This window comes from Spermophilus citellus (genome assembly GCF_964194105.1).
Source record: "Spermophilus citellus genome assembly, chromosome: 4".
Lineage (NCBI taxonomy): Eukaryota > Metazoa > Chordata > Mammalia > Rodentia > Sciuridae > Spermophilus > Spermophilus citellus.
Window position 1 is genome coordinate 224,422,612 of NC_138185.1, and position 286,636 is coordinate 224,709,247.

General features: G+C 46.3%; 3 protein-coding genes and 2 long non-coding RNA genes across 17 annotated transcripts in view; 2 read left to right on the top strand and 3 right to left on the bottom strand.

The window, feature by feature from the left end:
- The first annotated feature begins 22,609 nt into the window (after positions 1 to 22,609).
- On the top strand, positions 22,610 to 169,694 carry PPP2R5C (protein phosphatase 2 regulatory subunit B'gamma). 11 transcript variants are annotated; one of them, XM_081293415.1, is made up of 17 exons: positions 22,610 to 22,876; positions 23,508 to 23,573; positions 42,907 to 43,072; positions 110,819 to 111,018; positions 133,421 to 133,531; positions 134,648 to 134,740; positions 134,822 to 134,952; positions 140,790 to 140,849; positions 142,656 to 142,764; positions 143,698 to 143,751; positions 149,454 to 149,624; positions 151,883 to 152,010; positions 154,667 to 154,768; positions 156,507 to 156,579; positions 161,048 to 161,164; positions 164,589 to 164,644; positions 166,945 to 167,082. In XM_081293415.1, exons 1-16 carry the CDS (start codon positions 22,850 to 22,852, stop codon positions 164,634 to 164,636), a joined length of 1,656 nt encoding a protein of 551 aa, XP_081149541.1. In that variant the 5' UTR covers positions 22,610 to 22,849; the 3' UTR covers positions 164,637 to 164,644; positions 166,945 to 167,082. The 11 variants fall into 11 exon arrangements, 10 of the variants coding, with proteins under 10 accessions (XP_081149541.1, XP_081149542.1, XP_081149537.1 ...); XM_081293416.1 differs by having other exon boundaries at positions 42,910 to 43,072; XM_081293411.1 differs by lacking the exon at positions 164,589 to 164,644 and having other exon boundaries at positions 166,945 to 169,694.
- Positions 63,584 to 66,643, bottom strand: LOC308648606. 2 transcript variants are annotated; one of them, XR_014021881.1, is made up of 2 exons: positions 66,543 to 66,643; positions 63,584 to 64,654 (listed from the first exon to the last, which is right to left on the bottom strand). It is a non-coding gene; the product is annotated as an uncharacterized lncRNA (long non-coding RNA). The 2 variants fall into 2 exon arrangements; XR_014021882.1 differs by lacking the exon at positions 66,543 to 66,643 and adding an exon at positions 65,978 to 66,077.
- Positions 169,695 to 202,943: 33,249 nt separating the features above from the next.
- LOC308648608 lies at positions 202,944 to 204,595 on the bottom strand. Its single transcript, XR_014021883.1, has 2 exons — positions 204,402 to 204,595; positions 202,944 to 203,246 (listed from the first exon to the last, which is right to left on the bottom strand). It is a non-coding gene; the product is annotated as an uncharacterized lncRNA (long non-coding RNA).
- Positions 204,596 to 204,721: 126 nt separating this feature from the next.
- Positions 204,722 to 270,180, top strand: DYNC1H1 (dynein cytoplasmic 1 heavy chain 1). Of its 2 annotated transcripts, none has more exons than XM_081293423.1 (78): positions 204,722 to 205,167; positions 214,697 to 214,784; positions 217,736 to 217,909; positions 218,130 to 218,385; positions 218,716 to 218,902; positions 220,348 to 220,619; positions 220,717 to 220,944; positions 221,843 to 222,919; positions 223,636 to 223,815; positions 225,007 to 225,156; positions 227,326 to 227,472; positions 228,482 to 228,622; positions 228,986 to 229,162; positions 229,257 to 229,367; positions 229,446 to 229,565; positions 230,172 to 230,411; positions 232,302 to 232,457; positions 232,607 to 232,720; positions 232,964 to 233,074; positions 233,151 to 233,360; positions 233,519 to 233,665; positions 233,868 to 234,034; positions 234,129 to 234,302; positions 234,833 to 234,998; positions 235,083 to 235,271; positions 235,505 to 235,699; positions 236,301 to 236,583; positions 237,000 to 237,100; positions 238,108 to 238,267; positions 239,285 to 239,528; positions 239,702 to 239,885; positions 240,031 to 240,243; positions 240,905 to 241,143; positions 241,340 to 241,496; positions 242,507 to 242,734; positions 243,162 to 243,392; positions 243,591 to 243,731; positions 244,145 to 244,378; positions 244,466 to 244,672; positions 244,756 to 244,877; positions 245,341 to 245,506; positions 247,172 to 247,335; positions 248,181 to 248,310; positions 250,392 to 250,525; positions 251,337 to 251,451; positions 251,548 to 251,709; positions 251,792 to 252,006; positions 252,106 to 252,310; positions 253,927 to 254,100; positions 254,203 to 254,322; positions 254,495 to 254,615; positions 256,222 to 256,417; positions 256,919 to 257,036; positions 257,119 to 257,334; positions 257,919 to 258,131; positions 258,254 to 258,381; positions 260,342 to 260,495; positions 261,077 to 261,223; positions 261,308 to 261,458; positions 261,613 to 261,866; positions 261,953 to 262,087; positions 262,324 to 262,418; positions 262,519 to 262,693; positions 263,077 to 263,152; positions 263,542 to 263,702; positions 263,942 to 264,053; positions 264,139 to 264,199; positions 264,288 to 264,411; positions 264,513 to 264,626; positions 265,404 to 265,574; positions 265,755 to 265,972; positions 266,067 to 266,170; positions 267,931 to 268,142; positions 268,431 to 268,584; positions 269,021 to 269,163; positions 269,290 to 269,458; positions 269,607 to 269,734; positions 269,851 to 270,180. In XM_081293423.1, the coding sequence occupies exons 1-78, from the start codon at positions 204,912 to 204,914 to the stop codon at positions 269,977 to 269,979; spliced, it is 13,941 nt and encodes a 4,646-aa protein (XP_081149549.1). In that variant the 5' UTR covers positions 204,722 to 204,911; the 3' UTR covers positions 269,980 to 270,180. The 2 variants fall into 2 exon arrangements, with proteins under 2 accessions (XP_081149549.1, XP_081149550.1); XM_081293424.1 differs by having other exon boundaries at positions 263,080 to 263,152.
- Positions 270,181 to 271,984: 1,804 nt separating this feature from the next.
- LOC308648315 (uncharacterized protein) overlaps positions 271,985 to 286,636 on the bottom strand; it is a gene marked incomplete at its 3' end in the record, with an annotated part of 17,701 nt that continues 3,049 nt past the window's right edge. Inside the window, exons 2-4 of the mRNA XM_081292941.1 lie at positions 275,544 to 275,673; positions 274,887 to 274,937; positions 271,985 to 272,515 (exon numbers count right to left, since the gene is read on the bottom strand). Of these exons, the coding sequence (XP_081149067.1) occupies positions 271,985 to 272,515; positions 274,887 to 274,937; positions 275,544 to 275,654 (693 nt within the window). The 5' untranslated portion in view covers positions 275,655 to 275,673. The remainder of the gene's footprint in view (positions 272,516 to 274,886; positions 274,938 to 275,543; positions 275,674 to 286,636) is intronic.

Here is a 286,636-nt window from a genome sequence, read left to right on the forward strand (position 1 = left end):
CTCCTTGCCTCTCAGGGTTATCTCCAGGTGGCCAATGCCCTTTGCTTCCCCAAACCCTCCAGCTTTGAAGCTCACACCATGGAAAGATAGATACCCTTCCCTGTGTCACTCCCCTGCAGACCCTAGCCTGCTGCCCTTGTTCCTACAAGAACAAGGCTGGCTTATTGTCACTCTGGCTGAGCCAGTCCCATCCTGATTCTTGGTGGTTCAAATCTCCACAAAGAGGACCTCTTTGTTCCTTGACCTTCTTCCACCAGTGAGCTTGTCTTCCACCCCATCTCGGCCACTTCCCTCCCAAGGTCATTCTCTAGCCCTGTGCTACCCAATGCAGTGGCCCCAAGCCGCCTGAAATATGGCTGTTCAAAAATGAGCTTCACTGTCAGGGTTTCAAACATGACAGTTTTCAAAGACGTCATTCGGGGAAAATGTACTTCTGTAATTTTTGATGTTGACTACATGCTGGGATAATGACATCTGGGACATATTTAGGCTTACATAAAATATATTCTTTAAATTAATTTTGCCTGCTGCTTCTTACTCTTTTAATGTAGCTCCTAGAAAATTTTTAAGTTATGCATGTGGGATTCGGAACGCGTGCCTCCCGTGCGGTTTCTATGAAGAGCTCCTCTCTAGGCCTTTGCAGTATCCACCATCCACCCATAGCCTGGGTTCAAGCCCACCATGTTCTGACCACCAGCTCCTGTCCTTCCAGTCCACTGCCCCAGTCCCCCAGACTAAAAACTCTTGAAGCCACTGGGATCTATAAGCCATTAATTAGTCCTTCCACTTTTTTTTTTTTTTTTTTTTTTGTACCAGGGATTGAACTCAGGGCATTTAACCACTGAGTCACTTCCCCAGCCCTATTTTGTATTTTATTTAGAGACAGGGTTTCACTGAGCTGCTTAACAGCCTTGCTTATGCTGAGGCTGGCTTTGAACTCGCCATCCTCCTGCCTCAGCCTCCCAAGTCACTAGAATTACAGGCATGTGCCACCAAAACAAAGACAACTTCAGACAAATGAATCTTAAAGAATTCATCACCAGCAGTCCTGCACACAGGAAATGTTAAAGGACATCCATAATGCAGAAAGAAAATGGTACCAGGTAGAAATATGGATCTATACAATAAAGAACACAGAAAATGGTGACTTCATGGTTACTAGTTATCTTAAAATTTTTCCTTAAATTTCTTTAAAATATAATGTACTCTTTAAACAAACTAAAAATAATGTGTGGTGAGGTTTTATGACATATATAAAATAAAATATATCATAGTGGAATATATGAAAAGAGAGGTTGTACCATGGAGGTATATTATTGTATGGTTCTTTAAAATTTTTTATTTGTTCTTTTTAGTTATACAGGACACTGGAGAGTGGTTTTACATATCACACATACGTGGACTATAAGTTGCCATTTTTGTGGTTGCATATTATAGGATTCTTATATGTGAAGTGATATAACGTCATGAAGGTAGACTAAGTTAAATATGCATATCATAACCCTAAGCAGCCACTAAAATAACAAAGATTTATAGCTTGAAATCAACAAAGGAATAAAATGGAATTGTAAAAGTTACTCAATAAAACAGAAAGCAGAAAGGAGAAAAAAAATAAAGAATAAATGGGACAGATTAAAAATAGCAACATGATAGTCTTAAATGTAACCATATTGATAATCACATGAAATGGCTCTAAACACCCCAATTTAAAGGTAGAGATTCTCAGATTGAGGTTTTTATGGTTTTTTTAAAGCAGCATTCAACCATGTACTACCTACAAGAATTGCAATTTAAATATAAAGCTATTGACCAACTAAAAGTAAAAGAAAATGACATAGTATACTAAAACAAATCAAAAGAAAGATGGTGTGGTTCTATTAATACAACACAAAATAGCCAGATGTGGTGGTGCATACCTATAACCCCAGTGACTTAGGAGGTTGAGGCAGGAGGATGGCAAGTTTGAGACCAGCCTTAGCTATTTAGCAAAAGTCTCAGCAACTTAGTGAGACCCTGTCTCAAATTTAAAAAATAAAAAGCACTTGGGATATAGCTCAGTGCCAAACCACTCGTAAATTCAGCCCCTAGTACCAATAAAACAAAACTATATATAAATATTTATATCAATATATTTCTATGTACATATATATAGTTATTTTCATATGTAGTTATCTCACCCAAAATCAATTTCAAATTAAAAAAAAATGTTTCAGGGAGAATGAAGATAGTTCCCCAATGATAAAAATGTTGATTCATCAAAAGGACTTAACAATCCTAAACACTTTTGCACTTAAAGTCAGAACTTCAAAATACATGAAGGAAGAATTATTAGAATTGCAAAAAGAAATAGATAAATTCACAGTTATAATCAGAGATTTCAGAAGGTTTTTTTTTCCCAATAGTTTATAGGACAAGTTGACAGAAAACCAGTAAGGATACAGCAAAAGTTGAACACCATCAATCAACTTGAGCTAACTGACATCTATCGACATTCATCCCACAACATCCAAATATACCTTCTTTTCAAGTGCACATGGAACATTTATTAAGATAGATAATATTCTGGGCCAGAAAACAAGTATCAATAAGTTTAAAGGATTCATAGAATTCAAACTAAGTGTTTCAGCTAAAAACAGCAGAGAACCCAATGAAGCCAAAGCTGGATCTCTGAGATCAGTCAGATGGAAGCAGGAAGAAGCCACAAGTCACCAAAACCAGGAGTGGAAGACATAACATCACACAGACAACACGTCCCAAAGGGTGATAAGGTGATATTCTGAGCAGCTTTGTGACTACACTGTAGACAGTTGAGATAAAAAACAGAAGTGCCTTGCTTGATGCGAACAATCCAAATTTTCTCAAGAAAAGAAATAGATAACCCCAATAGGTTTACCTATTATTTACTTATTATCTACCTATTATCTTTATTAATTAAATAAACATTTATAGCTTAAAAATTCCACTCAGATAAAACTCCAGCCCCAGATGTCTTCACAGTATGAATCCTAATTGACAAAAAAAAAAAAAGCTCCTTCCAGAAAATTGAAAAAAAAAAAAAGTGAACATTTCCCAATTTACATGAGACCAGGATGACCCTCATACTAAAACCAGGAACGATACTACAAAAAGAAAAGAAGGAAGAGAGGGAGGGAGGGTAGAAGAAAGACAACCACAGACCAAGTCTCCTTGTGCACAGGCACAGAATGCCAAACAAAATTATGGCAAATAGAACCAGCGACGCATGCAAAAGGCTACCACGCATGGCCAATTCAGGTCTGTGCTGGAATACAAGGTTGAGTTACTGACACACTGATACAGGGATGAGTTTCAAAATAATAACACGGAGTGAAAGACAGACAAGAACACATATCACATGACTACCTCTACACAAACTTTTAGAAATCCTGTATTACACACAGTAATAGAAAGCCGGTCAGTGTTTGCCTGGGGTAAAGGGGACGTGGAGGAGTATGGGTGGACTCCAAAAGACCTGGAAGAACCCCACACATGAGAAGGGGCTTGTTCTTCCCTTGTCAAAAACCTGCTTTCCTATCTGCTGGGCTCTTCTTCTCCTTCTTCTGCAGTACTGGGATTGAACACAGGTGCTACTGAGCTACATCCCCCGCAGTTTTTATTTTGAGTCACAGCCTCATTAAGTTGCTGAGTCTGGCCTTGAACTTGCAATTCTCTTGCCTCAGCCTCTGGAGTTGCTGGGATTACAGGCGTGTGCCACTGCACCTGGCTTCAGTTGTGCTCTTGAATGACCAAGCTGGACGCTGAGAGCCCTGAGGCGTGCCTGCTGTCCCCAAGCTCAGAGTGGGGAAGGAGAGTGGGAGGGGTACTTGGGGCCCACTGTAGTTTGGTTTAGGTCAGAGTTACTTATTTCAAAGAGGGCCAAACCTGAGTTGTCCTTGGGCATACTGTGCATTATTCTGCAGTTTCTGGTGATTTTCAACTTCCTCCCAGAGATAGCAACTGTGCAGGTACCTGGGAGTATGGGTGAAACTACAAAAAAAAAAAAAAAAAGAAAGAAAGAAAGAAACTAGTGCTTGATGCTTTTAGCAATCTCTCAGATCAGGGGTTTGCAAACTTTGGTGTCTGCATCAAAGTATGAGGAAGCCTTGCTAAAAACGCAGGTGTCTAGTCCCACCACAGCCTACAGAATAAAAGCTCTTTAGAAGGTTCTAGCTCCTCCCCCCACCCAAGAGATTCAAACACTCACAGGTGTTCGCAGAACTCTCACTTGGGACCTGAATGACCCAAACTCTGAGCACAGAGTTGTCCCTGATCACACGTGGGAATAACGTCCCTTCACTCTCTCCTACATGGTAGCTGAGAGGAGGAGTGGAGGGCGACACCAGGAAGACTGGAGCTGCTGGAGGCATTTGAAGCACGAGTTGTGGGCTGGAGCCGTGGAAGGAGCAACGTGGGCTTCCCAGAATCCTTGGTGCAGGGCACAGCAGGGCTGGTGACAGAGCCCTGGGAGCCAGAGCCAGCTGCTGAGAAAGGGCCACCTGTCAATAGCAGAACCTTCATGCTTCCCTGCCTCCATCTCTTAAATCCTTCCAGGTATGGAAGGAGGTGACTAGAGGCTGGAATGAACAGTCTTTGCCCCCTCTGAAAGCTCATCACCAGCAAGGGAAGAGCAGGGAGGAGGACTTAGAGGAGCCACAAGCCACCCTGCTTAGAGTGTGCTGAGAGGAAGTCCTGCCCCGGCCCGGCCCGGAGGTGAGTCATCCACTGTGTCCTCATCAGCGAGACTGTCCTCATCAGACCAGAAGACTGTCACGTAGCAGAAATACCTTGGACTTTGCCCCCAGCAGTCGTGGGTTCAAACTCCAGCTTTATCATTTACAAGTCCTTGGGAGCTACACCCACACTGCACAGCCCCTCCCAAAGCTTCAGCCTCATTTAATATTCATAATTTTGCATTCTTTCTTCCAGGGGCATCCCAAATATAAAATCTTTAAGCCCTACAGGCTCTGAATCACCCACTTGATGGGCAGGATCTCCCCTACACGAGGATACTAATCACCACTAGGGACCAAGAAGACGGAGAGCAACGTGTCACACACCCAGAAGGCATCCAGGCCGGGTGCCTGATGTTACTACCCAAACACCATCACATTGACCACAAGGACATGCGTCCCTGAATTTTTTCCTAAAGCTTGGGACTTGGGATAAAAGCCCACTGCAGAGCTTCCTGTGCCAGTGTATCTTAACAGCTCCTGCAAACAAAGCATTTCAATATTTAGACACTGCACTTTTCTGATTGGTGCTGGGATCAAAATAACGAAAATTCAGTCCAGAAAGGCAGGAGAGAAACCATCAGGTTTATTATTTCACAGGCTGCTCTTCCCAGGTAATCACGCCTAATAATATCTGCTTAATTAATGAACAGCATTGTCTGTGAGGCCCTAGCTCCAAGGATGTTCTGCATCTCTTAGCAGCCTCCACCCACCCATCTCAGACAGCCTGGCTGATAGTTAAGTGGGGCAGATGAAATTGTGCATCCAGTAGGCAATATCACGTGCACACACTGAAGCATGCCATGTGCAGACGGCCAGGCAGCATCGCCCGTGCCCATGCGGTCAGCTCATGTCCTACAGGCCCACTTATGTGCTGTTCCAGCCACTTGTTGCTGTCTTATGAATCATCCCCAAACGAAGTGGCTTCAACAGCAAGAAGCCCTTTACGATGGCATGCTCCATCCGGGCGCTCCTGCAGCTGCAGCCGGCTGGGCTGGGGTCCTCTGAAGGCCTGCTCACTGGCACAGCTGTGGGGGATCCGCTGGGCCCTCAGCAGGTGACTGTGCTTCCTGCCAGCAGGGAGGCTGGGCCCTGAGCCCCAAAGTGCAGAGAGGGGCTGGCAGAAGCTGCGTCACCAATTACGGCCTGACCTCAGCAGTTACATAGGCTACGTCAGCCATGGTCCTGGGCCTGCCCGTTCCAAGGTCAGGGAGCACAAATCCCAACTCTTGACATCATAAGAAGAGCAAGTGGGATGGGAAACCTCGCTCAGCCACCCTGGGAATGGTGACCCGTCATACACACTTAAGCACGAAGAGTAAAGAGTGAACCATGCTTCTCTAGCATTCAGCCTCTAAGGAGGCCTGGAGGATGTGCTCTGAATCTAGTTGCCATCACTGTCCACATGATGAATTTACGATTAGTGAGGAGTGCGGTCCCTTGAATAATGAAAATCCATGACTCTCAGTTTCCCTGCTCACATCAATCTCTCCACTTCTCCATAAGAGTGGTTCCACTCTATTTTCTGGGAGGATCCATCTCCTGAGTGGCTCTTGCGACTCCCAAGGCCAAGCAGGGGCCTCTCTCTCTCTCTCTCTCTCTCTCTCTCTCTCTATATATATATATATATATATTAGTATAGTATATCTGTATTTATATGTATACATATGTATATATGTGAATATAATATCACACACACACACACACACACACACACACACACACACACACAAGAAGGCCTTCCCAGACATGTGGGTTCCATTTCGCCCCTCTCCCTTTTGGCTTGGGGACAGACCACCGTGAGTCCCCCACTCCAGTGACCCTGCAGGCAGTGGCCTTGGGCGGTTGGAAAGTCATGTCTGCACATGCAGAGAAGTAGTGTCAAAGGAAGGAGGAGAGCTCACTCGCCTTCAAAGCCACTCTGGACAGGAGCTGCGCCAAATGCAGAGAGCAGCAAAGGCTCTCTCTGGGTGACAAATTCAAGAGGCACAGCCCAGAATGACGCTGAATGTCTCACAACCAGACTGGGTTACATGCCAAGGCCATTTGCTCCCATGGGAAACTCACGGAGCTCATTTTAAAAGCTGGTTCTGTTTGGCAGCTGGGCTGTGTTAGAGTTAATGTGTGCGTCACTGGGGGCCTCAGCACCGAGGGGCCACTCCTAGATTCTGAAAGAGCTCTGTACTAAGCTCCGGTTGAGGAACTGGCCAGACACAGCTGGCCCTCAGGTTCCCAGTGGGGTGCACAAGTTTCTCCCTGTAGGGAGACAGGCCACATGGGTAAGAGGGCTAAGAGAGCCCCAGAACGGTTCCCTGGCCCCAGAGTGAGCCAGATGGTGGAGAAGGAAGCCCAAGGAGAGCTAGTTAGCCAGGGGAAAGGAGGGGTGGGAGGAGCTTTGGGAATCCCAGGAGAGTCGCAGAGTTGCCTGAGCCCTTCAAGAGCTCCAGGCCAAGCCCAGGGGTGGAGTTCATCCTGAAGGGAGATAACAGGACCAGATTTGGGGTTTTACTGTGTGGTTCTGGCTGCTGGGTGCAATGGGATTGGAGGGAAAGGGCTGGACTCTGAGGTAGGCTGATGGGCACTTTGGAAGCTGCAGATTCTGAGTTTGAGAAGCCCCGCAAACACCAGATCCAACTTGTTTAAAATGCACTCACAATCTACACTTGAAATATAATTCGTCTGTGCTAGAAGACATATTTGGAAGATTTTTAAATATTTTACTTTTGAAATTCTTTGACCGTGAATTGATTCTCATGCAGTCATTCATCAACTCTTACTGTGTATACCAGCAGACTCCCTCCTCACCTCCACAAGACTGGGGCAAAAGGACAGATTGAGGCCCATCCCACACCTACACAGGTCTCACATGTGTGGCTGCTGAAATTCCAGCCTTCACATCAAGCTCCCTGTACCCTGCCTCTTAAACAGCCTGGGGACTAGAAGGCCAGCTGTCTGTGCTTGGGAGAAATGGAGAGCTCTGCATGGTCCAGGGGAAAAGCCTGGGGTTTGGGAGTAAGGAATTTCAGGATCCCAAGTATGGGAGGGTGCCAATGTCTCGGCTTGGCACAGAATCACGAGCCACCACACAGCTTTGTAGATTCAAACAGCAATTCTTTATTCCCGAACTCACACCGGCCTCCACACACGTTCTGGGGCAATCCCAGTTCTGCTGCCACCCAATTCACCTACTCCACGAGGCTTTTTTCCCAAAATACTCTCTGAATCTCACAAGAACTCAAAGGGAGCTCAGGCAGCAATAATCTTCAACCTCCAACTTCCCTAAAATCCCTGTCTTAAACTGGGAACGCCCTAAACCCAAGGACCGGGATACTATACTTCCTCAAACTGCAGGATACACCCTAATCCTGGATCCACCCTCGTCCTTGAGTAGGGTCACCTTTCTCAAACACACATGCAATGTCAACAGCGAAATTCCAAGGCAAGTCTATTTAACATGGGGTACGCTGGCAAGGAAATTTCGATGCGTCATTCCTACTTGGCAATGGCCCTCAGCAGGAGGGAGGGGGCTTTAGGTGAGGCCCTTGTTCCTCCCAGGTAAATGGGCTTGCTGGAGATGGTGGGCCAGGTGGAGCCTGGTCAGAGACCCCGGGGTCCATCCTTATGGCTGCACTTTGTCTTCGGGAAGCCTTGGGAAGCCGGAAGCCCCAGTGCTGCCATGGCTCTCAAGAAGCTTTGTGGTCTTGCTCCCTGTAACCACTGAAATTGGCATGACCCCAACTTGCCTCTTTGTGTTTTTCTGGCCCCTGAGACACTGGTCCTTGCCTAGTAAGTGTGGTGGCCTGGCTGGGACACCAAGGGGGCTGCTGCTGTCTCTGTGAGGGGTGGGAGGTGGGGGCCCAGCAGCCCCGAGGCTTTGCCAAATGCTGCTGGGAACCCTGTGTGTGCCACACGGTCTGCTCTCCTCCGGGCTCCAGCCTCTGCAAGAAGATGTGGTCTGCTGTGGGGAGAGCCCAGCCCTGCTCCGGCGTGGCCGGCTGCTCCTGGCTGGTAGCCCATCTGGAGCCAGGGACGCAGCCTGTCCGCCACTCAGCCTGCCTCGCCTTCCTAGAGGGAAGTGATTCATTCCCTGCTCAGGCTGGGGTCCTCTTTCCCTCTGATTTCCTCACCTCTGGGAAACCTCTCCCAGCAGCACGGATGCACGACTTTGAACTTCTCTAAGACTCCAGCGCTGGAGCTCAGAGCGTGACCTACTTTCTCAATATGCGGCTCCCTCGCCCTCCGGATCCTAGTCACTCCCTCCCCCACTTTCCCTTTCCCTTGAACTGCCCAGGTCTTCTCTTCCCCCTCCAAATCACACCTTTAGAACCTTATTCGAAGGAGTTCATCCTTGAAAGAGGCCATCCCAACAATCTCGATCTCAGCGCATCAGGAAGCTCCTGAAGAGCTGCTCGCGGCAGCTCTGGCTCCCTCCAGGCACGGCTTTGACCCCCGACCCCTCCACCCGCCTTCCCAGCACTTGCTGCCCCTTGGCTGGTCCCCAGGCGGAGGCTCCTGGGACAGAGGGGAAAGCAGAAGATCCCGATGTCAAACTAGATACACTTTCAGCTCTCTAGGACCCCAGGCCATAAGGTGACCTCTCCTGTCGTGATAGAATTAATTGTGTCCCCCTCAAAAAACACACTGAAGTCTCAACATCTAGTGCCTTAGAAAGAGACTCCATTTGGTTATGGGTCTTTATCTATAAGGTCTTTATTAAGGAAAGGTAAGGTCATTAGGATAGATCCTAACACCGCACAGTTGGTGGGCCTATGAGGAGGGAGTGTGAACCCAAAACAGGCACAGAGGGAAGAGGTGTAAAGAGACAGGGAGAAGGCGGCCATTCACAGGCCAAAGAGGGACCTGGAATAGATGGTCCCCTCACTGCCTTCCAAAGGAACGGACCCTGCCAGTGTGGCACACACCTATAGTCCCAAGTACTCAGGAGGCTGAGGCAAGAGGATCACAAACTGGAAGCCAGCTTCATCACCTTAGCAAGACCCTGACTCAAAATTAAATGTAAACCAGGGCTCGGAACTGGGGTGCAGCTCAGAGGTAGAGTATCCCTGCGTTCAAACCTCAGCACCAACAAAGAAGGAGGAGGAGGGAGAAGAAGAATCCAGCCCTGCCCAGGTTTTGACCTCAGACTTCCAGTGTCTATAACTTCAAGATAAAAAATTGGTCATTGTCACACACATCTGTGGGGCTTTGTGACAGCAGCAGCCTGGGGGCAAACTCACCTGCCTGTTGAATTCCCACAGTGAGACAGACACGTAGAGCTGCTGTGTAAGGGGGAAGACCACTGAGTCCGTGTCCCATGAGCTGTCATTGAGCATGGACAGTGTGCCCAGGGCCACAGCTGGGTGTTGGCACAACCAACTCTGATAAAGCCTTTCACCCGTTTCCTCTACAGGAGTCTTTTGCCGGGCCTCTGTAGAGGTGGGGTCTGCCTGAGTGGGTGACGGGTCCTCACAGCTCCCTGTGAATCATTAAGCACATGGCATGTGCTTCATGAATGCCTAAAGAATTGGCTTCCTATGGATTTGAAATAATTGCAAGGTTTTCTGTGTGTAAGTCTGCGCGTGGGTGTGGGTGCTGGATATTTTACAGTCTACAGCAACATCCAGAAAAACAAACCACAGCTTGGGATCAAAATTGCCTCATCTTGCACCATGACAGGCCTGCCCTGTTGTGTAGGGCACAGGACAATGAGCCCGAAGTGACGGCATGCTGCCTGCCTTCACAGCCCCATCCTGTCTTGCAGGGTGTGAATGGTGGCTCTGGAGAGTGTCTGGGGTGAGGCCACGGTTTTCCGCATGCAGCTGCCTGTGGATTCATTTAAGCATCTGTGTCTGTCACTTCAAACTGGTCTTTCGGAAGCTCTGTACTATTCAAGGGTGTGTGGAGGGAAGACAGGAGGAAGGAAGGCAGACAGATATCTGGGGCAAAATCAGTGTGGACATCACGTGATACCTGGCAGAAGGGTCCTCAGCACAAGACAAGGAGGCCAAATGCATCCATCCCGGTGCTGTCTTTCTCTGACAATGATTATAGGAGCCAAGTGCCTCAGGGTGCTATGGCACCCTGGGGCCATCACATCACTTTTCTTTGCTCCTCTGGGGTCCAGAGAACTCAGCATGACTTAGCACCTGGCCACAGCACCCTGACCTGGGAGAAATGAATGAGGGCCTGCTTTCAAGATGTGTTCAGAACACATTTCCCGAGTGCCCAGGTCCTATGGGAACCCAGGCAGACCTAATGTGTGGCATGGCCTGTCAGTTCAGCCCCACAGTCATTTATTGAGTGACTACTGCATACCAGGCACAGTGCTGGGTCAGGGGTGGAGACACAAGATGAAGCTTTCATGATTCTGGCCCCCAAGGGATCATAGATCAACGGAGAAAAGGTACATAAGAGTCACTTATTTTCTCTTTCATTCTCATAGCAGAGGCACGGTGACTTCACATATGTGGCAAATGCCCTGAGGAGTCTGGGCAAGGACCCAGCACAGCTCCCTGTGCTGGGCTAACAGAATGGGTGAAAGACCAGGGGACGGGCTGGTAAGCAGCCCATGAGGATGCAGGAGAGGGCAAAGACTGCCTCCTAGAGGTGCTCAGACAGTGTCCTTGGAACTAAGAGGGGAGAGACTACAACAGGGACACTGGGAGAGGCGTCTGACTTGGGGTGGGATTTGAGCTGAGTTTGGAAATCAGCTGATGTGAGGACCTCAGGGAAGCCATGTCCACCTGCCAAAAGACCAAGAGGAGGCTGGGAAGAGGCAGAAGACAGGCCTGACAGCCAGAAGGTGGCAGTCCTCCGTTGACTGTTCTCGCAACACAGAGGGCTGCCAGGAGGTGACTTTCAAGAGCTCAGCAGAGAGAGACAGAGGGAGGCAGGCAGGGGACATGGAAGGTGACTGTGCCTCTGCTCCAGGGCACCAGGGTGAAGACAACCTCCCCAGCAGGAGCACCCAGAGAAGCCCCACAGGAGCAGGCCGGGTGCCACAACTAATAGCATGGTCTTTGGAGAAGTCAATCACAAAACTGTAGGTTAGTGTGATCACAATTGAGTCAACGAGGAAAATACCTAAGCATAGAAAAAAAAAAAAAAAAAAAGAAGGACACAAAACACGAACCACGATTGTCTTCAGGCGGTGGGGATTATGGTATTTTAAAACTTTTCCTTCTCTTGTCCAGTGGGCTTGCTAAGACCCCTGCAGTGGGTACTTGACTTGTGGAGTGAGCCGAGTGTTGCAGAAAGGAGACTGATGGTACAAGAAGCCATTCCTGGTCGTGTCAGAACCGATTCTAACAGCAATTTGTGAACATGGTATCACCAGGCTGGTTGGTGTCACAGCAATAGCACAGTGAGCCCCAGAGTGACAAAAGTGTGACATTATCAAATACTTTTTTTCTGTACAATCGAGGTGATCCTCTTTGTTCTGAAATCGTGCTGGAGTACATTGATTGACTTTTATTCCAGGAATAAATTCCCCTTGGTCCTGGGGTGGAATCCTTGGAGTAGCTGTTGAATTCTGCTTGTCAGTATTTTGTTGAGCATTGTTGCACTGACATTTATCAGAGATATTGGTGTGCAGGTTTTTTTGTGTGTCTAAGTTTAGTAGCACGCTATTACTGTTTGGATCTAAGATTATTCCCCAAAGGCTCATGTTTAAAGAATGGTCCCCAGTGCAGTGATGTTCAGAGGCGGGACTATTCGGAAGTGACTGGATCATGAGATTTCTGACCTTGTCAGTGGATTGTCACTGATGTGTTCATAATTTGATGGCATTACTGGGAAGAGGTGGGAACTGTGGCAGTGGGGCATGGTCGGAGGAATTGGATCACTGGCCATATTCCCTGGAAGGGTGTATCCTGTCCCCTGCCCCTTCCCCCCTCTCCTCTTTGCTTCCCAGCGGCCATCAGATGAGCAGATCTCCTCTGTCACACCTTCCTGCTATGATGTTCTGCCTCACCTCAGGCCCAGAGCAATGGAGATGGCAGACCATGGAATGAAACCTCTGAAACCTTGAACCCCAATAAATCTTTCCTCCTCTAAGTTGTTTTTCTCAGGTATTTTGTCTCAGTGACCAAAAGCTGCCTAACACCTATACTAACCTTAAAGAATGAGTTTGTAAGTGTTTCTTACTATTCAATTTCTTGGAAGATTTTTGAGGAGCACTGGTGTGAATTTTTCTTTAAACACTTCATAGAACTCCCCAGTGCAGCAATTCAACACTGATTCCATGACACTGCCTTTAGAAGGAATTTTATGATTTTTACATCCCCCAAAAACTTCTGTCAGAGGAATAATTCATCACTTTGGGAGGTGACTTTTTATAGTAATGTGATTTTTCTCAGAAGATTATTAGAACATCTTGTTGAAATAGTGAGTTTTGATTACTTCACTGCCATAATTTCTATTTCTTAAGTATCATAATTTGTTTTCTTCTTAAACAACCCCCATCCCCCTAAAAAAAAATCAAGTAAAATCAGTCAGTAGCCTTGACCTTACCCAACGTGGCACACATGACCTTTGGCTTTTCGGGTTATCCAATCCACACTCAGAAAATAAAGATTTGCTACCATTCCAGGTACATACTAGAATGTGCCAAAGGCTGTGGATGAGCTCTAATTCACAGAACATGAATTTACAACTGACGACAGATGGTTCCTTTGCATGGCAAGTTCTTAGGAAGGGCTGTCCACAGGCCTTGGCAGCCCTGATTTCACGGCAAGAACAGAGAGTGCAAGGCGTCCTGCATGGATATGGCTTTGGCCACGTGCTGCCCAAGCTGTCTTGAGCAGCCTTGCGGAGCTGATTTTCTGTGGTTTCTCAGAGCAGTGCTAGCCTGGGAATAAAGCCATTAGCTCTGGCCCAGTGACAGTTAGCATCCTTGGGGTGTCCCTTCATGTGAACTTGTGGACTAGTGACAAGAACACCGACTTTGAAGTTAAAGCCACTGTCCTTCATCCAACCACCCATATATTCATTTATCCATTTATTCTTTTCACTAAGTCCCCAGAAGTGCACTTGTTCACTTAGTTGCCTTGGGGCTCAGCTTCCTCATCAGTTCAATGGTGATAAGAGTACCCCCCAAGGGCTTTGTAAGATGAAGTTCCCGGCAAGCGTGCAGTTGGGGTTGGTTTCGTGGACCTGTGACGTGTGCAGTCGATCAGGGCATCGTGCATAGGAGGGCCCTCTCTTTGCTTACTGCTCAAGTATTACCATCCTGAAATTCTTCAGTTTCTTGAGCGAGGGGTGCTGGGTACACTTTTCCTGTTGGGCCCTTCCTTCCATCACCTAGCACGTGAAAGCTGCCTTGGTGCTGGAGGGAGTCCTCATGACAATAGTCTCTGGACCGCCTGGTAGCTGCTCATACTTTCCCCCACCTCTTTCCTCTGGGCTTTCTGAATCCTGAGAAGCTCCTGGGAGGCACCCAAGGAGGGCATCTTCAGCATGTACCTTAACTGCCACGGTCTACAACCTCAGTCTGAGCCATGACGTGCATATGCAGGTGTTGGATGTCAGCAGGGGCCCTCTCTGTATTGCTCTACTTCCCAGTTTCAGGGCAATGTAGCCTCTCTGCCTTGGGCTCTATACCAGTCCTTTTTTTTTTTTTTTTTTTTTTGCTATAACAAAGTACCTGAGGCAGGGTACATTATTTTTTTAAAAAAAGATGTTCATTTACTCTACAGTTTTGAAGACTGAAAGTCCAAGATCATGTGGCCCCATCGATCTAGCCTCTGGTGGGGGCCTCCATGGCAGATGGCATCACAGTGGTAGAGGTGCCTGTGAGGGTGATCACACAGTGAGGCAGGAAGCCTGAAGTGGAGAGTGGCCAGTCTTGCTCTTTTATAACAATTTGCTCTAATGAGAGGTGAGTCAGGGTCCTGTGAGAGCTACCCTCTTGAGGGTGCTCCAGTACCCTAATTACCTTTCACTAAGCCCCACCACTTAAAGGTTCCACCACCACCCAGCACTGGGATGAAAATAAACATTTCCGCCAGTTGTGTTCTGTGGGCCACAGGCAGGAGCCCCCGGGAGCACATGATCCAACTACAGATTACATGAAAGCTGGGCCTCCTGCGCACAGACAAGATGGAAGCACTCGTAGCCAACACTCAGACCTCTGTAAGTCTTGGAGGATACATGGCAACGCCTCTGGGCAGAGCATTGGAAAAGCACTGTGGATAGCAGTGCACAGCGACTGAGGGGCGTGTATACATGTGTGCATCCAAGGCTCACATCAAAACAAGACAGAAACATGAAAGCCAGGTACTGTTTAACCCATCAAAGCCATATGTGAACATCTCTTCTATTTTTTCTTTATATTTATTTAGAAATGAGTTTCGAAATTTACAAATATAAAAATAGTATGAAGAACATCCTTATACCCCATTCTCAGATTGACCTATGAACATTTACCTGGTTGGCTTGACCTCTTTCTATCATCTTTGTTTGTTTGTTATTTTGTGGTGCTGGGGATGGAATCCCAGGGCTTCACACATGCTGGGCAGGCACTCTACCATGGAGCCACATCCCCAGCGGGGCAGCCCATTTCCCTCCCAGGACCTGAGTTTTCATTCCCTGAGATTGGGGCTGCTCTCACACAGACTCAGTCCATAAATTTGTATCACCTTAATGCTTTAATCTATTGCCCTCCTTCCCCTTTCATCAGTTGACCTAATATCAGCTTTTATGACATGTTTTTGCCCTCCAGTACAGGACCCAACCTAATCTCAGGCATCGCATTAAATGTTGACATCTCCTTAACCTCTTCCACCTGGAGCATCCTCACAGCCTCTCTGTGTCTCTTGTGATATTGACATTTTTAAGGAGTACAGCCCTCCCCCTCTAAGGAGAACTCCTCATTTTTATATTTCCTTTGATTCACTTATGTTTATCCATTCCTCCCTTTTTATTTTAGTGTGTGTGTGTGGGGGGGGGCACTAGGCATTGATTCCAGGGATGCTCTACCACTGAGCTGAGCTATTCCCCTAGTCCTTTATTTTTTCTTTGGGGGACAAATTCTTGCTAATTTACTAAGGCTGGCCTCAAACTTGCCATCCTCTTGTCTCAGACTTATGAGGCTCTAAGCAACTTAATGAGACCCTGACTCTAAATAAAATATTAAAAATGGCTGGGATATGGCTCAGTGGTTAAGTTCCCTTGGGTTTAATCCCCAGTTCCATGCTCCCCACCCCTAACAAAAACCATAAAAATCTTGGAAGGAAGCCTAGAGGAACAGCTTCAGGACATTGGATTTGGCAATGATCTTTTGGATATGACAGCAAAGCAAAGACAACAGAGGTAAAAATATAAGTAGTGCTACATCAAAATTGGAAACTTCTGTGCATCAAAGGACACAACTGACTGAAAGGCAACCCAGGGGATGGGAGGAAATACATGAAAATCATATAAGTAATAAGGAATTAATGTCCAGAATACATAAAGAATTCTTACACCTCAACAACACCCAAATAACCCAATTTTAAAATGGGCAAAGCACATGAATAGATGTTTCTCCAAAGAGTCTACGGTACAATATCTGACATGTTCAGCATCACTAATCATTGGGGAAATGCGAATCAAAACCACAAGGAGGTGCCATCCTCACACCTATTAGGATGGCTGTGATTAAAGAAAGAAGAAGAAAGGGAGGGAAAAGAAAAACAAGTGTTGGAGAGGATGTGGAGAGATTGGAATGTATATGCATTGTCAGTGGTAACATAAAATGGTGCAGCATCTATGAAAAACAGGAGGGTATTTCTTCAAACAAATAAAACTAGAATTCCACATCTGGATGCATATATACAAAAGAATTGAAAGGACCTCAATTCTTGTTCATAGCAGCATTACTCACAACAACCAGGAGATGGCAGCACCATCCATGGAGAGAGAATTAGAAAAAACAATTGTGGTGTATACATACAATGCAACATCATTGCACTTTAAAATATGAGGGAAATGCTGGCAGATGCTGTAGCATGGGTCAACCTCAGGACAAAGGCAGCCACAAAAGGATGGACATTGTACAATTCTATTGCCTGAAGTCCTTTGAACGACCCTTCAGAGACAGAATGGTGGTTCTCGAGGGACCAGGGCGGAGGGCTGCAGAGTTGTTTACTGGGGATAGACTTCAGTTTGGGAAGATTAAAAAAAAAAAAAAGTTCTGGAGATGGATGGTGGTGGTGACAGCACAACAGCGTGACCAGCGTGAGATTACTTGGTGCTACTCAAGCGTGCACTGAACAATGGTCAAGGTGATGCACGTTATGTGGTATGGGTTTTGCACGACAAGCAGGTGCAAGGGCTGTCTTGCTCCTCTTGTCACAGCCTGGATGCCAGTGCCCGCAGAAGTCCATCTTTCCAGGTCTCACGGTGGACCTGGAAGATACTCCCCTGGCTGGGGCACCAGCTGCTCTCATCTGTCCGAGGCACGTTCAAGGTTTCTCTTCCTCCACACAAAAGGCCGCACAGAAGACAATTGTGCAGGGTGTGATGTACAGAGCTCCATTGGGTGGAGAATGTCTTCTCACAGGACGTCGGAGGGCACAGTCTGGCTTTGGCCACTGTCCTCTGAGACACCGTGGGCCAGTGAGGGGCGGGCAAGTTGCCACCCACACTCTCCCTGAGTCTAGCCAGCTTTCTTCCCTTCAGTGCTGCTGACTTTGGGGACTGGAGGGTCCCTGCAGTAGGGGCCACTCTGCACCTTGTGGATGTTGTGTAAAATCCCTGCCTCTACCCACTAGATGCTGATAGCACTCCCCACCCACCCAGTGGGGACAACCAATGCCCTGTCCCCCGGGGGAGGGAGGAAGACTATCCCGTGTGAGTACTTTCCTTTTCAGTGTTTGAGACTCACAGTCCACATAAACCACATCTGCTAATTCCAAGGGTCCCATTTCACCACAGCCAGGTTGCTCTCCACCTGAAGTACCCTGGAGAGCCACGGCCTCTCTCAGCCCTGCTCCCAGCCCTGGAGCCCATGCCCAGGACACACCTCACTGGGCTCCCTGACCCTCTGGCTCCCTCCAGTCCATGGGCCTGACCCTTGCCTGTCTCCAAACACACTCCACTTTTTAAATTATTTCCAATTAACCCGCATTGATGGTGCCATCTGTTTCCTGCCTGTCAAAACCAACAACCCCAAACTTAGGACAAGAACTAAAATCCGAGGCTTGAACACACTGTGGCTCTTTATCAAAGCTTCTCCTCGCAGCACACTGGCACCGCCCACATTGGAGTGTGCCTGCCTCTCCCTGAAACCTCAGGATCTGGGTCTCTAATGCTCTTAAGGTATTCTGTCTCCACCTCGGGTTATTTCCGTACCTTCTTATCTCCTCTGCTGGACTTAGGGATTTGTGAGGAAAGAAGAAAGGGATTGTATTTCACCCTATTTATCTAAAAATGAATTATTTGTGTGTTGTTGCCCATTTTGCTTCAATTCTTGGAGATAAAATTTTATTAGTTTCTAGAACATTTCACGAAACTTACAATTTTTAGAAGTTTATGGATTCTCCCATTTGGTGTTCACAGGGTTAGTAAGTAGCCTGCATGTGTTACCACAAGGCCAGAGGGTATCTATACCCAGCCACGGGGCTGACTGGTCCTTGGTGTCCACAGAAGCTCCTCAGGAGCCAAGCAGAAGACTTGCTTAGCCTAACAGAGCTCTCTGGGTACCCTTGGGCCTTAAAGGTATGGCTTTTGGGTTTTCCTTGGAGTCCTCAGAACCCAAAGGCACCTCATGTCAAATCACTGTGCTCTTGTTGGCAACTGGATTTACTGAGAGCTTGATAGGTGCCTGGAACTGGGATCCACAGTCTGTATGTGTGGATAATTAATTTAAAAGTAATCCCACTTGTATCTACTCCCCACCCCTCTGCCCCAAATCTGCAAGCAACTTTGTAGTGGAAGGAGTTGGGTGTGTGAATTCATAGATCCAAACTCAATAAAAAAATGATTATGAATGACATTTCAGTGGAAATGAAGTGAGCACAGGGCAGGGTTGAACTTCTAGTTTGGTCCTTGCTTAGCATCTGGATGGCCATCTTAAGTGATAGCCACCATCTTAAGAAAAAGTTTTGCTTTCCGCCCAAGGACGTTTCTGATGTTTCTGAGAAAGGCTCACTACTCCCTCATACCAACCCCACCCTTATCCACCCACATTAGGACCCACTGGGCTCTAATCCCTGAAAAGTCCGGAACTCAGGCCTGTATTGCCTCTCTCCATCTATGGAGACACAGCCTTTATTTGTCAGCTCTGACAAATAAATTCTTGTATGTATCTCTGCCTGGTCTCCGTCTTTCATTTCTCACTCGCCTGACTCCTTGTTTTCCTTTTAGCCTTAGAGAAGTAACTGTTCAATCAGACAGTCCCTGGCTTGGAAGGGTAAGGAGGGTCTGGATACTGGGGCTGGTGACGTGGACAAGGATGGGGGAGACAATAGCACAAAGAAAGGTGGCGTAAGGTTACAGAACATGTCTCAGACGTGGGGCCAAACCACAATAAGCAGTAGACTCAGTTTCCCCCAAAGCTGAGTACATGGGTAACAAAGACAAGAACACTGCCCCTAGGAAGCTCAGACAGAAATCTAAGCATGTCCCAGGCATGTTGGCCCTGGCCTGTAATCCCAGCAACTCAGGGGCTGAGGCAGGAGGACAAGTTAAAGGACAGCCTCAGCAACTTAGTGATAGTCTGTCTAAAAAATAAAAAGGGCTAGGGAGGCAGCTCAGTGGTAAAGCACACGGAGTTCAATCCCCAGTACAAAACAAAACAAAACACACACACACTCACACACATACACACACACACACACAGAAATCCAAGTATGCGAGATTGCTTTGACATCCAGAGCACCTGGCTGGGCAGCAATGACATGAAGGAAGCCCCACAAGAAGTGATTTCCTGGGGCAGAAAGGTTACCGCTGCAGCAGGTGAGGCAACACAGCTTCACACCACCTTAGAGGCAGCAAACCTGCAGCAGGTCAGGTTCAGGACCAGCACCTGAACAGACAAGATAGCAGGATGGGAGGCCAGCAGCAGCTGAGTGTGGGCAGGGGTCGACCCTCCTCCTGCTCTGCACTGCCCCTGCTCCCCGGTGTGCGCAGGACTCTGCAGGTCCTTGCCTGACAGGGGGGTCACCTGGGAACCTCTCTGACCCTCCAGAGGGATGTTGGGGGTATAAGTGAAACCATCCACCATTTATCCCCTCCTGTAGTAGCTGGTCATGGAGAAAGTACACCCAGGTTACCTGGCTCCTCCTTGAAGTGTCCCCGAAAGGTGGGGGCCTGAAGAAAAGGAGTTTTGTGTGATATGGGATATGCCTTTATGAACATAGAAAAGTGGGGCTGACCTGGAAGAGGTGCCACTCAGGCACACTCACACCCTTACACATACATGTGCACACACGCGCACGCACACACATTCACACTGTCACCGTATCCCCTGGTGATAGCCTATTCTGAACCCGTCTTTTGAGAGTAGGAGCTACATCTATCATTGGTGTTCCTGTGAAGGCCACAATATGCAGTACACTGCACAATACCCAGGATCCTCTGTGAGTGGCCAAAAACTCTCAGTTAATATTGGTCATGGAATTGCACCCTCTAATGTGGGCCCATGAAAACCAGTTCAGTGTGCCACTGTCACGTGTGTCAGGTGACAGTGTTGAGTCAGATTTCTCCAGTTACTATGGTTTCAAGGTCATTGGGTGTAACTAGGCAGCTTTTCTATTATTGCTATGCTTTCCCTGGAACTCAAAATTGACCTGACAAATACCCAACTTGACAAGCAGCTAGACCTCTCTGCTTTGTTTCCAACTGCCACTTGGACCCTCAATATTTTGCACACATAATTCAAACTCAACATGTCCCAAACCCAAATCACCATGTTCTCTCACAGCTTGCTCTCTATTTGCATCCCCTCATCACTGTTATGCAAATGGAAAACACAGCTCTACTCTTTTATCTGTCACCCTACCTCTACTGCCTCAGCCACATCCTGGGCATCTGTGAGCCTGCCTCCTGTCACTGCAGAGGATGAGCCTCACACCTGGACAGTTCCTGCCTCCTGTGGGCTCTTTGCCTCCTGACTTTGCCGACTCTAAGCTCCTTCTCATACTCCCACCACAGATGCCTCCTAAAGTGCAATTGTGAGCACACCACACATCACTCTCCAATTTAATTATTTAGGAGATCAGCAACCCTACATTGCATTCAGAAACAAATCCAATGCTTTGGCAAGCCGAATCAAGTCTCAATCCAGAGCCTTTGTACATACATCTCCTCTCTGGCCACAAGAAAACATCTTGGGCAGTATTCCTTCATGCTTCCAAGTTCGGCCACCCTCACCCCAGTCCTTGAAGACTTGACATATGTCAAGACTTCTGAGAGGGTTTTCTTGTTTCCATCCAAGCATGTGAATTGCCAGAGAACAAGAATAGTGTAGAACCTCTTGCATTGTGCTTTACACATGGTGGATATCCAAAAACTGTTAAATCCATGAATGATGTGCAAAACTGGATCAGAGGCTGTGATACAAGGATGTTAGTGGCACAGACTTATCTTGGAGAACCCCTCAAGCCTCCTTAGAGTTCAGCAGTCAAAACCCAATAATTTTAGTTACTCCTATTGATATGAATTTATGATAGTGTTTTATTTTCAAAATGTCATTAAATTAACTACAGACAATGTTCTACCCTCTCACGTTTTTAGCTATTTATTTTGGGGAACCTATTAAAAAGCAGTTTCTTTTCCAGAGATAGCTGTTTGGGACTGTTCTGCTTAGCTGCAGACAGTCCTCTGCGAGTACAGAGGCACCTGCAGGCAACAATTAATCTCAGAACCCCCCACAACAGCCCTCATTTTAGATATTTTCCTTTTTTTTCTTCTTTTCACTTTTCTGTTGTAGGGCAACAGAGAACATCCAAAAATGCTTTGCTTGGCAACTTTCAGGAACAAAACGGGGGCTGAGAGGATTTGTAAGTGCCCAGTCAAGATGCTGTTCCTTAATGTTCAAAGCCCCCAATGCCTTTCACGCTTGAAATCCGTTCACTCCCAATCTTCCTACCTAATGCATTTCCGAAATCTGGGATATCTATCAACACCTCCGAATTGCTTGGGGTCTCCAACTGGACTGCGGAAGAAGTGTAGTAAAAAGTTAAATTTTTTTCCCTTGGAAAATTCATCTCCGCGGGTCTATTAGTGAGGCAAGAGAAATTAAGTGGCTCCTGGTCATCGTGCAGAAATTTTCTCGCGCGCCTTAAAATAGAACCACCGCAAAAATAAATAAATAAATAACCCCCCTTGGAACAGCACCGCCCAGTTTGCAGGCGGAGCCGGAGAGGGAAGGGTGGGTGGGGCTGGTCAGGTGGGCGGGGCCTGGAGAGGCCCTGCGAAACCGCCGCTCCCGGATTTCCTCGGTCACCCACGTGTTCCGCGTGGGGACTCCCTCGTTTTGCAAGAGCCGAGGGACGAGCCGGAAGGCCGCCGTTCGCGCCCCTCTGGCTGCAGAAATTATTGTCACACATTTCAAACGCACAATTTCCATGCCTCGCTCGTTCCCGGCTCTCTCGGTCCGGCACCTTCACAGCCGGCAACGGCCCAGTCACCAGTCACCACAGTAGCGGCCGCACCCCCAGTTCCCCAGGCCGGCCCGCCCACCTCAGACCCCGGCCCCCCAGAGCCTGACGCGAGCCGAGCGGTGCGAAGGGGGCGGGGATAGGCCGCGCAGGGGGCGGGACGGCGCGGCAGAGCGTTAGGGCACGTGAGGGCGCAAGGCCCAATGGTAGGGCGCCGTTGAGGGCGGCGGGGCGGAGCTTGAGGCGGCGCCTGGCGGGCCGGGGCGGGCCGGGGGAGGGGCGGAGAGACGCCGCCGCCGCTGCCGCCGCCGCCGCCGCCGCCGCCGCGGCTGCCGCAGCCTCTGAGAGCCTGGAAAAGGGGAAGCGAGAGCGAGCGAACGACTCAGTCCCCGGGCGGCGGCGGCGGCAGTGGCGGCGGCGGCAGCCGGGGCGGCGCGACGGCCGGGGCGGGGGCACTGCTGCGGCGGGGTCAGGCGGCGGCAGGGGCAGGAGCGGCGGCGGCGGCGGCCCGCACTAGCCATGCCGAATAAAACCAAGAAGGAGAAAGTGAGTGGGGCCGGGGCCGCCGGGACGGGCCGCGGCGCTGGGGGTGGGCGGTCGGGGGCGCAGGTGCGGCGGGCCGGTCGCCAGCCTCGCGGCCGCGAGGAACGCCGAGCCGGGCGGCGAGCGGAGCGGACCCGCGACGCCTGCAGAACTGCGTGCGCCGGAGCGACGGCAGGGCTTCGGGCTGGGCTCCGGGGCTCGGCTCGCGCTGCTGGCGCGGCGGCTTGCGCTCTCAGCGGCCTGGGTGCGCTGCCTCAGGTGGAGCTGGAGCGTGTCAGGGTGGCCCCAGAAATCCTCGCTCCCAGGTGCGGGTGGGCACGAAAGGGCTGCGAGGTGGTCCTTTGGAAACGCCAGGAGCACTGGATGGACTTGGGCTTCTCTGTCGCTGCTTAAAGTTTTCAACCCCGAATACTGACGAAGGAAACCAGAGAATCCGAATTTGGGTGGGTGGGGTGTAGTATCGCAGTACTGTATCTTTAAACAGTATGACGTAAATTTCCTGACGGTGTGGATTAAAACCACCAGAACCTCTAGTAAAATTATATAAATCAGTTTTGAAACTGCATGTAGTTTATCTGATGCTTAACAGTCTAAAGATTGAGAAAATTAATTGCTTTTGTTTGATGTTTCCCAGGAACCACCAAAACCAGGGAAGAGTGGGAAAAGTTCAAAAGAAGGACAAGACACAGTAGAATCAGAGGTAATGGTCTTCAGATATTCACTTGAGTTTTTCATGAACAGCTTTTAATTTAAAATATGAAAACTGGGGGTGAGCCTCCTGCTGTGGCACACACTTATAATCCCTGATCCAGGGGCTGGGGTGGGGGACTGAGGCAAGATTGCAAGTCAAGGCCAGCCTCCATAAATTAGTGTACCCTGTCTCAAAAAAAAAAAAAAAATTAAGGGGTGGGAATGTAGCTCAGTAGGACCCTTGGGTTCAATTTGAAGTATTACCCCACCCCCCCAAAAAAAACCCCAAGCATAATAAAACCCAGGGTCTTCAACAAAAGTTGTTTATCTGTGGAACTGGTATTTTTTAGTTCATTTTCCACCTCAGCCCTAGCAGCCCTCCTGTGAAAGGGGTGCCTTTGACTGGAATTCCTTTTAGCCTTGGAGATCCCCCCCCACCCCGCCCTCCACCTTTGCAAGCTGCCAGGTGGCTTTCTGAGGGGCTTCTGTCACCCTTGTTCTTCTTGGTGCAATCTGCTCCTGGTATTCTGGGAAAGCTTCCTTTTTCTGTTGTTGGCTGGTTGCTTAGCCTTTTTCAACCCAGTAGCAGTGGTATTTTTGATATACCTAGTTTGGGTATTTTTGTACTCTTGTATTTCTCCTCTCCTCCCTCCTCCACCTTTTTTGGTGAGTTGACTTTTTTTTTTTTTTTTTTTTTTTTTTTTTTTTGGCTTATAGTCTTTGGTCCCATTTAAGAGTTGGAACCCTTATGTCTACCTGCTGAAGTCTGTGTTCCTTGACATGGTTGCGCCTTGAGAGGATTTTCAGAGTCACCACTTTCCTTTGCCTTTTCTTCCTTGTGACTAATTGTCAGGAACTAGAACACCTAGGGCCAAGGGTCCAAGAGACACATAGGCCCAGACAGAGCTGGTAGGTCCTTTTGAATGCATTCATAGTGTCAGTTCTCCAGGCCTGGATCATGGAGGTCCCTGGTCTTAGCGTAGATGACATTAACTTTGTGAGCATCAGACCCTTTCCTATAAACTAAATTAGTAGTTAAGTTCTGCCTGGGAAGTACAGTAGACTTTTTTTTAGCCCCAGGTTATCTTTTCTCTGTCATTTGGTATATTCTAAGCCTCCCTCCTCAGCAGCAGGTGGTTCATTCTAGCAAATCTGTTGCCCTGCCTAGAGCAAATAGTAGAACTGGAAAATGTTCCTTAAGTACCAATAGTTCAGATTATTTGTGCCAGTCTTTCCCTAGCCTTTCTTTACAGCAATCAAGTTTTACTGTGGCCTGCTTGGATTTGACTTGCTTACTTCCTGTGCCACCCTTATGAGAGTGTAGATCACATAGTTGCTCTGCAGGGGTGCATGTAGCATGCTTTCTTTTTCAGTGTGTTGCTTTCATTAAAACTGCTAAGACTTCCTACTGTTCCCCAAACCTTTCTTGCTAATATACCTGTCTTCCCTTGCTGTTAGGATCACAAAGAAATATCAATCTGCACATTTATTTTATTCCCATTTTAGTGGAAAGAACTTGGCTATAAAAATGAATAATGTTAACTTTGAACCTGAAAAATCCATCAGTAATTCAAAGATGCCAAAACTGCTGCTGTGTGTGTTTGTGAGATGAACTGGGTTCTTAGGCTGTCAGTTGAGTAGACTAGAGTGGCCTGCAGTGTCTGAGTGTGATGCCCCACTTGTCTTTTTGTATTTTTTCTAGTGCTACTGTCTAGGAGCTGGAGCCACAGAGTTGAAATTACCACTGAAAAACACTGAAATATTGGGTCCTTCACTACTTCCTCATAAGGAGACCAGAGGCAGCATGGCACATTAAGCATGACACTGTGTCGTTATCTTGCAGGAGTACAAACTGAGGCTCTTCAGTTCATGTGAACTTTGAGTTGACTCTGTTTGATTGTTGCTTCCCCCCCTCAGCTCACTGCTTCACTTCTAGTTCCACCCACTTACCAAATATGATTGACTCACGCAGGTGAATTGAACCATTTCTGCACACATTTCTCCTCTTATGTCTCTCAGTGTTACTCTGGATTTGAATATTTTAACCAGAACAATTTAAATAGATTTGATATTCCCATGTTGCTTTTCAAGCCTTTCTGATATCACATCACCTTCACAAGCACTCCTGGAGGCACACACAAGAGTCCCATTCCAGGGCAGACCAGCCAGGTTTGGGAAATATTTCCAGCAGAGAAAATATTCCAAGATCTTGGCCTGTGGCTGACTTAATATGCTACCTCTAGTGTGTAATGCGTCCTTGTGCTTTGGAATCCTGGAATCCTGGCTGGCTGTCTTCTAGCCTCACAGCAGATCAGGTAGCACCTGGCTTATGTTGTGGAACGCCTTTTGGTTAGAACAAGAGAACATTAGATGGCATGGGTGTTTCATAAGATGAAGTGTGGGGGAGAGAATAGAGTAGGACAGTGACAGTATTTCAGCCTGGGGGTTAGAAAATAAAAAAACAAAAATGCCATAAGTGACACTGCTTAACTTTTGTGACCCAGTTGAGTAGGTTGTGCTTTTCTTCAGAAATTCCTCTGACAAGATGTACAGCAGGATATATCTTTCAGGGTGACAAAACATTAAAGGTCATACTGGCTTCTGAGCAACTTTTGCTCATTGTAGAAATTTCTACTTAAGTGACATTGGTATATCCCCCTCCCCGCCCATCTTTCAAATAGAATGTTTAAATTTGACTTGTTACTTATCCACAATTTCTGGAAATAAAAGTTTCTGTCTTGCACTTGCTCTTGGTTTATTTTATAGCACACCTTTAAGGAATGGGGCCACAACTGTGTTCCTTGGTCACTTGAAGTTGGAAAATGTTGTGGATGTAGACAGAGGGAACATGTTTTTGAGCAGCTGATCTCAGGAACATTTGCCTCAAGAAAAGCATGACTAGGCACATTTTATGAACATTTCGAATCTTCAGAAATTGCTCTGAGATCCTCAAGTTCATTTTATAGGGTCAGACCAGAGGATGTTGTTGCTGCATTGTTTTGTTTTTTCATTTGTGTACTGGGTCCAGAGTTGCATTTTCAGAAGTGTTAATGCTTTCTCTGAAGTACTTTGCTTTCTGCTCACTAAAGGTGGTTTGGTACTGTCCCCTGGTCATGTGTTTTGCTTGTCTGAACAGTCCTTTCCAACCAGGAAGCTTATTTGGACACTTACCTTTAGGAATGACTTCTTTCTCTGTATAATTTGTGCTTTTTACATTCCATTGCCACCACACCCTGGCTTTCCAGCGATAGGGAGTCAGACTTGCCTGAAGTTATATGGTTCTAGGTAGTAATTTTAATTTTATAAATTAAAATTGAAATTTTAAAATTTGTTAACTAATAATATACCCATTACATGTTATGTATCTTTTCAAAATGCTTTTTGACTTTCCCTTCATTGCTTCTGTAGCAGGAGTTTTCTCTTGAGTTGTGGGATGAGGGCCGTAAGAGTCATTTGGGGAAAGTGGTATGGTGGTGTAGCTGCCTCCAGGGAGATTCCCCTCCATGAAAAACCAAAGCCACCATCTGTAGACTGGGTCCTGAGCTTCAGGCTTCCACTGGGGTCTCCTGTACCTCATTTTCCATCACTCTTTCCAGCATTTTTCCATACAACTCTCAACTGAAATCCGGAGAGGACCAAAAGAAGTCCTCTTAGTACTTGAAAAATCCCTTTTGAGAGTCCTATGTAATAATTATGTAGGAATGGAATTCCCCACTCCTAATTGTCATGCCTAGGTTCGATCTTCCCAGCCTCCCACCATTCTTGCCCAGAGCCCAGGTATGTAGGAAGGTAGAGGCTATGCAGTGGATCATCAGTGCAAGTGTAGAGCTTGGGAGTTAGGAGGTTCTGCCCTGAGCTTGCTGCCCTTGGGACCTCTACTGTGAGCCCTGGCTTCTGCTCTTGTCCATGTATAAGCTGCACAGCTGGTAGACACCCAGTGCCCTGTGGGACCACCACAGCTCCAGACCAAGGGTCTCAGTGTCTACACTGGACATGTGGGACCATCCTGGGGTTCTGTGTTTTGTTGAAGGTTCACAGTCTCCTGGCTTACCCACTAGGTGACAGTAACAGGCAAAAATGCATCTAGGCATTGCTGTCTCCAGGAGGACAGTCCCCCTGCTGAGCTGCTGCAGGAGAAAACCCTTCCTTCACACAGTGTGTGCGTTTGCCTGCAAAGCAGGACTGGCACACTCACCTGGTTATGCTGGCTCCTGGAGAATAGCAGTGTCCAAGCAGAGGGAGAGCATTCCTTACACTCTTCAATTGTTGAAAACCCCACAGAGTTTTTGTTTAGATGGGTTATATCTGTCTATTGATATTTTTCAAATTAGAAATTAGAACAAGGTTTTTAAATGTTAATTCATCTAATGATAACTCCCATTACACATTAACAAATGTAACATTTGTATGAAAAACAACTTGAAAAAATTCAGAAGAGTCATTGCTCTGGTTTTGCAAATCTACGTTGATATCACATATGTAGCCTGTGAAAAGTTCTATATCATGGTGGCTCAAAGGATGAGACAGGTCCTAGTGTTATGAAAACAATTTTGACCTCTTGGACTCTGGAAAATGCCTAAGGGGACCACACTGAGAGAGCTTCAGACCATGCTTTGAGGACCTCTGTTTTAGAATACTTTTTCCATCTTCTATTCCTGAACGCTTTATCTTTTTAGCTCCAACTTGAACTCATCTATTCTGAAACTTAAGGGATGCTTTTTTTGTTTTTATGTGGTGGGGATGTAGCTCAGTGGCAAGTGCTTGCCTGGCATGTGCTAAAGCCCAGGGTTCACTCCCCGGTACTACCAAAAAGGGGGCTGAGTTCCTATCTTGGACCATGTTTTTTTTTTGTCTTCTAAACTTGGGTAGTAATTATTTGCTGCATTAATTGTAATTCATGTTGGCTTCAACCACCTTTATTTACCCATAACTTGCCTCCTCAACTAGAGGAAACCCCATGGACAGTTTTAAATTGATTCCTCTTTATACTTGCCATGTATACTAGGCTATGGAGTTAAGAAAAATTTGGTTGGTGGATTTTAAAAGTGTTCAGGAAAAAGGAGAACTTCAAATCAATTAGGTTGCTGATTTTTCTGATGCTTATAAATTGGCAAAAAAATCTTTTGTTTAATGGGATATTGTGTATATATGCACACAACCTAGAGGGACACATCCAACTAAGCTTCTTGTGACTGGATGACTTTGTTCTTTGCTTGTGTTTTTTTTTTTTCCCCTGTAATGTACAATTTACTTTTAAAAAATAAAAATTATTTAAAAAACCTGAAAAAAAAATCTTTTGTTTAAAAGGTTTTTTTTCTTGGGCCGGGGTTGTGGCTCAGTGGTAGGACACACTGGGTTCGATCCCTGGCACCATGTAAAAATAAAAACAGATAAAATAAAGATATTGTATCCATCTACAACTAAAAAAAAAATTTAAAAAGGTTTATTTCTTTATTACCTTTTTGATAGCCTAAGGGAATTTCACTGCAGACTGTTCATTTATTGTTATTTGTTTTAAATAAGCAACACTGGGGCTGAGGATGTGGCTCAGTGGTAGAGCACTTGCCCGGCATGTGTGAGGCACTGGGTTCGATCCTCAGCACCAAATGTAAATAAATACATAAATAAATAAATGAAAGAAAAGATCCATTGATAACTAAAAATATTAACAAATAAGTAAAGAACATTATACTAATGCAGAAAATTGTGATACTTAAAACTTTTTGTAATGTCTTGTGACAGTTTTAAGAAAGAGTATTTTTTTTTTTTTTTTTAATATTTATTTTTTAGTTTTCGGCGGACACAACATCTTTGTTGGTATGTGGTGCTGAGGATCGAACCCGGGCCGCACGCATGCCAGGCGAGCGCGCTACCGCTTGAGCCACATCCCCAGCCCAAGAAAGAGTATTTTTAGTTTGCTTTTACATACTTTGTAGAAAAAGAGTAGTCTTATAAGATCTTGCTAATATGGTCTCATAAGCTATTTAATTTAAAACATTTCAAAAGAGGATATCCATTGAAATATGTTTCCTAATTTAAATTTATTTGGGGATTGTTCCTCAGTGGAATGTATTTTTAGTATGTTTTGTGAGGTGGATAGAGTGAGATATGGCTTTGTTTTGAGCATCTCTGGCCCTGCGCAGGTCTGTATTGAGGATCTGTGAGGATCAAAACAATACACACAGTCCTGACCTGCTAAGAACTGAAGTTGACTGTTGCATTATTTGTGACATGTGACACCTGTTGCCTCTGGACGTAAGTGTACTTGGGAGTAAGTTGACCCCCACCCCCATTCAGTGAGACTGTCATCACTGAATGGATGGGACAGGATGGCACCCATCCCATGGAAGTAGCCCACTGGAGCTTTGGGTAAGAACCTCAGGTGCTTGAAAGCACCTAAGCAGACACAGGCTCTGTGCTGAGCTGTGGCATTCAGAGAGCGCTTTGTGTGGTGGGTCAGGCTGCAGACACAACCACTGAACACTCCTCTTCCCCTCAGCAGCCTAGGAGGAGATCATGGAGAGGAGGGTAGGAAGCAGTCTTCAGTTGTCTTGGTGGTGAGGAAGCTAAGAGTTCCTGTATTCAGGCAGCTGCTGAGCCCTGCCTTGCAGCAATGGGGACGTTTCCACCTGCCCTTGTGGAGTTGCTGGCGGCCAGCCAACCACCAGCATGGATCCTGGCAGTGTCTTCCTAAGGCAAGGGGAGTTTGTCTGCAAGAACTCAGTCATGAGAAGAGTCTCCAGTGTTTCCTTGAATGTTGGGAACCTGCCCAAGTCAGGCTTGGCACCACGCTGTGTTTAATCTCCATGAATTTTTCTATCAGGGAGTTGTGATAAGCCAAGACTTCCCTGTACCCTTCTTGATCAGGTTTCAGATGTGTTGTAGTGAAGTGGTGCCTCCTGGTCCAAATAGGGTTGTCGTTTTTGTTTTATCCACTTGGGGGAGGCAGAGAACAAGCATAGAATTTAAACTTCAGGGGGAAAATGCTTTAATTTGAGGACACCTAGTATTTTTCTTCATCTTCTGCATGTTGAGGGCGTGCATACACGTTTTAAGATGAGGTTTATGGTCACTGCCTTAAAAAGAGTGGGTTTTAGACACCTGGAGCCTGCAGGTATTAGTTAGTACTGATCAAATGTTGGGTTTTTGCCCAGCAAAAGTTTATATCTAAGTAATGTCAAAGTACCTCAAAGCTTTGAAGGTGTTAGAATGCTCCAGAAAAGTATTAGACATTCTTTTTAGCAATTTTATTTAAATCTAAACTAGTGAAAATGAAATTAAAAGTTTAGTTACTTAGGGCACTAGGCACATGTTAGCCACACGTGGCTAGTGGCTGTTTTGATAGCCCACAAATATAGAACATTTCCAGCTTTCCAGAAAGTTATCTGGGACAGAGCTGCCTTGGGACCCTAACAAGTTCTCCAAAACCAATTCTAACATGAGCATCTTTAATTTATCTATTGTTAGCATTATTTGTAATATTAAATACCAAATTTCAGGTTAAATTTAAAGCAAAAGAAGACAAATAAATTGGCAGAAGAGGAGGAAGTAGATAAAATTCAGGAAAGGAGGAAGGCAAGGAGTAAAGGGGGCACCTTGATGAGGAAGGGAGCTGCATCTGCCTTTCGGTTCATGACAGCCTGCCCAGAGCCACACATGAGGAAGACTTTAAGTCAGGTTCCAGGGAGCCCAGGAGGCCTCACTTTCTTCCAGTTATTCTTAAAGACAGTTTCTCTTATGTATTTGTTTTTGGGTCAGATATCACACATGGCTAATAATAGCACAGTACAGAAGTATGTGGCTCCTCCTGCCCCTGCCCTGGTGCTTCAGGTGGTCCGGGTGTCTCACCAAGGAGGCCACATTCCTAGTGGGGCCCGAATGTCCAGGGTCTCTTTGGAGTATTTTGTTTAGCTCAGGGAAAGCAGCACCATGGCTGGGGGCAGCTCTGGGTCAGACACCTGTTGCTCCCTCAGGGTTCTCTCCTGGTATGTTTTCTTTCCTTTGTCTTGGCCATTCTCTAACTTTGCCTCCCTCCAGTGACCCAGAAGGTACTTCTGGGGTTCAGCCCCCAAGACAACACATCCCTGCATGATGGAGTCACCCCCAGTGAGGCACAAAAACTGAGTACTGTGAAGCAGGAATGTTCTGAGTGTGCTTATTACATTGGGCCTAAGCAGTGGCCCTTGGGCTCTCATCACCTCAGTTATAGCTAAATCTGTCCTCATGAGTCTTCAGGCCCCCTGATAGGTAGGGCCACCCTTGGCAACCTGTGTGCGGAGAGCAGAGGCTGCTCAGGTAGGTAGAATGGTCTTCACATGAGCACAGTGTTAAAGGTTGGAGTGGAATCTTAAGGACCCCGTGGCGCAAAGAACATTCTAGCCCAGGGCAGCAGCTAGTGCAAACGTCCTAAGGTAGAGTGAGCTTGGCATGTCCACTGGAAAATCTGTGTGGCTGAAGAGAAAGTGATGGGAAGGGTGTGGGAGGATGGAGGAGAGGTGGGTTCAGCAGACTGGAGCAGGATCTTGCAAGCAATACTAGAAGGGTTTTGGGGTTTTGTGCTGAAGGTGATGGGCAGCCATCACCTTGGAACAGGGAGGTAGAATGCTGTGATTTCAGTATGTACAGATGTCTTGCAGGCTGCTCTGTGGGGCAGCTGCAGAAGTAGAACAGGGCCACAAGCTTGAGGACTGAGTGGTTCTTCCTTCATAGGAGAGTGAGGTACTGGCACAATAGCCAAAGGCTCTGGACTTGGTGGACTTGTCAGCTGACCACTTGTTTTAGAGATTTTGGCGGGAGCTGGCTCTCAGGCTTTTGACCCTCAAGGGCCAGAATGTGGAGACTTTTCCCTGAGGAGCCAGCTCCAATACTGGCAGCCTCAGTTTTCCTAGTCAGTTTGCTTCTGTGGAGACTAATTTTTTCCAGTTCCGAGTTCTGTAAAGATGCTGCAGGAGAAGAAGATGCTATGGGAAGATTAGTATCAGATGGAAAGTGAGTCTCCTGCTCTGTACTCCTCCTCTGCTCTGCCAGGTTTCCACATCCTAGACTCTGGGGGTGCCTGGAGTCAGATCAGTCTCCCCTGGGTGACTTCCAGGTCAAAGCCACACCTGTGGAGTTAATTTATCTTGTTGCACCAGTGTCCCTGGAGGTCATAGCTCTCTTGAGCCTTCCTTATCACTAGGAATGAGGCTCAGAGTTGTGTTGATACTTGTAAGCTCTTTGAAGACCTTAATCAAGGACAGTGCTCCTGTTCTTTCTCTCCTTCTGCCTTTCAGCTAGGAATTGATGGCATAGAAAAAACTTTTCTGTGAAGAGCCAGAGAGTGAAAATTCTAAGCTCTGTGAGCCTGTAACATCAGTCTCTGAGCAACTACTCAGCTCTGCTGTTGTTTCGAGGAAGCAGCTTTAGACAGTGGTAAACAAATAAGTGCCATGTTCTAATAAAACTTATTTTCAGATGTAGCCCAGGGGCTACAAATTACAGGAACGCAGGTAAGGGTCATCATTGACAAAGTGTCTGGCAAGAGAGTGGTCTTACTGTCACCCTGAGAGTCTGTCCTAGGACCCTTCTCTGAAATCAGCGCTAGTTACTTCAGTGAAAGAAGTATCTTTTGAATTTGGCTTCATTTGCCACCTAGAAGCTGTTGAGAGACCAGTGATTGCATCCTGCCCCCATTGAACAATAAACACCTTACAACTTGTTGTGAATTTTTGAATTTTGAGTTTGAATGAAGGGAATGAGCTGCTTGTGTAGTGTAGTGATCCCTTATATGGTAAAATGTCTGGTAGTGAGGCTTTGTCATAAAGCCAGTTGCCTGATGTGCTGTTTGAATGAATAATTTCAAGGTGTAGAAACTAGCAAACACCTGTGTAATCTGCTGCCTAGATATTATTATTATTTTTTTTTTACTCCAACTTATATGAGACTGTAGACATCTGGCTACAGAGGAGCTTGTGGGGAGTCCAGTGACCTCCGGGTACCTAAACATTCAGGCATGATATGTTTCATGTTAGAAGCTTTTCCTGAGAGTGAGGGAATCCTCTAACATCTTGTTCCTGTCCTCAGGTAGCCTTGCCCCATGGCTGTCGGAAACACTTGGGGAGTAAGCCTTGTACTCCTGACACAAGCAGTGTGCAACGGGGACCACAGAGCAATGAGCTAACTCCTCGGGCTGCCTGAGCCCAAACATAGATAGGGTCATGGGTCTGCCTGGGTAGTACCTCGCCCTACCTCACCACAGGACCAGCTGCTCCACTTTCCCTTTTCTCAAGACCCCTCCCCATTCATGTGACTCCTGCAGCCCTAGGGCCCAGGTGCTTAGTCAGGAGGCCCTGAGAAGGGCAGAGGGTGGAGGCTTCCATTTTATGGTGTAGCTTTCATTGATGTGGCCGCTGAGGACCTCAAATACATCTCAGCATCCCAAAGTTGCCCTTGGTATCCCAGCAATGCAGCTACTTTGCAGACAGGTGGGGACTGGGGTACTCACTGCAGTGGCTTCAAGTGAAGGGAGAAGGTCAGCCATTTTGACCTGTGTGATAAATAATACGGCATTGAGCAGTGGTGCACGCCTGTAATCCCAGCTCCTCGTGAGGCTGAGGCAGGAGGATTGTGGGTTCACAGCCAGCCTCAGCAACAGCAAAGTGATAAGCAACTCAGTGAGACCCTGTCTCTAAATAAAATAGGGCTCGGGATGTGGCTCAGTGGTCGAGTATCCTGGGTTCAATCCCCGGCACCAAAAATAAATAAATAATACTGCATTGATCAATGATTTTCCAACATTGAGCCAAAGGAAAGGAGCTGAAGTGAATCCTGAGGCTTCTCTCACCCCATGAGTAACAGGTAAAAGCAGAACTACCCATCACTTACATTCCAGCAAAGTGGTAGTAAAGAGAGAATCAGATATTTTTTAGAATTAGCCCAGTCAGGTAGCACAACAGTGTCATACTTCTTGACAAAAATTAATTTTAAGATGGATGCCTAGTTTTTATTTTATGAGGAACTCCTAACCTATAGAAGGTCTTATTGTCACCTTGAGAGTCTGTTCTGGGACCCTTCTCTGAAATCAGTGCTGGTTACTTCAGTGAAAGAATCATCTTCTGTATATTTCATCTGCCATCTGGAAGCTGTTGGGAGGCCAGTGATGGGACCCTGCCTCATGAGCGACCTGCTGTTGCTCACTTAGTGTTCAGGGGAACAGTGGCCCTCCCACCCCCAGGCACCTTGCTGGCACTTATGGCACCCTTGCTGTTTGTGACAGCAGGGCTGCAAGAATCCAGAACATGCAAACCCATGCCCATTAAGCAGTCTCTCTTCCTCCCCTGCCCTCAGTCCCTGGTGGCCACCAATCTCTCAGTGGCTTTACGTGCTCTCTATTTCTTACCAACGGATCATGCACTGTGTGGCCTTCCATGTCTAGCTTCTTCCACTCAGCACTGTGTCCAGGCTTAGTCCTGTTGGGCCCTGTATCAGGGTTTCATTCCTCCTCGTGGCTGAATCCTATTCCGTGGTAAGGACAGATAGATTTTATTTTATCTGCTGATGAATGCGTGGTTTGTACCTCTCACCTCCTGTGAACCCTGCTACTGTGAGCATTGTGTACACACTTTTGTTTGAGCACCTGTTTTTAGTTCTTTGGGGTATATACCTGTAAGTGGATTGCTGGGTCACATGATAATTCTGTGTTTGACTTATTGAAGCCCCCAAACTGTTTTCCACCTGTCTTACAGGAAAAAGTGTGACAAACACCCAAAGCCACCAGCAATGCACAGGGTTCCAGTTTCTCCACAGATTGCTACAATTATTATTTTTCACTTTTAAAAAACAGTCATGCTGCTATGAAGTAAGGTGCTGGTGTAATTTCCCCGTGGAAAGGTCCTGGCTCATGTCTAACCCACTGACTTGTGTGTCACATCACACTATTTTGATTAAAATATTCCACTTATGTATGATATATGAAAATGCATTCTACTGTGATGTATAACTAGTTAGAACAAAAAAAATCTATCCTTAAAAATTTATCTTTTAAAAGTTCTTAATCAACATACAAAAACAGACTTTGGGAGGACAAGCAATTTGGCATCGTTGGAACCCACATGTGTGCTGTAGTTGGGACAGCCAACTGGGGGACAGATCTAGAGGTAAGAGTCAGGGGGCAGTGTAGTAGTCAGCCAGCCCCACAGCTGGCACCTGAGTACTGCAGAGGAAACCGACGAGACATGGTTCCTGCTCTCTGAAAGTTGGACAGGTCTTGTAGAGGCAGACTGTGACTTGAGGCACGGCATCAGTTCAGGGCAGCACCTTGAGAATGTCAAGGACAACGTGGCTGAGTCTGACTCCTGTGAGGAAGTGGGGGATGTTGAACAGAAGTGGCACTTGAGCCAGGACCGAGGGTTGAGCGTTTCAGAAGCTTTCAGAGAGATGGAAATGTTGGAAGGGGAGGAGGACATTTCATGTAGAAGGACCAGGTGTTGAAACAGGATGTGTTGGAGAACATTCTCGACCCTGAGCTGAGCGTAGCCTGGCATGCCTGAAACAAAGATTCAGCAGGGGACTCTGGTAGCAGAATATGAATAGGGTTGCGGCAAAGGCTGGGCTCTTCCATTGCACTGGTCTAGTCTAGAGGTGAGGGCTTGAACCCGAGAGAGGAGTAAAGGTTTCTCGTATACACAGAAGTGGAGGGAAAAGTGTGACAAACACCCAGGTCCTTGTCACCCATCTTCGTGAGGAGGCCAGTGATACAGCTGGTCCCCCTGCGCTTGCCGCCCATTCCCCTCCTCTGACTGCTGAGGCCCATCTCATCCTGGTCATACCACATCCTTCAACCAGGCCTCTTTATCCTGAACATGCCTTGGCTATGAGTGTGCTCACGGGGGCCAGCGTGACATTTCAGTACGTGCAGCAGGGCCTTGGTCACATTCAGCCTCTCTTTACCCCCTCTAGTGATCCCTCTTCTACATTCAGGCCAGCTTTATTTAACTTCCACAATGAGAGAACATGTGGTATTTGTCTTTCTATATCTGGCTTTTTTCCCAATGTCCTTGTTTCATTCCATGTTGTTGCAAACGATAGGGTTTTATTATTTATGTCTGAATAATATTCCATTGTGTATATGTCATATTTTCTATATCTGTTCATACGCTTAGGTACCTAGGCTGATTCTGTATCTTAAATTATTGTAAATAGTGCCACAATAGTCGTGGGCATGCAGGTATTTCTCTGGTATGCTGATTTCATTTCCTTTGACTTTATACTCAGAAGCGGGATTGCTGGATCCTACAATAGTTCTGTTTTTAGTTTATTGGGGAACCGCTATCCTATCCTCGGTAACAGTGGCACTATTTCCATTCCTACTAAGTGTGTTCCCTTTTCTCCACATCCTCACCAGCAGTGGTGGTGGTGGTGGTGGTGGCGGCGGTGGTGGCAGGGTTCTTACTAGGGTGAGGTGATATCTCATTGTAATATTTTTATGTATTTGTTGGCCATTTGTATTTATTCTTTTGAGAAGAGTCTATTAAGTCGGTGACCCATTTTTTATTGGATTTCTTGCTCTTTGTTGTTTTTTTACTGTCTTACACATTCTGGATGTTGACCCTCTGTCAATGGATACTTGCAAATATTTCCTCCCATCTATAGGTTGGCTCTTCTCTTTGTTTAATGTTTCCCTTGCTATGTAGAACTTTTTAGTTTTATATAATCCCATTTGTCTCTTTTTGCTTTTATTTCGTGTGCTTTTTGCACTCTTAAAACACAATCATCAGACCTAAAAAAAATACTAAAAAGTTAATGATGAATATTGGAATCACCGCTGCCCCTGCTGCCTTCCTCGATCAGCTGTGTATATTATCAGCTGTTATGTGTCCTACATTTCTCTTTTTAGATCCCTGCTTAGATTTTTTTTTCTTTTCTCAAAGTTTAGTTGTTAAATCAAATTGTTCACACATGTTTGAAGGATGTAATTGTCAACCAAGGGTGATTTCGCCCCCCAGGGCACATTTGGCAGCATCTGGAGACGTTCTTGGTTGTTACAATTTGGGCAGGGGCTGCTTGCTTCTTGTGGGCAGGGGCCAGGACAATGTAAACCTCATACAGTGCAGACTGCAGCCCAAATAACGAAGGATTTCCTGGCCAGATGTTAGCAGCTGCAGTGGAGAGCCTGCCACCGCTCCCCACGCCACGCTCTGCAGAGTGTACCCCTGTGCTGGTCAGCATCTTCCCTTTTCCATTCCATAAAGGCTTGATCAGATTCTGGCTGGAAAACACTTCTTAAATGGCATGTCACAGGATATCATATAGTCTCTGGCTTATAAGTGATGGTAGTTGGGTCAGTCCGTTATCAAATTGCAGAAGGGGAGAATTTTGAGGCTGCAGAGCAGAATTGTTCTCCAGTGTGTGGCGTCAGTGGCAGGTGATGAGGCAGTGCTGGGCTCACCCTGGGACGCAAAGTCCATTGATGGAGCAGGGTCCAAGTGTGGTGACACCATGCACTGTGTGCCGCTGGTGATCACCCCACACTCTGCATCTCATTTTCCTTGTCTGTGAAATAAGGACACTGCAGGGCATGGGAGTGCCTGCAGATTGTGTGCTATTCTGGAAGAGCTGCTCCCAGGAGTCTGCCCTGGCCCCACTTCCCTCCAGGTTATGGCATCACCAAACAGGGCCACAACAGTGTCACTCCCAGGGTCCAGCACAGACGTGCACTGGACAGATATTTGCATGGTAAATAGGAGGACTCTATGTGCATAGTGCTCCCTTGGGGCACTGGCCCTTGCTAGTGTGTTGACCTGATGGGCTGCTTGCTCATAGCTACTCACTTCTCCGGGCACCTTGCCCTTTGTCCTCCACCAGGTGATCCCCTCTGACCTTTTCACTCACTCAGTCTCCTCCCTCCACCTCTTTACAGTGACTGTAGGCAGATGGCTTCATATGGTTCTTTTTTCCCTCTCTCCCTCTGCCCCTCCCTATACAAAATCATCAGACTGGCAGGTGTCTGTACCTCATAGCATCCTTTTCCTCTCCTGCCCTGTTATTCCTGCAGACCCAGGTCCAGGCCTTCCCTGCATAGCCCTTCTCTCAGCTGCAACTCCTTCCTGGGGCCCCATCCCCCCTAGCATCCAGGTACGCCAGCCTTTCTCACCCTAAATTCTTGGAGGCTTTCTCCCCAACCCTCTGCTTCTTCCAGTGCCCTAACTCCTCTTTTCTTTCCAACCAGTTCTTTCAGAAATATTGCTAATCCTCATGGATTCTGCCTTGTCCTCAGTTCTAGTTGCTTCTCCCAGCCCCACTCCAGGAAACTGACCTCGGTCTGCCACAGTCTCTGTGCTGCTGAATCTGGTAGGCGCTTGGCCATTTCAAGGCATTGAAATCCATCCATCCTGAAAGGCTCTCTCTGCCTTCTTCAGGAGACCACGCCCCAGGGTTCTTCCTGCCTTGCAGCTGGACATGAACTCCTCAGCCCTAGGCTGTCTCTTGCCTCTTTTCTCCCTTTGTCATCCTCTGTCTGGGGTGTTCATGCCCAAGACTTCAGGAACCAGTTAGGGACTGTTGACTTCCAAATTTACATCTCCAGCCCAGAGGAGATTTCCTGAGTGCTCACTGGGTGGCAGGTAGCACTGCCCTGGACACTGGGACATGGATGCAAGGGAGGCAGAAGAGATCTTGCTGTCTCTGGAGCAGGGTAGGACAGCCAGCAACCAAGAAAGTAAGCAAAGAGAAATCCTGCTTTTGATTTGTTAATGAGGAAAATAAAATATAATTGGTTCTGGAAGAAGTAGGGAGAAGTACCTTGGCTCCTCACGTATGAGAGCCGGAGTTGCCACAAGGGACTTGAGACTGCACACGCACACTTGAGCTTATTACTTCCCATCTTAGCGGCTTGCCCCATTGTTCACCTGCTAGTAGGGTCTCCCCTGGTTCCCTCTTCTCATTTCACCTAGACACTCTGTCCTCCAGCATTCTTGATTTTACCCTAATATCTCTGACTGTTCCATGTGCCACATTTCCACGGGTTTACATTAAAAGGCAAAGCCTTCCCACAGTTCATTTGCCCACACCCTCTCCTACAGTCTGTATAGAGCTTGGGGCCTTTTAGAAAGCAAGATTTGCTCCTACGTTGCCCTGCCAGACTTTCCTACCTGAGCTGGTGGGTCTGTCTGCTGCTTTGGGAAGCTCCTGCACCTCTGAGGCCTATGTGTGCTTGTCTTTCTCTCTTAGCTTTGGCTTGCCACCATGCTGAGCCTTTGGGGGACCCCCAGAGCTCCTTTCCTTGGGGGATCATCTTTGGCTTGGTGGGTCCCCAAGTCCTCCAAAGAACTGACAGACAGGCCCTGCCCTCCTGGACTCATGGACCTGGTCAGGGAGAAAGGTGTCTATCTCATTGCTGACAGAGGAGAGTAAAAGTACCACATGCTGGGGCTGATGGGTCCACCGTGTGACCCGACACAGGAGCTGACAGTGCCATGTGGGCCCCATGAAGAATGAGTCTAAACATGGTGGAGGGTGGGGCCTGAAGGAACCAGAGTAGTCACTTGGCAAGAGGACAGAAACATGGTGTAGGACATGGCTGGGCAGAGGAAGGTAATTTCTCTGAGGCCAGAAGACCTGGGAGCTGCCACAGTGGGTTAAGCTTAGAGTATGGGAGCAGATTTTCTTTTCCGGAAGTTCACTCTGTTGCCTCCTGAGAGAAGGCTCTGGAGGGGGCTGGGTGGGGAGAGTATGGTAGGGTTCACGGGAGAGGAGCCAGTGGGATGGAGTCTGGGTGATTTTTTATTTCCACAGACGTTAGAAACCTTATCTCAACCTGTTCCCTGTGAGGAGCTTCATTTCCTATGGATTTGTTTTGCTCCTGATTTATAAGTTAGCCAGATCACCAGGTTGTAGTCTTACAAGAGTGGCCACATGAGATGCCCAGTTTATTATCCTGTTGGGGTAGAAGCAGCTATGGAACTGTGTTTATCTATTTTCTACCTATTGTTTATCAAGGTCATTATGTGTATAGCACTGGATTGGGCATTATGGAAAAATAAAAATAAAATTTATGATCTCTTGGAACACATATATGTAGCTTGCCATTTAAAACAAGGACAGGTCCTGGAAGTATCTCTGTGACTTTGGAGTAAATGCTAGAGATTTTTCTAGGGGCATTCCAAGAAAGTTGAGCAGTTAAGTTTTACCTAGGGGAATTCCGAGGAGGACGTGAGTTATAGGTGCTGTTTTTAAGAATGGTATATGTATTCTTTCATAATCTGACAGAAAGAATGATAGATGGTGTATTAGTTGGCCTTCATCACTATAATGAAATGCAAGATATAGGATCTTTACAAAGAAAAAGAGGTTTAATTTGCTCTCAGACTTGGAGACTCAAAGGCATAGAACCTGCATCAGCTCGGTTCTGGTGAGGACCAAAGGGCAGATGTTAATGGTGGGAGTGTATCCGGGCCAGCAGTCCCATTTCAGATCCAGAGCAGAGAAAGATTAGTGTCCCACAGTCACTCCTAAGGACACACTCCCAGTGATGCATGGGCCTCCCAGTAGGCCCTGCCTTTTAAAGATCCACAGCACCTCCTAGCAACACCATCTTGGAGACCAAGTTCCCATGATATGAACCTTTGAGGGGAACATAAACTATATTCACACCATAGCAGATGTCAAGATCAAAGCCAAGAAAGTACATTTTGACCAGGAAACAGGCTGTGTGAGAGAAGGTAACCTAGGCCTGAACTCCCAGTTCAGAATTCTGTCTGCTGTTTTTTGGGCAGTCTGATCTTGGAAAACTCTTTTCAATTTTTCTTAGGTAAATTATTGAAAAATAAAGCAGCTCTTACTGCTTAGTGAAATTTTTTTTTCAAAAATAAGAACAGATTCGGGGTTGGGGTTGTGATTCAGCGATAGAGTGCTCGCCTAGCATGTGTGAGACCCTGGGTTTGATCCTGTGCACCACATAAAAGTAAATTAATAAAAATTAGGTATTATGTCCAACTATAACAAAAAAATAAAATGTTTTTTAAAATGAGAACAGGTTTGTTCAGGGCTCAGTTACATTCCTGCTCCCTTAGGCCCTGTACAGCTGGGGAGTGGGTTGGGTGGTTGTTGGCTCTAGGTCAGAGCCTCATGGCCTTTGCAAAGTGCATCTGGGCAGAAATGAGCTCCACTGCTTTGGGCAGACAGATGGGGCACAGCGGATACGTTGTGTCAATCCTACAGGCAACAAACTGCTGGGTGATGGTGGCAACAAACTATCCCAGCTGTCATTGCCCAGAGAGCCCTCGTGATGGGGACCCAAGGCCCAGATGATCTCCACGGGGTCACAGTGGAGAGCACATCCTTTTAGGCCTTTGTGGATGACAAGGTCCCTGGTGGCTCTGCTGCATGTTCCCTCTGACTCTCCTCTACTCTGCCCCAGTATTTCACTGGTATGTTACAGGCCAGCCTTGTGAGTGGGATGGCTCTTATAGTTGTGATGCCATCTGGAGATAATTGGAGAGTAGGAGCCTAGAGATAGGCACACAGGAGAAAAGCCAGGAGGAAGAAAAGTTCTAGGTTCCAAGGGAGCGCCTTTCTGCAGTCTAGTGAGGGGGCCAGCAGGGAAACCTATTCTCTTAGGAGGTGCTAGACTGAGTTCACTTCCTGTTGCTTCTGTTACACATGGCCATGAACAAAATGGCTTATGGGAGCACAAAACTTAGCATCTTACAGTTTTGGAGATCCAAAGTCTGAAAGGGGGATGGGCATGGCTCTGCTGCTTCTGAAGACTTCAGAGGAAGACCTGCCTTCTGGACCTTTCCGGGTTCTAGAGGCCGCCTGTATAGGGGCTTGTGGTCCCTCTTTGGTCTTCAGCTGTCTCTGACTCTGACTTCTGCTTCCACCTTCCATTGCCCTTCCAACCCTCTGCCTCCTCTTGTCTGAACCACCTGCCTCCCTTCTGGAGCCTGAAATGGTGGTGCAGGCCTGTGATCCCAGCTACTCAGGAGGCTGGGGCAGGAGGATTTCAAATTCTTTGTGAGACCCTGTCTCAAAATAGAAAGTTTAGAAAACAGCTGGGGGTGTAGCTCAGTGGTAGAGTACCCATGGGTTCCATGCCCAGTACTGTTTAAAAAAAAAAGAGACACAAAGAGAAAGAAAAGGAGGAAGGAAGGAGAGAGAGTAAGGAGTGAGGTATCTTGTGAGCCTCTGAAGTCCAGCCTTACTGGAGGTGGGATGTGAGCCTTGCCCTCCAGCAGCTCCAGGGAATCGCCTGCAGCAGAGCAGAGAACATTGTCCCAGAGCAAGACTTGAGGGTTTTTTATTTTTTCTATATTTCCGTTTGTCCCATAAGCACAGCTGTTTTACATGTTCTGTTTTTATTTGGAAAGCAGATTTCCAGCAGGAAGAACAGCCTTGTGGCTGTCCAGTCTTCAACATCTTCTAAAATAAAGGTACCAGCCCCTCAGCCCATTGTGAAAAAAGACAAGCGGCAGAATTCTTCACGGTTTAGTGCCAGCAATAATAGAGAACTGCAAAAACTACCATCTTTAAAAGGTAATTTTTACTTGTCTTTTAAAAATTAAATGTTTCAATACTTGGGGAAGAAATAATGTTTTGATAATTGCTGCTTCTTATTCCTTCACTGTGTTTGTATTTCTCGGCATCATCTTCTCACTTGAGTTTTTTACTTAAATGGAATGCCATTAATTTATTTACTCAACTAACATTTTAAGTTTCAGAGCTGTTAAGATACCAATCCAATAACTAATGTATTATAAGTATTCTACACTAAGAGGAAAAGTTTCACATCTTTTCATAGCAGTTTCAAGTAGGCTAGCCAATTTTTCTTGCAAATTATTCCCTTTTATTAGTCTTTGAACTGTAGCAGTTCAGAAAGGAGTTTCTACAAGTAGAGTAGTTGTAAAAGTTACAGTAGAACCTCTTCATTCTTCTAGTATTAAAGAAATGAAGAAGTAGCTGTGGTACTCCATGGACTTGCTTTGTTATGAATCATTTGGAGATCACCTCCAACCAGGACTCCTCATGGGATCAGTCAGGGGAAATTGCAATTCACTTGAAATTTTCCCCCAAATGGCGCAGCTGCCTCTGTCCATTTGAAAGTGCAGTTCCTAAAAGTTTCTTTCAGATTTTGAGGTTGAGATTTTGAAAATCTTATCAAGGAAATGGGGTAAGGACCCTAAAGAAAAAATGTGAACCTCTGAAAACCTTTATATTTGCCAATATAAAAGCTGGTACATTTAATTAAAAAAAACACTGGGTGTTTTTCGTATCTTAAATTCTATTATCTATTACTGGACCTTTTACAGTTAATCTTCATTGGGCTGGAAGGTTGTCTCCTTTATAACTGTATTCCTAGCACCTTCACACCATGGGGCAGAGCAGGAGCTCCATGCAAATGTTCAGGGATTGAGGGGAAATGGGTACATGGACAGGTAAGCACATGAGTGGGTGGGTGATTGGATGGATAGTTGGAGGGATGGAAGTGGGTAGGTGGTTGGATGGATAGATGGAGGGATGGAAGATTTATGCATGAATTTCCTGTCATTTGCTTGCTAGAAATCCAGGTTCTCCACTCACTGCATTCTGCAGAGCCTGTATTTGGCTTATTCACTTTAGCTTTGTGATTTGATAATAAGGTCACTACATCATTTTTGATGATTCTTCCCCCTCCCAAACAGTCATGCCTTTCTGGTGCTACTTGTTCCCATTCAGCTGGACACTTAGGGAAGCAGGCCTGTTCTAGATCCTGGGGGTGCAGCATTAAACAAAATGAAACCCCTGCTCTCTGGCACTCAACAGTGGTGACTTAGCAAAAAGAAGGGATGTGTGCATGATACTCCTCCCTTCAATGCTCTCAGAAGGCCCAGGGTCAGAATGACTTGGATGTCTGGGATGAAAAGGCTGGGCATAGCTATTACTGACCCTTCAAGCACCAAGCCCTGCCCCAGTCCTATCCCAGCTGGCACACTGGGTCTGTGCTGTGCCCCTTTCACACACAGATCAGAGCCTGGGCAGGCACCAGTGTAGGCTTGAGTGTTCTTCTGGTCTTCCTTCACATCTTCCAGGGAGTCTGTGTACATGCCTCTTTTTCCAGCCATCACTCTGCCTCTCTCTGCTGCTTTCAACCCCCATTTCTTTCTTTTCTGATTATACCTGTCACACAGTATTCTTCCACTGACACCTAAATTTTCATTGTTGTGCAAAAGTGTAAACACTACATGGTCTATCCATGTCTAGGAGCATTTCACACTGATCAAGACCTCACAGGAAGCCAAGCATGGTGGCACACGCCTGTAATCCCAGCAGCTCAGAAGGCTGAGACAGGAGGATCACAAGTTCAAAGCCAGCCTCAGCAAAGTGAGGTACTAAGCAACTCAGTTGAATGCTGTCTCTAAATAAAATACAAAATAGAGCTGGGGATGTGGCTCAGTGGTTGAGTGCTCCTGAGTTCAATCCCCAGTACCCGCCCCCCCCAAAAAAAAAAAAAACTCACTGAGCTTGTTTGATAATTCTTTCTCTGGTATTCTAGAACATCAGTAATTCTGTCTGGTTCAGAAAACATCAGAATTTATTGGCATTATCTTAAAGTTCTCTATTAATTTGGATAAGAATGATATTTTTTATAACTTTCTCCTTCTGGAAGAAGACCCATTTTTGTGGGTCTTGTTTTCTGCTATGTTTTGGGCTTCTTATAAGCCTTCACCTTTTCATTAAATTTATTTTTAAATACTTTGTAATTTTTGTCACTCTTGTGACTGGATTTATTTTTGTCGTTTTGATTTATTTTGATTCTCGTTAAATTCCTAAAAACAATTGGTTTTTAAATGTTTTCTTTTGCCATCACCATACCAAATTTTCTTATTAATTTAAGTAAGTCTTTACTAGAATCTGCTTGTATAGCTCTTAGAGCCCTGTCAAAGGTAACTAATCAGGTCTTTTATCTCTGTTCCCTTCCCCTCCCTGCCCCAGTACTGGGAATTTCATGCAGGGCCTTTCACATGCTAAGCAAGTGCTCTACCATTAAACTACATCCCCAGTCTTCTATTTTGTTTTGTTTTGAGAGTATCTCACTCAGTTACCCAGGCTGGCTGCAAAGTTACAATCCTCTTGCCCTAGCCTCCCAAATAGCTGGGATCACAGTGTGTCAGCACTCCTTGCTCTCTTCTAGCATTTATACCAGTACAGGTGAGCACGAGTGGGTGGGTGGTTGGATGTATTCTAATTTTATCTTAACACTGACCAGGACCAGTTAAGCCCAGGCAGTAGGAGATAGCAGGCATCCTGTTTCTCCCATTTTGATGAATAGCTTCAGGATTGCCGCATACAATTTGAAAGTGGCTCTTGGTTCTGAGAAATGATCTTCACTGGGTGGCTGGTGTCCGGGATGTGCACCAGCATGGCCCTGGCTGGCTGTGCAAGCCAGGTGGTGCTGTTCCAGTGCACGTGCTATTACGGAACCAGATTAAATGCTGTGTGATTTTTTTTCTCTGCAAGATGTTAATGCAATATTATGATTGCTGTGTTGATAGATCTTTCTGGTTTTGCATGATCTTTGTTGGAATAAATCTCAATAATATGCTTCAGCATATTATTGTTTTCATATATTGCCTGATTCCATTTACTTAATTTTCTTAATCTTTGATTTTATAATAAATGCTGGAGAAGATATAAAGAAAAATAACATTTTCACACTTTTGGTGGGATTGCAAATTAGTTCAACCACAATGGAAATCAGTATGGAGGTTCCTGAAAAGAGTAGACGTGGAACCACCATATGACCCAGCTATACTACTCCTCGGTATTTATCCTGAAGAATTAAGTTGTCACACTACAGTGGTACATGCATTACCCATGTTTAAAGCAGCACCATTCACAGTAGCCAAAGTATGGAAGCAGCCCAGGTGTCCATCAGCAAATGATTGGATAAAGAAAATGTGATGTATAAACACAATGGAGTTTTATTCAGCCATAAAGAAAAATGAAATTATGTAAATTTCAGGAAAATGGATGGAACTTGAGAACATTATGTTGAGTGAAATAAGCCAAACTCAGAAGGTCAGGGGTGGCAAGTTTTCTCTCGTGGAAGCTAAAGAGGGAAGAACGATTGAGGGGAGGGGATTTCATGACAATCCAAGAGAGATGAATAGAATAAAGTGATGGGGGAGGGAGTAAGTGCAGGGGAGTGATAATTGGCCCAATTATATATATTTTTTCTCTCATATTGTTTTATGAGTTCCTTGAATTTTTACAACACTACTTTGGGAAAATGTCAACCTGGTGAAGGCAAAATAGCCAAATTTTTGTTTTAAGAGTTGGTTAATCCATGTTAAATCTAATTGTAGTGACTCTGTCACTGTCAAAGAGGTGATAAAACCGCTAACAGTTACAGCATATAGATGTAAGAAATAACACAGGTTTGAGTGACTATGCTACAGTGTTGGGACAATTAAAGTGGAAACAACTTGGGAATAAGAGATACTGGGTGTGTGTTTTCCTTTGAGAATAAAGTCCTAGCAGAATTCACAAGAGATGTAAATCTTGAGTTTATAAATTTGTAGGATTGACAGCACACTACTTCAGTAGAATAGTGTGTGCAGTTTCTTAAAGCTTTGATGAAGAAGTTTATTTACTGAATTGTTTCCTTGCTTTAAAAAATATATATATATATGTATATGTATGTTTTTGTGTGTGTGTGTGCATGTATGTATGTATGTATAATGTGGTGCTGAGGATCAAACCCAGTGTCTCATGTGTACTAAGGGAGCGCTTTACCACTGAACCACAAGCCCAGCCCCTCCCTTGACTTTCAAACACAAAATTGAGGAGAAACAAAAAGACAACAAAAGTTGATAGAGATGCTCCAGTTTAAGGATCAAGAATTCAAAAGACAAGGAGTTGGGACACCTTAGATGTATATTTTCAGTTACAAGTAGTTATTTTATTCAAGTAGTTATTTCCCTTGCTTATAGAATACTTGAAAAAGTATTGCAGCATACTTGAAAAAAGTAAACTTAAAACTTTGTTTATTACAGTAATCTGCAAAAATAAGATGTATTTCCATTAAGCGATTAGTCATGTGATGAAGGTCCAATAGATCTATTACTTTGGATGTTCAGGCATTAAAAATACTTTTTAGCATAATTATATATTGTTATATTGTGTGCACATATAGTGTACCATTAGTACACATATAGTGCACCAATAAAAAAATGGGAAAAAAAGAATATTTACTGCTTGAAGCTAACATGTAGTGTTCTTCCTTTTTGGTACAGTCATAGCTTATCGAATTTAGGTGCATTGATGCTGGCACTCTGATCTTTCCTGAAGGTGGTCCACAGATGGTTTCTACCCAGCTCCTCATACCGCCATCTCATGGCAAAGATCGATGCATCGACTTCAGAAATAATAAAATTGTCTTCATGAAATAAAGTTAGAAGGTTGCTATAGGACCCAGCTGGGCTGAGTGCTTTTCTCTGTAATAATCCGTAGCTTCCTTTTATAGTGGGTCACATGAGAACTAGTACATGGTACTGCTTAACAAATCCTTTTGTGGTCCTGGGGATAGAGTCTAGGGCTTCATGCCTGCTGGACTAGAGCTCTATCACTGAGCTATATCCCCACCTCTTTATTATTCCATTTTGAGACAGGGTCTCTAATTTGAAGAGGCTGGCCTCAAACTTGGGATCCTCCTTCCTCAGCCTTCCATCCATACCCAGCTTAATGAATATTTTAATCTCTTCCACCTCTGTGGTTATTATTTCACTTTAGGAGTTCATTTATCCTTTTGACTATTTTGTTTGTGTTCAGTGTCATTCATCTCTACTTTTATCTTTAATTATTATCCTTCTTATTTATTAAGTCAAATTCACTTATCTTTAGCTGGTTTTTAATAATAAAGGAATTTAAAGCCATATATTCCTCTGAGAATAACTTTAGCTCTATCTCATGATTTTTCTTTAACTTTTCAAGTCACAGATTTTATTAGAATTTTATTGAGGCATAATTTGCGTACCTATTGTGAATGGGAAAGTTGTCTTACTCCATGGGTAGCGTTGTGCATCCATTACTGCACTCCAGTTCTAGAACATTTCCATCTTACCTCATGTGCTCATTTGCCATCAGCACCCACTCCCAGCCCCCGCTGCAGGTGACCATTTCTATGCTTTCTGTCTCTAGATTTGAGATTGTACAAGATGTGGTCTTTTTCTTGTAAAGTTATGTGTTAGTAACCTTCTGACTTCTCTCTTCTAGTTTTCTTGATATAAATTAATACCTCTACTATGCTCTGGAAGACTAGAACTTATTCCTCAAACCTGATTTTATTTTGGCATCCATTTTCTAGCCTCTCATCGTCCCCCAACCCTTATCCTTCTCAGCCTCTAGTAACTACAATTCTATTCTCAGTTTTTCTGAATCAGCAGTTTTAGCTTCCACATATTAGTGACAACATAATGCATTTGTTTTTTTTGACTGATTTATTTCACATAATGCATTTGTTTTTCTGACTGATGTGTTCATTGTATTAGTACAATGTCTTCAAATTACATTCATGTTGCCATATATTACAGGATTTTATTCTATTTATAGCTCAGTAATATTCCATTGTATATATATACTCCACATTTTCTTTATCCATTCATTCTTGATAGATATTTTGGTTGACTCTACATCTTTGCTATTGCAAACATTGCCACAATAAACATAGGAGTGTGGAGGTCTCTTCAACATACTGATTTCATTTCCTTTGCATATACCCAGAAGTGGGATTTCTGGATCATTTTGGTAGATCTATTTTTAGTTTATTAAGGATTCTCCATAATAGTTGTACTAATTTACATTCCCATCAAAAGTGAGTAAGAGCCCCTGTTACTCCACATCCTCATCAGCAGTTGTTATTTCTTGTGTTTTGATAATAGCAATTCTAATTGGAATGAAAAGATACCTCATAGTTTGAATTCATATCTCCTGGTTATTAGGGATATTGAGCATTTTTCACTTACACATTGTGTTTGGATATTTTCTTTTGAGAAATGCCTATTCAGATCATCTGCCCAGTTTAAAATTAAATTATTATGAGTAATTTCTTGCTGTTGAGTTCTTTATATATTTTGGGTATTCTTCTTGTCAGAAGAATAATTTGCAGATAATTTCTCCCCTTCTGTAAGTTGTCTCCTTGGATCGTTTCCTTTGTTGAACAGAAGCTTCTTAGTATGATATAATCCCGTTTGTCTATTTTTGTTTTTATTGCTTATCCTTTGGTGGTCTTATCCAAAACATGTTTGCCCATACCAATGTCTTGAAGTGTTTTCCCTGTTTTTTTTTTTTTTTTTAAGTTTCAGATAATTTTAGATAATGGGATTTCTTTCTTGATTTATTTTTCAATAGGTTTGTTGTTATTGTTATTATGTAGAAAAAATCTGATATTTTTATATTGAGTCCTGAAACTTTACTGAATTTTTAAAATCAAAATAATTTTTAAAATCATTTAGGTCTTTGATCCATTTTGAGTTTTTTTTTAAATATATATTGTGAGAGATAAGGGTCTACTTTCATTATCCTTTGGGGGAGGATAATAGTTTCTTGGTGGAGTCTTTAGGTTTCTGCATGCATCCATCTGTCCCAGCACCCTTTATTGAACACACTGTTCTTTCTCCATTGTATTTCAGCACCTCTGTCAAAAATCAATGGCTGTAGATGTGTGGATTTATTTTCTGTTCCCTTTATCTAGGTGTAGTTTTTATACTATTTACCATGCTGTTTGGGTCATTATAGTTTTGTGTAGTTTATTTTGAAGTCATGTATCATAATGCCTCCAGCTTAATTCTTTTTACTCCAAGGTTGCTTTGTGTATTTGGGGTCTTTCGTGATTCCATATAGACTTTATGAACTGTTTTTCTATTTCTGTGAAGAATGTCACTGGTACTTTGATAGGAATTACATTGACTTTGTAAATTAAATTACACGGGCTATCTTTCCACTTATGTGTGTCCTCTTCAGTTTTTTTTTTTTTCCATCAGTGTTGTATAATTTTCATTGTAGAGATCTTTTACTTACCTGTTTATTTTATTCATAAATATTTTAATTTTTGTGTCTATTGTGAATGGGATTTCTTTCTTGATTTATTTTTCAATAGGTTTGTTGTTAATGTGTAGAAAAAAGTCTGATAGTTTTATATTGATTTTGTGTCCTGAAATTTTACTGAATTTTTAAAATCAATTTTAATAGTTTCTTGGTGGAGTCTTTAGGTTTCTTTCCATATAAGATCATGTTGTCTGCAAGCGGAGATAATTTGATTTTTTTCCTTTCCAATTTGGATGTCCTTCTTTCTTTTCTTGCTTAATTGCTCTGCCTAGGATTTCTAGTATTATATTGAATAAGAGTGATAAAAGTGGACATGCTTGTCTTGTTCAGGATCTTAGAGGAAATGCTTTCAGCTTTTCCCTATTCAATATATACAGCCTTTATTTTATCAAGGCATATTTCTTCTATACCTAATATATAGAGTTTTTTTTCTTCTCATGAAAGAATGTTAATTTCATCAAATGCTTTTTTGTGAGTGTATTGAGGCGATCATATGGGTTTTATCCTTTATTCTCATCAAGAGAACCAAAAATGCGTGGACGAGTCTTGCCTCCCTAGGATAAATCCTACTTGGTCATGGTATATAATCTTTTTGATGTGTTAATAGATTCAGTTCACTAATATTTTGTTGAGAAATTCTGCATCTTTTTTCATCAGGGATATTAGCCTATATTTTTCTTTTTTTCAGTTATGGCCTTGTCAGATTTTTTTTCCTTATCAGATTTTGGCATCAAGGTAATGAATTTGGAAGGGTTTTTTCCTTTTAAATTTTTTTGGAATGGTTTGAGAAGAATTGATGTTAGTTCTTTAAAAGTTTGATAAAATTCATCAGCAAAGGCTTTTCTTTGTTTAGAGATTTTTTAATTCCAGATTCATTCCTGTTATTTATTATTGGTGCATTTAGGTTTTTGTTTCTTCATGGTTCAGTTTTAATAGGTCATATGGGTTCAGAAATGTATCTTTTTCTTCAGTTTTCCAATTTGTTGGCCTGCAGTTTTTTATAATAGTTCCCAATTATGTGTTTGTGGTTTTATTTCTGAAATATCAGATGTAGTGTCTCCTTTTTCATCTCTGATTCTATTTGTTTGACTCGTCTTTTTTCTGAGTCTAGGTAAAGGTGTGTTGATTTTGTTTCTTTTCAAACTTTCAGTTTTTTGTCTTAACTGATTTTTTTGGTTCTTTTTTTGGTCTCAGTTTTGTTTGTTACTTCTCTGATTTTATTATTTATATTCTTCTACTAATTTTCGGTTTGATTTGTTCTTGCTTTTCTAGTTTCTTGAGCTACATCATTAGGTTGTTTATTTGAATTTGTTTTAATGGAGGCACTTATTGCTCTAAACTTCCCTTTTAGTACTGTGTTTGCGTATCCTGTAGGTTTGGGTATGTTGTGCTCCCATTTTCATTTTTGTCAAGAAATTTTTTTTATTTCCATTTTGATTTCCTGCTAGGTCCATTACTTGTTCAGGAGCATGTTGTTTAATTTCCACGCATTTGTGCGATATCTAAAATTCCTCTGATTGATTTCTAGTTTTACTCCATTGTAGCCAGAGAAGACACATGATATATAGTTTTGAGTGTTTTTTGAAATTGTTAGGACTTAGTTTGGGAGTGACATATGGTCTGTCCTAGAGAATAAGTACCATGTGTTGATTAAGAAAGATTTGTATTCTGCAGCTGTTGGATGAAATGTTCTGTAAATATCTTTTAGGTCCATTTGCATCCTCCAGTATTTTTGTACTAGAGTCTATCTCTTTCTTCAGATATAATATTTGCTTTGTAAATTTGGTGCTCTGCTGTTGGGGACATAGATATTTGCGATTGTTATATCCTCTTGTTGAGTCGATCCCTTTGGGATCTATGATCCCAAAGTAAGTTTCTTATAGGCAGCATATAGTTGAGTCTTATTTTTTTAATCCATTCAGCCAATCTGTTAACTGTAGGATTTGGTCTTTTTACATTCAGGATTATTATTAATTGTTAATAACATATTCCTTTCATTCTATTAATTTTTGTCTTTATGTTTTGCCTATTATTTGTTCCTATATTCTTCTCTTATTGTTTATCTTTGTGATTTGATAGTTTTCTGTACTGATGTTTGATTCTTTTTCTCTTCTGTATGTCTGCTCTACTGATAAGTTTTCTACTTTTGCATTTATTCATGATCATCTATTTGCTTATACATATAAGAGTCCCTTACATGTTCCTTTTAATGCTGGTTACTGGTAATAAGTTTCCTCCAGTTTTGCTTCTCTGGGAAAGACTTCAGTTCTTTATTTATGAAGGATAGTGTTTTAGGCACGTTTTTAATCACTGTGACCAAAAGACCTGACAAGAACAATTTTAGAGGAGAAAAAGGTTATTTTGGGGCTCTTGGTTTCAGAGGTCTCAGTCCATAGATGGCAGCTCCATTGCTCTGCCTGGGATGAGGCAGATATCATGGCAGAAGTGTGTGGCTGAAGAAAGCAGCAGGGAACATGGCACCAGGAAACAGAGAGAAAGAGACTTCTCTCCCCAAGGAAAAAATATATACCCTAAAGGATGCCCTAATGACCCACCTCCTCCAGCCACACCCTACCTACCTGCAGTTACCACCCAATTTATCGCTACCAGGGGATTAATGCACTGATGAGGTTATAAATCCCAGCCCAGTCACTTCACCTCTAAGTGTTCTTGAAATGTCTGACATGAGCTTTCGGAGTACACCTCACATCTAAACCACAACAGATAGCTTTGCTGGGTGTAGTATTCTTGGTTGGCACAGTACATGATCTTGTATGTCTTGCTTGATAAAGGTTTTGGAGGCTCATCCCTGTTGAGTAGTTTGTTTCTTTTGTTATTATGAATATTGCCACTTTTTGTTTGTCCACTGACCAATTAGTGGGCATGTGGGTTGGTTTTTTTAAGCTAGTATGAATGATACTGCTGTTATAAGTCTTTGCGTAAACATGAATTTTCATTTATTTTGTGTCAGTATCTATGAATTGAATTGCTGGCTTATGTGGTAAGTTTGAAAAATAATATGTGCCATATTATTTTTCAAAGAGGTCCCACCATTGACTCATCGCAGTTCCCATGTGTCCCCTCATTCGCTTGATATAGCCTAGCCACTGGACTGTAGCCTTTCTGCGGGTGTGTGGTGGTTTACATTTGTATTTCCCTAGTGATTGAAAATGGCATCTTTTCATGGGCCTATTGGCTGTTTCTTTATCATTTTTAATGAAATGTATGTTCAAATCCTCTTGTATGTTTTTAAGTTGATTTTCTTATTATTATAACAGTTCTTTATGTATCTTGGATATCAGTCCTTTATTTTATCATAAAGTGCAATAAAAATAAATAATTGCAAAAGTGAAATATAAAATGCTCCCATAATTTTTTTATTATTATAGTCAGCAGACATACAATTACTGCTAAATTGCTACCAAAGTTTCTAAATCATTGTTCTCAATTTCTACCTGATTGAGAATTTTCAGGTTTGTCTTTATGTGTTTGACCCATTTGTTGACCTTTTAACTTCAGAAATACTTTTTCATGTCTGAAAATTCGATTTGGTTCTTTTTAAAATCTGCAGTGTCATTTTTAAGGCTCTTCCTATTCTTTTGTACATTCCGTGCAACTTTACAGTAAGCATCACTATTCACAGCCTGCATCATAAGACCAGTGTCTGCAGTTTCTGTCACATTTTGTGCATAAATGTCTTGTTTGCTTGTGTTCCTGATCATCATCATCATCTCTGGTGTTGTTATATACTGGTCTTGTATTCAAATATTTGAAACCTAGAGTCAGGGTTTTCAACAGGGATTTGTTATCATTTTAGTAGACACCTGGGGACACCTTTGCCAGAGACTTGCCAGTCTAAACCATAACAGTGACTTATTAAGTTAGCCAGGCCAGTTGTTCTGCCCAGGTGTACCCTATAGATGCTGTAAGTGGAAACCTCTCTTGGCTAGACTACGACAGGGTTGATGCCGCATAACTAAGCAGATGGTGTCCTCCTTGTGGGAGACACGTAATCTCTGGTTGCCTAAGAAGTGAGGCTCAACTTCACTAACACATGGGAGCAAGGACAGATTGCTCTCTCCATATACAGATAAATGCTTCCCTTTGCAGTTCAAAACCACAAGTAATAATCTGTGAGGTATATCCTGACATCCAGCCGATGTTTATTCCCCATCAACCACATTAATCTTTTAAAAAGCTGTTGATAAACATTTCCTGGATCTACAATTTTACAAGTTAATTTGGCATTCTTTTGGAAATGATTATTTTTCATACCAACTGGATAGTTAGTTATCCTGAAATATGATTCATGATAGAAAAACAGGATCAGGGCTGGGGATGTGGCTCAAGCGGTAGCACGCTCGCCTGGCCTGCGTGCGGCCCGGGTTCGATCCTTAGCACCACATACCAACAAAGATGTTGTGTCCGCCGAGAACTAAAAAATAAAATATTTAAAAAAAATTTTCTCTCTCTCTCTCTCTCTCTCTCTCTCTCTCTCTCTCTCTCTCTCTCCTATCTCTCTCTCTCTCCTCTCTCTCTCTCTCTCTCTCCTATCTCTCTCTCTCTCCTATCTCTCTCTCTCTCCTATCTCTCTCTCTCTCCTCTCTCTCTCTCTCTCTCCTATCTCTCTCTCTCTCCCCCCCTCTCTCTCTCTCTCTCTCTCTCTCCTCTCTCTCTCTCTTTTTTTAATATTTATTTTTTAGTTCTCGGCGGACACAACATCTTTGTTGGTATGTGGTGCTAAGGATCGAACCCGGGCCGCACGCATGCCAGGCGAGCGCGCTACCGCTTGAGCCACATCCCCAGCCCCCTCTCACTCTCTCTTAAAAAAAAAAAAGAAAGAAAGAAAAGAAAAAAAAACAGGATCAACATAATTCCTTTGAGTTACCGGTTTCCCTGAAATGGTGATAACTTAAGCTTTTTTCTGACTTCTTTTCTGTGAATATTATTGTGGATTCTAATGTATTGTCTTTTATTTCAGTGTTTTAATCTAAAATCATTATTCTTCCTGTGTTCAAATGCATAATTTCGACCTTGGTGTCCTTTAGGCTAACTCCTATGTATTTTTTAGATCATGTATTTTTGATTTCTTGGTTTTCAGCAGTGAGATTTGCTACAGGCTATTTTGCACCTTTCCTGCCCCAAACCTGGAATCAGCCAGTTCTCAATAGCCCTGGTTCCTTTCAGTGAGAAATGCTGTAAGAGACCAGAATCTGGATAGCAAAAGTACTCATTACTATAGGACTGAGATTACTTTTAATTGTTTTCAGTGGAGGGAGCTAGAGTATAATTATTTTTATTTTATTTATTTATTTATTTATTTATTTATTAGAGAGAGAGAGAGAGAGAGAGAGAGAGAGAATGAATTTTAATATTTATTTTTTAGTTTTCAGCGGACACAACATCTTTGTATGTGGTGCTGAGGATCGAACCTGGGCCGCACGCATGACAGGCAAGCGTGCTACCGCTTGAGCCACATCCCCAGCCCGAGTATAATTATTTTTAAATCATGCATTTAATTTGATATCTTTTTTTTTAATTTGATATCTTTAATTCAATTTCATTATTATATAATAGTATTTTCACTTTTTTTCTTGGATTTTCATAGTTTTATCTCTATCTTATACTGAAAATCTTGCTAACGTCATCAATGTAATTTTGGCTATATAGTCTACTAAAACAATCCAACAGTGATTCTACTGTCATTACAGTTGGAACTTCGAATTATCTCATCTCATTGTAGAAAGAGCTGTTGGCATTTTTGTTGGAATCCTATTAAATTATAAAGTGTCCAAGGAATGGTTTGCATCTTAAGGTGTTTGCCTTCTGTTTTAGGACTATGCTGTGTTTATTTTCCAAAGCCACTTTTGTTTCCTTTAGATATTTTATAGTTTCTCTCATGTGGATTTTACACATTTCTTATTAATACCCAGATAGTCCATTATTGCTGCTGTTGGAAATGGAGTTTTCTCTTACATGTGTCTTCTACATAGTAGTCATTATTTCTGAATGTTGGCCCTTACTTTTGCCTCATGCTTCTTTACTGAATTATCATCTTACTCCTTACAATATTTCTTAGTTGATTCTTTTGAACATTCCAGCTATCTAGATCATCTGCATAAAAAGATAGTTTCACCTCTTTGCTTTGATTCTTACACATTGCATGTCTTTCACTTGAGTTGATTGATAATTCCAGTACAGTGGTTCACAGTGGTGGTAAGAGCGGGCATGCTTGTCTTGTTCCTGACATCAGTGGGAATGGCAGGTGTGATTTCTAACCATTGTTTATTATTTCATTGTGTGGGTACCCCAGATTTTCAGCTGTTATAAACAGTGCTCTTATGTAAATCTATTATTGTCCTGTTCTCATCTCTGAACGTTTCCTTAAGCTGGATTCAAAGTAAAGAAGTAGTGGATCAAAGAAGATAGATTTTCAAAAACTTGCCAGACTCTGCACACATACCATCTGGAGAGAGGGCACCATAAGCTTATACTCCCAGAGCCTGTGGGGTGTCTGCACGGTGGTATTTTTCCGGCACTGTGATAAGTCGGAGGCTTTGGTCATTTGCTAAGTGAAAGGCGGTATTTTGAGTTTTAGTTTTTGGTAACATGTTGAATATGGTCTTCAGACCTATTCACTGCAAGATTTCTCTAAATCGATCCCATCATTTGGTATATTTAGTTTGAAAGGTAGAAGTGTTAAATGTTAACTGAAGAGATCAATTTTTTAAAGTGACTTACGGGTACAGTAAACTAAGCATGTTTCTTGAGGACATTCTCCCTGTTTTAGAAACAAAAGGCCAGGAAGAAACCAAAGTTATAATGGAATGATGTGGGCTGTAATTTTCAGTTACCTGGAGACCCTGGCACAGGAGACCCTGAGGTTCTGGCCTTCCGTGAAAGCAGACGTCGAGATGTTGTAGGAGAATGTGCTTGGTTTTCCCAGTTTGGCTTTTGAGTGGCAGTTAACATTTTATGTATTCTGCTCTGCTTTCATCAAAATGCAATATTTCACCTCATTCAGAGCAGTTTCTTTTCAATACAGTTGAAAGTTTTGCCATAACAATGTATGTTTTTACTGCTTAAAAATGAATTATGCATATATTTACAGAGGGCTTAGCCTCTTGCCTCTTAGTTGAAGAAACTAAGAATGGGGTGTGAGAAATTTACCAGACTGCTGACCTGCTCTGGTCAGCCTAGAAAGGGCCAGACAGGAAGACTCTGCTCTGATGAGTACTTTCTTTCATCGTGTCTTTGACATGGTGCCTTCTTTTGGTTACCCACAGTCCCTATGCTTGGTGAGGCAGGTCCCAGATCAGAGCAAATATTTGACCATCTGTGTTGGTCAGAGCTGAAGAGGAGCTGGATGATAACCAGATGCCCCTCGCCCTCCAGGCATCACAGAGTCATGGCAGTCCTTGGTCAGCATCTGGGCAGCAAAGGTACAGCCGGTACTGTGCTTGTAAGTAATTGAGAGCTAGCTGCCTATGTGACAGGACAATCCCTCATCCAGCCCAGACTCATGCTGCAAGTGCTGTCCTCTCCACACCCCTTGAGCCACAAATGCCCCATTGAGTCACTCAGGTGTCAGCCTCAGACCTCTCTGGGTGAAACCCCAGGGTTTTGGTCTCTAACTTCCAGCTGCATTCACACATTTCACATAAGTATTAAGCTTCAGCCTTCCATGCCGCTCCCAGGCTTCCTCCCCAGTACCTGAAATTCAGTTTATCAACACATACACACTTCCTTGGACATTTCTCTCTCTATCCATTCCCTCCAGCTGGAGATCTGGCTCCCTGTTGATGCTCCACCCTCCCCAGAGTCTGTACCCTGCTGCTTCTACTCCCAGTGTCCCCTGAACTGCCTTGGCTCAAGCCTGCCTTATCTTTTTTTTTTCAGTTGTGATGAAATATGCGTAGCATATTATTTATCATTTTAACCATTCATAGTTGTATCTCTGAGGGGCATCAGATACATTTACTGTGCTGTAGATCTGCAACCAAGACTTTTTCATCAGACCCCATAGAAACTGCCCCCATGATACAGGAGTTCCCCTTCCTCCCGACCCCCTGGAAGCCTGCACTCTACTTTCTATCTCTAGAGCTTGACAACTCCAGAGACCTCATGTAAGTGGAGTCTTATCTGTCCTTCTACCTTAATTGACTTAGCACAACCTTCTCCAGACCCTCCTGCTGGGGTTTAACTCTCCTTAATTCCTAGGAGGGCTCGTCCTTCCTGGTGGTGAGTAGGAAGAGCTTCACAGAGCGTGGTATCCTGGGTGAGGAAGAGGAAACTGGGCTACCTCCTCCCCTCCAGTGTTTAGATGGAATCAAAGCAGAACAGCTGTGGCTGTGAATTAAGAGGACTGTCCTGGTACAACATGAAGAAACCGTAAGAGCAGTGGCGCAGCCTGTCCTGTACCTACACCCCCTGCTTGCGGGCATGGGGCTGCCTTCCATGTTGGCATGGGCTGCCTTCCATGTTGCCCTAGCCTGCTGCCCTGGGGAGCACCTGAGGAATAAAAATGTCCATACTCTCTCTGTTGAGTTCTCTGGGATTGGGAAAATGCTGGGGCCTTTGCAGACCTGGGGTTGAACACTATCTGTGTGGCAGCATGTACTAAAGGTTCAGTTCCTTTCTAAGGCTGTGGCATTCCATGTTGCAGACTTACTACATTTTGTTCATCCATCAATCCCTTGAAGGGTGCTTGGGCTCAGGACACTCCGACATGCTACTCCACTCTCCATGTTAGCTGCTGTCAGTGCTGTCACCAAGGGCAGGGGCCGTAGTGCCTGTGTCTGTGGTATCCATGACCACATCTGCCAAGAATCCAGGGAACAGTGCAGCCACACTGCCTGTCCTCTCCCTATCCTTGCAGTTTTCACAGAGACTGCTGTGGCATCACCTCTCAGGGCGGCTAAACCTAGCCTGGACTCACCGCTTCCTTCACATCACTCCACCTCAGGCTTCTTCTTGGAAAACGAGGTTCATCGCCCCATTGACCTACCGTAGGTTTGGCGAGGGTGTGGGCCAATTAAAAAAAAATTGGTATGATAGTCTTGACATAAACGGACTTCATCTACTGCGTGGGGGCTTCCTGTGCTGTCAGAACAAGGAGTGCTGAGAGCTCTTACCTTCCTGCAAGGCTTCCAGCCCAGTGATCGAGCCCAGGCTTCACCCAGGAGCCAGGGTGAGGTCTTCGCAGCTCCTCCACCTAGCTGTGCTGAGCTTCCCTGTGGGTGAGCTCAGCTGTGGCTTTCTAATTACTCACAGGACTTAGATCAACAGGGCAGCCAGTGCCTGTCCCTTTGTCCTTGCTGTTGGCAAGCAGAAGTTCCCTGGCAGCCTTTGAGCACAGCTGAATGTTAGGTACCTTTGATCTGTCTAAGGAAAAGGTCTATTTTAAACTGCAAGTGAAGCCAAATTTTTTAGGTTAGATTTCTTACCCAACAATCTATACTTGTGAGGTTTCCAGTTTTTTGGTTTTGGGGTTTTGTTTAAAAAAATAGTGCTGGCCATCCCAATGCCTCTGCATTATGGCTATAGTGTCACAGATCTCTAGGCTCAAAAAAAATCTGTTAATTACTGTAAAACTTATCTACTAAGATGTGAGCGTATGTAATTTGTCTACAAATGGGCTTGGGGAGATAAAAAGAAAACCTTTGGCTGAATTTAGAAATGAAAATATGAAAGTTTTATTCAGAAATACTACCTAGAAATAAAATCAGTGGGATGTATTTACAGACAGTTTGTTTTTAAACATAGGAGAAAACAGTGATGGAGGAATGAGAAAATAAAAGGTAATTCCTTTTCAGAGCTAAGCTGTCATATTGTGCAGATTTTCCACATTCGGCATTTGCTGGAGGGTGCATTGAGAGCCCAGGTCTTCTTGCCAGTTTCCTAGTGGAAGGTGCACCGTGCTGAGCCAGCCACCAGCCTTGCCTTTTGAGCCCTTCTTGGTGTAGTTGCAGCCAGGAGGGTTATGGGAGCATCGTGGGAGGCCAACCTAACAGGTGGATGGGGCTGGTCAAGGTGACGATTAGAGGTGTCCACTTCTGGCACCAGAGTGGAATAGGGTCTGTTTCAGGGATGTGGAAAGTAACTGTTCAGGAGATGATTCAGTACCCTGACAAGAACCCCCTGGTGCCAGAGACTGTCCAGTGTCTAAGCCAAGAGAGAAAACCTGTGGCTGGAACTCTTGCTGAACCTAGCAGGAAATAAAAGGAAGATTGCCCAAAGGGATTACCTAAGTGGAGGTCCCTTGCGTGGCTCAGTGATATCTGTGCACTGCAACCAGGGGTCTTTCCAAAATGCTGTTGGTGGGCAGTGAGGTTTTTAGAGTGAGGTAATGCACACTGCTTCCTGCATTTGGCCTGTGTTGGCTGGGGCTGCATTTAGTGGCATCCCGCCTGGATCCTATATTCTCTGCTCCTACCCAGCAAGGGAGTCTACTCCCTGTATGATGTGAGCCCTCTTAACAACATGAGGAATCAGGTATATCCCTTTTCAGGTGAAGACAGAACCAGCAGGGTTCTTCAGGGCAGTCTCTTGCCCCATGCTGATCTTTTCTCTCTGTCCAGTCCCTCCCAGGAAGGTGTCAAAACATGTCCTAGAGTGAGTGACATGGCTGTATGATGAGCCCCTCTGGGTTGCATTTGCCAGTACTTGTTTCATCAGGGCAGAGAGCTCCACTCCAGAGACCACTTGAACCTTGACCACTTGGATGAACCCAGACTCCATGCAAAGGTGACAAACTCATGGTGAGAAACTCAGGCAGTTCATAATTGAGTCTCTGAGACAAAGAGTCATCATCCTTATCTGTTATTTAAATTTTTAATGCTTGATTTCAGCAAAGTTTAATGGGTTTTTTTGCACCCATGATCTCATCATTTATCATCACAATAAAATCTTTTGTATCAGACTTCTTGGGTTCCTATTACCATCCTTTCCCTGTTCTTAGCCTGACATTTAAGAGGAAACTTCATTAAGGATTCTTTCTGCTATAACTTAATATATGTCTCCTTTTAAAAATTGTTACTTTTATATCTCATTAAAATAATAATGTAGTTTTCTACAGTGTTAATAAACACAGGGAGTTTCTAAAAGAAAAGGCATCTATAACTCTACCACTCAGTGATGACCATTGTTAATATTTTGAGATTATTTTCTGATTATACTATTTATGAAAAACCATTCTCTGACTTTTTCACTTATATTTCAGTTTTATAAATGTGTAAATATTTTTTAAATATTTTTTAGTTGTAGTTAGATATACAATATCTTTATTTATTTTTTGTGGTGTTACCGATCAAACCCAATGTCTCACTCATGCGAGGCAAGTGCTTTACCACTGAGCTACAGCCCCAGCCCCTGTATAAGTATTTTTGATGGATGTATAAAATTTCACAGAGTATGTGGGGTAATCCTTTTGACCTTAAGGTAGTTTCCATTATTTTGGAACCATGAGTACAATGTAATACTCTCAAAAAGAATAAAATATTTAAGCCAGGCATGGTGGTGCATGCTTGTAATTCCAGTTATTTGGGAAGCTGAGACAGGAGGATTGCAACTTCCAGGCCACCTTGGGCAATTTAGCAAGAGCCTGTCCCAAAATAAAATAAAAAGGAGTAGGGGGTGAGCTCAGTGGTAGAGTGCTCCTGGGTTCAATGTACCAAGTAAAGAAATAAATGAAATACTTATCAAGGAATTGAAAGGCTCATTCTCTCCAAATTACAAATGCTCCTGAAAGAAATTAATGAAACCCATAAATGGAAAGACATCTTGTGTTCATAGACTGGAATACCTAATGTTGTTAAGATGTCAGTGTTTCCCAAAGTGATCTGGAGAGTCAGTTGTAATACCTGTAAGAATCCCAGTGTTGGGCTGTGGCTGGGGCTCAGTGGTAGAGCGCTAGCCTAACGTGTGAGGCACTGGGTTCGATCCTCAATACTGTATAAAAGAGGAGAGAGAGAGGAAGATAGGAAGATGTTGTGTCCATCTACAACTAAAATAAAATTAAGAATCCCAATGTAGTTTTTTCCAGAAGTAGAAAAAGTTGGAGGACTCACCATTCCTCATTTAAAAACTTAAAACAAAGCTACAGTAATCAAAACTAGTGTGGTATTGCCACCAAAACAGACATATAGATCAATGGTATAGAACAGAGCTTGTGCATATGTGGTAAGACTATTCAGTGAGGAAAAGACAGACTCTAACAGATGACACTAGAAACCTGGATATCCACATGAAAAAGTCTGGTGTTAGTTAGACCCTTACCTAACACTGTATACAAAAATGATCTCAGAATGAATCAAATCCTGGATGTTAAGAGCTAAAACTATTAAACTTCATGACATCAGATTTGGCTGTGATTTCCTGAGTATGACACCAGAAGTGGTACACAACAGAAGTAAAAACAGGTAAACTGGACTGCATCCGATTAAAACAGCATTGAAGGACACAGTCAGCCAGGCGAAAGGCAGCCTACAGAACGAGGAGGTTTCTGTAAGTGCTGTATCTGAGAAGCGATTAACGTCCAGACAAACAACTCCTACAACTCAACAGCAACCAAAAAGTCTTGGTTTTAATAATGTGTAATAAACTTAAGCAAACATTTCTCCAGAGAAATACACAAATGGTCAGCTTGCCGGTGCAGAGGAGCTCAGCATGACTTGTAGTTCGGGACTAGAGCTCAGTGCGCACCCTGAGGAGGGTACTGTGCAAAGGCATGAGTGCTCTGAGGATGTGCAGGGGCCCGGATTCGTTCCTGGGTATGCACTGGTGTTGGGTGTGCAGTGGACAGCCACTGGGATAACAGCATGACAGTTCTTCAGAAATAAAAAAAAAAAGGGTATACCATGTGATCCAACAGTCCCTCCTAGCTGTGTCCCCAAAAGAATTGAAACAAGGACATGAATGTAATTAATGCCACTGAACTGTACTCCTAAAAAGCAGTTTGGATGGTAAATTTTATATCATGTGCTTTATTTTAGCATAATTTCAAAAATAGGTATTTTTTTAAAAAATACTATATTTTTTAAATATACATTTTTTAAAAATATGGTACTCATTCATGGTTATTACATTTCTAGAATGAATTCCAAGAAGTAAAACAAAAGTTTACTACTTAAACAAAAAAAATCTTGAAACATATTTCCAAATATTCTCTGAAATCATTATCTGAAGTTGCAGTCAGGTACAATGTTGTACACCCGTAATCCCAGCAACTCAGGATAAACTACCATTAAATGCCATTAATCTGCCATTTTAGGAAAAAATTGACATTAGCATATTTATAGTATTTATATTTCCAAATCAGAAATATACCTTGTTTGTTCAAGTCATTATTTCTTATCTATATTTTGTTTTATCAATAATTTCTTGATCTCAGTCTTTAAAGAACTACTTTATATGCATAAGGTTTTTAAAGAGTGTGGAGGGGAATCACTAATAAAGTTGGGATCCTTTGATCTTAGATCATTAGGAAAAATACATGAAAAAGTGTCTTCCTTTTCTGTCCACGTTGTGCTTCTCGCTGATGCTCCTGGGGTCTCTGGGACAGGCGCATCTCCCCAGACTATCTCACATGAGTGTTGAATCTGGCCGGAGGTCTCGTCCTGTTGAAGGTGCAGACCGCAGCAAGCATGGGCTTCTGATCCTTCCCAAGCCCCTGAGTGCTCTATTCCCCATGAGTTCCCTGGTGTGGCTCCTGGGGAGGGGAGGTACACTGAGTGGAAGTGAGTGCAGCAGTACCTCAGCACTGAGGGCTGGTGGTGGTCCTCTTCTTGAAGCCCTGGGCAGGGGAGAGGTCCTTGGAGACAAGTGGACAGACAGAATCTGAGTTCAGGTCACCTGACTCGAGGCTTGGTCTTTTTATTTAACCGTGTCTGCTGCTCAGGTAGCATTGTTGCCAGGGCAGGCGTGAGGCCAGCAGTGTGCACTCATAGGGAGACAGCCTTGGGGTGGTGTCTGCTCTTGGGGCTCAGGCCCACTGGAAGCTGTTGGACCTGCCATGGAGTCCTGCAGTTCTCAGCCCTGGGGAGAAGGGGTGGATAGGATTCTGGTCACTGCTTTTCTGACCATCACACAGCTGTTGGCACGGTTGCATCTACCCTCTTACTGCGGGGAAGACCAGGAAAGCACCTCCAAATGGGTGCAGCGGTGCCCTCATCTGCTGAGGTGTGTGGCATCCAGGCCCACAGGTGTCATGGCCACCCAGCAGCAGCACGTTTCTTTTGCTGCAAATTGTGTTTTGGAGTTACGGGGCTTTTTGGTTCTTATTCACAGGTGGAGCCAAATGGGTGAGGTGGGGATTGTGTGGGAAATGATACAAAGGAAAACTTTCTTGTTTGTACAAAGAAGTGAGGAGATAGCTTCTGCTCTGCTAAAGAGGTTTTTCTTAGGTTTATTTCTTTTCATTTGGCACTGGTGTCTCTCTGTGGGAGTCGCTCCCTGCCACCTCCAAGCACTCCAGGTCAGAGTGACCTTTCTTCTTGGATCAACTTTTTCATTAACTTTGTCTGAAGACAGGAAACCAGGATCTGAATGTTGCTTTTAATAACATCCCATCAAAAGTTAGTGAAATATCAATTTTGAATCTAAACAAAATATCTAAAACCTAAATAAAAGAATCTGATATGTTGACATCTTTAAGCTCCAGAAGAAAGCACCACAGGGGCTGGGATTGTGGCTCAGTGGTAGAGCGTTCGCCTCACATGTGTGAGGCCCTGGGTTTGATCCTCAGCACCACATAAAAATAAATAAATAAAGGTATTGTGTCCAACTACAACTACAAAGTAAATATTAAAAAAAAAAAAAAGAAAGCACACTTTTTATGTCTGTTTTAGCTCCCACAACCATGTGGAATAAGGACTTTAATTTGTAGCACTTTCTAGCTATTGAATACAAAGCAGCCTTCATTTTTCATATAGTTTTTCAATCTATGTTTTTCAGAGGGTGGGGAAACAACTAGGTCTCAGGGAAAACAAGTGTGTGGGGATTATGAATTCATAACTTGCCCACTTGGTGGTAGGGGAAGTTGAACAAGAGTCTGGACTAATGAATTGGAATTATGTAATATTTAAATAGCCATTGGCTTTAAATCACTGGCTGGCTGTAATGATACATAGGATGTACATGTGAAAGTACAACTAGAAAGGAGAAGATGGACGGGGGACATAAAGTGCCCTGAATTTGGGGTACCAGGGAAATGCCAAAATGTAAAGTTCCCACAGAACACCTCCTATGCGCACACCTTTTTTTTTTCTCTCTCTCTCAGAATCATTTGTTTACAGTCTGGCTGGGGATTGTGGCCTCCAGTCTGTCCCCGGAGAGATGGGTTTTCTGCCTGAAAGTTACTGAGAAATGAAGACTGCAGAAAGCCGGAAAATGCCCAGGCTCTCAGTGCACACTGACAGCCAAGCAGAACGCTCTTTCCATTTGCAGGGTTTTTTTGTTTTTTTTTTTTTTTTTTTTTTCAGTGTCATTTTAAGTTGCAGCTTCCAGCCAATCAGCGAGCTCCGTGCCTGCTGACGTCACTAGCCAGCCAGTTCCCTCCAGCTGCAGAGAGCTTCAGTTTGTCTTTTTTTTAAACTAAAATGGAGGCTGGTTTCTTGCCCTAGGAGTACACTGCCTTCCCCGCAGGAGTCTAGATGTTGACATGTAATAAGGCGGGCAGCGGGATGGTGGTGGATGCGGCCAGCTCCAATGGGCCTTTCCAGCCCGTGGCCCTTCTCCACATTCGAGGTGAGTTATTGTGTGTTCCACTGACCGGAACCTTCCGTGGGTAGTTAATAAATGGCTATTGTGCTTCAGATAGGAAAAGCAGGAAGTCCCTTCAGCAGAATTCACTCCACTTTGCTGCAGGCTTCACGGGAGCAGATGGGGTGTGTCACTGCCGTTTGGCATTTTACAAACTACTTACAGAATCTGCCGCTCGAGAGAGGCCTTGCATGCATAGTTCAAAGCTGGTTTTTCTGCTTTCAGCTCGCTCTCCCATCCCCCTTTCGAAGCTGTGCTGATGTCAAAGGATGTGAAGTCACTGCCCGGGGAAGGTATTGGGTGGGGGTAGGAAGGAGAGGCGGGCCGGCCAAGCCGGGCCAAGTTGCTGTCGGTACGCAGAGTTTCTGTTACATTGGTGTTGCTTAATACTGCAAAGGCTTTGCCGGGGACATATCTAAAAATTAAAGATAAATTGCAATCTGAAAATATGCAGAATTCATCAGAAAAGAGCTTCCTTTAGAAGGACTATCATTCTTGCCATAGAGCCTTTTTTAAAGAAATGTGCTCATGCTTTGAAATCTGTTGGGGGTTGTAATTTTTAAGATGTTACCATTTTCATGGAGTAATACAAGCTATTCAGCATGCACATAGGCTGTGTGTTGCCATTTGGTGTTTAAATTTAAGATGGCAACAAGTTTCTAGGGTGTGCAGACATCATTATTTTAATAATCGCAGTTTGCCTTTTTACAGTTGGTACATCTTTGGGGTTCAGATTTAGCTTAAAAACGCAGTTCCTGTTAGTCGTGTTGAATTGTTACCAGGGTAGTACATACTTAGTTGGCATTTTAAGATATTTGTTATGTAAATTTTGCTCGTAACTGGGTGAAAGAGAAAATGGTGTTAAGCCTCACCAGATCACTTTTTAAATATAAGGTCACAGCTTTTCCCTCATACAAAACAGTTTTCACTATCAAAATCTCCTTAAGGACCTGTGCGAAGGAAGGGTGGGTGCAGGATCTCTAGGTGACTAACAATCCCTGTGACTAAAATGCTGGGCAGGATTTTTCAGGTCCTAGGGTGTACCCAGGAAGATAGAAGCACGTGAACACCCAGCCTGTTAGAATGAAATGCATGTTTCTTTTCTCCCCAAACCCTCTTTGACAGAGCTGGTGGAAATCAGCTTTCACTATAACCAAATATTTTAGGGTCAGTTGTGAATTTATTGTTTGGCTGTGCAGCCAGCCAAGAAACAGGATGACTACAGTTAACATTAGGTGTTCTAGCTGCAGAACCCAAGTGGTCAAGAGCAAAATGTAAATTGTTTGGATTTCAGTTTGATCTTAAATACTGAATAGTTAGCAGTTAAAAAGAAAAAAATTTGATTGCATATAAAATTAAGATTTTTCGTTTGTGGGTCTTCTGATTTTTATTAGCTACCTAATGTACTCGTTACCTTTTGAATTATGAATTTATTCTGAAATAGAATCATTTGATTTTATATGTTAAACCACCACTGCTGCTATTGTTAATTCCAAGACCTTGTTTGCTGTTAATTCCAAGATCTCATTTGCCCAGTTTGGATTTTTCCCTGTGGCTGTTCACTGTGTAATTGCAGCAGGGAAACCAGTGAAGTGTATGAACTTGAAAAAGACTTGACTTTTTTACAGAGCAACCTTTAGACTAACTACTAATTCAAATGGTGAGGGTATTTCTATTTTTAAAACTCAAAGAATGCTTGATTTACTCCTAAGAACTTCTTTTTTTTTTTAATTTATTTTTTAGTTTTAGTTGAACCTTTATTTTATTTATTTACTTTTATGTGGTGCTGAGGATCAAACCCAGGGCCTTGCATATGCTAGGCGAGCGCTGTACTGATGAGCCACAACCCCAGCCCCCCTAAGAACTTCTTAGAGCAAGCTTGTTAATACGAGGTTTCAAAAATGTGTTTTATTTATTGAGCTCTTAGATTCTTAGTTGAACCTCCGATTAGCAGCTGCTGTGTGCCAAAAGTGACTAGGATATAGCCCCTGCCCCAGAGGAGCTTATGATTCTGTGGGAGAGACCCAGCCATGGGGAAAGGGCACAGGAGGAACTCCCCATGGGCAGGGTGCTCTGGAGGGAGCAGGGAGCTGGGAAGAAGGCGGCACAGGAGAGGGTTTGGTCTGAGTTATCTGTTTGCTCATCCATCCCATTTAGGGAGGAGGCGGGTAGCTCACTCAGAATGGAAAATAACTTACCCAAGGTCTCATGGCTGGCCCTTAGTGGGCCCAAAATCAAAACCCTGATGGCTTTTTTGTTTGGAATCTTTTTTTTTTTTTTTTTTAAACTTACTTTAAGTAGAAATTCGAGCTGTTTGTAGAACATCTACTGCAGGGTTACAGTGGTGTATTTACCCACTGCCATATCACCTGTTCAGTTCAGCAGCCTCTTTTCACAGGATGGTTTTGCACCCGGTATTTTACCAATACTGTATGTGTGTCAGTATCTATCGTGTGTGCTGGGCAGGGTCCTAACTTGGAATACAAGCAAGCACAATGGCCCAGCTTTCACAGTTTACAGTTCACTGGGGATGGAAGGCAGTTAACAAGTAAGTAAAAATGACCACCCGATGACTTGTAGTTCTTGTTGGTTTACAGTTATTGTATACCAGATAATATGAAGCTTGTGGTCATTGTAGTGAATAAGCATATCCTAGGAGTTCGAGTGTGAAAGGGATATATTTTAACTCAGTGCAAACCTTTCTAAGGAGAGAGAGTGACCCAGAACTTGATGACTGTAAATTTAGCTTGATGACTTAGATCCTGTACTTCCAGCACTGCCCAAGAAAACTGCCTGCAGTGGTGGGAATGTTCTCTGTGCTCTCTGTTGCCTTAGCCACTGGCCACATGTGACTGTTGAGCCAAGAAGCTGGATTTTTAACTTAATTTTAGTTATCTTAAATTTAAAATGTGTCTAGTGGTTACTGAATTGAACCGCACAGTTCTAGACTGGAATTGGCAAACATTTTCGGAAAAGGGCCAGATTGTAGATATTTTTGGCTGTGTGAGCAAACGCAGCCATAGACAGTAAAGGAATAGGCATGTCTGTGGTCCAATAAAGTTTTATTTACAGAAACAGGAGGCAGGCTGGATTCGGCCCCTGGGCTTCAGGCAACTAACCCTGTTCTAGGCTAATCCTTGATTTTTGGTTGCCTGTTTCCTGGAGGTTCCCAGTACTGCCTCTCCTGCCCTTGATGGCCAGGCCAGGTGGAGGTGGGCTGGGATTTGGTGGCCATTTCCTCCTCCCACCCATTCAAGAGCTAGGTTTAAGGCAGTGAGAGCCAGGCCAGAACAAGGTTAGTGGCCAGGGAAACCATGAGAAGCCCGGCATCTCTTCCAGCTGGCCTCTGTCCGGGCCTCCAGGGACTTCTCTCACCTGTCCTAGTCCATGGGGGAGGCTTTGCAAGCCCTGTGGAACCTGGAGAGCAAATCATTCTTTTTGAGTAAGATACTTCTGGAAGTGAACATCTACTCAGGGGAACCTGTGGTTTCTCACAAGTACATGCTGAGTTGCCAGCCCAGTGGTCTTCACCTTTCTCAGAAAGACACACAGGAAGCACGTGAAGAAGCAAAACCCTGGTTTTCATTTCCTGCCACACTGAATCTCATGACTTACTCAGTGTTAACAATAATGATATGCAGGTTGCTGAATTTAGAATACACCTGCATGGCGCCATCAGTAAGCACTGGTGAGCGTGCAACCTGTTTCCCATGTTACCAAAATTAAGAAGGAGAAATATTTGAATGACAAAAACAAAAGACCCTTCAAAAGAAGAGCAAAGCAGTGAGTGATTCTTTCTCTCTGAAGAGTGTCTCAACTCAAGATCCCAACGTCATAGATGCCTAATTACTGTGTAGCTGCAGTTAGTTCTCTGTGAAGTAACTGTTCAGAAACACACCTATACACCTGAACACGGGTGAGCCTGTATACAAAGGTGTTTTTTGTATGTCCCTGGGGTGGAAGGTAACCTTAGTAACAGACAGCCCTCTGGGGGGTGGTTGTGTAAAGTGCACACCTTTTGATAATTAGTCTTGCCCTTGAACTTGGGCATAACATCTACTCATGGGGTTTCTTTATAGTAGAAGCTGCTGCCTAGAACTTCTTCACTGAGATGTGTTAAATCATGTAGAGAAATGAAAAGAGAGAGAGATAAGTTATTAGTCAAGTTTTTCAATCTAGGAAGAGGACAAATGGAAACTCAGACCTGGTTTGAGGCACATCCTGCTTCCAGTTGCTTGTGTCAGATGTGATTGTAACTTGTTCATCCTGTAGCATTTGGCCAATCCCAGCAAGCTTTTGTGAGCACCAGTGTACTCGCTCCTGTGTGCAGGATGAGCGGGACAAATTCAGGTGTGTCTTCTCCCCAGAGTCACCCAGCCTGAGATCCTCAGTAAAGGACTACTGCCCCGGAAGCTGCTACTGGTGATTGTCCTGGAGGGAGGAGAGCATCGATTGAGCACCTTCAGTGTGCCGGGCCAGAGTTCCTTGTGTCTGTTCTCTCCTTGAATCTGCCCAGCACTGTGAGGCATTGTTTATGATTTTTGTTTTCCTGGAAGAAAAAGGAGAGCCCCTTGCCCAGGGCCACACAGAAAGTTGAGAGCCTGGCACAGTCTGAGCTCAGCACAGCTCCCATCCCCCCTCTGCTCCAGGGTAGTTTTCAGTGTGGGGAGGTGGGAAAGTCTCTACCATAGGCACCTCTTGGTTTGCACTGCTCTCCTCAGAGTGCAGTATACCTTGGAGTGTCTGGAGCTTGGCACCTGGGCTTGCAGGTGTCATTCTTGGTGTGTGGAAGCTCCTTCTTCTCCGCCATCCCACTTCACTTCCCACGTCTGCCAGGCATTACTTTCTGGCTGTTTTCTTCTTTAGAAAATCGTGAGCATCCTAAAGACAGTCATTTGGGTTCCAGCTCTCTCATGGGGCACTGAGCATGGTTTTAAGTCATTGTCAGCGCATTGAAAAGAAAAAAGTTATCTCTTTGAATACTCACTAAGACAATAACTATCCAGTGTATTTCTTGGCCAACTACCTGGTCGGTGGGAAGGACCTACCAAGCTCAGGAGATGCTGCCCATTCCTGCCTGGCCTTACTGAGACTAGACCTCCTCTCTTTGGCCCAGGGGAAGGTTGACATATGGAGAACTTTAGCAGGGTAGTTTTCTGTCACTAATATGCTTTTTTTAAAAATTATTTTCTTTTTAATCTTATAAAGACATTGGCTCAAGTGCACAGTTGTGTGGACATCCTACCACAGCAAATTAAGGTCTGATTTTATTTTAGGTCCTTGAACTATTTATAAATCAAAACCCTCTAGTTTAAAAATAAAGACTGAAGTGATAAGACAGTGAAATACAACAAGTAAATCTAGATCAGATCCTTGTAATAAAAAACACAAAATCGAACCTATAGAAGACATTTCGGAACATTTGGGGAGAGCTAAGTACAGAGTGACACTGGCTGCTGTGGGAGTGCTGTGCTTGCCCAGGTGCGTGCAGGTGGTGTGGTTTTTAAGGAGCTCCTCGTTGTTGGGGAATGTGAGGTGTCTTGTTCTCTGTAACAGACTCAGACTGGAAAGAACAATGGGGCAACAGTTGTTGCTTCTAGGGAAGGAGATACACCAATGTTCACTCAGCTTCTAGATGGATCAGTGTTTGAGGGAAATATCTTTAAGAAGGTTCTGCTTAACACAAAAATGTGCAAATCAAATGCAGTAGTTTGGAAGCTGTTTCAGTGAGCAGCAGTCTTGTGTGGTGGAGATTTTGCCCCCCATCACTGACTCATAGCCCCATGGATGGCCTGCCCTGTCATATCAAAGGTGTTTGGGATGTTCACTTTGTTTGCTGTTCACGGGAATTTTTACTGGTCTTAAGAGTAAAGCACACTGGGAGAGAAAACCAAGGTTCCTCTGAAGTTGAGATGCTCATGGTTAGTGGTCAAGGGTAAGAATGAGGTCTGGAGCCTCACCAGAGTCAGATCCCACCCCACACCCTCTTGCCACTGACTAGCTGAGCCATGGTGGGAAAATGAGGCCCTCTCTGTACCTAGAAATTAATACAGCCTACCTCTTTGGAGTCTGTGAGGTTAAGTAAATAAATACGGGTAAGTTGCTTAAAATGGCGTCTGGAGTGTTATAAGACAGTTCAAGTGTTAGTGGTGGCCATGGTGACCCCTTTTGTAGGTCACATGTGGTACTTCAGAGCTCAGCAGTTTAACCACAATCTGTTTTAATTTTCTACAGCTGTATTACCTATATTTGTTCATCTTGAACCTCATCTGTCCATCTATCTGTCTCTCATTTCCGGAGCCTTTTCATCTCTTGCAGTCTAGTTGGCATTTTGCCACTGAAAGCAGTTAGTGTCTTCTATACTCTAGAGGGTGTGAAATCAGCTGCCCAGATGAATCCAGGCGCCACCTCCATGGCCTCTGCCCCAAGTTACTCACTGGTCCCCGTCCATCTTTATGTCCAGAGGAAAGTAATGACTTGGTACGGACACTGTTAACCCCTGGAGAGAGTTCAGCATAAGGAGGTTTATGTTTAAAAGCCAGAAAAGCATCTGTGACTAATCATAAACAGTGTGACTTCAATGTGTCCTTCCCTTTAGTCGCTATAAATGCAGATGTTGCTCTCTGCTACTTTTAGCCACTTCACTTTCCAAAGGCTCGTCATGTTGTGTCAGACCTCATTGCATTAAACTCTGCTGAATTCCTGATTTGTTCCCACCACCATGGGGTCTCAGTGTGTTATTCAGGCCGTCCTTAAACTCCTGGGTACAAGTAGTCTTCCTGCCTCAGCCTCCATAGTGGCTGGAACTGTAGGCATGTACCACAGCACCTGGCTAGTGCTGTTTTTTTTTTTTTTTTTTTTTTTTAATTAGATAGATCTGAGCTATAACCCTTGAAATTTTAGTATAGTGGTGGGGGTGAGGTTGTAGCTCAGTGGTAGAGCACTTGCATAGTATGTGTGAAGCACTGGGTTTGATCCCTGGCACCACATAAAAATAAAAACAAATAAAATGAAGGTATTGTGTCCATCTACAACTAAAAATAATAATTTCTTAACAAAATTAGTATAGTGATATTTCCAATCAAATTTGAGCTATTAACACTGTTGGATTAGGGAGTTTTTGGCCTCTTCTTTGACATATGGCAACTTTTTTATCATACAGCTGAATTTTTGTCTGTTGTATTATTCATAAGCAATGTGTTCTGATCATGGTATTTTAATTTGTAAAATGATGAGATTAGTGATGTGTCACTCTAGGGAGCAAGCCTAATTCTTCTCTACTTTCCCAGCCTTTCATTCTTGGTAGGCTTGAAGGAAGACCTGGGGAAGGGCTGTACCTGTGTGTGTTTGGAGGCACTTTGTGGACATGGACAGCTAGCGATGGAGTTTTTCCAAACTCGTGGCCTGGGTGGTAGGCCAAGAACATTTGATAGCCACTTCCTCGGAACTCAGACTCTGGGGGTGCCCTCAGTCCACACAGAAGAGCACCTCCAGGGTGGCCTATGGATCTTCAGTTGCTGAGCTGCTTTCAGGGGTCTGCAAGGCCAAGGCTATCGTCACAGAGATTCCATACTGCTGGGTTCCAAGGCAGCAGGGGTAAAACGGTTCCTTCATGAGGGCCGTGGTGTCCAAGGGCAGCCATTCTGCCCTGCACACACGGTCAGACCTGAGGCTGTCCAGGGTGGAGCCTGAAATCACCAGTTCAACTCCCAGTGCTAATCTCACTCCTGCTGGGATTGGTGGTATTGCTAGCAAAGGGACTTTCCTACATATGGTGGAAGGTCCAATAACTTAGCACACCACTCTGTTTCCAGCGACTAGGATAAATGAAGCCACATAACACACACAGGAAGAGGGCTGTTCAAAGTGTGAGACACACCACTGGATTTTAACATAATTGAACAATTCAGTATGGTTTCACATACCACATTGTAACTTATCTTTAAAAAGCTATCAATTGTTGAACTTTGGTGTAGGATCAGAGAATATCAAAACTTTTTTAGAAAGGCCATTAAAGTACTCCCTTTTTCAGAAACATCTCTGTATTGGTTTGAGCTTTTTTGATTTCCCATATACTTCAGCCAAAACAATGTATCATGGTACCTTGAATACAGGCTCAGATGGGCAAAGCTACCTGTCTTCTGTTGAGTCAGAGGTGAAAGATGTATACCAAAATGCAAAATAGTGCCATTTTTCTCCCTGATTTTTTAAAATAACTTTCATAAAGATGTTATTTAACATGAAATGGACCTATTGCTATTTTAAATGGGTTAATACGTAAATATTTTTTAAATTCCCTGTCATAGTCAGTATTACTGGCTATAACCTATGTAAGTAAAGCTCTTTTGGGTCCTCACACTTTCTAAGAGTGTAAATAGGCCCTGACACCACAAAAATTGAAAATGCCAGGCCTAGGAACTCTAGCATGAGCTGGAAGTGCCCCCTGACCCTGTGTATGCCAAACCTCTGTGTTTTCTCTCTTCCCTCTCAAAAAAAAAAAAAAAAAATTGGGGCTGGGGCTGAGTGATAGAGCACTTGCCTAGCATGTGTGAGGCACTGGGTTCCATCCTCAGTACTGCATAAAAATAAATGAATGAAATAAAGGTCTATCAACACTAAAAAAATTATTAAAAAAAAAAAAAGTAGGAACAGCAACATGAACCCAGTCACCAGCCAGCCTTGTAAATGTGTCTCTAGGGCCATCCAGGTAACAGCAAGCATCTGGGGCCAGCCAACCTGCAACCTCTCCTGCCTTTAGTTGGTTTCCCTTTCTCTTTTCAAATTTTTAATCAATCAATTACTAAAGTAAACCTAACCTTTTTTTTTTTTCTTAATTACATCTGAAACTAAAATTCTCCCTGATCTGGTGATCCTGCAGATTGTCCCCCACATTCCCCGTATTTCACAATGACTATTTGGAGTTTGCTGTGTGCTATCCCAGAGGTACCTTGTCCCACCCCAGAGCATCTCCGTTTATCTGCATAAGTAACGTATTCATTCACAGATAATACATAGAGAGTGGTTTCTCTTTATTTCTTAAGGGGAAAAAAATTTGACAGAATAATTTTTCTTGTTTGTTGAAAGCTCTCCTCAATGGTCAGCTGTTGCCCTGAACTGTGTTACATCTTATTATCCTGTCTCACATCTTATTATCCTGTCTCGTGCTATGTGTACATATGTGGCATGAACGTTTTGGTGTGGTTTTTGGTGTGGTCTCCTGCGCCTTTGTGTGTTTGGTTTTCAGACTAGGTACGTGTCTAGAAGGGGAGGCAAGTGCCTATGACCATCCTTGGATGTCACCAACACTCACCTCCCACAGCCAGCAAACACAGCACTCTGCTCTGCACTCATTTTACAGGTGTCAAAAATGGCAAGGCCAGAGTAAAACCTTGCCTTGCCTGATTCTAGATTGGAGGCTTCTGCCTCATCAGACTGTCAGAAATGTGGGGTTTTATTCCTCTGTTCTTCAGACCTGGTCCTGAGGAAGCATTTTAATTTAGAGAACATCACTTACCCTTTTAACCCTTGACCTTTACTAGGTGTTGGAAAGTTTGAGGTCTTGCTCATCAGAGACCCTTCCCCACATACACATCCTTTCTAGAATTAGCAGCTCAAATCATACAGGAATCCAGAACTGCTGGATCCTGGTTACAAGCCCAGCAGTGTAATGGGGTCCACGGTTAGGTAGATGCACCTTGCTGAACCACCATGGAACTGTGTTCTCGCCAGAAATGCATTTAATTCCTTATTTTCAAGGAAGTTAAAAGAAAGGAACTTAGATTCACATTTCAGTCTGATATTCCCAAGAATAAGAAACACAAAATGAAAATGAACAGATTTCTCTTATTCGCTCATTAGTTAAAAGAAATGTCCTGCCAGTAGACTATCCAATGGGCATGGGTTTGTTGTTTTTGTTGTTTTAAGAATCTTAACGTTCAGATATCCTTTTTCTTTAAATCACAAATGGCATTTACTAGGCTTGTCATTACTATTAAACAACAGTTAAATTCATACTTTAAGCTAAAGTTAATTTTATGTTCTGAAATTTTTTATTTAGCTTACACTCCTCCCTACTTTCTATATATATATATATATATATATATATATATATATATATATATATATATAGTTGTTGATGTACATTTATTATTTATTTATTTATATGTGGTGCTGAGGATTGAACCTAGTGCCTCACACATGTTAGGCAAGCACTCTGCCACTGAGCCAAAAACCCAGCCCCCTACTTCCTTTCTTAAGAACTCCATTCTTTTATCTCTTTATTTCCTGGATGAGGCCATCTATCAGGTGTTGAAACCAACCCTTTTTTGTAAAGACAGTTTTAGGCTTTGTTATTGTTAAAACACAATATTGGTGATCTGAATCTTGCATTTTACTTCTAAATTTTATGCCTCATTTAATTGTCAGCTTTCAATATTTTTTTGAAATATTTTATGTTTTTTGCATTTTATGTTTGTGTGAGTTGGAATCATTACCACAGATTGTCCTGCCTTACCTACATTGGAAAGTACCTTTTGGTGGGGTGCTTGGGTATGGGCACACATGGGTTTGTGTAAAGCCAGATACCAGCTCGCACAGCTGGGCCTGCAGCTTGTTTGGCTAACCCAAGCCTTTGCGGATTTGAGCCTTTTCACTCTTTGTTTCTTACAAAAAGAGGAGGGCCAGAGTGAAGGTGAGCCACACATGAAGCTCCCTGAGTGATTTTTAACATTCCACTTCACATTTAAATGTGAAAAAAATAAAATAAAATAAAGGGAAGTTTAAGAAGCATGTTCTGGGAAGAGTTCTTTGGCAGGAAACAGGGACTTATCAGCCAAGTTAATAGCCTCAGCTGAGGCGTCCATAGTAACTAGACATGCCGCCTGGGTAAATATTTACCCAGTTATCCCTGCTGCAGAGCCCAGGCAGCTCCAGTGCAGCCACCAGAGCTGTGTCTTTCCTTTTATCAGGACACCAACGTTCATCTCTTCCAGCAATGTATACGGGGTAAAAATGGGAGTTCATAACCCACTTGAATCAAACTGTGAAATATGATATATTAAGAACTATGTAATGTTTTGAACGACCAACAATAAATTTAAAAAAAGAAATCGATGTTAACCTAGAAAAAAAAAAAAAAGAAAAAGAAAAAAAGTTTACTGGGAGCAGTTCCACATGCTTTCGGCAGCTCCCGGATGAGAATAGATAGGCTATTATTGTTTGTCATTAGCACCCAGGAACCTTTTTAATCTTCAAAGCTCCTTACAACTGTTCATTAACCACCGCCCTCTTTCCTGTGAGGTAGTAAACAGGTATTATTAGTCCCACTTTTACAGCTGTGGAAACTAAAGCAGAGAGGTTCCCCAACTTGCCTGAGGACCCAGAGGAGTTGGTGACAGAGACCAAGGATCACTTGGGTTTTCTGACTCAGATTTTGGGCCTGCGCTGCTCTGCATGGGCCTGGGAAGCTGCTCTTGCAGGTTCCTTTATCACAGAGACCCATCTCCGTGGCGCTTTCTGCACTCTGTTTGTACAGTGGTGTAGAGTGCAGTGCCACTGAAACCAGGTTAGTTGATCTTATGGTGTCATCTAGAAAAACAAGAGATGCAGATTCTGGGTCATGAAGGTAAGCCTCTTCCTTGGGGGTTTGTGGCTATGGGTGAAGTTAATTCAACCGGCCTTAAGTTGTCTAGCTGCACCATGACCTGGCATGGAGCTCCTGTTGGAAAGGTACAGGCTCATAACTTACCTAACTCTTGAGTCCACAGCCTCGCACATCCTGGGAGGTTCACCTTCCAGCTGCATTTTAAACAGACCTGGCGAGAGTATTTCAGTGTTGAACGTGAATTTTATACTGGTAAAGATGCTCGATGAGTAGTTTTTAGAATCTGGTAAAAAAAAAATTAGATATACTTTCTCTTGGTAGTGATAGAGTTTGGAGCTCTTGAGTAGAACAGAGAGGTATTCTTTTTTAAATTATTTTTATGTTTAGTTATAGATGGACACAATACCTTTATTTATTTTTATGTGGTCCTGAGAATTGAACCCAGTACCTCACAGGGTAGGCACGTGCTCCACCACTGAGCCAAAACCCCAGCCCCAGAGAAGCTTCCCCCCACCACTGAAAACTGGGTGTTTTGGTTTAGGCATCCAAGGGGCAACAAGTAGCAAAGCAGAAATATTCCTCAATGTATACAATGAGATAATGTTTACATTGTACTAAAAAAGAATCATGTTCCTGGTTTTAGCAAAGCTCTGCAGAATCCTCCTCATCCCCTGCTCTAGGAACCGAGTATGTCCTGTGTTGGTCGTGTAGCAGCCCTGCATTTGTTGTGTCACGTGAGGGTGAAATTCACACTAAAAACTTTTAGTTAACCGAGTTTATTTCAAAGGAAGGAGAGCTTCATGGAACATACCTAGCACAAAAAGTAGAACTGAGTTTTAACCTTTGGCCTAAGGCCTACCAGCTGGACAGCGCTCACCAGGCTAGTGTTTAGATAGCAGCAGTGTGGTGCTTACCCTCTGCGCAAGTGCTGGAGTTGTCAAGAGTGCTGTAGGTGCTTTGAGAGGCACAGAGGGGACAGCCCAGACGTCCTCCTCTGCTCGAGTTTGATAAGCTAATCAGTAGTCGCAGGATATATCTGTGGAGATGGGATCCAGCCTGCTGGAGCATGTGCTGGAGATGGGTTTGGCCAGGGGAAGAGAAAAATCCTGGAAAAGGGTTCAAATGAAGTAACCAGAAAAGCAGCAGCCCTTTATAAACTGATAAAAGGAGAACAGCAGAGAGCCATTAGTGGACGGATGGCAAGACAAAGCAGTGGGGTAGTGTGCCACTGTTGTCATTACACAAGGGGAGGTCGGGCTAAGAACACACGCATTATCTTTCCATGGATGTGGAGGACACTCTCAGCAACACCTGGTGGGTGGTGGTGTAGAATGGTTTGCACCATGGGTGTGTGCATATATGCATGTTTGAATCACACAAACATGTTACCTGTTCAAAAAAAATAAAAGGAAGCAAAAGCCTTATGCGATGGCTGCATCCCAGCGACTCGGGTCTGAAGCAGGAGGATTGCTGGTTTGAGGCCACCCTGGGCAATTTAGCAAAGCCCTAAGAAACCTAGCAAGACACTGTCTCAAGATTTAAAAAAATAAAAAGGGCTAGGGATGTGACTCACTGGCAAAGCACCCCTGGGTTCCATCCCCAGCACCAAAACAAAAGGAAAAGCATAGCATTCAAAGTGGGGGCACATGTCAGTAACTGAGTCAGGCAGCACAGCCTTTCTCAAGTGAATGCTGTGATGGTAGCCTGTGCTGTTGCCCAGGTAGTTCAGTACTGAAAGGCTGCAGTCGTGAGTTTGGATTTAAGACGTGGCTAGAAGTCTACTTTCCCAGTCCTTGTTATAGGGTATGCCCTCTCAGCTTTCCCAACCCTGTGGGAGGACAGGCTCTTGTCTGCAAGGACACCACAGTATAGGAATGCAGGTAAATGGCACTACTCGGTCACCTCTCAGCTTGCTCACCAGGGCCTCATTCAGGTCCTCTCCTGTTCAGCTGATATTTCATTCGTGCATTTCATTCAGTTCAGAATGAACCAGTGTTGCTATTTTAGATGCTGTCACTAGGTGGTCAGCCCTGTTCACTGCTGGTGAACCAACTCTGGCTGGCAAAACCAACTCTGCTGAAAACCAGAACTTTTAGTGTTATCTTTAGCAGGGGTGGTGTCAGAAATTTCTGTTGTAGGAAGGGGAATTTCAGAAGAAAGCTGGGAAGATAGGGCCTTGTGACTTTGATAGGAGGCCTCAGCAGAGAATTTTGAGGACAGAAAAATAAATGAGACCAAAGATGGTTGGAAATGTGGGAGGCCTGAGGGTGTGGCCAGTAGTGGTGCTCATCCCTCCACACAGCCAAGGCCTCTGCTCTGGGTGCCTGTTATGGTTTGGATGTGAGGTGTCCCCCCAAAAGCTCACGTGTCAGGCAGTGCAGGAAAGTTCAGAGAAGAAATGATTGGGTTGTGAGAACCTTAACCCAATCAGTGAATTAATCCTCTGATGGGATTGACTGAGTGGTAACTGGAGGAGGTGGGCGTTGGGGCTGTGGCTTTGGGCTATATATTTGTATCTGGCAAATAGAGACCCCTCTGTCTGCTTCCTGATCACCATGTGAGCTGCTCCACCACGTCCCAAGGAATGGAGCCAGCTTCCTATAGACTAAGACCTCTGAAACTGTGAGCCCTCAAATAAAACTTTCCTCCTCTACAATTGTTCTAGTTGAGTCCTTTGGTCACAGCAGAGAAAAAGCTGACTAAAACAGTGTGGGTCTCTGTCACCTTGTCCTTAGTTCTGTGGGACTTTGTGCTATCTCGATGGTGTCATTTGCAGTACAGACTTCTACTTCGGGCAAGCAGAAACTCTTAACATTCAGCTGAGCCCCAAATTCTTTATCTCACCTCAGAAATGGCTTTTACCAACTTTACACTGAAAAACCAGAAGCTTTGAAGATACACTCACAGATACACTCACAGTCAGCCTGTGCTAGTGTTGGATAGAAGTTCCGCCATCAGAGATGAAGGCAGCCATTTGCTCCCAGGCTATTAGCCTTGAAGCAAGAGAATGAGATGATTTTAAAAAATTAAAATACCTTCTGTGATGTTCAGATAAGTCATTATCCTCGTGACAAGTTCTGAGTACAGCTTTCTTTTTACACTGCTGCTTCCATAGTGCTGTGAGGTGAGAGATAAAGAGGTCACCCAGTTACAGAGTGGAAAGTAAATGTCACCACCAGGGCAGCCTTCATAAGACTGCTGGGCCTTTAGGGGACTGGGGAGATGGAACACGAGACCTGGCAGAGAAAACTGCATGGACAGTGAAGAAACACAGGGAAGCCTAGGGTCATGGTGGGACCATGGATGTGCGGCCATGTTGAGTACTTAGTGAAATGTGTCCACTCAGCAAATGCTTCTGGTGCCCAGTACCTGCTATAGGCGGCTAGGTGAGCATCCATGTACAAGTATAGCAGTGCCACGAGGCACACACCAGAGGAAAGCTGTTCAGGGATTGTGCCAGAGCCCAGAGGAAAAGCAGTTCACTCCGCTTTGGGGGAAAAGGTGTGTGCTGGTCTTAGTTTGTTCATTTTGCTGCTTTGGTTGTATCACTGACGAAGCATGATCCTTCTTGATATGTTGGTAACAATGATATGTTGGTATTGTGTCTTAATGTGTAAGAAAGACATGCCCTCCTTTTTGTGGGACATTACCATGCTTTTTTTGGCTACTTCCAGGGAAGAATTTGATTTGAATCAGCTTCAACTTTAGAACATCTTCAGAAGTGTATTACATGGGGAAAAACTTGTGAGAATCCAGTTAGAGGAACAATTCACCTTTGAATGGAATTATTCAGCAGTTTCAGAAACTGTTTTAAGCCAACAGGCTGATGGGCATGTCACCTTCTTAAGCTTCATATGAATTTGTAGCTGAAAATCCATTGCAGATCAGCTCTTCCTGTGTGATTGATAAGGTGGAACATGCCATCTGATTGTATGCAGTTCCTTAAGTTAGTAAGTAAAAGAGTTCATCTGTTATTTACACTAGCTAATGTTGTTTAATTTGTCCAAAGACATACTTATTTGAGCAGCAATATTATGATGTATATTCGAAAGCAAAATTTAAAAAGGAACCAGTGGGTAGCTTGGGACCTGGGGAGAGATTCTAACACTGGGCTCCTAAATACTACTTCATTTATAAAACCAAAGACTGGCAGGGCCAGTCATCCAGGCTAGAAAGCCCCTCCCTTGCAGTGTGCTGAGGGATGCACTGAAAGGCTAAGAGGACATGGTCGGTCTGAAGGGTGGAAAGAACCACCATGGAGGCTAAAATGATTTTCCTTTTCTCGTTCAAGATGTTAGTTGGAGACTTCAGATGCAGTTTGCCGAACAGCAGTCATCGTCAGCTTAGAAGTTGTGCATTAGGTAACAGGGTTTCTTGTCCTATCCTTCACACCATGGGACAGCCCAGGAGTCCTCTGAGTGTGGTCAGCACACAATGCCACTGGCTATACAGGGGATGGGGGTGGGATTTTAAGTCAGAGTTGCACGTCTGTTTAAGCTAAACACCCAGGTAAATGATGGCATGACCACAAAGATGTGTCAAAAACCTCAAAGGAGCTGGTAAATGGCTGGGGTGTGGGATGCCTGGGACCAGCCACCAGGGGCTCAGGCCTATCTAAAGAGGCCTTCCAGGCTCTTCCCCTTGGCTGCTGCTGCTTGCCTCTCCCTGGGAATCAGATCAAAGGGAGGGTGTTCAAGACATCACTAGAGAAGAGACCCCAGCAGAGGAGCCTGACAGAGGAGCCAGCCTTGGGGCCTTGGGTCAAATCCCAGAAGCACAGCTGGCTCCGTGTGTCCTCAGCTTTCCCTCAGGGGCTCGGTACATTTTCTGTTTGTGTCATCTGAAGCAAGTCACCCGTCCTGTTGAGTGTTGTCCAACTGTAAAGTAGGAACAATAGCAGTATCTCCTTCACAAAAGAGCTGTAGCTGTTCAGTAAGATTGGGGGTGTGACCACTTGCCCAGGTCCAGAACACCCCAAAATCAGTAATACCAGCACTGACACTAGATCCACCTGCTTCCTCCCGTCTCCAGATTTTAGTTAGTAAAAGCCGGTTGTTGGTAGCCTCAGTTTAGGGGAGACCAGCTTTGACATGGCCTAAACATTGCCTCTGGTCAAGTAGTTTTGTCCAGTCCAGTCTGCATGGGAGTGGGGTCCAGGTGCTAACCAACATGGCAGGCTGGGCCTGCTTTTCTGACTGATAGTGGGTCAGCAGGTGCTGAGCACTACTGCTCACCCATCTAGTGCCAGGTTTTCCTTGAGTTACAAGAAGGTGGAGTTTCTTGGCCATCCTGAAAATGAGGAATCTTTCCCAGTTGGTCCTGGCCAGCTTTGTCTTATTTGATCAAAAGTTTTAAGAAGATAGCACTACTAAGGGTCACAAGTTTGGCAAAAGTGTTAGAGGATCACAAAGCTACTGAAAGTGACAGATAATTTTAATTCAGTGGCTTGTCACCACCATGGGTGAACCCATGTGTTAATTCTGCATTTGCTCCTGCTCCCTTCAGTCATCCAGGCTAGAAAGCCCCCTCCCTCGCAGTGTGCTAAGGGATGCACTTCACAGGGCTCCCTGGGAGAGGACAGAGGGTGAGGGGACAGAAGCACCTGTGTGAGTTCCATTTCCCCCAGTAGTCGCCAAGTCAGGTAACTGGTCCAAAACTTTTTTTTTTTTTTTTTCCAGAATTATGAGAGCCACATGATGTGGTGTTTGCAAATACACTATCTGAAGTGTCAAAGTTCTGTTAACATGTTTTTGTCTTCCATTCTCTATTATGGCTCAAAGGTCTTACTTCCCAGCCATCTTTATTGAATCAGAACTTTGAAGGGATCTGCCCTCTGCTTAACCAAACATGGTCCAATCAGGACAGATCATATCCCAAATGAAGTGTTCTCTTGAGAATTTGAGCAGGGGACCTGTCTAGAATAAAAAAAGACCTTGTCTGGCCCTGTGCTCCTGTCCACTGTGTGTGACAGCGGTACTGAGGCTCTGTGTCTGCAGAGAGTGCTCTTCCAAGCTAAACAAAAAGTCTTCTCAAAGCTGGAAAGAAGGGAGGGCTGGGACTGTGGCTCAGCGGTAGTTCACTGCACTTGCCTGGCATGTGTGAGGCACTGGGTTTGATTCTTAGCACCCCATAGAAATAAATAAATAAATAAAGATCTATCAATAACTTAAAAAATGTTTTAAAAAAAAGCTGGTAAGAAGGAGAGAGTGGCATAGACTTCTCCCTTTGTTGGGTGTGAGTGGCTGCAGAGGTTCTTGGGTCACTAGCATTTTCCTCCGTATATTGGGCAGCTATTCCAGCAGAAATGGCTCAAGGAGAAATTCCCTTCCCAGATTCAGTGTTTCACAGGTGAAACCTTAAAGGCACATTGCCACCCCTGGTGTCTGCGTCTCTTAAAAATTTGGGCGCGTTATGTGTGCTTACAGCTCTAGGGCCATGAAGGTGATCCAGGACATTTTCTGCTAAGAATTTACCCATCAAGACATTAATTTGGTCTTATCAGGAACCTCAGGTGGGATTGGAGAAGTAAATCCTTATTATAGGCTGATAGATCAGAAGTCCACCCTCTTAACAGACCACCAATGCTCTCCTGGCCTGGGATGCAGTGAGAGGAGTCTTAGAGATTGTCTCGGCGGTCAGAATACTTGTTGACCTGAGAATGGGTGTCAGGGAACTGCCCAAGGCCTGGAAGCAGCTTGTGTAGTGCTTCCCTTCCTACCAGATGCCAGAGAAGTGGCTCTTACTTCTGGAAGTGTCTTCAGAGCACGTTCACAGTAAGAAGAAGATGCCGCCTATGTCTGTGGGACTTGGGATCTCTGATCCCAGTTCTGCTGATTACCTACCACCTGGAACTGGGAGGCTGGACATTGGACTTCTCCCGACCAAGGGGAGCACAGCCTGCTTGGATGGAACACTTAAGTAGGGAGGTGTAGGCTGTCTGGCAGATGCAGGGAACAGTGACATGGGGTGAGGGATGGCTGAGGAGCAGGCATTGGTGGAAGGCTGGCCGGTGACTCACCAAGGAACCTAAACCTCACAGTGCCTTCCAGTGGGACAGTTTCCTGTTGATGAGCATTCTAGAGGACTGAGTAGAGGGAAGGTCCATGATGTGAGTACTTGAGAGGGCTCCTTGTACTTGCCCCTCCTCAAGTGTGATGCAGGCTAATGGGGAAACAAACCTACCTGTGTCCAAGTTATATTAGGAAACATTGCTTATAATTCACAGCTGGTTTTCATTGGGAGAATTAAATGGCCCTTGGCCATACGTTCAGACACATCACTCTGATTTTTTTTCTCTCTCACACATTTTACTGCATTTGCTCTACTGTTTCTTGCTCCTGGAGGACAGCTTTGCCTTGACAGCACCTGGGAGATGACAGGGGCGCAAGGAGAAAGAGGCTGCAGTTGAGCACTGTGCAGCACCCGTCCCCACAGGGATCTGCAGACTCTGGAGCCACCCTGCCTGGACTCGAGTACCAGCTCTGTCACTGCTGAGCCATGTCACCTTAGCCTCTCTGTGAGTCCATCCTCATTTGTGTAATGGGGAAAATAACATGTTATAAAAATTAATGGGCCTAGAAAAGTTTCAGTGATACCTAGCATGTGGAAAATACTCAATGATGGTGAGCTTCTGTTTTTCCTTAAAAGAATTAAAAATAGTAGGAAACATTAGTAAGATTAAAATATGAAAATTAAGTGAGAAATTTAATGTTTTTAATTATATAAGGAAATTCCTAAGTTTATAAGCAAAAATAAATAAGAAACTTAAGACTTTCCAGAAGCTGAAATGCTTTGTGCAGTTGAGGCTGTAAAGCTGGACAGAGCTATGGACTGAGCGCCAAGGCTAGAAGTCCCTGGCTTCCAGCTGGAGCCACCCAGGAGAAAGAGATCAAATCAGCTTTCAGGCAGCACAGGAACCTAGACCAAGTGCCAGCACCCCCTCCTTTCTCTGCTCTCCCCCTGCGCGCCTTCAGACCAAAATTACCTGTACTGGAACCATACACTCAGTTGCAGCTAATTTCTGTGACATTGTTCAGTCATTATAAATAACTCATTCTGTTATTTTGGAAATTTATATCTCACACCAGGGGATCTGAAGATAGTTCTTCAAGATGTTGTTTCTAACTAAATCAATTTTTTTTAAAGTATGATGTCTCAATTTTAAATATCTGGGGCATTTCATGCATTTTTTCCTAGAATGTGTTGGGCAGATGCAAAAGAAAAACAGGGGTCATGACAGTACTTATTAGGCAAAGTTGAATTCAGGGAAAAAATAATAATAAACGACATAAGATGACCTTGTGATGCTGACACATAGGTTTTTGGGGTGATGGAACTGGCATGAACCTAGGTGGCGTGATTGACGTTGAAATATCTGAAGCCAGAACTATAGAGAATACAAGACAAACTGACGATGGCAGCAGTGGCAGGAAACGGCTGGACTTTAGCCCTGGCGCGTCCTGTGGCAGAGAGAGGTTGTTACTGTGGAGGTTTGATGGCTGAACAGCAAGCATTCACAGGAGTGTGTTTTTAAATCTAAAATATGATAACTTACAAAATACCACTACATTGTGTTTCTGAAAGGTGACGTAAACAGGAACTGTACTCTCCTCGGAGTACAGTAGAGATAGCATCAAATACACAGTTAGCAGTCCCCAGGGCCTAGGGCTAAGGGGTGGTTGCTCACACCCAGCCCTCACTGGCACTGGCTCATTCTTGGTGTTCACATTTTGGTCCTTGGTGTGTCTGTGGGACCACAGACATCTGAAGTGGCCCTTGGTCATACATTCAAACATATCACTCTGATTTTTTTCTCTCACACATTTTACTGCATTTGCTCTACTGTTTCTTGCATATTTATATTTGTATTTATATGTATGATGAACAGAGGTTTCACCAGGCCCTTCCCCACCTTCAGGGCCCTGGCCTTGTTTTTTTTGTTTTTTTTTTTTGTTTGTTTGTTTTGTTTTTGTCTTATTCTCCAAAGAGGCTGTAAAAAGCAAAGGGCTTGTGCTTCTCACCACCTGTTCCAGAAGGGCTGAGGCTTAGTGCAGAAGAAGTCTGCTCAGGTGCAGCACTCATCCCATGTCTTTTCTCTTGGTCTTATAAGTCTTCACTATTTTGCAAGCTTATCAATGCCTTTCAACAGGCTTGGTCTGGTTTGAAGGCTTGCTTGTCGCCATGCAATGGAGTGTTGGCTGTAATGACTCTGTTTTCATCAGAGGCAAAGGCCTTACAAGTATAGAAAGCCCCTCATAGCCCCAGGTGAGAGCCCTCTAATTATGTGATCACAGGTGGCATGGGCTCTGGGGGCTTTTGAGTAATTTTTCATGGCTGTCTACCTGCACCCCTCTCCTACAGATCCCTGTGCCACCCTGACCTGGGCCTTTGGGCTTCACCAGTGCACATTGGGTTGCTGCTCCACTGTCCCATGGCCACACTGATATCCAGTGTCCCCTCTTCCTGGATGCCTGGCTGCCCTGTCTGTCCCCTCCTCTTCAGCGTGGAGTTCCCGGGCCTTGAAGGCACACGCCTTTACAGATGCACTGTCTTCTCAGAGGTTTTAGCAGGGTGCACTGAGCGAGTCTGCTCCCCCCCCCCCCCCCCCCGTCTGTAGTCATAATGGAAGCATTATCTATGATGACTTCGGCTTAAAAAGAACAACAGGAGAAAGCTGGTTCAATGTCTTAACTTGTATGATTTACAGTGAGATTTAGACAACTAAAGGTGATATTGATCTCTATTGGACATTGGACACTAGGACATGGGATGAGAGGAGTAACAGCAAAAGGGCATGTAGTGCTTGGTCCTGGGGCACATTCATATGACTCTGCCTCACCGGGAGACCCCTGTGTAAGTGACATCCAGATGGGAACAGCTGAGTTTTTCTTTCTTGTCATTTGGGTCATTATTTTTTTTTTTTTAATTTTACAGGGAGCCTTTCTTTCTAAAGATAAATTTTTCAAAAATATGTAGTATATGTTTATACATGATATGTTGGCAGTCAGATACACATAAACACCAGCAGTCAGCTCTCTGCAGGGAGGGGGATTTCATTTATAGATTTATAGGTTCCAGCCCTGGGTCTTTACGTGTAGTACTCCCTGGTAAATTCTTCTGGATTTAAGTACAAATGCACGTACATACACACCTACATCATTCTTTCCAGTTTCTGTTTAGGGCCCTGTTGTGTTTTTCTTGTCCTCCTCTAGGATTTTCTGCTAGTGCTTGAGTTCCTGAAAGAACCTGATTTTTTAATTGTAGAGAATGAGGCCCAAACAGGTCAAACAACTGGTCACACTGGATTGACAGCAGTGTCTTCTGCTGCCTGGTCTACTGAGGAGTACTTTGCAGTTTTTCTTTATCTTCTTACCCATGTGAGCTTCCAACACCCCCCCCCAAAAAAAAAAAAAAAACACAAAAACAGAAAGGAAAAACCCAATTCCACCATAATCGTTTTAAACCAGCAAACTTTAAGAATATTTTTCTGTTCAAATCTAGTTATGCCACATCTTGGTAATACTAACACATTCGTGAACTTGCCAGAGAGATTGGCTCCCTTGACCTAGTGGGCACGTCTGTAATAATTTGATCTGGGGTTCATTCAGTCTGTTAGCCAATGTCTAAGTAGCTGTATTGTGCTGCCCTGCTCTTACAACAAGAAGAGCAGGCCCAGTTTCTGGGCTCTGTTTGCAGGACAGGCACACACTTGTCTTGAACAGAACCAGTCGCTGTCCAGTGGGGACTCTGCCTTTTACAAGGTACAAATTAGTTGCTGAGTACAGTGCATTAGTGGCTGGCTTGGAAATGCCTGGAGAGGATGAAAAATGTTGCCTCCCTTATGGACATTTTTAAGGAATTGGAGAACAACAGAATTGAGTGGTAGAATAGAGTAAGTCACTTGGCCTATGACTAACAAAACAGAACAACCTACATTGACCAAGGGCACACCATTTTAGGGATCACACCAAGCACATTAATATTTCTTAATTCACTTCATGTATATGTGACAAAATACATCCTACTGTCATGTATAACTAAAAAATAAAAAAAAATGATGCATCATATATGAAAGCAAAAAACATACATATCTCCTAATTCACAACAACTCCAGGGAGTACACGTATTCCCATTTTCCATTTGAGGAAACTGAGACCCACAGAGAGAAAGGTTGCTGGCCAAGATCACTGAGGTCTTAGAGGAGGAGCTGGGATCCAGACTAGGTACTCCCTCTTTCCGGGTTCCTGACTCCTGTGCTACTGCTACCTCATGTCTAAAGATTTGCCAAATGAAGGATTCAGATTTAGAAACAAAGGGGCAACTGTACCATAGGATGGCCTCAAAGTACTTCAGTTACACATTTTACCTAAAATCTGGACTATAAAGGACAAATCTCAGAAAGTATCATATACAGAAACATGGAACTTAGGAGGCTAGATTGGAAGTTCCACAGAGGTGGCACTGAGGGTCCCCAGATCCATCTGTGGCTTACAGGGTGGGAGGCTTTAGTTTGAGGCACGTGCCAAACTTCTGTCCTCACCTGAGGAGTGGGGCAAGGAAAAGGGCTGTCCTGACTAATGGGTTGTGCGTTTTGTAGTAGAACTGTCTAGTTTTAGAGCAGAGACAGAGGACTGTCCATGGTCCTGGGAGGTAGAGGGCAGTGCCTGGCACTGGAGCAAGCTGAGCTGGGCAGCTTCAGGAGGCTGGCACCACGCTGTCCCCTGGACAGCACAGGCATCTGGGGAGGAGCACACACAGCCTGCTGGGCCTGCCTGTCCTTCCTCACACATTGTGCTAGCCCTTGCCAAGCTCCTGTGAGCAGTTCTGCTGCCCACCCTGTCCCCCTGCAGTGCTGCTGCCAGTCAGCCATAGAGTCCACCCTTCTTGCCAGGCAGAAAAAGCGGCTCTGCCCTGGGGGTGCCCTCATACAGCAGGTTTCCCTGGCCTGACCCTGCTGCGTCAGGAGAGTAGGAGTTGAGAGGAAGTGCATGTCTGGTCCTGAACACAGTCTCCATTTCCCCTGCAGGTGTGGCAAGGGGGTCAGCTTTGTGACTGGGTGTGGCCCTCTGGTGAGGCTTGCCTAGCATGTGTGCGGCCCTGGGTTGCATCCCCAGTGCTGCGAAATAACAAATAAAGGAAGGTTTGATGTCTTTCAGCACATACCTAAGCATTGCCACCGGAATGTCTCTCTTTAACAATAAAAACATCAAATGTTTATTACCACATTGGCAAACTCCTCCAAGGGAAAAATGAGCCCACTGATAGACCCTGGGGACAACATGTAACCTGAACCACATTCACAGTTATATCATCCAGGGAGCATGAGGTCACAGCCCCTTTTATAGAGTGGCAAAATGGTGACTTCAGTCGAAGGCCAAGGCTCCTCAGTGCGCACTCGCCTCCCTTGAGTCCCCATTGAGAAGGATGAAAGGGCAGAGTACTGACAGGTTCCAGGGTGGCCATTTTGCAGATTGGAGCTGCAACTGAAGTCCTCCAGCAGCTCTTGGCTCCAGGCAGAGTGTGCTCATGTGCTGCCATCCGTGGAACCACCCAGATGTGCTGGTGACATACTGCAGGGTGTGGCATTGAGGGCTAAGTGCACCACTGACCACCCCTGCCACCTCACTGTCGAGTCCCCTCCCCTCTGTGGGAGCACAGGGCATGGGAAGAGGTGAGCACTGCAGGGCCACTGCTGATTCTCCCTTTGGGAATTGCCCCTCTAGGCACAAGTCTGTGTCCGGCCCTCCCCCAGGTGACTTGTAGTACCCTCGAGAACAGTGCCATGGCATCCAGTCACACTGTGGGCCCAGACCCCTCAACTTGTGAGGGGCAGTGATGGGAGTTTCCCTGCTGGAGGAAAACTCTTGCTTTTTCTTTGCATGTCTTATTGTATCCAAGCAATTCATTTGAAGTATTTATTACTTGAGACAGTAACATAACAGGTTTAAGCAGTGTGGAAGTATTGCCAGGAGAGTTGGTACATGCCTGTAATCCCAGCTCCTGGGAAACTGAGGCCCAAACATCACAAGTTCAAAGCCAGTCTTGGCAACTGAACAAGGCCCTGTCTCAGAATAACAAAGTGTTGGGGATGTCACTCAGTGGTAGCTCAGGGCTGGGTTCAGTCTCCAGTACTACCAGAAAAGAAAGGAAATGTGGAAGTTTCCATTCACATTATGCTTCAGAATCTGAGTTTGCTTGCTCCTAACGCTGGGCGGTAGCTGCTGCTGGTCACTTGAAGCCACCCCCACACACACAGGAAGAATTTCTGTCCCCCAGGGGATGCCCCTGGTCAGCTTCTCTTAACAGCAGATCAGCTACAGACAGCAGGAGCATGGAATTCATGGGTCGTGAGCACCTGTGGAGTGATCAATATCATTAAGACACTGTTGTCATGTGCCTGTTATTTGTGGACACCAAGCTCGGAGCTGGAGATCTTCAGAAGCTGATGGGCCAGAGTGCAGGATTAATGGTTCTTTCTTGACCACAGTTCTCTCCAAAATCACAGAATGAGATCAAGTTTAGTGTCAGGGATAAGTCAGGTAGTCCCCAGGAATCCTTGTCCAAGTCTCCAAGCAGTGAGTGCAGCATGGGCCACTCTCCACCATCAAAGCTCTGCTGAGCCCTGAAGAACCCTCAGAGATGGAGAGAGCTGCCACGCATCTTCACTGGCTCATAATGTCTCTGATACTGTAGCATCTCAGCAGTGACAAGGTGATGGCCAGGCGAGATGGAGTTATGTTAACACTAATTGTTTTTAGTGAGTTTTCTTTTCTATGCTGATATTCCTGAGGCTAGGAAATTTATAAAGGAAAGAGGCTTGTTTAGCTCAAAGTTTGGGTTGGCCTATTGTTTCCACCTCTGATGGGGACCTTCTTGCTGACAGAGTCCCAGCTTCACTGAGCATCATATGGCAGAGCAGGGAGGGCAAGCCAAGGTCTGCATGTATTCTATCTCCCCCTCTTCTTACAGAGATACCAGGATCCAAACAGAGGGCTCTACCCTGACAACCTTATCTAGTCCTAGTCACCTCCCAAAGGCCCGCTCTGAGCACAACAGTGGATAAGTTTTCATCTTCTTAATACTTCACAGCAGGGATTAAACTCCAACACATGAAGCCTGGGGGGGGGACACACCTAAGCCATGTCCGAACCATAGTAGTGAGTCATTTGCATTTTAGCTATAAGCAGAGACACGCAGTGGGTTTGGGGAGGCAGCTTGCAGGAGGGGCCAGAGCAATTTGGTGCCCATTTCCCTCTGCCTCATTTCCCCAGAAAAACAAATGCACACCATTCCTGACTTCATGGTGCCTGGATTGCTTTGTGATTCTGATTCCCAGATTGTCTTGGTGAGGCTGGAACTGCAGGTGAGAGCCCAGGACTGCAGGTCCTAGTACTCAGACCCTTGAGGTATACTGCATTATATCCTTCAGTGATTCTGCTCCCAGGCCTGGGCCATCAGGTGTGAAGAAGGAGCTCAGAATTCATAACGAGAGTTTGTGTCCAGAAAGAAGCATTCACGCCTGGTCTGAGACACAAAGAAAGGAAATAGAGAACATAGAATAGAATCTGAAAAAACATGTATTTGTTGTCAACATATCCTTCTGACAGCACCACACTGATTTGTCTACTGGTAAACATATTGAAAGTTCTGGAATCTCTGTTCATCAGTCTTTCATTAATCAAATATAATAAAAGCTGTTACTTTTACCAAAACAGTATCTGCCCTTGTTTTTAGGTAAATGATCTACATACATCTTGCTAAAGCTGCTAGTCTCCAAGTACAACAATATTATTTAATATTTAATGAGTAAAGGACAGAGTGAGAGAGATCCACCCCAGGTGTTGAAAATTTGCTAATTAGAGTGTGTAACTTTGTTCCCCCAACTCAGTTCTGAAATGGGGAATGTGGCCTACAGTAGCAAATAATGCTGTGTTGGATTCTGGATCATTCCTCAGAATTGTTTGACCTGTCTTAATCTTTTCCTATTAAAAAAAAAAAAAAAAAGCCAAGTGACCCATATGGCTCACACCTGTTGGATTCCTCTCTTCTGGATCACCTGCACCAAGAGGCAGAGACACATCCTGTATGTGTGTGTGTCCACAGGAGCTTTATCGCTTCAGGAACCTGCAACTTCGAATAACTTCCATGCTCTTTTTCTGCAGAGTCTAGACTAGAAGTTGGCCTGTCTCTTCTGCGCAACTCAAGTCTTCACTACATGTTCACCTAACAGAATTGAAAACTTTCTGAGGAAGCCAGTCTCTCCTGGCGTCCGTCCTATCTCTGACTGACCTTGCTCTACCTCACCTACCCTTCCTCACCCATCTCCTGTTCCTTGGGGTGGGCTTGGCTTCCACCACTGCTCTTCTAAGTGAAATTAATTGCTCTTATGAATTTCATGGGAAAGGGAGTTGGGAGTCAGTGCTGGCCTGTCGTAGGACAGCAGATCAGACCCTTCTCTTGTACAACAGCTGAACACAGGCCCAGAATCAGCAAGAACCTCAAAGGGAGGACCCATATGTCCAAGGCAAGAGCAGTTTAGGTTTGTGGAGGACACAGATTTGGCCCTGGGTGAGCAGCTCTTCCTGCAGGAAGGAGGCTACAGGCAGGGTGAAAGTGTACGACAAGGAGAAGAAGCCATAGAACTGGGGTATATGAAAAGGTAGCAGCTTGGGAGCAGGGGCTTTGGAGCTATAGGTTGTCTCTATCCAAAAGTCTCAAATAGAGTGGCAGTGCAGAAACCACGAGCCCAGCTGCGTTTCCACATGCACACCTGGTTGGCTTAGTAGGCAGGGCTTTTGCTCTACCTGAATCCCACCCATAAGATATGCAGGAAGGACAGTTTCAGGACCATAACGATGGCCTCACTGTGGCTCCTCTTGGAAGACCTCCAAACAAAGTGCAGCTGCGGGTAGACAGAGGGACACTCCTAGGATGGTGACAGCACTGTCTGCCTACCTTTACCAGATTACCTGGTGGTTACTTCAGCCCCCCTTCTGTCAAGTACTAGAGACAACATGAAGAGAGGCAGAGACGTTGGCTGCTTTTGAATGAAATAACATCCATTCAGAAACCTGAGCGGGGCTGGGGTGTAGCTCAGTGGCAGCGCCGTTGGCCAGCATGGACCAGGCCCTGGATATGTGCAGCACTTCAGAAGCACACACCTGAGCCAAAGCACTACCTATATGTGCAGTGAAGCTAGACTACCTTATCTCATCAGACAGTGTTTTGAGAATTATCAGGAAAGAGTGAAAGATGAGACTTTATTTTAGAATATTTGAAAGAGGACACTTGCACTTTGAAATTAAGAAAGATTTATTATAGGGCTGGGAATATAGCTCAGCTGGTAGAGTGCTTGCCTCACATACACAAAGCCCTGGGTTCGATCCCCAGCACCACACGCCAAAAAAAAAGAAAGAAAGAAAAAAACATTTATTGTAAATTTAATTTTGAGAAGATTAATTTAGTTTTGAAATTCCATGTGCTGCTAAGGGTCAAGGTCAAAGTCAGCGATTCACATCACCTTGTACACATTAGTTATGTGTGTTTATTCTGCTCTCACATATTGGAGTTTGGATCTGTAGAGTGATAGGTTATTTTCACCACAGATGACAGCCTGCTACCAGCACCCAGGAAGCAGATTTTGAGCATTGTGACTGAGTACTTCCAGAGGGGTCTTCCTGCTTCTTGCCCCAGGTCCAGGTGCACCACTCATCTGCTCACAGAGCCTCTGGGGTTCAAGTTCATCCCCACATAGAGCCCTGGCTGCGGAGACCTCGGGGTGGGGAAATGCTGTCAAGAGCAGATGGCTTCTCTGGAGCTCTGGATCTTGTCTTAAAGTTCATGTAGACATTGCATTCTACTCTTGATATGTGTGGCATTATTTTGATGTTAATGTTTTAAATTATGGTACCTCTCAGTTTAACTTGTTTCCCTCAGAGCTAACACTTCATTCAGCAAAAATTTGAGGTCCCACTATGGGGATAAAATGGTGAACAGACAAAGCCATCGCTCCATAGAAACCTGTCATTAAGTAAGTGTGCAGCATGATTAGTCTGGGGCATGTGACGCTCACCCAGTATCATCATCAGTCAAGGCAACTGTCTTTCAGGAGCATTGATTTTTTTTCCAGGAGAATAGAATTTGTCCTGTAACTCCAGAGCCCCCCGCCCTGATTCAATAGTGGGCACCCCTAGATGACCTCTCCCACCTAGTATGGATGTCAGCACCTCCATGGCCACTGGTGTTGGCCTCCCTCACCTGCAGCTCCAGTTCTCCCTGGACCTTCCTGCCTCTGAACTGAAAGCAGAATGGCTCTCCTTCTACCCAATCCCCCTGGTGCCTGCCACCTGGCTGTACTATAGCACTTATCATGGCTCACACATTTTCAGTTGTTTTTCTTTTAGAGCCAGGATTTTGCCTTAACTTACCTCCATCAGTGCAAGCACAGTGCCTGGCAAATAGTGTTGGATCAACTTCTAAATCAGTTCCTAAAGACATGCACTGTGTCCTCAAGATCACCGCCTGCTCCACAATGGTTCTCACACCTGTCCATTCACACAGATGCTTTAGGTCCCATAGATAAGCCAAACCACAGTTTTATCTTGTACACTGGGATCCTAAATACTGATGTTTTCTTGAAGAGAGTAAGAGATAATCTTTTAAATTGACTCAGAGATCATTCAGATCCTCATTTTGGTAGGGAAAATTTTTGAACAAAAGAAGGCTGTCTAGAGCCTGGATTCCTCCACACAAGGCTTTGTGTAGAGGAGCATTCGGGTGTGTGGGGACTCCCATGTGGGTGTGCCCCAGTCCCAGGTGGACCTTCAGTTAGTTTAGAATTTGTGAGTGTTGACTCCTCTCAAGCCCTGTTGAAAGCCACCGATTTGCATATGCCCGCTGGCCTGCCTCACCCTGGACCAAGCAGCAGAGGTTGCCTCTGGGAGAAGAGCAGGAGGCCACAGATGGTGTGGAAAGAGGAGTCTCCCACGTCATGGTGGGTTCCTGATGCTTTTGTTTGATCTACATTTATTTATTTATTTTTGCTATGTGCATGCTTTCTTTAGTCTTTTTTATTTGAAATACAAGTCACATGCAAGACCATATGAAGCAAATGTAAAGTGTAGTGAGTGGTTATAAAGCAAATACCCATATGACCACCACCCAGGCCGTGTACCCCAAAAGTCCTGTAGGTCCTTCATAATAAAGTTTTAGGTGTGCTAAATAAGACGAGAGTGAATAGAACCGGTTGGTTGGTGTGTTGCATCTACTGTGCAACAGCATTTTGTAAAATTCATCCATATCATGTCACCCTTGTAGTTTTGGAATGTTGGTAGGCCACAGTGTCTGATCCACCACTAATGGATAGTCTGGGCTAGTGGTGCTGTGGACACGTGTTGTGGTGCCCATGTGCACCTTGTCTTGAGGTCGTGTGCCCCGTGTACAGATGTCTGCTGTACCGCTGGGTAACTCCCAGCTCTGCAGCCCACTAGCATGGTGTGCACTCAGCTCCTCGCACACTGTTGAGTGTGTACTACTCTCTTGAGTGACTGGTGTGTCTCATTGTGGTTTTAATTTGCATTTCTCTAGTCATTGAGAGGGGCGATCCTGTCCCATGTGATTAACCATGTAGATATATTTGTAAGAGCCTGATTAAGACTGTATCTACTTCCCTGTTGATGTTCTGTGGGGTTTTGTTTGTTTGTTTTTAACTGATTGACTGGAAGAGTTCTATATTCTGGATCTGAGTCTAGTGGTTACATGTATTCAAGTAAGTCTATTCTGTGACTCGCCTTTCCATTCTTGATGGTATCTTGAAAGTGTTTGGTTTTAGAATAGTTCACATGATTGGCTTTTGCTTGTTTGTTTTTATACCTTTATTTATTTGTTTACTTTAATGTGGTATTGTGGGTCGAACCCAGTGCCTCACACATGCTAGGCAAGTATTGTACCGCAGAACTACAACCCCAGCCCAGTCCAACTGATTGGTTTTGAATGATTACTGGGTTTTGTGTCTAAAGAAGTCCTTTCTGATTCTGTTTTTTTTTTTGGGGGGGGGGGGACTGGGGATTGAACTCAGGGGCACTCGACCACTGAGCCATATCCCAAGCCCTATTTTGTATTTTATTTAGAGACAGGGTCTCGTTGAGTTGCTTAGCGCCTCAGCCTCCCGAGCTGCTGGGATTACAGTTATGCGCCACCACACCCGGCCCTTTCTGATTGTTCACCTAACCAGATACCTTTCTATATTATTTTTTAAAACAATATGGTTTTGCCTTTCAGATCTAAGTCTGTAACCCTCCAGTTTGTTTTATTTTTGTATATAATAATCCATTTTTTCCTTCTTCCTCCTTCTTCCCCCGTACCCCATTTTCTGGTCCCTGTGTACTACTTGTCCTAGTGCCATATGTTGAAAGAGTGACCTCTAAACTGTGCCACTCTGCATCCTGTGATGTCAGCTGTGATATTAGTGGCCACTTAGGACCCTTGACAAAAGCCCAAGTGGCTCTTCACTGCCTAGCAGTGGTCTCCAGACCCCCTTGATCACATCTGCCCAATCGTAATCTACTGTGTGCTGATTTGTATATGAAATGTTATTACATTAATTTCTTGCTTTTTATAGAAGAAAATATTAGTAGGAACACTGCTGTTTTCTTTCCCTGTCCTGCTAGTCCAGGGCTCACTCTGCCTCAGTGGAGCCAGCTCAGGTCCTTGTGTCTCAGTCTGGTGCTGTGCGATGTAAGAACACTGCCCTTCTGCACACTGGCACCAGAAACATTTGCAAATCTAGAAATGGACGTGCCCATCCTACTTCAAGGGTAGCTTCTGTTGAGCATAACTGTGTATCACTCATGAATGACAGGCTTCCCTTCCATAGATAGGCTTTTATACATTGTTCTTATTCCACCATCTTTCTTTTTTATGTGTTTTTATTTGTTTTTCATAGATATACTTGACAGCAGAATGTATTTGGACATGTTATACATACATAGAATGTAACTCATGCTAATAGGATCTCATTTTTGTGGTTATACATGATGTGGAGTTACACTGGCGTGTATTTATATATGAACGTAGGAAAGTTATGACCAGTTCATTCTACTGTCTTTCCTATTTCCATCCCCTCTCTCTTCCCTTCATTCCCCCTCACCACCATCTTTGTTGACCTCTGTTGTTTCAGAGGCCCTAGTATGTATGTTTTTCTCCTGGGTATTCATTGAAGATCTATCCTGAAAAACTGGGTGGTATCTCAAGTTCATAGGAATAAATTAATGAAAACTGGGGGATGCTGAAATAATCTGGGCAGATGTTAGGTGTTTCTAATAATGTTTGCACTGTTAAGAAATCAGCCGGGTGCAGAAGCACATGCCTGTAATCCCAGCAGCTCTGGAGGCTGAGGCAGGAGGATCACAAGTCTGAGGCCAGACTGGGCAATTTGGTGAGACCCTTTCTCAAAATCAAAAGAGTTGGGAATGTAGCTCAGTGAGAAAGACAACCCCTGGCTTCAAAGCCCAGCATTGGGGAAAAATCAGAATCCATTAAGATGTAAAGCCCATTCCTCCACCACCTCCATCCATTTTTATTCCCCTGTGTTACTGTCCTATTAACACAGCAGAAAATAGACTCTTTTTTTTTTAAGATGTTGATCAAATGCAATTTTTATTTACTAAAATGTATTGGGTTTAAGATTTTAAAAATGAATGGTGAAACACACTTGCTACAGTCTGGCTGGGCACAATTCAGGAGCCACTTGTCAAAAGAAACGAACTTTATTTTTAGAACTACAAACACCAAACAAAACAGCTCCTCGGGGAAAAAAACCCTCCAAGCCCAACTGCCACCACCGGCTTCCACAAGCCTCTCACCCACACACACCTCACCACCTCCCACAATCCTCCTGCTCTTGAGGATGATTGGCTGGGTCGTGTGGGCGGAGCCAAAGAAGTCCCCCAATGAGCAGCTCCGTGGAGGAGCCAATCAGCTAGATGTTGCTGGGGCCGCTGTGAGCCAATCATCAGCTGGCAGTCTGAAGGGCAGGGAAACAGCCCAATGAACATCACCGCAGAGGAGCCAATCAGCTAGATGTTGCTGGGGCCGCTGTGAGCCAATCATCAGCTGGCAGTCTGAAGTTCGCTGGCAGCTGGAAGTTTGCTGGGGTCCCTTTGGCTGTGGCTCTCAACATCTCCCCCTCTCTGTTTAAACAACAAGCATGTGGCTTGGGGACCGTGCCTGCCTTAGGTTGTCCAATACTACATATGGTCCTTACCCGTCTTCGGATGAGCTGACCTCAGGGCGTCAGCCTCCTGTCTTAGGTTGGTACCATTGTAATTGGATCTTACCCGTCATTGACTACCGGTCCAGTACAGCCACACCTGTGGAGAGGTCTTTGTCATGACAAGCAGAAGGGAGGAAGATACACCAAGCCAATTGATGGCTCTTGTTGGAAAAATTGTACCACCGATGACATCATCAGTAAAAATACTCCAACACTACCACAAGTCGCTGCACCAACAGATAGTTCACAATGCATACAAGTGAGTTCACAATGCATACAAGTGACACATAGTTTAGGCAAGTTCTGCAAGCAGTTCAGTGATGGCTATTGCAGAAACTGTAGATTAGTTTTATCTTTGTCTTCACTGGCACTGGGATGAAGATAGGAATTCTGGTAATCATGGCTAAAGAAAAAATTATGTAACATTCCAGAAGGCACTAAAAGAAAACAATTTTCTTAACAATTTACATTGTCTTTACTGGCACTGGGATGAAGATAGGAATTCTGGCAATAACGGCTAAAGAAAAAATTATGTAACATTCCAGAAGGCACTAAAAGAAAACAATTTTCTTAACAATTTACATTATCTTGAAGAGAATTATTAAATATAATGAAAAGGAAAGGTGAAAGTAAACAAACAGATCTGTTAACCTTCTTTTTTGTTTACATATTAAAACAATTCTTAATAGTTATTTACCCAATTTAAATTAAACCATTTAAATCACGTGAATAAAAAAAAATATTTGGATCCATTTTTTCATGAGCGCTCCTCATATATGATATATGGACATACGTACATTCAAACATATAACACAAAACACAAGTGTGCACACATAATATAATACATACAACACATAACATAATAGTAAAGGCCTTATAACTTTTTACAGGTGAAATCTCCATTGCAATGTTTAAAAACTCTATAGTCAAAAAAAAAAAAAAATAGAACTGATCAGCAAAACATTAACCTAGGTCTGTATGAGCTAAAAAACAAAATAGAACTTTCTGATATGGGAAAGGGCAATAATAAAATAGATATTGAAAAAAGCATCCTGGTTCTGTCGCAGATGTAAGGATAGCCAAATTGGAGTTTTGGATATCAGCTGTTATGGATTTGAGCCAAATCATCATCTTTTTGGTCTGTAGAAATCGCTTTAGTTAATCTCTCTGGAATCCAAATCGGCTGCTGTTCTCCCTGTGGAAATACACAAACAGGCCCCCGACTCCAGACAATCACTGGGTCAGGACTTTAGTTAATCTCTCCGGAATCCAAATCGGCTGCTGTTCTTCCTGTGGAAACACACAAACAGACCCCCGACTCCAGACAATTACTGGGTCAGGACCTTTCCATTGTCCTGTTAGAATATCTTTCCAAAGTACCTTGGGCTTATGTACATTTTTTGGACACATATGCCTTTCTGCAGCACTAAGTCCTGATGAATCCAAATTTAAAAAGTTTAGAGTAAAAAGGGTTATTTTAAGTTTATCTTTGGGGAATATATACCCCTTCCCAATTCCGTCTTTTTGCTTTAATAAGTACATTTTAATAGTTTGATGAGCTCTTTCAACTATGCCTTGTCCCTGTGGATTGTATGGGATTCCTGTTATATGAGTAATGCCAAATGATGAGCAAAATTGTTTAAAAGAGGTAGAAGTATAACCAGGGGCATTATCTGTTTTTAACTGTTTTGGAATGCCCACAGTGGCAAAATTTTGTAAGCAATGAGCTATAACATCTTTAGTTTTTTCTCCGGCACGAAGGGAGCCCATCAAAAATCCAGAAGAAGTATCAACTGTAACATGTAAATATTTTAATTTTCCAAATTCTGGCAAGTGTGTGACGTCCATCTGCCAAATATGGTTAGGTATCAATCCTCTAGGATTGACTCCAAGATTAACTTGTGGTAAAAAGGTCACACAATTTTGACATTGTTTTATTATTTGTCTAGCTTGTTCCTTAGTTATTTTAAAACGCTTTTGTAAAGTATTAGCATTGACATGGAACCTTTTATGAAAATTTATAGCTTCTTCTAGTGTAGAGAAAATATGTATGTCATGTATAGTTTTATCTGCTAAATCATTGCCCAAACTAAGGGCTCCAGGCAATCCTGTATGTGCCCTGATATGTCCTATAAAGAATGGATGTTTTCTGTCCCAGATTAAACTTTGTATAGTGGAAAACAAAGAGAAAACAGTAGAAGAAGGGGAAATCCTACCAGCATCTTCAAGGGATACTATAGCATTAACTATATACTGACTATCAGAAAATAAATCAAATACAGAATCTTTAAACATCACAAAAGCTTGTAATACTGCATTAAGCTCTACCTTTTGAGCTGATTGTTTGGGTACTAAAAATGTAAAAGTTTGATCAGGTGTAACTATTGCTGCTGTACCATTATTTGACCCATCAGTGAATATATCTGGAGCATTCATGATAGGTGTTTTTCTTGTCATTTTTGGAAAAATTACAGGATGCAATGACCAAAAAGACAATAAAGGATTAGATGTCAAGTGGTTATCAAATGAAACATTAGATTTGCACATGATTATTGCCCAAGTATTTAACTCATTAGCTAACTCATCAATTTGATTCATAGTATATGGAGTAATAATTTTATTGGGAGAAATTCCAAATACTCCCTTTGCTGTTTTTATTCCTTTGAGTATTAATTGTCCTACAGCCTCAGGATACCTAGTAAGAATAGTGTTAGGAGAATAAGATAAATGTATCCATAATAATGGAACTTCTTGCCAAAATACTCCTGTAGGAATATTTTTTGTTGGTAGTACAATAAATAATAAAGGCAAACTTATATCAATTCTATCCAAATGCATATTTTCCATATATGTTTCAATGATTTTTAATGCCTTTCTTGCTTCAGGCGTTAACATGCGGGGTGAATTTGGATCTGATGGACCTTTTAAGATATCAAATAAAGGTCCCAACTCTCCTGTTGGTATACCTAGATAAGGCCTTATCCAATTTATGTCTCCTAATAACTTTTGAAAGTCATTAAGTGATTTGAGTTGATCTACTCGTATTTGAATTTTTGGTGGACGGACCATGGTTGAGGATAATAGAACTCCTAAATAATTAATTGGAAAATTTAATTGTACTTTATCTATTGCTATCTCTAGATTATAATTTTTTAATAAGTGTGTAAGTGTGGCATAACATTCTAGCAATGTGTTTTTATCTTTATGTGCCAATAACACATCATCCATATAGTGAAATATTTTTAGTTCAGGATTTTGATTTCTAAGTGGCTGGATTGCTTTATTAACATAAATTTGACACATAGCTGGGCTGTTAGCCATCCCTTGAGGGAGTACTTTCCATTCATATCTCTGATCAGGACCTTCATGATTCAGTGCAGGGATAGTAAATGCAAAACGTGGACTATCCTCAGGATGAATTGGAATTGAAAAAAAACAATCTTTAATATCTATAACTAAAACATACCAAGTTTTTGGCAAAGCAGACAATTGAGGAATCCCCGATTGAGCAGGTCCCATAATGACCATTTCATTATTAATGGCTCTTAAATCTTGCAATAATCTCCATTTACCAGATTTCTTTTTGATGACAAAAATGGGAGTATTATGGGGAGATACAGAAGGTTGTATATGTCCTTCCACTAATTGTTGTTTGACCAGATCATGGGCTACTTGTATCTTTTCTTTAGTCAAGGGCCACTGAAGAACCCATACTGGTCTTTCTGATTTCCATGTAATTTTTATTGTCTCAGTGGCCCTTTGTGAAAATCCAACCCATGTCTGTCTGTTCCTTGATCTATTTGTATTGGTGCTACTATACCTTGTTCTTGTTTTTCTAATCTTTTTCCTTTCCTAAAACCTTGTATAGCCATAATAGTGGGTGCATTTTGATTGATATTATTTGTTAATGTCAAACCTAATTGATCTAAGACATCTCGTCCCCATAAATTTACGGGAAGATGATCCAATACATATGGTTGTATAGTTCCTTCACATCCTTCAGGATCCTTCCAATCTAATACCATTGCACTTCTATCGGGATTAGTCGCCACTCCTAGGCCTCAAAGCGTTTGAGTGGCTTGTTGTAATGGCCAATGTTTTGGCCATTCTTGACGAGAGATGATGCTAAGGTCTGCACCTGTATCCAGTAGCCCATTAAATTCATGTCCTTGAATATTTAGTTTTAGCATGGGGCGAGAATCTAAATTTAAAGAAAGCATAGCCCAATCTACACCTGTGGAGCCTAATCCCTTGGAACCTCTTTCTACAGCATGACTGGAAAATTTATCATGTAGGCTTGGTATTATTAGTAACTGTGCTATTCTATCTCCTGGTGAAATTATGGATATACCCTTTGGAGAACTGGCTATAATTTTTATTTCACCTTCATAATCGGGATCAATTACCCCAGGACTTATCAAAAGTCCTTTTAGAGTAGAAGAGCTGCGTCCCAATAATAAGCCTACTGTTCCTTTGGGAAGAGGTCCTTTTACCCCTGTGGGAATGATTTGAACTCCCATCTCTGGAGTTAGTACTGATCGGGGCGGAGGCGCAGATATCCAACCCTGCGCTCCCTCTGGTTTGTCTGATGAGGGATCTGATGGACAATGTGTCCTGGTCACTACCCTGATGGGGTTGCTGGGTTCCTCCAGTGCTCCGTATATTTGTGGTTTGGGGCCCCCTGTCCATTTTTTGGCAGCGGAGCCCGATGCCTTTGTCCACTATATTGTGGATAAACACCTTGTCCTTGTTCGTTTTTTGATAATGGAGTACCCTCTATGGTGGTTTGAGAACAGCATTCATTAGCCCAATGTAATGGAGTACCCTCTATGGTGGTTTGAGAACGGCATTCATTAGCCCAATGTCTCCCTCTGTGGCATCGTGGGCAAATACCCGGTATTCTACTCCTTTGATACCTAGTTTTGTTAAACCCTCCTCCTATGGGGCAATTCCTTTTAAAATGTCCTGTTTGTTGACAATTGTAGCATGTTCTTGGCCTGGTATATAAAGCCTGTTTTACTGCAGCTGCCACAATTTGCCCTTGTTCATTAATGTCTCTGGCATCTAAAGCCTGTTTTACTGCAGCTGCCATGACTTGCTCTTGTTCATTAAAGTCTCTACATAATTTAATATATGTGTTTAAATCTTCCTGTTTCCATGGTCTAATGATATCTCTGCACCAACGATTCGCTTGGTCATAAGCCAGTTGTTTTATTAATGGCATTGCTTGTTCTGTATTCCCAAAAACTCTGGTAGCTGTTTGAATAAGCCTATCTACAAATTCAGCGTAAGGTTCATTAGCTCCTTGTATTATCTTAGATAATTGACCTTGTAAACCTCCATGTCCTTGTAAAGTCTTCCATGCCTTAACTGCATCTACAGCAATTTGTAAATATACACCAGGATCATATGCAATTTTTTGCTGCCGATCCTCATAAGGTCCCTTTCCTAACAACATATCTAGATTTCTCTGACAATAACCAGCTGCTGCATTTCGCCTAGCCGTCTCCTTGCAAAATTCCTCATTGGCAACCTTCCATAACAGGTATTGTCCTCCATTTAGCACAGCTTTACAAATATTAGCCCAATCTGCTGGCGTCATGTTTAAGTTGGTAATGGATTCGACCAAGCTTACAGTGAAGGGTGCTTGAGGACCATAGCATATGGAGGTGGTGCTGTTGATTGGACACTTATGCCCTCTGGTGATAGAATGCTGTTAGTAGCAGTCTCCTGTAGAGGTGGTGCTGTTGGTTGGACACTTACACTCTCTGATAGAAAGGTGTTATTAGGGGCTGGGGATGTGGCTCAAGTGGTAGCGCGCTCACCTGGCATGCGTGCGGCCCAGGTTCGATCCTCAGCACCACATACAAACAAAGATGTCGTGTCCACCAATAACTAAAAAAAAATAAATAAATATTTTTTAAAAAAAAGAAAGGTGTTATTAGCAGTCTCCTGTTGTAACTTTTCCCCTGATGGCTTTTTCTGCTCTAAACTTCCTTCCTCTGTCTCACTAGCTTGAAAGACCTTCTCTTTTACTTGAATCTTTTCCTCTTTTGACTAACTTGAGAGACCTTCTCTTTTACTTGAATCAATATGTCTTCTCCTTCCTCTACCTTTGTCTGAACTGAAGGCTTTGGACTAAGCAAACCAAATACGAACGTCCACAATGGCAATGTGCCAACTGGCAGAGTCCCTGGGTTGTTCTTTTCTATTCTTTTTAAATCTTCACCATGATGGTTCCATTGTGATATATCTAACAACTCTTCCTTAAAAAGCCATGGGCTAGGGGCTGGGGATGTGGCTCAAGCGGTAGCGCGCTCGCCTGGCATGCGTGCGGCCCGGGTTCGATCCTCAGCACCACATACCAACAAAGATGTTGTGTCCGCCAAGAACTAAGAAAAAATAAATAAATATTAAAAATTAAAAAAATAAAAAAAAAAGCCATGGGCTACATTGTTGTATTGTATCAACGTATGCCCTGACTGCTCTTGATTTTACTGGGAAGCCTCCTTCCTCTAACAATTTGCTTAACAGTCTTTCTGTTTGTTTTTTACTAATTTCTGTTCCCGTATTTCTACTATAATACAACCCAACAAGATAACACCAAACAAAACCGAGACAGAATGAAATAAAAAGGGAACAATAAAAATTCATTATAGCCTTTCTATCCTCCTGACATGTGCATCCGTCCTTTCTCCCTATCTGTTCCTCAGACGCAAATAGTTTTTCCTCAGATGTGAGCGGTTTTTCTTCCGTCTCACTCATCTCCAGGGACAGGCAACTTAAAACAAAAATGAAGCAAAACAAAACAGGAAACTTAGAATGGCTACCCATCCTCTCGCCCTGCACTCAGGGGCGAGCAGTTTACTTACCCTCAGTCGCTCCCCGTGCGAGCCACCAAATGCTGCAGTCTGGCTGGGCATAATTCAGGAGCCACTTGTCAAAAGAAACGAACTTTATTTTTAGAACTACAAACACCAAATAAAACAGCTCCTCAGGAAAAAACCCTCAGAGCCCAACTGCCACCACCGGCTTCCCACAAGCCTCTCACCCACACGTACCTCACCACCTCCCACAATCCTCCTGCTCTTGAGGCTGATTGGCTGGGTCGTGTGGGCGGAGCCAAAGAAGTCCCCCAATGAGCAGCTCCGTGGAGGAGCCAATCAGCTAGATGTTGCTGGGGCCGCTGTGAGCCAATCATCAGCTGGCTGTCTGAAGGGCAGGGAAACAGCCCAATGAACATCACCGCAGAGGAGCCAATCAGCTAGATGTTGCTGGGGCCGCTGTGAGCCAATCATCAGCTTTGCAGTCTGAAGGGCAGGGAAACAGCCCAATGAACATCACCGCAGAGGAGCCAATCAGCTAGATGTTGCTGGGGCCTCTGTGAGCCAATCATCAGCTGACAGTCTGAAGTTTGCTGGCAGCTGGAAGTTTGCTGTGGCCCCTTTGGCTGTGGCTCTCAACACACACTCAATACATGGGTTGGAGTTGAATTAAATACACTGCTATAGTTAACAAATAAAATTGAATTGTGTGCGTTATTCCTGAAAAGGGTTGACTTCTGTTTTTCGTAAGTCATCATCTTCTGATAATTTGTCACAAAGACTTTCTCAGTTTTAGCATCAGCACTCAGTTTAGGTAGGAACTTCTCAAAATTTGCCTCTTAAAGGTTTCTTGGTAGCCTCACCGCCCTTTTTTTTCCTGAATCTGTCAAGCTCCTTGTCTATTCTTTGATTTTTAGGAGTTTTATTTGTTTTGCTTTCTTCTCCTAAAATTCTGTTAGTTCTTTGCAAATTGTCTTTTTACCTGCTTTACAATATCTCAGTATTTTGGAACAGGTGGTGGTTCTTGTGATAGTTCAGTGAGTTTAATCTTGATCTGTTCAGGGACTTTGGAAGTGCCAACTAGCTCATGCATCATAAGACAATATAAAATCAGCGAACTCTTACCTCCAAAATTGAAGAATGTGGCGAAACCCTGGCCCATAATGAGACTTTGTTGTTGGTCTCGAATCTTCCTTGACTACGGACTTTGCATATGCTCTTGGACTCTTCAAAGTGTTCAGAGGTCTCGGTAGACAGCGGACTCTGTGGCTCTGGGTCCAAGGTGAGCAGAACTTCATGGTGTATGGAAGAGGAAAGCGGCTCAGAACATGGCAGTCCAGAAGCAAAGAGGGCTAACTTGCATTTTTTTGAAATGTGAAAATATTTGATATGACCTAAGGATGCAGTTTTTTTTTTTTCATTTCCATGCTCAATTAGATTGTTATAGATTTTTTAACATTAATATTTTTTAAATGGCCAAATGGAAGTTGAACAGTTCATGAGATTGTAATGACAAATCTATTTGTAGACCATAAATAAAAATATTACAATAACATCTCAACTGCTGGGATCCTGGGAGAATTAAGATAATTTCTAGAGAGTTGAGACCTACTTGCTTTTTAAAATCATCTTAATAGAAATATTATAGAAAGAAATAGCTTATTCTTCTTTCTTAATCACAGTAGCTTTCTGAATATCATTTTCACTTTTATCATTTAAAAGCAGTTGATGGTTTCCAGGCATTCTGAGGTCTCTGAAACTTACTGATCTCACCCTAGTGATCACAGCATCCTTTGGGTTTCCATTCCCAAATACAAGGCATATCTTATGTGTACCCTTGCCCTGTCACTGAGCAGCACTGGACAAGCTCTTCATCACTCAGCATGTCCCTGTCTCAGATGGGTCTGAGGGTACCATCTCGATACCATCCTTGCCAAGGACTCAGCAAGGAAAACTCCTCAAAGGCAGATCCTGAATGAGGGTGCTGGTGGTCCTTGGGGTGACCGTGGTCTTCTAGGTTCTCTGCACAGTACGGAGAAGATGAGAATGCCAGAGACAGGTTCCAGGTAGACAGGCTGTACCAACAAGTGGGAGCTCACTGAGGGATCCTGGCAAACTGGAATTGAGCACAGGCGTGGAATAGAGAGGACCTCCCAGCAGGGAGGCAGTTCAGAAACTCTGTTCTCACAAAGGCCCTGTGCACTAAAGATGGTCGAACAGTCACTGGAATACCTGGAGTATTTAGGGTCCAGTGTTGGATCTTGGGATTTCTAAAAAGCCAGTGCACTGCCACCCTATGCCTGCTTGTGTGCTGCTCATCTCTGAATGCAGTATAGCAAATAAGGAGGCTGTGACAGGAGGATTGGGCTTGTGGGCTGTCCAGGTCACAGTGTCTGTGTGCCTGTCAGCCAGGCTCATGCTGGGCAGTAAGGGATTCCGAGGACCAAAAGCAGTAGGTTCCATGGCGCTCATGGAGCTTGCAGTCAAGGACGCCACCAGCAAGGTTGCTGTTTAGAGCTGCAGGAGGCAGATGCTCAATGAGGGTGTCTCCTTTGTAACTAGGAAGTAAGGAAAGGCCTATAGAATACACCTAAACAGAAACTGGCCATCAGTAGGACAGGAAACGGCAAGAGAAGCGGAAGGAACCATGGCCTGAGAACAAGCACATTTGCTGAGGAAAACTTGGGGGGGAGGGGGTCATTCAACCTGCTGTGGTAGGGCGGTAGATCTCAGGATCCCAAAGCTTCTGTTCATGTGATGTTATTTTCTTTTTTTTTTTTTGGGAGGTGCTGGGGATTGAACCTATGGCCTTGTGCATGTGAGGCAAGCACTCTACCAACTGAGCTATAGCCCCAGCCTGTTCATGTGATGTTAGATATCAATATTGACCTTACTTTTCAACAAACCAGAGAAAATTTTAACATATATATTTAATAATATGATTCATTTAAAAGAATAAGCCTACCACGTGTTAACAAGTTAATATTTTTATGAAGATGGACATATTTTCCAAAACAAAACAGCTTGAGTGAGAAGAGTGACATTGTTTTCTATTTTTCAAGTGTCTGCTCTGTCTGGCTTGCTGGGAATGACTGGATTTTGCTGCCTGCCCCTGCATCCATTCTTGACTATATGTCACTTTGGTGGAGTGTAGGAAGACGTGGTTGGGAAGAACAGAAGTGTTTTAATGGTCTTTTAAGAAAATATGGCATTTTCTTTGATATTATACTAAAACTTAATAAATGGGCAGTTTCTTAAAGGAAATCTGCAGTGTGGGACCTGAAATCATGTCTGTACATTTATTGCACTAAAATCTAGTGACTTGCCTTGCACTTCAAATGCTTCTTTTGCCCTTGGATGCTTTATTGTCTTACTGTAAAGGTTACGTGACAAAAAGTGTGTATTTATATATAAAAGTTTTAGCACAAGCTCTGGCTCAGGTAAGCACTCACTAAATAATTGTTATTGTTCTCGTTGCTACTCCTATATTGCTGTCACTAACACCCCCGTCACCACGTGTGACGGGTGTGACGGGCCAACTCTAGCATGAGGAATGAAATGTGCTCAGGAGCACTAAGGTGCTTGCTGTTATTGGTTGTCTTACTAGTAGTTTGACAGTCTTCAGATTGATGCAAGTGTTTGTCAGTTAGCCAGAGTGGACAGCCACCTTTGACCTGCCTGTGGAAGTTCAGAGCCAGCAGACACACATGTGCAAGCACCCCTGCCTCTGGTCCTCTGCTCACCTACACCTGCTTTCTGCAGTCGTCACATGGATTAAAGATCCACACCCCTGACAGGCTCACCCTTTTTTTTTTTTTTTTTTTTTTGAGAGAGAGAATTTTTTTAATATTTATTTTTTAGTTTTCGGCGGACACAACATCTTTGTTTGTATGTGGTGCTGAGGATCGAACCCGGGCCGCACGCATGCCAGGCGAGCGCGCTACTGCTTGAGCCACATCCCCAGCCCAGACAGGCTCACCCTTTATGTCTTGTTCTTCACTCCTAGTCCAGTGCAGTGCCAGGCGTGTGATCACTGGCACTTAGAAAGTATTTGTTGAATAAATGCATTTAGAGGGAATTTATTTTGAACCTTACTTTCGACACAGTTTTAAAAAGTGAAAAACAGCTAGGCACAGTGGCGCATATCTGAAATTCCAGCAACTGGGAGACTGAGACAGGAGGATTCAAGTTCAAGGCCAGCCTCAGCCATTTAGCAAGGCTCTAAGCAACGTAGTGAGATCCTGTCTCAAAAGGATGTGGCTTAATGGTTAAAAACTCCTGGTTTCAATCCTTAGTATCAAAAAAAAACTTTTTTTCTTAATTTTTAAAAATGTGAAAAAAATAGCTGGGCATGGTAATGAATGCTTATAATTCCAGCAAGTCTGGAAGCTGAGGCAAGAGGGTCTAAAGTTTGAGGCCAGCCTCCACAACTTAGGGAGACCCTGTCTCAAAATTTAAGATTGTAAAAGGTGCCAGGATGCGGGTTAGTGGTAGATCACTCATGGATTCAATCCCCAGTACCGAAGAGAAAGAAAAATCCTACTTTAACATACAAAACCTGTGATCTGAGCAGTGACTAGCTGGTTGTTTAAGGAATGTTTAACCTCTATTCACCCCACCCTCTCTCCTTCTTCTTGAACCTCTATTAATACAAAATAAGAAGAAACAAGCACTTAGGCATGTCATAGTACCTTTGGGTTAGGCACTCGAGATCAATGTGCTTTTTGCCTTCTTCCTTTCAGATGTTCCTCCTGCGGATCAAGAGAAGCTTTTTACCCAGAAGTTACGTCAGTGTTGTGTCCTCTTCGACTTTGTTTCCGACCCACTGAGTGACCTCAAGTGGAAGGAAGTAAAACGAGCTGCTCTAAGTGAAATGGTAGAATACATCACCCACAATCGGAATGTGATCACAGAGCCCATTTACCCTGAAGTAGTCCATATGGTAAGTAACTGCAGCCTGACCAGTGCGTCCCAGCCCTGAGCTGCAGAAGGACCCTGATGTTCTCAGGACAGGCTGAGATATCTGAGCCCAACACAGCACTACCCAGAAAAAGCCTCCTCCTTTTCCAAGATTTGTGCTTGTCCCAGGAAGGATGAAAGTGTTCTTTGTGCTGCACGCTGGATTGTTGTGATGATAGCAGTGAGAGGACCAGCTGCCTTCTAGCAGGTGTTTTGCATTATTAACTTGTTCAGTCTTCACAATTACCCTGTCGGGTAAAAATACTAGAACTTTTATTCATATTTATTATTTTATCCTCTTTAAATTTTTTGTTTTTTAAAAACATATGTGCTGGGAGCTGTGGTGGATGCCTGTAATCCCAGTGACTCAGGAAGCTGAGACATGAGGATAACAAATTCAAAACTAGCCTCTGCAACTTAGCAAGGCCCCGAGCAACTCAGCAAGACCCCGTCTCTAAAGTATTGAAAAGGGCTAGGGATGTGATTCAGTAGTAAAGCGCCTAGATTCAATCCCTGGTACCGAATAAATAAATATATATATATATAACACTAATATACTAGAGCCCTTATGTTGTTTAGAAGTAAGCACACTGTCCCTCCGTGTTCTAATGCTGCGACAGAGTTAAAGTGTTGATGGGAACCAAGCAGATGTCAGCATGCTGTGTCCAAGCCTGTTGGCTGGGAAGGCCTTCGTCTGTTGGTCCTGAGATCAGGATGGTATCCCAAGTGACTGAGAGAGTCTTGTCCTGCAGTCAGGTCTCTTCTGCAGACCTCCTCCCTGCCTATCTGCAGGTCAGTGGCGGCTCTTATTCCACCCATTGTTACCTCAGCCCTGAGCATTTCACAGGATGGTTGTTTGCGGCTGAAACTCCAGTTTTCTGTTGCATTTTTTTTTCATTGTTATTATTTTATCTGCCTTTGAAATTAGTCCCCCCAGTTATTGGTAAGTTATCATTGCTTAACAGGGAATTTTAAATCCTAGTTTTCATTGAACTCTCTCTCTTAAGTTACTGATTTTTCCCACCAAAGCTATGTATTTCAGAGTGGACTAGACTTGTTGACCTAAAATACTTTTATTTCTCGCTTTAGTACTTTTGTTTTGGAAAAAGAAGATGAAAAGAATGTTCCTTTTTGTAATTGAGTCTTTTGTCAAAAGATGTGATCAGCTTGATTATTTTCAGTTATTTTTTCTGACCGGCACAGCTGTGCATGGCCAGCCTCAAGGCTACAGGGCTGTGTGGCCCTCTGCCTGACTCCTGCTTGGAGACGAGTGACAGGTGTGTGCTGAGCAGAAAGTAAATGCTAAAATGTCCCTTGTGTGGACCAAGGAAATGGTGTGTCTTTTTCAACTCTCACTTTCTTTGGAAGGCTACCCCAGCCCCAGAATTGTACAGAAAAAAACTCTAATATTTTCTCCTACAACTTAACATGATTCTGTTCTTCACTTCACCTTCCTTTTTTGTTTTTTGAGGTTCTGAGGACAAAAACCCAGGCCTCACATGAACTAAGCAGGCCTCTCCCCTGAGCCATCCCCAACCCCATGTCACGTTTTTAATACTTATGGGACTTCTTTTATAATACAGGCTTCATTTTCTCATAGAATTATTGAAAAGTCATTTGTCCCTGCCTCATACGTTGAATATGCTATTTCCCCATTTGAAGTGCTTATTGTTAGTTGTCAAGTTATTTCCTTTTTAAATTAATTTCTTGGTACATATTAAGTTTATAGATACATAAACCACCTGTATGAAAGACTGATCCATTTTTAAGGATTTCTGTAACCAGGAGTCCCTGATGTGCCAGGAAGGAAGAGTCTGCAAAGACTGAAGGGACTCTGGTCTTCCTGGTTGGGTTCACTGCCTGTACTTGAACCAAGCATGCTCCTGACTGCCATTCCTCTGCTCCCCACTGTGATTGTTCCCAGGTAGAGTTCCTCCTGTGTCTTCATTTGCCCTGCCCTGAGCATCAGCTAGCTCTTGGGTGCTGCAGCTGGCTCTCGGAAGCGCCTCTGCAGACCTGTCCTGAGCTCCCCTGGAGGAGTGGATTTCATTGCTCTATGGGTGATGAAATAGAGTTGGGCACAGGTTTCTGCTCTCCCGAAGCTTTCATTTTTCAGTGGAGTCAAGCATAAAATAAGCCAGCAGTGCTGTACTGTATTAGATGATGGTACTTTGCAAGGAGAGTCACCCAGGCCAGGCGGGTGGGCCGCAGTGCTAGAGGTGTGCCTCTGCCCTCTGCCCACATGGGCGGGAAGAAGGTCCAGAGAGAAAATACCTCCAGGCCTGTTGCACTGTCCCCTGAAGAACTGTGCCGTGCGGTTATCTTCTGGAATCACTGAGGGGCAGGGGACACTTCATTCTCCTTTCTGCTCTGATTCAGGGAGATAAGTTCAGAAGAGAACACAGCCTCTTCCCTGGCCCTAGTCCTCAGTTTGGGGATGGAATGGGAGCAGGGACACGCTGGGCTCTCTGACCTGATGCTGCTCTTTCTCATTGCAGACAGCGCTGATGAGATGTGGAATGGAAGAGAACATGGTGGGGGTGGGACTGTACTGTGTAACCACAGAAGTCCGGCCCCCTCCCTCCCCAGGGCCTCCACCCGCAGGCAGAGTCCTCCTGGCCAGGGGAAGCTGGACTCTGGCAGGGTCCTTTCTGCTGAGGAGCCCTGCAGCCCGCGGCTCTGCCTGCTGTGCTAGTCACCTAGGCAGCAGTCAGCCGGCTGGTCTGTGTCTCTGTGATGCTTGTGTATATTTTGGTCATAGTGTTTTTAGAGACGTTAATTTCCACTGACTGAAGAATTGGAAGCTCTGTATATGCTGTACTCCTGTCGATGCCCCTTTTAAATATATTGTCTGCTAGACTAGACTGCTATGTTGCTTTTTTAACACATTTGTTAACATATTATTCACATACCTTAATTCACCTTAAAATATGTACTTCAGTGGCTTTTGGTTTGAATATAAGACTATACAGCCATCATCACATCTAATGTTAGGACATTTCTACCACCTACAGGAATTCTTGTCCTCACTGCTGTCACTCCTTTTCCCCCAGCCCCTGCCCTGAGCACCATGGTCTGCTTTCTGTCTCTATGGGTTGCCTACTCAGGACATTTCACATGCCTGAAATTACCCAGTACAGGATCTTTTATGACAGGTTCCTTTCTCTTAGCCGGGGTTTGGCTCATCCATGTGCTACCATTGTGGCAGGAGCTTATTTCTCTTTTTTTTTTAACGAAATAATTTTACTACCCTATAATATTCCCTTATTCAACACCATTATATCTTACTTATCACTCATCGGTTGGGTCACCTCGGGGTTGACTGCTGTGCACGATGATGCTCTGGACATTTCTGTGCAGGCTTTTGTGTGACAAACAAAAACCATCCATCTGTTATTGTTTTTGTTTTTGTTTTAATTAAATTTTCTAGTTAGTTTGCTTCTTAAGCTGGACATTTTTCTGATAGTCAAAATGTTGGTCAAAAAAACAAGTAACAGTATATTTAAGAAATTCAAAGCAATGAAAGTAAAACTGCTTTAATAATAATGTTTAAGGAGTTAAATTCTAGGGTTGGCCCTTTCAAAATCTGAAAAATGGATCTATGTGCCAGTTTTTACCTATGATTTCAGAGCATTTTGATTCCTTACAGCCTGCAGTAGATCCCAGATTCAGAGCTCTGGAACCTCTCTGTTCTGAATCAGTGGATCAGAGGTTCCTGGCCTGTGGACCCTTGCAGAGGGTCTGTGGAGTCAAAATTATTTCCATAATAATGCTAAGACTTGTTTCACTTTTTCACTGTATTGACATTTGCACCGATGGTCCAGAAGTGATAGTAGGTACAGCTTCTGGCACCTTAGCAAGAAGCCAGGCAGTGGCACTAAGGTGACCTAGCATATTAACAGCCACATACTCAGTTTCACTTGATGGCCTGGCTAAAGCAGGACGATATTAAATATATTACATCCTAGCATTTTAGTCCCCGTCTGCTGAGCTGTGGGGTTTGCGTAAGTACTGGGGCTACAAAGCTTAGTGGAGTTGGGAGGGTAGGGAGGCACCTGTGCGGTGGTGTCCTGAGTGGAACTGCCACATGTTCAGGGAACACCATTTTTGCCTGGAAAATGACTAATAGACAAATGAGTTATTCAGACTTAAATATTTAACAAGCATTTTCTCAAAACATAAACTAAATGAGAATGTCACTTGAAGGACAATAACTGTGTTGTCAATGATAAAATTTGAGCTTTTAAGGGAACTTCGGGCTCCCTGGTGATGCAAATGAATGGGATTTTTTTAATAGATACCACGAAATGAGTCACCACTTAGAAAGTCTTTGTAACTCAGTGAACCAGTATTTTCCAGATGACCAATAAATGACATTATACAATCATTCATGGGCAAGAGAGCCATGGAGAGGGCAACGTCCACCACTGGGCTTGCATGTAGGAGAGAAGAGGCCCCCTCTTGAGATTCGCCATCCATGTAGCAGCACCCCTGTAACAAACCGCCACACTCCCCTTATGTAGTTTCAGAAGCCCACAGTCATCTGGAAGTGCTACCACCTGCTCCTCCCTTCCCAGGTGTCCTGCCTAAATTTCAGTCAGAACAGCCCTCTGAGCAGAGGAGCTCGAGTGATGGTCCTGATCTCACGCTGACAAGATCGGCAGGAATGGAGAACACGCCACTCTCCTCACTAGGGTCATTTATGTTTTGGGAAAAATAGTTTATTTCTCATAAATGTATATTCTGTATATTAAGACATAATAAAGCCGGCGCAGTGGCACGCATCTGTTATCCCAGTGGCTCAGGAGGCTGAGGCAGGAGGATTGCAAGTTCAAAGCCAGCCTCAGCAAAAATGAGGTGCTAAGCAACTCAGTGAGACCCTGTCTCTAAATAAAATACAAAATAGGGCTGGGGATATGGATCTGTGATCAAGTGCCCCTAAGTTGAAGCCTAGTACCCCCAAAAAGAAAAAAGGAAAAAAAAGATAATAGTCATTATTGTTAAATTTCTCTGGTTTAATTTCTAATATAGTAAATATCAATAGATATCTCATAAACAAAAATTCTTTGTGGTCCCCAATAATTTTTAGGAGTTTAAAAGGGTCCTGAGACCAAAAAATTTAAGAGCAGCTCTTCTGAAACAGTACTTTTCAAAGGCTGCAGCCTCAGCACCACCTGAAAGCTTGTCTGAAGTCTATAGATTCCTAGGCCCTACCCTAGCCCTGCAGAATCAGACCTTCTGGGTGGGCTGCACCTGTCTGTGTCTTCACTCATCTTCCAGGTTGATCTTAGCCATGCCAGAAATTTAATAAAAACACCCATCTTTGGATTGTAAAGTTTCTAAGTAATATACACTTGCATTTTTTTCCACTGAATTCAGCATGTTTATTTGGTAGAGTTTCTGAATTGACTTGCACACTGAGACCAGTCTTAGTAGGCACAGGTGAGTATAACTGAAGTTCAGAAAGGGAAATGGTGATCAATGTTTGTATGAGTTGGACGATTAGAGGCACTTCACATCAGATGGGCCTCCCTGGAATTACCCATTCAGTTGACTGTGCAGGATTGCTAGATGGAACACCGCCGCTCACTCGGAAACGTATGTACCGCACAATGCTGGATTCCAACGCAGGTATTCAGTAACAGTCTTGGCTTTTGCAGAGTCTGCCCTTTCTTGTTTAAGGGATAAAACCAGAAAGCAGATAGGCACAAGGGCTGAGTGCTATGAAGGAGCCTGGAGTGGAGCAGAGGAGAGGGTGCCTCTCAGGGCAACCCGCCCAAGCCCAAGACCATTGGAAGAGAGAGATTTGGGGATGGAGCATTTAGTGAGGCCGAAGTCTGCTGTGCCTGGAGCCTTGGGCTGCCCCAAATGATCTGGCAGCACAGTGAAGTACACATTGGGGTATGAAGAGATGCAAAGGAACTGGGTTGGGGCTGAGAGAACATTTCAGTGGACGGGGTGGATTAAACCAGGCAAACAGATGTTAAGGTAGAAATGAGATTAGTGGCAGATTTGGTTTGAGTTATTTAGGGAGAAGGAACAATGACCCAAGTGTGTGGGCCCTGGTGTGAGAGAGGGCAGGTTTGAATCATGGCACACCCCTTCACCACTGTGCATGCTCAAAGGGGACTCTCAGACACAGGGATAGCTCCCACTTGGTCCACAGTGTACCCCAGGCCTCCTGCTCTGTGTGCTGTGTTCTCTTTGGCGTGGCTTCCAGGAAGGACTGGTATGCCTATGTACCTCCTGCCCATCTTTAAACCATTACTGTAGCTGGGGAGGTGGGTTCTGATTGTTACCCACCAAATCACATGGTAGACCTGGGGAGAAAGACGTCCCCAGAGCAGGTGTGTCCATCTCTGTAGCCACTGATGATGTTGCATTGGGCAGGCAGGCTTGAATGGCTGGAGTAAAAAGAGGTTTTGGCAACCATCTGCCTCATAGGAGGAAAGGCAACAGTGTGGAAAACTGGATGGCCCCCAAGATAAAGTTGCCACTCAAGCATCCTTTCCTTTCAGTGGCCTCAGAAATGGCCCAGAAAGCAGCTGACTTCCAAGACTTTTCAGAACTTTCACCAGTGGGTGGCAAAATGCATCCTCCTCCTCAGAGTGGTGTAGGTCTTATTCCTTGATATTACTTTTTTTTTTTTTTTTTTTTTTTGGTTAGGCTGTGCAACTGCCTCATAGAGAGATAGTTAAGTTAGTTTAAATAGTGATTGAAGGATTAAAAGCACATGATCTGAAGTGTGATTTCATGTTTGTAGCATAGAAATGAATGCATAGAAGTAAAATTAAATTTGGGGAGAGAAAGCAAGTCTTGAAATGCTACACACAGCACAGCAGCATCATGCACGCCAGAGATTGATTTATTGATGGCACTTTATAAGTGGGTTATAAAAATGAATTTAGAGGAACACAAACTGTAGCTGCTTTTCGATAGTGTGATCATGTAAGTTTTCCAACCATACTGTATATTTTAAAATTTTTAACAATGATCATGTACCACAGTACATGATCAAAAATCAACAAAGGGGCCTGGCATGGTGGTGCACTCCTGTAATTGCAGCTACTCAGGAGGCTGGGGCAGGAGGATCCCAAGTTCAAAATGAAACAGAGCAACATAGTAGAAAGAACTAGGCAAACAGAGGGACCTCATTTCCAAAAAGAAACAAAATCAGTAAACGTATGTTTTTCATTCTTTGAACAAAACCCAAGAATTAAAATCAGGTAGTTTTTATGAAGTGTAGTGGAAGTGCTGCTAGCATTCATGTTAGGTCCCGGGAGCATGAGCTTGTTCCATTCTAGTCTTTCCACTCTGTGAATGAGTAGAGGCTGACTTGGAAGCTGACGGGTGCCATTGCTGTTCCAAGGGTGTGTTGGCCGGGTCCTTGGGGAGGCTCATTCCGGGCCCCAGGAGGGTTGGCTTGTGCTTCACTTTAGAATCCACGTTGGATATCTTCACCCTCTTTCTCACACCTGATACTTGCAATGGGTTCTGGACAGCCCCCCTTTCTGCCATAAAGCTGATGCTAGTTGGGAAATGGGTGAGAAAAGAGCATCTAATGCTGAGGGGTGTGCAGTTCAGGGAAGTTTCCAGTGGTGTGCATCTTGCTTCAGGAGAGGGTTTAGACCAGCTTCCTCATTTTGCTTGGTCATTTTTTGTTTTGCCAAAGTTAAAATAGCATGGGTTAAAGAAGAGCAGACGTCAATGCTGAGCCAAAGGTACATTTAAAAAATATACTTTCTGAAATTCAGAGAATAATTTTTTTTACTTTAAATAGCAGTGATCCATTTTTAGAGATGTGCTCTTACTGTTTTGAGATTTTTCTTTATTTTGATAGTTTTTAATTACAAAAGGAATGCATGCTTATTTTATAACATATGGAACAAATGTTGTTTTCTCAAAAGTCTGTTAGGAAGTTTGAGGCTTAGGGAGCGAGTTCATTATCTGATTTTAAAAGGGTTTCACAGGTGCACACATGTGCTAAAAGCATCTAGCCCAGCACCTTGAATATGTGCAGTTAGTTGTATGTCAGTTATGTCTCAGTACAGCCTGGCTTTAGCTGCAGAGTTCTTAAGTATTTCTTTAGTCTTGGGACACAGCGATCACTCAGACATTAAGGACATGGTGAATCAGGAAGCTTTGCAAAGGGACTTCTGGCCTAGTGAATCTTTTTTCTACAACTCCTTTTAATTTTTTATTTATATTTATATACAGCAAAAGTCACTAGTTTGTGGAGGTTTGATAAATATTTAGAGTCCCATAACCACCACACAATAGAGATCTATTATGCTGCTGCTTTGTAGTCAGAACCTTACCCCTGACATCACTAATCTGTCCTCCTTAGCTATCAAGTTGTCATTTCCCAGAATGTCGTAGTAGATTCGTGCCTTTGGGTCTATTTTCTCTTGCTTAGCATGACGGGCTCAAGATTCATGCATGTTATTGCACATACCAGGAGTTGATTCATTTTAATTATCATTAGATAGAGGTCGCTGGTTTGTTTATTCATTCCCCAGTTGAGGGACATCTGGGTCATTTCCAGTTAGGGACAGTAAAGCTGCTGTGAATATTCATGTACACATTCTGGACATGGGTTTCCATTCAACCTGGGTAAACACCCAGCAATGGGATCATCAGAGTAGTGTCACGTCTGACTTCCTCAGAAACCGCCATTTGGCCCCTGTCCCAGCAGTGCATGAGCTGAGCCTGCTCACATCCTGCTGTGTCTGCGCTGCCCTAATGACTAGTCATGCTGAGCATGCTTGCCCTGTGTTGTCTTGCTTGGTGAATCTCCTCACACTATTTGCCCTTTTTTAGTTAGGTTATTTTCCTTTTGTTGAGTTTTGAGATTTTTTCTTTTTTTTTAATATTTATTTTTTAGTTGTAGTTGGACACAATACCTTTATTTATTTATTTTTATGTGGTGCTGAGGATCGAACCCAGGGCCTCACACATGCCAGGCAAGCACTCTACCACTGAGCCACAACCCCAGTCCCGAGATTTCTTTATATACTCTGCATATAGATCCTTTGCAGATATATGATTTGCAATTATTTTTTCTCACTCTGTAGCTTTCTTTTTTACTTTTTAAAGGATCTTTTTTTTTAATACCTTTATTTCACTTATTTATTTTTTATGTGTTACTGAGGATGGAACCCAGGGTCTCGCACGTGCAAGGCATGTGCTCTACCACTGAGCCACAACCCCAGCCCCCAGAGCAAAGGTTTTTAATTGAGATGAAATTCACTTTACAATTTTACCAGAGGTGCTTTTGGTGTTATATTAAGGAACCTGTCCTAACCTAAGCTCAGAAGGGCTTTCTCCTATGTTTTCATCATAGTTTTACATTTTACATGTAGGCTTATGATCCATTTTGACTAAGGTCCACCTTTGGATGTTAAAGTGTTCTGTTTGTTGAACAGCATTTGTTGAAAAGACTGACCAAGGGGCTGGAGTTGTAGCTCAGTGGGAGGGCACTTGCGTAGCACATATGAGGCACTGGGTTCAATCTCAAGCACCACATAAAAATAAGTAAATAAAGGTATTTTTAAAAAGTTGAAAAGAAAAGACTGACCCATCTCCATTGAATAGCCTTTCTGTCTTTCTCAAAATCAACCGACCCTATCAGTGAGACTTTCTGCACTCCACTACCTTCTGTTCTTTTTGTCTGTGGATCTCCCTGTTCACCAGTACCTGCTCTCTTCAGTATTGTCACTTTGTGGTAAATCTTGAGATCAGGTTGTGTTAATCCTCTTTGTTTTTTTCCTCAAGTATTTTGGTTATTCTAGTTATTTTCCATTTGTGTTTTAAAATCAGTTTGTCAGCCAAGAATGATGGTGCATGCCTGTAACCCCAGCTACTCTGGAGGCAGAGGCAGGAGGATTGCAAATTCAGTGGTAGCCTCAGCAACTTGGCGAGTCCCTGTCTGGGCAGGGGGAGAAAACATTAAAAGTCTTCATCTACCAGATGCCCTTTCAGGGTTTAGGTGGAATGTCTTTGTGTGGATATGGAGGGAATTGGCATCTTAACAGTATGAGCCTTGAAAGCAAGAGCAGAAGTGTCTCCCATTTTGGTCTTCTTCATTTTGTGTCTCTCAGCTTACAAATTCTTTTCCTGTTTCTTAGGCTCCTCAATCAGCATTTCATTTTTTGGTGCTGTTGTAAATAAGGATGTTCTTTGTTGGTTGGTTGGTTGGTGGCCCTGGGAACCAAACCCATGGCCTGGTGCCTGCTAGACAAGTGCTCTACCAACTGAGCTACAGCCCAGCCTCTGTTTCTTTGTTTTCTATTTGTAAGTCTTGTCCTTTTCTGTCCTGCAGTCCTGTCGAGTCTTGCTTCCTGTGGTTTGGTGCATGCCTTGTAGTGTGTGTTTTCTTGTAGGTTGCTCCCTTACCACCACCCCTGTTGTATCATGTGCCCTGGGAGCTACTCATACAGACCCTCCACCCTGCTTTTCCTTTTGGTCAGTTTGTATCTTTGTGCTCAGAGTGGCTTGTTGTAGATGGTATATAGTTGGTTTTAGCTTTTTTATTCAATCAGATAATCTCTGCCTTTTGATTGGAGTGTTCAGATAACTTACTTTTAATGTGATTATTGATATACTGGGCTTAAATTTACCATCTGGGCTCAGATGTAGCTCAGAGGCAAAGCATGTGGTAAGCATGCATAAGACCCTAGGTTTAATCCTCAGACAATATTAAAAAAAAAAAAAAAGTACCACTGTGCTGTTTTTTCCTGTTTGTCCCATCTCTCCTCCATTCCACTTTCCTTTTTTTCTGCTTTCTTTTGAGTCAGTTCTGTGCTGCTTATGACTGTATTCTATCTCCTCTCAGCTTTTTTTTAATATTTATTTTTTAGTTGTAGTTGGATACAATATTGTTAATTAATTAATTTATTTTTTTAATGTGGTGCTGAGGATCAAACCCAGGGCCTCGCCTAAACTAGGCAAGCATTCTGCCACTGAGCCACAACCCCAGCCCCTCCTCTGTCAGCTTTTTAACTTCAACTCTGTCATTTGATTTTGTTATTCTGATTAGTTATCCGTGACAGTAGAATGCACTTTGACACATCCTACATAGATGGAGTGTAACTTCTCATCCTTCTGGTTGTACCTGGTGTAGAATCACACCAGTCATATATGCACATAGGGTAATAATGTCAGTTTCATTCTTCTATCCTTCCTATCCTCCAACCCTCCCCTCCCTTCACTCTGCTCTGCCTAATCCAAAGTAACTCTGTTCTTCCCTGTCCCCCTGCCTTTTTGTGAATTAGCATCTGCATGTCAGAGAAAACATTTGGCCTTTGGTTTGGGGGGATTGGCTTATTTCACTTAGCACAATATTCTCCAGCTCCATGCATTTACCAGCAAATGCCATCATTTCATTGTTCTTTAAGGATGAGTAATAGTCCATTGTTTAAATGTACTTCATTTTCTTTATCCATTCATTTAGTGAAGGGCACCTAGGTTGGTTTCACAGTTTAGCTATTGTAAGTTGAGCTGCTGTAAATCTCAATGTGGCTGCAATACTATAGTGTGCCAATTTTAAGTCCATTAAGTCTAAACCTAGGAGTGGGATAACTGGGTCAAATGAGGGTTCCATTCCAAGTGTTCTGAGGAATCTCCATACTGATTTCCATAGTGGTTCCACCAATTTGCAGTTTCATCAGCAATGTATGGGTGTACTTTTTTCCCCACATCCTCGCCAACATTTATTTTTGCTTATATTCTTGGTCTTAAGTGTTTATTTAGCTTTTCTAGAATCCATCTTTAATAATATCACAGTCTGCCTTAGGTTACAATGCCATGTAGAGTGTAAGAAAACCTCAACAGTGGTCCTGTTTCTTCCCTCCCAGTCTTTCTGCTGCTGTTGCCACACATTTTACTTCATGTTACAAACCCCATGATCCATTATTAGTTTTGTTCTAAGTGGTTGTCTTTTAAAGAGATTTTATAATTTGTAACATCTTTGCAGACATTTTCCAGTTTCCAGTGATCTCCATTCCACTGTGGAAGTCCAGGTCCAGAGGCCCATCTGCTCTTGGTGTCCTGGTTAAGGGGCTTCCTTGCACGTTTCTGTAGTGTGGGTCTCCTGATGGTGATATGGACTGTTTCAACTTAAATGTGTCTGAAGGTCTTTCTTGGACTTCAGTGCTCATCTGGCTGTCTTGTTTGCATTGTTTGTGATGAGAAATCTGTGGTCATTACATTGTTCCTCTGGGTATAAAATATTTCCCCCTTTGGCTACTTGTAAGATTTTCTCATTCATTGCTCTTTTCAGACCATTTGATGGTGATGTGCTGTGGCATGGTTCCCTTTATCTTGTGTCTAGAGTTTATCTGTAGTTTTCATCAAATTTGAAAAACTGGCCATTAACTTTTTTTTCTTTATTCTTTTTCCCCCTCTTGCTATTATCTTTTCAAAAACATTTTTCTGCTGGGTGTGGTGGCACATGCCTGTAATCCAGTGATTCAAGAGGCTGAGGCAAGAGAATCACAAGTTCAAGACCAGCCTGGGCAACTTAGTGAGACCTTGTCTCAAAATAATATAAAAAGGGCTGGAGGCGTAGCTTGGTGGTAGAGAGGCCCTGGTTCAATTACTAGAACCACATATACAAAAAAATTCTGTCCCCTGCCCTTTATCAGAACCACTTTAGGGACCCCAGTGATGCATGTGTGAGGGTTCTTAGTCATCCCGCAGCTCGCTGGTGCTGTTTCTTTTCTCTTCACAGTGCTGGGGGGTAGACCCAGAGCCTGTGCGTGCTGGCACTCTCTGCCACTGAGCCACACCGATTGTGCGATTCTTTTCATCCCCCATGTTTTATTTGCATAGTTTCCTGTCCTCAAGTTCACTGATCTTTTCTGTAGTGTCCCATCTGTTTTTAATTCCATCTACCACATTTCTCATCTCATATGTCTCACGCATATCGAATAGTTTGATGTGTCTGTTCTTACATCTTCCACATCTAGACGTAACTTTTTCAATACATAGAATTAATATCCTCGGGGGATAGTAGAGGATAGGAAAGGTAGCAGAATACAACAGTCACTAATATGGCAGTATGTAAAAATGTGGATGTGTAACCGATGTGATTCTGCAATCTGTATTTGGGGTAAAAATGGGAGTTCATAACCCACTTGATTCTAATGTTTGAAATATGATATGTCAAGAGCTTTGTAATGTTGTGAACAACCAATAAAAAAAAATTAAAAAAAATTTTAAAAAAAGAATTAATATCCTCACTGCTAATTCTGATACCCATGGCAGTTCTAATTGAGCTCAAGTGACTGGTTTTTTCTGGTTATTGTAAAGCATATCTTCCTGCTTCTTTGGCCTTTTTGTGTGTGGGTGGGGCTAACCGGGGATTGAATTGAGAAGCACTCAAGCACTGAGCCACACCCCCAGCCCTATTTTGTATTTCATTTAGAGACAGGGTCTCACTGAGTTGCTTAGTGCCTCACCATTGCTGAGGCTGGCTTTGAACTCTCAATCCTCCGGTATGTGTGGTCGTGAGATGTCTGACGTTGTGAATTTTGCCTTGTTGAGTGCTGCACACTTAGGTATTTCTGTTAATGTTCGTGAGACTTGTTTGTGAGTATAACTAAGGTACTTCTTTTTGTTCTTGTGTTAGGTAAGATTTGAGCCATATTGATTTGAGGGCTCATTGCTTGCTACTGAGACAAGGGCATTCTGATGATGAATCCAAGGTTCCATGAATTATGAGTTTCTCCAGTCTGCTTGGTGGGAGAAGGGACTATTCCCAGTGCTGGGCTGGTATAATCATCCCTCGGTTTCTGTGGGGGCTGGCTTCAGGACCCCTCAAAGAGGCATGTTCCGTACAAACAAAACATTTTTCCAAATATTTTTCAACCTTGGTTGGTTTAATCCAAGGATTTGAAACATGGATATGGAGGTCCAGGCTGTTCTGGGTTCTCACTAAGCCTTTGGGTGGTTTTTTTCCCCCAACTCTGGTAGTTTCTCATACACATTTGTGGATTGGCTTCTGCTGTTTGACGAGGGACCCCGTAGACCTCTGGGTCAGTGTCTCCTGTGTGAAACCCTACCTTGTGAATCTTAGCCCCTGGCTGCTGTCTCCACCTGGGTTCTGTCTCCAGGCCCTGCAGCCTGCAGATCTGTCAGGACTGTAGCTGAGGTGATTGTAGGGCTCGCTGTTTCTCAGGGATCACTAACCTTCATTACCTGAAATTCAGTGTCTGCAAAACTATTCCATGTAATTTTGCCCAGTTTCTTGGTCATTGCAGGGAGTAGAATAAACCCCATCCCAGTTACTCCATCCTGCTAGAAGCGTAAGTCTCTGCTTCGTTTTTAACATATTCTCAGTAAACAGTTCTGTCCACACAGATGATCCAGCAATAATTGTAAAAAGTGTAGTGAGGATGTAGCTCAGTGGTAGAAAGCTGCCTAGCATGCACAGGGCCCTGGATTCAATCCCTGTGTACTACCAAAAAAATTAAAAATAAAATAAAAATCACAGACTACTTCATCTCTCTTTTTAAAATATATTGATCCAGCTATGTGCATCAACTAGAATTCTGGGTTTGGGGGTCAGGGGATGTAGTGTGAAGTTGGTTGGCTCTACACATGTGGCTGAGAAGTGACAAGCCCTGTAGTTCTCAATGTCCCGAATCACTTTACTTATAGCATGTGGGAGCAGACTATGTTCCTCTGGATTCAATCCCTGTACCCCCCGCCCCCCCAAAAAAAAAAGCCTACACTGAGATTTCATCTCAGACCAGTCAGAATGGCAGTCATCAAGAATACAGATAACAATAAATGCTGGAGAGGATGTGCAGAAGAAGGACCACTTTTTACACTGTTCTTGGGACTGTAAATTAGTACCACCACTATGGAAACCAGTAGTTTCTCAAAACGCTAGGCATGGAACCACCATACAACCCAGCTCTACCACCCCTTGGTATTTATCCTAAAGGATTAAAGTCATCATATTACAGTGTTTTTGTCAGCTTTTTCACCTCTGTGACTAAAAGTTCTGAAGTATTCTAAACCTCCTCACATTTTATTTTTAAAACTTATTTTATGATAAAGCAAATTATTAGAATGTTGATGGCAAAATCTAGGTGGTAGCCATTCACTATACAGTTCTTCCAACATTTTTGGAAATTGGTCATTAAAAAATGTTGGGATGCATTATTTAGAATCTATATAAAACTAACCTTTCTCCCACAGTTATGATAAACTTCCAAAGCCATTGTTATTCTTAAATGACAGTAATTAAACTGGATTACAAATATTATGAATTATTACTTATCATGTATAGATTTTCTATTCTTAAACTTGAAAAACAAAAATTTTAAAGTAAATGGCCAACAAATATGTGAAAAAAATGTTTAACATCATTAGCAATTAGGTAAATGCATATCAAAACTACACTGAAGCTGGGCACAGTGGTACACACCTGTAATCCCAGCAGCTCAGGGGGCTAAGGCAGGAAGATTGCAAGTTCAAATTCAGCCTCAACAACTTAACAAGACCCTAAGCAACTTTGCAAGACCACGTCTCTAAGTAAAATATAAAGGAGGGCTGGAGATGTGGCTCAGTGGTTAAGTTCCCTTGGAGTCTATCCCTGTACCAAAAAAAAAAAAAAAAACTACACTGAGATTTCATCTCAGACCAGTCAGAATGGCAGTCATCAAGAATACAGATAACAATAAATGCTGGAGAGGATGTGCAGAAAAAGGACCACTTTTTACACTGTTCTTGGGACTGTAAATTAGTAGAACCATTATGGAAACCAGTTTAACGGTTCCTCAAAAGGCTAGGCATGGAACCACCATACAACCCAGCTCTACCACCCCTTGGTATTTATCCTAAAGGATTAAAGTCATCATATTACAGTGTTTTGTCAGCTTTTCACCACTGTGACTAAAAGCCCTGACCAGAACAATTGTAGAGAAGGAAAAGTTTATTGAGGGCCCACAGTTTCAGAGGTCTTAGTCCATAGAAAGTGAGGCAGAACATCATGGTGGCCAAGTGTGGCAGAGGGAAGTAGTTCACATGATGATCAGGAAGCAGAGAAAGAAACTGCACTTGCCAAATACAACTATATACCTGGAAGCCATGCCCCCATGCCCCACCTCCTCCTGCCACACCCCACCAGCCTTCAGTATTACTCAGTTAATCTCATCAGGTGATTATTTCACTGATTGGATTTAGGCCCTTGTGACCCAATCATTTGTTTTATGAACCTTCTTGCATTGTTTCACACATGAGGTTTTGGGGGATGCCTCACATGCATACCCATGTTTATAGCAGCACAATTCATAGTAGCCAAACTATGGAACCAGCCTAGGTGTCCATCAACAGATGAATGAATAAAGAAAATGTGGTGTATGTACACAATGGAATTTTATTCATCCATAAAGAAAAATGAAATTATGGCATTTACAGGAAAATGGATGAAACCGGATATCATAATGTCAAGCAAAATAAGACTCAGAAGGTCAGGGTCATATGTTTTCTGTCATAGGCAGAAGCTAGCAAGGAAAAAGGAAGAGAAAGATGGGGGTGGATCTCATGAAAATCAAGGAGAGAGCAGTAAAGGGAAGGGAACAAGCAGTGGAAGGTGGGGAGGGAGTGGGGAGTGATATCAGTCAAATTATATTGTTATGTAACAATATATGTAACAATAAATCCCATCAGTATGTACAACTATAATGCACCAATGGAAAAGGGGGGGGGGGATTTTAAGTAAACTCAAGCCAAAGCTGGGCACACTGATGCACGCCTGTGATCCCAGCTACTTGGGAGGCTGCAGCAGGAGAATTACAAGTTCCAGGCCAGACATCATAGCAAGACCCTATCCCAAAGTAAAATAAAAAGGGCTGGGGATGACATGCTCATGGTCCTGGTTTCTGTCTCTACTATAGCAAACACAAACTCAAGTCAGGTGGGTGGTAAAAGCCTGCAGCCCAGCTACCAGGAGGATCACTTGAGTACACAAGTTTGAGATCGGTCTGGACAACATAATGAGAACCCTGACTCAAAAAAAAATAAAATAAACTACATTCATACACATAATTGTGGCTATCATATTTTCATGCTTATCTGAAGTAAGATCTTGTGCATTCAGTTATAAAATACTTATAAAAATTATTCATTGTTGGGCTGGAGTTGTGGCTCAGTGGTAGGGTGTTTGCCTTCCATGAGTGGGGCACTGGGGTTCCATCCACAGCACCACATAAATAAAATTGTGTTCATGTAAAAATTTAAAAGATATTTTAAAAAACTTATTCATTGTTTCAATAGTTGTAGTTAAATGTCTTTTATTAGTATTGTACAAAGATTCTGTAGGTTTTTGTTTCCGTGCTTTCACATTTTATTTAAGAACATGTAGTTGGAGCATCTAGTCTGAAAACTGAAATCTAAAATATTCCAAAATCTCTAACATTTTGAGCATCAGCATGACAAGTGGAAAATTGCACATCCAACTTTATGTGAGTGGTCACAGTCAAAATGCAGGCATCTAAAAATGTTGTATAAAATTATTGTCAGGCTTCAAAAAAAAAAGCTAAAGTACAAAAAGTAATTAAGTGAAAAGGATTTTTAGGTTTACCTTCAGGCTATATATATATGTAAGGTGCATATGAAAACTAAATTTCCTGTGTATACTTGGATATTATCCCTAAGATATCTCATTATGTAAATATTTCAGAATCCAAAAAAATCCAAAACTCTTCTGATCCCCAGCATTTCAGATAAAGTATATTCAACCTATATTTGAGTAGATGATGAAAATAGCAAGCTATTCAAAATAAAAGTTTTAAATATAGCTTTCTTTCCTTAAATAGTATATTCTGGCATCTTATTTTAGAGGGAAGATTGCATTCTTTGAAAGCATCTGTGGCCATAGAGAAAGTGGCAACAGAACTGTTTTTGTTCTCCTGGAGAATGTGCTGAGTACCTGTGCTGTCGCCGGTGGGGCAGGAAGAGGACACCCCAGAACCCCCTGTTCTCTGGTTACATTTGAGAAAAGTATCAGGAGAAAACATGCGCCTGAGTAGGAGAGCATGCAGTGAGGGACCCACATTTGACTGTTATCACGGTACAGTCGAGGGCTGTCTGATCTGGCAATTTCACAGTTCTCAGGTGTTACTGGGTGTCACAGTTCAAAGATGACTGATGTGTGCTTGTCCCAGAGGATCCAGTTGCTCTCAGAAAGTACTTGAGGACCTCCTAGGTGCCAGCGCTTGAGTCTGAGCAGTATGTGACTTGGGCTTTCATTTCCAAGTTCTGGCACCATGACAGCCAACTAGAAATCACTAGACTGGTGAGGAAAGGGGCCATTTAAGTTCCTTGAGTTCATAAAAAATTCAGCTAAACTTGTTTAAAGGTTGCGTTCAACCAGGGTACTGTGGTGCGCACCTATGATTCCAGCTACTCTGGAGGGTGAGGCAGGAGGATCGAAAGTGCCAGGCCAGCATGGGCAGCTTAGTAAGCCCCTGACTCAGAATAAAAAGTGAAAATGGATGGGATGTTGCTCAATCCCCACACACACACACACACAGAAAAAAAAAAAAAAAAAAAAAAAAAAAACCACCACTTTGCATTCCCCTTGCGAATTGCTTTGTGAGCCCGCTGTTGTGGATGGCAGCTTCTCCCTTTCCTCAGGTCTTCCTGAGGCTCTTATCAGAGGCTCTACTCACTCCACTGAGGCCCTCTGACTTGGGAAGTTATCTCCTAGGCATTGAGAGTATTGGTTTGGGGGGGGGAGGTGTGGTCTTCCTATCTGGTACACTTCCTCATTGCTTTGATAGAAGAGAGTTCTGCTGTCAGCTTTGTGCTTCAGTTTTTGCTGCTGGTTGTGGACCATCCAGCTGTGATGTTTTCTAACAAATGACAGCTTTGTGAGTTTTTCTTGTTGTTATTTAGGGTTTTTTATTTTTTTCTTGTTGTAGTTTGGTTGGTTGGTTGGTTTTGGTACCCGAGATTGAACCTAGGGGTTCTTAGCCATTGAGCCACATCCTCAGCCCTTTTTTGTGTTTTTAGAGACAGGTCTTGCTGAGTTGCTTAGGTCCTCGCTAAGTTGCTGAGGCTGGCTTTGATCCTCCTGCCTCAGCTTCCCAAGCTGCTGGGATCACAAGTGTGTGTACCACCATGCTCTGCCACGGTTTTTTATTTAAAAAGCTAATGTTGGGCTGGGGATGTGGCTCAAGCGGTATAGCACTTACCTGATAGGCGCGGGGCACTAGGTTCAATCCTCAGCACCACATAAAAATAAAATAAAGATGTGTCCACTGAAAACTAAATATATATTCCCTCCCTCTCCCTCCCCCCTCTCTCTCCCTCTCTCTCCCTCTCTCCCTCTCTCTCCCCTCTCTTTCTCAAAAAAAAAAAAAAAAAAAAAAAAGATAATATTGCCAGGCACAGTGGCACACACCAGTAATCCCTGCAGCTTGGGAGGCTGAGGCAGAATGATCTCAAGTTCAAAGCCAGCCTCAGCAAAAAACAAGGCGCTAAGCAACTCGGTGAGACCCTGTCTTTAAATAAAATACAAAGTTTAGGGCTGGGGATGTGGCTCAGTGGTCGAGTGCCTCTGAGTTCAATCCCCCATATCCCCTCTCAAAAAAAAGCTACTGCTAAAGGGACTTATCCCCTTTCCCAGGAATGTATCTCCTAGCAGCCCAACTCTCAGAACCTAATGTTCAGTGTGTGCTTGGAAGAGAGAGGCCACCATTCTCCTAGTGGACTCACCTGTTATAAATTCTTTTCAAGCCGGGTGCAGTGACACACACCTCCCAGCCACTCTGGAGGTTGAGGCAGGAAGATCGCGAGTTCAAGCCAGCCTCAGCAACGTAGCAAGGCAATAAGCAACTCAGTGAGATCCTGTCTCAAAATAAAATACAAAATAGGGCTGGGGATGGGGCTCAGTGGTTGAGTGCCCCTGAGTTCAATCCATGATACCAAAAAAAAAGAAAGGTGGGTAGGAGTTACAAGTAGACTTTTTTTTTTTTCTTACACAAGAGAAATACTTCTAATCAACAGAGTGGCTCTAGGAGGGTCATTGTCAAGGATGCCATGTTATTCTGCCAGAGCTGCCAGAACTGAAGATTACAGGATGCTGGCCTGACCTGTGGGCATCCATTTCTCTCTAAGATCAAGGTGCTGGCAGGGCTCCAGCTTGCAGAGGATGGCTTTATCCTCACGAGGCCTTTCCTCTGAGCAAGTGCAACTGGGTGGGGGAAGTCTGATCTCCCCTAAGATCAGAACCCACCCTTAAGGACACTGCCTGCATGCTCCATCTCCACGAGGGGTTAAGGGCTACAGCCACGAGGGGTTAAGGGCTTCAACGTCTGAAGGAGGGGTGCAAACATTCCATACTGAAAGAGGGCCCACGGGTCACAACAAGGTGTTGTGTTCACCAGGCAAGCACCTATCCAGCACATGGTCAGTGAACATGGCCTGTGGGCCTGGGCTGAGCACTGCAGGGGGCTTCAACTTGAAACTGCAGTTACTACAGCACAACCAGTTCACTAAGAAACCCCAGCTAACTGGCGTTCAGTCAGGATTTCACCCAAGAAAGAGAAAGAGCCGGGGAGAGAGAGAGGGTTTTCAAGCAGCAGGAGGCAAGTGGGTAGAAGGCAGGCAGCTCTGGGCTGGCGAGAGGTGGGATCTCTTCTCCCTTCAGCTTTGATCTTAAAGGCCTTTGACTGGTTGGATGAGGGCCACCCACACCATGGAGGGTCATCTCTATTCAAAGTTCACTGATCATAGATGCAAACCACATTTACAAACACCTCCACAGGACACCCAGTCAGTGTCTTTAATAAACCAAATCCCAGCCTAGCTTGGTTGGCATGAGGTGAACTGTCACACTGGGGAACCTGTGCCTCTTTAACTGTGATCAGTCACATCACACCCTCCTGCCCTGGGTACATCTTGAGCAGAACTTAGCTTTCCAGTCATCTCTAGCTACAGGGCCCCCTTGAGCTTAAAGTTATCTTTTCAGACTTGCCCAATCTCACCTAACCCCATCCCCACGGGCAGCCAGCTCCCTGAGGGACTTGAAGTGGGGGTGGGAGAGGCTGCCCCTCTGCTCCCCCTGAGCCGAGCTGGAAGGCAGTTCCCCATTTGTGCCTTTGCCCTCTGTGGCCTCCACAATGTGGTGGTTCCTCCCTGTGTGGTGCGCCTGGGTCTCCAGGTGGTGCTCAGCCTCTGGGAGGACAGCACCACCCCTTCCCCCACACTCCAGCCTCCCTGCTGCATGAGCCATCTGTCCCATGGTGGTCTCCTTGGCGGCCCCATAGACCACTCTGCCATCTGCTTCTGCCTCTGGCCAGGTGCCATCCTGGTCCCCAGAGGCCTTTGCTCCCAAGTGGGCACCTAGCTGGCCCTGCAGCACCCACTCACTGAAGAGCCAAGTGCCCCTCCTGTTCTGAAGGCAGCCCTTGACCCCTCCCCTACTGTTTGTTTGCTTTGAGGGGAGCCCAGACAGCCGCAGGTTAGGAGGGCTGGAGACTCGTTTCTTGCTCTCCTCTCAGCACTTCCACAGCCCCAGGAGGCACAGAGCTAGAGAGGGGGGTTGGCAATGACCGATGCCATTCTTCGACCCCCTTTACAAGCCCCGGAGGAGACAGTGGCCCCCACAGACCTTGTGGCCTCCTCAGTGTCTATGCTCCTTGTTCTTCCTTGCCTTGTCCCTGGGCTCTGGGAGCAGGGGGCAAGAAAAGCTCTCCCTGCCTTCTGCTGAGGGCCTGTGGGCTGGTGACGAAGAGCATCCTGCCCACCAGTCTCTGGATTCACTGCTGGAGGTCTGGGAGGACTCGCAGGCCTGGGCACACACCTGGCTCACAGAGGGGAACATCGCTGGAGACACACCCAGCAGCAGCCAGAGCTGCTCAGGGTTAAATTCCAAGTTTTTTCCCTTTCTACTGCAATCTTAGGAAAATCACTCCTGTATTTTCACTAAAAGATTTTTTTTTAATTAGTTGTGGGCTTCTGGTCATTTTTTCCTCCTCCATTCCTGTACCACCTGCACCCACTGCAGCTGCCCTTCACGTCAACACCCCGCAGATGACACACAACGAGCACTGGTGCTCTGGCCTTGGTAGCTGATGACTTCACAAGTTGGATATCAGTAACTGTAAAGAGAAGAAGAAATGGGCAGCAGTGAGCGCTCACTGACCTTGACCAGAGGGGACATCTCAGCCTGCTTGCTGGGCTCCCTGTTGGCATCTCCTTGTCCCTGTCCTGCAGCTGGATTTTATCTTTATGTCAGATATTTGATTTGCACGACAGGTCACTCTACCATGAGAAGGAACTATCGTTAAGATTACTAATGTGTTTTAAATGCTCTTGGTAAATATTTTAAACTTCCTGGTTGTAATCATAGACTATGTGGATTTTAGTTTGCAGTTAACATGTTTCGAACATTGCCGCCTTCCTCCAATCCCACGGGAGCAGAATTTGACCCAGAGGAGGACGAACCAACGTTAGAAGCAGCCTGGCCTCATCTGCAGGTGCTGGACTGGGGGGATGGCAGGCCTGAATAGGAGGGTGCCAGCCACATGTGTATGTGTTCCCCCAGCTCAGTAGAGGCCTGCCTTCAGCTGCTGGCCAGTGCACCTTGGGTCTTTAGTGGCACGGACCTTACAAAACTATAGATAAAAGAAAAATGTTTTAGCAGAGAAGTGTGTGTGCACACTTGATACTGACTGTAAAGACATGGAATCACTGATAAGTCTTCTGTGGCAGTGCCCTGTTGGTGGTTAACCATTGAGTTCAAGCCTAGAGGACTTGGGCGGGTATGTTTCCAGCCTTCAGTACCTGGTTTTAACTGTGCCACTGTGTTCCCAGGCTCCTGAGCTGACTGACCCGTTTTTATGATGTATATGTGAAACACAAGATTGTTGAGTTAAGAGGCACCAAGGCCAGCATGAGCAAAGCAGGGTCAGGCGTGAAGATAGGGAGGGCACATCACCCCTAAGGCAGAAGAGAAAGAGCTGGGAAAACGAGGAAGGAACCAGACAGTGGGACACATGGGGAGGGTTCCTTGGAAGCCAGGCCCTCCCCCTCTCAGCACTTGGCTTCCACATGTGCTCCTGACAGGCAGGCCACAGAGTGATGCCCTGTACACTCACCAAGGGGAATCATAGCAGCTGCCATTGAGGGTCTCGTCTTTGTGCCTGTCTTCCCTAGCAGACCCAGAGTTCCTGTCAGCTTGGCTCTGTGCCTCAGCACTGCAGGACACTTACAGGTGACAGGTTGCAGATCCCACCTAGAGTTTGGTCATGACCTGAACTGTGCACCGTGGGCTCTGAGCAGTTACTTAAGCATGGGTGACATAGGCCATGGAAAGCATTCTACTGAAGTGCCATTTAAGGGAAGTCTCAGTTCTCACTAAAAAAAAATAATAACCATCCCTAGTTATTATGTGCAAGGCCACGGCGCATTCCCCAGCACCCCAGCACAGAACAGAGCCCAGTCCTGACTATCCAGCTGTCGTCATTCTGTAGAGATGTGGCTTTTTGTAAAAATCTAATGTTTTCAGGACATTAAAGATTCAGCTAAGCATATTTGCATCTCTTGATGAAATTCCATGATGTTTGACTCACTGTTGTTTTTTTTCCTCCTAGCTTGTTTATGAGTTTTTCTTAAGATTTTTAGAGTCTCCAGATTTCCAGCCTAATATAGCGAAGAAATATATTGATCAGAAATTTGTATTGCAGGTAAGGTCACAGATTAACTGAAATTTCAGGAGCCCTGATCTGCAGAGTGTACATGTCACTGAGTGTCTTTTTTTCTTGAAGCTTTTAGAGCTCTTTGACAGCGAGGATCCTCGGGAGAGAGATTTTCTAAAAACCACCCTTCACAGAATTTATGGAAAATTCTTAGGCCTGAGAGCGTACATCAGAAAACAGATAAATAATATATTTTATAGGTAAGTCTCTGCATGGGTGGCGTTCCTCCTTGTGCATGGTGTGTTCGTTTTCACATTTGATGCCAGCGTCTCCCTGGCCTGGGTGAGTACAGCAAAGGAAGGCTGCAGCAGCGTGGCGCTACAGGCCCAGTGACACAGTGTCAATGGGCCAGGCTGCTCCTCCTTCCTTCCCTCCATTCCCTGACCCTCTCTCTGCATGCTCCAGGCCCTGCTGTATAGGTGGCTTCCCTCCTTTGCTGCATTTCTGCTGAATTGTCCGGTTGTCCAAAAATGTGGATAGATTAACTGTCTGAACCCACTTGTTCCCTCTACCCGTGTGCTACCTCATTCTTTTCCTGTTGGATCTCAGTATGGAAGAGGAATGAGCAGGGAAGTAACTAGCCTTAACCTGGCAACATCTGTGAACACAGACCCAGGAGAGGAAGCACGCTGGGCACAGTGGGCAGAGCAGGACAGCTTTCCAACGCTGCACCCATGCCTGGGCCTGCAGGACCCTGGGGAGCAATCGCAGACAGCCCGCATCGCAGAAGGAGTATTGCAGGGTGCGCCATAACGTCCTCACACAGCCCCGCCTCCCCAGCCCTGTTCACGTTTCTGGCGAGGCCTCGTGGATTCTAATGTCCCTCAAACTGCTAACAAGCTTCTGCTGCTGCCCGCATCCCCCACACGCCCACCCTTCTCTGGATGGTGGGGTGCAGCCTCCTAGTCTTCTGCTCGCGTCCAGCTATCCGTGCCAGGGCCTTGCCACCTTTGTCACCCTCCCGGCTCACCCTCTTCTTCTAGCTCTTGGTTCCCTGAGCTCTCCAGGCTTCCCAAGGATCCTCTTCCCTGGAAACCCACCTGAAAGTGTCTCGGTCCTATCGCATCCTGTGCTTTGTTGTGTCCCCAGACCCAGCACCAGCGTCGTGAGCTGCCTACAGTGGCACAAAATGAATGCCTGATGGAGAACACGGTTCCTGTGGTTCCTCATCTGTCCCTGGAAGGCTTACCAAATAAGCAGTTTATTCTGTAATTTTAGTTGCTCAAGTAACTTGCCTTTCTATGATATCTGACTATAGAAAGTGACAAATCCTAGTGATGATGGGAACACTGTAACAGTGTCCCTTCATGAGATAAGAAAGTGGGGGAGTTCCATGTAGTCTAGCCACAGGGCCAGGCCCTGGTCATTGCCCAAAGAAGGAGCCCAAGATGCCAGCCACAGTAACACGCAGGCCTGGCAGGTCCTCCCTGCGTCACAGTGACTGGGCAAGGGAAGAGGAGGCAGGGGCTGAGACAGGCTCATGGAACAGCAGCCCTCCTTCACCCGTCTCTCCCTTCTGACCTTTGGGCACCCAGTGGTTGGAGATATGAGCCGCTTCTGTGCCCTTGTCTTCACCCTGATGGCATTTTGGCACTGGTGCTCATTGTGTATGTGGCTTTCCTTTGAACTCCTTCCAAGTTCCCCAGGTCCCATTTGTATCATGGAGCCCACGGCTGAACAGAGCCCAGTCCTGACTCTCTGTAATCAGAGAATGACGTCATTCTCCTAAATGTCATGTTCCTGTTTTATGTTTCTTGGTACTGCACTTCCTTTTTAACAAGATCATTACTTGCCTACTGTGGGTATCTATCAGAACAAATACACACTATTTAAATAGCATCGAACAGGTGTGACTTAAATCCCAACCTTTTAATCCTAAAATTAAAGCTTTGCTTCCAGTGGTTCTGTTTCCTCAACACTAGTGGGTTTGCTCAGATAGCAGAACCACAAATGCATTGAGCACCTGCACTGAGCAAAAGGTGGGACTGGCATGCTGCTTGCTGGTGGAGCACCTGCACAGCAAGGCCATGGTGCATTCCCCAGCACCACAGGATCAGTGAGCAAGTAGATCTCAGACCCAAGGGAAACTGGATAGCCAAAATACTTAGCTTATTGAAAAGTTATTACACATAACTTAGTTCTTTTTTCATCAAAGGGTCAGTGCTAGAGTATCGTATTTTTGTGGTTTTTTTCCTCTAATCTTTTCTGTAATTATTTTTGAATATACAGTCAAAAGGGAACATGTTATTTAGATTCTATGATTGGCTTGGTCCTTCATTGTTATTTCAGGTGAGCTTTTGAGAAATGTATTCAGCTTACCTAAGTTCTGTGTCATACAGGTTGAGCATCCCTGATCTAAAATCCAAAACACTCCAAACTCCAGAACTTTTTGAACCGGGTGCAGTGGCACATGCTTATAATCCCAGCAGCTCCAGAGTCTGAGGCAGGAGGATCACAAGTTCAAGACCAGCTTCAGCAATTCACAGCAACTTAGTGAGGCTCTAAGCAAATTAGGAAGACCCAGACTCAAAACATAAAAAGGGCTGGGATGTGGCTCAGAAGTAAAGTGTCCCTGGGTTCAATCCCAGGTACCAAAAAAAAAAAAAAAAAAAAGCCTTTTGAGCATTGACATGATGCCACAGGTGGAAAATTTCACACATGACCTCATATGATAGGTCACAGTCGAAATGCAAGCATGGCATAGCCAAGTGTAGTACTCCACTCCTTAAGTCCCAGCTACTCAGGAGGCTGAAGCAGGAGGATCACTTGAGCCCAGGAGTTCAGGGCAGCACAGTGAGATATTGTCACAAAATTCTTTTTAATCTAAAAAAATAAATGACAAGAATACTAAAACCATTGTATGAACTTACTTTGAGGCTATGTATAAAAGATGTATATGAAATATAAATGAATTTCAGGTTTCAACTTGGGTCCTGTCCTCAAGATTGCTCATTTTATGTATATGTAAATATCATAAAAACTGAAGAAAGTTTGACATCCAAAACTGTTTTAAGTAAGGGATTCTCAACCTATACAACTGCCTCTTGTAAGAAAAGTATTTCAAACCTATTTCATTCAACTTCTTGAAAATATTAATACAACCAAGCACAGTGGCACACGCCTGTAATCCCATCAGCTCAGGAGGCTGAGGCAGGAGGATCATGAGGTCAAAGCCAGCCTCTGCAACTTGAGCCGGGTGCAGTGATGCATGCTCATAATCCCAGCTAGGCCCTAAGCACCATAGTGAGACCCAGTCTCGAAATATAAAAAGGGCTAGAATGTAGCTCAGTGGTTAAGAACCCCTGGATTCAATCTCTGGTACCCCCCCAAAAAAAAAAAGAAAAGAAAATGTTAATATAAAGTTCATGCTCATGACATCCCATTGTAGTCAGTTTGCTTTGGATACCTCTGGGTGCTCTGCGTGGCAGGTGGTGGATCCAAGGTTAGGTGGGCAGGGCAGAGTAGGGGGCTCTTCTCATTTGCTGCACCACCCCACAGCCTAGTAGCCTAAGTCACCATCTGTCATTCCTCACAGTGCTGTCATCTAAACTGGACTCAGCAGGACTGCTCTGCTCCACATGGCATCTGCTAGGGCTGGAATGTCCAAGGTGGCTCCTCACTTGTGTCTGGTGGCTCTGCTGGAGTGGCACGCATGGCAGGGGCTGCTGCACGTCTCTGTCCATGTGGCCTCTCTGGGTGACATGCTTGAGCTGCCACAGTTGCTGCTAGGAGAAAAGATGCAAAAGCTGCCGGTTTCCTAAAGGCTTGTTCCAGACCTGGTGTGAAGTACATCTGCCCTTTGTATTGTGGAGGCGGTCACAAGGACAGCCCAGATTGACAAGAGGGGAAACAGCCACCTCTTCCTCTGAGGCAGGAACACATCACACAGGAGGAGAGGAAGTGGTGCTGTCCATCTTGGAGACCTCTCCACAAGCAAATTCTAGTCTAGATCTTAGGATTCTTTTCTGCTAAAGAATGAGAAACACTTTGCTTGCTCTAAATGGATTTCTATGACTTCTCCCATTCTCCCTCCTCTGGAAAAATAAGGAAGAGAACTAGCTTCATTTTCTCATTATCCTCTTCAAATTGAATTAAGATAATTAGAAATTAAGGATTGTTTAATAAGAATATGGTAATATCAGCAGAGTGTGGTAGCGCACACCTATAATCTCAGCAATTTAGCAAGACACTGTGTCAAAATGACTGAGGATGTAAGGATGTAGCTCAGTGGTAGAGCATCCCTGGGTTCAATCCCTAGCACCTCCCAAAAAAAAAAAAAAAAAAATGTTGTGCTGGTTTAGGAAAGCCAGATGTCTCAGGGTGAGGGCCATTCCCATGTAAATGCATACAGTGGGGGAGATGACCAGAAGCAGCACCCAAGGGGTCCCCTGCTCTGGCTCACCTCTCAGCTGCATGGATGCACTGTCCACAAAACTTCAGCCTCGTGCATTTAAACCATTATAAGTATTTCAAACAAAATAAGTAAAGGGGAGCCTTCGGGTTGAGTTTTAGAAATCATTGCTTTTCCACATGGATGCATGCAGAAAACGGACTGTGGTTTGGTAATGCTGCGTGCTCTCAGGGTAGAAGCTGGAAAGAGGTGGGAGAGGCAGATGTGACCGCAGCACCAACTCCTGAGCACAGGCCAAGATTCTCTGGGCACCCTCCTGCCATGTTTTCAGACCACAGCCAAGTGCATCTTCCTGTTTCTGTGTTTGGCCGCCCAGTCCTGCTGCTTCTGGGGTTAGATCTCTGTCACCAAGTGGCCATGGAGCCTTCCTCGCTGCCTTCCTACCTGTCACCCTGCCTCCCAGACCTATGTTCTTTCCCACTCCACACCCCATGTTTGTGAATCTGTCAGAAACCCTCCTTTGGAGCTCAGATCAGGCCCCGTCCCTCATAATCCTGGCCATCTGGGAGTACAGGAACATTAAGACCCACGTTCAGGCATATTTCATATCTGTTCTTCACCTTAAGGTCAGTAGTCCCTTTGTTTCAAATGAAGACAGTGAAACTTCATTTTTTTTTTTTAATCTTCACAAACTTATGTTTGGCTTAAAGCAGTCTCTGAATGAAAGGTTTCATCTGCTAGGAAAGGACCTTTTCAACACCTTCACTTCAAGCTGATCCTGTGCATGTATTGGTGTAAACCATCGCCAGATGAGCCTAGGTTGGGGGCAGTAGTGGGCCTTCTGCTCCTGTGAGAGTCCCTTGGGTGAGAACTTTTCCTGTTCTCTTTGTATCCCCAGTTCATTTAGCAGATTTAGGCATTAAACAGATTCCAAGATTGGTCCTCGAACTGGGAGCAAAGTAGCTAGAAGTCCTTGTCCCTGCCTGGAGGGAGACAAGCTGGGGAGGCCGGGGCATGTGGTCTAGGAGCTCCGCCAGAGGCTCATGAAGGGAGCACGACAAGCAGAGGCTGCTCAGAGAAGGGACCCCAGGGCTGCAAACTCACTCACATTGGTACTTTGGAAAAATTGCCCTTGAAACGGCTCAGAGGAAGTGCAGGATGTCAGCAGGGAAGTAGACGACGTAGTCCAAGAACCGTTCAGGAAAGAGCATGTTCCTGTTGCAGCGACTGTGCTGAGTAATAGAGGCCATATGAGTGAACAAGACATCCACTGTGTTGAAATGCAACAAAAATTAAGATGGATTAATGAGTGGATAGAAGGACAAACGGGTGTTCGTGTGACAAAACAAAGAGAGCCCCTCATCAGCGGCTAGATCTGGGTGGTTGACATGTAGGTTAGTCCCTCTGAAGTTCTAATTTTTCAAAATAAAATATTGGGAAGAAATTTGAGCAAGAAGAGCCCTTTACATTCAAGACATTGACGTCCCCAGGCTTTGTGAAGCTCTTTGGATTCTTGAAGGGCCACTTGGGCAGGGAGCAGCTGCCCCGGAAAGTTTTCACAGATGCACCAGCCTCTTGCCACCTGGTTCCCTGGCTTCCTTCTGCAAGCTTTGTTTTTTCAGAGGATTTTAGTCTTTCCAGCTGTTGTTTAGATTCTGATTCTAACTGGCAAAATGTTTCTTCTAGATTTATTTATGAAACAGAGCATCACAATGGCATAGCAGAATTGCTGGAAATATTGGGGAGGTAAGTTTCTGTGACTGGCAGCAAAGGATGGTGGGTGGAGTATATGCCAGAATGACCCAGCTCATGGAGCTCAGCTGTCTCCCTCCCTGAGCAAGACAGCTTATCCACTCTTGAGAGAAGAGACGTGGAGCCGGTGAGCTCTTGGGTTAGAGCATGCCAGATGGAGGCTCCATCTAGGCTTTTGGTTGTAGGTCCCGTTTCATACACCTCAGTGTCGATACTGGAACTGCATTTCTGCGGGAGCAATGTAATTACCTGAAGCAGGGTGCAGTGGTGCACGCCTGTAATCCCAGGGGCTCCGGAGGCTGAGGCAGGAAGATCGTGAGTTCAAAGCCAACCACAGCAAAAGCAAGGCGCTAAGCAACTCACTGAATAAAATACAAAATAGGGCTGAGGATGAGGCTCACTGGTCAAGTGCCCCTGAGTTCAGTTACCTGAGGTTTATATTAGATGTTTATTAGAAGATTAACACTTGGGGTATTGCGTATTAATGTACGCAATATCTCAAATTGTTTTGATTTTGTGGATTTTTCATAAATAAAACACACACACACACCTGTAAAGTAATTGCCATTTCAACTTTTCATCATCTTAATCCAGATAAACTTCTCCATTACTGTCATTCTTTTAAAATCCGTAGTCTGTAGATTTTATATTAGGCCTCCAAATCCACTGTTCCAGAGTTCCTCAGGGTTCCAAGGTAAATGGCTTGGGAGTGCTTTTCCACTCTGCCTTTGATGTGCAGGAGCGGCTTGGGGTTCTGAGGAGCCTGCAGTAAAGAAACCTGTTCTCATACTGAATCCAGTGGTCCCCACAGCATTTGAACACAGAATCTCGTCTCACAGACACTGTTGTCTGGTCCTGAGCAAGAGTTCTGAGAAAAACTTTGCTTCTGTGTTGGATGTGGTTTGAAAAAGCTCAGATCCCCATTGGGAGTTCTCTTAGATTAGTGTTCACGTGCTGGACGGGGTCTCTCAAAGCATGGCATAATGTGGTTGAGGATTGTTCCTTCCCAGTTGCACAACCTGGGACAAGTTCCTTCTTTCAAGTGGGAAGGATAATCACGTTCCCAGTCAGGTGCCCCAGAGAGGGCATGTGCTTTGCAGGTGTGAAGGCTGCTGTGCTGCTTTCACTCCTGCCATCTGGTTTTTATCCTTCTGGGGGTTTGCCCAGGGGTTTTCCCATGTGAACAAGCTTAGGGCCCCAGCGGGTACCCACTGCACCCTAAGCTCGTGGATTGTGGAGGAGCATGTTAGAATTGCTCTAACTGCTCTGTAACTCTCAAACATTTATCTGCATTTGCCTAATTATAAGAATAAATAATTAAACCAGTCAATGAGACTAAAACTTGAGTTTGGAGACCTTTGCCCTTTGCTTGCACAAGGGAGCAGCTTTCTAACTGATTTTTGACCAGTCATTGTGCCCACACCTGGATTCTGTGGCCAACACTACAATGAGCTTGGATACTCCAGGGACACCTTCCCAAAAGAGAGATGCAGCCCAAAAGAAGAGCTGGGACCCCTCAGCTGTGCAGACTTTCTTCCCCCAGGACCCCTGTAGTACAGCCAGTTTCCTGCTCCTGAGCCACTCCCTATAAACCCAACTTCATCATTACCTTGTAATCACAAGGATAAAAATGATTATACTTCATCAAATATATTTATTTTATATTCTGCTGATTCATATGAAATATATGAAATACATATTTTGTCTACTAGATTTTCGTGCTAGAAAGAAAAATACAAAATTTGATTGTAATCTGAAATTTGTAAATATTTAAACTTTGAATAAATTCTTTCTTCACAGTATAATTAATGGATTTGCCTTACCACTAAAAGAAGAGCACAAGATTTTCCTGTTGAAGGTGTTGCTACCTTTGCACAAAGTGAAATCTCTGAGTGTCTACCATCCGCAGGTAGGGAGGCAGGCATGAAGACATGCCATCATCAGAACCCAGGGCAGGGATCCAGCCTGTTCCCATCGTGTTTTCTTTCTCATGTCACCACCTTCTATAATAAGGTCCTGGCAGTAATCAAATAAGAAGCAAAGAGAGATTGCCTTTAAAATATTCAGGAAAATCTCTGAAATACAGAATAATACGATTCACTTTTAGCATAGAAAAGGGAGTGGCTGCCTCTGCAAAAGGAGGCGAAGAGGAGTACTAGATGACAGCTGTCTGTCGCAAAGTCTAGTAAGACAAAAAAAAGACTGGATTTCTAAGATACAGATCTGACCAGAGGGTGCTGCAAGATCAGCCAGCAAGTGTTTCCATCTGGTTAGGTGGCTCTGTTGGCCTGGGAGACTGAGTCTCCTCCGCTCTGTGTCCTCAGTGCTGGCGGTTCAGGAGGGCTCCGCCTTGAGCAGCAGGCCACTGCATGTGCATCTTTGGCTATCACCACTGTTAGTTCCACCAGTCAGTTGCTGCTAACTGGGGTATTTTTACATTCAGTTTGTTGTTGTATTAATTGTACAAAAGGAATTAATAGTTCAGAGATTTCAGATGGAACCAGATTTTAATTTGTTCCCAGCTGTTTGATTTCTTGTTCACACTGATCTCCGAAAGGACCGCAAGGAAAGCCCATCGTACTGGGTCATCTTGGTCACCTTGGTGGGTGGGTAGTCTAAAAGGTGTTTTTTTTTTTTTTTTGCTTTCAGATCATTACCAACTAATTGGGAAAGAGCAGGGGTCCTGGGGTCCCTCCCTGAGCATCCCACTCGGAGCCCTTGGGGTGGGTGAACACCCTGAGGCAGCCGCTCAGCCACATCAAGCTGTCTTGTCAGAGAAGGGTGTGAAGGGGGATGTTTCCACACTGCAGCCAGGTGCTCACTCTCTCCCATCCCTTTTCAGCTGGCGTACTGCGTCGTGCAGTTTTTAGAGAAGGACAGCACCCTCACTGAACCAGTAAGTGTGCTCTCTCAGGCCCGACCGCCTTGCCTGCTCTCCTCCCCTCGAAGCACCCCACCTCACCAGCATGTGAATTAATTCACTCTAGTAACCTACAAGTTGGTCTCATTTGAGCTTGACAGGTTTTCAGAGTGCGGTTGTTTTCGATGCAAGGTCCTTTACTGTGATGAGCTTGCCCTGCCTACGCTGTGCTTCACACCTGTGAAAGCAGAGCATGGAGCAGCCACAGCCCCCAGCCGTGCATGCTCAGGCCTTCACATCAGTGCAGACCTACAGCATGTCCCGACTCCAGTTGGAGGTGGCTTAGTGAGAGTGTGAAATGCTTGTTTTATACAAGAGGTTGTATTATCCTGAAGATTCTTTCCAAGTTAGGGTGTAGCTGTTCTATGAGCTTTGAATTACAACTCAAAACTAGATGGATGCCATTCAGTTTTGGATTTCTAATTTTCTTGGCATTTTATCTTCATTAAAAAATAAAAAAGGCTATTGTAGCCAAAATTAACAGAATCAGGCATGTCAAATGATAGTTTCAGGGTTTGAAACAGCTTTGTTAAGATATAATTCACATACCATACAATTCCACCATTTAAAGTGTACAAAGATTTTTGGTATATTACAATACTGATTTTTTTATTGTGGTAAAAAATATACATCTGGAATATAAAATGTTGTCTTTTCAACTACTTGAAGTGTACAGTTCAGTGTCAGCAAGTATTATGCAACCACCACCAGTCTGTTTCCAAAACTTTGCCATGCTACCAAACAGGAACTCTGTCCCTGGTCCATGGTGACTTCCCACCCCTCTCCCAGCACCTGCTCCCTGAATCAGTCTCTCCTGAAGCTGACTGCTCGGGTTTCTCAGGAGAGTGGAGCCTGCTGTACTCCTCCTCTCCCGTGGTGCAGTGCCTCACAGGCTTCACCCATGTTGTAGAACATTGCTCCTTGTTGTGGCCGCATAGTGCCCTATTGTCTGCACAGACCACGCTTTACTCCCCGTCTACCCATCAGTGGACACTGGTGGCCCTTCCTCTGGCTGTTGTGAATGATGCTGCGTGAACAGGGTGTCGACTGTCTGCTCCAGCCCTGCTTTCAGTTCCTCTGGGTGGGCTCCCAGGGTGGGACTGCTGGTTACATGGGGACTGTTTTTCTGAGGCTACCCCATTTTGCACTTGGGGTAGCAGCTGTGGAAAATAGCATGGCAAGGATGCAGGTGCTCCACGTGCTCATCAGTGCTTGTTTTCCTTTTTGTTTTTTGTTTTCTTTTGTTTTTAATTTTTAGTTGTTGATGGATCTTTATTTTATTTGTTGTTTGTGGTGCTAAGAATCGAACCCAGTGCCTCACGCATGCTAAGCAAGCACTCTACCACTGAGCCACATCCCAGCCCCCTTCTTTTTGTTTTTAATTGTCACTCCAGCCATCCTGGTGGATGAGAGGTGGCGCCTGTTGTGACTTTGGTTGGTGCTCCTCTACCAACTAATGGCTTGGGCTGTCTTTTCATATTCCTCAGCCATCTCTGGAGAAATGTCTATTTCAAATGCATTGCACTTTTTTAAAAACCAAGTTGTTATTCCTTATTGAAGAGCCAAAAAAGGAGCATCAGGTGCCAGTTTAAATATTTGAGTCCTCTTTTTTAAAAAGCTTCTGTTAGAATTGAAAAGGTAGATACTACAATTCCTGAGTCCTTAGTCCTATTAGCTATTCTTCATGGTTTCCTTGTGAGATTATAGTTTTTCTAATAAAAATGAGTGAGAAATTCTTCACAAATTCCCAAGTTACACTGACTTTTGGTCACTGCCTCCACGTTATTAAATTCTATATGTAATTCACCCCCAACCCCAGCTCTCCCATGAAATTCAGGAAAAGCTCTCATTCTGCAGATTTCAGAGGCAACAGGCTGCAGTGCTGCATGCCAGACCTGCCAGCAGCCCTCACGGGTGCCCTGTCCTGGCCCTCTTCTCCCCTGGTCTCCAGATACCTCTGCCTCTCCTCTAAATGAGGTTCAGGAAGACCACAAGGAATATGCCAGATCATATCAGACTTCAGAAGAAGCATGGTTAAGATTCTTAGTCAAATTTTCTGTGAGGATGTTATTTTTATCCTCTTCACTGGACTGCAATCATGTTTAGGTAGAGAAGAGAAAAAAGAAAGTGTTATTAATAAAAAAACGTGGGTAGAGCACCTGCCTAGTGTGTGTGTGCCAAGGCTGTGGGTTTGGTCACACAGCACCACCCACTGGTGGGTGGCAGGGGGCTATAGTATTTCCCCCCCTGGTTATGCCCTAATCCCCCATCTATTTGATGCTTTTCCTGAAGAAAGTAACATGCAAAGAAGTTCCACCAGCCCCACCCCATTCTTTTTTTTTTTTAATATTTTTTATTTATTTTTAGTTCTCGGCGGACACAACATCTTTGTTTGTATGTGGTGCTGAGGATCGAACCCTGGCCGCACGCATGCCAGGCGAGCGCGCTACCGCTTGAGCCAGTTCCTCAGCCCCCACCCCATTCTTCTATTCAAACCAAAGGAAAAGAAAGATATAGGAGAGGAAAAAGTACACAAAGTATTGTGATTTTTCTTTGTACACTTTTCTCATACTCTTTTTTTAACTGCTTTGAAAACATTCTTTACCATAGCATACACCTTAGTAGGAAAGATAGGGAAATTCACAGTTCACTCTTTTATATGCTTTTGAAAAGATCTTCAGAATACAGCTAGTAAGTGGTTGTTGAGTGACACATACTCTTATCAAGCAAAGCTTGTCCCTTAGTGTTAATCCATGGGAGTAGGAAGAGATGAAAATGATTTCCATTTTATATCCTTAAAATGTGCTTTTTTTAATTCTAATTTGTTATATGACAGCAGAATGCATTTCAGTTTCTCATACTCTTTAATGGCTAAAGAACTCACCAAATGTCTCACCCCATTTACTACAGCCTGAAACTTCTCCCACTCGTCACCTCCCACAGCACCCTGCCTGCCAGCCGCTGTCGCCTGAAGCCCTGGCCTCTGGAGCTCAGTGTGCAGGCTCCACCCTATCCCCTCCCACCTGGGAGTTGGTGTAAGCTGATGAAGTTTGTAAATGACTTTAATTCCCACTTATTTAGGAAGTAATCAAGCACATGACACATGGCAGAGCGAGAGCTTGACTGCCACAGTCTTGAAGAAGGCAGGAGCCATGTGGCCTCGCTTCTAAGCTGTCATGCTGAGCTCTGGCTCAGCATCAGCACAGACAAGCCACAGACCCAGTCCCTGGCATGTCCACCCAGGACCACTTCATTTCTTAATTCTGCTGCACAGATAATGTAACAGTACTCTCCTGCCTACGTAAAGCAGATTTAATTTTCTATATATTAAAAACATTCAGACCCTCACCTCAATGAATTTCTTCCTTTGAAATTAATGATTTAGGAAAATACAAAGGCCATTGTGTCTGACTTCAGCAGTAGAAACTAACCAGGAATGCAGTCCAGTCGTGGACTCTGAAGGTGTGCCTCCACTTGAGTACCTGGAGCTACCTTTCCAGGCTCAAGAATACTTTTTCGAAGTATGGTCCACTCGAATATTACAATTTTATAAAGGAGATTTGTCCTGTTTGTAACCTATAGTTAATGTTATTTCATTTCACATGGTAGGCCATGCTCACAAGCTTCTGGGCACATTAAACCTATTTATCGTTGTAAGAATAAAGGCTCATTAGAGAGTTTACAGACAAGTATTATGCCTGTTTTCACCCACCTGCCTCTCGGCTAATCGAGTTTTACTACACGGCCTGGAGCTCTTTTGCCTGAGTGCACCAGGACAGGGAGCTTCCTAGGGCTTGAGGCCATGCCCAGAGCCATGCTCACCCTCCAGAGGGCAGGTAGTCCATTGGGTTTCCAAGGAAGCTCAGTGCCCAGAACTGTAGGCAAGTAGCTTTTTGCCCAGGATTAGCAGTCCCTGCGCAGAATACCTCCTCTACAAAATCCCACCATGTTCAGGAGCAGCAGAGATGGCTGAGTACTGGTCACAGGGGTTTCAAGAAGCAGGAGGAATAAGTCCAGTACGTGAACCTGATTGTACAAGTAATACCTTTTCCAGTGAAATAAATAGCTAAATCAGTTGTTTTGTGTAACTCAAAAATTAATATATTTCTCATTATAATATTCCATTGGCAGACATAAAGGCTTATGAAGTGATTTGTAATCAGCGTCTTCGTAACAATAATTCCAGCATGCAGAATAGGTAGTTAATAAATGTCTACTAAACAATTTTGAGCTACAAGTAGAAGGTAAATGATTAAATGATGCACTTTTAGAAATAATTCCTTTAAGACAGTTTTGTTGTTGTGAATTTTTATGTCAGACTTCAAAACTAGGAACACTTTTTTTTTTTTTAGTACTGGGGCTGGGACCAGGGCCTTGTGCATGCCAGGCAAGCACTCTGCCACTAAGCTATAACCTCAATACAAAGAGCACTTTTTTAAATAAAGGCTGGAGTTTCATGAAACATAATATTATAAACAATTACCCAGGAACCCAAATACTAAAAGCATCACACAGAATTATTCTAGGTGTGCACTGTGGGGCACTCCTGTAATCCCAGAAACTCAGGAGGCTAGGGCAGGAGGATCTAGGAGGATTACAAGTTCAAGGCCAACCTGGGCAACTTAGCAAGACCCTATCTGAAAATATAAAACAAAAGAGTCTGGATTGTGGCTCAGTGATAGAGTGCCCCTGGGTTCAATTTCCAGTACCCAGAAAGGAAGGGAGAGAGGGAGAAGAAGTGAGAAGGAAGAAAAGCTTCCCCTGCAGAATCCCTTTCTAGCTGTCTGACTTGAGCAAGGAACAACATCCACAAATCAGGAACCCCTGTGGTCTGATTGGGTGGGGCTACTGCCACATGCTCCTGCTGGCTGAGGGCCCACAGGCAAGCAGTGGAGCCAGTGAGGACCCTGCCCAGGTCTGCCACCGCACCGTGGGTGAGTTGGCATCTGCTTGGTTCACTGCCCTCTTCTTGATGCTTTTTTTTTTTTTTTTTTAATGAGAGAGGAGAGAGAGAGAGAATTTTTAATATTTTTATTTTTTAGTTCTCGGCGAACACAACATCTTTGTTGGTATGTGGTGCTGAGGATCAAACCCGGGCCGCACGCATGCCAGGCGAGCGCGCTACCGCTTGAGCCACATCCCCAGCCCTTCTTGATGCTTTTTAACACAGTTACAAACTGTTCCACATGCATATATGTGTGGTGTGCATAAATACATCAAGTGTTCAGTTAATCTGAGAAGTGGATTGCACATGCCTGGACATGTTGGCAATAGTTTCATATCTGGCCACTTCCACCCCAGAATGCACAGATGAAGGCATATGCTCTGCAAGGTCTCCTCTAGTCTTTGACAGAATTCTCCTAACTGCTAGCAGGTTTTGTTTTTTGTTTTGTGTCTTTTTTTTTTTTTTTTTTTTTTAATTAAAGGAACTGACTTACTGAGATGGTGGTTGATCAGAGAGTGGGTCACATAAATTAAAACTGTGAGTCTGAAGTAAAATTAGGCCTGTTTATCAAATTATAAAATACTACGTGTGAATTACTGAGTCTGATCGTCCCCCCAGAGGCCAACACCACCTCTGTGCTGCTCTGCAGTGGGGGCCCCTGACTAGACAGAGACTCTGCCTGCCCAGGTGTGGCAGCTTAGGGGTGTCACTTCCCATGTCATTTCTTTTATAGGTGGTAATGGCACTTCTCAAATACTGGCCAAAGACCCACAGTCCAAAAGAAGTAATGTTCTTAAATGAATTAGAAGAGATTTTAGATGTCATTGAACCCTCGGAGTTTGTGAAGATCATGGAGCCTCTCTTCCGGCAGTTAGCCAAGTGCGTTTCCAGCCCACACTTCCAGGTATGTAGGTTTGGGAGAAAGATAATTAGATGATTTCAGAATGTTACTTTTGGAAATAAAACATTCCAGTATATAACTGTGGTTTGCTTCTCATATAATTTTAAGGTAAAATTCAAGTTTTTACTTTAATCATACTTCAAAAATAAGGTGGAAAAACTTTATTTCTAAAAACTATATCCTAGAACCTTGTCCTCACCACTAAAAGCATTTTTCTCAATAAGAGCTATGAAAAGCAGCTTCTCTGTGAAAGTGTCATCAAGCTCCAAGCCCCCAGACCACCTGACCTTGTTTCCACAGCTGACTGATCAGTAGTGATAGATGATGTGATGTTCAGAATCTCCAGGTCTGAAATTCTCTTTCCCTGTAAATTTATTTCTGACATCATATGTCTCCCCTTACACTTAAAAAATTAATAATAATGTTTCTAGTCAGGAGTGGAAGTGCACACCTGTAATCCCAACAACTCAGGAGGCTGAGGCAGGAGGATTGCTAGGCAACTCAGTGAGTCCCTGTCTCAAAATAAAGAAGAAGCCGGGCACAGTGGCACACACCTGTAATCTCAGTGGCTCAGGAGGCTGAGGCAGGAGGATCTCGAGTTTGAAGCCAGCCTCAGCAACAGTGAGGTGGTAAGCAACTCAGTGAGACCCTGTCTCTAAATAAAAATACAAAATAGGGCTGGCAATGTGGCTCAGTGGTCGAGTGCCCGCGAGTTCACTCCCCAGTACCAAAAAGAAAGAAAGAAAGAAGAGCAGAGCACTTGCCTAACATGGCAATGGTCCTGGGTTCTATCCCTGGTACTACTATTACTACTAATAATAATAATAAATTGCTGATGTTAAAAACTGAAGAATAATTCAAAATTCAAGCCATTAAGTATCTCAAACTTCTACTTTCAAATTTAGACTTAAAATATTACCACAAATATATTTATGGATGTATGGGTGTTTTTTAAAACTCAAAGTATCCAACTCTTAAATAGGAATGATCCTAGAAGCTACTGATGCTATCCTGATTCCTTTATAAATTAATGCTCTCTGTTCTCATACACCTTTCCCTCCCCTTCATCATATTCACCCCGATTCTGAAAAGCTCACCCACCTGGCTTTCTCTGAGAAATCACCCATGATTCTTGAGCCCTCCACAGGCCTCACCCACCATACCCTCAGCCTCTGCCTGCACCACCACACATGAACTCAGAATCTCTAGGTTTCTGGCGACAGAAATGCCATCTCTGCTTTGCTCTGAGCTTCTGAGGACTGCTGCCAGATCTGCACACTGAGATGTGATGTTGGGAAGTAGTTATGGAGGCGGGTCGACTCTACCTAGGGAAGCACATGCCAAGTCAGGCATGGGCCACGTGTCCTAGTGGCTACCACACACTCTGACTCAGATGGTTCTGCAGAATGTGCATGGGTGTGGCTGTCAACTACAGCCGGACAGCAAGGAGGGCCGAGGTGCACAGCCACAGTCCTAGGTGGAGGGATGCGGGTGCTCATACAGCTTTGTGTGTTGGAAGTTTTTAGTAATGAATATTACTAAATAATAATAATGGGCCCTCCCACAGCTTCCTTCTCACCAGAGTGTGGGCTCTGAAATGCTGCTTTGGGGTCTTAGCTCCCCGTCCCCCTTGCCGGTTCCTCCCCTACTCCTTCCCCCTCACTTTTAGGACCTGTCCTCCCCCAGGGCCTGGCTCACATGTCACCTTCTCCATGCTGAAGTCCCACCCACAACCCACACGCCTGCCCTTCCCTGCTGCCTTTCTCCATGACTCATCATTTCTAGCAAGTCAAATAATCACTGTCCTTTGTCTGCCCCCCTCCAGAACGTAAGCTCTGCAGAGTCAAGCATTTCTGCCTGCCTTCATCCACTGCCGTATATTCAAGCTGAACACATGTCACATACTAGCAACTAATGATGTTGGTGGGTGGATGGAGAGATAGATAGGTGGATGGGTGAATGGATGGATGGATGAGTAGAATGAACTTATTTGCTTTGTATCCTGAGCATCTAACCTAATATCTAGCATAAATTGAATAAATGGAGAGGTGAATAACGATGTTCTTCATTTCTTCATAATAAGAAATTATCTGCTGACCCATTGTTGTGGGCTCTTTAAAGTTACAGTCTGGAATATTTTGAAATAATCAATTCTCTGATGCACTGTAACTCGTTATCCTGTTTATAGGTTAGCAGTGAGGATATTTGCCTCCTGTGCTGGAGCATGAACACCAAGGACACTAACACATCCTGTCTTCCAGGTGGCAGAGCGAGCACTGTATTACTGGAATAATGAATACATTATGAGTTTAATTAGCGACAACGCAGCAAAGATTCTGCCCATCATGTTTCCATCCTTGTACCGCAACTCAAAGACCCATTGGAACAAGTAAGAAAGAATGGGCTCTCTCTCTTTCCTGCATATTTTTAAATGTTTATGTTTTTCTGTTACCGCAATTAGAATGTAAATCCAAATTTTAATATCAGTTTAAAATTATGTTGATTTCTTTGAGGTTTTTAAGTTACACATGTAGAGTGTCTGCATTGGCTTTTGTTTTGCTTCCTTACTCCTACTTCAAGCCAAGACAGAGGACCCTGTGTCTGCACCCTGCTGGTTTCAGTAGCAGCACCTTCCACACATTTCCTGAGTGTCCCCAGGGGAGTTGAAGGTCACCGCAGAGCTTGGGCTCAGTGCTGTGAGAAGCACAGGGGCCAACCTGCTGACAGACCCCCTGGAGCCCCTCTGTGAGACCGGGAGCCATCCTGCTGTGGTCACTGCCTGGAGGGCCAGAGGGAAGAGCAGGCATCTTTAACACACCTGAGGAACTGAGAATATCTACTTCTCTCCTTCATCTTTTCACTTAATGAAGGTGAAGAAATGGAGTCTCCCAGTGACAGCCTTCTGAGACCTTAAAAGGAAACTATCCATGTGGGTGCTGCATTAGGATTAATTCTGAACTTAATATTCGTGTTATTCAAATAAATGTGGTACCAGAGTTTTTCTTTCTCCATCTTTTTTTCTTTGTGTGTTATCATAAATCAGAATTTAAATCAGGGCCAGGCACAGTGGCACACACCTGTAATCCCAGTGACTCAAGTGTACTGCTATAATCCCAGACACTCAGCAGACTGAGGCAAGAGGATCACAAATTCAAGGCCCGCCTGGGCAATGTAGTGAGACCCTATGTCAAAAATTGAAAGGGCCTGGGATACAGACAGTTTCAAGCTGTACACCTGGGTTCAATCCCCAGTACAGGAAGGAAGGAAGGAAGGAAGGAATTTGAAGGAAGGAAGGAAGGAATTTAAAGCAATAAGGGCAGAGCTGTGATAGCTAGATTCCTGCTTGTCCTGTAGACAGGAGAGCCAACTGGAAGGGACCGCACACGATCCTGTAGTCCTAAAGCTGGTCAGCAGCTCCCTGGCTCCAGTGTGGTCTCCTAACCTGCAGTGTCTGCCATGTAGTGCTCCTACTTCCCATGGCCAACCCTCTACAGAGCTCTGTCCTGCCCATTTGAGGCTACAGGCCACATGGCTTCTTTCCCAGAGTAAGCCCAGGGCAGCAGGCTTGCTCTGTGTTTTCTGCCTGACACTCTGGGGCAGCAGGGGCCATCCAGGTGGTGAGCAGAGAGCAGGCAGGTCAGAGCAAGCTCCACCTGGGCAAGGTGAACCTCTAGGTCTTCCCCAGCCACGTTTCCTCAACTGAAAAACAGAGAAAATACTGACACTCACCACATTGTTTTCCTGTTTAAGGTAATGCCTGTATACATTAAGTGCTTTGTTTTGTGGCCCCCTTTGCCTGCTTGAAGACTTCCTAAAGCCAATATACATAAAATGCCTGGTATGAACAGGCCTCCAGTGCATGTGGCCCTAGCTTTGCAGTTGCAGGTTTAGCCAGGTGCAGGCCTCCTGTCATGGGAGTTATAGTGTTGAACCCAGGGGTATTTTCCCCACTTTACCACTCGTCACATCGCCAGCCCTTTTTATTTTTATTTTGAAACAGGACTCACTGAGTCACTGAAGCTAGTCTCAGACTTGAGACCTTCCTGTCTCAGCTTCCCAAGCCTCTGGGGTGGCAGCATCCCTCATCAGTCCAGCAGGATAGTGACTTCCAGTGACCTTTGTTTTGAAGCACTTAGGGTTTTGACTGAGCACAGCGGGTGATGGCAGAGCCCCAGTCTGGCCGTACTCCTGCACATGTGTGCAGCATGACGCCAGAGCATAGCTGGTGGCTCACTCCTGCTTTTGCAAAGAAGGAAGCACTTTCTAAGATAAAGGAGTTTCATTATGAAGATTAAAAAGTGGTTATGGTTTGGCACTCAGTCCTCTTCATTTTGTTTGCTGTTTTATTGCTGCTCACAACTGTGGGTCAGTGGTGCTCTGCTGGGCAGTTTCCTTGCTCTTCTCAGGGCTCTGCATAGATTCAGCGACAGCTGGGCCCCTCCTCCTCCATGTGCATCAGGCCAGAGAGCTAAGCTTTGATCGAGCACTTTTATGGTCTGCTTCCACATTATTTTTGGTTTTCTTTTTGTTATTTGTTGACTTTGAGGTTTCTTTTTGTTTTATTTATTGTTATTTGGGGGCAGGGTTGCAGTGCCTGAAATTAAACCCAAGACCTCATACGTGCTTAGGGAAGTGCTGTACCACTGAGCCACACCCCAGCTCCTGGCATCGTTAAAATTATCCTCAATGAATAAGATTGAAAGGAAACTGACATTTATAGACAATAAGATGTTTACTTCTGTATCATATTGTCTTCATTATATTTGTTGGGGTTTCAATATTTTTAAATCAGTTTCCAAGCAAGATGGCTTTGGCTGCTGTGGCCAGGTGGTGAGCAGAGTGGCCTGTGTGGGGGCTCCTGGACTGAGTAGCTGACCCCAGGGCAGATGGGAGTCAGACCACAGGCCTCCCCTGTTGAGGATTGGGAAGATGGGAGTGGGACTGTTGAAGTCCACAATAGCCTGAGAAGTCTGAAAGAGGAAAGTGGGGAGGGAGAATGACCAAAAGGTCCAGTGTTGCGTCTCACTGTGTAATCTTCTCTGCAGGACGATACATGGCTTGATATACAATGCCCTGAAACTCTTCATGGAAATGAACCAAAAATTGTTTGATGACTGCACACAACAGTTTAAAGCAGAGAAACTGAAGTAAGTTGTTCCTTTTGCAAGTTGCTCTTTCCAAAGTTCTGGAATAATACTGAATAAGCCTCCACCGTTGTTCCATTCTAAAAAAGTCCTTCTTAGCTTTAGATCAGTACTGGTCCTCTCATATGTGGAAAGCAAACTAAAAGTTAGTTAAGGTGAGTTATTTTCAAGGAATACAGGTTAAAAAGTTGGCCGTCTGGGGCTGGGGATGTGGCTCAAGCAGTAGCGCGCTCGCCTGGCATGCGTGCGGTCCGGGTTCGATCCTCAGCACCACAAACAAACAAAGATGTTGTGTCCGACGAAAACTAAAAAATAAATATTAAAAAATTTAAAAAATAAAAAAAAAAGGTTGGCCGTCCTCCCTTCTGTGGTTAGTCAGTCATCTTTGCAGATGAGAGTGTGTATGTGATCAGGAATCTAGCATTTGGGGTGGCTGTCAGGTGTAGTCATTTGTCATGCTTATAAGGCAGGAATTAGAATCGCATCCTGAAGGGTTTATGAGAGAGCAGGAACCCACACTTCAGCATAGCTTTTTCTAATTGTCTCCATAACATGGGCATCCTCAGGAACCTTCTGTCCTTGACAAAGTTAGGGTTCTGCTTTTGTGCCTTTGAGAACTTCAGAGCTCACATCTGCCCAGGGACAGCCTGAGTGACAAGGTGCTCTATCCCTAGGCCAAGCTCAAAATCATGTGGTTGGTTAGTAATTGAAAGTCACTCTTCAGAGTCAAGTGCAGACTGTTGGCAGATTTTATTCTTTGCTTGGCACTTAAAACTGGCTAGGGTAGATAAACTTTGAATTTCTGTAATTCAAATTTCAAAATGTCTGTGTGGCTTATTCATTCTTTAGACAAATGTGTGAGTGTAACATGTACTGCAGACTCTGTTTTAGTTTCTAACAATACGGCCGTGAATACAACAAATGAAATCATTGCTGTGACAGAATTTATATTTTGCGTAAAGAAAGTAAAAGAGAACAAAATACAAAAAAAGTGAAGTATAAGGTATGTGAGATGACAGCAAAATAAAGGCACCAGGCCATAAGGATGCACAGTGACCCTCTTCCAGCCTTCCAGCCTGTGCTCCTCCTTATCTGAGGGCTGAGGTTGCATGCAGGTAGGGAGTTTCTAAGCATCATGGCTTCTCTAGTGGCACATCCTCCCTTCAGGGAATCAGTACTCTGAAAGAGGCCTTCAAGCTCCTCCTAGTACATTTTTCTGCATTTAAAAAAAAAATAGACAAATTCATTGTCTTCCAGAAGGTCTTATGATTCTTAACAGCAAAATCAGACAAGAAGCCAGGTCTCCTGGCTCCCAGGACTATTCCCTGGTGACCCATCAGTACTGGAATGCCGACTCTTGCCAGCTTGCTTCCTTCCAATCTGTGATGGAGTCTGGTTCTCAGTGAATGAGTAAGCTCCTCATTAGAGTAGTCTAGGTCCTCTGAAGAAGCATCTGACCCCAAGAATGCAAATATCACACTTGAATGAGTGAAGAATTTAAATTCTCAGACTTATTAAATTTCTAGCATTTTTCATTGTTTAATCTTCTAAATGTCAGCCAGTTTTTAATTTCATTGTTCACATTGTGTATCTCTTTGAGAAGCACTGTGAGGCGTGTGGACCAAGACCCAAAGTAACAAGAAGAAACAGGGGTGTCACGGCTCTCTCCCTGCTTTCCCTGCTGTGTGTCATCTTCAGTATCAACCATCTCTAATACAAATAATGTTTTACTATTTTTCAGAGAGAAGCTAAAAATGAAAGAGCGAGAAGAAGCATGGGTTAAAATAGAAAATCTAGCCAAAGCGAATCCCCAGGTACTAAAAAAGAGAGTAACATGAAAATGTCAAGGGTGTTGTTTGAATGCCTTATCACATAGGGGCGTGACCGGGCATGGGAATTGGCTCTCACCGACATTGTATGTGGAAGTGTCTGCAATAAAGGAATAATTTTCACCTTCATGACCCTCCTCTTGTACAAGTACTTATTTTTCCCCATAACGTTTTACCACAGAAATGACATTTTTCTACTTTTAAAAGAAGATATCTTATGAAACATACTGTGGTAAAAAGAAAATCAAGATACAGCCTCTACTCCAGGATGTGGTTTGTTTTCTCATATTTCTTATGTGCAATAGCTCAACCATGTTTCCCTTTCTTTTTAATATTAAATTAATTCTAGAAGTAAGAAAATTGAATTGAAATAGATACAGTGGGAAGATGATGTCCTCTTTCCTGAAATAGATTTCTATAAGCTTGGTATTTTGTTGTTAAAAATTAACCAAATTCTGCCTTTTAGCACTAACCTTCCTCTTACCCCAGCCAGGAGCCATGCGCTGGTGTCTTCGGAAGCCCCCAGTCCAGCATCATCTCCTGCAGCATCGGCCCCTGGGTGGGCTCCAGGGCTGCTGTGGTCCTGGAGGTGCTCACAATCATTGCCTTTGGGCTTGGCATGCACTAGTCTAAGTAATTGGCAAGAGGTGGCTGTAAATGGTCCCCCTTGCCCTCTGCTTTTCTGTGTAACAGTGCCACTTAATGAAAATCACTAGGAACTCCTAGGCCATCTCAATTCCTCAAAGAAAATACCTTATTAAACAATGTATTTCTTTGGTGAGGAAGATACATGATCATTATCTAAATTGGGATGTAGGTTTTTAACTCTTGACATTTGATACAGGAATATAAAGTTTGCAGTAGGTATTTTACCTATATAAAAACAAGTTGACCTATATTCCCTTTGATAAAACTGTAATTAAGAGACAGCAAACCATGGGAAACTGAATGACATTCTCAGTCATGTGTCCTTGATTCTACCTAAACCAGTAACCAGCATTTTTCTAAAAGTATCTTATCCACGTTCTTACAGAGAAAAAAGCTCTTTTGAGACTACTGTGAGAAACTTAACTGAGGTAGATAACTGTAGTTATCTGCTGTAGTAAATAGAGTTTATGTTCCAAGTGAAATTCAGTAAGTCTGGGGCAAGTTTAGGTGGTTCAACCCTGCCTGGTGTATGCCCTGGGAGCCTCAATTTGTTCTGAAGGGCCCAGGCTGAAGGAGTGTGGACAGGTGTTCACACCATCCAAATCAGCAGCCTTGAAAAACTTGCAAAATATGTATGAATCAGAGCATCTGGTTGTTTTGTTGTTGTTTGTTTGTTTTGCTTTGCTTTACCTGGAATATAGAAATAACCCATTGAACAAGATGCATAAAACTTTTGTGTTGCAAATGAAGATCCTGTGGCTGCGCCAGCGCCAGTGTGGTGGCCTGTGTGCTCTGCTGAGCTGTGCTGCTTCAGGGGAGGCCTCAGCATTCCCTTCCCCAGTTTGCTCGGGTGGCTTGCTTATTTCCTTGATTCCTGTTCACACTGTGACAATCACTAACAGTGCCGAGTTTGGCCTTAGCACTCTGGTGATCTCCCTGTTCCTCCGTCCTCGCCCCCCATCTCTGTGTGACCCATCATGAGTCCCACGTGCATGCCTTAGCTCCAAGACATTGTCTCCAAGTGGAAAATACTTCATGAGCTAAACATCAGAACTGAAAATGCAGCCTCAGAACTCACTTTTCATCCCCTGAGAGAAAGCCTTCCTAAACTCGGGTCGCTACCTGCCACGCGGCGCGGTAGAGTCTGGTGAATAATACAGTATGTGTCTTATTTCTCTAAGAAAGATGGTTGGGTGTTAGCTCGATTTCCTTCTCGATCTGCCTTGGTGAGAGTTGGTTTGCTGGCTTCACTTTCTGAAGGTAGATCGTGTCATTCACAATCTGCTCGCTCTCCCTGGTGCTCACCTCCATGTTTCACAAACCAGGATCTTGTCCCCTCAGGCAACATGGAGCACCTGGCTGACAGGGCTTTGGAGCTGTTGCACCTCCAGAGTTTTATCCCGTTGTCTTAGCAGTTGTGGTAGCTTCACTAGGGTTTCTTAACGTCACACATGATTTAACTTTTGAAATCCTAAAACACTGAAGACTTCTAATTTAAATGTGCTTCTCCTAAGCCCCAAGAGAGGTCAGTGCCTTCTAACCACTCACGTCCCTGGCTTTGGTGGGAACCATGTATATGAAGAGAGTACTTCTGTGTACTTCAGGTGTGGCCGTGCGAGCGTCTGGGCTGGCGCCTCTGCTCATAGAGGCTCCAGTGGGTCGTGTGTGGAGGCCAGCACTCCCTGTGAGCCACCACACACTGTGGTGTCTGGTGTGCTGCAAGCCTTGTGCAGTGTCCCTGAGCTCCTTTCCATCTGATGCCAGGAGGGCGAGAGCCTGTGCTGAGCACTGGTTGCTGGCACGTTCCACAGAAAGCACTGGCTGTTTTCTCAGAGAAGCCAAATATTGAAAGGTTGGTTTAAAAACAGTCCCTGGCACATCTCATGACTGCTGCAGTGGTTTCTGCTTCTCGGTCTCCCCACCTAATGGTGAACCCCTTGAAGACAAGGTGGGAATTCCCAGGTAGATGGAGCTGAGAGCAGGACACAGCCCTGGTGTCATGGAGGCTGTGGTCCATTAAGGGAGCCAGTTGGACATAGCTTACACACTTTTGAGTGATGTGCCAGAGATAGTTGACATCTTCAAAGAAACCCTGAAAGAAACAAGGCAGGTGTGGACAGGCCACAGCTGCGGGCCCAGGGCACCAGGAGCAATCACAGGGCAAGTAAGGGACCCACTTGCATTGGCACCCATGGCGTATCAGTTATGGGGAGGGGCCAGGTGAAGCTGGGAAAGGAGCAGAAGTTGAACTTCATCCCCCCAAAATTGTACAGAATGTGAAAGGGCCAGGACGGACAGAGTGGCCCAGGCAGAATTGTAGTTTTGGAAGCTTCTCTGGTGACAGCAGGAACAGAGTGCCAGGAGGAAGCAGGCCCAGAGAGGAACTTGGAGGAATGTGTAGAAAGGGTACTCATGGCAGAGCAGGTGACATGAGGGGCAGGGGGCACTGAGCGGACCAGGGACTCACTGGTAGTAGAAGAAAGAATCTGAGCCCAGGGTGTGGCTCTAGCAAGGTAGCCGCCGATTTTCAAAGACTGTTGGAGAGACGTGGACAGCCAAGGGGCCCATACTTGAGAGGACTAGACCATGGATGGACAGGGAGGACTGAAGGCCATGGGGTGTGAGATCCTTAGAAATGGTAAGCGACTGTCATCCAAGGAATAGACAGAGAAGGGGGACCTCTAAGACGGGCCTCAGAGGGAGGAGAGAAGCCAGGAAGGAAGGACTGTGTCACAGAAACTGGGGGGGGGGGGGGGCTCCAGGGGATAACTGTTGGTACTTCGTGCCACAAAGAGCCCCTGTAAGGTGAAGCCAGACGAGGGATGGCATCCAAGAGGCAGCTGGTAGCCCTGGTACCAGCAGCTCCAGGCTAGAGTCTGGGGCCTGGATGGACAGTGGCCTGAGGTCAAGCACACTTCCCTCTGCCTCCTGAGACCATGGACAAGCTACTGTGTCCCTTCCCACCTCAGTCCCTCCAGCATTCATGTCACCCATTGCCTCAGCTCCAGGGAAGCCTGAGCCTGGACCCGCCTGCCGCAGACACAGACTCCCCTCTCCCCTCTCCCTGCCTCACAGGGAGAGTAGATGCCACACGCTAATCAGCCGTGCTTCCACAGCCTCTGGCCAGGAACACCAGACCCACAGGCTGGGTACCACTAGGGGCAGCTGCTAGCAGTTCCACCTGCTCAGCCCCCCCCCCCCCAGAACACAGGAGGGTAGGGGAGGGAGTCGGGGCCTGCAGCTGAGCTGAGGGGCCCCCAGCACTCGGTCCTTACTTCGAGCACCAGCCCTCCTGCAGCTCCATGGCAGGTTGGCAGTGCAAAGGAGGCTGTGTTTGTTTTGGTAGCAAGAAAGACTCTGGGGGAGAAGGTCTAAGCTAAACTTAGGAAAAGCCAACAAAGTGAGTGGAAGGGAGATGGGTTGAGGTCCCCTGCAGTGGTGTGTGCAGGGAGGAGGACTGAGGTCAGCAGACTGTGCAGACAGGAGGTGGGGGAGGTGTCTGCTGGAACAGCCTCTCTGCCCCTCTGTGGTGGCCCTTATGGAATCAGTGACAGAGACTGTAGGCTGGGTGTGGGCTGGCTGTCCATCAGACACCAGAGACCCAAGATGGGTGTAGAAGTGACCTTGGGTCCAGCAGGAGGCCACCCATGGCCAGGACTACAGGAGGTTGAACAGCTTTGTGGTGTGCAGCAGGCACCAGGGCTTAGGGGGAGGGCAGCAGGGAAGACATGTCCCCTGTCAATTGAGACCCTGGAGCACAGAACCCAGCGCCTAACAGAGAGTGACTCCACACTTTGCATTGCAGTACGCAGTGTATAGTCAAGCCAGCACCGTGAGCTTGCCAGTTGCCATGGAGACAGATGGGCCTCTGTTTGAAGATGTGCAGATGCTGAGAAAGACAGTGACCGAGGAGGCTCGTCAGGTAACAGTGCCCTGAGCACTGAGCTCAGCAGGGAAGCGCCCACTGCAGATTTGCTTAAGAAATGAGAGTCATAGCCAGGTGGGTCCAGCCACTCAGGAGGCTAAGGCAGGAGGATCACAAGTTTAAGGCCAACCTGGGCAACTTAACGAGATCCTGTTTCAAAATAAAAAATGAAAAGGGCTGGGATGTGGCCCCTGAGTTCATTCTCCAGTACCAAAAAAAAACAAAGAAAGAAATGTGTGTGATTTTAGTAGGTGACATGATATATATATCAGGGCCTTCTGTTTAAGCCAAACTTAAATTTTGATAATCTCTTTTTTAATACCTTTATTTTTATTTGTTTTTATTTTTATGTGGTGCTGAGGATCGAACCCAGCGCCCCACACATGCTAGGCAAGCACTCTACTGCTGAGCCATAACCTCAGCCCCAAATAGGTCTTAGTGATCAAATTATATTAACTTGAGCAAAACCAAAATCTTTGCAGTAATATCTGGCCACTGCTTTCCCTTTCCCCCTCTGGCTTCTGCTCTGGCCCAGAGATGTTCCCTTTCGGTTCTTCATAACAGGGTACTAACCCCACCCCCACTCAGGACACCAGGCCAGGGCTCTGCCAGGTACACGTCTGGTAATACCCACAGCCCGATGGCTTCTTTCCCACTGTGGGAATAAACATTGTGATCACCTCTAATCCAAAGAGGGCCTCTTACCACTAAGTTGGGAACATACACAGCCTCAAGAGCAGCCCACTGAGCACCTGCTTGGGTCTGAGGAGCCTTGTGCCACTGTGCTCCCTGACATAGTGTCGGCAGGATGTCCTAATGGACTTGAGGACTGCAGCTCCAGTCCCCTTTGACCTGTGAGACAGTTCCTGAAGACAGCCAGCACTAGAAGCTCACAGGTGAAAGGAGTGGCTGGAGTGACCCCTGCTGCACACTGTTCACTGTGCACATGGCTTGTCAGTGCCTGTGTCATTCAAGGCTCAATTAAGTCATCGGTTGCCATTTTGATGTTAGAGTTTGCCAGAAACCAAGCAGCAGGCCCCCAGACACTTATGTGCAGAAGCTTGGAAAGAAATCAGAATGAAATCAGAATGAACCTATTTGGGTTCATTTCCCACAAAACAGGGTGTTTTACAGACAGCCCAGCACCCTATGCTTATCCCCACAGCAGCATGAAGCCCCATGAGACGAGCACTTGAAAGGGGCCCAGGATCAGGTGTAAAGACAGCATCGCTCCAAGGCTCAGTGTGTAAAGGGGGGGTGCGACATCCATTCATGATTTTTTTCTTTTCACTCATGATTTTTATTATTGATCATGTGTTGAAATGATTACATTTTGATATGTTGGGTTAAATAAAATATAATGTTGAGATTAATGGGACCCATCTCTCTGTACTGTGACTACTAAAGGGCTTAAAGGCGCAGGCATGGCTGGAGCTGTGCTTCAGCTGGACAGCTGCAGCCCTGGCTCCCACTAATGGGCTCTGAAAGGAGAGCCTTTTTCTTGCCCAGTTAGACCCTCTACTTAGTTTCAAGTCCAAAATAGGTGAACAAGTACTTCTTTCAGCTCACCAGAGATTGAAAGTACCATTAACACAGTAGGAGCTCCGCGACCGCTCCCTGGACGCAGGAACTAGTTTTGCGTCTGATGCAGGTGTGTTTCGTCCTTCCCTCAGTGATTAATCTCAGCAGTGAGTAGTTTTCATCAAAAATGTGAAAACCCATATATTTGATTCTGTCTGTGGAGTGTACATTTCCCTCCTTGGTCTTTTTTTAATTTGGAAAAAAAATTAAGGAAACCTTTTATATTACCATTTGAGTTTACAGCTGTGAGTTTGCCAAAGGCAGGCCAGCCAGCCTCCTCACCTGCAGACCCTCAGAAGGAAATCATAATGCTGTCTGTGGGGAAACCTGCATGGGAATTTGTAACCTCGTGGGGTTTCTTTGTTTTGTTTTGTTTGATTTTTTGTAATTGCAGATGGACGAAATGCCTTTATTGTATATCTATATGTATTTATTATATATTTTATGTACTGAGGGTCAAACCCAGTACCTTACACATGCAAGGCAAGTGCTCTACCATTGAGCTACAACCCCAGCCCCTCAGGTCATTTTAAAACACTTGGGCCATACAGAATCAAAAGGAAATTGATGATTTAGGAACCGTATTTCACACAAAAAATATTGAGGGTTGAAGGAAGTTTTCTTCTTGGTACATCCTTCAACTTAAGCCAGAATCAAAACTAGAAACAGTCATGAACTTGCCCGAATGTAATGAAGCTAAGACATATTTACAGTTTACGTCCTACTCTATAGTAGACCAAGAGCCTGGTTCAGAACACAGACCAAAATAGCATCTGGAGTGAAAGTGCTCTTGAGAGTGGGCTCTGGTGTCGGCAGGAGCCCGGCTGGCTGCTGGCTCCTGCTGTTCCAGGAGGGCCCCAGGTGATGGGCCAGGCCTGCAATCGAGGCAGTCTAGTCTCAGTGGAGGCCCAGACAGGAGTTTCTGGGAAGTGGCCGCGGCACGTTGGCATCTTTGCTGGCTTTCATGGTCCTCGATACTAGAGGGATAGCTGAGTCTCGTTCCCAGGTCAGAAGACTCAGATGCCCGGGGATAAGTCTGTTCTACCCACATTCTTGTGTTCTCAACTAGAATCCCAGCAGGCTTTTTTTTTTTTTTTCTCCCTTCCCCTTCCTTAAGCAGTTGACAAACTGACTCTAAAATCCCTGTGGGAACGCAGAGGACCCAGAGTAGACAGACTGACTGAAAAAAAAGAGAATGGAGGACCCCCACCACCCAGCGCCCAGCCTTATCATAGCTTTCTGTGTGCGAATTGATTCAGTGAATCCATTAAATTCAGTGGAATCTCATCCTATAGATGAAGGTACTTAGGAAGTGTGGAATCTTAGGTATGATATTTGAAATGATAGAGTCATAATTTGAAAATGTTTGGAACCATCTTCCTGAAATTCTCTGAAGCACTGTTATAGCAAGGAGGAGTCACAAAGGTACAGGAAAGGGCATGTGCACAGTTTGGTGACCAAATTGACATAAGAAGTTACACTGAAAATTAATGGTTGGGTTTTTTAATAGAGTAATTTGAATATTTTCAGTGCCCCTTTGAGTTTATTTTCAGCTATTTTTCCAAAACAATTCCCAGTTTCTTTAAGCTGATTTGAATGCTGGGTTAGGACAGGGAGGGAGGCAAGTGAGGTACGCAGAAGACCATCACACTAAGGGAGACACTCGGTTTGATCTTTGTGGAGAAATTCAATGATGTATTTGCCTGTCAGAGCCATTATCTGTCTTTTCTTTGAGAAACTCATGCAAACCTATACAGAATATCCAAAGAAAACTAGTAAGTTTCTCATGAATGACAATGATACAGAGGCTTAAAATGTTTGCAATTCTCATTTTTGACAGTTGGTCGGGAGGAAATCAATGTCAACCACGCAAGTAAGGAAGGTGTAGAGACTAAGGTAGGCAGTACAGGTATTTGCTGTTAAATATGTAGAGTATGCTTAATAAGGCTTTTAGTCTACAAAAATATTTGACAAACTAACATCGTGTACATGAAGTATTTTCCCTTTTCCATGTCATTCCAGCCTGTGATGGTCAAGACAAAGCTAAAGAAATTTAGTCCCTTAAGAAATTTTGATCTGTCCTACCCTAAATTAAGTAGTAAAGTTTAAACCCATGCCTCTATGAAAGGAAGAAAATTTTCAAAATTGTGTGCACCCAGCCTTTGTATCCACACCACATACCATTTAGTTCTCCTGGCACACCCAGAGCAGAGGCCACGGAGATGCCCCACCAGAGCTTTCCCACCTGCCCCGTCCTCCTGCCCATGCCAGCATGCTTGCCTGCACGTGTCTCCACCAGGACCACCACGTTGCACATCTCATTTCTGCTCACCTCTGTGTCTCTCATTTCCCCCTGGTGGTTTCTAAAGTCATCCTCTGCTTCCTTTGTGGATCTGAAATACATGCGCAGAAAGGCCCAGGTGTGTTCATCAGCTCTTTGTCCTTCCAGAAGCTCTGGGGTCAAGTTGGGTTCTCAGTTTGCCTCACTGGTTCTAGCTGCAAGTGTTTTGACGATTGCCTTTCTCTGTTAAAATGGGTCTTCTCTTTGCCTTTTTTAACAATAGTTACATACCTTACGATTGCCTTCCTCTGTTAAAATGTGTCTTCTCTTAGAAGTCCCTTTTTCAACAATAATTACATACTTTATGTGCGTAAAACTCTTGGTTTTTGCTTTGCTTTATTTTGTGTACAGATCAACATATAATGGGCATTAAATTCAAGGTAGAATTTCACCTTTGAGTTTCTGATGGGTTGAGGCAAACCTGCTTTACAAAGCTAGAGTGTTCTTACAGGTACACTGAGTGGTGACACAGTTCTAGGGGGACATGACCTTCACCATCTCCTGATGTGGCTGTCCTAACACCATCTCACACTAGCCCCAGGGGAAAAAGACAAAAGTCTTACCTTCCCATGATGAATTTAATGTTCAAGTAACATTTTTAGAAGTAATTCTAAAATGATATCACACAAGATTCCTTCTATACCTTGACGCCATTGCTGTTTCATAGATAAATTTGCAGAGAACTCTGTTAGAAGCTACTTGGCTCTGCAGAATGGTGGCCTTTTCCCTTATAACCGTGCAGGCCATCAAATCTCCAAAAGCAAAAAGAGGCATATTCTACACACCAGGCTGAAGGCAGTTTATCTGGGAACTCTGAGAAGTTGTCATTCTTTTTGTTGTGAGATTAACTTTAAACAACTTTTTTCTAGTAGATGCACCACAGAAGTAACTTAGTTGGATACTGTCTTCTTTTTGATGGAAACACTGAACAGAAATAGAAAATAGAAAACTATGTTGGTTAGGGAATGCCTATCCAACATAGTTGCCAACTAACTAGCAGTCTTCCAGCATATGCATTGCATTGGGCTGGTGTAGATGGTTTCTTGTTGTGTTTCAAGACCCAGGTGTTATACAGCAGTGGTCCTCCTTTAGAACTGAATTCTCACAGAAGTAGATGCTTTGATACATGAATGTTCCAAGTCAGGCTCCCTTCCTTTGCAGACAGTTCTAAAACCTTCTGCAAAAATGGCATTCATTTAACTTTTAAAAGAGTAAAACCAACATTTTCTGAACTTCAGAAAGAGAATGGAATACAGAGGAGAGTCTTTTGGTTTTTACCCTTAATATCTGGAACATTTATGTAAATAAATACGGTTTTTCTAAATGCTAGAGGTGCTTTTTTTTTTTTTACCCCATGTCCCATTTAATGCCTATTCTCTTAAAAAATCTTTTTAAATTTGATAGTATATTTCATGTGTGTGTGTTTGTATGTGTGTGTGTGTGTATGTGTGTGTGTGTACGTATACTTTTAGTTGCCAGTGGACCTCTATTTTATTTAATTTCCCTCCAAAGGAAATTTCTCATCTGGAGTCCATCTGTAATGGACGCAGTCATAAAGTGGCTTTGGTAGCACTTTATGAACTAGGCAGGTATTCACTAGGGTGGGTGAGTTCTACAAGCCCCAAGTGCCAGCCCCGCACCATTTCCCCATGCTGCTTGTCAGATTGTTTTCATCAGACGAGATGTTTTTTGTGAATGACCACAAGAAGAACTATGCCCTGTCCCCGCAGCCAAGAGCCTTGGCAATGGGAGGTACACATTGGCCCCATGATTCTTCTTTGAATTCTAACTTGGAAGTGAGCTGCTGCTTGGGTGGCTTAGTTTATAGCCAACTCCATTGCATTTTTGATTGCAGGCACAGAAAGATCTGAAGAAGGACCGTCCTCTTGCACGCCGCAAGTCCGAGCTGCCTCAGGACCCCCACACCAAGAAAGCCTTGGACGCCCACTGCAGAGCTGATGAGCTGGTCTCCCAGGACGGGCGCTAGCCAGGCCAGCAGCCGCCACGCCAGTGCACTTCTGGGTTCTGTAGAAAATCCACTGTCTGTGCCATACCAATCAGTTACTCAAGGCAAAGCTTCCTCCACCCGTTCTGTAGGCAAAGGCGCTCGCCCGCCTCAGCTCAAGATTAGGAGTTCAAACAATGGTGGCTTCTCAGACCTGCTGGCCAGCCGGGCTGATGACGGTGTCCTCACAGCGTCATCCCCACCCCTGCATAGCCTAGGTCAGACTGACAGTCCGAGCTGTAGGAAAGCACCCTGGTCATCATCTTCATGTTCTGCCCACACAGAATCAGGGAGCCTTTAAAATAGGCGCTCCTGTGATGATGTTTTCAAATTAAAGGAATACTTTTAAGAGTATCACCTGTTTTTTGAGACTCTGACCTCTGCAATTGTTTCCACCTGATGGTTAGGCCAGCAGTTTTTGTTTGCTTATTCTCACAGAAATGGCTCTTGCTTTCACGTCCTAACAGCCTACTGGGAGAGTGACACGACAATCCTCCGCCGCGGGCACCTCTGGGCGTTCCTTTTCTTTGGTCAGCGGCATGTACACCCTGTCCTCCTCGTATGTCTACTGAAAGCCATATTCCCAAGCCTGTGGGACAGCACCAGGATTCCAGGGGTGAGCTCAGACAAGAAGTTTATTTCAAAAGAGCTTTCTCGTGTCTACCTTGACTGGAATTGAAACTTTAAAATTATGTGTTCATATTTTTATTTGCAGAATCAGTTTTTCACCTATTTACACATTGTTGCCCTTCAACAAGGCTCTCAAATTAATAGAATCATATTGTCTAGGAGTCCCACATTCTGTAGAGAGTTAGGATGAGACCATTTGAGTTAAGCCCGCTCTTGGCCCAGTGCAGATGGCAGCGCCTTTGTCGTTAAGTAACACAGTGGTCAGTGTGGCCAGCCCACTGCTGTGACTTGGTCCTCAGAGCCCAGAGGAAGCACCAGTCATGGTGGCGCTGGGTGAGCCTCCTCTGGGGAAGAGCGCACATCACCATCCCATAAGGAAAGGACAGTGTCTGAGTTTCCATCAGTCTTCAATGCTGCTGTGTGTTCCCCAGACTTCTTGCATGGAGTACGCTTTTGTCTAGATGGAACAGCACGAGAAGGAGAACCTTTGACTTAGTGCTTTGTCTCTTCTTTGTTTCTCTCAGGGTGGCCAGTATTTTGACTTGTTTATCCTGCTTGAAAGCTACTTGAGATGTGTGCTGCTCTTCTAAACAGTGGCTCTATTTTTTTTGTTGTTTTATTTTGTTTTTGTCTCTGGCATATATAACTTAACGTTAACTGTCTTGATGCATAAGATAAGAGATAAAGTGTGGCTTCTTTTAGGATCTGTTTTTTAATTGTGGTCTCTGGTATCCATGGAAAGACTGTGGAAATTAGACATGGGTCCTGTGTGGCTGCAGTGCCTGCTGCCCTGGTTCCTTTATGCCCACTAACGACGCTGATGTCCTGGTGTCTTGAGGGAAAATCATCTGGGGGAGGGGATTCCTCATGTTGAGAGCAAGCACAGCATGAAAGGAAAAGATGGCCCCAGCCGAAAGTGGACAGGTCAGTCCACTTGGCAAGAACACTTCCTGAAAAACTTGACAAGTATCTATCCATTTTACCATTATGAGATCTATAATTAAAAAAAAGTTTAGATGCCTTCTCCTTTTGAGGGAAAAAGGGTGCTTTTATTGTATAAAGCAACGTCCTACATATTTTGATATACCATTGTTTGAACTTCTGTCTTTAGCTGATAGGTTCACACATCCCTGATCCTGGATGTTTGGTATGTTTGAGAGAGAGGTTTCTGGGAAGACTCTCCTTCTGCCCTAAGGAAAAAGCAAAATATCATTGTCTGGCTGATTGTGTAAAGCTCAATGTGCGAGAACATCTTTTGGTCTAGGTTTTATTTTGGCTCTTTATTGAAGACAAACATTCACCAATAAGGGGGGGAGGGTTGAGAGAAACTAATTTTATTTGACAAGAGTATTACTTAATATTTTGGCCTATGGAGGTTTCCCTAGTTAGTACTCGGATTCCCTGTGCTAATTGTTCAACTTATATATTATAAATTATGTAGAGACACTGTTTATTCTGTACCAAACTGACTTCAGAAGTACCGCGTTGACAATAAGCTGGTGACTGTTTTTCTTCATAAAGCTCCGCGTGGCATCTTCACTCTCCACAACGCACCTGTGCACCAGAAGTGTCCTGGTCCGAGTGTCTGTTCCGTGTGGCTGTAGTATGGCTTCCTTTTAATATTGTACATACATTGTATCTTTGTTTTATGGTAATAAGTAATAAAAATGTAGACTTCATATTTTGTACAAAATGTCCTATGTACAGAATAAAAAAGTTCATAGAAACAGCAAAAGTAGGTAAGTGGCACAATTATTTTTCTTTAGAAAATATCTGTAACTTTATGCTTTAGTGAAATGTTAAGTACCTACATATTTTTTAACATTTTGTAATTCAAAACTTTTTTGTTTTGACATTGTTTATGAAGATAAACTTCATACACTTGCCATTTAATATGCTCTTTTACCTAATTTTAAAAATCTCTAAAAACGGTGTATTATATGGACTAAATAAAGAACATGTGAATTTTATTGCTCATCATGAAACTAAATCTGGCCGTGGCCTTGGGCAGCCTGGTTCTGAGGCTGTCAGGCTGCTGTCAGGTGCAGGGACGGCACTGCAGGGATGCTGGCCTGAGGCTGGGAAGCTGTCCCTGGCGCAGCCCCACAGGGTCCCCCAACGCCAGCTCCCATGCACGCTTTCCAGAGCTGATCCCCACACTGATGACGCACCTCTTTAAGGGAAAGGCAGAAGTGACTGCATAGACATCTCTCGTTTATTGAGGAGGCAAATGTGAATCAGAATGCAACCTATAGAAATTGAATTATTTCCAGTTCTGAGTTTTCAGAAATCTGTGAAGAAATTAAGCAATTAGATGGAGAACTAGAGCAGAACTGGTGAAGACAAGTTTGGAGCCTGGTTAACCGGCCTCGTCCTCTGCAGACAGATCAGGTCGCCATCCTCACTGACATGGTTTCTGAAGCCCGCAGGAACAGTGCCAGGGTGAGGTGGCATTTCCTCTAGGCGTTCAGGAAACTCCCTTCTACTGGCTTGAGCCTAGTCCATGTGCCTGGGGTGGGTGACCCTTGCCCTGGAGTTCCTCACCTACCGTCTGGTCTTCCCTACTCAGTGGCTTCTCCCAGGACCAGATGTTCACTGCGGCCAAGCCCCAGGCAGAGAGGCTTTGGGCTGCCCCAAGTTCCTGGGCCTAAGTAGCAGTGAGTTGGGTATTTTGGAAACCACCGGTACCCCAGCCCACCAGGAGCAGGTCAGAAGACTGAGTAGATCTGGGGCTGTGACTGAGACCAGAGGGTCACCCTCTGCGTCTCCTCTTCTCCATGTGGGAGCAGCTGTCCTGTCGAGTAGCACACATGGCAGGATCCCTGTGAGGGCCGACTGGACAGCAGCATGCTCAGGTGCTTTGCAGCAAGCAGCCCCGATGCAGGTCTGCCCTGGTGCTCGGTCCCCTTCATGGGAATTGGCATCACCCAGTCAGCAGGGAACACAGGGAGGGCTGCCTTCTCTTCCACTTGTATCAGGACCCATCACAGGCACCTCATGTCCCTGGCTGGTTTACTTAATTTCAGAACTCTCCTGAGTATTTGCCACACATACTCTCACAAATGAGACAAGCACATAAAGGTTAAGTCACTTGCCCAAGGTCACACAGCACTGGGTAGAACTAGGTTTTGACCCAGGCAGCGTGGCCCTGGGGCACAAGCCCCTGGCCACCCTGTTAATGGGTAGAAACGCCCTCTACATAGACCACACAGGTGGCAGTGACACAAGTGAGCCCCCCATCTCTGTCACCATCATGCCAGACTGTAGATGCACCCAAGTGGGCAGTGTGACGAGAACTCTAGGCAAAGGCTCCATGTCTGGTCTCCACGCTGTGGAAAACCCCTAGGGTGGCAGCATGACCATGAACAGGTGGCAGGGCCCCCCATCAGCTCTGTTCACAGCCGTGTTGCCCATCCAAACCCTACACTGCGCCCACTGGGAAATCTGCCTGAAACTGTCGAGGGACAGCGTGGACTCGGGAGCATGTGGACAGTGCACTACTTCTAGAACCAGAAGAACGCGGAAGTCCAGCCTAGTGGTGCACGCCCCTCTAAAGAAGCCACTATTGTCATGTAAATTTTAATTTTATAGCTTTTTTTTTTTTTTTTTTTTTTAGTGAGGAGAGAGAGAGAGAATTATTTAATATTTATTTTTTAGTTCTCGGTGGACACAACATCTTTGTTGGTATGTGGTGCTGAGGATCGAACCCGGGCCGCACGCATGCCAGGCGAGCGCGCTACCGCTTGAGCCACATCCCCAGCCCCATTTTATAGCATTTTAACTTCTAAAAAACCCTGTGTTTTAATGAGCGTTTTCACTGCTATGACTTGAAGACTCAACCAGAACAATTGTAGAGGAGGAAAGTTTATTTAAGAGATCACGGCTTCAGAGGTCTTAGTCCATATATAGTCAGCTCCATCATGGAGGAAGAGTGTGGCAGAGAGAAGCAGCTCACATGGTGATCGGAAAACAGAGAGACACTCCACTTGCCAGATACAAATACACAGCCAGAGCCATGCCCCCAATTCCCACCTCCTTCAGCCACACCCCACCACCTCAGCTACTAGTCAGTTAATCCCTATCAGGGGATTAATTCACTGATTGGGTTAAGACCCACAACCCAATCACTTCTCCTCTGAACCTTCTTGCACTATCTCACATGTGAGCTTTTGGGGGATGCCTCACATCCAAACCATAAAACTCTGAAAATACACAAAATTTCAGCACTTTAGAGACCAATACATGAACCTCTATTCTCATAACTTTGTTATGAATATCAATCTATAGAGTTAAATAGAAATGTAGCTCTTAAATGGTTTCTCACAAGATTTGATGGGGGGAAAAAATAGGTTCTATTACCAAAAAGTATGAAATCCACGAACCATAATTTAAGCCTTTTTTTTTTTTCCTCACAAGAGAAGAAGCCATTCTATACCTTGATGGGATGGGGCAGGTCAAAAACGAGGAAGGAATCATCTTTCTCTGTCCCTAGGTTTCCTGATTGTATCCAGCTCAGGGTCAAGTTAGCCTGTTTTGTTTACTTTTATGGCAATTTTACAACTATACCACTAAATATAGGCCATGCTGAGCTGAGTATTATGGTTTGTGTATTTTTTTTAAATACATATTTTTAGTTATTGATGACCTTTATTTATTTATTTATATGCAATGCTGAGAATTGGACCCAGTGCCTCACATTTTAGGCAACTGCTCTACACTGAGCCCCAGCCCCAGGCCCAGTTTAAAGGAAGATATGTAACAAGTTGGTTGCTAGTCCACCCAAGAGTTTTTTTCCTGTAGTAAAAGCAGCCAGTAACAGCCAGATACTGTGGTGGACATTCAGCACCATGTGATTGGAAAATGGCAACGGAGGAAAAGCAAGGAGCTGCAGGAAACCAAGTGGCCCCTCAGTGCGCCTTCTGCAGCCACTGAGTAGCCTCCTCAGCTCTCCATGGTGACACGTCAGTCATCTGTCTTCAGAACACACCTTAGAGGAGTCTGCCTCCGAGGATTTGCAGGTTGGAAGGCACTGTGCAGCCAATGTCTGCACCCCTGTTGGTGTCTGTGCTGAGCCTCCTGCTCAATCCTTTCCTGCAGGATTCTCTCCAGGAGCCCCGAGTTCCACCCTGTGGGGTGTTATGAGCCACAGCTTCCACTCCAGCTTGAGGCAAACAACAGACTTTGGTGCCCTTCATCATAGGCTTCCATTAGTGCTGAGAAGTCTGTTGAAAGTGGGTCCCCAACCAGGTGAGCCCCTCAGAGTGGGCACGCTGACTGAAGGTTAGAGCCATAGCAGGATCTCCAACTGCTCCTCCTTTGGCAACTCCTGCAAACCAAAACCTTGAGCCCCACAGAGCCCACCCAATCCCACTGCCCTGTGATTGCATCAAGTGACTGGTCTTAAGCTGAAAGTAAGGACTCTTGTGTAAACTACTGAATGAATCCAGACCACTTTTTTTTCCCCCCGAAGTTCATATGATTCCATGATGAATTTCTTTGCTATGAAATCTAGAGTTTTCTTCTTTCAGAATGGTTTATCTTGGGTTTCAAAAAGACGTGTTAAGAAACCCTCCATGTAGAATGAAATATCTGTTAAGCTCCCGAAGCTTCTCAAGAGCAGGTTGGTGTGAGACCCACATGCCTGGCAGAGATGCCACCCACACCAGGAGCCCGCTCTGCGCCCAGGTGTTACAGACTCCGGTGTTGCTGTTGCAAAGTTCAGAAAGTCCCACCCTCCCTCAGGCTCAAGAACTCCCAGCAGGGCTCACCAAGGTTAGTAAAGCTATCTACTCACTGTTAACACTTGTGACACGGAAAGGACACATTCAGGTCAACAGGAAGAGAGGCACAGGGCAGGGGACTTGGGGCTCAGGGCTTCCCGTTGTCCTCTGCCAGCAATATGCCAAGACCACACACTTGTCATACTGCCAGCCTGGGATGCTCGCCTGCGCCTCAGTGCACATGGTTGTACTGGGATTAATCGTGTTTCCATGTTAGCCTCAGTGTCCAGCCCCTCCAGGTGTTGAGCCTCTGCCCTGCAGCCCAAGACCCCCACCATAAACCACAGTGTTAGCAGGAGCATCCCACATGGCCCAAGGCCCCATGTGGACAAAACACTCTAACCAGGCAGGATGTCCCCAGGGCAGAGTGGCTACCTGGGGAGATGGGGACTCAGGCCAGCCCATCTGGGGAAAGCTAATCCATTACCAAGGAGCCCTCCTCGCCAGAAAAGGAGCTGGAGCACAGGTCCATGAACCTGGCCAAGCAGATGATAGACGGGAGCAATACAGGGAGGCCATGGTCCTCACGCCAACCTCCACAACCCGAAGCTCTTCCCACTGCCAGCCAGGGGCAGCCAGCAGGAGAACTTCTAAGCTCAAGTGTGAGGCCAGCCCTCCAGTTTACCTGGAAAGGAGAGGACCCCAGAGACCCCTACAGTGACAGCTGAAGAACTTGCTGGGTAGGAGAGGAGCAGCAGAGCCTGGGGATGTGGCCTCTCTCAGCTTTGTAATTTTTTTTCTTCCTGCTTATTTCTTTTTTTTTTTTTTAATAGAAAAGAACATCTTGCTTTTTTTTAAGAGAGAGAGAGAGAGAATTTTTTAATATTTATTTTTAGTTCTCGGCGGACACAACATCTTTGTTGGTATGTGGTGCTGAGGATCGAACCCGGGCCGCACGCATGCCTGGCGAGCGCGCTACCGCTTGAGCCACATCCCCAGACCTCTTCCTGCTTACTTCTAAACATCCATGAACAAAAGCAAGTGAATAAATAGAATCTAAATGGTGGGGGCTTGGGGACTTAGCTCAGTGGCAGAACGCTTGCCTAGCACATGCAAGGCCCTGGGCTCAGTACTCAGCCCTGGGGGGAAAAAAAACTAATAAATGAGTGGGCACAGGATGGCCAGTTCCAAAGCCAGCAGGGCGGTCATCGCCACCTATGAAAGGCTCTGGCCTCCATTATCTTCGGATGATCTCTCTGTTTGTTACTTAGGTTGACAGAAGATAGAGCCGTGAACGTCTGTCTTTAGTTCTCACCACCACAGAAAACTGACCCCTCCCCACATCCAGACATAGAACGAACAGGAGACTTGGAGCAGAACCTAAGTGGCCAGGCACATCCTACAGCTACAGACGAAACTCAAAACAGATAACACTGCTTGCCAAATCCACCTGCAGCATTTATGAAAACTGGTCATATACCAGGCCACAAAAATCCAAAATTCCAGAACAATACAGCAGCACTCTGACTGCAGTAAAACTGAAAGTTAAGAGGGAAAAAAAAAAGGTAAGGTTCTTTCACCTGAACATTTTTAAGCCACAAAAAAAAAAAAAAAAAAAGACTCTATGATGAAAAGGGGAGGAGGAGGAAGGAGTTTTTTGTTTGTTTGGTTTTGTTTTGTACCAGGGGTTGAGCCCAGGGGTGCTTTACCACTCAGCCACATCCCCAGCCCTTTTCAGGGTCTCATTAAGTCACTCAAGACCTCACTAAGGTCCTAAAGCTGGCTTTGAATTTCCAATCATCCAATCCTCCTGCCTCAGTCTCCTGAGTTGCTGGGATTACAGGTGTGCATCATCACGCCGGGAGGGAGATTTCTTTTAAGGAATTGGCTCATGCATTAGGGAAGCTGGCAAGTCAAAACCTACAGGATGGACCAGAAGGCCAGGGACCCAAGGAAGAGCCAGCACTGCAGTTCAAGTCTGAAGGTGTTTGCTGCAGAAGTCTCTTGCCAAGGGGAGGTCAGGCTTAATCTATTTAGACATTTATCTGATTGGATATGACCCACCCACGTGGAGTGTAATCTGCTTTTCTTAATATCAACTGATTTACATGTTACAATCATCCTGCAATGCACTAGCCCTTTCCCCTGAAGAGGATGCAAAGTCCTTGGATGGTTGTTATTCTTCTTGACATCCCCATAACTAAAATGCTATGATGCAAAGTTAACAATATAAATGCTATGATATAAAGTCAGTAGACCTATGTTACATGATAAGGATTAAGAAAAAATAAAGATTACATATACTTATGTACATGAATATGTATATATGTACACAAACATAACAAAATTAAAAAGAAATAGTCATGGGCTGGGGTTGTGGCTCAGCAGTAGAGTGCCTAGCATGGGTAAGGCCCTGGGTTCAATCCTCAGCACCACATAAAAATAAATTAACTGAAGATATTGTGTCCAACTACAACTAAAAAATAAAAATTTTTTTTTTTAAAAAAGGGGCTGGGGTTGTGGCTCAGTGGTAGAGTGTTTGCTTCCCACGTGTGAGGCATTGTGTTCGATCCTTAGCACCACATAAAAATAAATAAGCAAAATAAAGGTATAAAAAAATACATTTGTCTTTAAAAAAAAAGAAAGAAAGAAAAGAAAAAGAAATAGTCATATGACAATTACATATCCCAGAAGGTTTCACAGGTAAATCTATCAAAACTTTTTTCTCAGTCCATTTCGTATTACTGTTACAAAACAGCTGAGTCTGAGTACTTTAGAAAGAAAAGATGTTTGGCTCACAATTCTGGTGACCAAAAGGTTGCTCAGCGACTTTAATTCCATCTACACCTTCATTTCCATTTGCCAAGGTCCACAGAGCATGGCACCAGCATCCTGGCAAGTGCTCTGTGGCTGTGTCAAAATATGGCAGAGAGCTGGAGACGTGGCTCAGTGGTAGAGCACTTGCCTAGCCTGTGTGAGGCCCTGGGTTCCATCCCTGACACCACATTCACAAGTGGCAGAGAAGGAAAACAAACGAGGCAAGTCCTAGAGGGTTTTGTGTCCAGAATCAATTTCGAGACCCCAGCATAAGGAAGGGAGAACCCGAGCAGAGGCAGATGGGTTTAGTGAGCTGATGAGACAGGGAGCCCAGGAAGGCTGAGGTGGCAGAGTGCGTGAGGTCAAATGCCTCACTGCAGAAGATACACAGGGTTCCAGAAATTCATACAGGAATGCGTAGGGTAGAGGACCCTGGGAACAGATCAAAAGCAATTTAGGGACAAAGCAATCACCAGAGAGCTGCTCACCACATGACTTCCAGAGTTCTTGGGTGTTGCCACCAGCTAGAGCAGGGGAGATTTGGTGGGTACGGGGGCAGCAGTAGCAACCCACGAGGTCGAGTTTCAGCAGCAGCTAAACTGTCCCCAGGAAGGACACCTGTGGACCCACACCAAAGATGCAAAGGGGCCAAACTGACCTGCAGCAACTTAACTGCCTTCCAGAACAAAGCCAAACACCATTACATGAAGGCCACGACATGGAACTTATGAAAATTCAAAAAAAGTATTAGACACGCAAAAGCCAGAATACAAGTCCCATAACCAGGGGGATATATGTGTGTGTGTGTGTGTGTGTGTGTGTGTGTGTGTGTGTATTAAAAGTATATAAATCTATTTTAAAGTCAGTATCCAAAATATATACTTATAAAATATGCTCAAACGTATGAAGAAAAAAACATTACGGGAACAATGGGATAGGGAACATCTTGAAATTGAAGGGATAGCAAGAGACTCCCCACAATGAAAAACAGGCCAAAAAAATGTAAAGAGCATCACATCAGTAAGCTGTAGGGCAATTTTTGGTGGCCTGGTACACTGGAGTGTGAAGACAGAAAATACACTGAGAAATACAGAAAATGAAAGCTATAAACTCAGATCCAAGAAGGCCAATGAAGCCCAAGCACAAGAAATAAGAAGAAAATATCAGTTACATCTCTCCCTAATTCTCCTGACCTGCCTCCCTCGTCCATTGTGATGTCATTGGGCCCATTGGGATGGTACACAATCATCTCCCTATTTTAAAAAAATATTTGTTTTTTAGTTATAGGTGGACACAACATCTTTATTTTTATTTTTATGTGGTATTGAGGATTGAACCCTGTGCCTCACGCATGCTGGGCAAGCACTCTACCTCTGAGCCACAACCCCAGACCAATCTCCATATTTTAAAGTCAGATGCTCAGCGACTTTAATTCCATCTACACCTTCATTTCCATTTGCCAAGTAACAGCATATTCACAGGATCCAAGTATTAAGATCATGCTTAGCTCTCACACACTTCTGTTATTAGGTATAGTCATATTGGATAACAAAGCATGACCCAACTGTACTCTACCTACAAGAAACCTCATCTAAACATAAAAGAATAGAAAATGCATGCCATATGGTAATAGCTAATCAAAAGAAATATCACAGCAATAAAGGCCATTAAATATTGCTGAAGAGCTTGGTTCATCAAGAAGACAGTGAGAGGTGGGAATGTGAATGTGACAAGCAGTGGTAACAGAAGGATTGAAGTTATATGAGCAACCAAGGAAATGACTGTGATGGCTGATTTGTCCTCCCTTAATAGTGAGGATTGAACCCAGGGGGTACTGTACCACTGAACTATACCCCAGCCCTTTTATTTGTTATTTTGAGACAAGGTCAGCAGTGCTGAATTGCCCGGGCTGGCTTTGAATTTACAATCCACCTGCCTCAGCCTCCTGAGTCATTGGGATTACTGGTATATGCCACCACACCCAGCTGTGGTTGCTAATTCTATGTGTCAATTTGACTATCCTAAGGGGTTCCCAGATAGCCAATAGAATCTGTTTCTGGGTGTGAATGTGAAGATGTTTCCAAAAAAGATTTAACATTTGAATAAGTAAAGAAGATCTGCCCTTGGCGTTGTGGGTGGGTGTCATCCAATCTGTGAAGGGCTTGGAGAGAACAAAAATGTGACAGCAAGTTTACTGTTTCTGTGCTGGGACGTCCATCCTCTGCCCTCAGACATCAGAACTCCTGGTTCCTTGGCCTTCAGACTCCAAGCCTTGTGCAGGTAGCCCAAGTCCCATCCCTTGGGCTATAAGGTACACTGTAGGCTCTCTTGGCCCCCCCGGCCTTTGGACTCAGACAAAATTGCACCTTCAGCTTTCCTGGGTCCCCAGCTTGCAGATGGCAGATCATGGAACTTTTCGGCCTTCATAACCATGTGAACCAATTCTTGTAATAAATCTCTACTTAAGCAAATAAATAAATATATTCAGGAATATGAATGTCAGATTTTTCACTATTTGAGAGGATTTTCAAACATGGAAAGAAGAAAGCTAGCCAGACGTACTGGCACACTCCTGTAATCCCAGCAACTCAGGAGGCTGAGGCAGGAGGATTACAAATTCAAGGCCAGTCTCAGCAATTTAGTGAGGCCCTAGCAATTTAGAAGAACCTTTCTCAAAATAAAAAGGTCTGGGGATGTGTCTCAGCAGTAAATCTCTGGATTCAATCACCAGTACCAAATAAACAAACAAACAAAATAAAATAATAATTGAAAAAAAGAAGGAAGCTAGAAAGCTTCCTAAGGGAGGCTGAATCCGAAGTGTCAGTGTGAGGGCTGGAGTCATGGCCCAGTGGCAGAGCACTTGCCTAACACATGTGAGGCACTGGGTTTATTCTCAGCACTGCATATAAATAAATAAAATAGGGCTGGGGTTATGGCTCAGCGGTAGAGCGCTCGCCTAGCATGTGCGAGGCCCTGGGTTCGATCCTCAGCACCACATAAAAATAAATAATAAAGATATTGTGCTCAACTATAAAATAAATATTTTAAAAACTAAAATAAATAAATAAATAAATAAATAAAATAAAGGTCCATCAACAACTAAAAAAATAAAAATGTATCAATGTGAGCCGACCACAATGGCACCTACACCTCTAATCCCACTTACTCTGGTGGCTGAGGCAGGAGGATGGCAAGTTCCAGGTCACCTCAGCAGCTTAGCAAGACCTTATCTCAAAACAAAAAATAAAAAGGGCCTGAGATATAGCTCAGTGGTAGGCACCCCTGGGTTCAATCTCTAATACAAAAAAAAAAAAAATTATATGATTTCAGGATGTATACATGCACCTTCAGACATACGTACAGACACACATTCCAAAATAATTGTGGGCCTGTTTCCTACCCGTCTGCCTAGAGGATCTAGAAATAATGATGTACAACAGTGAGAATGCCAAGTGCCAGCACCTTGTTCTCTAAAATCTGTATAATTCTCTACTCCACCAAAAGGAAACAGTTCCTTGGAGAAATGGCCAAGTCTATCAACAGTCTGGAACATCTTTGTGTACCCGAAACTAAGGAAGTGCTCAAAGAATGATGCAGACACATTAAAAGAACACAAGAGCCAACTGGAAGGGCATTTCACTGTTCAAATCTAGGACAACTTGAGCATCAATATAAGTAATTATCAGGTAACAATCCACTGAATAAAATAGTATTCATGTGTCCATAGTAATAAATAAATGGAAAAAAAACTGTACAGAGGAGAAGGGAAAGCCCTTCTTTACAGCAGAAGGCCAGTTAGTAAATATGGAAGGATAGCGGACACAGATAGGATCTGGCACGGCACCTGTAAGGGAGGCGGTTGACAGAGGTAGGGGTTCTCAGTGGATGCCAAGACTGGTGCTGTGGTTTGGATGTGAGGTGTCCCCCAAAAGCTCATGTGTGAGACTGCAAGAAGGTTTAGAGGAGAAGTGATGGGGTTACTGAGTGGAAGCTCCAGGCAGGGAGGGTGTGGCTGGAGGAAGTGGGACTGGGGCGTGGCTTTGGGGTGTACATTTGTATCTGGCAAGTAGAGTCTCTGCCTCCTGATCACCATGTGAGCTGCTTCCCTCCACCACACTCCCCCGCCGTGATATCCTGCCTCACCTTGAGTCCCAAGGAATGGAGCCAGCTGACCATGAACTGAGACCTCTGAAACCAGGAGCCCCCAAATAACAGCTGGAGTCAGCCTCACCCACTTTTTTTATTTTTTAAGTTGTAGATGGACACATCCTCCTCAACAATTGTTCTGGCCATGTCTTTTAGTTACAGCAGCAAAAAAAAAAAAAAAAAGCTGATTAAAACGACTGGCAAGTGGACATTTGATGAGAAACCCAATATTGGTGTAATGGTGGGACATCTCTCCAAAAAATGCTAACCAAATATAAAGTTGGAAATGGTGACTTCATGGTGGACACTGGCAGAACACGTTGACCACGTGGTTCAGTTAAAGCAGGACGCTCTAAAGCTCCAGGTGTGATAACCAAGAGGAACACCTCAGCTCTGTCATTGTCTTGCCAAGAAAGTTGCCTGAATCCGGTCCTGAGGACACATGGCCAGGACCCAGGTTGACTGTCATCCCACAGAAGATGACTTGTATTCTGTAAGACTGTGGTCTCATTGGAGTGTTTGTATCCCCTCCACAACTCATGTTGACTGAGTCCACAGTGCAACAGTATTGGGAGGTATGGCCCTGAGAGGTACTGAGTCCTGGGGGATTCCTCAAAAGCTGGTATACTGAGTCCAGAGGGATTCACCCTCATAAGCAGGTGAATAAAAAAATGGATCAACAGGGGCTGGGGCTGGGGCTCAGTGGTAGAGCACTTGCCTAGCACATGTGAGGCCCTGGGTTCCATCTTCAGTACCACATAAAAACATAAATACATAAACTAAAGGTATCGTGTCCATCTACAACTTAAAAAAAAATGGATCAGCAAAGGACGTTCAAACCTTTTTCCTGCTGCCATGCAAGAATTCCTCCCCTCCAGAAGACGCAGCATTCAAAGGGCCATCTTGGAAACAGAGACTGGGCCTTACCAGACAACAAAACCTCTAGCACCCTGATTCTGGACTTCTCAGCCCCCAGACTTTGAAAAATCAAATCTGTTCTTTATAAATTACCCAGTCTGTGGCATTTTGTTACAGCAGTACAAACAGACCAAGATAGACTGCTGAAGAATACTGTAGATAGATAGGAAGAGGTTGAGGAACTGTTCCAGACCAAAGGAGGTGGCTGTGACATGACAACTCACTGCAATGCCATTCTTGGAGAGAACTGGACCAGAAAGGAAGAGACCAGCAAAAGTGGGTGAGGTTGGGCTGGGGCTGGGGCTCAGTGGTAGAGCGCTCACCTCGCACATACAAAGCATTGGGTTCGATCGTCAGCACCACATAAAAATAAATAAAGTTATTGTGTCCATCTACAACTTAAAAATAAAGAAAAAGTGGGTGAGGCTGACTCCAGCTGTTAACAGTGTTGATTTCCTGATGGGAGGAGGTCCCTGGGTTCTGGACTACGGTCAGTGAGTTCAGGGGTCTTAGGTATTAAAGAAGGCAGTATAAATACACCTATGTGAGAAAAGGTGGGGAAGGAAATAGGACAAAATGTCCCCAAGGGGAATTTGGGTGCGGGGGTATACGGTCAAGAGGTAGGAGGAAAATCAGGGGACTTGTGTCACTGAAGCTGGAACACGTTTCAAAGCCCAGGGAGTGAGGAGCAGCGAGGGGGGCCCAGAGGCCAAGTGCAACCAGGCAGAGTCAGGACTGCTGGGTTACATGACAAGGTCACTACTGACCTGGGAAAGAAATCTCCATGCCATGGTGGAGATGGGATGCACACTGGAGGGTGACAACGTGCACACGGACTGTCTGGGCATCTTAGTAGACACCGTGGCGTTTAGCAAACAAAACACATGGCGTTGGCAAGTGCGGGAGGAGAGGGGAGGAGGGGTCATCCTGGGCAGGAGATCCATTGTAAGAGGAGGGAAAATTTATAAAGGGGCAAGGAGGAGATCCTTCAGGCAAGCATACCGATGTGAGGTTTCTCAGCAATTATAAATGTACAAAGGAGGCCATGGTCACAAATTTAAAGTGAAACCAATGATGAGCTTCTCTCTGGCTGTGTGGGGCAGGGGCGAGGACTGGAATTTCTCCCCACTGGCATGCCCTTCCCCAGGAGAGGTTTTCCTTAAGCCTGGTTAGGGGCCCGTTCCACTTGCACCTGCCCTTTCAGAGTGGCACTGGGCGATAGCCCAAAATCCAGGAGGTAGCTAGCACTTCGCTCCCTAATGGAAGGGAAAGCCCCCTTTCCTCCAACCGGCCCCAGGAGAGCATCCCTCTGAACTGTGAAGAGACCTCAAACAGATCATTACCATGCTGCTCACTAGAGCTGTAAAAGCAGAAGTCCCCAGTGCTGGGGACATGGCATCCCTGCAGCACTCCAGCCTGACCTCCAAGGTGGGCTCTAGAAGGCCAGCTCTGTCCTCATCTCCCTGAAATGGAAGTGGCAATTCCTTCCACGTGGGTGCTGAAGAATTGGAGAGATTTGTTCACAGCAGGCGGAGGAGGCTCCGGGCGACACCTGCTGTGATGAGTTAACTGTCCTATCCCCATTTCACATGAGAAAACAGAGGCCTCAGAGGGAAAGAAATTCCAGTGGCAGTGTGGAGCATGGGAGGAGATGATTCATGCCACCCTTAGGAAGGGCAACTAGGTAATGTTTAAAATATCGGGTGTTGAACCTACTTAAGATGTCATACACGCTAGGCATGGTGGTACACACCTGTCATCCCAGCAGCTCATGAGGCAGGAGGATTGTGAATTCAAAGCCAGCCTCAGCAATTTAGTGAAGCCCTAAGAAACTCATCGAGAACCTAGCTCTAAATAATATAAAAAATGGCTAGGGATGTGGCTTGGTGGTTAAGCATCCTGGGAGGGAGGGAGGGAGGGAGGGAGGGAGGGAGGAAGGAAGGAAGGAAGGGAGGGAGGGAAAAAAAAAACATACTTGTGAGCCTGCAGTCCTGCTTCTAGGGATTTCAGCAGTGAGCCCAGAGGGCTAACTACAGCACCATTTTCCAAAAAGCAATAGAAACCACAGGAGCCCATCAATAAATAAATAAAAGTGCATCCTGAGAACTGCAGAACTCTGACACATTGACTCCTTCCACATCCCTGCACTAAGAGATGACCAAGCTTAGTCCACGTCCCCCAAGATGATCCCTGTCCCCCAGGAAAACGCCTGCCTGACAAAGACTAATGATGCCAGAACTGTTTTAGCCAAGACCAGATGCTATGGTTTGAATGTGTCCCCCAAATTTCACGTGTTGAGAACCTGGTCCCCAATGCAGTAGTGTTGAGAAGCAGGGACAGAGTCCTTCCTCATGATCGGATAAATTCACCCGTGGATTAACGGGCTGCCACAGGCGCATCTGCTGTGTGAGCAGGAGCTCTCTTGCAGGACATGCTTGCTAGTCTCCCCATCCACCAAGGCATGATCCAGTAGGAGGCCTTTACCACAGGCTCACAGATGTTGGCACCATGCCCTGGGACATCCAGCTTCCAGACCTGTGAGCTAAAGAATCTTCTAGTCTTCATAAATTACCCAGTCTGTGATATGCAGTCGTAGCAACAGAAAATGAACCAAATCAAAAAATGATAGGCCCTTGACCTCAGAGCATTTACCAAAAATGCCTTACAAATAAGAATCCTTCTGTCTCTTTGAGATGCATATGTGTCTTTCTCAAGGACCTGAAAGCCATTCCTTATATCACTTGGCCAGGCATGGTGGCACATACCTGTAATCCCAGAGGCTTGGGAGACTGAGGCAGGAGGATCACAAGTTCAAAGCCAGCCTCAGCAAAGAGCAAGGCGCTAAGCAACTCAGTGACACCCTCTCTAAATAAAATACAAAATAGGGCTGGGGATGTGACTCAGGTTGAGTACCCTGAGTTCAATCCCCAGCACTCCCCACCCCCCCAAAAAAAAGAAGTCTCTAACTTCCATAATTGCAAGCAGACAAACACAGATGGCTGAATCACTGTGACTACCGTGCCCCTTTGTAATGTTTCACTGGAACCCATTCCTTCCCTACACACACACATTATGCTTTGTCACCTCTGCACAAATTAGAATGAAACCGTCTCTTTCCCTTACTGCCAGTAATTATTGAATACAATGTTTCCACCACTTTAATGTCCAGCTCTGTTATCTTTGAGGTGGCGAGAATGTTCCTTTTAAAGGAACTGCTTTGTGAAAAGCACTGAAAGTAGTGCCTGGTGCATTAGCTATTATTATCATCATCATCATTAAATTTTCATCTGTTGGGAAAATGCATTATGGGTGCATACATATATGAAAATTCATTGACCTGTAGGTTTAAAATTAGCCTGTTTATGACTGTATTTGTCCACTAAAATGCTTTTTTTTTTTTAATTGGAGAATGTGTTAAAACTATATAGGCTCATTTGGAAAGTTATCTGTCGTGTTCCATGACTAAACACTTAAGGTCACTTCAGGTGAACTGGGCTGGCACAAAATAACCACACAGAGACAGAGAAATACCTTATACTTTGGGTCCTGTGTTGGCTCCTCTGACCTTAGGGGTCTGTAGAAAGAGAAAGAAAGGAGCACATGCTGAACCCTTTTACTGGGGAGAAGCCATTCCAATGAGGCAAGGGGTAGGATTACAAAGGAGTAGGTGAGTATAGCTCAACCCCTGTGGGTGATACCTACACCTGAAGCCATGCCTTGCTATCCAAGCTGGGACAATGCCCGAGGCCCACAAAATGTAGTGATTGGTCAGAGCCTTGGGCTTCAGGACTGGAAGGTGTGATCATTCAGAGAGGCTCCCACAGTTATCCAAGATAAACAAGCAAATTACAAAACAGCATAATAGAAACATCTCATGCAAACATAAACAGTCACCTAAGATCTAGCATATATCATATACTGTGTGTTAGTGTGTGCACAAAACTAGATGTGTATCCCAGGGCACTGTCTCTCTAAATGCCCTGCACAGCATGCACTGCCTTTCTAGGAGATCGTGCCCAGTGCCTCGTCTTACCACCCTGAGCCACCAGGTCCTGCTCACCTTTCAGGCAATCACACTGCTTCAGAGGTTACTTGGTAACTCACCAGGGGGTAAGAGGCTGCCACCAATTCTCCCACCACCCGGCAGCGTGTGGAATGCCTGTAAAAATCCTCCACTCTGTCGTCTAACTGCTGTCAACTGAACTCTCAGCTTTGTGACGTTTCCCCAGTTTTACATGTTCTAAAAACCTCTGAATGAAATTAAACTTTGAGATGAAAGAGGTAAACATCAGTTGGTCACATATCTCCAGCATAACCATGATAGGCTCTTCAAAGCCAAAAGCAGAGAAAGAATGGCAGTCCCCTTCACTGGGCCCCTGCAACATGCTGGGCTGGCCCTGTGCACGCACTTGTCTTCTCTCATCACATCCCTCACTACTGAATTGGTCTTGCTGAGATTCTGAGGGGTTATGTACTCACACCAGCTCATCAGTGAGTCCAGACACAGGCCCACACTGTCCTAGTGTATTGTTTTGCCCTCTATAAAACCTTCACTTGTCCCAAACATATGAAGAAGCTAAAACCCAGTATGTCTTGGTATCATGCTCTCAATAAAACTCAGGTGCCCAGGAACCTAGAACATGACCTTGTTAATACTCCATCTGCCTTCCAATCTTACTAAATTTGATAAGATACATAAGTGTAAAAACAAGAAGTCCCGACATCTCTGAATTGCCATGTTGCTTATAATTTAAAAAAAAAAAAAACAGTAAAAAAAAATTTCATTCCAATTCTGTCTGTCCCCCAAACCCCAACAAATACACCAAACCCTTCAGTTCTACTCTTTGGAGGCAAACCATATTACCAGTCTGTGTATTTTCCCAAAGAAGATTTAAGTAAATGCATGTTGTTGTTGTTTCTGAGTTGCAGTTCCCTATGACACCGCCTAAAACCCAGTGTCACTTGACAGTAGTATTGTGCTAGTAAGAATGTCACTTACTACTGATGTGGATCACTACTACCCATGTTACAGAGGCAGAATCTGAGACACAGAGAACTGGGTGAACTGCACAAGGTCACACAGCAGAACACTCAGGGTCTGAATCTGAGAATAGTTATCTTGACCTGGAGGCTCTGGGTCCTGCTCTCCCCTCAAAAACCTCTCCCAATGACCCCACGGTGTCTGTTTCCTCCCTCTCTCAAGCTCTCATGTGTCTTCCTTCCCATTATCTTTCCCATTTTAACCGCCTGTAAATTCTCACCTGCCTGAAATGTTGCTAAATTTGAATCAGAGGTGGGAGGAATTTAAAGGATTCCAAGTCCCACACTGTACAGATGGAAGAACTGAAGCCAGAAAGGCTCCGCACATGTTCACAATTCTACACCCACCCTTCGCTCAGGCTGTTTCTTTTCCCACCTGTCTGCCCAGCTCCCTCCAGTCTGCACTCCTTCTCACGTGACCCACCGCCGCAGCCAGAGGGATCTTCCAAAAACACCCTTCTAATCTTGCACAATCCTGCCTATCATCCTTAAGGACCCGCAACCTGGCCTCAAGGCCTTCTCCACTTTCCTGGGGAGACAGGCCCAATCTCACCCATGAGCCTTCCAACCCTAGCCTGCCTCGAGCCCTGACCTGGCCTCTGGCTGCTCATCCCTGAGCCTCAGATTCTCTGGTGCAGGCCCCTCGGGGGCTCACAGCGCCTCCCCTGCCAGACCTTGAGCTTGGCGGACGGTGCCCAGCTGCCGGGTTCACCGCCACCCCCAGGTCTGGCCCTCCGCCCCCTCCTCACAGGCTCAATCGAGGTCTGATCAAAGAAAGGACGGGAAACTATGGGGCGGAGCGAGGCGCACGATCCCGGGAGGAGGGCGCGCCCCCAGGAGCCGGTGGGTCGAGAGGGCACCGGGAACGAAACACCAGGTTCGCTTCCGTTTTATGGGCACCTGGGGCAGGCCCTGTGCTGACGGCACGCAGGTGGACCGAGAGGCCCTGGGAGGGTCCCGGCGCCTCGGGGTGACGGAAGCACATAGGCGGCCCATACGTTGCATGTAACTGAAGGGGGTCGCAGCCCCCAGAAGCCCACTGCGGGCCTCGGCTTACATCCCCCGCCCGGCAGGAGCGAAAACAATGGGCGCTCGGAGCGCAAGCCAGGCGGTGACAGAGAGCAAAGAGCCGCGGGCTTCCCAGGCGGTCGAGCGGACGGCGTCTGGGGTGCGGGGGCGGGGAGGCGACCGAGCAAGGCTCGGGAGGTGAGCGCTGAACAGCAGGGGAAGAGTGCGGCTCCCAGACCGGACTCGGAAAAATGACGCACGCGGCGCTACGGGCCGCGTCAATACGGGACTGCCCCGCCCCGCCCGGTGCATTGTGGAGCTTAGAGGCCCCGCCCGGCGCCGAGTCTCGCGAGAGATCGAGAATCACGAGGACCGCGGAATCGAAGGCCGGGAGAACCCGCTTCCTCCCCTCTGACCGGAGTTCCGCCCCCGTGCCGGGTGGGCCAATCACTACTCTTCCCCTTTCCGGTTGCGGGGATTGGTCCGACGGAGCACGTGACCAGGTCGAGCCTTTTACCCCAACACAGGTGCGGAGCGGCGAAGACCACGTTCTGTTGCCTGCCAAGAGCCCAGTTAATGTGCCTCGCATGGTCCCATCAGTGACTGGGGTCAGGTTCCTCTTTCCCCGTCTTGCAGTGGCACAAGTGTAAGGCGTATGTTCGGAGGCAGTGATCCGCTGCGTGTGGGGTACGGCGGCCTCGGAAGTGGACACCCCATTCCAAACGCTCAGAAGGCCGACCAGAATCGGGTTGTTGAGCAGAGCAGAGCCCCGTGTCCTGGGCTGGCATGAGCCACCCGTTGTGCCAGCACTCCCTGGGTTAACCATCCTGTTATTTCCACAGCAGCCCTGAGGGTTCCGAAGTGGCTGTGAGGCCATGGTCCTGGAAGGATTTGCCTGAAGCCACAGACTCCGGCGCCTGGGCTGTAACCCACCTTGGCCCATAAACCGTAACCACCCGGCCATGAAGCTCTTGTACCTTGAGAGGTGAGGGTGGGCATCCAAACCCCGATGACATCCCTTCTCGCTGCTTCCTGCCCAAGATGGTGACCCTAGAAGATGTTGCCTGTGCCTCCTGGGCTCCCCTCCCTACAGCCACAGAGCTGCTGGTCCCTTAAGTTCCTTGCACCGGACACAAGAGAGTCTCAGGGCAGGGCCAGCAAAAGAGGAGAAGCAGAGGGTGAGGAACCAGGAAACCATAAATGGAAGAAGGGAGATGAGAAATGCAAAGGCCTGAAGAGAAATGACTGTCCACTTGTAAAAAGGCAAAAATCTTTGTCTTCATAGAATTTAACTCCTAGTGTCAGAGATAATGAACAAAAACCATACTATGGGGCTGGGGATATAGCTTAGTGGTAGAGTGTTTGACTAGCATGGGCAAAGCCCTGGGTTCCTGTGGAGAGCCACTCCAAATGCACGCACCTTTAACTCCTGCTGCACCACGGGGATCTGAAAGATCACTGTGGTCTGGCACAGTAGTGCCATGACTTGTGACTCTGGCGACAGCACCCAGAGGGGTTGAGCTACACTCACCTGTTCCCTTGTAATCCTACCCCTTGCCTCATTTGACTGGCTTTTTCCCAATAAAGGGGTTCAGCACGTGCTTCTCCCTCTCTTTCCATGGACCCTTAAGGTCATAGGAGCCGTCACAGGACCCAAAGAAAAAGATATTTCTGTTTCTGGTTATTTCGTGCAGCCCAGTTCACCTGGAGTGACTTGAGTGTTTAGTCGTGCAATGCGACAGGTTCCATCCCCAGCAAAGCACACATCATACTGTCAGAAGTTCCTGCTGCAGGAGAAAAAATAAAGCTAGGGAGTCGGGTAGGAATGGTCCAAGAAGTGGGAGGATATTTGCAAAAGGAGCAGAGAAGGCCTAAGGTGACTTTGAAGGAAGTAAGGGAAGAGACTTACAGACAGAGGGCACAGTGTGCTGAGGACCCTGTAAAAGGAGCTGTCCTGCAGTGGAATGAACATGGTTTGAGTAGTAGGAGATGGTTGGAGAGGAAGTAGGTGGCCACTGGGAGACTCAGCAACAAGAGACCACTGCAGGGTTCTCAGCCTGGCTTCCCTGCCCTGCCCTGCCAGCTAACAGGCACTCTCTGGCTATTGAGAATGAACTCTAGGAAGCCCCCCCCAGGAGCTGTGAGGCTGGCGAGAAGGCTACCGAGATCTTCTGTTGAAGAGGTGGGGGTGGCTCAGACACCCGGGTAGCAGTGAAGAAGAGAAGGGACACTCATTTTGGACGTACTCTGAAGGTAGCATCTGGTGGATGTCAGGTCCAACTGGAAGCCTTTCTTCTTCTTCATAAAGGTCCCTCCACTTCATTTCTGCTTCAGGCATCTAGTTCAGAGGGACAGAAGCTCAGTTCCAGTCTATCCAGGTCCCATCTTCATTTCTAGTGGCTGTGGCTGTCAAATTGTGGGAGGTGGGGAATCAGTCCCCTGGGAGCCCACCCACCAACACTGGCATCTGTAGAGCCACCTCAGTCCCTCAAGTCCTGCTCCACCTGCAGCTTCCCCTTTGCTGGCTCTGCAGCCCCCTTTGCATCTTAGGAACTATTCATCTGCTCTGCAACTGCCAGGTGGTCTTGGGCCTCCTGCCCAGACAGCCCTGGCTGCTATTTCCCTGAGCAGGACACAACCCAGAAGGGTTTTTAAATGGATGCTGTTAAATGGATGCAACTGGAGACTATCATGCTAAGTGAAATAAGCCAATCCTGAAAAAAAAAAAAGGCCAAATTTTCTCTCTGACATGCTGATGCTAACACACAATAGGAGGTGGGGAGGGAGGAGTGGAGGTTCACCAGATTAGACAGTGGAGAAAATGAGAAAAAATAGTAGAATGAATTGGACATAATTTTCCTATGTTAATACATGAGTATATAACCAGTGTAACTCCACATCATGTACAACCACAATAATGGGAAATCATATGTCAAAATACATTCTACTGTCATGTATAACTAAAAGGAAAAAATAAGAATTTTTAAAAATAAAAGTAACTTTAAAAATACATAAAATGCGAATGTCCTTTGAAGTAAAGTAGGAATTCTTTCTTCTAAGTGTACACTCGTATGTTTAAACTTCTGAGCAGATTTTTGGACAAATCTGACCATGCCAGGCCAGCAACATAGTTCTCTGTATCTAGCTCATGAGGAGAATGCAGAGATTGTCTCTGCTGCCTCTTTGGCAGTCCTGGATGAAAGGTCTTGTGGCATTACAGTGGCCCCTTCCTTATCCACAGGAGATATATTGTAAGAAGACCCCCAACGGATGCCTGAAAGTGCAGGTGGAACCAAACCATGTACATTAAGTTTTTCCTCTCTATATATACCTATGATTAAGTTGAATCTATAAACTAGGCACAGTAAGAAATTGTAATATACCATAGATCTCTGCAACTTCAGCATACAATTTTTTATTTCCTTTCACCTTTCACTTCATGGATTCTCTTTGGCACATCTAAATTGCCAGCAACCCTACTCTTGTGTTTGGGGGCAATTACTATGTAAAATAAGTGTTGCTTGATACAAGCTCTGCAACACCATAACAGTGGATCTGATCACCTAGAAGGCTACTAAGTGACTAAAGGGCCGATGGCATATACAGTTTGGATACTCTGGACAAGGACGTGTGTCCTGGCAGGTTGAAGCAAGACTTAGAGGACCAGGGTCCCAGGAGCATCAAGGGTCAGGCCCTGCAGTTACACAGATCAGCCAGTAGATGGCAGAGCGGCCCGCTGGAAGTAGGCAGCCCCTCCCTTCCTGGCCACCCTAGGGGCTCAGTGACAGCAGGACCTGAGCGCCTGCCCTGGAAGCTGCAGCTTGATGAGCAGCCTCTGGTATGCATTTGGGACACGGGAACAGAGCGCTGAAGGATCTCCCATGTTTGGTTTCCTGTTGGGCACTGGGAAAACAAAGGGGCACAACCCAGCCCTTGTTTCTGGGGCTCAAAGGCACCAGGGACAGTCTGAGTTTGAACTCCTCCTCTCCAGCCTTGCTGTCCCAGACCTTCTGCAAGTCTCCTTTAGCAAACTCCCTCCAAACTGCCCCGCCCCCAACCTCACACTGCGGAGATAATAACTTATCTCATTTCATTGTGAATGTTGGGTAAAGCCTTGGGAACAGGCTGGTGTGTGGGGATGACAGTGTGATTACCAGTGGCACTAGGAGGCAGGATTCTCCGCCCAACAACGTGGGAGTGCCCGAACAGTGCTCTTTCTTTTAAACAACAGCCTAATTTCTGACGAATCCACGGGCTGCCACATCACAGGAGCCACTTTCAGGGTTCTATCCGACCCTCAGACAGGACAAGGACCTGTCAGGGACGAGCAACAATGGGCCCTGTGGGAGAGCCTGCTGGCCACTGGTCATCCGTCACACCAGTCACTGCTCTCCCTTCCTGCTGCCCCAGCCTGGATGGGTACAAGGACCTCTGAGGGCAGCCTGCCTGGAGTCTCATCACCTGGTGAGCCCCCGACTCCCAGCACTGCTCTTAAGCTGGCTCTGGGACTCGCTCACCTGCCTGTCCTCACCCCAGGCTGGGGATCTTCCTGAGGTCCAGGGAAGCTCTGTGGTCTCCTGCTCCTATTGCCTGCAGGTGGGAGATCCAGCTCTCCCCTTTCTCCTCCGTGTATGCCCTCTTCTCTAAGGGGGTGGACCAAAGTCTGAAAGGCTAATAGGCCCCTTGTGCTTTCAGTCCTCGAGCCAGAAAAAGCAGCGGAGAAATAAGCCGATTTGGCAGTCCCTGCGGGGCATGGTTCCACCATGCTCAATACCACCAGTGCCCCCACAGTCCGAATACCAGTTACCACCGTAGGTTGTAACGGAGGGTGCTGAGGATCGAACCTGGGCGGCTCTATCAGAGTTGAGGTGTATCTCCCGCTGGGATGTACCCCAGCCTTTTTAAGATGTATGTACATAAATTTCTGAGGCTGGCCTCAACTTGCAATCCTCCTGCCTCAGCCTTTAGTCGGGATGATGGGCGTGCCCACCGCGCCCGACTCCAAGTTGTAATTACATAAAGTGCAAATTTTGTCGCTAAATCTCCAGTCTACAAACCGCCAGGTGGTAAGTGACGGCTGCACATTCTAATCCCGGATCCACCACGTCACCTCTTCCAAAGTCGCCCGAGCGCCGCCCTGCAGACGCAGGTGTGTGCAGCGCTCCCAGCACAGACCACCTAATTGAAAGAGGGACCTGGCCGCCAGGGCGAAAGCGCAGCCAGGAACCGGAAGACGACGCTGCTGGAAGCGCAGTTCCAACCCCGGAGAGCGGAGCGCTTGGAGGAAACAGCCGGGAGAGAACGTGGATCGGCCTCCACCGACCCCGCGAGGCCACGTGCGGCCAGAGGCCAGGTGACGGCGGCCGGCGGCCGTGACAGAACGTGAAACTAATTTATTGTGTCAAGTTTCAAGATGAAGGTGACGCCAGCCACAGACTGCACAGGAAAGGCGCTCGGGACCTCCCACGACACTGCAGGTGCCAAGGGTCGCCGTGGGAAGCAGACGGATGGACTTGGGAAGGAAGGAGGGCTCAATGCCCCAGGAGAGGCAGGGAGGCCCGGCTCTGCGGGAGGGGCGAGGCCTTGGCCAACGCCCTTCCAGCTACTCCTAAGTCATTTATATTAAAAAAAAAAAAAAAAAAAAAACCCTGCAGTAAGACACACAGGATAAAAGTTTCCACCTTAACCACTTCCAAGTCTACAGATCTGCAGTATTCAATACATCCACGCCTCTGTAAAAGTATGGAATGCTTCACGCCTGGTTCTGGGGCCTACGGACCCTCCTTGCATGGGTCCAACTAATACCTGGTAAATTCTGGTAAGGCCTTATCACTGGTGCATTTGGACCTGATAGTTAATAACAAAATGTTGGTTAAAGCTGAGAATAAAACACTGCTATTACCAGAGAGTCTGCTACTTTAAGCCATTTTTATTTAAATACATAAAAGAATATTAATTCATTTGCCATTTGTAACTAGAGGATCTTTCAACTTTCATTTCACCCATTTTCTCTCCAGGGAGGTTGGAAAACTAAAAAGACCTAGATTTCCCAGTCTCTTTTATAGCTAGGGCTTGATGGAAATTAGGTTTCACCAATTAAGCAGAGGACAGAGGGTTCAGGCAGGTGCGTGGGCTGGCAGGGACTGGGCATAGTTTCATCATGTGGAACAGGTCACAGGGGTCACGAGCAGTCCCCTGACAGCCAGGGGATCGCAGCCACCATGGGGGTCTTCACACTTAGGACCCGACCTGTGTGAAACTCCTCAGGGCTGGGGGTGTGGCTGCATGACAAGGCGTGTGCTTGGCATGTGCCACAAGGCCTGGAGTTTGATCCCTAGCATCATATTTTCTACTTATTTTTTTTGGGGGGGGTACCAGGGATTGAAACCAGGGACACTCCACCACTGAGCCACATCCCAGCCCTATTTTGTATTTTATTTAGAGAGAGAGTCTCACTGAATTGCTAATCACCTCTCTTTTGCTGAGACTGGCTTTGAACTCAAGATCTTCCTGCCTCAGCCTCCTGAGCTGCTGGGACTACAGGCATGACCACCACACCCAACACCATATTTTTAAAAATTCCTTTCTATTTGAGATACCTGGAGTGATTTGTTTCCTCCCTTGAAGGCCGCATGACCCAACAGCCTTTTTTTAAATATGAAGCAAACCCTTTTATTTCAAGCTGAATCCCCCATCTGAATGCCACAGCACTTGCATGCACAACCCACACACCGAGATGTCAGGTGCACTCTCAGTCTTGGGTCTGTAAAGAGACTGAAGAGCTCCAGGGAAGCAGCCTGCAGCATTGTGCTGTGTGTCTGTGATCCAGGACTTGTAGCTGTGGGAATCGCCAGCACTTCCCAGGTACCTGACTTCAGCCGGGCTGTCCAAAGCGCCCCGCTGTTTTCATGGAAACAGCAAGTGTTTTTGCATTCCAATTTCATGGATTTACAGGAAATTGAATGGAGTGACATGATTACAACAAGCACACTAGCAAAAAATGGGAGATCGCCATAAGTTTTTTTTTGTTGTTGTTGTTTATTTTTATAGTAGAGTGCATTTGGACACACTGTACACAACTTCTCATTCCTCTGGCTCCACATGGTGCAGAGTCACTCCAGTGGTATGATCATACATATATATGGGGTAATACCATCCTCCCCTCTGCACAAACCAAAGTTCCTTCATTCTTCCCTACCCCCCACCCATTGTGGATCAGCATCCACTTATTAGAGAAACCATTCAGCTTTTGGTTTTGGGGGACTGGCTTATTTCACTTAGCATGATATTCTCTAGTTCCATCCATTTACCTGCAAGTGCCATAATTTTATTCTTCTTTAAGGCTGAGTAATATTCCATTGTGTATGTACCACTTTTTCTTTATCCATTCATTTGTTGAACGGCATCAATGTTGGTGCCATAGTTTAACTATTGTGAACTGAGCTGCTATAAACATTGATGTGTTTGAGTTACTGTAGTTTGCTGATTTTAAGTCCTTTGGGTATAAATCAAGGAGTGGATAGATGGGTCAAATGGTGGTTCCTTTCCAAGTTTCTGAGGAATCTCTATACTGCTTTGCATAGTGGCTGCACCAATTTGCAGTCCCACCAGCAATGTATGAGTGCACCTTTTTCCCCACAGCCCCATCAACACTTATTATTGCTTGTATTCTTAATAAATGCCATTCTGACTGGAGTGAGAAGAAATCTTAGAGTAGTCTTGATTTTCATTTCTCTAATTACTAGAGATGATAAACATTTTTAAAATAATTTTTTAGTTGTTGATGGACCTTTATTTTATTTACTTATATGCGGTGCTGAGAATTGAACCCAGTGCCTCACACATGCCAGGCAAGTGAGCTACTGCTGAGCCCCAGCCCCAGCCCCAATAAACATTTTTTCATATGTTTGTTGAGAAATTGTAGTTTTTCTTCTGTGAAGTGTCTGTTTTGTTCATCAGCCCATTTATTGATTGGGTTATCTGAGGGGGGTTTTTTGGTGTTTATTTTTTGAGTTCTTGATATATCCTGGAGATTAGTGGTCTATCTGAGGTGCATGTGGTAAAGACTTTTCTCCCTTCTATAGGCTCTCTCTTTACATTATTGATTGTTTCCTTTGCTGAGAAGAAGCTTTTTAGTTTGAATTCATCCCATGTATTGATTCTTGATTTTACCTCTTGCACTTTAGGATCTTGTAAGGAAGTCAGGTCCTAAGCTGATATGATGAAGATTCTGGTGTATTTTTTCTTCAATTAGGTGCAGCGTCTCCGTTCTAGTGCCTACTCTGATCTGCCTTGAGGTGATTTTGACACATGGATTCTCAGTAAGCACATAACAAGGGCATTATTAGATAGGGTGATTCAAAAGGAAAATGAACACTTAAAAAGTTATCACCCAGTAGTTAGTACGCATAAATTTCTGACCTTGCAGTGATTTTCAAACATACAGCCTAACCTAAAAGTCCCACAGAGAACCTCACAGACCGTGGAGTCACTGAGGCCTTTCATTTCCTCTCCCTGTGGGAAGAACACACCCTTCTCCACTCACATCATTCTTGGCAACATGACCTACCTTGACCAATAAAACCAATACAAGGACTGAGGATGTGGCTCAAGCGGTAGTGCACTCGCCTGGCATGCGTGCGGCCCGGGTTCGATCCTCAGCACCACATACCAACAAAGATGTTGTGTCCTCCGAGAACTAAAAAATAAATACTAAAAATTCTCTCTCTCTCTCTCTCTCTCTCTCTCTTAAAAACAACAACAACAACAACAAAAAAAAAAAACAATGCAAAGTGACACATGGCACTTTTAAGCATGAACCTGAGGGCCAATGGTGGTTCTCCACATCACTCTTTTCCTTCTGCCATAAAAGGGCAACAACCTCTTGGGCTGGGGCTGGGGCTCAGCTGTAGAGCGCTCACCTCGCATGGGTGAGGCCCTGGGTTCGATCCTCAGCACCACATAAAAAATAAACGAATAAAATTAAAGATATTGTGTCCATCTACAACTAACAGTTTCAACCAGCCTGGCCCTCAGAACAAGATGACCAGAGCAGAGCCACAGCTCACCTTTGATGAAGATCTAATGGGAACATGGTTGCAGTCCCAAGACTAGACTGCTGCTTGTCGCATCAAGCCTCCTCTACTGCAGTGATGACCCTTGCGTTCCTTGATGGCGTGTGTTGGAGTTTACTCACTTGGTTCTGTGACTACAGTGCAAAGATCACGTCAGACACCTCCACCTGGTCATGACATTTATTGCTGATGCAAACACATGGGACAGATTGGTGACTGAGAAAGCCATGAGTTACCATTCAGAAAGTCCCAGGAAGCTGACCAGAGAGGGGCATCCCTAGGCTGGTGATGTAGGGAACGCTTCATGGGGGGCTGAGTTGCCAGAGGCATCCAGGGGAGGAGGCTAACATTGCAGGTCCTCAAGTCAAGGACCAGACTGTGTTCAGTGTCTGCTGCGCCCCTCCCCTGGTTCAGGCAAAGGCAAGGCCCTACTGAGGTGGATGGCGCACGGGTCCATCCTCTGGAGGAGCGCGGCATGTTTCGGGGAATGGGATGGTTTGTTTTTGCACTTCTGTTAATAAATATAATTGTAACTTCTCATATGACCGTTAAGTATGAAGGAAAAAACATGACTTGCCCAATTAATGCAAGTACTTCTAAAGAATAAATCTGTTTGCTCTAAATGCAATGATTCAGGTGTGGAATGTAAATTGTTAATGTTTAATGAGAAACCCCCTGTAGGAAAAACAGTCAAGGAAGTTTTTGAGAAATTAAATTAAAATCTAGAGAAGAAAAATTAATATTAAGAAGACAGATTAGTGCTTGGTACTGGGCAACTTGTTCTTGTTCCTGTACACAATGATTTGTGCTCTTACTCTTGTTTGATTAAAATTAGTAGCCTCTCTTTTCAAGTTAACCACTTGCCATAACCGCTGCGCCGGTTCTAGTCAGTAAGTCAAGAAAGAATAGTCAAGGTATAGGCCGATAGTCTGTGACATTTCTTTTTTTTTTTTTTTTAAAGAGAGAGTGAGAGAGGAGAGAGAGAGAGAGAGAGAGAGAGAGAGAGAGAGAGAGAGAGAGAGAGAGAATTTTTTAATATTTATTTTTTAGTTCTCGGCGGACACAACATCTTTGTTGGTATGTGGTGCTGAGGATCGAACCTGGGTCGCACGCATGCCAGGCGAGCGCACTACCACTTGAGCCACATCTCCAGCCCTGTGACATTTCTAACTATTATTAAAAGCTAACTAAGCAGAAACAGCTCAAAGCAAAATGCGAACTGAAAGTAAAAATACTTGCTTATGCATAAGCCAAGAGACATTCGTCTTATCTAATTGTAGCTGCATAAAATTTTGTTTCTTTGAATAATGATTCCTGTTTTGTAACCACAAAATACTGTGAGCCTCCCAAAATGAAAAGTATATATGATTAACTTCACAGTAAAGAATCAGATGCAACACCTTCCCTCTTGTGTCTATGTTGTTTCTCTGCCGCCTTTCAGTGACTCCTCACCATCCGTTCGTCTCCTGAGACCCCCTGGACTCCAACAAGTTTCCAGAGAAAAGCACAGGCCTGCAGGCCCTGAGAGCAGCCACAGCCATCACACAGAGGGACTTACCAAAGTCACTGTCTCCGTGCCACAGCAAACGCACAGGCCTTCGACCCATTCTGTTTTGTGAGGAATGCAGGACAGATGGATTTGCCACTCTGTCTGGAAGCGCAGTGGTTTATCCCACAGCCACAGGACATCCCAGACAACTCCATGTCCTGGCAGATGGAGTCCTCTCCCATCACGTGATCTTTCAGTTCCCTGCTTGACAGTTCCCATGGTGTACGACTGTCGCTCTGGTCAAAGTGAGCTGCCCCTGGAATGCAGCCCTGGTGGTTTCCTAGGGATGCTGTAGCAAAGCACCCCAGAGCATGTGGCTGAAACATGAGAAATGGATTCTTCTCCAGGTGTGGAGCCTAGAAGTCTGCAGGGTTGGTTCCCACAGGAGTCCAGAGGGAGAATCTGCTCCAAGCCTCTCTCCTGGGTCCCGGCCACCCTTGGTGTACCTTGGCTTACAGATGCATCTCTCCAAGCTCACGGTGTATTCATGGATCTGGGTCCATATTTCCCTCTCCTGAGAAGAATATTGGTCACTGAATGTAGAGCTAACCCTGATCCAGACTGATCTCAACTCAGTGACATCTGCAAGGACCCTGTTTCCACATAAGGTCACGTTCACAGATACAGGGCTCAGGTCTTTTGGAGGAATACAATTCAACCCATCGTAGGCATCCCCCAAATCTCCAGATATCCCTCAAGACCTTTGTATTTGTGTCACTTCTTTTCAAAGTCTTGAAGAAATGCATCCTGGTTGCCATTCCAACTATGGATGGAGAAAAACTAGGGAGCCTGGGATGGATCCCACCAGGGACTGATGGGTACGTGACGTCAATGTGCTTAGTGCACATCTTTAATTTCACAGAAGTAACCCATGGGGGGTTCTACAAATCAGTTTTGCTGTGTTTGCTTGGTCACCAAGGAGCATATCTTTTTTATATATATTTATTTTTTAGTTGTAGATGGACACAATACCTTCATTTTTATTTATTTACTTTTATGTGCTGCTGAGGATCTAACACAGGGCCTCGTGTGCGTGCTAAGCAAGCACTCTACCGCTGAGCCACAGCCACAGCCCACAAGGAGCGTATCTTATTAGGCTCTGTTCTCTTAGACTCACCCTGTAATTTGCCTTGGGGATGGAAGTACCCTGTTCATTGACTCATGCCCCAAATAGCTCTTGCACTCCCAAATAGCTCTTGCCCTTGTGGAACTGCGTTCTAGTTGCGGGACAGAGATCATGAACTAAAAACCCAAGTATGTGTACTTCAAAGAAAGGAGCTGGGAATAAAAACAGAGCCAGGCAAGGGGGGCATGGTGGGGGTGCTATTTTGGAGAAGGTGTTCAAACAGGCCTCCTCTCCCTCAGGGGGACTTCAGCAGAGGCCTGAGCGTGGGTTGAGGTGGGAGGAGTGAGCCACCGAAGATCCTGGAAGAAAAACATTCCAGAAAGAGAAAGAGGAAAAACATTAGGCTAAGGCATGGCTGGTGTGACCCAGGAACAACGCAGAGGTGAGCAGGCTCCAGGGTGGTTTTCCCCAGGTGAGAGGAGAAGCCACAGGAGCATTTGGACATAGAAGAGATGACTTTGACTTACCTTATGAAGACCAGTCCCTCTGCTGTGGAGAACAGCCTGCAGGCAGCTCAGGCAGCAGTCCTGGGGGGCAGGTGGGGTTTGGAGCTCACGAGGCAGCAGGGCAGGTGGGAGAGGCAGGATTTCAGAGGTACTTGGGAGAGCCGAGAGTTTGCCGGTGCACCAGATGGGCACGTGGAGGAAGGCGAGGCATCAAGGGTGGACAGGGGCAGTGTGTCCTGCCAGGGGAGCTCTGGAGGAGGAAGGGCTGTGAGAGGGATCAGAGTTCCATTCTGGACAGAGAATAGATGGGACAAATAGAAATCAAATATCAAGATGGTAGGCTTAAACACCACCCATATCCATGATCAACCCCCAAAGGCAGAAATCATCAGATTTTTTTTTTTAAAGAGAGAGTGAGAGAGGAGAGAGAGAGAGAGAGAGAGAGAGAGAGAGAGAGAGAATTTTTAATATTTATTTTTTAGTTTTCAGCGGACACAAACATCTTTGTTGGTATGTGGTGCTGAGGATCGAACCCGGGCCGCACGCATGCAAGGCGAGCGCGCTACCGCTTGAGCCACATCCCCAGCCCTCATCAGATTTTTTTAAAGCAAAAACTAACAATATGCTGCCACCCAGAAACCTACTTTATTTTTTTTTTTTAATATTTATTTCTTTAGTTTTTAGGTGGACACAGTATCTTTATTTCACATTTATGTGGTGCTGAGAACCGAACCCAGTGCCTCACGCACGCTAGGTGAGTGCACTACCACTTGAGCCACATCCCCAGCCCCAGAAACCTACTTTAAATAAAAAGACACAGAGAGGTTAACAGGAAAGAATGGAAGAAGCGATACCACACTAACACCAAACAAGAGAGACTTAGAGTGGCTGTGTTAAAATCAGACAGTAGAATTTAGAGCAAACAATATTACCAGAAACAGAGACATTTCAAATAAAAAAGGTGTCGATTCAGGAAGGGACACAGGCATGCTGTATGTGTATGTACCTACCACCAGGGCTTCCAAACAGCAAAAACTGATTGCACTACAAGGAGAGAGAAATCCACAGCTTCAACCAGACTTTAGCACGCCTCTCTCAATAACTGACAGAATGAGTACACAGAAAATCAATAAGAACACAGATTTGAACCACACCTCCAACTGACATGACCCAACCGGCATTTTCTAGAACACTCCAGCTAACCACATAGAACAGTCTGCTAGGTTGGAATAGGGGGGTGCAGCTTGTTGACGTCTGCTGCTGGGGACAGCCCGGCCAAGGATGGTTGGCAGAAGGCAAAGCAGATGAGGACCAAGCCTTGGGCCACTCCAACCTTCGGCGGGGGGGGGGGGGGGGGGGGGGGGGGGGGGGCTCCAGCAAAGAGACTAGAAGGAACCGGAGAGGGTGGCTGCTGAAATAAGTGAAGGAGGGATGCAGAGAGGGAGCGAGGGCCCACTGTGTCAGGGCCGACAGCACATCAAGCAAGAAGAGGACTCTCAGTCTCAGACGCTGGGCCTGCCCAGGTGGAGGCTGGCTGACATGGGCCAGAGCACTTGCTGGGAATGTCTGGGTGGAGGGAGGAGACTGGACAGCGGAGCGGGAGGTAGTAGCCGTGTACACTTATTTCTGAGGAGTTTGTGGAAAGGACAGCAAAGAGATGGTGTGGATATGGCAGGGTTTCCCTTCTCTTTAAAAGAAGGGATGTGTCAGTGCAGGGTGGGAGCTGGGAGGGAGAAAGAGCATCCTGAGAGGGGATGGGGTCCTGAGCAGCCTGGAGCAGAGGTCTTGGCTAGGGACACAGTTTTTGATAAGAAAAAGCACTGGATGCCCCTGGGAGGGACCAGAGTAGCACCAGGGACTTCAGAGGGCTAGCAGAGTCACACTTAATCCAGTAGTCAGGAGACCCCATCAGCTGCCTGCCCAGTTAGAGAAAAGCTTTAGCAGTAACTTCTCACTTGGGATGTGGGTAGAAACACAAGCTGGCAGTCCCTTTTGGTCACTGTCCTTACTCACTCTGCGATCCTGGACAAGTGACCCAGACACCCTTGAGAAGGTGAGTCTGGAACCTCCACCCACATGGATGGGCAGCAGGTTGGGAAGCCAGGCCTCCTCCCAAGCAAGAGGGCCCTCCAATCCTCCTGTGCACCACCAGAGGGCGCCAGCGACCCGTTCTGACCCTGCACCCTCTCCTCACCCCATAACCTGCGGGTTACCCCAAGGCTTACTTGACAAATAGCCCAGACAGAAAAGGGGGTGGGTCCTGGAAAGAAGCCTCATCAGAAGCGTCCTGTAACCCTGTGGAGCTCTGGCTTAGCCCTCTAGCTGTGCCCTGGTCAAAGGCTGTGGCCTGCCTTGAAGTGGCAAGGAATGTCAAACCCATAAGTACTCTGTTGCTTTCACCACCAGCACTCATTCCTGGGGCCCTGGGGTAAGATGCTGGTTTCACACCCAGTAACCAGTGCCCACTCTGGGCCACACCCAGCTGGTGCTGATAATTCTGAGCTTAGAGGACCTCTCTCTGCTCCCAGAACTGGGGTTGAATTAGCCCGTGGAATGAATGAGGGTTCAATGTGGAATTATGAGGGAGAGGAGGGGATTTCCATCAAGGAGCCTGAAGATGTGGTTCAGGGAGTTCCACCAAAGGGTTCTGGGCTGTCCACGGGTTATGTGAGGCAAGAATGGGGATGAGGCTGCCACCAGCCAGAACTTGAGAAGCCATTGTTGTTGTTGTTGTTATTATTATTATTATTATTATTATTGGCACTAGGGATTGAATGCAGGGGTACTTTACCACTGAGCCACATCTCCAGTCCTTTTTAAATTTTATTTTGAGACAGGGTCTTGCTTAGCTTCTTAGGGCTTCATTAAATTGCTGAGTGATCTTGCAATCCTCCCTCAGCCTCCCAAGTCAGGGATTACAGGCCTGTGCCACCATGCGTGGTACCCACATAATATTTTAAAGAGAGGTAGGATGTGGGTATGCTTTCATCTGTGCAGACCACACATCACCAATTTATAATAAATACAAGCAGCTACTATCATCCTACACTGACTTAGAAAGACCTCTCTCCAGCACTTCCTGACAATTGAGAGTAGGTTCTACCATTGACAGGTGAAAGCAGAGATATTAAAACACAGAAATGCATGGGAGAAGCAGGTGGGTAGATCTCCCACCTTGGATCAGCTCAGGGTGTGATCAGGCCTATGGCAGGAGGCAGAAGGGGCCCCATGAGAGCTTCCTCTCACCCTCAGCACCGGTGCAGTCTGGCCAGCCTCTGGCATAATGCACATGGAATGTCAGCACTCTGTGTAGAAAGCCCCTGATCACAACTGACCTTCTTCTTTTTACATATTAAATACAACAAACACAGCAAGGACATTTGGTTCATTTATAAATCCTTGTAGATGGATTACTCAGTTTTCTGATTTTCATCCTCTTAGAAATAATAAATGATTTTAGTTTTGAGCCCATCGTGCAGGACTGGGAATTTGGAGCCCATTATCTGTATCCTTGGCTCAGAGCCAGGTTGCAGATATTTGAGTCCCTTGGCTGCCTGAGTGTCTCCCATGCTGGTGCTGACTCACGGTGCAGCCAGTATGCAGTCTCTTTATCTTCCAGGTCTCTGCGGATTTCTGTGTCTCAGATGGTGACCTGCCTCTTCATCCCAGTTCCTAGCCCTAAAGGACATATGGAAGGAAACTCTTAGCACAGTGCCTAGCATGGAATGAGCACTCAGTATCAGCTATTGGTCGTGTGTTGTTGTCATTCATTACTATTATGACCATAACACAAACTTGTTGCTGTTGTTCTATTTTTTCCTCCTAAAAGATATTTAGAACTGTGTGGGCATATCATACAAGGGTGGGTTGATGAAGGGCAGGACGATGGGATACCAATCTGTTATTTATTTCATAAACTCCTTAAAGATAAGAACCATCTGATTAGCCTCTGTGTTCCAGCAGTCTCTGGGGCCTGGCACCAGGTAATTGTGCAAGGAATAAGCATATTGTAGGTTTTGCAGTTTTCCAAAGATGATTTGGGACAATAGAATCATACCATCATCAGTTCACCAATCAGGATTCAGCTCTCTGACTCTGTACTTTGATATAAAAAATGCCTTTGGCTTCCTTCCCTCTGTTCAACTGAAAAAGCAAGTTATGAGTTTGAACTTTCTAAGGCCAATTACTACCTCCTTAGAAGGAACTGCCATCTCTAAACCACAAATGAGGGCCGCCTGGATTCTGGCCCTTACGTGGTTGTGGTGTAGGGGAGGTTGGGGTGGGACAGAACAAGGGGAACCTTAGCCAGCAAGCATCCCAGCCCTTGCTTTCTACTGTCCCAAATGCCGAAGCCCACGGAAGGGCAGTGCCAGTTCAGGGCTGCTACGGGGGGGGGGGGGGGGGGGCATCACTACTATAAGCACATATCCTCATATAGGCGGCACCCCTCTCGGTCCTCGCAGCATCCTTGCCTGGGGGGAGGCCTGATTTGGTCTTTGGGAGCCAGGTCCCTTCAGAGTCTGTGTCCACGTGTCATTCCTGGCTTAATTTCACACTGCCCTGCAGTAAATGCCCCAGCCACAGCCTTCAGGCCTCTCCGTCCTGGTAGAGGCCCATTACTCCACTGGAATGTCCCCTTCTACCAAGCAGTGCGACCACCGGCACGGCCCCCCATCCCTCCCCCTCTGAAAAAACTCTCATGTACCTCCGTATACATAAGGTACGTAAGCATATGTAGGGCGACATGGACCAGGCCTACATTGCAGCACTTAATGTGCACTCATTTCTTCACTCGCTAGGAGCTTAAAACAAAGCCCGGCACAAGCTGAGCGCCTGTTAAATCTGGGTTCTCATCCACACATCATTCGTTAGCTATTTGTGGCGTTCTCGGGATGTGTGCTATTCGCTGCGTCCACCGTCCACCGTCCACCGCAGTGAACAAGGCAGACGCGGTTCGGTAGCACGCCACTTTCACCCCGAGGCCGAGCCAGGTCTGCATCAGCAGGGCTGACAGTGAGGAGACTCGGGCCCCGCCCAGCGCCGGGACTACAAGTTCCAGAAGGCCGCGCGGCGGCGACGCCAGGCACCCAGCGCATGCGCGGCGTCGTGACGCCAGCCGCGAGCGGGCGCCGGTGGCTGCGGCGGCTGCGGCCGGCGGGCGGGGCGGGGCCGGCGGGCGGCGGCTGCCTAAAGGGCGGAGCCGGCGCCACTCACCCCAGTCGGCCGTGGGCTAGCGGACGGTGCGACTTCCGGCGCCCGTTTCTCTCTCTCTCGTTCGCTCCTGTCTCTCGCCGGGTCGCGGACACCTTCTCAGCGCTGCTTGCGGGTCCCGAGCGCGGCGCCATGTCGGAGCCCGGGGGCGGCGGTGGCGAGGACGGCTCTGCCGGCCTGGAGGTGTCGGCCGTGCAGAACGTGGCCGACGTGTCGGTGCTGCAGAAGCACCTGCGCAAGCTGGTGCCGCTGCTGCTGGAGGATGGCGGCGAGGCGCCCGCCGCGCTCGAGGCGGCGCTGGAGGAGAAGAGTGCCCTGGAGCAGATGCGCAAGTTCCTGTCGGACCCGCAGGTCCACACGGTCTTGGTAGAGCGCTCCACCCTCAAAGGTGCGGGGCCCGGCGCCAGGGCCCAGCGTAGGGCAGGGGCGGCCCGCGGGAGGGACAAGCCCCCCACGCCCGCTGACACCACTCAGGATGGGACGAACCCCCCACACTCCGGACACCACTGGGGATGGGAGGAGTCCCCCACGCCCCAGACTCCCCCCTGGAGGGACGAGCCCCCCACTCCTCAGACGCCCCGTGGGATGGGAGCCCCCCACATTCCAGACACCTCTGGGGATGTGAGGAGCTCCAAACGCCCCCGGGAGGGACGAGCCCCCCACTCCCCAGATGCCCGGCGGGATGGGAGGAGCCCCCCACCTTCCGGACACCACAGGGGATGGAGGAGCCCTCCACGCCCCAGATGCCCCCGGGAGGGAGGAGCCTCCCATATTCCGGACGCCACTGGGGATGGGAGGAGTCCCCCATGCCCCAGACGCCCCCCTCCCCCGAGGGACGAGCCCCCCACGCCCCAGACGCCCCGCAGAGGCCGGCGCTGCTTCACTCCTTGCCCGGGCTGTAGCCCCGCGGGGTGCCCGCGTCCTGGTTAAGGGAAGGGATCAGGGTGCCCCTGTCTTGCCATCACTCAAACAATGGGGTCGCTTTGTGTGCTCGGGCCTCTCAAGATGGCCGAGTTGGGTGGAGACAGCGGCTCCCTGGGCCGAGTGCGAGCGGAGGCCGCATCCCTGCCTCCAACGTCACATGAGCTTTTCAGTTTCGATTAGCGACCAGGCCTAGGCGGCTTCGGGAGGGAGCAGACCCAGGAGCAAACCTGGGAGCCGTGGCAGCTGGATTGTGGTTGAGGTCGTGGTGGGTCAGAGGTAGCCTAGGCAAGAAGGCATTTGAGGCCTCCCCTGCAGGACCCAGAGGCCGAGGCTCACAGGATGACAGTACCAGCAGGGTGCCTGCGGTGCATCTCTGCTGGAGGGCGGATGCTCACTGGGTGCTGAATGGATATATCTCTCCATTTACGCGTGAGAAAACCGAATCTCCAGTTACATGACTGGCCCAAGGTCAGCACCTAATTCTTGTCCTTAGCCTGGACTCATCATATCAGTTTCCAGTCCATCGCTTCACTAATTAAGCCTACAATTTGTGCAGTGCTTACATGATTCTAATGATAAGCCTGTAATATTTAAGTCTGATTTTACAGGTTAAAAGAAAGAGATTGGGAGAGGAGGCAAAAAGTTTGCATATTCCTGCAGTCTTCTCAAAAAGCACACCCACCTAGAGTTTGGAAATTGTCTGCGGGGGTTTCTTTGGGGGGGGGGGCGGATTTTTTTTTTTTTTTTTTTTTTTTTTGGTATCAGGGATTGAACCCAGGAGCATTTAACTTCTGAGCCACATCCTCAGCCCTTTTTATTTTGAGACAAGAGTCTCATCAAGTTGTTTAGGGCCTGGCTAAGTTGCTGAGGTTGATCTTGAGTTTGCAGTCTTCCTGCCTCAGTCTCCAGAGCAACTTCGATTACAGGCATGGGCTGCCATGCCTGCTTGGCCTACTTGTTGATTTTTTTAAAAAATGTATTTCGTTAGTTGTTGATGAACTTTATTTTATTTATCTGTATACAGTGCTGAGAATCGACCCCAGAGCTAGGCAAGTGCTCCACCACTGAGACACCACCCCAGCCCCTTTTTGTTGATTCTTTAAAAAACCACTTTGTAGTAGATGGAGAGCATATGAGACAAGCTCATGAATGGGTGTGGCACCAGCCATCTGCATCTGGGATCCCAGGGATGATATCCAAGTCAGTTTTAAGGTTAGCACCCAGAGACTGGAGATTGTCTGAAAATGTTTGCCAGCAAGTTTCTTGAAATTTCAAAAAGCTGTGGGTTGCTGGCCATAGAGAACCCAGGCTACCTGCCCTCTGTGCCTCACAAGCTTGATTCTTTTTGATAGTTTGTTTCTTTCAGAGGCTGTTCTTATTCAGAGATGCTTCTCTGCAGCCTTCTTTTGGGCCAGAGGTTCTGAGGGTATGAAAGAATAGTTTTCTTATATCCCTATAGAATGTTCAAAGCAAATAAGCTGTTTGAGCATGTTTAAAGCATTAATGTTGTCATGTTTGGGGTAATGTATTCCTGTATGTAAATCATGTGTCAGAGCACTTGCCTAGCATGCATGAAGCCCTGGGTTTCATGTCCAGCATCACAAAGAAAAGAAAACTCATCCACTCTTGACAAAAACCATGTTTCTCTCATACACATGAGATAAAAATCACCCGAATTCTTCTACCCCAATAGAACCACTGACTGCATTTTGGCCCATGTCTTTCTGGTCATTTTTCAAATAAATCTTAGTGGGGTTTTTTTAAAATTTTTTTTTTTTTCAGTTTTTGGTGGACACAACATCTTTATTTTATTTTTATGTGGTGCTAAGGATCAAACCCAGCACCCCATGCATGCCAGGTGAGCGTGTTACTGCTTGAGCCACATCCCCAGCCCTAAATCTTAGTTTTTTAAATTATTATATTTTGAGTAGTTTGACCATAGCTAACTCTTTATCATATTTTTATTGCACTCTTTTTTTTTTTAATATTTATTTTTCAGTTCTCGGCGGACACAACATCTTTGTTGGTATGTGGTGCTGAGGATCGAACCCGGGCCGCACGCATGCGAGGCTAACACGCTACCGCTTGAGCCACATCCCCAGCCCCTTTTATTGCACTCTTTATGTTTTAAAATCAGTGATTTTTTTTTAACCTTGGGTCATGATTTATTTTTATGAAAAAAAATTGCAAGTTTTTGCTCTTTGCTTCTAGAAAGATCATCAGTAGTTCTTTTTTTCAAACATCTTAGAATTAAACTTTGCTAAAATTATTGCAGGTGTGGGGGGCATATTTGAATTATGTACTTTTCTTCCGTTCAGCAAAGAACATCCAGTCATCCAAATCTTGGCTCCATAATGACTTGCACTTTTTAAAGTCAAGTCAGGAATGAGACTGTCTAAAATGGAAATGCTGCCTCAGTCCTGTGTTTTTAAAACTCTCTGAAGTATTTCTGGCAATTCAGCCTGTCTTTAGTTTCTTTTTCACTTACAAAAATCTAAGGAAAGATTTTAAAATTAATCCAAGTTTATTCTATAAGGCCTCATTGGTCTTATTAGCATCCATCTGGGCCACATAAGGAGAGTTTATTTTTTTGTTGTTGTTTGTTTTGGTGCTAGAGATTAAACTCGGGGCCCTGGACATTGTAAGTACACATTCTATCGCTAAGCTATACCCCAGCTCCTACACAAGGACAGTTAGATGAGTACAGACCCAGCACCCTTGCTAGCAGGGCTTTTTTAGGGGTAGTTTGTATGAGTTAATTTTGAAATTTGTATGGTTAGTCAAATATGTGCATCCAATAGTTGATTATAATGAAAGGATAGGCTTGCATTAATAGGGAAAACAAATCAGAATTATTTAAATGGAAAATCACCAGCCACCATAAAGTAGCATAATATATTTCATTAATGGGAGATTGCTTTTTCTATTTTATTTCCCTATTTTTTTTGGAAAAAGTTTCCAACATTTGTATTGAATATAGAAGCATTTTTATATGAAGCCAGATACATACATATGTATGTATATGTATGTGTGTGTGTATACAATTTTTAAGCTACCCTGGCTAGCTGTGAGCTTTTGTAAAATTCAGTCTTCTTCAAAATATATAAATGAAAGTTGTGAGTTAGCAGCTTATTTTACTTGTGAAAAATTGGAGAGTCAGGGGCTGGGGTTGTGGCTCAGAGGTATAGCACTTGCCTAGCACTGGGTTTGATTCTCAGCACCACATAAAAACAAATCAAAGTTAAATTCTTTAAAAAAAATTAGAGAGTCAGAAAGTTACAGCTTCTCATTTGAAAAAGGAAAGTCTGTCTGTAATTCTTAGTGTGAAGAAAATTATTTTCTCCATAATATACTTGTAAAATTGTGACCAAATAGGTATTCACACTTAGACATTTCTCATCATTAGTGCTGTTTTGAACCACTTTTTACCTGACATGCGTTTTTGGTTGGGTTTGTCTAGGAGGCTGGGTGGTGTCTGGTATGTTTTCCTGCACTCTGCAGCCTGCCAGCAGTCAGACCAGGCTCTGGTGCCTGGGGTGTGTGTGTGTTTCACTCAAGTATCTTAGATGTAGAACTTTGCCTTTATGACAGAAAATAGAGGCTGCCTTTCATGCTTGCTTATTTTAAGCTTGTAATCATAGTTTCTTCTGAGAGGTAATTTGGGGGTTTTGCCTCCTCTTTGTTATTACAGAGATGGCTAAGGACTGGAATGGTAACGGAAACTAGAGTATTTTATAATATCCAATTCATAGAGTGCAGAAAGCCTTATAGGAAATGGTTTTTATGGGTTTAATATTTATTTTTTTAGTTGTAGGTTTATTTATTTATTCTAAATATTCATTTTATTTATTTATTTATTCTAAATATTTATTTTTTAGTTATAGGTGCTGAGGATCAAACCTAGGGTCCCTACACAAGCTAGGTGAGCGCTTTACCACTAAGCCACAACCCCAGCCCAGATTTTGTGTTTGGTTTTTTTTTTTTTTTTTTAAGAGAGAATTTATTTATTTATTTATTTTAGTTCTCGGCGGACACAACATCTTTGTATGTGGTGCTGAGGATCGAACCCGGGCCGCACACATGCCAGGCGAGCGCGCTACCGCTTAAGCCACATCCCCAGCCCCATTGTGGTTTTTTTAAAGAATTTTTTTTTCTGAGGATTTAATTTTCACAAAGAATGAAGAAATTTAGCAAACTAATGACTAAAAAATACAGTTTAAGTGGACTGTCCTCTATCCAAAATGCTAGGGACCAGAATTGTTTCAGGTTTTGGATTTTTGCATCACTGATCTAAAATATGAAATTCTCCAAGATCTGAAGCTTTGTGAGGTTCCTGTCAGTGTTCAAAAAGTTCCAGGTTACAGATATTAGATTTTTTTTGTTGGGGGGCGGTAGTGGGGATTGAACTCGGGGGCACTCGACCACTGAGCCACATCCCTAGCTCTATTTTGTATTTTATTTAGAGACTGGGTCGCACTGAGTTGCTTAGCATCTTGCTTTTGCTGAGGCTGGCTTTGAACTTGCAACCCCCCTGTCTCAGTCTCCCGTGTGCCACTGTGCCTGGCCAGATACCAGATTTTCTAGTGGTAGATCACAGCATGTGTTTGCTTCTGGCCTTAGCTTCGCCCTCAGATGGTTAGTGCTGCAATGAATAAATTAATAGGAAATGTTTTCTATAAAACAGTAATGTAAAAGAAAAAAAAGAAAAAAAAAAAACAGTAATGTAGCACTGGGCAGGAGTCCCTTGGCTTGGGCTGTTCCTACCCTGTGCTCCTCACCCTTAGAAAACAAAGCAATCTGCAGCAAGGGAAATTTGAATGTGTAGTGTAACATAGTAAAGGAAATTTATGTGCAGCAAAGGGAAAACAGCAATCGCTTCTTTTTACAAAGTAAAGATGGCTGGGAATTGGTTATCAGCACCTCAGGGCATCAGGCTGGGAACAGCAAGGAAATGAGTTTGGTCCTTGTCTTTCCTAAAGGAGGAAACCAAAGAAACCCTCGAATTTTAAGACCCATCAGGGAGAATAATGTTTGAAGGAGTGTTCTGAAAACTAATCTCTGTGCAGTTCCTTGATAGCTATTAATATGGAAGTATTCATTTTAGTCTATTTTATATCAATTACTTCTTTTGAAATTGGTATTAAATTAAAAACACCAAGTCTTTAAGTTTCTTAAAAATTAGTAACTTAGTTTTTTAATTCCTTATTCTTCTTCCTTTCTGGAAATATTAAATGAAGCCCTCTTATGTCACACATATGGGGTTTAATTCTCCCTTCACACCTGTCTGGGGATGTTTTGATGGAAGTTTTCAAGTTGGGGGGAAAAAAAAAAGACTCTCTCACCAGGTTCTTAGCCTTGTGCCAGAGCACAAGGTTGTGGCAGTCATGTCTTCTCAGGAGGACCCAATGGAGGGCATGGAGGTGACAGAAAGCACCCTAGATAGTAGCAGGAAAACTAAAGTCATGAGGAAATCAAGAGGAGGACGGGTGTGGATGGTGATCGACCAGAGCACCAGGGACCAGAAGAAATGAATGACCTCTTTTGCTGGACGGAGAAGAGACTTGCTCTGTGACTGGGGGACAGTTAGGAGAAGAGCAAGGGTACCTCACCTGTGTGTGTTTGTCCCCCCCATCCCGGGGGGGGGGGACATTTAACCACTGAGCTATATCCCTAGCCCTTTTAAATTTTTTATCATGAGACAGGATCTCGCTACATTGCTTAGGTCCTCACCAAGTTGCTGAGGTTGGCCTCAAACTTGTGATCCCCCTGTATCAGCCTCCTGAGTCACTGGGATTGCAGGCATGTGCCATCGTGCCTGGCTTGCCTATTCTTTACCAGGAGTTTTCTCTTTATCCTTTTCTGACTGTGTCTGTACTATACTTTGTGAAAATATGCTTCTCTACTCAGGAGAGAGTATGATTCTTAAGGTAACTGAATTGTTACCTTTTTTATATTTCATTAAGCAAGACAATGTAATGATGTAAATCACTGGGTGTTCAAAATACAGTAAATTAGTCTTTCAATAGAAGTATACACAAATGAGTGCTAAATGTCACTTCAAATATCTCTAGGAAATCAGTAATCTTTCAGAAGGTAACCAGAATATCTGTAGGACTTCGTGGTGTGCAGCAGAGGAGCTTGTGGGCATCCTCTTCCTGAGCTGCTGTGCTACTTTGATTCTGTAACTATCCCATGGCAGTACAGTATGAGTTAACATAAACTGTATCCGGCATCAGGAACCTGATTCAGGCTTTGCTGAAACTCATATTACCTGACGAAACATGCAGATTGCATTTGTGTATATAAGTTTCTAACAGCATTGACCCTTTTTTGTTATTAGGAATTAACAATGAACAATTTTTTAAATGTTTCTACAAAAGTAAAATGTCACATTTTTATTACTTGGATGATTTAATAGTTTACAGAGAGGCAAAAAGGACACATTATAGCAATTTACCAAACAATGTCATAATAAATTCTCTAAGTAGGATTCAGATGTATTCATTTCATCTGTATTTAATAGGGCTATGTATAAAACCACTAGTCCACAGTGTGTTCTCTGACGGGTTCATAATGACTTCCATTAGGTGTCATCATCAGAAGTCAGTGTAAGGAAGCAGTAGGGAACGTCTGTTTGCCTTGTTGTAGTCCGAGGATGATGTCACTGGGTGTGCCTTCCGGAGCCACAGCAGCACTCTGCTGCATTGCAGTCTTCCTGTGCCCAGCTGGCATCTGCCAGGCTGCCTGACTCGCTGTTGCAGGGGATGGGGCCTTGTCCCAGACTCTAATGTGCCAGCAGCACTGTAGCTCTGGCCAGGGTGTATCTTTTCTTGTTGTGTAGATGATGCGCCTCTCCCTGAGGGGGAGAAAGGATTGAAAACTGGCATCATTTTTTTTAGTTGTGCCATTGAATGTTGCTTGAGTGTTATTTTAATGATACTTTTTTATATAAATCATAGAACAATATCCTGAAAAGTTCAGACAACTGAGGAAGAACATATTTTGTACCCCATCCCTCGACGGCTATTTGGTTTGGGGTTTCTCTGTGCTCTTTGTCACCTGCTGTGTCTTACTGAAGGCAGTCCTCATGTGTGACTGGTCTCAGGCCTCATGATTTCTCTTGTAGTACAGCTACATTTGAATGGTTAGAAAAACTGATGTGTGTAGGGTTTTTGAAACCGTGGTTTATATATATATTTTTTTAATTAAAAATGTTTTGGTGGTCTACAAGAATTTGGGGGGGCAGACGCAGGGTGAAAGGGCACTTAGAGGGCATGTTGGGCCTCTTGGCTTGCACTGGTTACAGCAGGACTCAATAGGGCAAGCTTGACCTGGCTGGTGGCACTTGGTGGCTGCAGTCTCCTCCACCTTCATGATCTGGGTGGAATGGGCACCTGTGCCTCAGTAGCTCTGGGTGGCATGTGGTCAAGTCTGGTATTCCTAGTCCACATTGCAAGTGCTGCTGTGGGTCACAGCACAGCCAGGGACCAAAGTTCTTTACCTATAAGAGACACTTCTCAAATACCTGTCCACAGCAAGTTTCTCCAAGACTTCGTTTTCTGTAGCTGAGAGGCAAGGTGCCAACAGTGAGACTTGGTGATGACGTGATGATATGCAAAGATTCTTCTGTGGGTGAGCAGTATCTGGGCTGGGCGGGCAGCATCCTACCACCTTGTATCTCAAATTGTGCTCAAGGCCTCTGTGGCACTCTGTCTGAACTCACCAAAAAGACGGTGGTCATGGGGCTGGGGTTATGCCTCAGCGGTAGAGCACTCGCCTCGCACATGCAAGGCCCTGGGTTTGATCCTCAACACCACATAAAAATAAATAAATAAAATAAAGTTATATTTTTAAAAAGTCAGGGAAAAAAAAGACAGTGGTCATTGAAAAACAGCTAGGTAGTACTTGACATGCTGGAATGTTCTGCCACCTACTCCTTCCTCCCTTTCATAAAATTATACCAAAACAATAATTTCAAAGAATTGTCTTCTTGAAAGATAGAGCTGTATATTGGGCTAAAGATGTAACTCAGGGGTTGAGTACTTGCCTGGCATGTGCAAGGCCCTGCGTTCAATTCCTGCAAACGCAGAAACAAACAAAAAAATTCCTAGATTGTGATTTTTGCTAACACTGATTTCATACAGTGTGTCATGAAAAGATAACTAGAATGTTTAGGTATCTTGTGATGCAAAAGTTTGGATTGTCTTCTTACAATTGTCTTATTGATTTCGATTTTGAGTTATTTAGAAAGTTGATTTACATGCATCTTGGGGCTGCTTTTACTGTTGATTTCAGAAAGCTTTGTAAAGTGACTCCTGCTTGTGCAGTGGAGGGGAGGGCTAGGTGAATTCCTTGCAAGCCCCTGGAGGGTTTCTTGACAGGGTGAAGGGCCTGCACTTTGGAATGACAGACCTCTGAATGCTCACTTTGGTGCTTTCCAGCCTAGGGTCTGTGAACCATTTAATTGGACTTCATTCCTGGAAAACAGGAATAACAACAGTCATGCCACACACTAGGGTACAGTGTATGATGTGTGTAAGTGCCTGTCACATAGTGAGTGCTGGGTAAACAACAGAGCAGAATATGCTCAGGGGATGGAGGTGGAGAGGGCCTTCTATATTTGGAGCACAGCGTTCGGGGCTCCTGGGCAGGGATAGTGAAAACTTGGCAGAAGCTGAGTGCAGCCGTACTGCCCTCAGGCAGCCCCTCCTGCCCTGTTGCTTTACCGGCACCTGCTGCCAATCCTTCCAGCCACCCAGGCAGGCCAGTACCACCTGGCATGTGCAGAGAAGGTAACTACTTACCTCCATGTGACATGGCAGGTCAGGGACTGAGTCAGGAGTCAGAAAATGGGTGGGAGGGGAAAATAGGTGGCACCGAGTCTTCAAGGATTTAAATGTCAGGTTAGGGGTGGGCTGCAGTAAAAACTCCCTAAGCAGTTGGTAAGAAATTGAAATGACATGAATTTGCTGTAATGTTTTTATGATTTGTAGAGGATGTTGGTGATGAAGGAGAAGAAGAAAAAGAATTTATTTCCTACAACATCAACATAGACATTCATTATGGAGTCAAGTCCAATAGGTAAGTAGTACAAATATACCATTACTTCAGATTATAGATTTATAATTGTAAATTAATGTAAATGTCCATCGACTCAGACAATCATTATTAAGAAAACTTTAAGACTTCTATTCTTTAAGCCAAGCACAGTGGCTCATGCCCGTAATCCCAGCAACTATAGAGGCTGAGGCAGGAATTCAAAGCCAGCCTCAGCAACTTAGGCCCTAAGCAACTTCGTGAGACCCTGTCTTTAAATTAAAAATTTATAAAAAGGATTGGGGATATGGCTCAGTGGTTAAACACTCCTGGGTTAAATCCCCAGTACCAAAAAATAAAAGAAAAAAAAAGACTTTTTTTTTTTTTTTTAGTTTTCGGTGGACACAACATCTTTATTTTATTTTTATGTGGTGCTGAGGATCCAACCTAGCACCCTGTGCATGCCAGGTGAGCGCGCTACTGCTTGAGCCACATCCCCAACCCCAAGACTTCGGTTTTTGATGTCAGTATCTTATCTTTGGTTTCATGTCATCAAATTATGGGGATTTCCAAGTCAATGTAAATTTTAAGATATTTTTTAATTGCAGTATCATGATAATTATGTTTTTGTTTGTTTGTTTGTTTGTAGATGGACAGCATACCTTTATTTTATTTGTTTATTTTTGTGGTACTGAGGATTGAACCCAGTGCCTTACATATGCTGGGCAAGCACTCTACCACTGAGCTACAGCCCCAGCTTTTTTTTTTTTTTTTTTTTTTTTTGATACCAGAGGTTGAACTCAGGGGCACTCAACCACTGAGCCACATCCCCAGCCCCCCGTGAGTTTTTTTTTTTTTTTTTTTTTTCCTGTATCAGGGATTGAAGTCAGGGGTTCTAGATCACTGAGCCACATCCCCAGCCCTGTTTTGTATTTTATTTAGAGACAGGATCTCACTTTAGTTCCTTAGGGCCTTGCTAAGTTGGTGAGGCTGGCTTTGAACTCACAATCCTCCTGCCTCAGCTTCCCAAATTGCTGGGATTATAGGTGTACACCACTGCACCTCACGATATTCATCTTAACGTTTGAGCTAAAATATACTTTACACATCTACTAATATTCTCAGATTATATCTGATTTTTTCATTATTATAAATAACTAGTAAACATTTTTATGTTCAGCTCTGATTCTTTCGGGGATAAATTCCTAAAGGTAGCATTATTAATTCAGATGCAAAGTAACGTTATTGTTTTTAATCCATATTACCAGATTTCCCACCTTCAAGAAAGATTGCTCCAATTTGCACTTTAATAAACAGATTCAAATTTAAATATGTAAATATTAATTTATTTTTCATTGGCTGTCTAAAGTTTTTTTAAAAATATTTTTTAGACATTGATGGACCTTTATTTTATTCATTTATTTTTATGTGGTGCTGAGGATCGAACCCTGTGCCTCACAAGTGCTAGGCAAGTGCTCTACACTGAGCCACAACCCCAGCCCTAAAGCTTTTTAAATTTTTTTAAATTAATTTCAAGATTATAGAAGAGTTGCATGGATAATAGATAGAATGTGACCTTTGTTTTGGTAGTGATAGGGATTAAATCCAGGGTGCTCTGCACTAAGCTACAGCCCCATTCCTTTTTATTTTTGATTTGGGGGCACGATCTTGCTAAGTTGCCCAGGCTGGTGTGAAATTTGTAATCCTTTCTCAGCCTCCAGAGTTGCAGGGATTATAGGCATGCACCACCACACCTGGACAGGGTGTATTTTTTAAGAACAAGCACATAGCCTTATCAAATGCAGGAAACACAGTATTATTCTCTAATTACAGGACAAGTTTAATAATGCCCCTTTTAATAATTCTCCCAACCAGAATCCAGTCTAGATCACCCTTTGCCATTGATTTTCTGTCTGTAAGCTTTAATCTGAGGTGGCCCTTCAGGTTTTCTGTGCCTTCATAAATTGAATTTTTTTTTAAGAGTTACAGACTCCCATAACTGGATTTGTCTGCTGCTTCCTCATGATTAGATTCAGAGTATACATTTTGGGCAGGAATACTGTTGTGACTTTGTTTCTTCCTAATGTGCCATAAAAGTAACTCGTTGGTCTTTTAGAGTAATATGAAGTATTATCTATAACGTACTGGCCAAGGCACTGAAGAGGTTTACAAGACCTTTTCAATTAACCATGAGCGCTTTGGAATGGAAGGTATAGCAGCATGTATGGTGTGGTATACAAAGAAGTAAACCCAGATGCTGTTTCCAGGAAGCTCATGGTCTTTGGGAGGGAGGTTGGCAGATGCTCAGCTAATTATAATACTTGGCAAAACATCATGGGAACATGGAGATTGGAGTTGGCTCCTGATTAGGGGAAGCCCATGAAGGAGGTCATGCCAGAATTGAGTTGAGTTACCTTGACTTTCAGCAGACGAGTTTAGGTTTATTAAGCAAAGACACCAAGCCCATGAGATTTAAGAACCAGATGCCTGGTTAGCTTTTGTCTTCGTGGGGTGTAGCACACATGTGGAGGTGGAGCTAGAGGACTCCCAGGGCCAGGTGAAGGGGAGCCTGGGCTGCCCCTTCAGCTTGTGGGCAGTTTGCTTGTTGAAGCTGATGCATGACTTGGTGCAGTGTGCAAGCAGTACAGCTGAGCTTGAGATCAGACCTGAGAGTGTGTGGGCTGGTAGCACAGCTGACAGGGGAGGTCGGCTGTAGGCCAAGATTGAGAATCCAGCTTGTGTGAGACAGCCTTTGCCTGGTTTCATGAGAACACCCTTAACCCCAACCCTGAACTACTAGTTCTCACTGGGTGGGTAAAGAAAGGCGGATGGGCAGTACGTTTCATTCTTAGAAAGCAGCAGTTCAGTATGATCTTACATGATTTTTAAGTTGAACAAGCAAATTAAGTTTTGATTTATATGCACACAAAGGCGGCAGTTATTAAGACAGATTAGGAATGAGACTCTTGTGCTGACTCCTCGCTCACTCTCTCCAGCCTGGCATTCATTAAACGCACCCCTGTGATCGACGCAGACAAGCCGGTGTCTTCTCAGTTGCGCGTGCTCACTCTCAGTGAAGACTCACCATATGAGACGCTACACTCCTTCATCAGCAACGCCGTGGCTCCGTTTTTTAAGTCCTATATCAGGGAGTCTGGCAAAGCAGACAGGTAAAGCCATTTCCCTCTGTGGTCTGTGTCGCATCCACTTCATGTGTAAACGTGGCAGTGTAGGAAATGATGTGAAACTCAGGCCTGGGAGGGGAAATCAACAGGATATAGCTCTTTTTCATTAATAAATGTGGTATTATTAATACCTGACAGACCTGAAATAGCAGGATCTCTGGAGACAAGTCATGCCCTAATTTTTTTAATGTTTCCTGTCTTATAGGGATGGTGATAAAATGGCTCCTTCAGTTGAGAAAAAGATTGCAGAACTTGAAATGGGACTCCTGCACTTACAGCAGAACATTGAGATTCCAGAAATCAGCCTTCCAATCCACCCAATTATTACAAATGTTGCAAAGCAGTGTTATGAACGTGGAGAAAAGCCCAAAGTTACAGATTTTGGAGATAAAGTTGAAGACCCAACTTTTCTCAATCAGTTACAATCTGGAGTTAACCGGTGGATCCGAGAAATTCAAAAAGTAAGAACCCGTTATTGAGACATATTGTGTAAAATGTGTTGCTCTTTAATACCTATGGGGGACTCTTCTGAGCTTTGTCAATAAGTGATCGGCTGGTGGTGGGGCCCCTCCTGCCTCTGGGCATGCTCAGTACAGGGTCAGCCCTGGTCTGGGTGGAGTGGTCAGATGCAGTTTGAACAGTTTAATGTTAACCCTGAGAAAGCTTTGATCTTGAGCAGGCTCATGCCTTTGACTTGAGGTATAAAAATTAAGTTGTAATGTGTTTCATTAATGATACTTTTCCTTCTCTGTTTAAATAGTGAGTACCCCTGAATGTTATTGTCTTAAAAGGTGACCAAACTTGATCGAGATCCTGCATCAGGAACAGCCTTACAGGAAATCAGTTTTTGGCTAAACTTGGAGCGTGCATTGTACCGCATCCAGGAGAAGCGGGAGAGCCCAGAAGTTCTCCTGACTCTGGATATCCTGAAGCACGGCAAGCGTTTCCACGCCACTGTCAGTTTTGACACAGACACAGGTGAAAACCACAATGATCTGATAAGTTGTTGGTCTGGTTTTGTGAGGTCTTTTATATGGTCATTTAGGTGAGAATGAATAAATGTATTGTGTTTGGTGCTGGGCATGGTACCTAGGGCTTCACTCATACCAGTCTCCAGTTCTACCACTGAGCTACACCTTCAACCCTGTACTCTTTTTCAGTTTTCCCTCTTGCATCCTGTCTCATCTTTCCCTCAGTTCCAGGAATTAAAATGGTTTTCCCACATACCTTCTTCCCTCCAGGGCTTTTGAGAACATGAAGCAGTCTCCAGGCACTAGTTCAGTGAGCCTGGAGTGTCCCTCCTGCTTCTCAGCTGCTTGCCTTCTTATATGGGTTGCACTTTTTTTTTGTATAAAGTCAGTTGTGCCTTTTATAATGGCAAAATGTTTAAACTGAGCAGAAGTTCCTTGCCCAGGGGGCTGTGGAAGAAGAGCCGTTGGTACTGCTTTCTCTTCCTCTTTTTACCTGCTGCCTTCCCCTCTGTCTTCTTCCCTGTTCTGAGTAGTCAAAGTAAATTTCACTTTCTGAGTATGGAACAGCGTGATTTTGCATTATACTGGGGACACAGATGTTTGAATGACCAGGTACTGTGAGGCATTTCTTTACAAGTCTATGTCCACAGATACTTACTAGACAAAGTCATGAACACAAGCAGGTGCAGTGATACACTCCTATAGTGTCAGAGGTTTGGGAGGCTGAATCAGGAAGATCCCAAGTTCAAGGCCAGCCTGGGCAACTTAGGCAAGACCAGGTCTTAAAATAAAAAATATAAAGGGCTGGAAAGTAGCTCAATGGTAAAGTGCCCCCAAGTTCAATCTCCAGAACCAAAAAATTAAAAAATTTGCTTTTCATGTTCCTCTCCCTAGCCCCCCGTAAAAGGTATGGTACCCACATTTTAAATGTTAGAGGAGATTCCAAGTAAAACCTTCTGGTTACGTTAGTCACATTGTGCACATTGTCTGGGCAGTCACTACCGCTGAAATGTGTACTTCAATTTTTTTTTTTTTAACACATGTGAAATTTTTATTTCTTTCTAAGTCTTATGCCAGGAAGAGAAGTCAGTAACACGCTCCCCTCGCCTGAGCCTTAGGAAATCTTAGTGTTTTCAAGGATGACAAAACTTTAGTTTCTCTAAACTTAATTGTAATTGGTAGAACATGTAGATAATATAGAATGCAAATAAAATCCACAAGGTAACTGCCCACAGTGTTTAGAGTGCATATGAGTTGATTTTACTCTTAAAAAAAGCAAACCCAGGGCCACACCAGGGTTACCCTGCTAACAGCATTCCTTTCTCAGATGTTAGGAGGTTTCTGTGTCACTGGACCCCATGCAACATCAGACCATTCCCTTGTAAGGGTACGTTTTCCTTTACTTAATATTACTTTATATGAAGACTTGTAACTGTTTATCTGTCAATCTAGGTCTAAAACAAGCTTTGGAAACAGTGAATGACTACAATCCTCTAATGAAAGATTTCCCTCTGAATGACTTACTGTCTGCCACTGAGCTGGACAAGATACGGCAGGCGCTTGTAGCCATTTTCACCCACTTGAGAAAGATCCGAAACACAAAATATCCCATTCAGAGGGCACTGCGTTTGGTAGAAGCAATTTCAAGAGACTTGAGTTCTCAGTTACTCAAAGTATTGGGCACTAGAAAATTGATGCATGTTGCTTATGAAGAATTTGAAAAAGTAAGTTTTATTATATTAGAAAACCAATCTTGGAGCAATGAGGTAAAAGCATGCTTTAATAATAAACTTCTTTTCCTGGATTCATGTCCTATTTTAGGTTATGGTAGCTTGCTTTGAAGTTTTTCAAACTTGGGATGATGAGTATGAGAAGCTTCAGGTGTTGTTGAGAGACATTGTCAAAAGGAAAAGGGAAGAAAATCTGAAGATGGTGTGGCGTATTAACCCTGCTCACAGAAAGCTTCAAGCTCGCCTCGATCAAATGAGAAAATTTAGACGCCAGCACGAGCAACTAAGAGCTGTCATCGTCAGAGTCCTGAGGCCACAGGTGAGGTTTGCATTCTAAAGATTTGTGCCAGGCACGGTGGATCGTGCCTGTAATCCCAGTGCTGGGGAGGCTAAGGCAGGAGGATCACAAGTTCAAGGCCAGCCTCTGCAACTTGGCGAGACCCTGTCTCAAATTTAAAAAATTTTTTTAAAAAGGCCTGGGGATGTGGCTCAGTGGTTAAATGTCCCAGGGTTCAATCTCTGGCATCTAAATAAATAAATAAAGAGCTCTTCATATGCCATCTAAATGCCTGTTGTTGGAAAAAACCCCTGCTTTCTGCTTGGCACTGAATGGTTCTTCCCTGGAGCCCATCTTCTTCATGTTATTGTTGTCTTGAAGAGCAATGGATTATGTATTAAGCATTTCAGTCCAGATTCGTAATGCTCTCCCTCCCTCCCTCCCTCTTTCCCTCCCTCCCTCCTTCCCTCCCTCCCTCCTTCCCTCCTTCCCTCCTTTACCTTGCATGGACCCCAGAGCCAGACGCCTGGCTGTTTTGTTCCTGCTTCACCATTTGTCAGCTGTGTGGCTTGAACACATCACTGCACTGCTTTATCTCAGACTCCTCACCTCTAACATGTGGATGTGATCATATGCCTGAAACTGACTAAAAGAAAACCATGGCTCCTTTTATTTCTAGGTACATGCCTCTTTTGGCTCTTCAAGAGTCACCTGTCATCTCCACCTGTTCTTTTCTTCCATTATAAATGTAATCCAACAATCATATTTTCAGAAAACCTCTATTGTTCAGTTAAAATATGTCATATTTACTTGGCTTTGTCGAGATCTTGTTACAAAATGTATGACTGAAAGTTTAAAAACCTATATTGCTGACTAGTAATTTATGGGTATAACAAAATAAAACTCTTCATTTGATAAATTTTTGTTAAAAATCTTCTAGGTCACGGCAGTTGCACAACAGAATCAAGGGGAGGTTCCTGAGCCCCAGGATATGAAAGTGGCGGAGGTCCTCTTCGACGCTGCGGATGCAAATGCCATCGAGGAAGTCAACCTGGCCTACGAGAACGTCAAGGAAGTGGACGGGCTGGATGTCTCCAAAGAGGGCACCGAGGCCTGGGAGGCTGCGATGAAGAGGTACGACGAGCGGATCGACCGGGTGGAGACCCGTATCACTGCTCGCCTCCGGGACCAGCTGGGCACGGCCAAGAATGCCAACGAGATGTTCAGGATCTTCTCCAGGTTCAACGCACTGTTTGTCAGGCCTCACATCCGTGGGGCCATTCGTGAGTACCAGACCCAGCTGATCCAGCGAGTGAAAGATGACATCGAGTCTCTCCATGACAAGTTCAAGGTCCAGTACCCCCAGAGCCAAGCCTGCAAGATGAGTCACGTCCGTGATTTGCCCCCGGTGTCAGGGTCCATCATCTGGGCTAAGCAGATCGACAGACAGCTCACAGCCTACATGAAGCGAGTGGAGGACGTGCTTGGGAAGGGCTGGGAGAATCACGTGGAGGGCCAGAAGCTGAAGCAGGATGGGGACAGCTTCCGCATGAAGCTCAACACCCAGGAAATCTTCGACGACTGGGCGAGGAAGGTGCAGCAGCGCAACCTGGGCGTCTCTGGCCGCATTTTTACCATTGAAAGTACTCGAGTTCGCGGCCGGACAGGAAATGTCCTCAAGTTGAAAGTGAACTTCCTTCCTGAGATCATCACACTTTCAAAGGAAGTCCGAAACCTCAAGTGGCTCGGCTTCCGGGTTCCCCTGGCCATTGTGAACAAGGCTCATCAAGCAAACCAGCTCTACCCATTTGCCATCTCGCTGATCGAGAGTGTCCGGACCTACGAGCGCACCTGCGAGAAGGTGGAGGAACGGAACACCATCTCGCTCCTGGTGGCTGGCTTGAAGAAGGAGGTGCAGGCTTTGATTGCAGAAGGCATTGCCCTGGTGTGGGAGTCCTACAAACTTGATCCCTACGTGCAGCGCTTGGCAGAGACTGTCTTCAACTTCCAGGAAAAGGTGGCTCTAATTTAGTGCTCGAGTCCTAGCAGTGAATCCCTAGAATGTGTCCTAGTGTCCTAGCTAAGTCAGTTCATGCATCCTCCCACAGAAGATGCAGCCTGGGGCCACCAGAGCCCAGAGGGTGAAGAGCTGATGTCCCCCCTGCTCTGCGTTGGGAATAGGGCTTTCGGAAGACTGATAAGTAACACCCTAAGCTTAGAAACTGAGGGGTGGAGAGGGACAGAGGATGCTGTCAACCAAGAGAGATCAGGGGAGAACGAGTCTAGGTCTGAAATGCTTACATTAAGTCCTTCACTCAGGATGTAGACCTCCTTCCCAGGCTCCAGCTCCCTCAGACAGCTGTAGGCCTCCTGCACCACACTACCACTCATCTGTATGCAGCCACCTTCCTCCTGGGGGTGCAGGAGGGGCTGTTGGTTTCCTTCTCCTGGACTTAGCAACCAGAGGCTGTCCCTCCTGTGAGCAGGAGTAAGAGGGCCTAATGGCACCCCAGGCCTTTCCCTCTAGGAACACGTTGGGATAAGTGTCCTCCTCACCCTGACAGCAAAGATTGGCTCTTTACTGAGAACTACTCAGCCACAGCTTTTGTTAATGAACTGAGAAAAGTGTGTCAACAATAAAGGAATAGAAAAAGTGAATAGAAAATAGGAAAAATAAAAAGTAGAAAAATTAAAATTAAAACATCCGTTTTAATTGTTATTGTCTTCCTGTAGGTGGATGATCTGCTGATCATTGAAGAAAAAATAGACCTGGAAGTGCGTTCCTTGGAAACATGCATGTATGATCATAAGACCTTCTCAGAGATTTTGAACAGAGTCCAGAAAGCCGTGGACGACTTAAACCTGCACTCCTACTCCAATCTGCCCATCTGGGTCAACAAGCTTGACATGGAGGTGAGGGTGGTCAGGGAGAGCACTTTTTATGCTGTTGGTGAGGTGGGAGTGGACCCTGTTCAGTAAGCTCGTCCATCTCACTAAAAAGCTGCTTTCCTTAGAAATGACCAGTGATAGTCCAGTTCCCCCCAGAGTCTTGATTAACTGATGCTAGAGCTCAACTGCGCCTCTACAGGCCAGTACCCATGTCAGCATTGAGCTGACAGCAACAGCGGTCAGGGAAGAGAAAATCTCTTTATTTGCTAGATACTTGGCACTTCCTGCCCGTGTCCTTTCTGCTCTTATGATTTAGACTTTTTTGGTTCTTGGTAGTTCTAGGGATTGAACCCAGGGCCTCAAGTGTGTTCAGCCCTGCCTAAACCACTGAGCCATGCCCCTGGCCCCTGGCCTGTCCTTCCCAGCCCTCAGGCAGCCTTCTCTGATTACCCTGCCACAATCAACTTGGAAACAAACATCTAGCACAAAGCTCCGCTTGCTCCTGGTGCAGAGGTTCTCTGCTCACCCCTGGGGTTAGGGCAAGGGCTGTGCTTCTCTCAGTACTGGATTGGAGAGTCCAGCAGTGGAGTCTTAGGAAGGAGGATTTGGTAGGAGAGGTTAGAGGTTGCACTTGGTCAGTTTCCAGGCTGTATTTTTTCCTTTCTTTGTTTAAATGGGTAGGTCCTTGGCAGTGTATCCATCCACACAGAGGGACACTGTTGGAGGAGAGTTACTGAACCCACAATCCGACAGTGCCCACAGTCCTCACCACACTCTCGGATGGTTGTGTGACCCAAGGCAGAATTAACGAAGGCCTGCAGATGTCTGTTTAAGAAATTTGTTTGTCTAATTCTAAATCTAGAAGATGTCATTCTATTATTGTTTCATATCCAAATTATAGTTTTCCCAGTTTTGTCTTTGAGGCTACCAGGAGAACACGTTTGTGAATTTTCTTTCATGTTAAGTAATCACTAAGACCTTTACTGAATCTGCTGCATGGCACAAGGCCTCTTGTGAGTTGGGAGGATAGAAGTTCAGTTGGTCCAGAGACGCAGCACAGAACCTGAGATGAGCTGTGGGAGGCTGGGAACTTGATAAGTGAGGCCGAGGGTCAGAGGCAGGAGCTTTCCATCTTGGATCCCGACGCCTTCTGATGCGTGTGTCTGTGAGCTGACTTGGAAGAAGCACTGTTCTCTGACACTAACTTCTCTGTAGATTGAGAGAATACTGGGCGTTCGCCTGCAAGCTGGCCTCAGAGCTTGGACCCAGGTCCTTCTTGGACAGGCTGAAGATAAAGCAGAAGTTGACATGGATACAGATGCCCCACAAGCCAGTCACAAGCCTGGTGGAGAGCCCAAGATCAAAGTGAGTACCTCTTGTGGCATCCCGTGTGCAAGTGAGCAAAATAGTCCTCCCCTTGGAGGACCCATGGGGACTGGGGGTGTGGCTCAGAGGCAGAGCGCTTGCTCACACGCAGGGCTCTGGGCTCCGGGCTCCACCCCCAGCACCCAAAGAGGTGGAGGTGCTATGGAAAAGTCCGTCCACAGTAGGGAATCCTGATGGCACCATAACCAGTGACCTAAGTTAACACCACGTGCCCTGTGATGTGTGATCAGAGGGCACTTCACCTCCATGGCCTTTCCCCAGAGTCCTCAGTCTCATTCTAGCCATGAGAAAATGTCCTGCAGTCCCAGACTGAAGGGTCCTGAATATCAAGGAGAAACTAGACAAATGTCACAGGTTGGAAGTGATTGAGAGATGTGACAAGTGTCATGGAGCCATTTGGATCAGGTCCTGGGGACCTGACTGATGTCTGTGCCATAGTCCACAGACTCAAGTCAGCGTTTCTGTCCTCGTGAAGGGTGTTTACATGAGAGAGAGTGGGTGACACTACACAACTTATAAGCCTAAAATAATTTCAAAGAAGGAAGTAATAAGAAAATAGATAAATTGTAAGGTGGGTGTGGTAGTGCACACCTATAATCCCTGCAGCTCAGGAGGCTGAGGCAAAGCAGTGCAAAGCCAGCCTCAGCAACCTAGTGAGGCCCTAATAACTCAGTGAGACCCTGCCTCTAAGTAAAATTTTAAAAAATAATAAATACATAAATTTTAGAAAGGAATCTACACTGGGGACTCTGCCTACCAAGCATTCATGAACTATTCAGAAATTATTCATGAACTGGACACACTCTGCTCACAAGTAGAAGTCTAAATCCAAGTCTTGTGGAAGTACAAACAGCCCAGAGGTTGCCCCTGCAGACGGCATCTCTGTCTGCAAGCTGTCTGTGTTCCCCTTGTGTGAAGGAGTGTCAGCCAGCACTTGGTGAGCTTTCCAGAGACTTGTGCAGTTCTGTTGTTAGAACTCTGCCCACAGACCTTGTCTGCCACTGTGGGAGGTCGCCCTGCAGTTCATAAGCCAGGCACTTATTCTGTGTTTACTGTTGACAATAAAAAGGCTCACAGAATGTAAGCCCAGAAGAATCGCAGGTGCACATGTTGAACTGGGAGAAGCAAAGAGGCTTTTTTATCTTTTTCTTCCCTCCCTTTCCCAAAACCTTAATGCCTGATTTTTTTTTCGCTTTTTAGTATTATAGGTATTCTATGCCTAGAGCATACATTTATTTTTTATTTTTTAGTTGTAGTTGGACACAATACTTTTGTCTATTTTTATGTAGTGCTGAGGATCAAACCCAGGGCCCCGCACATGTTAGGGGAGCACTCTGCCACTGAGCCCCAGCCCCAGCCCCCTGGAGCATACTGTTTAAAGTACTCAGTCACAGAGGAACAATGAGTATGTCTAAGCCAATAAATTATCTGAAGTGGGAAAATTACCTAGTTTGAGTTGGAATTCTGGAAGAGCCTAGAGCACTGACAGGTGGCACAGGTTAGTTCAGCTTGGTAAACCAGAGTTCCTGTCGTGTATGGCTGGCAGCCAGCACCCACCTGCTCTCCCTGCATCAGGGCCTTGGCTTCTTGGGCTTCAGATGGCCATATCAACAGAGGTCAGGGACATCAAGTCTCAGGGTGCTCAATTAAGCATTGGCTGTGTATTCGATATCCAGGCACTAGGAACCGTGAGGAGGTAGAGCAGTGCCTGCCTTCGACTGTGTGAGTGGGGGGCCTGAACCACTGAGCTACAGCCCCAGTTCTCATGCATTATTCATTTGTTTGTTTTTGGTATTGGGGATTGAACCCAGGGTTGCTTTACCACTGATCCCTTTTTTTTATTTTGAGACAGGGTCTCACTAAGTAGTTGAGACTGGCCTCAACTTGCGATCCTCCTGCCCCAGCCTCCTGGGTTGTTGGGATTACAAGCGTGCACCACTGCACCACACTTGCCTTTACCTTATGATATAAGTGGTAAGGGCGTACATCATAAACGTGAAATTACACAAGGTCCTCTAATAAAGTGACAGACTTGGTTGTTCAGACTGAAGTAGTATAATAATTTAGAGAAAGTTAAGATTCAAAACAATCTTGAATATATTTATTGAAATATAGTGCTGAATAAATAATGAGACCTTTCTTTTACAGAATGTTGTTCATGAGCTAAGAATAACCAATCAGGTAATCTATTTGAATCCGCCAATTGAAGAATGCAGATACAAGCTCTATCAGGAAATGTTTGCATGGAAGATGGTTGTGCTGTCCCTCCCCAGGATCCAGAGTCAGAGATACCAGGTCAGCCTTCTGGGGTCTTGGAGCGTGTGCCCTCTGAACAGGGTTCTCCTAGGGGCGGGGTGCTGTGACACTGCTCTTTGTGTCTTTCCGGATCCTTAGGGAGCCCTAGAGGAGGCTTTGTACGACTTCAACGAAGACACTTGGCACTGGTGGCTAGGTCTTGGCTGTCTCTCCATGAATGGCCTTCCATGAGTGTCTTTGGAACCTCAGTAACCGCTGCTTCTCTGTTGTCCCCACTTTTTATTAGAGAAATGTTCAAACATGCAGAAGTAGCAGGAGTTGTGAGCTCCCACCATCCAGATTTACTTATCAACTTGTGACCAATTTTATTTCATTTATATTTCCTTCCCTACCTTCCCACTCCTATCAGATTATTTTAAAGTAAATTCCAGATGTGACATACTCTTATTAGTGTACTGCTAGAACCAAATGAAAACTTAAAACACCATTTAGTCCCTGGCCTCTGGCCAATGTTACTTCTAAATAGGACCAGTGGTTTTCAAGTAAAAAGATTCCACAACTACAGCAGACTCTTCTAAAACTTAGTGATCCTATTGAGAACTTACCTCTTTCCTTGGCTTCGACATCAACTTAGTTCTTTAGGATGTTCAAGTAGTTAACTGATATAGTTTGAAATTTTGTCAGTGGTTAGCCGAAAACTTGGCAATGTCCAGCTAATCAGAGCCAAGCTGTGCGTGCTGGCCCTGCCCCTCAAGGAGTCTACCTGTGATCTTTAGGATCCTTCTTGTTGTGCTTCTGGGTTTAAGTAGCTGCAGTTCTATTTGCATTGTTCTCTTGTTTGTCTCCAAACTTGACACACTGAAGTCAGCCCTCTTCAGTGCACTAGCTCCTGTTTCCTTTCCCTGGGTTCTTCCCTCTATTGGAGTCTTCCTGTCACATGAAGTACATATCACAAGTCACAGCAGGGTCAACCCCGTTGTCCTGTGGCCTTCTGGTTCTGGGAGTTCTACTGCATACTGCTTGGCTTCACTTGTGGCTTGTTGCTCAGGTGGGCGTGCACTACGAGTTGACTGAGGAGGAGAAGTTCTACCGCAATGCTTTAACGCGCATGCCCGACGGCCCTGTCGCCCTGGAGGAGTCCTACTCTGCTGTCATGGGCATCGTGACTGAGGTCGAGCAGTACGTTAAGGTAGGAGGCCTTTCTGGACTTCACCTACTTATGCTCTAGAGTCTTCCAAGACTCTTCAGAGTAGGAGACACAGAGTGTAGAGCTGAAGGATCTCAACAGTCCCTAATGTGGGACAATAGGTAACATTTACTAATTTTAAAGCAAAAAGTAAAACTGGGACAAGTACTTTTCGGTTTTTCGGTTTTAACTGTGATGTTCAAGAACAGTAAATTTTATTCTTTTTTTGATATCAAAGTTCTGAGCATGTGAAATGTGAGTTTTTCTAATGCTGAGAACATGTGGGTCTTTTTAATGGAATGTGGAGGGACTGTCTCGTCATTCTGGACGACGGAGCGGTAGTGTTTGACCTCACTCTTCATGCAGGTCTGGCTCCAGTATCAGTGCCTATGGGACATGCAGGCTGAGAACATCTACAACAGGCTGGGCGAAGATCTCAACAAGTGGCAAGCCCTCTTGGTCCAGATAAGGAAGGCCAGGGGGACCTTTGACAATGCAGAAACCAAGAAGGAGTTTGGACCAGTGGTTATAGATTATGGCAAGGTGAGCTCGGGGTGTTCTTGACAGTGCCGGGATACCTGGGAATCAGCACTGCTGTTCAACTGCTGACCTGCTGCTGTGTGCTGCTTCACCCCAGGTGCAGTCTAAGGTGAACTTGAAGTACGACTCCTGGCATAAAGAGGTTCTGAGCAAATTTGGGCAGATGCTGGGCTCAAACATGACCGAATTCCATTCCCAGATCTCAAAGGTGAGGAGGTAGATTCTGCATGTAACTAGGCTGCTGGGGGTCTTGGCCAGGGGTAAATGCAGCTCTCTCTCTGAACAGTCTCGCCAAGAGCTGGAGCAGCACTCCGTGGACACCGCCAGCACCTCTGACGCAGTGACCTTCATCACCTACGTGCAGTCTTTGAAGCGGAAGATCAAGCAATTTGAGAAGCAAGTGGAGGTGAGCTCTGAAGATAGTTAACTTCTCGAGCAAAGACACTAGTTGAGTTTGAGTTTTGTAATGTTTTGCCTTCCGGGGGCACGTTCTGACTTGACTCTTAAAGCACATTTTTTTACATATGGTCCATACACTGTCCTGTCCTAACCACCTGATGTGCTTGTTAAAATACATTGCTGAGGCCACCACCCTGGGAGTCTGCATTTTTAAAAGTTCTGCAGGTGATTCCCATGCACACAGGGTTTGAGAACAACTGGACTTTTGTTTGTTTTTTTCTCTTCAATTTGCTACAGTTGCTTTCAAGTCACTAGACTCGAATATCCTTTCTAGATTCTGGAATGGAGTGAGGCTCAGCCCCTGTCTGCTCTCATGTCCTGTTCAGGCCCTCTGGGTACAACTAGGTGCAGTAACTAGTCAGCCATGTTGGACTCCCAGGGCATGCTGCCCTCTGACCACAGTAATCAGGCTGGAAGGTTGTACAAGAACAAGTGTCGTGATCTTTTATGCTCTCTAGCTCAAAATGTCTTCTCTTCTCTGTGATGGGACTCTGACAGTAGTTTCTCTTACTGTAGAAGGCAAAAAAATCACTTTGTCTTTTAACTTTCAAAGCTCTACCGCAATGGTCAGCGCCTGCTGGAAAAGCAAAGGTTTCAGTTCCCACCTTCCTGGCTCTATATCGACAACATCGAGGGAGAGTGGGGAGCCTTCAATGACATTATGCGGCGGAAGGACTCTGCCATCCAGCAGCAGGTGGCAAACCTGCAGATGAAGATCGTGCAGGAGGACCGGGCTGTGGAGAGCCGCACCACCGACCTACTGACAGACTGGGAGAAGACCAAGCCAGTCACAGTGAGCCTCACCAGGCCATGCTGACCACCAGCATGATCTGGAGAACTTTCTTTCAGATTTAGAAAGCCTTGCTGTGTGTTAGCTTGCCAGTACCAGAGAAATTTTCCCCCTTTTTGTAACAAAAAAGCAATACTTGCAGCCAGGCATGGTGGCATGCACCTGTAGGCCCTCTGCTTGGGAGGCTGGGTTAGGGGATGGCCTGAGCCCAGGAGCTCAAAGCAGCCTGAGCAACCTAGCAAGATGCCCCTCTCAAAAACACAATAATCCCAGTGGCCTGGGAGGCTGAGGGGAGGAGGTTTACATGTTTGAGACTAGACTCAGCAACTTAGCAAGGCCCCAAGTAACTTAGCAAGACCATGTCTCAAAATAAATGAAAAAGGGATGTGGCTCAGTGGTTAAGCACCTCGGGTTTATTTCCTGGTACCAAACAAAACAAAACTGGGGTGTAGTGCAGTGGAAGAGTGCTTGCCTAGTGTGCATAAAAAACCAATACTTGTAGATGGTGAGTAAAAAGCCAACTTGGGCCTCTCATTACCCAGAGACACCATCATTTAAATCAGGGTATAGTCTTGAGAGCTAAAGATTTTCTGTTTTTAAATTAGTCTTTTCCTTTAGGCATGCTCAAAAATCAGAATTTGGGCCTGGTGTGGTGATGCACACCTGTAATTCGAGTAGCTTGGGAGGCTGAGGCAGGAGGATCACAAGTTCAAGGCCAGCTTCAGCAACTTAGCAAGGCCCTAAGCAACTTTGTGAGACCAAGTCTCTAAATAAAAAATAAAAAGGCTGTGGATGTGGTAAAGCACCCCCGGGTTCAATCCCTAGTACTAAAAATAAATAAATCAGACCTTGGTTTCTGTAAAGGGGATGTGCCTCACAGTGCCGTCAGGCAGTGTGTGCCGTGGGGAGGCAGGTTCTGTTGCTGTCCACACGCCTGCACTCCATCATCCCAGTGTTTACTGAGCACCAAGGCTCCAGGCTTCGTCCTAGCAGCAAGGGTGTAGCAGTAGTGAAAGGGACAGGAGCCTCCACGCTCCTGTCGGGGAGAGGTAATAATGATGAACAAGAAAAGCATGTCCCTTGAGGCAGGTGCTGGCCAGGGTGACAGAGGGTGCCAGTGGCTCCTGCTGTGTCTGGGACGGAGATGGTGAAGGGAGGCCTGAAGGAGGGGCAGTGGCAGTTGTGCTCATGCAAAGGTGACAGAAAGTAGATGATGGCATTTCTGGCTTATTGGGGTAGAATTCAGTGTTTTGCTTATCTAGATGTACAGATGAGCATAGGGAAAAAAGGAAAGGAAGTTAAGATATCCAGAATGCTCCTCTGGTTTAGAGGCCTGGTGTGCAGCTGGGCCCTTGCAGGTTCTACTTTGAGTCTCAGAGGACCTGCTCTCACTGAGGCCAGCACTGCTCATTACATTGTTCTCTGTGGATCACCTCAGCTTGGGGAAGTGCCAGGAATGTGGTGGAGTTAAGTTCGAGGTGGGATTCTCCTCTGGTAGAAAACCGATAGTTTCTGCACTTGTCCTTTGTGTCTGTCTGTGAGTTAATGGGTTCAGACAGGAAATCTTTAACTGTGTTGTTCGTGGGGAACCAGGCCCGTCTCCTGCCACTCTAGTTTTCTTCATGGGGAACAATGGTTTGTCAGAGAAAGCCAGGCCTTGGCTTCGAGAGCTGTGCCTGAGCACGCCTAGCCAGCGGCCCCTGTCCTCCCTCCGCCTCCCAGGCACTGGTGTACACTCACAGCCAGTCCTGTGCACAGGCCCACATGGACGATTGTTGAGTGCGTACCCCTGTGCGCGCGCGTTCAGTCAGGAATTCCCAGGAGCTCAGTAGGCCCTCGCGTAAGCCACAGCTTTCCTCTCCCAAAGATTCCTTGTGCTCTGGCTTCTCTTAGGGCAACCTTCGCCCAGAGGAGGCGCTGCAGGCTCTGACCATATACGAGGGGAAGTTTGGCAGGCTGAAGGACGACAGGGAAAAGTGCGCCAAGGCCAAGGAGGCGCTGGAGCTGACCGACAGTGGGCTCCTCAGCGGCAGCGAGGAGCGCGTGCAGGTACCAACCACGGAGCTAGCTGGGGTTCCGCTCCGCCCGGCTCTGCCACTGAACCCCTGCCAGAGTCTGGTGTGATTTCCTTTTTCTTTGTTAGTTGTGAGCTGTTTGCTCTTTCCACCATTTGACTGTTTTGCTATTCTTAATCATAGGTGGCTTTAGAGGAATTACAGGACCTCAAAGGCGTTTGGTCAGAGCTATCTAAGGTCTGGGAGCAAATCGATCAGATGAAGGAGCAGCCCTGGGTCTCAGTACAGCCTCGGAAGGTAGGTCTTATCAAAGTAGCTGCTTGGTGTGTGCCTTTGTAGTATCAGTTACAGACTTCATTTAGGAACCTTGCAAGCAAGTAACTAGAGTTCATAAGATGTCACTTAATGTCCTATGTGTCATTCACATTATTCACATTATTCACGTTATTATTGTAAAGCTTATTTCAAATCCATTTTTAAATATTTCACCATTTAAAGAAATGTCAGCAATTAAATATCATCGTGTGTCTCTTCTGACAGCTTCGACAAAATTTAGATGGCCTGCTGAACCAGCTGAAGAGCTTCCCCGCACGCCTGCGGCAGTACGCCTCCTACGAGTTTGTTCAGAGGCTGCTGAAAGGCTACATGAAGGTAGGCCAGAGAGCCACGGGCAGTGGGTGGCCACCAGAAGCACACCCGCCCAGCACCGTGTTCGCTCCCCGTGTAGGTGAACATGCTGGTGATCGAGCTGAAATCTGAAGCACTGAAAGACCGCCACTGGAAGCAGCTGATGAAGAGGCTGCATGTGAATTGGGTGGTTTCCGAGCTGACCCTTGGCCAAATCTGGGACGTCGATTTGCAGAAAAACGAAGCTATTGTCAAGGATGTACTGCTGGTGGCACAGGGAGAAATGGCCCTGGAAGAATTTTTGAAGCAGGTCAGTAACAGGATTGGATGTGTTCAGGCTATTGTGTAGACTTGAGCATTGAAACGAAACCTTGTCACCTGTGATCCCTTACATCCCCATAACCCTTGTCCCTGGGCAGTTAGACCAGTGACATTCTGATAACATGCCTTTTCCTGGTTTCAATTTAGATAAGAGAAGTGTGGAATACTTATGAACTCGACTTGGTCAACTATCAGAACAAGTGTCGCCTGATTCGAGGATGGGATGACCTATTCAACAAGGTCAAGGAGCACATCAACAGTGTGTCTGCCATGAAACTCTCTCCATATTACAAGGTATAGTTGCTGGGGAGACCTGCTCCCTGGGCAGAGCTCTGTGCCTCCATTGCTGTACTTCTGCACTGACGAGGTGCCTGCTTTTTAAAACATCAGTCAGATGGCTTTTCTGGGATCCCAGTCTTCATTTTTCAGTGAGTTTTCTCAGATCCATGAGTGAAAAGCTCAGCAGATGAGCTTTGCCCTTTTGTGTACCTGCCAGGTTTTCGAAGAGGATGCCCTGAGCTGGGAAGACAAGTTGAACCGGATCATGGCTCTCTTTGACGTGTGGATTGATGTGCAGAGGCGATGGGTCTACCTGGAAGGCATCTTCACAGGCAGCGCGGACATCAAACACCTGTTACCCGTGGAAACCCAGCGTTTCCAGAGGTACGACCTCTAACCGGGGCCAGGTGTTGGTAGGGGCTGGAAAGCACCCTCCATAGAGGCTGACACATGTGTTGTCTTTTAACTTTGTCCATAGCATCAGCACGGAATTCTTGGCGCTGATGAAAAAAGTGTCCAAGTCTCCCCTTGTTATGGATGTTCTGAACATCCAGGGAGTGCAGCGTTCTCTGGAAAGGCTGGCAGACCTGCTAGGAAAGATCCAGAAAGCACTGGGAGAGTACCTGGAAAGAGAGCGATCCTCTTTCCCCAGGTAAGGTGCTTGCTTTGACTCAGGCTGAAATGGAGTGGGTTTCAGTTGTGCTTTTCCTTCTGGGCTTGAGTGTTGTCAGTTTTGTTAGCCAGTAGTCCTCGAATGAACACCGTTCAGCTTACATGCAGTGACTTCTAGTGGCACTCTCAATCCAGTCTCTTCCTCGGCTCTGTCAGGCTTCACAGGGGCTCTCATTTCCCCTCGGGGCAGCTTGCATCCCTCCGAGGACTCTAATTGTTTCTAAGTGGTGGTTCTTTTTTATGAACAATTTTCTTACAATGACTAGAGCAGCTTTTTTTTAAAAAATGACTTGATGAAGTAAGGGTAAATGGCATTGAATTATTTCTTAAATCTTACTGAATAAATGCATATATCTTTTGTTGAGGGCTAAAAGAAGTTGGGATATAATCTGAATTCAAGCTGGAGATTTTTCTACTAGTAGCCACATCTCCTTTGTCTTCCTACAATTTGAAACTTTTCCTAACTTTTGTACAAATAATAATAGCCACTTAAATGCTATTTAATTTTAGGTTCTATTTTGTGGGTGATGAAGATTTGCTTGAAATCATTGGAAATAGCAAGAATGTAGCTAAACTACAAAAACACTTCAAGAAGATGTTTGCTGGAGTTTCAAGCATCATCCTCAATGAAGATAACTCTGTGGTCCTGGGCATTTCATCCCGAGAAGGAGAAGAGGTAGGACAATTTACATTTCAGATTTAGAAAACTGCTTTCGTATCTTTGCACATCCTAATTCGTATTTTTTCTTTTTAATTTTAGGTTATGTTTAAAACTCCTGTGTCCATCACAGAACATCCCAAAATCAATGAGTGGCTCACACTGGTGGAAAAGGAAATGAGAGTCACCCTGGCTAAACTTCTTGCTGAATCTGTTACAGAAGTAGAGATTTTTGGTAAAGCAACATCAATTGATCCAAATACCTACATCACATGGATTGATAAATATCAGGTAAACTGTGGATGAAAGCGCTGCCTGACTTTACAGGTGACCCTTTGGAAGCCAAAGGCTGGGGTGGGAGGATCACTTGAGCCCATGGACTCTGCCAGCCTGAGCAAAAAGCAAGACCTTCTCTCAAAAAAACAAACCGAGGGCTGGGGTTGTGGCTCAGTGGCAGAGCACTCACCTTGTATTAAAAAAAAAAAAAAAACTGACCCTGTGGACCTGTGTCGTGTTTCTGCCAGGCCCAGCTTGTGGTGCTGTCGGCCCAGATTGCCTGGTCTGAAAATGTGGAGAGTGCCCTGAGCAACGTTGGAGGCGGTGGGGACGCTGCACCCCTACACTCTGTGCTGAGCAACGTGGAGGCCACCCTCAATGTGCTGGCAGACTCGGTCCTCATGGAGCAGCCCCCGCTCCGGAGGCGGAAGCTGGAGCACTTGGTGAGTCTCGAGCCTGGCCCTTCCTCACCTCTATGCCCTCACACCTCAACCCACATTGGCAAAAGAGGCCACACCTAGGACACATTCCTGTCAGTGTCACAAAAAAGTGGAGGACATGTTCCTGCTCTCCGGGGGTCTTTGGCTCTGTGCTCCTGTTGAGCTGTACTCCAGGGTCAGATGACTGCAGGCAGGAGAGCATCCTGGCCTTGGTCAGATGTCACTCCTCCTCATGTCCTCTTAGAAGTGGCCAAGACAGTGCTGGGCGCCTCAGTGTGGGAGCTCCCAGGCTCTGAGCCCAGCAGGTGGGCCCCACTCTTGGGCAGACATGAGAAAGCCGCTCCCCTGCCCCGTGTTATGCCAGTTGCAGTTTTTATGTATCGGCATGGGTGCTGTTGTTTGTTGTTTCTTTGTTTTGCTCTAGCTCTCAATTCTGTGTCACAAGAGGTTTTGCTATTGTCTCTGGAGGTGAACTTGAGTTTTGTTGTATTTACCAAGAGCCACTGTAACTGGACATAGAATCCCAATTTAAATTTAGCAAATAATCCAGAGAATGCTTGGTTTGAGTGTTACTTTATCTTATGCCAAATGTTTATTTTCTCAGATAACAGAGTTGGTTCACCAGAGAGATGTCACCAGGTCTTTGATAAAAAGCAAGATTGACAACGCCAAATCTTTTGAATGGCTCAGCCAGATGCGATTTTACTTTGACCCTAAGCAAACCGATGTGTTACAGCAGTTGTCAATTCAAATGGCAAATGCCAAATTTAACTATGGCTTTGAGTACCTGGGTGTTCAGGACAAGCTGGTCCAGACCCCTCTCACTGATCGCTGCTACTTGACGATGACACAAGCCTTGGAGGCCAGGCTGGGGGGTTCCCCATTTGGTAAGTTACTCCATAAACCTGGATAGAAAGAATCATGTGGTAGACATAATTTTAAAAGGCTAAGCTAGGGATTTGGATATATTTCTTAATTACACAGTTGGTACATTCTGAAAACTTAAATTTGTTTGCCTTTGTTGTATCTGCTTTTACTTTTAAAGTGAATTGCTTTGCCAGGCATGGTAGCACACACCTATAACCCCAGCAATTTGGGAGGCTGAGGCAAGAGAATCACAAATTCAAAGCCTGCCTAGGCAAACTTAAAAAGGGCTTGGGATGTAGCTCAGTGGTGCCCCCAGTTCAAGCCTAATACCACCAAAACAACAACAACAAAAAAGTTAGTTTTTACTCTTCTCTTAAAGTTATATTCCCATTAAGTAGCAGATTCAAGTACTCAACTACTTTTCTTCAAATAATAGGTCCTGCTGGAACTGGGAAAACAGAGTCTGTCAAGGCTTTGGGCCATCAACTTGGACGGTTTGTTTTAGTTTTCAACTGCGATGAAACCTTTGACTTCCAGGTGAGAAGCTTTATCAGATCCACCTAAAATCAGATGTCCTGAAGGGGTCACATGGGAACACTGAATCTGGCTTCTCAGAGCCACCAGCCTTGCAACTCAGTGTGATTTTTTTATGGTTTTCCGAGTCCAATAGGGACAGGTATTGTTTCAGTGTTGGAGGAATCCAACTGTGCTTTGAAGTTGATTTCTAACTTCATGTTCTCAAAGTTAAATGTTTGTCATTTGTCCAGAAATGCTAAGCTCCTGTGTCTGGAAATAAACATTATTATGTGTGAGAAACAAAAAGTAGTAGAACAAAAATATCTGCTTTGTCAGTGGGAGCTTTTGGGCACAGGAGGAGAACTTGGTCCACCTGCACGGTGGTCATGCTGTCTGTAGGTGCTGGCCCCTTTCCTCAGTGAGACTCGGACCTCACCCTCAACCACCTCAGTAAGCGGCTGAGACTCTGGTTTTCAGGAATGCCTGACCTGCCCAATGCTGGACCAGTCTCCAGAGCCAGTATTCTATGTAAAGCCCACGCTGAGACCAGGATGTCTTGGATACCACTACCATGGGCTGCAGGGCTTAGCCAACAGGGGCCATTCTTCTCACCAAGATCGAGGCTCTGGCAGCTTTGGCTCCTGGCGAGGCCCCTCCTGGTGTGCAGACAGACACCCTCCCAATGGAACCTCAGTCTTTCCTCTGGTGCACACAGAAAGAGAGAGTTTACGTATCTCCATCCTCTTATGAGAACGGCAGTCCTAACTGGGCACAGTGGCACATGTGTGTAATCCCAGCAACTCAGGAGGCTGAGGCAGGAGGATGGCAAGCTTGAGACCAGCCTGGGAACATAGTGAGACCCTGTCTTAAAATTAAAGGCTAAGTGGTAGAGCATCCCTGAGTTCAGTCACCAGTATCACAAAAATTAACTACTTTCAGAAAGCCTGAGTCTCTGAGTACAGCCACACTGGGGTGCACTGGGCAGTCCACGGCAGAAGTTTCACCTTCTCTCTTGCCCTCCATTTCAGGCAATGGGACGGATCTTTGTGGGGCTTTGCCAGGTGGGCGCCTGGGGCTGCTTTGACGAGTTTAACCGCCTGGAGGAGCGAATGCTCTCTGCAGTGTCCCAGCAGGTGCAGTGCATCCAGGAAGCACTGCGGGAGCACTCCAACCCCAACTATGACAAGAGTAAGACGCCTCCTTTTAAAAACCACTCTGAGCAGGTAGAGGGAATTCTGACGTGAGCTGATCTGTGCGTGAGAACGCCCTTCAGGCCCTGTCGTGCACCAAGGCCAGAGACCAAGGGGACAGAGCCGTGGCTCTGTGTCAGTGGCTCGTGGCCACTGCTGGAGCTGGGCACATCCCACCCACACTTATGCCCTGCAGCAGGGCTTCCTCTGCCAGGCCAGGGCCTGAACTTTCCCACACGGCATTTGCCACAGGAACCCTCGGTTTGCCTCCTGCCCACATCCCAGGGAGCCAGGTCCCCAGCTCCTGTGGGCCCACGTTGTGCCATCTGATCTGCCATCAGGCCCACTGTCGGGGTCAGATGTTGAAAGAAACATGTCAAAATTGGGTGGGCGTGAGTTTCCCTACCGAGGTCCACAGGCTGTTTTGTTTCCTGTTATTCAACAATAGTGGTAACTTGTCTTACAAAGAATTCCCAGACCTCCTAAATTACACACAGGAGTGTCAAAGCAGTCCTTACGTCTGTGTCAATACTCATGAGTAAACAATCCTGAGTGGTTCGGGAGTAGGAAGGGGGGCTGGGTTGTGTGTACTACTCAGGGGCCCTAGGAAGAGATGGTCCTTGTGCTGTAGCCACCAGGCATGCGAGAGCATGGACACATTCCCTTCTGTACTGCATTTCCATTCCCAAGCTGTCCTGCTGCCACTGGTGTCATGGTGCACGAACAGGCCAGGAGTTCCCTGCCTTGGGTGTCTGCATGCCACTCGTGTGTGCCTGGCGTGTACAAATGGGTCTCCCTGAGGACGGGTGGGCTGCCGTGGGGAAGCCAGAGCAGCCCTTCTCCAAGCCTGCATCTGGCTCCCCAGGATGCTGGGCTTTGGGCTCCGAGGCCCCAACAGAATGGGTGCCCTGTCATCTTAGGGACTGTTTTGCAGTGCTGGGGACCTGCCCATTTTTAGAGAACTTTCCACAGGTTTTTCGGTGTTAAAAGTGTTAATGGCATCATCTGATTCCAGCCTCTGCCCCCATCACTTGTGAGCTGCTGAACAAGCAAGTCAAAGTGAGCCCAGACATGGCCATCTTCATCACCATGAACCCTGGCTACGCAGGCCGCTCCAACCTCCCCGACAACCTCAAGAAGCTGTTCCGGAGCTTGGCCATGACCAAGCCTGACCGGCAGCTGATCGCCCAGGTCATGCTGTACTCACAGGGCTTCCGCACCGCCGAAGTTCTCGCCAACAAAATTGTCCCCTTCTTTAAGTGAGTAGCCCAGAGAACCACACACACGTTCCAGCCTGTGCCCACGTAGCCCTGGAATTTCTGTCTGTATTTGTGGCACATCTTTAAAGTATTTGCCTCTGATTCCCTGGCCCTTAATACTGTGATTGCTTGAAGTGTACTGCTTTTCAAGAAAATCTCTCTTTCTTTCTTAGATTATGCGATGAGCAGCTCTCTTCTCAGAGCCACTATGACTTTGGTCTTCGGGCTTTGAAGAGTGTGCTGGTGAGTGCAGGCAACGTGAAGAGGGAGAGAATTCAGAAGATAAAGAGGGAGAAAGAGGAACGAGGGGAAGCCGTCGATGAAGGAGAAATTGCTGAAAATCTACCTGAACAAGAGGTTTGTACACAAATCCTTCTGACCTCTCAGACTTCGTGTCTCTTAAGTCCTGACTCGCGCGCTCTTGTGACTCACATGTCAGGATGGGTGGGGTGGACTGATTGACAGAGTTGAAGGAACATACTTCCCCACGCCCCTCCCACAGATCCTGATACAGAGTGTCTGTGAGACCATGGTGCCCAAGCTGGTGGCAGAGGACATCCCGCTGCTCTTCAGCCTCCTGTCGGACGTGTTCCCTGGCGTCCAGTACCACCGGGGTGAGATGACTGCCCTTCGCGAGGAGCTGAAGAAAGTGTGTCAGGAGATGTACCTGACATACGGCGATGGAGAAGAAGTTGGTGGAATGTGGGTTGAAAAGGTACAGGGCTGTTGGCTGTGTGCTCTCAGGGTACAGGGAGGCGCTCCCCCAGGGCCTGTTCAAGATAGCAAACCTGGAAATTTCCTTTATGTGGTATGGTTAATTCCCTAAAAACGTGGACAAAGACATGATTTTAATGGAAATTTGCTTAAGCCAGTAAAACTCCTACTCACAGGATTTTCCAGTAGTAGCTTAACAGCTTCAGTCGCTGAGGAGTACATGACTATGTTCCGTATTGGTTTCTTCTCTTCCTCTTCGTGTTGTGTATGCAAGTTGTATGTGTTGCCCTGAGAAACGCTGTACTGAATTAAACCATGGCTGTGGCTGGGGAGGGGTCTCACGAAGAGTTGCCCAGGCAGGCATGGAACTTGGAACCCTCCTGCCTTTTTGTCCGAACAGCTGGGGTTATAGGTGTGGCCGCCACCTGGCCTTGTTGTCCTTGGGGGATCTACTGTGCGATTGTTGAGGAGCCTGGAGGACCTCCCACAGTTAAGAAAGGTCCGTGTGGATGTGGTCTATTTGGCTTCCTTCAGTTGAAGAGCTCTAGTACTTGCCGTTAAGGATCCATATGATACATTTCTTGCTCACTATCATGAGCAGTGACTGAAGCATGTCCTGTCCTTCCCTGGGGTGGTCACTGTGCTGGTCTCTGACCCTGCAGGTTCTCCAGCTCTATCAGATCACCCAGATAAATCACGGCCTGATGATGGTGGGGCCCTCAGGAAGTGGTAAGAGCATGGCCTGGCGGGTGCTGCTGAAGGCTCTGGAGAGGCTGGAGGGAGTGGAGGGCGTGGCCCACATCATCGACCCCAAGGCCATCAGCAAAGACCACCTCTACGGAACCCTGGACCCAAACACCAGGGAGTGGACAGACGGGCTCTTCACACATGTGCTCAGGAAGTACGTTGGCTTGGTCTGGTTTGCATTCCAGGGAATAGGCCCACGCACTGTTCTCAGTGTCGCCTCTAGAGGGGACTTGTTTGCCCAGCCAAGCTCTGAACAAGTTCAGCTCACTTCAGAATCCGTGGTGGGGTGAGCATTTGTAAACGGGAAAACCCCCTCCAGTCAATAGCCGTTTAAAACCCTTCCCTCTCAGGATCATAGACAATGTGCGGGGCGAGCTGCAGAAGCGCCAGTGGATCGTCTTTGATGGTGACGTGGACCCTGAGTGGGTGGAGAACCTGAACTCGGTGCTGGATGACAACAAGCTCCTGACCCTGCCGAATGGAGAGCGCCTCAGCCTGCCACCCAACGTGAGTAGCCTTCCTGGGCACAGCCGCAGGGCGCGCACCCCAAGGTGCAGCTGTGGGCCGCAGGCTGCACGTGAGGCGTGCCTGTGTGCAGAGCTAGAGGCCAGCTGCAGCTGGAGAGTAGGGAATGGAGAGCTCCTGGAGTGACCTGGAAGCCCTGTGCGGCTTCACTGCAGTTTATGGGCCTCACTCTTCTGTTTTGTTAGTTCTCTTCCACAATGCCTAGTTCCACATTCAGCCTTGTCGTAGGCACATGTGGGGTTCAGTACTGTCTGCTCAGCTGTCCATTGAGGGCTTGGAACTTGGCCCTTCCAGATAAGCTGCTGAGAAGGTGTACCATGGCTGTCACTAGGGGTGGTGTGGAGGAGTCTGCTAAAGGGACAGATGAGGGTGTGAGGGACTGCATCCAGGCTGACTTCACGGTGTACGGCCTTAGTCCTTACAGGGAGGCTCAGGACTGGTGTGGTTATCCTCCCTAAGCCAGGCCATGCGGCCTTGGCTCAGTCTGTGTACACTGTCCTGATGTGACAGAGGTTGGTCTTCTGTAAGGCCACGTAGCGCTAGGGTCAAGGCTCTGAAACTAGGTGCCTGGTCAGAATCTCAACCCATTTACTAGCAGTGGTGGCTGGGCAGGTCACCCAGCCCTTGTGTGCATGGGGTAGTGACATTCCTGCCTCCTGGTCTGTGTGGGCCAACCCCTGGGTGGGATGAGCGCCCAGTGCCTGCTCACTGTGCATGGCACTCCTGGAGAATCACTGCCTCTTTTCCACCAAGAGCTCCTGGACAGGGAGTTGTAGGTATTGTGGTCTGATCTGCCCTTTCCCGGCCCAGTTTTTTGTGGAGAGAAGGTTGGGTGTGAATTATGGCAGTGTGAATTGCAGGTAGACATTTTTAAAGTAAGTGAAAAAAAATTAAATAAATCATCTGGTTCAGTTTCTGTGTGGGTAAAAGAATTATGATGTCCGTATTTCCACCACATGTGTCCTTAAATCTGCTTCACCTTGTCTCTGAAGGTGCGAATCATGTTTGAGGTTCAGGACCTGAAGTACGCAACCCTGGCCACTGTGTCGCGCTGCGGCATGGTCTGGTTCAGTGAGGACGTCCTGAGCACGGACATGATCTTCAACAACTTCCTGGCCCGCTTGCGCAGCATCCCTCTGGACGAAGGGGAGGACGAGGCACAGCGTCGGCGCAAGGGCAAAGAGGATGAGGGGGAGGAGGCTGCCTCCCCCATGCTGCAGGTAAAGGGCTGCACGCCCCAGCTCCACTCAGGCCGCAGGTTGGTTGGGGGTGGTGACCTCGGAGCACAGTGAGGTAGGTGGTCGCTCCCAGTGCTTCCACTTACGCAGAATCAGGTCTGACTTACACCAGCTTCTGAGGAAGCCCCTCTGTATCAGCTGCAAAAACTAAAAGATGTTTAGGGAGAAGCTAAAGACCCTTCAGTTTTCCTCTTTTCTCTGCACATTGTGGAAAGACTGCCCCTTTCCATGTCCAGTGGTGAAAACCACGTTTCCAGGAAGCAGGGCTTTGGGAACTGCTGGGGCCAAGGAATGCATGCTGGTCATGGGCATGTCCCCAAAGTCATGTGACCCTCTCCCAGGGCCCAGGTTACAGGTGAAACTCCCAGCGACTTGAGCTGGTGGCCAAGCTTCCTTCCCCCTCCTGCAGATCCAGAGGGACGCGGCGACCATCATGCAGCCCTACTTCACCTCCAACGGCCTGGTCACCAAGGCACTGGAGCACGCCTTCCAGCTCGAGCACATCATGGACCTGACCCGCCTGCGCTGCCTGGGCTCGCTCTTCTCCATGCTGCACCAGGCCTGCCGCAACGTGGCGCAGTACAACGCCAACCACCCCGACTTCCCCATGCAGATCGAGCAGCTGGAGCGCTACATCCAGGTGGGGGGCGGGTCACAATGGCTGGAGGGCCCCAGCCCAAAACATTGCCTCTCGGGTGCGTTGTTTCCAGGCCAGGATCAGGCTTCCATGAGGGCTGGGAAGTGTCTGCGCCGTGGTCCTAGGAGTATCACAGTTAACTGTGCTCACAGCGCCTATCTTTCTGTACTGTCATTAATGAAGGTTTAATTCTTTCGATAGCGATACCTGGTGTATGCCATTCTCTGGTCCTTGTCTGGAGACAGCCGACTGAAAATGAGAGCAGAGCTGGGTGAATACATCAGGAGAATCACGACCGTGCCCCTGCCCACCGCGCCCAACATACCCATCATTGATTATGAGGTGAGCAAAGGAGATTTCCCTGCATTCTTGCTGTGTGGGCTCAGTCCATCCCTGAACAGCCTGCATGGGTTTCATGTCACCTTGTCATGGCATACAAGCACTTTATCCTCTCAGTGTCACCAGGTACAAAGGAGTGCAGGTTAACATGGTCCTTTTTTCCTTTTTCCTTTTTTTTTTTTTTTTTTTTTTGGTACCAGGGATTGAACCCAGAGGCACTTAACCACTGAACCACATTCCCAACCTTTTTCATTTTGAGACAGCGTCCCACTAAGTTGCTTACTGCCTTGCTGAGTTGCTGAGGCTGGCCTTGAACTTGTCCCTATTTTGAGCGTTCTGCTTTTGTAAAAGTGGGCAGTCTTATTGGGAAAAGGTATGCTGGCTGCGGAGTGACTTGTACCCCTGTCCCTGTACAGGTGTCCATCAGTGGAGAGTGGTCCCCATGGCAGGCCAAGGTGCCTCAGATCGAAGTGGAGACACACAAGGTGGCGGCCCCTGACGTCGTTGTGCCAACTCTGGACACCGTCCGTCATGAGGCCCTCCTCTACACTTGGCTGGCCGAACATAAGCCGCTGGTCCTTTGTGGCCCTCCTGGGTCTGGCAAGACCATGACACTCTTCAGTGCCCTCCGGGCCTTGCCTGACATGGAGGTATTACACCAGGAGGCAGGCACCAAGAGTTGTAGGGGCTGGGATGTGGGCACGGTCACATGACCTCATTTGTCCTCCCTTCCAAAGGTCGTGGGCCTTAACTTCTCCAGCGCAACCACTCCAGAGCTCCTGCTGAAGACATTTGACCACTACTGCGAGTACAGGCGCACACCCAATGGGGTCGTTTTGGCTCCTGTGCAGCTTGGAAAGTGGCTGGTACTGTTCTGTGACGAAATCAACTTGCCAGATATGGATAAATACGGGACACAGAGGGTCATATCCTTCATCAGACAGGTCTGTCCCCGCCCACGGCCCCTCTTCCCCTCTGCATTTCTGCTTCGCATGCTGCTCTGACATATTTCATGCCCTTTCCTCAGATGGTGGAGCATGGAGGCTTTTACCGCACCTCAGATCAAACATGGGTGAAGCTGGAGAGAATCCAATTTGTGGGGGCTTGTAATCCACCCACCGACCCTGGAAGAAAGCCCCTCTCACACAGGTAACGCCACTCTGGCTGCTTGCACACCAGTTCCTGGAGGCCCATAAATGTGGCCCGACAAAACTTTGGCTTGGATTGTAAAGGTGACAAGGTGGCATGCCACAGCTTCCTCCAGGTCGCTGGCTCTGTGCTGGAGCTGCTGGAGGCATGGTACAGATGCAGTCACCAGGACTGGGCTACAGCTCAGTGGTGGGGCCCTTGCCTAGTGCATGCAAGCCTGGATTCAGCCCCCAACACCCCACAAAAAACTGCTTCGACCTTCTGGGTGGTGACGAGCTGCCCTACACCATCTGTAGGACAGAGACAAGGCTGAAATCAGCCTGAATTTTCCATCTTGGCTTGATTCTTTGTAAAGTCTTTTGTGCCAACCGGGGTGTGTTGGACCCCAACCCAAGCAGCATGCGCCCTGCCTCAGTCACCTGCCACTTGAGCGGAGGTGCTGAGCCTCGCCTTCCCTGCGCAGGTTCTTACGGCACGTGCCTGTCGTGTATGTGGATTACCCGGGGCCTGCCTCCCTGACACAGATCTATGGCACCTTCAACCGCGCCATGCTGAGGCTCATCCCTTCCCTGCGGACCTACGCGGAGCCGCTCACTGCTGCCATGGTGGAGTTCTACACCATGTCCCAGGTAGGTGGAGTCTGCTCCTCCAAGTCTTTCGTAGTTGAAGAACCTGGAACAACTGGGCTTTGTTCAGAGCTCTGGGTGAGCCAGCAGACCCTGTGCAAGGTCAGGCATCAAAACCATCCTACGCAGGTACTGAGGTGGCTGACGCATTCCTGCCTGGCCCATCGTGAAAGTGGCTGTGCCAAGGTTTCTGGAAGGGTCTGTCCACTTTTAACCACACGTCTGCTTGTAACTGAATGTTGTGACTGTACATTCACCAGATGTTCTTGACACGGACCACTACACTCAACACCAGCTGCACCTCCCCCTCTACCTCCCACTCTTGTCAACATTAAAAAATAGTTGTTGGGGCTGAGATTGTGGCTCAGTGGTAGAGCGCTCGCCTAGTACGGGCAGGACCAGGTTTGATCCTCAGCACCACATAAAAATAAAGGCATGGGCTGGGGATGTGGCTCAAGCCGTAGCGCGCTCGCCTGGCATGCATGCAGCCCGGGTTCGATCCTCAGCACCACATACCAACAAAGATGTTGTGTCCACCGAGAACTAAAAAATAAATATTAAAAATTCTCTCTCTCTCTTTCCTCTCTCCTCTCTGTCTCTCTAAAAAAAAAAAATAATAATAAAGATATTATGTTGTGTCCATCTACACGTAAAAAAAATATATATATTATATATTTAAAAAAAAACAGTTGTTGCTGGGAGCAGTGGAGGCGCACGCCCATAATCCCAGCAGCTTAGAAGGCTGAGGCAGGAGGATAGTGAGTTCAAAGCAGCCTCAGCAAAAGTGAGGCACTAAGTGACTCAGTGAGACCATGTCTCTAAATAAATTACAAAATAGGGCTGAGGATGTGACTCAGTGGTCGAGTGCCCCCGAGTTTAATCCCCAGTACCAAAAAAAAAAAAAAAGTTACGAAAAGGTCTTTGCCCCTTTAACAAGAGGTGGTTTTTATGGTCTGTATTTGCATGTCTGTTAAGCCTTCCCCGGCTGCCCTTTAACAAGTGGTGACTGGCCACATGGTTTCCATTGGTGTGTCTGTCTTGCTCTTGGTGCCCTCTGGTTCTGGTTCTGGTTCTGGTTTTGGCAGTACAGGGGTTTCCACCAGGGGTGTTTTATCACTAAGCTCCGTCCCCTACCCTTGTTTTATTCTGGGACCAGGTCTTACTTATGTTGCTGTGGCTGGCTTCCAGCTTGCAGTCCTCCTGCCTCAGCTCCCGAGGTGCTGGCTGATGGGTGGGTGCCATGTGCCTAGCTCTTCCCTTTCCTGGACTGCAAATATTTTTTTCCCAATATTTTGTTTTTTAAGTATTTTTAGAAGAATTTTGTTGTTATTTATTTTTAAAGATTTAGATCTTTAAACATGTTTTAACATAAAGTGAGAAGCTTGGCTCTACCTTTATTCTGATAGTGGCTTCAACTCACTGTGGGTGAGTTGCAGTGCTGGGGATGGAACCCAGGAGTCACAGGTATTGGTCAAGCATTCTGCCATGGAGTCACATCCCCATCCCAGGTGTTCCAGCCTTAAGGTTGTTTACCAGCGAATCCTTAAGTATCCCAGGGTCTAGATCCTTTGTCTTTAATATAAAAATGTTTTCTAGCATTTTACCTGTAGCCGCTTTTCCACGTCTTAAAATGCTTACATGCAACTTCCATTTCTCTCGTTCCCACAGGAGAGATTCACTCAGGATACACAACCCCACTATATCTATTCACCCCGTGAAATGACCAGGTGGGTCAGAGGTATCTTTGAAGCACTGCGGCCCCTGGAGACGCTGCCTGTTGAAGGCCTCATCCGGATTTGGGCCCATGAAGCCCTCCGTCTCTTCCAGGATAGGTAAGGGAAGCCAAGGCTCCTGTTGGTTCCATTCTCCACTGCTTGGAGTTCTTGTGACTTTTTTTTTTTTTTTTTTTTTTTTTTGCGGTGCTGGGGATTGAACTCAGGGCCTTGTGCATTCGAGGCAAACACTCCACCAGCTGAGCTATATCCCCAGCCTAAGCATTTATTTTTAGCAAGCTTAGAACCGGATTTGAGGCAGGAACAGTTACATGCACCGGGAACAATGATGTGCACCTGCAGTCCCAGCTACTCAGGAGACTGAGGTGGAAGGGTTACATGAGTCTGCGTTTGAGACGAGCCCGGGAAGCATAGGGAGAAACCTCTCCCTCATTTCTCATCTCAAAAAAAAATTATATTTTTGCATTCCAAACCAGAATTTATATATATTTTCATTTCTTAAACTACCCTGGAATTAAATGTATTTAGAGGAATTTTTTTTTTTAACGTAATGTGCCATAGTTCTGAGGGTTTTCATATTAATGTCAAAATCTGCCTGGTATGGAGGCACATGCCTGTAATTCCAGCTGATAGGGAGGCTGAGGCAGGAGGATTGCAAGTTTGAGGCCAGCCTACACAACGAGACTTATTTTTAAAATAAAAAGAGCTAAGGAGAGAGATCAGTGCCTGAGGCTCTGTGTTCCCCCAATACTGAGGCAACAAAAGGGGTGAGGAAGAAAGGAAGGGGAAAATTGAGCTTGTTTAAGCCGCCCTGAGTCCCAGAGTCCTGGGCTCCTCCCTGTGGTAACTGACCAGATGGTAAAGACTGCGCCATGCCCCCCACACCTGGTATCTCTTGCCGGGGCCTCCAGCTGCTCCAACACATGCTGCTCTCCTACCCACAGGCTTGTGGAAGACGAGGAGCGGCGCTGGACTGATGAGAACATCGACATGGTTGCCCTGAAGCACTTTCCCAACATAGACAAGGAGAAAGCCATGAGCCGGCCCATCCTGTACAGCAACTGGCTGTCGAAGGTAACAGGCACTGTCTCACCCGTACTTCCTTCCTCACCAGGCACAGGGATCCCTGCTACCCAGGAGGCCACAGCAGGAAGACTGCAAGTGCAGGGCCAGCCTGGGCAAGGTAGCAAGACCTTATCCAGAACAGCAGTGCCAGGCTGGGGCTGTGGCTCAGTGGTAGAGCACTTGCCTAGCATGTCTGAGGCACTGAGTTCTATCCTCAGCACCGCAAATAAACAAACATCCACTGACAACTAAAAATATATATATATTTTTTTTAAAATAGCAATGCCCACTCTGAAGTTGGCCCCCGCTGCGTCCTGCCCCACAGTGGGCAGCAAGGAGCATCGGGTCTACTGCATACTGCCACAGAGAATCCCTCGCACCACCACGGTGCTTTCACTCTGCTCACACTGCTCGAGCAGTTGTGAATGGTTGGTGTGAAAGACTCCATATGCTAATTGGAGTTGACATTTCCAGAGCAGCTATGAATTGTCTCTTTTCTCTAAAGAAGATTAACATAGCAAGCCCCTGTCTCCTGAAGACAGCAGGCCCCTGAGGTCAGGGAAGGCATGCTGGGTAGAGGCCTAACAAGCCAGAAACAGGGAGATCCGTCCGAGCAGGGTCCCTGGAGCTTCACATGATTCTAGACACCAGTCCTCATCCTTTTTCATTCATAGGAAACACTTCCTAGTGGCTTTTTTCTTCCGCTTTCTCTCAAGGTCTTTTGAAGAATATTCTTCAAGGTTTATAATTTCAACCCCTAATTTGTCTCTGATTGAGTTAGGGTGTGGCATGAGCTAGGGACCCATCTTCAGTCTTTCTCTCGTGGACAGCTGTTGTCCCAGACTCTTATTGCATACTCCTTGCTCTGCAGTGTCACCCATCTCAACAGTTTCCTTTGTGCAGGGGTCTGTTCTGAGGCTCCGTCCTCTTCCCCTGCTCTGTTTCTTTCTTTCTGTGCCAACACCACCTTGTCCTCAGGATGGCAGTATGCCTATCAGAGAGGACAAGCATCCACACCTGCTGCTCCTCCAGGAGAACTTGGCCATTCTCAGCCCTTTCCTCCTGCAAAGGAAACCTGGAATTAGCTTGTCCCAAAACCACCACCACCGCCACTGAGATTCTGATAGGGATTATAGTGTCTCTTTACCAATTTGCATGGAACCAGCATTTTTATAGTAGTGTTTTTCTCTCCCTGATCACAGTATATCTCTTAACATATTTAAGTCTTGACGACTTTCAGTAAATTTTAGTTTTCTGGGCTGGGGATGTGGCTCAAGCGGTAGCGCGCTCGCCTGGCATGCGTGCGGCCCGGGTTCGATCCTCAGCACCACATACCAACGAAGATGTTGTGTCCGCCAAGAACTAAGAAAAAATAAATAAATGTTAAAATTCTCTCTCTCTCTGTCCCCCTCTCTCTCACTCTCTCTTAAAAAAAAAAAAAAAAAAAATTAGTTTTCTCTGCAGGTTCAAAAATAAATATATCTAGCCAGGCACAATGGCACACACCTGTAATCCCAGCAGCCAGGGAAGCTGAGACAGGAGGATTGTGAGTTCAAAGCCATCCTCAGCAACAGTGAGGGGCTAAGCAACTCATAGAGACCCTGTCTCCAAATAAAATACAAAATAGGGCTTGGGGTGTGGCTCAGTGGTCAAGTGCCTCTGAGTTCAATCCCTGGTATGATCGATCGATCGATCAATAGGTAGGTAAATCAATAATAGATTCAAAAAGCCAAGTACAGTGGTGTACATCTGTAATCCCAGCAATTCAGGAAACCAAGGCACAAGGATCACAAGTTTGAGGCCAGCCTGTACAACTTAGTGAGACCCTGTCTTCAAATAAACACTTAGAAAGGCTGGGAATATAGCTCAGTGCAGAGCACCCCTGGGTTCAATCCCCAGTATGATGGATAGATAGGTAGACAGGGAAAAAGGAAGGGATCTACTCAGAGTTTTGTTGCTGGGTTGTAAAAATGATTATCTTTTGCAGCATGTTTTTCAAATTTCTTCATAGTCAAGGAAATAGTTGACTTTGTTTTAATAACTCAGATGATTTTCTCTAAATGATTTGTATGTTAACTTTTTCTATATAGGATTATATCCCAGTAGACCAAGAAGAATTAAGAGATTATGTCAAAGCTAGGCTGAAAGTCTTCTATGAAGAAGAACTTGACGTTCCTCTGGTCCTGTTCAATGAGGTGCTGGACCACGTGCTCAGGATTGACAGGTGAGTCTCTCGATGGTGCCTGCCAGCTCCTCGCCTCAGTTGCTCTTGACCCAGTGTGGCATCGTACCAGGCCTCGTGCTGTCCTCCCCCACCTCCACCTCAGTCCTTTCTGCCAGGCACCTTCCCCCTTGTCGTCTTTCCAAGTCCAGCTTACTTGTTCTAAACTATTATTCTGTTTTTAATTGTTGTGGATTAGGGATTGAACCCAGGGCCCCACGCATGCTAGGCCAGCACTCTCCCACTGAGCTGCATCCCTGCCCTTTTGGTTTTATTTTGAAACAGAGTCTTGCTAAGTTGCCCAGCTGCCTTGAAGTTGTGATCAGCTGGACTCCAGGCATGCACCACCACACTCAGCTGTCCTTAATTTCTGTCCCCAGAGGAACTTGACTCTTCTCCCCCCAGCACTGTAGGCTACCATCAGTTAGAGCCCTGTCAGCCTCCTGCGGATTTGGGTTCACCTGCCAGGTCTTTTGAGAGTCTGGAGGATAGGACCACGTCTTACTGATCTTTCATCCCCACTGGACCTGGCCAAACACCATTGTTCCACAAATGTTTATTGTACACATTCAAGTGAAGACATTCCAAATATCATGGACACAATCCTAAAGAAGTGTGAGGACTGAGGAGGCTGAGGCTGGGGCTCGGTGTTAGAGCGCTTGCCTAGCACTTGTGAGGCACCAGGTTTGATCCTCATGTAAATAAATAAGTAAAGGCATTGTGTCCATCTACAACTAAAATATATTTAAAAAGAAAGAAAAAAGAGGAATGAGGCATGGAAACCTAAAATTTATCAACTCTGATAATGTTTCAGAATATTCCGTCAACCTCAAGGACACTTGCTTCTGATTGGTGTTAGTGGAGCAGGAAAAACTACCCTGTCTCGGTTCGTCGCCTGGATGAACGGCTTGAGTGTGTACCAGATCAAGGTGGGTCTGGATGGTAGCCTTTAATCCAGCAACGGATTCCCGATTCCTGGTAAAACCCTGAGTTAGCTGGACCTAACTTGCCCACCGCTTCTGTAGGTCCATAGAAAGTACACGGGGGAAGATTTTGATGAAGATCTTCGGACAGTACTGAGACGTTCTGGCTGCAAAAATGAGAAGATCGCATTCATAATGGATGAATCCAATGTCTTAGATTCTGGATTCCTGGAGCGAATGAACACCCTTCTGGCCAATGGAGAGGTAAGAGTCATGAGCTGGGCCCCATTGCCCATTAGTAGCTGGCACTGGGAGGCCAGCAAGTCAGTGCCGCGTTGCTCCCCAGGTCCCGGGTCTCTTTGAAGGAGATGAGTATGCCACTCTGATGACACAGTGCAAAGAGGGGGCCCAGAAGGAGGGCCTGATGCTGGACTCCCACGAGGAGCTCTACAAGTGGTTCACCAGCCAGGTCATCCGCAACCTGCATGTGGTGTTCACCATGAACCCGTCCTCTGAGGGGCTCAAGGACCGCGCAGCCACCTCGCCAGCCCTTTTCAACAGGTATGCTGGTCCTCTCCTGGGTCTGGGTCAGAATAGTTGGTATCCCTTCAAGGCAGACCTGCTCTTGGTGGCCGTTTGAGACACGGGCACCTTTTCCAGGTGTGTGTTGAATTGGTTTGGTGACTGGTCCACTGAAGCACTGTACCAGGTTGGCAAGGAGTTCACCAGTAAGATGGACCTGGAGAAGCCCAACTACATTGTTCCAGATTACATGCCCGTGGTGTATGATAAGCTGCCCCAGCCCCCATCACATCGGGAAGCCATTGTAAACAGCTGTGTCTTCGTCCACCAGACTCTTCACCAGGTGGGTTCAGCTGAGATAAAAATGGGCCTTGTGACACATCAGATTTGATACCATTCTGTCACTGCAGAAGAATTGTATCTTGCCTGACTTCTTACCTCTTTGATGGAACCTCATCCTTGTCACCAGGCTGGGAACTCTGAGCAACCTGACCTTTATAGCCCCCATGGGCTCTCTCTAAACTACAACCATCTTCTCTGCCCTTGGGACACATGCATTCTCTCTTTGGTGAGGGCAAGGGGGGTACATGGGCTTGAACTCGGGGGCACTTGACCACTGAGCCACATCCCCAGTCCTGTTTTATTTTATTTAGAGACAGGGACTCACTGAGTTGCCTAGCACCTCACTTTTGCTGAGGCTGGCTTTGAACTTTTGATCCTCCTGCCTCAGCCTCCCGTACGGCTGGGATCAAGGTGTACACCCCTGTGCCCGGTGGGGACACACACATTCTCTTTAAAAAGCAGAGAGTAAGGCTTTGCAGGCCTCCCAAGTTCCTGGGCAGCTGCTCAGTGCTGCTGCAGTAGCAGAGAGCCTGCATGGACCACATGTGAACACAGGGCCGGGGCTGGACCAGTCTCCCTGCAGAGTCTGTCGGGCAGGCTTGGACCTGCTGGCCATTGTCTGCTGGCCACTGCACTAGGATCTCTGGAATAGACGAGTCCACACTAGTCCTTTCTGCCAGGAAAACCCACGTGGGCTTGTGAGTGTCCTGTCACCACTGTCTGCAGGCTGTCTGTGGCCTCCAGGGTGTTGTCTGGTGCAGGCTTCCCTCTGCTGCTGTGATTTCCACCATCCTGCTTCCAGCAGCTCCCTCCTAGTCATAGACCAGAGCCTCGAATCACAGATGGCCACAACACCTGTCAACACGTCTCTCTGTTGAAAATAAGCAAGAAAGGGGTGGGCAGGCATGCTGGCGCTGACAGGGTGATCCAGAGTATGGTGCCTGTTCATGGGGAGGGCACCTCTGAAGTGGCACAATCACCACCCTTTTTTTTTTTTTTTTTTTTTTTTAAAGAGAGAGAAAATGAATCTTTTTTGTAGATGGACACAACACAATGCCTTTATTTATTTTATTTTTATTTTTTTTATGTGGTGCTGAGAATCGAACCCTGGGTCCCGCCCGTGTTAGGCAAGCGCTCTACCGCTGAGCCACAATCCCAGCCCTCACCACCCTTTTTAGAGAAGTTAAAGGCTTAAAGGTTTGGGGGGCTGCTGTCCCCACACCCCTACCCCTACCCCTGATACTGGGGATCCATCCCAGGGGTACTTAACCTCTGAGCCACATCCCTGGACCTTTTACTTTTTTATTTTGAGACAGGGTCTTGCTAAATGGCTTAGGGCCTCATTAAGTTGCAAGACTGGCTTTGAACTTGCAAATCTCCTGCCTCAGTCTCCCAAGTCACTGGGATTATAGGTGTGTGCCACCTCACCTGGCTCTTAGGGTGCTTTCTGAGAGCGTGTAAGTGACTGAAGCCAGCTGGAGTATTCTGACCCCTGAGGGCTGATTCATCCCACTGCGTCATGCTGTGGTCTGTCAAAGTGGAACAGTTAGCAGTTTCTGAGGTTAAATCCCAGAGAGCATCCTGAAGAATGAAAAGGTTTAACTTATCTTCTGAAAGGCTAACGCTCGGCTGGCAAAGCGGGGAGGCAGGACAATGGCCATCACGCCTCGCCACTACCTGGACTTCATCAATCACTATGCCAACCTCTTCCACGAGAAGCGTAGCGAGCTGGAGGAGCAGCAGATGCACTTGAACGTTGGGCTCAGAAAAATCAAAGAAACCGTTGATCAGGTACGGCAAGGCACATGCCTCACTCCTGCGAGCAGCTACAGCAAGGCCCGGCAGGGTGACTGGTGCGTGTGCCCGTTTCCCAGCATGGGTTTTGCTCTTTAGGTAGAAGAACTGCGCCGGGACTTGAGGATAAAGAGCCAGGAGCTAGAGGTGAAGAACGCAGCAGCCAACGACAAGCTGAAAAAGATGGTGAAAGACCAGCAGGAGGCTGAAAAGAAAAAGGTACTTCCTATTCCAGGAACAGATGTAGCACTGGGCCTGTGCAGCCTAGTGGGGAAGCAGGGGTGGTTTGGGGTGGGCTGTAGGGTTTGCGGGTTGTGTGAGCTGCTGACTAGGATGCACTCAGCAGGGGGACCAAGGCTCACCCTGTGCCTGAGCCATCTTTTCTTTCTAGGTCATGAGCCAGGAGATTCAGGAGCAGCTGCACAAGCAGCAGGAAGTAATCGCAGACAAGCAAATGAGTGTCAAGGAGGATCTCGATAAGGTGGAGCCTGCTGTCATCGAGGCCCAGAATGGTACGGGAGTGCAGTCGCAGCTACGCTTTCCAGAAGGCTGCCGTCCCTCAGCCTCTCAGATGATGGTGAATTAGACCACACGTGGGCCTCCCTCGGTGCTGGTAGTGCACCCAAAGAATTGTTAGCGGATACCTGAGGCTTCTGTAAATACTCAGGATGTCTCCATCTGTTTAAGTCAGTTTTTTCATTGCTGTGACTAAAAATCCCAACAAGAACAGTTTTAGAGGTCTCGACATTGGGGTTAGAGGTGAGGCAGAACATCATGGCTGAAGAGTGTGCTGGAGGGAAGCAGTTCACGTGATGGTCAGGAAGAAGAGAGAGGAACTCCACTCACCAAGTGTAAGATATATAGCCCAGAGCCGTACCCCGAGTGCCGACCTCCTCCAGCCATACCCTACCGCCCTCATTACCACGCGTTGATCCCCAGCAGGGGATTGATTCAGTGATTAGGTTAAGGCTCTCCTAACCCAATCATTTCTCCTCTGAACCTTCTTGTACTGCCTCACACATGAGCTTTTGGGGGCACCTCACATCTAAACCATAATACCATCTCTTACAGCAGAGTTCCTGTGAAGCCAGTCTCTACTTACCATATGTAGTGAGACCCTTCCTGTAATAGGAAATTGGCAAAATAAGCTTAACATCACAATGCATTTTTAAAGATCTATTGATACTTATGTAAATATGCTATTTGCCAACCCCTGGCTTGAATTTCATGAAAAAAGTACCAATAAGTGTTCAGTGTTGCCTGCTCTTAGCCAGTGGCCACTAGTTCCGGGATCTGCAGCTCACAACTCACTCTGCCATCCTTACATGCCTGTGTAAGGAAGCCTGCAAATCTTTGTTGGTTTGTAGTTCACCCAGTAACTATTGGGGCCTTGCTGGGCACGACGGTGTATACTTGTAATTGCTGTGACTTGGGATGCCGAGGCAGCGGATCTCGATAGTTCAAGCAATTTAGACCCTGTCTCAAAAAATAAAAAGAGCTGGGGACATGGCTCAGTGGTGGAGCACCCCGGGTTCATTCCTAGGTGATACTGCATTCAACACCGTAATGGATTGAAAAGATCTTTGTTGAAATTGTATAAAGTAACATACCATTACATTATTTTGGAGATAAAGAAATTAGAATGTGTAGGGCATTTTATTTTGTTTTGATTTTTGGTGCTGGGGATCGAATCCATGGCTAGGCAAACTATCTGCCCTTAAGCCCCCCGCTCTGTTGTGAGGTATTTTTAAAGCAATATCCTGCTCTTCAGGGAGCGCTGGAGACTGAGTACGTAAGGCCCCCTTAGTCATTTACAAGATTAGCACCTCAGGGCTGGGGATGTGGCTCAAGCCATAGCGCGCTCGCCTGGCATGCGTGCGGCCCGAGTTCGATCCTCAGCACCACATACAAACAAAGATGTTGTGTCCACCGAGAACTAAAAAATAAATATTAAAATTTAAAAAAAAAAAAAAAAAAAAAAAGATTAGCACCTCTGTTCAGAGGACTAGAGACAGAGCCTTGCCCTAGGGGACCCTGTGAGCAGCCGCCTGGCTGTGGTGGCTCACTCCTCCTTGCCTTGCCCTCTGTCCCTGCATCCTGCACACCTGCTGGGCCCAGCCGTGAAGTCCATCAAGAAGCAGCACCTGGTGGAAGTGCGCTCCATGGCCAACCCTCCTGCCGCTGTGAAGCTGGCGCTGGAGTCCATCTGTCTGCTGCTGGGCGAGAGCACCACTGACTGGAAGCAGATCCGCTCTATCATCATGCGTGAGAACTTCATTCCCACCATCGTCAACTTCTCGGCCGAGGAGATCAGGTAGGGCATGGGAACTGGCTTGGCACTGGGAATGGAGGTGGTGTCTGAGCGTTGTTGGCGATGAGGTTTTCCTGAGGGATGGCATCACAGAAGGAGTGCAGGTTACCCAACCCCTCAAGCGCCTCCCAAGGCTGTCCCCTCTGCAAAAGGCCGAGTTTCCCCAGTGCTTCCCTCGCCTCTCCACCCTGCCGTCCAGCTCTCTTCCACCAGGGGTGAGCACTGTAAGGATACGGCCTTTGCTCAAGGCAGAGCAAGGGTCCCATCCTCTTATGGCAAAACTGGCCTGAGGGTCTCTCTCCTGTGGGACAAGGGGCAGGGACCAGAAGGTCCACGGCCCTCCATCAGCGTCCACTTTCCCGAGAACCAGCTGTTGGTGTGGCTCCCCACCGCGTTCCCTGGGGAAGGGAGACGAGCACGGGCTCTGTCCTTCACTTTTCAGTTTCCTGAAAACACTTCACCTTTGTCCTCCCTGTGCTTAGAAATAAAATTCCTCTTTTGCAGTGATGCCATAAGGGAGAAGATGAAGAAAAACTACATGTCCAATCCGAGTTACAACTACGAGATCGTCAACCGGGCCTCCCTGGCATGCGGCCCCATGGTGAAATGGGCGATCGCACAGGTAAGACGCGGCCCTATCTCGTGGGAAAGGTGACTCTCCTCCTGCCTCTTCTGAATGGCCGCTGTCAACTTGACTTTCCCAGCTGAACTATGCAGACATGTTGAAGAGGGTGGAGCCCCTGCGGAACGAGCTGCAGAAGCTGGAAGATGACGCCAAGGACAACCAGCAGAAGGCCAACGAGGTGGAGCAGATGATCCGGGACCTGGAGGCCAGCATCGCCCGCTACAAGGAGGAGTACGCGGTGCTCATCTCTGAGGCCCAAGCCATCAAGGCAGACCTGGCGGCTGTGGAAGCCAAGGTACGCCGGCGTGTTCAGCCTGCCTGCCGCCTTGCCTGCGGCTCCTGGAGGTGGTCTCGACCTGCTGTGGAAGCAGGGCTCATGGCCACCCTCAGTGGAAGCCGAGATCCAGATGTTTCCTCAGCCCCCCAGGCCATCTGGATCTCGGCGAATTAGCGCTTTAGTGTCTGGTGGTGTTAACCACGTAGTGCTAGGATAGAGGCCAGCTGGACAGTCCTCCCCCGCTGCCTCCACACACCTCTCTCCCTCTCCCTCCCCATCCCCATCATCAAAGTAGGCTCCACATCTTCTGCCACGCCGCCTTCCTTTGGTCTCACCCAGCCCTTCCTCACCTCGGGCCCTTTCCTCCCACACCCAGCTCTGCATGGTCCCAGGGCTGAGAGGGGATGCCCTATCCTCTACTGTCATCCTGATGAGATTCTGACACTTGTGTTGACATCACACATAGGTGGGCCCATGTACCAGAGTTGGTTTCCAGCCACCCAGAGCCCTGCACACGTGTAGGGTGTGGGTAAACTCGTTTGCGGCCCTCAAGGTGCAGCCAGAAGGCGCCTGCCTGAGCTGCTCCTCGCTCTCCCTCCTAGGTGAACCGGAGCACCGCCCTTCTGAAAAGTCTGTCTGCTGAACGCGAACGATGGGAAAAAACAAGTGAAACTTTCAAAAACCAGATGTCCACCATTGCTGGGGACTGCCTCCTGTCAGCTGCCTTTATTGCTTATGCAGGCTACTTTGACCAGCAGATGCGGCAGAACTTGTTCACCACCTGGTCCCATCACTTACAGCAAGCCAACATCCAGGTGGGTCCCGGGGCACTGCCAGCAGGTGTGGGCCAGACGGATGAGGAGCAGGCTTGGAGGGGCTTGAGAGCCCCACCTCAGTGTAGCTGGGTGAGGGGGAGATAACCAGCCTCGCCTTTCAGTTCCGCACAGACATCGCGAGGACAGAGTATCTCTCCAATGCTGACGAGCGTCTTCGCTGGCAAGCCAGCTCGCTGCCTGCTGATGACCTGTGCACAGAAAATGCCATCATGCTGAAACGGTTCAACAGGTAAGTGCTCGGACACCAAGAGGCAGGGCAGGATGTGGGGAGGGCACGTTTCTGTTCCCAAAGCCCCTCTTCAGGAGGGAGGAGTAGGAAGTGTCACACAGGCAGTGCTGGCAGGCTGGCCCTCGTTGCTGGCAGCAGGGTGCGCACGGTTCCTTTTATTCTCACAGCATGATGATCTGAATTGTTCACAATGAATGTTTCCTGTAACCTCTTAAAATTCATTGGCAGTTGGGTGTTGGAATGGACGTAGACAGTCCTCTTAAAATACGCAAGAACTTGAAATAGTTAGCTAAATGGAAAATTGTTCCGTGTTTCCCTGTGGAAGGCTGGGATAAAGCTGGGTGTGGTGATGCGTGCCTGTAATACCAGCTACTCAGGAGGCTGAGCTGGGAGGATTGTGAGTTCGAGGCCAGCCTCAGCAACTTGGCAAGATCCTGTCTAAAAAGAAAAGAGAAAGCAAACCACAGCAGAAGTGAAACATAACTGCAGGGAATGTGGGCCTGGTGCAAGAAGCCACAGGGAAGCCTCAGGACCAACTGCATCAAATCCCCTCACCCTGAGAGTGAGTGAACTTCCAACCAGAACGAGTCCCCTGGCTTGAAAAACGTCCCAGACTTCTTCCTAACCCCACGTAAACATCTTCAAGCATCTTCAAACCTCTGCTGAGCCCTTCCTGTGTGCCATTGTCCTGAGGACAAAAAACCACGTTGGCTCTGCCAGAGGCCATTTGGAATCGGCCTGCGGGCTGTGCTGCATGGCACCAGTCAGTCATACAGTCTGTGTGCGGGCTGCCTTTGTCTACATGAGAAACCCCCCAGCCTTTGACCTGGAGTCCCGCCCCTGGGTGTCCTCAGCAGTTGCCTGGCACAAATGAAAATGCAAAGCCTGTAGGATACAGGTGCCGGCCAAAAGACTGGAGGGAGCTCGGTGTCCCCCAGGACACTCAACAGGTGACTGGACACCTGAGCCTGCCTGTGTAGTTGGAGTGACACCTGCTAAAACAGGCACCTGGGGAGGGGATCTGGTGACCAGAGGTTGGAAGGATCTTCAACAGCGTCCAAATTCTGCACAAGCCAGGAATCATTACCACCTGGTGTGTGGTCTGTTGGGATCTCTGGCCAGCGACCCTTGACTCTAGCTCCTCTGTGCCTTTGTTTCCTCCTAATGAAGTGGAGTTGGGGACAGTTCTCATCTTACAGTCAGGTTGTGAGTGATGGGATGGCATCTCACTTGACAGGGTGCTGCCCATGCAAACACTAAGAAGCCAGATCTTTCCTCTGTGGTACAGGTTTCACACGTGCTAGCCAGACTCTACTCCAGGGCCACTCCCCAGCCCTGGATGCTGGCCCCTCCTATGCAACTGGGCTTGGTGTGGCGAAGGCAGAGCGTTTGCCAGGCTTGCAGCCTATCTATCCCCAGCCCCCCCAGGACCCTCCAGTGATGCCATGGCGTTGTCGTTAATGCCTGCCTCTGTCGTTGGCTGGGAGGGTAGCAAATGCAGACATGGGCTGCTTGGCCTTGGGAGAGAAGCAGGGTGCTCTGAGCGCAACCTGCTTGTCACAGTTCTACAGCAGATGACTCAAGCTTATGGGTCCCCACCTCCTACCGTAGCACTGGGAATGGAACCCAGGGGTGCTCTACCACTGAGCTATATACTCCCAGCCCTGTTTACTTCTTATTTTGAGACAGGGCCTCACTAAGTTGCTAAGGCTAACCTAGAACTTGGGTCCCCCTGCCTCAGCCCCTCTAGTTGCTGGGATCATAGGCGAGGCCACCATGCCCTAGGGGTGACTCCATCGCACATGAAGCATTCAAGTCTTGTCTGTCTTCCCTGGTGAATCTGGAAATGTCCAGCGGTCACCCTGAGTGGTGGTGATGGCCTTTCTTACTTCCTGTCTTGTCAGGGACCCTGCTTTCCCTGCTGGACTTAATAACCTGTCTTCTGTGGCCTCATCCTCAGGTATCCACTGATCATTGACCCCTCCGGACAAGCCACAGAATTCATTATGAATGAGTATAAGGATCGTAAAATAACACGTACCAGTTTCTTGGATGATGCCTTCAGAAAGAATCTGGAGAGTGCGCTGAGATTTGGCAACCCTCTTCTGGTCCAGGTTGGTGTTTATGTCTGCATTCTTGAGACCTGCTTCTGAGAGTGAATTCCTTTTAGGGCTGTGTTTACTTTTCTTCAAATACAGTTGATGTAAAGTAACACTAAACCATATGCAAATGCTGGCAACATTAGAATTGGTTTGCTATCAGAACCAGGAGAAACTTTCAATCTCCAGTATCACTAAAAAAAAAAATTTATTGGAGATATATGTACATATGTATATATATGTTTAGATATATTATTTGTATGTGTGTACACACGCATGCACACACACATCAAACAAAAGCACTGTTTGCATTTAGAATTCCGTTTAGAGGGTCGAGGTCATCACTGCCCACCAGAGCATACTGTGTGGTGACATGTCTCACAGTCAGGTGTCCAGCCCAGGAGCCACGAGCCACACGTGGCTGTTGAGCACCTCTGTGGCCAATGTGACTAAGAGCTGAGTTCTAAGCAGCCACATGTAGACCGGGGCAATCTATGAGGCCGTGCAGGTCTAAGTGGCTGGTGGCTTCTAGGTGGGAAGTCACAGTGCACACAGTCACTTGAAGGTGAGCTTGGCTTTCCTCCTGTGCCATCCAGGACGTGGAAAGCTATGACCCAGTGTTAAATCCAGTCCTGAACCGCGAAGTCCGGCGAACCGGGGGGCGAGTGCTGATTACCCTGGGTGACCAGGACATAGACCTGTCGCCATCATTCGTCATCTTCCTGTCCACCCGGGACCCGACGGTAAGCAGTGAGGTGGTTCACGGGGAGCGCTGGCCGTGTGGTCTGGCAGCAGGGTAAAGACTGTTTTGCTGCACACTTCGGCAGGTTGAGTTCCCACCGGATCTCTGTTCGCGGGTTACTTTTGTGAACTTCACAGTCACCCGAAGCAGTTTGCAAAGCCAGTGTCTCAATGAGGTCCTCAAAGCAGAAAGACCTGATGTGGACGAGAAACGTTCTGACCTCCTGAAGCTTCAAGGTATGGGCCTGTGGCCCACCTGCAAGGGGTGGTGCAGGCAAGGAGGCTGACCCGAGGGACTGGGCGGACCCGGTGGTTGAGTTTGCACACTTGGGAGGGCACTCTTTCCTTTTGAACAAATGTATTACAGCAAAGTGTGTTTGTGTCACTGCAGGAGAATTCCAGCTACGGTTACGTCAGCTGGAAAAGTCTCTGCTACAAGCTCTGAATGAGGTGAAGGGGCGCATTTTGGATGACGACACAATCATAACAACTCTGGAGAACCTCAAGAGGGAGGCTGCCGAGGTCACCAGGAAAGTGGAGGAGACGGACATCGTCATGCAGGAGGTGGAGACGGTGTCCCAGCAGTACCTGCCGCTCTCCACCGCCTGCAGCAGCATCTACTTCACCATGGAGTCCCTGAAGCAGGTGACCTGACACCCTGGGTCACCCAGCGGGGCCTGCTGCCTCTGTGTGGTGCCGGTTGGGTGGCCTGACGTTGTGCCTCCTTTCAGATCCACTTCCTGTACCAGTACTCCCTGCAGTTCTTCCTGGACATCTACCACAACGTCCTGTATGAGAACCCGAACCTAAAGGGCATCACCGACCACACCCAGCGCCTCTCCATCATAACCAAGGACCTCTTCCAGGTGGACGATCCGCTGTTGGGGCAGGGGTTCGGGTAGCTCAGTGGAGGAGCTCTGTCCAGCATGTGTGGGGCCCTGGGCTGGGTCTCAGTGCAGGGCACTCGTCTGGCATGTGTGAGGCCCTGGGTCCGATTCTCAACATCAGATATAAATAAATAAAATAAAGGTCTATTAACAGCTAAAATATATATAAAGAAAAAAAAAAAACTTGAGGAACATGCATGTCCATGTGTCCTCAGGTGGCGTTTAACCGGGTGGCAAGAGGCATGTTGCATCAGGATCACATCACCTTCGCCATGCTGCTGGCCAGAATCAAACTGAAGGGCACCGTGGGGTAAGGCCACTCTGTGGGTGCTGGCATTTCACATGAGGGTACATTGACTTAAGCCAACAGAAGGGAACGTAAGGTCTGCCTGCCTGTCCACCCTCCTCAGGGAACCCACCTATGATGCAGAGTTCCAGCACTTCTTGAGAGGGAAAGAGATGGTTCTGAGCGCAGGATCCACCCCCAAGATCCAGGGGCTGACTGTGGAGCAGGCAGAGGCGGTCGTGAGGTTGAGCTGTCTTCCTGCATTCAGAGACCTGATCTCCAAGATTCAGGCAGATGAGGTAGGGGACTCCTCAGGATGGACTGCTGGGACACTCGGCCTCATCCCAGGAATTGGCAGTAACGATCACATGCTGGGGCTTGGGCTGGGGCTCAGTGGCAAGGTGCTTGCCTCGCACATGTGAGACACTGGGCTCGATTCTCAGCACCACATAAAAAATAAATAAATAAAATAAAGGTATTATGTCCATCTACAACTAAAAATATTTTAAAATATAAAGGTGGCATGCTGCATAACCTCGAGTGCTGGGTTGTGCATTCCTGTGCGCCCACTAGGCCTCTGCCGCGAGGTCAGCTCTGGGAGGGCAAGGCCCTGGGTTTCATTCCCCAGTACCACACAAAGTGCCAGCTCTGTCCCACAGTGCTTTCTGTGTTGTCTGCACAGCAGTTTGGCATCTGGCTGGACAGCAGCTCTCCGGAACAGACAGTGCCCTACCTCTGGAGTGAGGAGACTCCTGCAAGTGAGTGGTGTCCCAGCCCCTGGGGTCTCCTTTCTGGGCCTGAATTTAAGTGAGGGGTTTTCTGCTTGAAGTGACATTCCCAAAAAATTTCAAGCCACTGGTTCCCAAGGTGAGTAGTTCAGTGTTAAAACTGAGGGACCTTCTTGTGATCACACATTTTACAAGTAAGTAAATAATCAACAAATGGCACCAAGGTGTGTCCTGTCGCAGGGTGTTCAGAGCTGGAGAAGCAGCAGGAGGTGGGGAAGTCCTCTAGGCTAGGAGAACGAGAGGTTTGGGGTGGGGTTTGACCGCATCTGGAGCACCCTGTGCTGGGGCAGCAGGTGCTCTGGGTGGACCAGGTGACCGGCACGATCGTGTCCTTCAGCTAGCTGCACGCTTCATTTCAGCTCCCATTGGGCAGGCTGTCCACCGCCTGCTCCTGATCCAGGCTTTCCGGCCTGATCGCCTGCTGGCCATGGCCCATGTGTTTGTGTCCACGAACCTGGGGGAGTCCTTCATGTCCATCATGGAGCAGCCGCTCGACCTGACCCACATTGTGGGCACAGAGGTAATACCCTAGCCCCGTGCCCCTGACATCCCACCAGCAGCTGCCCACCCCCGACTCCCCAGCTCTGCTCTGCCTCCTGGCTGCAGTCTTCTCCAACACCAGGCACTGCTCAGCACCCTAACCTGCCCAGCTCCCTGCTGCCCGCTCCTCAGCCCAGAGACTGCATCTCGGCCGCACCCTGGGACGCCCCTTGACAGGCACATGATGTCTTCTCTCACTTCTGCCTCCTTCATCTGCAGGTGAAGCCAAACACGCCTGTCCTGATGTGCTCTGTGCCTGGGTATGACGCCAGCGGGCACGTGGAGGACCTCGCGGCCGAGCAGAACACACAGATCACTTCCATTGCCATTGGTAAGGGCTCTCGGTGGTCTCACGGGGCCACGGTGGCCTTGGAGCACCGAGTTGCTGTTGCTGACACTAAGCTCCCTCGTGCCAGGCTCAGCGGAAGGTTTTAACCAAGCAGATAAGGCGATAAACACCGCTGTGAAGTCGGGCAGGTAGGCCTGCTTGGATTTGATTAAAAAACCCACGTCCCCAAGAATTCTGGCAGGGACCCACATGTGGCGGTGGCTCTCCTGTGTGCAGGTGGGTGATGCTGAAGAATGTGCACCTGGCCCCAGGGTGGCTGATGCAGCTGGAGAAAAAGCTGCACTCCCTGCAGCCGCATGCCTGCTTCCGCCTTTTCCTCACCATGGAGATCAACCCCAAGGTGAGTGAAGACAGGGACTCGATGCTGGTGCACGGCCTGGCCTCCTGTGCCGACTGCTTGCACGTCCAGCAGCGTGGTCACAGGCACTGTGTCCTCCCCAGGTGCCTGTGAATCTGCTCCGTGCGGGTCGCATCTTTGTGTTTGAGCCACCGCCGGGGGTGAAGGCCAACATGCTACGGACGTTTAGCAGCATCCCTGTCTCACGGATATGCAAGGTAAAGAGCAGGTCCTCCTGACGCCGTCTTCCTGTGCACACAGACACGAGGTCCCTTCTCTGAACTCAGAAGCGGGCCTCTCATCCCAGCTGTGCCTCGTGGTAAACTGCATGATGTGTTTACTGGTTAACGGTGGGCAGCACTTCCTTCCTGTGCACAGGTGACAAGGTGAATGTCCATGTGCACCGTGGGCCTGGGGCATGGCAGTCACTCCTGAAGGAACAGACTGGCCCACGCTGAACCAGGACCCAACATGGGTGCCCTGGGGCCACACAGAATTCTCCCAGCACCAAATGCAGACTTGACAAGGGCTTGGACAAGAGGAAAGGGATTATGCAAGAATCTTGCATCAAGCTGAGGCAGGAGGATCACAAGTTGGAGGCCAGCCTGTGCCACCTCATGGGACCCCGTCTCAAATTACAATAAAGGGACGAGGATGTAGCTCAGTGGTAGAGTATCCCCGGGTTCAAGACCCAGTACCATTTAAAAAATAAAAATAAAAACCTAGGGCTAATTTTTTCTGTATTTAGTGCTTTTTTATTTTGTGCTGTGATCCAAGTTTTCAGGAAATATCTCCATATTGTTTTCTGTTGTCTGAATACATTTTTTTCAAGTGTCATTGGATGGCATCTTCTACCAGCAGTCCCCATATCACTTAGAGGGTGGCCCAGGTATCAGTGTGGACGGCTCCTGGCAGGCAGGGCTTTGGTTCTGATGTGGCGTCTGCACTGTTTCCGCGTGATTTTGATGATGCCTGTCCTTGTCACTTCTTCCTAGTCTCCCAACGAGCGTGCCCGCCTGTACTTCCTGCTGGCCTGGTTCCACGCCGTCATCCAGGAGCGCCTGCGCTACGCACCCCTGGGCTGGTCAAAGAAGTACGAGTTTGGAGAGTCTGACCTGCGGTCAGCCTGCGACACAGTGGACACGTGGCTGGATGACACGGCCAAGGCAAGTGGGCGGTGCCACCTGGGAGGCGCTCAGGTGCCACAGGTCATGAGGGCAGCGGAGGGACTAGTGTCCGAGGGACAGGCTGAGCTTAGCAGCAGCAGAGCACAACAGACAGTGGCACCTGCTGGCTGAAGTGGGTTCTCCTTGGCCCAAGTGTGACCTGACCACTCCTCACCCCAGGGCAGGCAGAACATCTCACCCGATAAAATCCCGTGGTCCGCCCTGAAGACCTTAATGGCGCAGTCCATCTATGGCGGGCGGGTGGACAACGAGTTCGATCAGCGTCTGCTCAACACCTTCCTGGAGCGGCTGTTCACCACCAGAAGCTTTGACAGCGAGTTCAAGCTGGCGTGCAAGGTCGATGGGCACAAGGACATTCAGATGCCCGACGGCATCAGGTGCGCCCCTGCCTTCCCTGGGGAGTGTGGTCCTGGGTGGCAGGCGCTGCCCACGTGGCCTCTAATGCTGTCCCCAAATGTGCCGGTTTTCCAGGCGCGAGGAGTTTGTGCAGTGGGTGGAGCTGCTCCCCGACACCCAGACGCCGTCCTGGCTGGGCCTGCCCAACAACGCCGAGAGGGTCCTCCTCACCACCCAGGGTGGGTGACCTGCACTGCCTCAGCCCCGCTGCTGCCGCCACTGTGTTCTGGGTGGGGCTGGGCCTGCGTGGCCTCTTGCTACAGCCCCTGGCCAGGGGTGCTGGCTCAGCGCGTGGGAACTGCCTGCCTTGGAAATGTGTTTTCTTCTTCAAGGGTTGAATAGTACCTGGTATTAGTGACTTATTTACTTACTTATTTTCTTGGTGCTGGGGATGGCGCCCAGGGCCAGGTGCATGCTGGCCAGTTGTTATTCCACAGAGCCACACCCCAGCCCTGAAGTGACACCATAAAACCATCGGTCACTTTTCTTCAGCAGTTATTATTTTTATTTACAAAGTTTATTTTCCAAGACGTTCAGAAGTGCTTTGAACCAGAAGGCAGTTAAGACACCGTCTGAGGAGTGGTCGTCTTCAGGAGAGAGAAGCCCAGAATAGAGGAGACTGGCCCAGGCGGCTCACCCGAGTAGATGCAGGCAGGTCGGACTCTTGCAGGCTGTGCTTCTGTGCCATGGCTCACCTTCGCCTGGGTCGGCCTGGGTGCCTGCAGGTGCTTCTGTGAAGAGGAGCCACTGCCCAGAGGGAAGGGCAGGCACACCGGCCTCAGGCCTCAGAGCCAGGCCACCTGTTCACTCAAAGAAGCAGGATGCTTAGCTGTGGCCATGTGGGTTTAGCTAGGAAACAAGGAAGGTCTGAGGCCTGGCCACCACAGGGATCCAGTAGGTTAGGTGGGATGGGGCTCTGACTTCGTCGGTTCAGTGCTGGGCCACTTGCCCTGAACCCTCCCACCTCGATGATGCAAGGACTATTTCCTGAACCCCATGACCCAGTGACACTGTCGGGAGCCTCTTGCCCATCACCACACCCAGTCCCATGGGAGAACGTAGCAGAGGCTGCCTGGACCAGTAGCCAGGGTCCAGGCAGCGGTGCTGGCAGCTCAGGCACTTGGCCCTCAGCTGTCAGTGGATGGGCAGTGGGACAGGGCGGCCACCACCCAGAGCCCCACACTGAGGGGCCTTCAGTCAGCTGGGATTGGCATTCCAGGAAAATCTGGCCATGGTGGGCGGCACTGTGCAGTTCAGGAATCCCCTAGAGTGGATGGCAGTGTGGAAGCCACGGGCGAAGGGCACCACAAGGCCCTGTGGTGGCCAGTTCTGCATTCACAGAGCTGAGGGGCTTGTGGAGCACAGAATCACCCTTCCCGTGTCTGAGAGGGCACCAGAGCCCTTGGGTCTAGAAGAGCTTCTCTTCAGTCTGTGCACCCAACTGGGTAGTTCCATTTTGGGTTTTTGGCACTGAGGATCGAATCGCAGGTCTTCACCACTGAGCTGCCTCCCAGCCCTTTTTCACTGGGAGACAGGGACTCGCTAAGTTGTGGAGACTGGCTTTAAACTCATTTGAAGTTTGAGCCTCCTGCCTCAGCCTCCAAGTTGCTGAGGTTATGGGTGTGTGCACCATGCCCAGCACTGGTTCAGGTTTGCCAGCCATGAACGTCACCAGGTGACAGTCGTTTTGCATTTGTCATCTTACCTTTCTGGCCAAGCCATTTCCTGTGCTCTACGGTCAGGAACCAGCTGGGTGGTAGAGCAGATGCTTAGCACTGCAGAGCCCCAGGTGCTGTCCCCTGCACCGAGGAAATGAAGGCAGGCACGGCAGGGCCTTGGAGGCCACGCGGTTTCTCCAGCTGACCCCACCGTGGCCTTGACGCTCAAGTCCTCCCCTTTGTGCTTCCCTCCCTCTGCCTGCCCCTGGCACCGTTCCCAGGCGTGGACATGATCAGTAAGATGCTGAAGATGCAGATGCTGGAGGACGAGGACGACCTGGCGTACGCAGAGACCGAGAAGAAAACGAGGACGGACTCCACTTCCGACGGGCGCCCCGCCTGGATGAGGACGCTGCACACCACGGCCTCCAACTGGCTGCACCTCATCCCCCAGACGCTCAGCCACCTCAAGCGCACCGTGGAGAACATCAAGGTAGCCGGCGCTGCTGCGGGCTCGGGGTCCTGGCAAGTCCAGCCTCAGACAGGCTCACCCTCGGTGCCTGGCAGCCTTTGGGCTCCATGAGAGAGGAGAGTGACCCTTAGTCCTCCTGAGGGCAGTCAGCTGGCCAGGCCACCCCAAGTCTCCAACTGAGGCAGCCAGCAGTTCTGGGTGGGCTGGGAGTTCAAGGCTCCCCAGAGGTCACCCCTCTCCCGTTCCTGCTGAAGAAGGGACCTCGCCTAATTCTCTTCTCTCTGGCCTTCTCTCTTTGGATGAGTTTAGGATCCTTTGTTCAGGTTCTTTGAGAGAGAAGTGAAGATGGGAGCCAAATTACTCCAGGACGTGCGCCAGGACCTGGCTGATGTCGTCCAGGTGTGCGAAGGAAAGAAAAAGCAGACCAACTACCTGCGAACGCTCATCAACGAGCTCGTGAAAGGTGCTGAGATGCGGCTGTCACAGTGGCCAGGCCTTCACCAGGGGCTGCCATCCAGGCCCACTATCTGGGGACTCTGTCCACACAGGCCACAGGGCCCTGGTCAGGCCTGGCCTCGGGAGCCTGCTGGGCATGGTGCCCTGGGAGGGTGTGGGTTTGGAGGCCCCAGGGTTCTCGCTCTTGTCCTGGGAGCCTGTGTGCCCAGAGCACTGAGCCACTGTGCAGGTTTTTAGCTGTGGTGTGGTTGGCTCCGATGGTGGCCCTCCACACACGCTCACCCCCAGCTGACCTGGCCTGGAAGCTGCACTGGAGACTGCCTGGGCCATCCTGGGTGTAGGCTGGGTGCAGAGGAGGGGGCGAGCACCCTGGATCTCGGTGGGAGTCTCGCCCTCACAGCTTGGCCCCGTGGGTGCTGAGCCCAGGTCTCTCTGTGCTGCAGGGATTCTGCCCCGGAGCTGGTCCCACTACACGGTGCCTGCTGGGATGACCGTCATCCAGTGGGTGTCGGACTTCAGCGAGCGGATCAAACAGCTGCAGAACATCTCCCTGGCAGCTGCCTCCGGGGGTGCCAAGGAGCTAAAGGTGGGGGGCCACACTCTGGAAGTCCACGGGGAGGAGCAGCCCCTCCCACAGGGAGCGTCAGGCAGCTCTAGGGACAGGCACAAGCCCCCACTCACTTGAGCTCCTTCCCGGCGGCTTTTCCCACAGAACATCCACGTGTGTCTGGGCGGCCTGTTTGTGCCCGAGGCCTACATCACCGCCACCAGGCAGTATGTGGCCCAGGCCAACAGCTGGTCCCTGGAAGAGCTCTGCCTGGAGGTCAATGTCACCACCTCACAGAGTGCCACCCTCGATGCCTGCAGCTTTGGGGTCACAGGTGAGCTGGAGTTGTGTGGAGCTCAGTCCCAGCCCCTGCGTGGCGCTTACTCACTGGCATGTGTCCACGGTGGCCCCGGCCATTGCTCCCAGGGTGTGTGTTGAAGGTGATGGGGCTCCACTCCAGGGGTGCTTCACCTTACCTGCAGGTCTGAAGCTTCAGGGGGCCACGTGCAGCAACAACAAGCTGTCGCTCTCCAATGCCATCTCCACCATCTTGCCCCTGACGCAGCTGCGCTGGGTCAAGCAAACCAGCCCCGAGAAAAAGGCCAACGTGGTGAGTGGCCGCCCTCCCTGGCTGTGGTCGGGCTCTGCAAGACACCCAGTGAGCAGGCAAGGCTGCCCTGCACTGGAGCCAGGCCTGCCTGGACACGTCCTCCTGTTTTCCTGCAGGTGACCTTGCCTGTCTACCTGAACTTCACCCGCGCAGACCTGATCTTCACTGTGGACTTTGAGATCGCCACCAAGGAGGACCCTCGGAGCTTCTACGAGCGTGGCGTCGCGGTCCTGTGCACGGAGTGAAGCTAGACTTTGTAGCTGCCCTTTATGTCTAACACTCATTGACCCTGAAAGTGCTCGGAAGGTGTGGACTTGTGAAAAGAAAATGGTGACAGAGACGGAAAGGAAGCTGGCCGGCGGGGGCAGTGGGAACCGGAATGCTGGCAGCAGGAGCTCTGGAGGCCACGGCCAGGCTTGTTTTATGAAATAAAACACTAAGCATGACCGGCTCCTGCCTCCTCTGTCGGCTTCAGCCTGAGGCTTGGGGAGGAGCGCTTGGCACTCACCCGCAGCCTCCTGGGGACAAGGGTGTGGGTCCCCTCCCCTTAGCACATTCGCCCACACCACCATCCCAGATGGGAACACAGTGGCTCAGGGCTCAGATGGCTTCTCCTATCCACATTGGCGGGTGACAGGCGGCCGGCTGTGGAAACAGGTCCTGGCATCTGGGGGTCTGTTGAGCGCACTGAGAGGGCCCAAGTGTGCAAGTGGTGCTCGGTCCCAGTAGAAGCCAGAAATGTCAACTAGCAGCTCCAGCCCACAGGTCAACAAGCAGATGCAGCCTGGCTGCCAGATGCCACCAGTGGTGCCCAGGGAAGAGACAGTCCAGGCCTGGACAGCTGTCCCCGAGGTCCAGGGCTTCCATGCAGACCCCACAAGGAGCACCTGAGGCTTTTCCCAAACTGCACAAAGGATACCCATCACCCGGTGCAGGGCCACCTCATAGTAGCCTCCTCTGGGGGCACCCCTGGAGCAGCAGGCTCCCCCAGGCCCCAGCGGGAACTCACCTCTGGGCCCACTCACCTCCACAACAGGAGGGTCTGGCTGGACAGTGACAGCCCACTAGCCAGGCCCTGCCTGGCAGAGCCAGAAGCAGGATGTTAACCACCCCACCCTCTGCCACCTGAGCATCTGACATCCAACAGTCCCCCTCTGCACCCCCGAGGCAGGGCCTCTTCCCCACCATGAAGAAGGAGCAGTTCCTTGTGGCAACGTCTCTTTATTGGCACTTGGGAACGGCGAGGTCCTACTGCTGTGTGGAGAGAGCCAGACTTGGGGGGGACTAGACCAGGACCACCAGCACCAGAACCTCTCGGCTTTTGTCTGCAAGTAGATTAAGTTCAATGAGCAAACCACCTCCCCTCCAGGACTCCACGCCTTGACCATTCCAACAGGCTGGGCCCAGACCAACTGCTCAGAAACCTGTGCCTGGCCAGTGGCACAGCCTGCAATCCCAGCAGCTCGGGAGGCTGAGGCAGGAGGATCACGAGTTCAAGGCCAGCCTCAGCAATGGCAAGGCGCTAAGCAACTCAGTGAGACCCCTGTGTCTAAATAAATACAAAACGGGGCTGGGGATGGGGCTCAGTGGTTGAGTGCCCCTGAGTTCAATCCCTGGTACCAGGGGCTGGGGATGTGGCTCAAGCAGTAGCGCGCTCACCTGGCATGCGCGGGTTCTATCCTCAGCACCACATAAAAATAAAAAAATAAAGATGTTGTATCCACCGAAAACTAGAAAATAAATATTAAAAAAAAAAATCCCTGTTACCAAAATAAAAAACACACAAAGGTTTAGTGAAAGTAAACTGGGCAGGAGCACTTGTCTGGCCCTGGATTCCATCCCCAGCACGCTTGCACACTCACACTCACACACTAGTAAAATCAATTCTCTGGGTTTGGGGAAGGGAGGGGTTAATAAAGGCCACGTGAGGCCCTCCCTGAAAGGCAGACCCATTTTCAAGCTGGGTGATGAGGACAAGTTTCTTATTCAAGGTCTAAAAAGGGCACCATGTGACACCGTGTCTTCTTTTTTTTTTTTTTTCTTCAGTTGCTGATGGACATGACCCTTTCTTTATTCATTTATTTTATGTGGTGCTGAGGATCGAACCCGGGCCTCACAGGCCAGTGCTCTGCCATTGAGCCCCAGCCCAGCCCCCCATGTCTCCTTATCAATGTTCCTCTTGACCAGCCATGACCTGGCTCCTCACCTGGCCTCTGGACCCCTTCCTGAGCTAAATCTGCTCACCTTGGATCAGGCCATGAACTGTTTCTTTCTCTTATTTTTTTCAGGCTCTGCAAGTAAAAGTTCCAGTTTTCTCTTGGAAAGCGAGAGCTTGGGCCCTTTGTCTCTCTCGCCTCCGAGTCTGGGTAGCATCCGTGTCCCCTTGGTCTTGCTGGGCAGGTGTCTGCCCAGCTCCAGGAGCTCCACAGGACTGGCTGGGTTGGGTGCCCTGGTGGCTCTGGAGTCCTCCTGGGCTGTGCAGGGCCTCTCCGCCTGCCTTCCGGCCTCCTGGGGGCCTCCGGGGTCCAGGGGCAGCCTGACTTCACTCTCTGGTTGCATGTCCACGTCGTTGGCTTCCAGGGATATGGGGGCCCAGCAGGCAGCCTTCACCGAGAGGTGTGGGGCCTTGGATGGGAGAGCGTTGTTGACACCAGCGTCCTCGGGACTCCTGGACTTCAGTGTGTACAGAGGCACACTGCTCCTCTCACCCGGGGAACAGCCAGAGAAGGAGCCAAACTGACCAGGGCAGGCTTCTGAATCACCATCGTAAGAATCTAAAAACTGAGGACAAAAGCCAAGCTGAGCCTGTCAGCAAATGGCTAACAGAGGCAGATGCACGAATTATTTTGTCCACCAGAGGTGTCGGCAAATTTAAATGCTCTGCCTTAGAGTGGATTTTTATTTTTTCCACTACTGGGGACTGAACCCAGGGATGTTCCAGCACTGAGCTACATCTCCAATTTTTTATTTTGTACGTGAATTTTAAAAAATAAATTCAATCAAATAGCCAGCCATGGAAGCTCATGCGTATAGTCCCAGCTACCCTGAGGCTGAGATAGAATGGCCTGAGTCCAGGAGTTCAAGGCCAGCCTGGGGAACAAAGTGAGACGCTGTCTCAAAAACAACAACAACAAAAATAGATCAATACTCCATAGAACGCAGATAGCCTGAGTGCCCGCCAGCCTGGGGGCTCAGCCTGAGCCTCCTTGCTGGTCACTCTCGACCCAGTGACCCAGGGCCAGGCACAGGACTGGCAGCCTTGGCCCAGGAGCAGCCCTACTGACCATCAGTGGGTCTGAGCCCTCCTCCCTCTTGATGCCTCTTCCAGAGAGCGAGGCCTCCTTTTCTGGTGAAGGACAGATGGGGGCCCCAGCAGGTGCACACACATCTGGAAGGCCATCAGATTCCTGGCTACCGTCCCCTCCTTCCACCTTCTGCTTCCTGATCCTCACTGAGTGGCTCTGGAAGTCATCTCATTCAGAGAATGTCAAGTCCCCAAGACTGACCTGACAGGTGGCCTCTCAGTCAGGCCCTGAGCTTGCAGCCAGCAAGCAGCTCTCAAGCGCTGTCCCCTCTCCTGTGGAAACAGCCTCCAGGTCTGCTAGGAGGCCCAGGGACACCGCGGCACCATCGGTGACCAATGATTCCCTCCTCTACCACACCACGGCTTAGTACATAACCCACACGCTGGCACATGTGTGCACACGCGTGCAAGCACGCACACGCAAGCACGCACACTAGAAAGGCCCCCAGGGCTAGGCAGAGCTGAGTCCAGGCGGGGGCCCGCCACCGAGCACATCACGTGGGCAGTGAAAACCTCCCCAGAGACCTTGTTTCCTTTTTTTTTTTTTTTTTTTTTAAAGAGAGAGTGAGAGAGGGGGAGAGAGAGAGAGAGAGAGAGAGAGAGAGAGAGAGAGAGAGAGAGAGAGAGAATTTTTAATATTTATTTTTTAGTTCTTGGCGGACACAAACATCTTTCTTTGTATGTGGTGCTGAGAATCGAACCCGGGCCGCACGCATGCAAGGCGAGCGCGCTACCGCTTGAGCCACATCCCCAGCCCCTTGTTTCCTCTTTTCATTGTATTTTTCTGGTTCTGTGGATGGAACCCAGGGCCTGACACATGCTAAGCCTGTGCTCTACTACTGAGCCACACCCCAGCCCTTCATTTCCTCTTCAGACAGGTGACACTGATATTTATTCCAAAAAATAAAAGGTAAACGTGATAATAGACAAAATCATCTGTAAACAATTGTAATTTCAGATTCTGAAACAAATCAGAATTGCTCTAGTCCACAAGCCACATAGCAGTCGGTACTCAAGAGGCCACAAGGCCCCAGTGGCCAGTAGACAGCACTTACAGACCAAGAGGAGCATTCATTCACACCCTGGTTTTTGGCTAAAATAATCTTTTGCCTTCCCTGTTGACTCACGCCACCCTGGACCAGGGTTACCCAGAGCTGTGTCAATTATTGAGACTGATCTTAATTTGGACTGAGAGGTACAGTGGCACACACCTGTAATCCCTGCTACTCAGGAGGCTGAGGCAGGAGGATCATAAACTCAAGGCCAGCCTCAGCAATTTAGCAAGACCCTGTCTCAAATAAAAAATAAAAAGGGCTGCAGATATGGCTCCGTGGTAGAGCACCCCCAGGTTCAATCCCCAGTACTGCAATAAAAGAAATTCGGAAGACTGAAAATAATCCATTTGGACTTTAAAGCACATTTTTTTTCTAAAATATCATAACAGTGGACGGGGGATAGCTCCGTGGTAGAGTGATTGCCTAGCGTGTGTGAGGCCCTGGGATCTATTTCAAGGCAAATAGGAAAAAAAAAAAAAAGCCTGACTGACTGGATATGGGGGGTGGGATGCACCGGCACTCCCAGGCCCTCCGGAGACAGAGGCAGACAGCTCACTTGAGCCCGGAGGGGGAGGCCAGCCTGGGCAGCCCAGGGAGACCCCGTGTCAGACAAAACAAAGCAGAACTCTCCTTAATCACTGCTTCACTGCTCTCAGGGGACATCACAGCGCAGGACCACCACAACCCGCCCCAAGGGGTCTGGTCCCAAGGCTCGCCTTGGCTGGGACAGGGCTCTGGGGAGGGCCCCCTTTGTTCCCTCCATGACAAGTGACTGCGGGCCTTGGTGACATACCTCTCTCCAGAGAACTTCAGCCAAGTCCACGTGGTTCCTGTGGTGGTTGACCTGCAGGGAAAGGGCTGGAATGTTCCCTTCCTTCAGGGTGGCCACCCAGGGCCAGGGAACTCGGGTGCCGCTGCCCACGTGGCAGGGTCCGCCCTGCCTGGCCCTCGGCTCTGGCGAGGCGGGAAGGACAAGCACAGGGCGGTGTGCAGGGCGGGTCTGGGGGCCTGAGATGCAGGCCGAGCCTCTGCTAGCAGGAGGGAGGCGCAGGACCAGGGGTCAGCCCGAGCCTCGGTGGAGAGGACTAGACCAGGACCACCAGCACCAGAACCTGTGCTCCAGCCACGGGGAGGAGACAGACAAGACGCACCTGGCACCGGCTCTGGACCCAAAGCCAGAGTGGAGGAAGGTCCCAAGGCCCTTCCCCTCCTCCCCCACCCCCCAGACCCTGAGGCCCTGAGGCCACGCCTGGCATGGGCTCTGGGGAGCCACACACTGAACCTGGGGGCCCAGGATGGCAGAGATCTGAAGAAAGACTCTCAAGGAGCTGGCACGGGCCACCCCAGTGTTTACAAAAGGCCATCTGTGCAGATTGAACAAGAGCCACAGGGGCATTTCCCGGGGGGTCCCTCCCACCCCACTGAGGCGAAGGGCAGCAGGCAGGGGCACCTGGAGGCGACGGCGTGCATTCCTCTGCCTCTTCCGGAAGCTGGGCCCAGTGCCAGTGGTGCTGAACGCTGCCCTGATGCAGTTGGGCCTGCCGCGCCTCAGGCTGGCCATGGCGTGGACTTGCCACTAACTGAAGAACATCAAGGGCACAGGGACACAGCACAGGTCAGAGGGTCCAGGGCAGGGGCGGCTGCAGAAGGGCAGGGGGCACACTCTGGGGCTTCTCTGTTCTGACTGGCAGCTGCCAGTAGGACGTGCACAGTGCACTCCAGGGGCCACCGGCACTGTGGCCAAGGCCAGCCTCAGCAAGGCCACCCAGGGAACTTCCAGCCACGGCAACTGGCCAGGCATGTGGGGTGGACACTGCCGAGGCCATCAGGCTTCCTCCTTGGCCAAAACAAAGGCCCTGGGGACACAGGAATTCATCCACAAGTGATGTCCTGGAACCCTAGCGCTGGGCGGGGACTTGGAGGCATCACATGCTCCTGCAGTTCAAATGGGACCCCCCTGCTTTATTTATCCATTTATTTATTTACTTTTGGTGTTGGGGAGGGGGCCCGGCACCTGCCTCAGGCATGCCAGGCAAGTGCTCTGAGCTACACTTCCAACCCCTTTTTTTTTTCAACTTTCTAATTTTTTAAAATATTTTTAATTGTCAAAGGACCTTTATTTATTTTTATGTGGTGCTGAGAATCGAACCCAGGGCCTCACACATGCTAGGCAAGTACTCTCCACTGAGCCACGACCCCAGCCCTAATTTTCTAATTTTTGAGACTAAGACTGGGTCTCAAGTCTCCAACTTGAGAGCCCCCTGCCTCAGCCTCCTGAGTATATGGATGACAAGTGGGCACCACTGCGCCTGGCACATGGCTTTATTTAAGTTTTGATCGTTTGTTTTGATTTTTGTTTCTGCACTTTCAGGGATGGAACCCAGGGCCTTGGGCATGCTAGGCAAGCTCACTGATCCTGAGTTATTACCACTGCCCTATTTCTTTTTCTACTTGTTAGTTGGTTTTTACAGTATTAGGGGATGAACCCAGAGGGGATTTGTTGTTGTTGTTGTTGTTGTTGTTGTTGTTGTTGTTTTAATCTTACTAAGAAAACTCGGTTGAAAAGTGCATCAGTTATGCTGGGCACAGTGGCACACACCTGCACTCTCATTGCCTCAGGAGGCTGAGGCAGGAGGATGCCAGCCCAGGAAAGTTAGCAAGACCCTGTCTCAAAATAAAAAGTAAAAGGGGGCAGGCACTGTGGCGCTCACCTGCAATCCCAGGAGGATCGTGAATTCAAAGCCAGCCTCAGCAAAAGCGAGGCACTAAGCACCTCACTGAGAGCCTGTCTGTAAATAAAATACAAAATAGGGCTGGGGATGCGGCTCAGTGGTAGAGCATCCCTGGGTTCACTTCCCAGTACCCCCTAAAAAGTATTATTCACGATGTTCCAGGGATTGCCAACATGACATGCTGTTCACTGATAAACTCAGGTTTCCCACACTGGGCTCCTTGGAACCCACTTCTGAGTCCTGTTCAGCAAAGCTTTGAATAAACAGAAAATACAAAAAAAAAAAAAAGAACAAATAGAAAATGATGCAGACCAGCCCCTGCCATGTCCCCGTGACCTGGTGTTTTGTTCCTGCAGTGCTGGGGACCAAGCCCAGGGCCTCCAGCTTGCTAGGTAGGCATCAACCACTGAGCCACATCTCCAGCCCTTTTTAATATTTTATTTAGGGCTGGCGATGTGGCTCAAGCGGTAGTGCGCTCGCCTGGCATGCGTGCGGCCTGGGTTCGATCCTCAGCACCACATACCAACAAAGATGTTGTGTCCACCGAGAACTAAAAAATAAATATTAAAAAAAAAAATTCTCTCTCCTCTCTCACTCTCTTTAACAAAAAAAAAAAAAAAAAAAAAAAAAATTTACTTAGAGGCAAGGTCTTGCTGAGTCACTTAGGGCCTCACTAATTTGCCCAGGCTGGTTTTGAACTCAGGATCCTCCTGCTTCAGCCTCCCAAGTTGATGGGATTATCCAGCTTCTCCTGTGAGCATTTTTTTTTTTTTAAGAGAGAGTGAGAGAGGAGAGAATTTTTTTTAAATATTTTTTTATTTTTTAGTTCTCAGCGGACACAACATCTTTGTTGGTATGTGGTGCTGAGGATCGAACCCAGGCTGCACGAATGCCAGGTGAGCGCGCTACCGCTTGAGCCACATCCCCAGCCCATCCTGTGAGCATTTTAAAGGAAGGTCCCAGTGGAGACTGAAATCTCCCTTTTTTGTATTATCTGAAGTCTGTGCTTCGTGAAGATTTCCTTAGTTTCCATGTAATGTCTCTCTCTGCCCCAGCGTCCTGTCCAGGAAGCTAGACATCTCTTTAGGTTCTTCTTGGCTGTGACAGTTTTTCAGTAAAACCTTCTTCTGAGGAAACTGGCTGAGTGCTTTTTAGGGTGTCCTGGGACCAGGAGCGCCCGATTCCCTGAGAATACACTGGGCTTGTGGGTTTGGGTAAGAAGACCAGAGACAAAGCACTGTCCCCTCGCAGCCTAAGGGGAGCACAGGCACGGCGCACAGCATCCTGGGAGCTGGTGACCGCGAGTGCCGGGCTGCTGGAGTCAGCCAGGTGACCCTCCATATCACGTCATCTTTGGAAGGACCTGTGTGCAGCCACACTGGAGAGGGGTGCTGCCTCCTACTGGAGGACAGAGGAGCTGCACAGAATCCTGGACCTGGCCCATTTCTCTATTTATCAACCCACCTTGATTTCATGCTTTTGGTCATAAATCACACTACCTCGTTTTGTCCAGCTGTGGCTGGAACTTGTTCAGTTAGTTCTGTGTCCCTTTGACACACCCAAACCTACTTATTTTTTTTTTTTTTTATGATACTGCAGTACTAGTGCTTGGACCCAAGGTCTCGAGCATGTGAGACAGACACCCTATCACTGAGCCACACCCCAGCCCTTTTGATTATGAGACAGGTTCTTGCTAAGTTGCCCAGGCTGTCCTGAACTCAGGATCCTCCTGCCTCAGCTGCCCTATTAGCTGGAATTACAGGCATGTGCCACCACACCTGGTCCCAAACCTGCTCATCTGACCTCTAATTGTTTCTCTAGACTGATTTAGATAAAAGTACCAAAAGAGTGAAATTAGAACAAGCAGAGGAAGCTGCTCAGCCCTCTCCCAACTTCCCCAGCCTCACCCACAAGAGGTCCTGGAGTCAGTACCAACCCCAGGTCTAGATCAGCTGGTTGACACCAGAGCAAAGCGCTTCTTATAGTTTGTAAAATTTGTAATCAGAGGAGTTTCATGTACCTGGTTTTAAAGACAACTAGATGATACACAGTAAGTATCTGAAGCCCCCATTCCCAAAGCTCTCAGCCCCCACCTTTAGTTCCCTTCCCTGTTCCAGAAGTTTGTAAGCAGAAGCTCCCTATGTAGGTTTGTCTGTACCAGGGGTTGAACCTGGGGCACTTTACCAATGAGCCACATGCCCAGCTCTTTATATTTTTTTTTTTTTTTTTTTTGAGGCAGGGTCTCACTAAGTTACTTAGGGACTCACTAAATTGCAAAGTCTGGCCTCAAACTTGCGATCCTCTTCCCAAGCCTCCGGTGTCCCTGGGATTAAAGACAGGTTCCCTGGCACCTGGTCACACAGGCCTTTTATAAACCTTTGGCCACCGCATTTCACACCCAAAGAGGCAAAAGTACATTTTGTCATGCATCTCCTGTGAGATGTAGGACCTGAAGCTTCCTTGCCTCTGCCAGCAAACCTTGAACGGTGGCACCGGGCTCCAGGTACTCCCTGGACCTACCCAAACACCACCCACCACTCACAGGGCTGGGACATGACCAGAAGGGCTTGGGCTCTGCTAGTGTTTCTGAGGCCTCCTAGGGATTCAACGGACAGAGGCAGGAAGCTAGCGGGACACACACACACACACACACACACACACACACACACACACACACAGCAGGGAGCCTGAGGCAGAGTCCCCGGAGCCTAATCTGCTCTCTGCACCACCCCGACTTCTAGGACCCAAGCCTGCTTAGGTGGGGCAGACACACCAGGGCCTCTCCCCCACCCGTTGTCCTGCAGACACACTGGAGAGGTCCTGGAAACCAACCAGTAGTACTGAAGTCACCTTGGTACACCAAGCATCTGCAGCTCTTCCTGACCACCCCCTCTCAACTTTTCTTTCCTAGCCAAGGTCAAACTGGGCCTTGGCGAGATCCCAAGAGGAGCCCTACACCCCTTCTTATCCCCTCTCCAGGCCCCTGCCCTCCACCCCAGGGAGTTGGCTTTCTGCCCCTCTGGTTTGTCACTTAAGTGACACTTTATAAGCAGCCCTGCTACAGCTGCTTCCTGGACAGGCCCAGCCCCAGGTGGGCTCAGGGTCCACAGCCCAGCAGAGGCCAGCATTAGGCAGCACTGAGGGTGCCTGCCAACAGGGCTGCTCTTGGAGGGTGACAGTGGGCGTGTGGGCGAGCCTCGAGCCCACAGGTGGACCTTGACCGTCCTTGGAGCTGTGAGATTATCATCATTCTCCTCCATTACGTTTAACATTGCTGAAGAGTTTGAGTCATCACCTCGACCCAGAATGCCACCAGACCCCACCTTCAGGCCAGTCCTACCAATTCCAGTCCTGCGCCCAGTCACCACCAAGGATGCAAGTCATCAGCCCCAAGGGTCCAGGATCAGGCTGCTCATCTCTCCATTCCACCCACCTCTCACCCAGGACAGAGCAAATGCAGTTCCAGCAGCTCAGACTGAGAGATCCCGACCCCTCCTCCACCCAAACCACACACCTGTGGCCCAGCAACGTGGATGCTGCCCCCCAGCCTGCCCCCATCTCTCCCCTCACTGGCTTCCCCCTCCCACCCCGCTGTCCGCGCTCAGCCAGAGCATGGCTGTTAAAATGCCACCCCTCCATCCTCTGGGCTGGAGTCCATCAGAGGACCCCTCCTGCCCCCCACCCACCCTGCTCCTGGCCCCAGCCCACCTCCCCCACCAGACACCCCACCTGGCCACCTCCCCCACCAGGCAGTCTCCTTCCTCGGGCTCCACCTGCATATGGTGTCCCCTCCCCTCCAATGCCCTCCACTCAGGTCTCCTGGAGCCACTGTCCTTGCATTTGAACACCCTCACACACACTCACACTTATGCACACACATGTACTCACACACACTTACGCAGTACATGTACTCACACCTGTGCACATGCACACACTCACCTACGCACTCACCTATGCACACACCTACTCACGCACATGTGCACACATGCAGCATCGTCACTAACACCCTCTGCGTCCCCTGCGTCCTGGTGGATGGTGCTTGTCCGTCCCTTTTAACTGACTGGGGTGTTGGCTGCTTTGCCCGCAGCTGTCCCCATGGCGCAGCAGCCATGCCCAGTACCATCTGTGTGCAGGGGAACACCTGAGTGCTCCATGGAGACCTCTCCCCAGGGAGCTTCCAAACCAAATGCACTTCCCCAAGACACACCCCTCGGCTCCCACGATCAGTCACAAGGTCCCTGAGCCAAACCCACAAACACTAGTGGAAGCTGAAAAGCTCCCGGGTCCAGGGCCAGACTTCCTGGGTCCAAACCCCAGGTCTGCTCTGGCCTTCGCCTTCCGGCTGCAAAGGGGAGGAGTGGCTGGGGCGAGGGCAGGACCCTGGGTGCTCTTTTGCTGTTTCACAGGCTGCTTAGGCTCCAGCTCCCATAGGAACGCCTGCCCAGGGTCACGGGCTCAGAGGGCACCGGCCACAGAGAAGTAACCACACTTCTGTAAAGCGCAGCTCTGTCCTCTGAGGCAGGGAAGGCTGTATGGATGGGAGAGTTTTGCTCAGGGGATCCTGGTGGTGGGCGGAGCGGCAGCCCCTCCTGTGCCCCTCTCTGTTCTTTGTGAATCATCCAGACTGAGGTGCACCCGGCAACAGCACGAAACAGACTCAGGCAGGTGCAGCAGCTCATGCAGGTCATCCCTGCTACTCGGGGGACGGAAGCAGGAGGATTTCAAGTTTGAGGCCTACTTGAGCCATTTAGGAAGACCCTGTCTCAAAGTAAAAAGTGGCTCAGTGGTAGAGCCCCCCGGGGTTCAATCCCCAGTAAAGTAAAAAAAAAAAAAAAAAAAAAAAAACCCAGACTAAGACAGAGACCTTATTTAGAAACAGGCTTTGCTGATGTAATTGAAGTTCTCCAGATGAGCTCATCCTGGATTTAGAGTGACCCTAAATCCCTTGACAGGTATCCTCGTAAGAGAAGGGCAGCAGAGGTTTGAGGCACAGATACGAGAAAGAGGGCAGAGCGTCCTCCAGCCAAGGAGGCTCTGGGATGGATCCTCCTCACAGCCTCCAGCCAGAACAGCCAACGTCTGACCTCAGACTCTGGCCCCCAGAACTCTTGAGACTCCACCTCTACAGGTAAAGCCACCAGTTGTGGAAACTCTTTATGGCAGCCACAGGAGACACCTTCCCTGTTCGAGAAAGGACCAGCAATCTGAGAGAATCACGTGTGTGTGTGTGTGTGTGTGTGTGTGTGTGTGTGTGTGTACTGGGAACTGAACCTGGGCTGCTTGACCACGGAGCCACATCCACAGTCCTTTTTTATAATTTATTTAGAGACAGTTGCTGAGGCTGGCTTTGAACACAGTCCTCTTGCCTCAGCCTCCTGAGGGTGTGCCACTGCACCCAGCAACACCTGGATTTATTTATTTTTTTCCAGTGCTAGGGATCAATCCAGGGCCTTGGATGTGCCAGGCAAGTGCTGCCCCACTGGGCACATTCCAGCCCAGCCTCAGGTTTTGAAAGGGAAACATTAAGAGTAGCAAACCAACCCTGAGGGCTAGTCCTGGCTTCTGCCCTTACCCGTCCATCCCTTCCTGGTCCCTAGAAGTTCCCAGCATCACATGGCTGTGGCTTTTAAACAGGAGGAGAGAACATGAATGGGACACAAGATGGGGTCTTTGCTGAGGATCCCACACTCACAGAGCAAAAGTCATTGTTGGGGGGCTGGGCTGTGGCTCAGTGGTAGGGTGCTTGCCTAGCATGTGTGAGGCCCTGGGTTCCATCCTCAGCACCACACATAAATAAATAAAGATCCATCAACAACTTATAAAAACATTTCTTTAAAAAGGCATTGTGGAAGCTGACATTGGCAGCAAGTCAAATACTTGGCAGGTTTTCCTAAAGAAGCTTTTTTTTTGGTGGTGCTGAGGACTGAACCCAGGGCCTTGTGCATGCAAGATAAGAACTCTGCCAGCTGAGCTACATCCCCAGCCCTCCTAAAGAAGCTTTTTAAAAAATATTTTAATATTTATTTTTTAGTTGCAGATGGACACAATACCTTTGCTTTTATTTATTTATTTTTATGTGGTGCTGAGGACCAAATCCAGGGCCTTGCACGTGCCAGGCAAGCACTCTACCCCCAGCCCCAGCCCCAGCCCCTTAATAAAGTGTTTTAATGCCTCAGTAGAACACTGGATAATAGCTCATAAAATAATAACCCTTTTCTAAAAAATTAAGACATCTGTCAACAAGGGGAGCAAAGGGAGGAGGGGGTAGCTGGGACTGTCTCCTAGGAGTCCACAGCCCCAGGGATGGGCAGCCACCTCCCTGAATGGAGCAGGGCAACCTTTAGATCTGGTCACCTGATCCACAGTGGCTGTGGCTGCCCGGGTAGAAGCACCTGGAGGGTAAGCCGGCCTCCAGCCCAGAGCCTTCTGAGCTCCTGCCCAGGGTCCTGGAGTGACCCAGGGGAGGTGAGTGAAGGGCAAGGAGCCTTCTGAGATGGTAGGGAGAGAGCAGTGGCCAGGAAAGGGGCCCAGGCAGGTGCGAAATGGTTCTCTGACAGAAAGGCTTAGCCAACCTACTCTCGAGACCTACAGGAAGAGAAAAGGCTCATGGACTGCCTTTTTCCCATGCCCCCCAGGATCCCAGACCCTGGGAGGTGGCACGTGGGGGCTTCAGGACTCAGAACAGGTTACCTCTACATTGACTCCTGAGGTGAACTGTGGGTCGACCTCGGGTTGACCTAAGGCTGTCTGGTTCAGACCAGTGCTGAACTAACTCCTTGCTGCATTTCCACCTCAAGAAAACAGGTTTTAAAAGTTCTCACTTGCCCTGGGTGGGGCGCACCTGTAATCCCAGTGGCTCCTGAGGCTGAGGCAGGAAGATATCTCAAGTTCAAAACTAGCCTCAACAACTTAGCCAGGCCCTAAGCAACTCGGCAAGACCCTGTGTCTAAATGAAATACAAAAAGGACTGGGGATGAGGCTTAGCGGTTAAGCGCCCCTGGGTTCAATCCCTAGTAACAAAAATAAATAAATAATTAAATTTCACTTGGCAACAGGTGCAGAAAAAGCATTTGATGAAATTCAGCATCCCTTCATGACAAAATCTTTAACAACCCAGAAACAGTAGGATTTCACCTCCACGTAATAAAGGCCACATATCACAAACCCAGAGCCACCACCACACCGCGTGGGAAAAGCTAAAAGCAGTTCCTCTAAGACATAGAACAAGACAAGAGTGTCCACCACCCTGCTCTTGTCCAACCTGGATCTAGAAATTTTACATAGAGTAATGAGGAAAAAGAAAGAAAAAACATACCAGTAGGAAACAAGTCAAATTATCCCTGTATTCAGATTATCTGATTCTGGATACAGAAAAACCTAAAGACTCCACCTGAAGGACAATCAGAAGTAATGACAAATTTAGTGAAGTAGCAAGTGACACAAAATCAATATGAAACTCAGCTGCCTTTCTATACACCAATAACAAATTTGCAGAGAAAGAACTCATGAAAGCAATTCCATTCACAATAGCTACCAAAACAAAAAACAAAACAAAAACCTAGAAATAATCTTCACCAAGGAAGTGAAAGATCAAGATCACTATGATGAAAATCACAAAACACTGTGAAGGACACTGAAAAGCTAGGCACGGTGGCCACTCAGGAGGCTGAGGCAGGAGGAGTGCAAGTTCGAAGACAGCTTCAGAAACTTAGTATGCCTTGTCTCAAAATAAAATAAAAAAGAGAGCCAGGTGTGGTGGGTCACACCTGTAATCCCAGCAGCTTGGGAAGCTGAGACAGGGGGATTGCAAGTTCAAAGCCACCCTTAGCACAAATCGAGGCATTCAGCAACTCAGTGAGACCCTGTCTCCAAATAAAATACAAAAAAGGGCTGGGGATGTGGCTGAGTGGTCGGTGCCCCTGAGTTTAATCCCTGGTACCAACAAATAAAAAGAGGGCTGGGGATGGGGCTGGGGACCTAGCTCAGGGATGGAGCACTCACCTGCACTGGGCTTGAGCCCCAGCATCACAACAAAGGAAGTGAAGAAGGCACTAAAGACGGAGACCTCCATGTTCATGGGTTGGAAGAGTAAATATTGTTAAAGTCCATGCTACTCAGAGCAACCTACAGATTCAACACAGTTCCCATTAAAATGCAAATGACAGGGAAGTTGTGGCTCAGTAGTGGAGCACTAGCCTGGCATGGGTGAGGCCCTGGGTCCCATCCTCAGCACTGCATATAAGTTAATAAATAATCCATTGACAACTGAAAAATACTTTTAAAAAATACCAATGACAATCTCCTTCTCTTTCTCCTCCTTCTCCTCCTCCTTATTCCCAGGCATTGAACCCAGGGGCACTTAACCACTGAGCTACATCCCCAGCCTTTTTTATTTTTTATTTTGAGACAGGGTCTCCCTAAATTGCCCAGGCAGGCCTTGAATTTATAATACTCCTGCCTCTGTTTTCAGAGTGGCTGGGATTTCAGGCATAAGCCATTAAGTCCAGCCCAATGACAATCTTTACAGAACTAGAAAAAGCAATTCTAAAATTCCTACAGAAGCACAAAAGACCCCAAGTAGCCAAATCAATCTTGAGCAAAAAGATTGATCAAGATGGAGGCCTCACAGCACCTGATCTCAAGACCTCCTGCAGAGCTGTAACCACCCAAACAGCAGGGGGTTGACATAACAGTGGACCCAGGGCACCGAACAGAATGAAGATCCAGAAATAAACCCGCACCTCCATCCAAAGGACTCTTACAAAGGTGCCTGCCACACTGCACTGGGGAGGACAGCCTTTTGCATAATGGCTGCTGGGAACTGGGAGATCCCCACAAGAAGACCCGAGCCTGGCCCTGGACTCTCACCCCATACAAACATCCTCTCAAAGTAGACCAAAGACCTAAACATTAAGGCCTGAAACGCAGAAGCTACATAAAGGAAACTCCTCAAGATACTAACATGGGTCATCATTTTCTGGATAGGACCCAAAGCACAGGCCACAAAAGCCAGAATTGACAAGTGGGATGACATCAAGCTAAGAAGTGTCTACACCAAGTGCAGGGACAGCCTGGAGCCTCTGGTGGCTACGCCTGGCGTCCCAGGAGCTCAGAAGTCTGAGGCAGAAGCCCGAGATGCTCCAGGCAGTCTGGGCAACTTAGTGAGACCCTGTCTGAAATTAAAAAGTGAAAAGGGCTGGGGCTGAGGCTCTTGGTAGAGCACTTGCTTAGCATGAGTGAGGCCCTGGGCTCCATCATCAGCACCACATAAAAATAAATGAGAAAAAACAGCTGGACACAGGGACTCATGCATCTAACCCCAGCAACTCAGGAGGCTGAGGCAGGAGGATCACGAGTTCAAAGCCAGCCTCAGAAACTCACTGAGACCCTGTTTCTAAATAAAACATAAAAGGGCTGGGGATGTGGCTCAGTGGTTAAGCATTTCTGGGTTCAATTCCCAATACTAAGAAAAAAAGTAAATAAAGATATTACGTCCATCTACAACAGAGAATTTTTATTTATTCCTTGATTTATTTTTTGTGTGTGGTGCTGGGGATTGAACCCAGGGCCTTGTGCATGAGGCAAGCACTCTACCAACTGAGCTCTGTCCCCAGCCCTAAAATATTTTTTTTAAATTATTTAATAAAAAAGAAAAGTCAATGACCTGAACAGACACTTCACAAAAGAATATAAATGGCCAATAATATAAGAAAAAAATGCTCAATATAATTAATTAACAGGGAACTGCAAATAACAACTTACACTACAGCATCTCATGGCAGTTAGAATGACTGTTATCAAAATATGATAT

Bases quoted from the DNA above. Each gene is read 5' to 3' on its own strand.
- PPP2R5C (XM_081293411.1), top strand. From the start codon at position 22,850: ATGCCGAATAAAACCAAGAAGGAGAAA. The intron at 134,741-134,821 runs GTAAGGTCACAG...TTTTTCTTGAAG, and splicing joins ATCAGAAATTTGTATTGCAG to CTTTTAGAGCTCTTTGACAG. The intron at 149,625-151,882 runs GTATGTAGGTTT...CCTGTCTTCCAG, and splicing joins TTTCCAGCCCACACTTCCAG to GTGGCAGAGCGAGCACTGTA.
- DYNC1H1 (XM_081293423.1), top strand. From the start codon at position 204,912: ATGTCGGAGCCCGGGGGCGGCGGTGGCGAGGACGGCTCTGCCGGCCTG. The intron at 256,418-256,918 runs GTAGGGCATGGG...CCTCTTTTGCAG, and splicing joins TTCTCGGCCGAGGAGATCAG to TGATGCCATAAGGGAGAAGA. The intron at 261,224-261,307 runs GTAAGCAGTGAG...ACACTTCGGCAG, and splicing joins TGTCCACCCGGGACCCGACG to GTTGAGTTCCCACCGGATCT.